We start from the raw sequence: 232,405 nt of genomic DNA on the forward strand, positions 1-232,405 counted from the left end.
GACTTATGATTTCACTAGTAGTGTTGAGCTCAAATTTTGCATACTTGTAATTTCTCATCCAAATTCTCAGTTACGATGCAAAATTGCACTGCAATATTTCTGTCGAATTTATAATAAATTTTGCACGTAACCGTAATTATGTTGTGTAATTTTGTAGTTATGTTCAAATGTCGAACATTTATTTTTAAAGGATACCTGAGGTGACATGTGACATGACGAGATAGACATGTGTATGTACAGTGCCTAGCACACAGATAACTATGCTGTGTTCCTTTTTTTATTTCTCTGCCTGAAAGCGTTACAGATCAGGTATGTAAGTGGCTGACTCAGTCCTGACTCAGACAGGAAGTGTGATCCTCACTGATAAGAAATTCAAAACAATAAAACACTTTCCTAGCAGAAAATGGCGTCTAAGAGCAAAAAAAGAGATAAAAAGGGGAATTTCTTACCAGTGAGGGCCACATTGTAGTCACTTCCTGTCTGAGTCAGGACTGAGTCATATATAAATGTTCTGAGACTTGTCCAATATTTACCAAGTTCCGTATACACACAATATACATTTTAAGGAAATGCACAGCAAAGGGTCACCCTTCCCAAGTCCCTTTATCCCCTTGTCACCTGTGGTATAGTTAGAATTCAGAGCCCGGACCACATGGGCATTCACACCCTGAGCAATTAAATTTCAAAACTTTAATTATGAGTACTGGTGTCCTTTTATGCAAAATTTGCGTAAGTAAAATTAGCACATTACAACCAACACCGTACATCATAACTAAGAACTTAGTATTTACATATGAATTTAAATATTCCAGTTGAAATAATAAAAATCATTGGTTTTAAAGACTATTCAATGCTTAGGACATCCATGCATTAAAAATCTGTTTAGAGAGAACCTGAGATGACAAGTTTTATACTTACCCGGGGCTGTCTTAAGCCTCTTGTCCCTCGTTGCCCCATCCCCCCCCCCCCCCCTGGGTGGCTCCTGTCTCCTGCAATAGTGCTCGAAAGCCTGGTCGAGTCAAGCTTCCTTGCGCATGTGTGGCCCAGCTAGGCACGCTTCCCCATCAGGCTCCCGTCCCTGGGAGTGTCATGCACCTGCGCAGTAGTACTGTGCAAGCACAGAATGCTCCCAGCCACGTGAACGCAGAATGCTCCCATCCATGGGAGCACAATGGGGGAGTGCGACTGGCCGGGCCGTGAATGGGTGACAAAGCGCAACTCAGCCAGGCTTTTGGCCACTATTGCAGGTGACAGGAGCCACCCAGGGAGAGGGCGAGGGACGAGTGGCCTCAAAGCCCCAGGTAAGTATGGCACCTAAGAAGCTTCTTATCTCAGGTACACTTTAAGTTTGCCTAAACAAAATCCACACTCATTTTCAACTGATAATAACTAGGGCCGGATTTGTACTCTTTACCGCCCATGGCCACTGTCACAAGGCGCCCAGTATAGGTAGCGAGATGACCCCTCCTTCTTCCCTTCAGTATAGGTAGCGAGATGACCCCTTCCCTCCAGTATAGGTAGCCGGATGTCCCTCCCCCCCTTTCCTCCAGTATAGGTAGCCTGATGACTCCCTCTCCAGTATAGGTAGCCACATTACTTCTCCTCCCTTTCCCTCCAGTATAGGTAGCCAGATGACAGATGACTTCTTTAATCCCTCCTTCCCCTCCCCCCCTTCAGTATAAGTAGCCAGCTCGCCTTCACACCACAGCAGCCATCAGCTCATCTCCAGCACAGAAGCTTCCTCTTCCTTTCCGTCTCCAATGCTGCCCAAGTCCATAGCCGCCGGCCACAATGCAAACATGCACAGAGAGCAAGGTGGCTGCTGCACAGGTGGCTAGCAGCAGAGTACCGCAGTCAGGCGCTCGCCTGATCTCCCTGTATTTCAGTATTTGCAAGCTTGCTAATGCTGCACCAGTCTAGCCTGCTGCTTAGGTGCCCTTGCTCCTGTGGTTCCCTAGGCCATGCCCTAAGTGGCCTTAGCCTAAATCTGGCCCTGATAATAACATGGTACAGAGGACATTGTCAGTAATGCAGGATATAGGCGGGGTTCATATGAAACAGAATGGGTGGCAAAACAACAAGATCCATTCACATCAGTCTGTTCAGAATGGATTTGCTTGTTCCCTTCAGTCAAACAGAACCCAAGTTTGGGGAGTCTGCGATAATTGTGGAGCAGCCGGACAAAGCAGATGCCGAGGGGTATACCGAGTGATGGGGACGGAATGGAACACACAGACAGGGCTGTTTCTGAACAATTCGGCACCCCAGGCAAGGCACCTTTTGTCTCCCTACCCGAACCCATGAAAAGGAAGAACATAACCTACAGCAATTATTTTTGTGGGCACCAGTAAGAAGTTCATAGTTTACATAGAAATAATATTTTCTCAAAATAAGTTTGTAAAGCATACACAAATGTATTACTAGGCCATATACATCTCACTGGGCATACCTCACTAAAGCCATATACAAAACCCTTCCAATACCGGCTTTGAGGGGTGTGTATCCACTTTATAATAAACATCATACCCTTTATGTACAGCCTGGGTCTTAACAGGTTAGAATATTGACCTGGAAATCCAATCAGAGTTGCAACAATTGACACAGCAGTGCCCATTTAGGTGTTAAAATTACCATTCTTCCTTTTCTTAATGGAACTAGTAGCTGGCTATGCAAATTCCATAAAATACAATGTGCTAAGACTAGCTCTGTGGTGCCACTTTCTATAGCTGACACTCGGGCAACTTCCTGGTTTGCCTTTGCCTAAAAACAGCCCTACACACAGATCAGATGCCCAATGTAGCAAACTGATCCATCTAAAACTGAAATCGGGTCAGTTTTTACGGGATCCGGTTTTTTGATCTGTGCAGTGTGAATCAAGCCATAGTCTTACCTTGTTCTGGACTGGTGATGCTGTGCAACAGTGCTCCTGTGCGTTACCTTAGTATTATATACCTGAAATTTGTTTATACCCTCTGGCGTCTGGCCCGCCTGATCTAGGATGTCTCCTCCCTCACCTGTCTCCTCTCTGATCTACTGCCGACCAGCTGACAATCACTTGAGAAACAGAGAGATCTGTCACGAGGATCACAGCAAACATGTTTGTGAATACAGTATAACATCATATCAATCATGTATGGCTTGCTGCAATAGTGTACATATGTGTACAGCAGCCAGACCTGCGCTCCTGATCTGTAATAAACACTGTTTTTTGTCTTCCTTTCAGAGTTTCCTCACAAAACAAGGTAAAAGTAATGCAGACCAGTATATGACAAAAAATAACATTATTGAATGTGCTTGAATGTCTTATAAAGGGACTTTAATAAAGTGTGCATTTAAAATGAACCAGAGGAGAAAATAAGCTGATGAAATAAACTATTGTATTTATCCTCCTACTCCTAAAAAATACTTTTTTTTTAGGAGTAGGAGGATCCCATGGTTTTATTTTATATTTAAACATTTACAAAGTTGAATGAATGTTCTTATTATTATTTTTGATTATACATCGCCAACATCTTCTGTGGCACTGAATGTTTTGCTGTCTCTGCTCAGTGGCAGCCTATTAAGAGTCCCTGAATGAAAATACAATAACTGCTGACCATTTTCTATCTCCCTCTGCTCTCAGAAGTTGTATTCTGGCAGTAAAACTTTTATGGCTGTAATTTGCTTATCGGTGATGTCTACAATATTCCGGACAAGGTACCGACAAGACAGAAGCTGTCACTTCCATACCTAAAAATTAACAATTTCAGGCCGCTAAATAAAAAAAGTAAAACAGCCTGGGTATTAATATGTTTGGCACTGTACATACACATGATTATCTCGTCTCATCCCATCTTGCGTCGGGTACACTTTAAACGACATTATGATTTTATTCCCATTTTATAATACTAACTTGTCACTTCCAGTTCATGGAGTATAAGCCATTGTTTCATGCTAATACTGATGGTAAACTAGATGCACAGTGTGTTGGTCTCTGATCAAAACATTTGCTCCAGTATTTTGTCTCCTGTGTAGCCAAACTCCAGGGAGTGTCAATAACGGTAGAGGTAGCAGTGGAGGAATTTATCTACATTAACAGAGGGTTTAAATTGTGGAATGGGATTCATGACTCCTTATGCAACATGATTTACTTGGCTTCATGATCTTCAGAAACCTGCTAGATTTCATGTATGCTTGCATGAGCTCACTGGCTCCAGCCTTCTGATCACCTGACATCTAACTGCTAAACAGCAACCAGCACAACTGCCATCTACGTGTTTACTATTTACCTGCATCAGTGTTTACTTCAACTTACATCTGGAAATATGCCTGAAGAAGGGGACGAGATCCCAGAAAGCTTGCATTATTTAACTTTATCAGTTAGCCATTAAAAGATATTACTTTTACAAGACTTTGTTTTTTTTCTACCTACATAATTTGTTTGGCTAACACGGTACAGAAACATTTTTACTACTATCTACTGTGTAGCCGAACTCTGGGTAGCGGCAGTGATTTTGGCTAGCAGGCAACGGTGACTGCAGGAACTGCGCTAGTTTCACTACTGTGTGTAGACAAATTCCCGTTAACAGAGGTGGCTCCAGTTAGAAAAGTTGGATTGTGACAGTGATTCTGGATAGATTATTGTTAGACATAGGCAGGTTGTAGGTTAGGTTTACATAGATGTTAAAGGATACATCCGAGCTGTGCAAAAATAAAAAAAATCCACTTACCTGGGACCTCCTTCAGCCCCTGCCAGCCGTTCTGTGTCCCACGCCGCAGCTCCCCTCCAGCGCAGGATGTCCACTGCACCTGAGCAAGCAGCTCTCAGACTTGCGCTGACATTATCAGAACTGTACTGCGCAGGTGCAGTAGTTCTGCGCCTGTGCTGTACAGTCCGGATGACATCAGCACAACCAGTGAGCCACACGCTGGAGCGCAGGAGAAGCCGACCCAAAAGCCGACCTGGCGAGGTCGGCTTGTCCATCGGGAGCCACCGGAGCTGCGGCGAGGGAACAGGATGGATGCAGGGGGCTGGAGGACGCCCAAGGTAAGTGGATTTTTTATTTTTAAAGTGCTCAGACTTTCCCTTTAAAGCACAACTAAAATGAGAGGTATATGGAGGCTGCCATATTTATCTCCTTTTAAACAATACTAGTTGCCTGGCAGCTGTGCTGGTATATATGGCTGCAGCAGTGTCAAAATCACACCAGAAACAAGCATGCTGCTAATCTTGTCTGATCTGACAATAATGTAAAAAAACACCTGATCTGCTACATGCTTGTTCAGGGACTATGGCTAAAAGTATTTAGAGGCAGATGGTCAGCAGGACAGCCAGGCAACTGGTATTGTTGAAAAGGAAATAAATATGGCAGCCTTCATATACCTCTAACTTCAGTTGTCCTTTAAGGATACCCAAGGTGACAGGTGACATGATTAGATAGACATGAGTATGGACTGTGCCAAGCACATAAATAACTAGGCTGTGTTCCTTTTTTTCTTTGCCTGAAAGAGTTGATGTTGATCCAGGGATTTTATCTGATTGCCATCTGGAGTCGGGAAGGAATGTTTCCCTTTAGGGGCTAATTGGACCATGCCTTGTAAGGGTTTTTTCGCTTTCCTCTGGATCAACAGGGATATGTGAGGGAGCAGGCTGGTGTTGTACTTTATACTGGTTGAACTCGATGGACGAATGTCTTTTTTCAACCAAAGTAACTATGTAACTATGTAAACATCAGGTATGTAAGTGGCAGTCCCTGTTTGAGTCAGGACTGGGTCAGACTACAGTGTGACCCTCACTGATAAGAAATTACAACTATAAAACACTTTCCTAACAGAAAATGCCTTCTGAGAGCAGGAAAGAGTAAAAAAGTGTCAATAGTTCATAGATTTTAGCTCTGGCATACTCCATTGAATGTGTCATTGAGCAAAAACAATAAAATAGTAAAAACATAAAAGGTAGATTTAAATATAAAATAAAACTGTGGAATATCTTAAAAAGTCATTTTTAGGAGAAGGAGGATAGATACAATTGTTTATTTGATTTGTTTAATTTCACCCCGGGTGTCCTTTAGGTGTACACAGGGGAGAGTTCATCCAGAGTTTTTCTATAGCATAGCTGAACTCTGGTTAGCGACGGTTAATGCGGTGGTAGCAGCGGTGGTGTGCGCTTACAGCGCTGGAGACTTGCTAACCAAACTCGTAGTAGTAGGTGTGACTGCGGCGCTAGCAGCAGTGAGTTCAGCTACTGCACTAGAGATCTATGCTGCTGAACTCTGGGTAGCGGCAGTGACTGTGGAAGTCACGGTGGTGTAGCTGAACTCTGGATAGCGGGGTAGACTCCAGTTAGTGGATAGCGGCAGGGTTAGTATTAGGTGTTGATAGGGGGTAGGTTAGTGTTAGACGTTAGTAAGTAAGGTAGGTAAGGTAGCCCAAGATCCGACACTTGAGATCTTTGAAAACGTTGTAGTTGCCGCAACACATGCCGGGCCGCTCGGTGGATCTACCCCGGCTCCTGCAGAGTGCAGACACTCCTCAGTGTGCCAGTGACTCTCATTCCACTCGGGGCTAAGTATCTTGCTCATTACTGTTGCTGGTGCATTTTGCACCTTACACTAGATGCACACTTTTTCACAAATGCTGTTCCATCCCAACACTAGTTTTTGTTCGTTTTTGTTAATCATTAGTTACGCTTATATGTTTCATGTTTATTTATTTTCATTGCCATTTCTGGGCCACTTACCTTTATATAGAGAAGCACTCAAATATTATATCACAGTGTGCACCTTGCAATTTCTTATGAACCCGAATTCTATGGTCAGTGCAGGGACCTATAGGAACTGCATGACCAGATTTATCATTACATAGCATATGAGTGTTTAGTGTCCTTGATATATGTCATTTTGCAGGCAGGTGGTTATAATATGCTTTTTTTTAAGTGTTTTACTGTTTTTAAAGGATACCCGAACTGACATGTGACATGATGAGATAGACATGTATATGTACAGTGCCTAGCACACAAATACCTAGGCTGTGTTCTTTTTTTTCTTTCTCTACCTAAAAGAGTTAAATATCAGGTATGTAAGTGGCTGACTCAGTCCTGACTCAGACAGGAAGTGACTACAGTGTGACCCTCACTGATAAGAAATTCCAACTATAAAACACTTTCCTAGCAGAAAATGGCTTCTGAGAGCAATAAAGAGGTAAAAAGAGGATTTCTTATCAGTGAGGGTCACACTTTAGTCACTTCCTGTCTGAGTCAGGACTGAGTCAGCCACTTACATACCTGATATTTAACTCTTTCAGGCAGAGAAAGAAAAAAGCAACACAGCATAGTTATTTGTGGGCTAGGCACTGTACATACACATGTCTATCTCCTCATGTCACATGTTAGTTCGGGTATCCTTTAACATACTGTGTATATTATTGATATTTATGGATCTGTAATAAAGCTTTTTTTGACTTTTTCAACTCATATTCAGTGGTGCTAATCTTTTTTGGGCCTCTTTGGGGTACTGGTGCATTGGACCAATCAGAGACTGCAAAATGTTATCACGGTAATTGGAATATCACAGAAATCTTAGACTAACCACAAGACTCAGAAATACTCCGCAGTAATACAATTTTCACTGAAAACTTCAGCATTTTCTGATTGGTTCAATGATTCCAAGCAGTGATGAGCAAATCCTATCCGGGAGATACTCAGATAGTAGCTATCCGGATATCTCCCAGTAAAGCTGTGTGTGGGGGGGGGTCAATCTTACCTGTCTGACGTCTTCTTAGCCCCGTCCTCGGTGCCTCCCACGATGCGGTCCTCGCACATCACGTGACTACAAACACTTCCTCCTTCAACCCGGAAGGAGGGAGTGTTTGTAGTCACGTGATGCGCGTGGACCGCATCGTGGGAGGCACCGAGGACGGGGCTAAGAAGACGTCAGACAAGTAAGATTGACCCCCTTGCCCACCCCACACAGCTTTACTGGGAGATATCCGGATAGCTACTATCTGGGTATCTCCTGGATGGGATTTGCTCATCACTGGTTCCAAGATCTGTGATTGGGCTAAAATTTGCGATAATGTGGCTTTCGGACAGATTTGTCTTTTCCCAAAGGCGATTTCCGATTACCGCTGCGGAAAGTTGATTTTTTATCGGAAATGCGGAAATTTCGATTCCACTGAATTCATATGAGCATCTCTGCATTCCAGCTAGCCTAAGGGAATTTGTTAAAAGATACTCGAGGTGACATGTGACAGGATGAGATAGACATGGGTATGTACAGTGCCTAGCACACAAATAACTAGGCTGTGTTCCTTTTTTTTCTTTCTTTGCCTGAAAGAGTTACAGATCAGGTATGTAAGTGGCAGTTCCTGTCCGAGTGAAGAGTGGTTCAGACTATAGCATAACCCTCACTGATGAGGAATTACAGCCATAAAACACTTTCCTGTCAGTAAATGGCTTCTGAGAGCATGAAAAAGATAAAAAGAGTTAATAGTTCATAGATTTAAGTTCTGGCCTATAGCAATAAAAGTGTAATTGAGCAGAGACAATGAAACCTTAAAAACGTAAAAACTAGATTTAAATATAAAATAAAACTGTGAGATATCTAAAAAAAAGGGTCATTTTTAGGAGAAGGAGGATAGATACAATTGTTTATCACATCACTTTATTTTCACATCGGATGTCCTTTAACCATAGCATCAAACAAGTTCTGTTTTTGTTTGTTTTTTAATCATTATTATACGTAATCTATGGTATTTTAAATGATTCTGCTGTTTTGTGTAACAACTTTTGATAGCTGACAGTCTGGTTTCTTGTGTCGTTCTGGAACCATGTACCATTTTACCATTCTCACATTCCCACAAGCCCCTTTCACTTCCACCACTTTAGCCACCTGCAGAGGGTTAATTAATGCCTCTGGTGCCCTCTAACCTTCCCATACCTCCAATGAGCAGCTAGACCTGAAGATGTAGCCAGGGCCGGATTTGTACTTTTTACCGCCCAAAGCCAATGTCACCAGCCAACCCCTTTCAGTATAGGTAGCTAGATGACCCCTATCCCATTTCCTTCAGTATAGGTAGCCAGGTGACCCCTCCCCTCTTTTCCTCTAGTATAAGTAGCCAGATGACCCCTTCCCCTCCCGTATAGGTAGCATGATGACTCCCTTAAACCATCCCTTTCCCACTCCCCCTCTTTCAGTACAGCTCGCCTCCACACTGCAGCAGCCATCAGTGTCACTCACTTCTCTGCTCATCTCCAGTGTAGATGCGTCCTCTTCCCCTCCATCTCCAATTCTGCCCAAATCCGTAACCACCCACCACAATGCCAACGTGCAGAGAGAGAGCAGGGTGGCTGCTGCACAGGTGGCTGACAGCAAAGTACCGCAGTCAGGTGCTCGCCTGATGCAAGCTTGCCAATGCTGCACCAGTTTAGTCTGCTGCTGTGGTGCCCTTGCTGCTGGGGTGCCCTAGGCCATGGCTTAGGCGGCCTAGGCCAAAATCCGGCCCTGGATGTAGCAGGTACTCTTCAGAAAGCTCCATTTGATTCTTACATAAGATGAGTTTGGTGTCAGGTGATGCAGAATATTGGTAAATTCAGCCGTTGGCTTTGTGATGGCACATTGACATGGACTTTTGGCACTGTTTGCCCTTCTTCTTCCTAATGCTAGTGATGAGCAGAAATAATGCCCATGTGTAATTACGCATTGTAATACGCTATTACGCATCGTAATCGTAATGCACAATTTCAAGGGAAATAGCATAATTAATTTCATAGTTTTTACCATTCGTAGTTACACACGAATGTACGCGTAATTTTGTGCCAACTTTGGCGGTGGCCGGTGAATAGCAAAGCACCCGTACATGCTATTGCTACCAGAATTGCTACATGTGTGAGGGAGAATAGTGGGTACAAGTTACAAAAAGTATTGTTCAAAAAGACCTTGAAGATTTTGAGAAAATTGATTTTAAAAACTGCCAAAGTCGACACAAAATTATGTGTAAATTACAGGTAAATTCATGCGTAATTACGAATGATTGTACAAAGTCAACTGAATTACGAATTTGTAACTACTTATAGGCACCATTGCCAAAATGTACGCATCATTTCGCATAATTGTAACTAGCAGATTACGATCATCACTACTAACCTTAATCTGCCCTTAATGAAAATCTATTACCTTGATATTATCTCCTTTTTAACCAGTTCGGCCTATCCCGCTGCCCGCTGCTAGCCCCCCGACCCGAATATAATTCCCATTCACCGATCTAAGTCCCCCCGATCTAAGTCATAGAGTGCGGTATTTCTGCCCCCAGGAAACTTCACCTTCTTTTTTTTAGTTCGCATCCAGGACTTTTTTGACTGTGGCCATCTTGTGGCCAAATAGTAAACCGCACCCACATACATTTTTAATTAAACAATTATATTATGTAACATGTAAAATTAGCTGTTTCCCTCCCACACCAAAAATTACCCAAATACATATTTTATTAAAAAAAATACAATAAAAAACAAACAAAAAGAATATAAATAGTTACCCAAGGGTCTGAACTTTTTAAATATGCATGTCAAGAGAGTATGTTGTTATATTATTTTAAATTATAAGCTTATAAATAGTATGGATGCAAATTGAAAAAATGCACCTTTACTTCTAAATAAAATATCGGTGCCATAAATTGTGATAGGGACATCATTTAAATGCTGTAATAACCTGGAAAGATGGGCAAATAAAATACATCAGTTTTAATTACGGTAGCGTATATTAATTTCAAACTATAATGGCCAAAAACTGAGAAATAATGATTTTTTTAAATTTCTTTCTTAATCTTCCTGTTAAAATGGATTTAGAAAAAAATAATTCTTAGCAAAATGTACTACCCAAAGAAAGCCTAATTAGTGGCGGAAAAAACAAGATACAGATCAATGAATTGTGATAAGTAGCAATAAAGTTATTGGCGAATGAATGGGAGGTGAACGTTGCTCAGATGCATGAGGTTTTCGACACTGTGGTGCTGAACCGGATAATGTTTATGTTTAACCTCTACGGCTAGTTTAACTCTGTTCCTGATGCTTATCCCTTATGCATCAGGCATATGTATGTGTATGCCGCCGGTGAACTGGGCGCAGAGTGAATCCCCTTAGTTGGCAAGACAGTAACTGCCATTTTTTCAGGAGTCTTTCAAAGTTCTGGTCACCCCCAGTTGTATTGCCACAGCCCGCCTTCAGTTCAGCAACCACCAATTAGGCCGCGGCTGCAGAGCTGGAAGCGTGGGCCATGGCAATGGAGGTGGGGGTGGTCAGAGTATCAGAAGACTTTTGAAAAAAAAAAAAACACATCGATTTGCCAAGGAGGGGGTGGAGTTTCTGACAATGATGAATTACGAGCGAGTGTGTTATTAAAGTGAGTGTTTACCGTTTTAAAAATAAAAAAGTCAGTTACTCACCTAAGGAGAGGGAAGGCTCGGTCCTAATGAGCCTTCCCTCTCCTCTCCCGGTGCCCTCGGTGCTGCGCTGGCTCCCCCGTTCGCGTTCCGCCGCCGCAGGGACTTCGGAGGTCTTGGGGAGCACTCAGGCTTCCGAAGACGGGCCGCTCCATACTACGCACGCGCGAGTGCGTCATAGAGGGCGCTCGCGCATGCGTAATATGGAGCGGCCCGTCTTCGGGAGCCCGAGTGCTCCCGAAGGCTTCCGAAAGCTCCCTTCGGCATGCGGAAGTGACAGTATTTGACCGAACTGGTCGAATACTGCCACGGGAGATCCTGCGCGGGACCGGGCACCGGGAGAGGAGGGGGAAGGCTCATTAGGACCGAGCCTTCCCTCTCCTTAGGTGAGTATCCGACTTTTTTATTTTTAAAACGGTAAACACTCACTTTAACCTTGAGACCAAGAGCCTTACATGACAGACTGTCTTTTTCACAGAAAGTAAAACAAAAAATCAGATCTACTTACCTGGGGCTTCCTCCAGCCCCAGGAAGCCTAGGAGGCCTACATGTCCCTCGCCGCAGCTTCGCTCTGTGGCATGACTTCTGCACCTGCACAGAATTCTCCTGGCAATGGGAGCGTGACTGCAAGTGGCGCAAGTGGCGCAGCCACTTTCCTGGCCGGGTTGGCAACTGCTACGGAGGGCAGTGGGAGGAGACTGCCAGAGAGCGGAGCTGTGGGGAGGGACCCATAGGCTTCCAGGGGCTGGAGGAAGCCCCAGGTAAGTAAATAAGATTGTTATTTTACATTGCCAGATGTATCCTTTAAGGTAAGAAGCCTTAAATCACTAGTGTTCACCAGGAGTGGCTGGATAGTGTAATGGTTAAGGGCTCTGCCTCTGACACAAGAGACCAGGGTTCGAATCTCGGCTCTGCCTGTTCAGTAAGCCGGCACCTATTCAGTAGGAGACCTTAGGCAAGTCTCCCTAACACTGCTACTGCCTATAGAGAGTGGCTGCAGCTCTGGCGCTTTCAGTCCGCCAGGAGAAAAGCGCTATATAAGTGTTTGTCTTTGAGTAAAACAAGGCCTGTGCAGGCTCCTTGCTACAAGGTTAAAACTGTGAATATCTGAAGGGTCCTTTGGAAGAGGGGCATAACTAGAGGGGAGCAGCCACTGACATCGCAGGGGGCCCAGAGCTGTTTTGGGGCCCCATCTTCCGAAACAGGGGACTATACGTCAAATCAGGTGTTCTTGTGGCTACACTTGTTATGGGTGTGAAGACCATGATGGCCACACTTTTTTTATGACCCTTGTGGGATGGGCCCCAAAGCTGTGAGGGTCACCAAGAGGTGGCAAGAGAAGGGGTGGGATTATTGTGGGCCCCCTCAAAGCCTCACGGGGGGAGGGGCATGAATTGTAGTTACGCCACTGCTTTGGAACACTGTACCAGTTCAGGAACCTCCTCCCGGTCAAGGGCACCATCTGCTGAACCGGCTAATGGACCTGATGACCTATTCACCTCTTACCCAAGCGTAGTGTCCATGTGTGGATCTGCATCAGCCTGTTCAGTACAGACTTTAAAGAGAACCTGTACTGAGTAAAAATATTTAAAATATACACATGAGGTAACTTCAAATGAACATTACATAGTTACCTTGCCATCAGTTCCTCTCAGAAGCGCACCATTTTCTTCTGATAATAATCCCTTCCAGTTCTGACAATATTTTGTCAGATCTGAAATATATCAGTTGCTGTCAGTAAAATATCAGTTGTTGTCAGTTATAGCTGAGAGGAAAACTGATGTACCAGGTAATGTCCATGTTTCCCTATGGCTCAAGTGGGCGATGTTACAGTTTAACTGTGTGCTGACCAGAAAGCTGTTATGGGTAATGGCCATTTTCAAAATGGAGGACGGAAAATTCCCTTGATCACAGTGAACAAACAGGACGTGGGAGAGGAGAAAGACACTGAGGAGTAGACTACATGGAAGGAAAGTATGACTTGTGTATGCTTATTTTGACTTTTAATCTTCACTTCAGGTTTTCTCAATGTGGTTGAGACTTTAGACAGGATCTGCTCCTCACTCAGCAGTCATTAGGAAGTCATCTGATGGTGCGCGGCTGCATACACATGACACAGAGAAGCCTTCAGGGGTGATAAGAGTCATCCCCCTTGCTCAAAGTTTGAGATGTAGTGTGTGTTCAGCAGGCACATAGAGCCATCCGTCATTCTAATGAGAGTTCTCTCAGCTCTTGTCATTTGTGTTTAGTTTTCTCAGGATGAAATTCATCTGGATTTTTTTCTAGTGAAAAAAAAAAGAAACTTCTAGATTGTTCATGGTGTGGAATTCCTATACGTATAATTATGTAGGGCTTCTCATACCTTAAAGCGTGAGTGTCACCATAAAAATGAAATTTCAACAGCAACTGGTCTGAGTGTATTAAGTGATAAAGATGCTAATCCTGCATTCAAAACTTTTAAAACTTTTTCTGCTGTTATGATTTGGAGTTATCACATACTTAAGGAGCGCTGGCCCTTTAGTAGTCAGTGCCAAACAGTTGCATGCTTTCTCCTCTTCCCTTTATTTCCCTGCCTAGCCTATCTAAAACACAATCCTCTGCTCACTTGTGTTTACAAGCAAGGCTGAGGTGACTCAGTGATTGGAGGACAAAAGAAAAAAAATAAAGGGCAGAAATGACTTTAGGATTTAGCCTAAACTGTGGAAAAAAGACATGGCCCCCACCAGGAACAGAATTCTCTTCCTCTTTATATATAAAATCGTATGTATGAATATATGTGTGTGTATGTGCCGCGATCACTCGAAAACACCTTGACCGATTTGAACGAAACTTGGTATACAGATCCCTTACTACCTGGGATGATATGTTCTGGGGGTCTCGCGTCCCCCTGCACACCTGGGCGGAGCTACAAACACCAAATCAGATTTCACCCATCCATGTCAATGGAAAAATGCAAAAGGCTGCCATTCTCACAGTAATCAAGCCAGAGTCCCCACACTTGGCACAGTTGGTCACTTGGTGACAGAGGTTACAAATAGAGGAGTGGGTGGAGCATTAAACAGCCAATCAAATTTCAGCCATTAATTTTCAATTGGAAAATGTAAACTGCAGCCATTCTTACACTGTTAATCGCAGGGTTCTTGTAAGGAAACGCGGAAATGCCGCCGTCTCTCAAGGTGAGGCGGCTGTTTCCGCGTCCAGCATGGCGTCACAACGCGGAAAAAACGCTGCATGCCGCATAGGCAGTGCGGCGGAATCCGCATTGGGAACGGCGGAATCCGCATCAGAGGCGGCCCCCGCACTAGATACATTGCATGACTGTACTGGTGTGGCTGGGACTGATAGTCCACCAAGATTCAGACTTACACGCACGCGAGCAGAGAGGCAGAGTTTAAATAGCAGTTAGAAGGGTGTCGGCTGACCAGCTGGGTCAGCTGACAAATTCCACTGCTCTCATTGGACCAGCAATTAGGGAGGTCCTGGAAAGGTCCTAGAGTATATATACTGCTGGTTGTTCACTTGCTCTTTGTCTGGCGTGCGATCACATATGTGGGAGCACCCAGATCCGTAGTCAGATCCTTAAGTGTGCCGGGACCAGCTGGAGCTGTAATCCTACACTTAGCTAGATTATTGATAGCTAAAGTTCTAGTTTGATTGTGATTATCTGTTATGACTTTTGCCTGCCTCGACTATCCTCCTGAACTCTGACCTTGTACCTCGATATTTCTGATACTCTGTTGCCGAACCTCGGCTCGTTCCTAGACTCTGTTTCTGCCTCCTGATTTTGTACCCCGATATATCTGATACCCCGTTGCCGAACCCTGCCTGTACTTTGACTCCGCCTTTGCCTACTGTATTTGTACTTTATCTGTCCGTGTGTGTACGACCTGGCTTGTCTGACCTCGAGAACCGACCTCACGATTGGAGGCGGTTCCCAGTCCTGTTAGTGACACTTCTTCCTGAGTGTCACTCTCGGACTTTCCTTCCTACTGTCAGTCTGACTCCTCCCGTCTTGGAGAGCTCAGGTCTGCGGAAGGAATCCGTGCAGTTCTCCTTGCTGCACTGAGGCCTAGGCCTCCTAGTGTTACTGTTACACCAAAACACTACACTCTACTCAGGCGAACAGAGGTTAGTTTGTATATCTGATTATCGGTGAGACTGCAGATCACTTATAATCTGGTATATATCTGTATTTCCGGCGATACTGCAGATCACCGGTAATCAGATACTCTCTGCGCCCACCGATCGTTACAGAACGCCAGACCACAAAAACGATGGAATCACGCACTGATCCTCTGACTGTGCTTGCCACTTCGGTGGATAACATTCATCAAGCACTGGGCCAGCACAAAGCCTTAATTGATGCCTTATCAGGCTCTGTGAAAACCCTACAGACGTCAGTTGATTCAGTGCGATCCCCTCCTAGTGATGACATACGTATGCCTGTACCTGATAAGTTTTCCGGCCACAAATCTGACTTCCGGAATTTCAGGAGTAGAGTGTTGTCATATTTCGAGTTGAGACCCCGATCCTCGGGGACTGAGGCCCAAAGGGTCATCTTCATTAAAACCCTGCTGACTGGCGACTCCCAGTCCTGGGCATTTAACCTGCCTTCTACCGATACAGCTCTAACCTCGGTAGAGGAATTCTTTAAGGCTATGGCCGTAATTTACGACGACCCTGACCTTGCTGCATCCTCTGAGCGGAAGCTCAAACTTTTGCGGCAAGGCAGAGGTTCGGTTGAGGATTATGCGGCAGAATTCCGCAGGTGGTCAGTCACTACTAGATTTGACAACTTTGCCTTAATGGATTACTTCTTGTCTGGGTTGTCAGAGGAGGTCTCCGACTTAATGTTAACCGTGCCTGAGCCCAAGACGGTTGATGAAGCCATATCATCGGCCATTCGAGTGGATCGCAGGTTGCGCCACCAGAGGCAGGCTAGGGGCAGTCACCGTGTCAGGGTGACATCGTACGCGGCACCATCCGCTACACCCCTAGTGACACCTTCTCCACCTGTCTCACCCTCCCCGGCCTTGCCGCCGCCCGAACCAATGCAGATTGGTCGGTCAAGGCTGACCCAGGTGGAACGAAGGCGGAGGTTGACAGAACAGCTGTGCCTGTATTGTGCAGCAGCAGGGCATAGAGTGCGAAACTGCCCTAACAAGTCGGGAAACGAGTTTGCCTAGGAGTAGTGGGGGGTGACACCCTGGGCACGCAAATTGCACCCCTTAAAGAGAAGAAATTACTTCTCCCTTGTACGGTTACATGGGAGGATAAATCTGTATCCACTGAAGCCTTTATTGATTCTGGCTCAGCGGCTAATTTTATGAACTTCGAATTTGCTCAGGAGTTGGGCCTCCCACTCACTCCTGTGAGACCCCCCATTCAGGTTACGGCAGTGGACGATTCCCCTCTGCAACGGAATCGTGCCCTGTCACAGACTCCGATGGTGAGACTTACCATAGGGGTTCTGCATGGGGAAGAATTACAATTTTTTGTGCTGCACATGTCAACCTCCACTATTATCTTAGGCATGCCGTGGTTGCAAGTCCATTCACCGCACATCGACTGGGCCACGGGTCAGTTAACCTCCTGGTCTCCCCATTGTTTTCATCAGTGTTTGGGGAAGCTAACATTGGGGCAAACTAGAATTCAGGTGGAAGGGGTACCAGACCAGTATGCTGAATATTCTGATGTTTTCTGCCCTAAAGCTGCCGATAAATTGCCTCCACATCGCCCTTTCGACTGTCCCATTGATCTCCGTTCTGGTTGTGTACCCCCCGGGGTCGTTTGTACAATTTGTCGGGGCCCGAAAAATTGGCGATGCAGGAGTACATTAGGGAGAATCTGGCCAAAGGCTTTATTCGGCCGTCCTGCTGGGGCAGGCTTCTTCTTTGTAAAAAAGAAAGACGGAGGTCTGCGGCCTTGCATTGACTACCGCGGTCTCAACAAGATTACAGTAAAAAATCGCTATCCGCTACCCTTGATAGACGATCTTTTTACACAAATCACTGGCGCCCAGATCTTTTCTAAGCTGGATTTGCGAGGTGCGTACAACCTGGTACGCATAAGAAAGGGCGATGAATGGAAGACGGCCTTTAATACACCAGACGGGCATTATGAGTACCTGGTAATGCCCTTCGGGTTATGTAATGCCCCGGCCGTCTTCCAGGAACTCATCAACGAGGTCTTCAGAGAGGTGTTGGGAAGATTTGTTCTAGTTTATCTAGACGATATTCTTATCTTCTCCAACAGTCTCTCTGAACATAGGACCCATGTGAGGTTCGTTTTGAACAGACTAAGGCAGAATCTATTGTATGCTAAGTTAGAAAAATGTATCTTCGAGGTAACATCTGTCGCTTTCCTGGGGTACATAATCTCTACTACTGGCCTGTCCATGGATCCGGCCAAGGTCTCCGCTGTGTTAGAATGGCCTCAGCCGGTAGGCTTGAAATCGCTTCAGCGGTTTCTTGGCTTTGCCAACTATTATAGGAGGTTTATAAAGGGGTACTCTACGGTGATTTCTCCACTTACCAGTCTCACCAAGAAGGGTGCAGATACCACTCACTGGTCTCCCGAGGCGTTACAGGCTTTTGCCACCCTGAAGGGCTTATTTTGTTCTGCACCCATCCTCAGGCATGTGGATACGTCTTTTCCTTTTATTGTTGAGGTGGATGCCTCAGAGGTCGGGGTGGGGGCTGTGCTGTCTCAGCGATCTGGTTTGCAGGGTAGATTGCACCCGTGTGCCTACTTCTCCCGTCGATTCTCCCCTGCGGAAAGGAACTACGATATTGGCAACAGAGAGCTCTTAGCCATTAAGTTAGCCTTCGAGGAATGGCGACACTGGTTAGAGGGAGCGGAGCATACGGTCACGGTTTACACTGACCATAAAAATCTAGAATACATCGAGGGAGCTAAGAGGTTGAGCCCTCGCCAGGCTCGTTGGTCATTATTTTTTTCTCGATTCTCTTTCATTATTACGTATACACCGGGTAGCAAGAACACTAAGGCGGATGCCTTGTCCAGGTGCTTTGAGTCAGAGACAGCACAGCCCTCCATTCCAGAGACTATTGTTCCCCAGAGGTTGGTACTGGCAACAACAGAGACTTGGGAGGATTGGAAGGGGACTTTAATTCCCTTCCAACAAGACATCCCAGAAGGAAAACCCGCAGGGGTGCTGTTCATTCCGCTACCGTTCCGTCTCCAGGTTCTAGAGATGTTCCATACGCATAAAAATGCTGGGCATCCTGGAGCATCTAGAACACAGGATCTGGTAGCTAGATGTGCTTGGTGGCCTTCCTTGGCAGCTGATTGCAAGGAATTCGTGAGGGAATGTGCGGTTTGTGCTAAGAGTAAACCCTCCTGGCTGGCACCTGTGGGTACCTTGCAGCCTTTACCCACCCCGAGTGAGCCATGGACCCATTTGTCCATGGATTTTGTAGGTGAACTTCCCAAGTCAGAAGGCATGTCGGTCATTTGGGTGGTAGTCGACCGCTTCAGTAAAATGGCCCATTTCGTGCCCTTGAAAGGACTCCCCTCGGCCCAGGAATTGGCTGACCTGTTTATCACACATGTGTTCCGGCTGCACGGCATTCCGGAAAACATAGTGTCGGATCGGGGAGTCCAGTTCATTTCTAAATTCTGGAGGGCATTCTGCCAACAAATGGGCATGAAGTTGTCATTTTCATCGGGCTACCACCCACAGACCAATGGGCAAACGGAGAGAATCAACCAGTCTTTGGAGCAATTCTTGAGGTGCTATGTTGCAGAAACACAGAACGACTGGGTCAAATTTCTGCCTTTCGCGGAGTTCGCACAAAACAATTTAAAAAGCTCCTCCACCGGATTCTCTCCGTTCCAGGTGGTGTCTGGAAGATTGCCCAAGTTCTCACCATTGCCAGTGGCCTCCTCTCCGTTTCCAGCTTTGGAAGCCTGGCAGAGATCTTTTAAAGATATTTGGCGCACGGTGAGAGATAATTTACGAAAAGCTTTTGTTAATCAAAAGGGTCAAGCTGATAAGAGACGTTCAGTAGAGTGGAGCTTCCAACCTGGAGACTTGGTTTGGGTGTCTACACGTCATTTGGCTCTGAAACAACCTTCTGACAAACTTGGTCCCAGGTTCGTGGGCCCATTCCCTGTGACTAGGAAGATCAACGATGTCACATATACCGTTGATCTTCCCACCAGCATGCGGGGAGTGAGGTCTTTCCATGTATCACTTCTCAAACCCGCAGTCCAGCTGGGTCCCACTCCTCCTCCTCCTGTCTTAGTCAATGCCCAACCCGAGTATGAGGTGGAAAAAATCATAGATTCACGTACTGTACAGAACTCGGTGCAGTATCTCGTACATTGGAAGGGGTACGGCATTGAGGAGAGGCAATGGGTACTTGGGAACCGCATGCATGCGGATGAGTTAGTGAGGGAATTTCATACGGTACATCCAGAAAAGCCTGGAAGGAGTTGTCCGGAGTCCACTCCTCGGGGGGGGGGGGGGGTACTGTAAGGAAACGCGGAAATGCCGCCGTCTCTCAAGGTGAGGCGGCTGTTTCCGCGTCCAGCATGGCGTCACAACGCGGAAAAAACGCTGCATGCCGCATAGGCAGTGCGGCGGAATCCGCATTGGGAACGGCGGAATCCGCATCAGAGGCGGCCCCCGCACTAGATACATTGCATGACAGTACTGGTGTGGCTGGGACTGATAGTCCACCAAGATTCAGACTTACACGCGCGCGAGCAGAGAGGCAGAGTTTAAATAGCAGTTAGAAGGGTGTCGGCTGACCAGCTGGGTCAGCTGACAAATTCCACTGCTCTCATTGGACCAGCAATTAGGGAGGTCCTGGAAAGGTCCTAGAGTATATATACTGCTGGTTGTTCACTTGTTCTTTGTCTGGCGTGCGATCACATATGTGGGAGCACCCAGATCCGTAGTCAGATCCTTAAGTGTGCCGGGACCAGCTGGAGCTGTAATCCTACACTTAGCTAGATTATTGATAGCTAAAGTTCTAGTTTGATTGTGATTATCTGTTATGACTTTTGCCTGCCTCGACTATCCTCCTGAACTCTGACCTTGTACCTCGATATTTCTGATACTCTGTTGCCGAACCTCGGCTCGTTCCTAGACTCTGTTTCTGCCTCCTGATTTTGTACCCCGATATATCTGATACCCCGTTGCCGAACCCTGCCTGTACTTTGACTCCGCCTTTGCCTACTGTATTTGTACTTTATCTGTCCGTGTGTGTACGACCTGGCTTGTCTGACCTCGAGAACCGACCTCACGATTGGAGGCGGTTCCCAGTCCTGTTAGTGACACTTCTTCCTGAGTGTCACTCTCGGACTTTCCTTCCTACTGTCAGTCTGACTCCTCCCGTCTTGGAGAGCTCAGGTCTGCGGAAGGAATCCGTGCAGTTCTCCTTGCTGCACTGAGGCCTAGGCCTCCTAGTGTTACTGTTACACCAAAACACTACACTCTACTCAGGCGAACAGAGGTTAGTTTGTATATCGGATTATCGGTGAGACTGCAGATCACTTATAATCTGGTATATATCTGTATTTCCGGCGATACTGCAGATCACCGGTAATCAGATACTCTCTGCGCCCACCGATCGTTACAGTTCTCAAACTTGGCACACTTGGTCACTGGATGAATGGGATTAATATTCAGGAAAGTGGGTGGAGCCTGAAACAGCCAATCAAAATCCACCTATTGATTTTCAAAGAGAATATTTAAACTGCTGCTATTCTTACACTGCTAATGGCAGAGGCTTCAAACTTTCACCAGTCGGTCATTGGGTGACTAGGGTTTAAATTCACTAAAGGGGCCAGCCAATCAGATTTCCTTGGTAGATACACTGCTTCCATTCACACATTTTTGATGCCAGGAACCTGAAAGCTCGCAAACTTGATCATTGAGTGACTGTGTGTCAAGGTTACAAAAAGTGGGTGGAGCCAAAACAAATTTCACTGGGAAAATATAAACTTCAGCCATTCTTAAACTGATAATGGTAGGGTTCTCAAACTTTGCACAGTTGGTCACTGGGTGACTGGAATTAATATTCAAAAAATGGGTGGAGCCTACAACAGCCAATCAAAATTCACCTGTAGATTTTCAAGGGGAATATTTAAATTGCTGCCATTCTTACACTGTTAATAGCAGATGCCTCAAGCCTGGTACAGTCGGTCACTGGGTGACTGGGGTTCAAATTCAGAAAGGGGACGGAGCCACAAACTGCCAATCATATTTGTTTAATTTCAATGGGAATATACAAATTATTGATACCAAGGACCCCAAAGCTCATAAAGGGCTGGTGCACACCAGAGCGGTTTTGAAGCTTTTTTAAAACGCTTGCATGAGGAAAACCGCTTGGCCAATGAAAGTGAATGGGCTGGTGCACACCAGAGCAGTTCGGTTTTTCCACAAACGCAAACTCGGGGGGGCTGCAGCATTTTTTAGATTTTTGAGGCGTTTCTGCCTCAATGTTAAAGTATAGGAAAGTGGAAAACCGCTCTGAAAAACGCTAGATCAGAGCGGTTTTCCAGGCGTTTGTGTTACAGTAGCTGTTCAGTAACAGCTTTTACTGTAACAATATTTGTAATCTGCTACACAAAAGCGCTCCAAAAAACTGCTAGGCATGGTTAGAAAACCTCTCTAATCATGCCTAGAATCGCTCTGAAATCTGCTTTAAAAACCTCTAGCGTTCTGCAGATCTGCTAGAGGTTTTTGGTGTGCACTGGGCCAAACTTGGTCATTGAGTGACTGTGTGTCCAGGTTACGAAAAGTGGGCAGAGCCAACAACTACATTTTTTTAAATTGGAAAATATAAACTGCAGCCATTCTTGCACTGTTAATGGCAGGGTTCTCAAACTTTGCACAGTTGCACACTGGGTGACTGGGATTAATATCCAGAAATGTTGGTAGAGCCTACAACAGCCAATCAAAATCCACCTATTAATTTTCAAGGGGAATATTTGCATTGCTACCATTCTTACACTGTTAATGGCAGAGACCTCAAATCTGGTGCAGTCAGTCACTGGGAGGCTGGGGTTTAAATTCTGAAAAGGGAGGGGGGGGGCACAAACAGCCAATCAGATTTCCTTGGTGGCTAAACTGCTTTCATTCACACATTTTTGATTCCCGGAACCTGAAAGCTCACAAACCTGCTCATTAAGTGACTGTAAAGGGGCCCATACACCTAACGATTTTCCCGCCGATATACAGCAGATTAGATCACTGTGATGGAATCTGCTGTGAAATCGTTGCGCAAACGCTGACCGAATGATCGATTTCCATCTGAAATCGATCGTTCCCGTTGATCCGTCCGTGTGAAAGATTTTGCTCGATCGCCGGCGGGTCGGGAGTGCATTGATAGCGGAGTTCGAATGTCCGACGACCGACGCTAGCAGCAATACATTACCTGCTCCGCCGGCGCATGTTTCCGGTCTCACAGCTGCTCCTTCTCCGCTGGGTTCTAGCAGGCTTCACTTCTTCCTGTCCCAACAGGAAGTTTAAACAGTAGAGCGCCCTCTACTGATTAAACTTAGTGATGGGCGAACACCTGGATGTTCGGGTTCGGGAAAGTTCGCCGAACATGGCCGAGATGTTCGGCATGTTCGGGCCGAACCCCGAACTTCCCGAACATCCTGCTTTTGGGGGCCCTATGGGGTCGCAGGCATAAGGGGGGAGCATGCCCCGATCGCGGTGGGGTCGTAAATTCCCCCCACCCCCTCCGCTAGCGCTCCCCCCTCTGCCCGCTTCCCCATACAAAAGTTTAAGCAAAGTACCTGTAATAGTGGATGGCCTGGCAGTGGCACTGTGGAGTGAGGAGGAGGAGTCCGGAGAGTGACGCGTTGAGGGAGGCCGGGCAGCGGGCGGTTCAGCGGTAGTACCCTTGTGGTACTTCCGCCCTTTCTCTGACCTCACGCTCGCTGCCCGGCCTCCCTCAACGCGTCACTCTCCGGACTCCTCCTCCTCACTCCACAGTGCCACTGCCAGGCCATCCACTATTACAGGTACTTTGCTTAAACTTTTGTATGGGGAAGCGGGCAGAGGGGGGAGCGCTAGCGGAGGGGGTGGGGGGAATTTCCGACCCCCCCCCCCCCGCGATCGGGGCATGCTCCCCCCTTATGCCTGCGACCCCATAGGGGGGCCGTATTCGGCCGAACAGGGCCCTGTTCGGTCGAACAGGGGCTCTGTTCGGCCAGGTTCGGCCAGGAATTGAGCCGTTCGGACGAACGCGAACAGTTCGGCCGAACACCACCAGGTGTTCGGCCGAACTCGAACATCACCCGAACAGGGTGATGTTCTGCAGAACCCCGAACAGTGGCGAACACTGTTCGCCCAACACTAATTAAACTTCCCCGAAAGTGAAGTGAAGCTGGAGCCCTGGAGCCGAGTGCGGAGAAGAAGACATCGGAGACCGGGGGACTCGTGCCGGCCAGATCAGGTAATGTATGCAGGGGGGGTGGCGGCAGCGGCAGCTTCACAGATGGTTAATCGATTTCATGCTGAAATCGATTCACAATCTGTTTGCAGTAAAGGCAGCCATACGATCCCTCTCTGATCAGATTCGATCAGAGATGGATCTATCTGTTGGTCCATCTGATGGCAAATTAACCAGTGTATGACCACCTTAAGTCAAGGTTACAAAAAGTGGGCGGAGTAAAAAAAAAATTCCCTGGGAAAATGTAAACTGCAGCCATTCATACACTGTTAATGGCAGGGTTCTCAAACTTTGCACAGTTGGTCACTGGGTGACTGGGATTAATATTCAGTAAAATGGGTAGAGCCTACAACAGCCAATCAAAATCCACCTATTTATTTTCAAGGGGAATATTTACATTGCTGCCATTTTTACACTCTTAATGGCAGAGGCCTCAAACCTGGTACAGCCAGTCACTGGGAGACTGGGGTTTAAATTCTGAAAAGGGAGCGGGCCACAAACAGCCAATCAGATTTGTTTAATGTCAATGGGAAAATGCAACGTATTGATGCAAAAGACCCCAAAGGTCATAAACTTGGTCATTGAGTGACTGTATGTCAAGGTTAGAAATAGTGGGCGGAGCCAAAAACAACTAACTTTTTACATTGGAAAATAGAAACTGCAGCTTTTCTTATGCTGTTAATGGCAGTTGGTCACTGGGTGACTGGGGCTAATAATTAGAAAAGTAGGTGGAGCGTACAACAGCCAATCAAAATTCACCTATTGTAGAAAAGAGAGAAATCGAGAGCCCAATATGGTGTAGTATGTCAGAGATACAAAGGGAAATGAATAAGTGAGATGGTTATACTCACAAACATGGGTTACCGCTCAGGCAACCACTGTATAGGCAGGTGAGGAGATTAGACCTGTCCTCACTCAGGATTAAGAAGTCGCTCTCTGTAGATCAGAAAAAATGGGGTAGGGTCACCCCTCCACCTGGGGTGGACTCAAGTATACTGGTAGGTGATCAGAGTCGCCAGCAGAATAAAATTAATATAAAATTGTTAAAAATTGCCGGGAGGGAAAGTGGTGGACTTCCCCTCAATAATTAGACACCAAGGTCTGTCATCAAATCAAACAAATACATTTATTCAATAGTACCCCAAAATCTGCAACGCGTTTCGTGGGAACAGACCCACTTCTTCAGGCAATAAAACGGGGACAACAAACACAGAGGGTATTGCTATAAGATTGCCGCAAATAACAAACATACAAAAAAAGAAAAAAAATCACAAAACAATGATATAGCAATAATCATATATCAAAAATAAGGATAATGGTTATGTAACAAAAGTAGGGACTAAATCCATAGGTGGCACATGAGCTAAGTGGAGTATCCAGACGTATACATAGGGGTATCAACATATGTACAGACAATAAAAGTTGATGAAATTATAATAACAACAATAAGTATAAAAGATAGGGACAATAACTATACATACTAAGTTCATACGTTTGCTAGATCAAAAGCCATAACAATGTAAAACAGGATGATAATATATCAATGAAAGAACAATAAGAAATAAAAAAATAAAATAAAAAAATTGGCAAATAAATTTGTACAGATGATAAAAAGGATGAAAAAATAGGGATAATATTTATGTGTTAACCAGTTCGGCCTATCTGGACGAGTTTCCTCGTCCAGATAGGCACTGCTGTTTTTCCTGCGTGGTGCGCGCGATCGGGCGCGCGCCCACGCGCGCACCCGCCACCCGCCGCTAGCCCCCCGATCAGTGAATGGGAATATAATTCCCATTCACCGATCTAGCTTCCCCACAGAAATACCGACGCTTTCTCTCCAGAGAGCGCGGTATTTCTGCCCACAGGAAACTTTTCCCCAGCATTTTAGTTCCTGGATGCGAGATCGTTCGCATGCAGGACTTTTTTTACTGTGGCCATCTTGTGGCCAAATAGTAAACTGCACCCACATACATTTTTGATAAAAAAAAAATAGAATTTTACATTTAAAATTAGCAGTTTCCCTCCCACACCAAAAATTACCCACATACACTTTTTTTATTTAAAAAATAAATAAATTAAAAAACAAAACAAAAACAACATAAATAGTTACCCAAGGGTCTGAACTTTTTAATTATGCATGTCAAGAGAATATGTTATTATATTATTTAAAATTATATGCTTATAAATAGGGATGGACGCAAATTGAAAAAATGCACCTTTATTTCTAAATGAAATATCGGCACCATAAATTGTGATAGGGACATCGTTTAAACGGTGTAAGAACCGAGACATATGGGCAAATAAAATACATGCGTTTTAATTACGGTAGCGTATATTAATTTCAAACTATAATGGCCAAAAACTGAGAAATAATGAATTTTTTCCGTTTTTTTCTTATTCTTCCTGTTAAAATGCATTTACAGTAAAGTGGCTTTTAGCAAAATGTACCCCCCAAAGAAAGCCTAATTGGTGGCGGAAAAAAACAAGATATAGATCAATTCATTGTGATAAGTAGCAATAAAGTTATAGGCGAATGAATGGGAGGTGAACGTTGCTCGGATGCATGAGATTTTCGGACTGCGGCGCTGAACCGGTTAAATACTTGAGGCCAAAAAAAAATAAAAAGTTATACACACACACACACACACACACACACACATATATATATATATATATATATATATATATATATATATATATATATATATATATATATATATATATATATATATATATACATACACATATACATATATACATACATACACTTATACACATATATATATATATATATATATACAGTGGAGGAAATAATTATTTGACCCCTCACTGATTTTGTAAGTTTGTCCAATGACAAAGAAATGAAAAGTCTCAGAACTGTATAATTTCAATGGTAGGTTTATTTTAACAGTGGCAGATAGCACATCAAAAGGAAAATCGAAAAAATAACCTTAAATAAAAGATAGCAACTGATTTGCATTTCATTGAGTGAAATAAGTTTTTGAACCCCTACCAACCATTAAGAGTTCTGGCTCCCACAGAGTGGTTAGACACTTCTACTCAATTAGTCACCCTCATTAAGGACACCTGTCTTAACTAGTCACCTGTATAAAAGACACCTGTCCACAGAATCAATCAATCAAGCAGACTCCAAATTCTCCAACATGGGAAAGACCAAAGAGCTGTCCAAGGATGTCAGATACAAAATTGTAGACCTGCACAAGGCTGGAATGGGCTACAAAACCATTAGCAAGAAGCTGGGAGAGAAGGTGACAACTGTTGGTGCGATTGTTCGAAAATGGAAGGAGCACAAAATGAGCATCAATCGACCTCGCTCTGGGGCTCCACGCAAGATCTCACCTCGTGGGGTGTCAATGGTTCTGAGAAAGGTGAAAAAGCATCCTAGAACTACACGGGAGGAGTTAGCGAATGACCTCAAATTAGCATGGACCACAGTCACCAAGAAAACCATTGGAAACACATTACACCGCAATGGATTAAAATCCTGCAGGGCTCGCAAGGTCCCCCTGCTCAAGAAGGCACATGTGCAGGCCCGTCTGAAGTTTGCCAATGAACACCTGAATGATTCTGTGAGTGACTGGGAGAAGGTGCTGTGGTCTGATGAGACCAAAATAGAGCTCTTTGGCATTAATTCAACTCGCTGTGTTTGGAGGAAGAAAAATGCTGCCTATGACCCCCAAAACACCGTCCCCACCATCAAGCATGGGGGTGGAAACATTTTGCTTTGGGGGTGTTTTTCTGCTAAGGGCACAGGACAACTTAATCGCATTAACGGGAAAATGGACGGAGCCATGTATCGTGAAATCCTGAACGACAACCTCCTTCCCTCTGCCAGGAAACTGAAAATGGGTCGTGGATGGGTGTTCCAGCATGATAATGACCCAAAACATACAGCAAAGGCAATAAAGGAGTGGCTCAAGAAGAAGCACATTAAGGTCATGGAGTGGCCTAGTCAGTCTCCGGACCTTAATCCAATAGAAAACCTATGGAGGGAGCTCAAGCTCAGAGTTGCACAGAGACAGCCTTGAAACCTTAGGGATTTAGAGATGATCTGCAAAGAGGAGTGGACCAACATTCCTCCTAAAATGTGTGCAAACTTGGTCATCAATTACAAGAAACGTTTGACCTCTGTGCTTGCAAACAAGGGTTTTTCCACTAAGTATTAAGTCTTTTATTGTTAGAGGGTTCAAAAACTTATTTCACTCAATGAAATGCAAATCAGTTGCTATCTTTTATTTAAGGTTATTTTTTCGATTTTCCTTTTGATGTGCTATCTGCCACTGTTAAAATAAACCTACCATTGAAATTATACTGTTCTGAGACTTTTCATTTCTTTGTCATTGGACAAACTTACAAAATCAGTGAGGGGTCAAATAATTATTTCCTCCACTATATATATATATATATATATATACACATACATACACATACATACACATATACATACACATACATACACATATACATACACATACATACACATATCGCTGAAGGAGTGTCCCAATATAGGGTGGAAACATGTGAAGGTCATGATTGACCCTATCTTTCCCGTCCTTATAACGTGAAGGGACGGGAAAAAAAGGTACTACTTCTTGCCTCAAGTATTTAACACATAAATATTATCCCTATTTTTTCATCCTTTTTATCATCCGTACAAATTTAATTGCCAATTTTTTTTTATTTTTTTTATTGTTCTTTCATTGATATATTATCATCCTGTTTTACATTGTTATGGCTTTTGATCTAGCAAACGTATGAACTTAGTATGCATAGTTATTGTCCCTATCTTTTATACTTATTGTTGTTATTATAATTTCATCAACTTTTATTGTCTGTACATATGTTTATACCCCTATGTATACGTCTGGATACTCCACTTAGCTCATGTGCCACCTATGGATTTAGTCCCTACTTTTGTTACATAACCATTATCCTGATTTTTGATATATGATTACTGCTATACCATCGTTTTGTGATTTTTTTCTTTTTTTGTATGTTTGTTATTTGCGGCAATCTTATGGCAATACCTTCTGTCCTTTGTTCACAGTGTTTGTTGTCCCCGTTTTATTGCCTGAAGAAGTGGGTCTGTTCCCACGAAACGCGTTGCAGATTTTGGGGTACTATTGAATAAATGTATTCGTTTGATTTGATGACAGACCTTGGTGTCTAATTATTGAGGGGAAGTCCACCACTTTCCCTCCCGGCAATTTTTAACAATTTTATATTAACCACTTAAGGACCGCAGTCTTTTCACCCTTAAGGACCAGAGCCTTTTTTCCATTCAGACCACTGCAGCTTAAATGGTTTATTGCTCAGTCATACAAGCTACCATCTAAATGAATTTTACCTCCTTTTCTTGTCACTAATACAGCTTTCTTTTGGTGCTATTTGATTGGTGCTGCGATTTTTACTTTTTATTCTATTCATCAAAAAAGACATGAATTTTGGCAAAAAAATGATTTTTTTAACTTTCTGTGCTGACATTTTTCAAATAAAGTAAAATTTCTGTATACATGCAGCGCGAAAAATGTGGACAAACATGTTTTTGATTAAAAAAAACCCATTCAGTGTATATTTATTGGTTTGGGTAAAAGTTATAGCGTTTACAAACTATGGTGCAAAAATTGAATTTTCCCATTTTGAAGCATCTCTCTCATTTCTGAGCACCTGTCAGGTTTCATGAGGTGCTAGAATTCCAGGATAGTATAAATACCCCCCAAATGACCCCATTTTGGAAAGAAGACACCCCAAAGTATTCACTAAGAGGCATGGTGAGTTCATAGAAGATTTTATCTTTTGTCACAAGTTAGCGGAAAATGACACTTTGTGACAAAAAAAATAAATAAAAAAAAGTTTCCATTTCTGCTATCTGGTGACAAAAAAAAATGAAATCTGCCACGGACTCACCATGCCCCTCTCTGAATACCTTGAAGTGTCTAGTTTCCAAAATGGGGTCATTTGTGGGGTGTGTTTATTGTCCTGGCATTTTGGGGGGTGCTAAATTGTAAGCACCCCTGTAAAGCCTAAAGGTGCTCATAGGACTTTGGGCCCCTTAGCGCACCTAGGCTGCAAAAGAAATGTCACACATGTGGTATCGCCTTACTCAGGAGAAATAGTATAATGTGTTTTGGGGTGTATTTTTACACATACCCATGATGGGTGGGAGAAATATCTCTGTAAATGAGATTTCTTTTGATTTTTTTACACACAATTGTCCATTTACAGAGATATTTCTCCCACCCAGCATGGGTATGTGTAAAAATACACCCCAAAACACATTGTACTACTTCTCCCGAGTATGGCGATACCACATGTGTGACACTTTTTTGCACCCTAACTGCGCTAAGGGGCCCAAAGTCCTATGAGTACCTTTAGGATTTCACAGGTAATTTTGAGGCATTTGGTTTCTAGACTACTCCTCACGGTTTAGGGCCCCTAAAATGCCAGGGCAGTATAGAAACCCCACAAGTGACCCCATTTTAGAAAGAAGACACCCCAAGGTATTCCGTTAGGTGTATGGTGAGTTCATAGAAGATTTTATTTTTTGTCACAAGTTAGTGGAAAATGACACTTTGTGAAAAAAAACAATACAAATCAATTTCCGCTAACTTTTGACAAAAAATAAAATCTTCTATGAACTCGTCATACACCTAACGGAATACCTTGGGGTGTCTTCTTTCTAAAATGGGGTCACTTGTGGGGTTCCTATACTGCCCTGGCATTTTAGGGGCCCAAAACCACGAGGAGTAGTCTGGAAACCAAATGCCTCAAAATGACTGTTCAGGGGTATAAGCATCTGCAAATTTTGATGACAGGTGGTCTATGAGGGGCCGAATTTTGTGGAACCGGTCATAAGCAGGGTGGCTTCTTAGATGACAGGTTGTATTGGCACTGAAGTGCAGGAATGTTCTCAAATCATGACCTGGACATGGCAATTAAGTCGTACCAGCAGTGATCAGAAAAAAAATTTCTGTCACTGCGGTGGGGCGGGTGAGGGTTTGGCCGGGTGATCAGAAGCCCGCAGGGGGCATATTAGGGCCTGATCTGATGGGTAGCAGTGACAGGTGGTGACAGGGGGTGACGGGGTGGTTGATAGGTGATCAGTAGGTGATTACAGAGGAGAATATATGCAAGCAATGCACTGGCGAGTTGATCAGAGGGGGTCTGGGGGGCTAATTTAGGGTGTGGGCAGGTGATTGGGTGCCCGCAAGGGGCAGATTAGTGTCTGATCTGATGGGTAGCAGTGACAGGTGGTGACGGGGTGATTGATGGGTGATCAGTGGATGATTAGAGGGGAGAACAGATGTAAACAATGCACTTTCAGAGGTGATCTGAGGGTGGGTCTGCACGCAATCTGAGGGTGTGGGTGGGTGATCAGGTGCCCACAAAAGGCAGGTTAGGGTCTGATCTGATGGGTGGCAGTGACAGGTGGTGACAGGGGGTGATTGATGGGTGATTGACAGGTGGTCAGTGGGTGATTATAGGGAAGAATAGATGTATACAGTACACAGGGGGGAGGGTCTAGGGAGGATCTAAGGGTGTGGGGGGGGTGTGTTCAGGAGCCCCCAGGGGGCAGTTTAGGACCTAATCTAAAAAATAGCGTTGAGATAGTGACAGGGAGTGATTAATGGGTGATTAGGGGGGTGATTGGGTGCAAACAGGTGTCCCAGGGGTGGGCAGGGGGGGTCTGATGGGTGCAGTGGGCGATCAGGGGGCAGGATCAGTGTGCTTGGGTACTTACTAGGAGGGCTGCAACCTGCCCTGGTGGTCCCTCAATCACTGGGACCACCAGGGCAGGAGGCAGCCTGTATAATACGCTTTGTATACATTACAAAGCGTATTATCCGCTTTACATGCGGAAGATCGGGGGTTAACAACCCGCCGCCGCTGCTAATTGGCTGGCGGGTTGACGTCGCGGGTGGGCACATCCAGCATGCGATCCCCGGCCAGCTAGTCCGCAACGAGCCGCCGCCGATCGGCGTATTGCGCGGTCGTTGCGGGCTCCACTTTGCCGCCGCCCCTAGGTAGGGGCGGCCGGCAAGTGGTTAAAATCACAATCCAGTTATATATATATATATATATATATATATATATAGAGACATATATATATATAGATATATATATATATATATAGATCTATATATATATACAGGGGCGTAGCAATAGGGGGTGCAGAGGTAGCGACCGCATCGGGGCCCTTGGGCCAGAGGGGCCCCAAAGGGGCCTCCCTCAACTGCAGTATTAGCTCTCTATTGGTCCTGTGCTCATAATAATAACTTCTATAGATACTTTGAATAGTGGTAATCATTAACAAACTGCTCCCCATTCCCCTCTTGCACTTCTGACACTGTAGTTGCCATTGGCAGGTTTTGGTGTGCCGTATCAATTGTTATGTAAAGAGTGCTTGGGGGGCCCCAATGTAAAACTTGCATCGGGGCCCACAGCTCCTTAGCTACGCCACTGTATATATAGATCTATATATATATATATAGATCTATATATATATAGATCTATATATATATATAGATCTATATATATATAGATCTATATATATATAGATCTATATATATATAGATCTATATATATATATAGATCTATATATATATAGATCTATATATATAGATCTATATATATATATAGATCTATATATATATATATATATATATATATATATATATATATATATATATATATATATATAGATCTATATATATATATAAATCTATATATATATATAGATCTATATATATATATAGATCTATATATATATATATATAGATCTATATATATATATATAGATCTATATATATATATAGATCTATATATAGGTGGTTGGGAGGGGATCAAGGGATACATGGGGGGGAGAGAGCTGGAAAAAAGTTTATTTTTACACTAAAATCGCACAGCCTGTCACGGCTGCAGGCTGTGCGTCTCTCCCTGTCACACAAGATCCACAGTGACAGGGAGAGGGAGGCGGAGAGGGAGGCGGAGAGGGAGGCGGAACGGCAACTATGTTGCCTTTCGGAGGGTGATCGCTGTGATTGGCTCACAGCGATCACACGGCAGGGAGCCAATCAGTGACGGCTCCTGCCGATACCCGGAAGCCTTAGCTGTCATAAGACAGCTAAGTGCAGCCGGTTCGGTGCGCGCGATCGCGGCGGGGAGCGGCGGCGCCGGTGATAGAGATCTACGCCTTGCCAGCCAGGAGCCCATCAAAACAGGGCGTAGATCTCTATCACTGCGGTCCGGAAATGGTTAATTTTATTCTGCTGGCGCCTCTGATCACCTACCAGTATAAAATTCACCTATTGATTTTCAAGGGGAATATTGAAACTGCTGCTATTCTTACACTGTTAATGGCAGAGGCTTCAAACCTGCTACAGTCGGTCATTGGGTGACTGATGTCCAAATTCACAAAAGGGGTGGGGCCACAAACAGCCAATCAAATTTTCTTGCTGGATAAACTGCCTCCATTAACATATTTTTGATGCCAGGAACCTAAAAGCTCGCAAACTTGGTCATTGAGTGGTGAGTCAAAAACAGATTTCCCTGGGAAAATGTAAACTGCGGCCATTCTTTACTGTTAATGGCAGAGTTCTCAAACTTTGCACAGCTGGTTACTGGGTGACTGGGATTTATATTCAGAAAAGTGTGTGGAGCCTAATAAAGCCAATCAAAATTCACTTATTAATTTTCAAAGAGAATATTGAAATTGCTGCCATTCTTGCACTGGTAAGCCTCAAACCTGGTACAGTTGATCATTGGGTCACTGGGGTTCAAATTCAGAAAAGGGTGGAGCCACACACATCCAATCAGATTTGTTTCATTTCACTGGGAAAATACAATTTATTGATGCAAAAGACCCAAAGCTCATTTACTATTTTCATTGAGGGACTGTGTGTCCAGGTTACAAAAAGTGGGTGGAGCCAAATACAAATTTCACTGGGAAAATATAAACTGCAGCCATTCTTACACTGTTAATGGCAGGGTTCTCAAACTTTGCCCAGATGGTAACTGGGTGACTGAGATTAATATTCAGGGAAGTGGATGGAGCCTATAACAGCCAATCAAAATTCAGCTGTTGATGTTCAAGGGGAATATTTAAATCGCTGCCATTTTTACACTCTTAATAGCAGATGCTTCAAACCTGCTACAGTTGGTCATTGGATGACTGGGGTTCAAATGCTGGAGAGGGGCGGAGCCACAAACAGCCAATCAGATTTGTTTAATTTCTGTGGGAATATACAAATTATTGATGTCAAAACCCCCAAAGCTCAAAAACTTGGTCATTGAGTGTTTGTGTGTTAGGGTTAGAAAAAGTGGGCAGAGCAAACAGCAGCCAAATACATGCCTGGGCAACGCTGGGTCATCAGCTAGTTTACTATATAAAATTCACTGACATCAAAACGTGGACAGTATAATACATGTGTTATGTAAGTAGATCAAGTATTTATCCACTTATATATGTGTTTTTTCCCTGGCATAGTATGGCTAATACTACTGCTTTAAAGGAAGTAAGGAACCTGTAGTGAGAGGTATATGGAGGCTGCCATATTTATTTCATTTTAAACAATACAAGTTGCCTGGCTGTCCTGCTGATCCTCTGCCTCTAATCCTTTCAGCCATAGCCCCTGAACAAGCATGCAGCAGATCAGGTGTTTCTGAGATGATTGTGAGGTTCAGGCATTACTCTATCCTTAAGCTGATGGTGTATCAGTAGGAGATGCAGAGGTTGCAACTGCTCCAGGGCCCCTGGTCCTCAGGGGTCCATGCACCAACTGAGGTAACTTCAAGTGGAATAGAACTGACATAGCATTCAATAAAATGTGTTTTCCTACGTATTCGTACCCATAGTTATCCTATTTGCTTTTCTGCACTAGTAATATTGTCTGTCTAAAAATTACAAATTCTCAGAGTTCAGTTTATCTACTTTGAAAGCAGTCATTGCATTTTATTGCATAGTTGCTGTATTTATATATTAAAATCTATTATTATTATTTAGTATTTACCGTATTTTTCGGACCATAAGACGCTCTGGACCATTAGACGCACCCAGGTTTAGAGGACAAAAACCAGGAAAAAAATGTTTTATTAAACCTGGTGCATCCATGGAGCACGGGCATCTTGTGCATCTTCTCCTTCCCTTAATTATGTCCCCCTTTTGTAGTTTGTGTGTCTCCTTTCTGTCCTCTTCTGCCCTGCCTGTGTCCTCTGTCCCCATCTCTGCCCCTGTCCTTGTCCTATGTGCCTGATGTTTCCCTATATGTGCCTGTTTCCTCATCCCTGCCCCCTGCGTCATTATCTATTCCCCTGGTGTCCTTTATATTTGCCCCCAGTGTCCTTATAGCCGCCCCCTGTACTTATAGCTGGCCCCAGTACATATAGCTGCCCCCCTGTACATATAGCTTCCCCCTGTAGTTATAGCTGCCCCCCAGTGTCCTTATAGCTGCCCCCTGTACATTTAGCTGCCCCCAGTGTGCTTATAGCTGCCCCCCTGTACTTATAGCTCCCCCTGTACATATAGCTGCCCCCCCTGTACATATAGCTGCCTCCCTTACATATAGCTGTCCCCCCCATTCATATAGCTGCCTCCTGTACATATAGCTGCCCCCCTGTACTTATAGCTGCCCCCCTGCACTTATAGCTGCCCCCTGCACTTATAGTTCCCCCCCCCTGTACTTATAGCTGTCCCCCCCTGTACTTATACTTTTCCCCCCTGCACTTGTGGCTGCCCCCGGTGTATTTATTTCTGCCCCCCCCTGTACTTATAGCTGTCCCCCGTGTAGTCATATCGGCTTCCCCGAGCGCCGCTGTGTCCCGCCTGCCTCTATGTAGCGTTATGCTTACCCCCGTGTATTTATAGCTGCCCCCCGTGTAGTCATGCCGGCTTCCCCGAGCGCCGTCCTTAATGCTCTGTGTCCCGCCTGCCTCTATGTAGCGTGAGGCTTACCCCATAACGCCGCTATGAGTAGCGGTAATCCTCCTTGTAAAGCCGCTGAGGGATTCACGCACGCAGGCAAAGTATTTCCCTCTTCACTTCCGCATTAGTGACATATGTCACTAATGCGGAAGTGAAGAGGGAAATACTTTGCCTGCGTGCGTGAATCCCTCAGCGGCTTTACAAGGAGGATTACCGCTACTCATAGCGGCGTTATGGGGTAAGCCTCACGCTACATAGAGGCAGGCGGGACACAGAGCATTAAGGACGGCGCTCGGGGAAGCCGGCATGACTACACGGGGGGCAGCTATAAATACACGGGGGTAAGCATAACGCTACATAGAGGCAGGCGGGACACAGCGGCGCTCGGGGAAGCCGATATGACTACACGGGGGACAGCTATAAGTACAGGGGGGGGCAGAAATAAATACACCGGGGGCAGCCACAAGTGAACCACATAAGGAGCCGGGGGAAAACAAGATAAACGCCTGGGGACATTGCCGACAAGCAGATCGGAATGTTCCACTTCCACTTCTTAAGGGGAGGCAGGTCTGTTTTGCCACATTTGGACCATAAGACGCACCAATATTTTCCCCCTCTCTTTGAGGGAAGAAAAGTGCGTCTTATGGTCCGAAAAATACGGTATATAGCGCTGACATATTATGCAGCGCTGTACAGTGTATATATATATATATATATATATATATATATATATATATATATATATATATATATATATATATATATATATATATATATATATATATCTTGTCACTAACTGTCCCTCAAAGGAGCTCACACTCTAATCCCTACCATTGCCATATGTCTATATTATGTAGTGTAAGTACTGTAGTCTAGGGCCAATTTTATCTAACTAGTGATCACTTCTCAGCTCTTTCTGTTTCTCAGGTCAGTACAGCTCAGTCTTGGCAGTTTGCTAATGTTTACTAAATGTATCTGCCAGAGGAATGTAAACAAAAGATAATGTTATCACCTCTTATGCTAGGTACACACCATGCAATTTTGTTAGATAGATGGTTTATCATTTCCGACATGTCCCATCTTGTTTTTTGATCATTTTTCTGATCGATTTCTCATAGAAGTTAATGGAAATAGATAAGAAAAGATAACAGAACCAGCATTAGGATATGGACAGAAGCTGTGTTTAACTGTTTGAATGCTGTTCTGCTACATTTTTTTGTGGAAGTAGATTTTATTCTGTTAAAAATCGTTTATACCAAAGAGGGAATGCTGATTTCCATAACACTTTAAGCATGGCTCCCAAATGTGCCTTTTTCAGAGGGACAGTTCCTCTTTGGGAACCCAGTCCCTCTGTCCCTCTTTCCTCCTCATTTTCCCTCTTTCAGGAGGAGATGTACAGATCTATGTAAATATATGTATTTTTTTCTACTGAAAATGTATTTAATATACTCTAAACTTTATTCCCATCATTTAAATGTATATATATTTTTTTTCATATGTTAAAGAGGTATAAAACCCTGACATAATATTCAATAAAAACATGTTTTCCTACTTTTTATATGCCATACGGTTATCATATTTGCTTTTGTGCATAAGTATTATTATTTGTAATGATAAGTGTCAGCAAGTAACAGAGTTCTGATTATCAGGTGATCTGCAGAATCACCAATAATACAGATATTTACCTGATTATATGGTGATCTGCAGAATCACCAATAATACAAGTATACCAGACAGCTAATGTATAGCAAGTATAGTCCTTGGTGCAACAGTAGTACTGATAGGTTAGCTATACCTCACCAGAGGAGCTGGTGGGCACTAACAGTACAGAACCTCTCACCAGAGACAAGGGCCCTCTGGTGAGAGTAGAGTAGTCAGACTAACCGAGTTGGCAACAGACAGACTGATACAGTACCAAATCAGAAGGCAAAGGCAAGAAGGTATTAACAGGCAGAGTCGGCAGCAAGATCAGATGGGCAGAAGCACAGAATCACAGATCAGAGGAGTGGTCAGAACGAGCAAGAGTCATACACAGATAATAACAGTATATCAGTTATAATTATAGCTATCAACAAATCCTATCACTGTGTGAAATCCCCGGTTTCCTCCCGGATCAAAGCACACCGGATCTAACTAAGGTCTGAGCGCTAACATGAAGTATTCGCAACAGCAGACAAGTTGCAAGTGCTACTGCGGGGCTTAAGAAGCAGAGGAGACTCCTCCGGCAAGCCCCCTCTCATCAGCCAATGAGGAGCGGTGGACGTCTCCTCTGATGTCAGCCAACCGGCCGGTCAGCTGATGCGCCTCCTCCCCACATAAAGGTCCCGTCTGTGCGCACGCGACAATGCGACCCTATGTGCTGCTGACAAACCCATTCTCGGCGTGCTAGACGCCCGAGGCCCGGATAGATGGCTAGGCAGGGAGATGGAGGCAGCTGCGGTGGTAGCGCTGTTCACTGCAGCTGTCTCTTGTACGTTTGTTACATTATTCATTTAGAAATTATACATTCCCAAGGTACACTTTTATTACTCTGAGAACTGACTTTGCATTTTATATATAACTGCTTTATTCATCTTCTAACTTAAGCAGAAATGCTTTCTGACTGTCTGTGTTCAGGAGAGTCTGCAGTGTCAGAGAGGTGTTTGCTTACATTCCTCACTTGATACAATTAAACACAAGATAACATTATCTCCAGTTCGGATGCGTCCAGCTTTGCTGGCAGGGAACCTCTAATTCCTGTCTGTAACCCTTTGAATTCTGTTCTAGTAAAAAAAAAATGCTGGTTGTATATAATTATGCTGTAAATAATCTATTAAAGCAAAAGAAGAAATTCTGGGTTTCATTCCGCTTTAAAATAAAGGAAAAGCTAACGATGATCGAGAGGACCAGTGCGGTTTGAATGATAAAACCACATCTTTTGCCTCTGAATTCTTAGTGATATGCATGACAAGGGTTGTGGGAGGAGTGTGGTGGGGGCGTGGTTAGAGGTGTGTCAGGGGCGTGTTTTAAAGTGTCCCTTTTTCTTATCTAAAAATGTTGGAAGGTATGCATTAAGCTCCTCTCCGCCCGAGACCTGTGGTCGCCATTTTCTCTAAGTATTTGTCTCCATCACTGGGGCTCACTCCTGAATGTAATGCAGGGCAGCAACAGCAGTGGAGCATTATACATTACCTGCTACTAGCAAGATGACAGGTCCACTTCAATCCTCTTCAGTGTGGCTTATCAACAACGGGGTTGAGCGGGATATTGTTACACCCCTGCTTCCCTTGTAGTAGCAGATAAGCCAAAGTGTAATCCAAGACTGGTGATCTCATGAAGAATATTTGCTATACATTTTTTTTCTGATCTTACGCTTACAAAGATCTGACAGAGTTTGGACTAGCCCATCTACTATGAAGGATTCTCAGACTTTTCTTTATTCTTTTCAAAAGCTCTCCCTGGAACGTTTTACAACAAGGCAGGAAAGCCATTTTTTTCCTTTAGCAGTTTCAGTGTGCCACTGCCATCCAAGGGAATGCTGAAAATAAAGGGATTCCTGAGAATCCCCTGTGAAGAGATGGTTTAGTCCACAAGCTGTCAGATCTGTCACATTGCTACTGGCTACTGTAAGTGACAGGAACATAGGAAAAAAACATAATGTGCAGTGTATTTTAGTCTGGCACACGTGTACTACTAATACACATGCATTTTAAATTTTACACATTTTTACGATAGTGGTCCTGTAAGTATTTTTGTGAAATATTCCATTTAAATGCAAATAACGAGTATCGGGAATTTCCTGTCCAGATTTCAATGGAGATAGAAAGGATTATCTACGTGGAACAGTTTCACTGCTCTTTGATCACTAGATATAGATTTTCTCCACCATGCTGTTTGCCTATAAAAAGCTTTTAACCGCATTCACATTAAAGAAAGATATCACCTGTAGTAATAATTTGCCAGCATGAAATCAGATATAAAACCACCAGCCTTTTCAATGCCACAGACATTTCCGGTGAAATGATGAAGTTTCATTTCAATGACTAAAAGCAGAAGAGAAATTGCCCACATGGGGGCGACAGAGGGAGGGGCTGCGGACAAGCGCAGAGCTGCGTCACTGCAGCAGGGTGATGTTGGAAAATGTACAGAGGAAGATGAGGTTAGGTTTATTTTCAGATTCATAGGAAATGGGGCATTAAAACTTCAACTATTCCTATTTTTTACAAACAGTGTAAAATGTATTGTAAATGCTGATGTTTTATTTTAAAGAGAACCAGAGATGAAGCACCCTCTTGTATTTTACCTTATAAATCAGTGGGAACATGACAGTAAACACCTAATCTGCTTTTTCTTTCATTGTTCTCTGTTTAATCTGACTGTTATCACCTCTGATAAGAATCCCCGACTGAGCATTCAGTCTAGCTTTGCTATGGAAAGATTATAGCAGAGCCTGTCTTCTCTGGCGAGTTTTCAAGCCCAAGCCTGCCCCCTTGTGGCTCTGCTATAATGACTCAGCTATAATTATTCCCTGCAAAGCCAGACTGAATGCTCAGTCCGGGTTTCTTATCACAGCTGATAACAGACACTTTTAGCAGTGAGGATGAAACACAGAGCATGGTAGGTGTTTTCTCTAATGTTCTTACTGATATATATGGTAAAATACACAAGAGTGCTTCATCTCTGGTTCCCTTTAAGGGATCTCAATAAAATACATCAATACAAAGTACATTTCTCCTGGACTATTCTCCTATGTTGCTGAGACTTACAGTAGGTAGTAGAAATCTGACAGAACTGACAGGTTTTGGACTAGACCATTTCCTCATAGGAAGTCTCAGGATTTTCTTTATTTTCAAAAGCATTTAGTGAACAGCAGTTGCTCAGCAGAGCAGGATCATCCACCAGGCAACCCAGGCAGATGATTGGGGCTTAGTGGGTGACAAGGGGTCCACCTACCACCTTCTCTGACCTCTCTCTACTTCAGCTTACCAAAAGGAGCACAAGGGAGCCCCAAATCTACTACCTTGCCTAGGGCCCCGTTACATCTTAATCCATCTCTGTTGCCCAGCCCAACTGCCAAAATAGTATGCAAACAAGTGTGTGTGTTTGTGGGGAGAGGGGGGGCTGCATCTTTGTATACATCATTTGTGATTTTGTAAAGAATAAATGAAATTGTGAGCATCCCCCGTGAAGAGATGGTCTAGTCAGAAACATGTCAGTTCCACTAACTTACTAACTACTGTAAGTGACAGCAACAAAGGAGAAAAGTAATTTATAGCTAATTTTACTCTGGAGGAAACATACTTCTTATGTCTATATTTTTACATGTATTTTACATTTTACTTTTTTTGTGATAGACAGTGTTCCTTTAAAGCAGATCCGAGATGAAAAACTAACTATAACAAGTAAATTGTCTATATATATATCTTATCTAAAGTTTAGATAGTTTACACAGCAAATCTAGCTGCAAACAGCTTTAATAGAATATGATTATTTCTTCCTGTGATACAATGACAGCAGCCATGTTGTTTGTAAACATTGCACACAGGCAAGCTTATCTGCACTAGCCTGTGAAAAAAACCCAAAACCTAATCTCCCTCCTCCCCCCCTCTGCCTCTGAAATCTCTGGCTAGTAACCTCCTCTTCCTCCTGCCCAGACTGAGCTCCCATGAGCCCTTGCTACTGCCAAGGCTCTCTGAAAACCTGTGGGCGTGGCTTGCTTAGTTTATAGGGAATAAGAGTATTAAAACAAAAACAAAAAAGTATTTGGCTTGAGGAATGCCCTATAAACAATAGGAAAGGAACACGATTATGCAATGAGTAAAAATTCACCTCGGATCACTTTAATGATGAACTACAGATTTTCTCACAGTTTTACTGCAACAGTGATTATCGTAATAATCAAATTACGATTTCGCTAAATTTCACGTAAATTTTCACAATTACGCTGCCACTTTCAACTCCCTGCTTAAACCCACCCCCCCACCCTCCGTTTCCTCCCTCTCTGCCACAGATTTAGCCACCCACTTCACCAACAAAATTGTCTCCATCTGCCAGGAAATATCCAATCTCCAATCTTCACCTCCAACCCCCTCCCACCCAGCTCCTCCTCCACCCTATCCTCCCCTCACATCCTTCCCTCCTACTACGACCGAGGAAGTCACCCACCTACTGCAGACTTCCCATACCACTACTTCCCCCCTTGACCCCATCCCTTCCGATTTACTCCAGCCTCACTTCACTGAATTGGCCCCAGTCCTCACTACCCTGTTCAACCTCTCCCTATCCACAGGCACCTTCCCCTCAGACTTCAAGCAGGCCACTGTACTACCCCTGCTCAAGAAACCCTCCCTCGACCCTTCGCTACCCTCCAACTACCGTCCTATCTCCCTCCTCCCCTTTGCCTCAAAACTTCTTGAGCGCCTGGTTCACAAACGCCTGACCCAGTACCTCAATGCCAACTCACTGCTAGACCCACTTCAATCTGGATTTCGGCCTGCCCACTCAGCCGAAACTGCTCTCACCAAAGTGGTCAACGACCTTGCCTTAGCTAAAGCTGAAGGTAAATACTCCATTCTCCTCCTCCTTGACCTGTCAGCAGCTTTTGACACAGTAGATCATCCCCTACTCCTCCAGTCCCTCCAGTCCTTGGGCATTCACGATCTCGCCCTGTCCTGGCTTTCATCCTACCTCTCCAACCGCTCCTTCACGACCGCCTTCAATGAGTCCTCTTCCACCCCCAACCACCTCTCGGTGGGAGTCCCCCAAGGTTCGGTCCTTGGCCCCCTACTGTTCACCCTATACACATCCTCCATTGGCAAGGTTATCTCCTCCATGGGTTTTAACTATCATCTGTATGCAGATGACACCCAGATCTACCTCCACACCCCTGACATATCCACCACTACCATGGACAAGGTCTCCTCCTGCCTATCAGCCATCTCCTCCTGGATGTCCGCTAGGTTCCTGAAACTAAATCTAGACAAAACGGAATTTATGATCTTCCCACCCCGGCCATCCACGAACCTCCCAGATGTGCATGTCACTGTTAACCACACTACCATTGGCCCTACCTCTCAAGCCCGCTGTCTGGGTGTTACCCTGGACTCCACACTCTCCTTCACTTCCCACATCCAAAACCTCACAAAGTCCTGCAACTTCCACCTTCGTAACATCTGTAAGATTTGCCCTTTCCTGACCTCTGCCACCACCAAACTCCTCATCCATGCCCTCATAATTTCCCGCCTTGACTACTGCAATGCCCTGCTGTCTGGTCTCCCTATGACCCGAACAGCCCCACTGCAGTCCATCATGAATGCGGCAGCCAGAATTATCCACTGCTCCCATCGCTCCACCACGGCGTATCCCCTCCTTGAATCCCTCCACTGGCTTCCTATCCAGTCCAGAATCAGATTCAAGATACTGTGTCTGACCTACAAATCTGTCCACAAAACCTGTCCAACCTACATTTCCGATCTTACTCAGAGGTACACACCTAGCCGCTCACTCCGCTCTTCCAATGAACTTCGCCTAACCGCCCCCCGAATCACCCAGTCCCATGCACGCCTCCAGGACTTCTCAAGAGCTGCTCCAACACTATGGAACTCCCTACCTCCACCCATTAGGGCAGCCCCCTCCTTCAACATCTTCAAGAAAGCCCTCAAAACTCACCTTTTTACTCTGGCCTACCACCCCTCACAAGTGCTCTAAACCTACAGCTGAACTCTGGTCCCCTACCATTTGTGTCCTTACCTCTCCCTCTAGATTGTAAGCCTTTGGGCAGGGTCCTCCTCCTTTTGTGTCCTACCTGATCTTGCACCTCGATTACTGTGCACCCATGCTATGCATCTGAGTGAACCTAACCTGCCTAATCTCCATGCTCCATCCAGTGACTGACTAAGCATTACCTTGTACTCCTACTGTGCTGTGTGATCTGGTTTTCTTGTATTCCTGTATTGTCGTATTGCTGTATGTCACCCCTAAATATTGTCTGTAACCTAAATTAATGTTCAGCGCTGCGTAATATGTTGGCACTTTATAAATACAATAAATAATAATAATAATAATAATTACAATTTGCAAATTCAATTGATTTCATGTGGTCATTCGTAATTTCATGCGAAATTTCGCGCCGACTTTAGCAGTGAATAGCAGAGCCGCCATACATGCTATTGACACCAAAATTGCTACATATGTTAAAGTGAACCAGAGACGAAGCACCCTTGTGTATTTTACCATAGAAATCAGTGGGAACATTAGAGAAAACATTTACCATGCTCTCTGTTCCATCCTCACTGCTAAAAGTGTCTGTTATCTAGCTGAGATAAGAATCCCGGACTGAGCATTGATTCTGGCTTTGCTATAATGACTCAGCTATAATGATTCCTGAGCAAAGCCAGCAGGGGGCAGGCTTGGACTTGAAGACAGCAAAGAACACAGTCTCAGCTATAATTATTCTGTAGCAAAGCCAGACCGACTGCTTAGTCGGGATTCTTATCTTAGAGGTGATAACAGGCAAATTAAACAGAGAACAATGTAACAAAGAGCAGATTAGGTGTTTACTGTCATGTTCCCACTGATTTATAAGGTAAAATACATGAGGTTGCTTCATCTCTGGTTCTCTTTAAGTAGACTCGGGGGTACACGTCAAAAAAAGAATTTTGCAAAAAGACTTTATAGTTTTTGAGAAACTTGATTTTAACAATGCTAGTAAAAAATGTTTTTTAAACTTAGAAAAATGAAAAGTTTAAAAACCGTTTTTCTTTGCATTTTTAAAATCGAGTTTCTCAAAAACTATAAGGTCTTTTTGAAAAAATATTTTTGTGACTTATACCCACTATTCTTCTTAATATATGTAGCAATTTTGGTAGCAATAGTGTGTATGGGGGATTCGCTATTAACCTCTAAAGTCGGCACAAAATGATGCAAAATTTTGCGAAAATTACGTGAAAAATGACGCGAAATGTTTAAAGACTACTTTTACATACAAAATTAATTACGATTTCCTTATTAAAAATTTCGCATTATGATTACGATGCAAATTTCGATACGAAATTTCACACATGCGAAATTTCGGCCCACCACCACCTTAACTGCAGTGAAAAATAAGGTAATGGCAGTTTTTTATTGAAAAAGGAAAAACCAGACCTGGATTTATCTCACAGGAGCCTATAGGCACAGATGTCCTGGCACCTTAGACTCCACCTCTCCATGAACTTACAAACCCCGCCCAACTGCACCGCAAATGTGCTGGCTGTCCCGGCTGTCACTTCTCCCTTACTTCCCTTGCCCGTCATAGGTAGCTACAGGTGTCCCTTAGCATTAGGAAGCCAGAGGTACCCTCAGCTAGAGGTGCCCCCAAGCAGGGATAAGCTCCGGATTAAATTCAGATGAGATTCAAATGAGTTTCATTCGGAATTCATCCTCTAGTTTTCTATCCTGCAGCTGAGCAGGTGTGTGACTTCAACCCGGAAGGAGGAAGTGTTTGTAGTCATGTGACCGCAGCTTGGAACTCAGCGTGGGATGTGCCGTGGGACGGGTTATAAAAGGAGGCTGCTGGGCAGGGGCGGCGCCAGGGGGGTGCAAGGGGGTGCTCGAGCACCCCCTAGAATTGTCCAAGCACCCCCAAAGCACCCCCTGGAGTGAACTGACTTCAGGCGTCTAAAAGACGCCAAGTCAGTTCACACAGCGGCAGCACGGAGCAGCAGGCAGGGCTACGGTAAGATGGCCGCCCGGAGCCCTGTTCTGCAGACTTCGAGTCTGCAGTGCATGGCTTCGGGCGGCCATTTTCCCGTAGCCCTGCTCTCTGCATGCAGGCAGGAAGTCTCGTCGTGACGTCGGGAAGGAAGAGGATCGTGGGCGCGCGGGCGCTGCGCGCCACAATGAGGTCGGGACTCGGGACAGGAGGTCGGGAAAGAAGGTCTTCTGGCTGTAGGTGAGTAAATGGGTTTTTCTTTTCTTTTTCAGGTGATGCTGATTGTGCATATTGGGGTCATATCTGCTACGGATTGTGCATATTGGGGTCATATCTGCTACGGATTGTGCATATTGGGGTCATATCTGCTACGGATTGTGCATATTGGGGTCATATCTGCTACGGATTGTGCATATTGGGGTCATATCTGCTACGGATTGTGCATATTGGGGTCATATCTGCTACGGATTGTGCATATTGGGGTCATTTCTGCTACCGATTGTGCATATTGGGGTCATTTCTGCTACCGATTGTGCATATTGGGGTCATATCTGCTACGGATTGTGCATATTGGAGTCATATCTGCTACCGATTGTGCATATTGGGGTCATATCTGCTACCGATTGTGCATATTGGGGTCATATCTGCTACCGATTGTGCATATTGGGGTCATATCTGCTACCGATTGTGCATATTGGGGTCATATCTGCTACCGATTGTGCATATTGGGGTCATATCTGCTACCGATTGTGCATATTGGGGTCATATCTGCTACCGATTGTGCATATTGGGGTCATATCTGCTACCGATTGTGCATATTGGGGTCATATCTGCTACCGATTGTGCATATTGGGGTCATATCTGCTACCGATTGTGCATATTGGGGTCATATCTGCCACCGATTGTGCATATTGGGACCATATCTGCCACCGATTGTGCATATTGGGACCATATCTGCCACCGATTGTGCATATTGGGACCATATCTGCCACAGATTGTGCATATTGGGACCATATCTGCCACCGATTGTGCATATTGGGACCATATCTGCCACCGATTGTGCATATTGGGACCATATCTGCCACCGATTGTGCATATTGGGACCATATCTGCCACCGATTGTGCCTATTGGGACCATATCTGCCACCGATTGTGCCTATTGGGACCATATCTGCTACCGATTGTGCCTATTGTGACCATATCTGCTACCGATTGTGCCTATTGGGGTCATATCTGCTACCGATTGTGCATATTGGGGTCATATCTGCTACCGATTGTGCATATTGGAGCCATATCTGATAACGATTGTGCATATTGGGGTCATTGGACGTGTTTTTTGTTAAAATCTGCTCACATTACGTGTATTTTCTTGAGAAAACCTGCACAATTATGTGAATTTTCTGGGAAAAGGGTCACCAAAACTTGGGCCCTCTGTCTTTGCGTTGCACTTTTAAAGGGAACCCGAGGTGAGAATAATATTGAGGCTGCCATATTTATCTCCCTTTAAGCAATACCAGTTGCCTGGCTGCCGTGCTGGTCCTCTGCCTCTTATTCTTTCAACCATAGACCCTGAACAAGCATGCAGCAGGTCAGGGGTTTCTGACAATATTGTCAGAACTGACAAGATTAGCTGCATGGCTTGTTTCTGGTGTAATTCAGTTCTCTACTACAGCCAAATAGATCAGCAGGGCTGCCAGGCAACTAGTATTGTTTAAAAGGAAATAAATATGGCAGCCACCATATCACTCTCACCCTGGGTTCACTTTAAATTACAGTTAGCCCCGCCCTCATCCGGTCATGACCACGCCCATTTTTTCGCCGCGGCGCGCTTCGCGCGCCGCAGGTTATAGCCACACCCATTTTTGCCCGTCAGCTCCCCCGGAAATTGGTCCAGCACCTGCATAGCACCCCCTAAAAAAAATTCCTGGAGCCGCCACTGCTGCTGGGTAAGTTTAACCCCCCCCCCCGCACACACCCACTCAGCTGCAGTAATTAGAGGATCGAAGTCGAATGAAACTCATCCGGATTTCCCTGCCCCTAAGTATAAGGTAACTAGAAGAACCTTAGTATTAAAGGGGCACTATGGCGAAACAATTGTAAAATTTAAAATATGTGCAAGCATAGATAAATAAGAAGTACAGATTTTGGACTAGTCCATCTCTCCATGGGGGGATTCTCTTTTATTCTTTATAAAGATATTCCCTACACAGGATTTAAACAATGATGCTGGCCAGCTTCACTGCTTGCTAAACAGTTAATTGGCAGTTGGACAGAGCAACTGCCATTTACGAAATGCTTTGGAAAGTAAATAAATCCCTGAGTATCCCCTATGAAGAGATGGACTAGTCCAAAACCTGCCACTTCTGTCAGATTTCTACAACCTACTGTAAGTGACAGCAATATAGGAGAACAATAATTTATGGCTCATTTTACTCTGGAAAATACGTACTTCTCATTTGTATATGTTTGCACATATTTTAAATGTTACAATTTTTCGCCATAGTGCCCCTTTAAGTAGCTAGAGATGCCCCTGACTGAAGGGAGATCTCATTAGAGGAAGGCAGAGAGCAATATGAGTAATCTCTCATTTACAATTTCATTAAAGGGTAGGAGGGCGAGAAGCACTCAGGGATTGAGCCGCCTTTCCATCATCGGGCGTCTGTAGGCAAGTGCCTAGAGGGCCTTATGATAAATCCGGCCCTGGTAAAAACTGAACAGATATTTCAACCACTCACTCAATAATAATAAAATTGTGGGGACAGGAAATGTTTTAATACATCAAAAGAAGAAAAGAGGTAATTTCCTCTTTGTCTTTGTGCGTTTTATGGTGTGGTTCCACCACTGCCACAAGTGACTTTTGTAGCTCAAGTGAGGTGAAAGGAATGCGTATGTGTGGAGACGCGGCTGTTGAATTGGGCACCGGTTTATGCCAATGGTGAAAATACCGGCAATATAATATTACTAATATTTTACTATCAACTTACCTGGTATCTCATTCTAGGACTAGCTCACCAGCCTAATCACTAATGTTAGGTACACATGATCCAATTTTCTGCCAGTTTTACCTGCCAGATCCGGCCCCAGCCAGTGCCAGAGGGGGTGGCAATGGCTGGGGCACTTATACAGAGCTGCAAGCAGAATGGGGGTAAGAAACTCACCTGTTCACCATGCATTCATGCTGAAGGGAACAGTGTACAATGCTTGTGAGGCCTCAGGCACCTGTGGCATGCTAACTGAGCAGATGCAGAGACAAGCAACAAAATTGATATGTGTAACGGAAGGTTTCCCTTACTAAGAAGGGTTAGATAAACTGGGTTTATTTAGTCTGAAGAAAAGACGCCTTAGAGGGGATCTAATTAACATGTATAAATACATCAGAGGGCAATATAATAGCGTGATGGATGAGCTTTTTGTCCCTAGGCTTTCACAAAGGACTAGAGGACACGATCTGCGCATGGAGGAAAAATGTTTTCGCTATTTATTTAGGAAAGGGTTTTTTACAGTAAGAGTGATCAAAATGTTGAATGCATTGCCACAGGAAATAGTTATGGCAAATTCTAGGGGCTTGATTCACAAAACGGAGCTAACTGTTAGCACGAGTGTGCTAAACAGTTAGCACGCGAAGTGCAACTTTTGCACGTGATAATGCGGACTTTTGCGCGCGATCGGCCGACCGACCGGGCTTTACACGTAGAGATGGGCCGAACGGTTCGCCGGCGAACGGTTCCCGGCGAACTTCGGTGGTTCGCGTTCGCCTCCCGCAGGCGAACGTTTCTGGAAGTTCGGTTCGCCCCACAATGCACTATGAGGGTCAATTTTGACCCTCTACATCACAGTCAGCAGGCCCAGTGTAGCCAATTAGGCTACACTAGCCCCTGGAGCCCCACCCCCCTTATATAAGGCAGGCAGCGGCGGCCATTACGGCCACTCGTGTGCCTGCATTAGTGAGAGTAGGGCGAGCTGCTGTCTGTCTCTAATAGGGAAAGATTAGTTAGGCTTTTCCTGGCTGCATACCTGTTCAGTGATCCTGCCACTGCATACCTGTTCTGTGAACCCACCCACCACTGCATACCTGTTCAGTGATCCTGCCACTGCATTCCTGTTCTGTGAACCCACCCACCACTGCATACCTGTTCAGTGATCCTGCCACTGCATCCCTGTTCTGTGAACCCACCACTGCATACCTGTTCTGTGATCCTGCCACTGCATACCTGTTCTGTGAACCCACCCACCACTGCATACCTGTTCAGTGATCCTGCCACTGCATACCTGTTCTGTGAACCCACCACTGCATACCTGTTCTGTGAACCCACCCACCACTGCATACCTGTTCAGTGATCCTGCCACTGCATACCTGTTCTGTGAACCCACCACTGCATACCTGTTCTGTGAACCCACCCACCACTGCATACCTGTTCAGTGATCCTGCCACTGCATACCTGTTCTGTGAACCCACCACTGCATACCTGTTCTGTGATCCTGCCACTGCATACCTGTTCTGTGAACCCACCCACCACTGCATACCTGTTCAGTGATCCTGCCACTGCATACCTGTTCTGTGAACCCACCACTGCATACCTGTTCTGTGATCCTGCCACTGCATACCTGTTCTGTGAACCCACCCACCACTGCATACCTGTTCAGTGATCCTGCCACTGCATACCTGTTCTGTGAACCCACCACTGCATACCTGTTCTGTGAACCCACCCACCACTGCATACCTGTTCAGTGATCCTGCCACTGCATACCTGTTCTGTGAACCCACCACTGCATACCTGTTCTGTGAACCCACCCACCACTGCATACCTGTTCAGTGATCCTGCCACTGCATACCTGTTCTGTGAACCCACCACTGCATACCTGTTCTGTGATCCTGCCACTGCATACCTGTTCTGTGAACCCACCCACCACTGCATACCTGTTCAGTGATCCTGCCACTGCATACCTGTTCTGTGAACCCACCCACCACTGCATACCTGTTCAGTGATCCTGCCACTGCATACCTGTTCTGTGAACCCACCACTGCATACTTGTTCTGTGAACCCACCACTGCATACCTGTTCTGTTCAGTGGACCCGCCACTGCATACCTGTTCTGTTCAGTGGACCCGCCACTGTATACCTGTTTAGTGAACCCGCCACTGCATACCTGTTCTGTTCAGTGAACAGTTTGGTGTGTCAGTGTGAAGCAGTACCTTAATTACACTACCTGATTGATGTATACACATGCAAGATGTTTTAAAGCACTTTAGGCCTGTCATTTAGCATTCAATATGATTTCTGTCCTTAAAACGCTGCTTTGCGTCAAATGCAGATTTTTCCTGGGGACTTTTGGCGTATATCCCACTCCGCCATGCCCCCCTCCAGGTGTTAGACCCCTTGAAACATCTTTTCCATCACTTTTGTGGCCAGCATAATTATTTTTTTTTCCAAAGTTCGCATCCCCATTGAAGTCTATTGCGGTTCGCGAATTTTAACGCGAACCGAACCTTCCGCGGAAGTTCGCGAACCCGGTTCGCGAACCTAAAATCGGAGGTTCGGCCCAACTCTATTTACACGCACAAAAGACCACGAGCAGCACTTCATGTGCTAACAGTTAGCACCGTTTTGTGACTCAAGCCCTATATCTGCATTTAAAGGGGGCTTAGATGCTTTCCTTGTGTTGAAAGACATACATGGCTACGATTACGAGGTAATGCCTATTGAAGTTGATCCAGGGGTTTTATCTGATTGCCATCTGGAGTCGGGAAGGAATTTTTCCCTTTTGGGGCTAATTGGACCATGCCTTGTAAGGGTTTTTTCGCCTTCCTCTGGATCAACAGGGATATGTGAGGGAGCAGGCTGGTGTTGTACTTTGTTCTCTGGTTGAACTCGATGGACATATGTCTTTTTTCAACTTAAATAATTATGCAACTATGTAACTGGGCTGAAGGAGTTTCTGCTTTGCTTCTACTTTCTCTACAATGAGGATGGGGTGGGGGAATGAGGATGGGGTGGGGGAATGAGGATGGGGTGGGGAAGAGAGGACAGAAGAACCCTGGGAGGTAAAAAGACTACCTAACAGTTTCAGCTAACATAGGGCACTGGGAAAAAATTAATTCCCCCCCCCTCCCCGATCCGTAACCCCTCCCAGACCCCCCACACCTCCAAAGAAAAGCAGTAATTGGTGTTACACGCCCCTATTCTGAATGCAACATTCTGTGGCCCCTTTTTTCACCACTCTACCAGATAGTATTGTCCCCCCAGGCCCCAGAGCAAGCTGATGAGCCTGCCAGATTCCCCTCCCCCCAAGCTAATAGGGGTCCCCTGGGGCCCTATTTCAATACAGAGTACTTACATTGTAGCGCACTCACCTGACCTACCAGTGCTGCCCCTTCATCTTCCATCTCTTGCAAGCGCCTCATGTACATGCACAGCAGGCAGCATGTACAAACTCAGCAGGCCCCCCGTCACAGAGAACAAGTGTCGGTGTTCAGGCATGGAGACAGGAAGACACAGGAGGGAGTGTGCTGGCCGGACAGGTGAGTGAGCTCCATTGCGGGTACTCTGCATCAACACGGGCACCGATGAGCAAAACTACCGATATTCTTTTCGAATTCATTGTGCAAAAATAATGTTAAATTTGACTATAGAGCAAAAATGTCATCATAAATCATTTTGTATTAGCCACATAAGGACCGCATGCATTTTGAATGATCTGTGCTGGGTGGGCTCTTCAGCCCACAGCACAGATTGTGTGGCAGCCAGGGCGATCAGACTTCCCCCCTTTTTTCCCCACTAGGGGGATGTCCTGCTGGGGGGGTATGATCGGCGACGCCTATTTTTATTATTATTATTATTATTTATTGTACTAGCTGATTGCCCGGCGTTGCCCGGGTATGTATTTGGCTGGTGTCGGCTCCACCCACTTTTTCACACAATTACTCAATGACCAAGTTTGTGAGCTTTGTAGTCTTTGGCATCAATAATTTGCATTGAAATGAAAAAATATGATTGGCTGTGTGTGGCTCCATCCCTTTTCTGAATTTGAACCCCAGTCACCCAATGACCAACTGTACCAGGTTTGAGGCCTGGGCCATTAACAGTGCAAGAATGGTAGCAATTAAATATTCCCTTGAAAAGCAATAGGTGAAGCTTAATACACTTTTGTAGGCTCCACCCACATTTTCCCAGTGAAATTTGTATTTGTCTCCACCCACTGATTGCCCGGCATTGCCCGGGTATGTATTTGACTTGTGTTGGTTCCGCCCACTTCTTCTAACCCTAATGCACAAACACTCAATGACCAAGTTTGTGAGCTTTAGTGTCTTTAGCATCAATAATTTGTATATTCCCATAGAAATTAAACAAATCAGATTGGCTGTTTGTGGCTCTGCCCCTCTCCAGCATTTGAACCCCAGTCACCCAATGACCAACTGTAGCAGGTTTGCGGCATCTGCTATTACCAGTATAAAAATGGCAGCAATTTAAATATTCCCCATGAAAATGTACAGGTGAATTTTGATTGGCTATTATGGGCTCCACCCACTTCCCTGAATATTAATCTCAGTCACCCAGTGACCATCTGGCCAAAGTTTGGGAACCCTGCCATTAACAGTGTAAGAAGGCCCGCAGTCTACATTTTCCCAGTGAAATTTGGTTTTTGCTCCGCCTACTTTTTGTAACCTGGACATACAGTCACTGAATGACCAAGTTTGTGAGCTTTGGGGTCCTTGGCATCAATAATTTGTATTTTCCTAAGAAATGAAACTGTTTGTGGCTCTGTCCCCTTTTCCTAATTTGAACCCCAATGACTAACTGTACCAGGTTTGAGGCTTATGCCATTAACAGTGCAATGAATGGTAGCATTTTTAATATTCCCCTTGAAAATCAACAGGTGATTTTGATTGGCTTTTTTAGGCTCCACCCACTTTTCTGAATATTAATCCCAGTCACCCAGTAACCAGCTGTGCAAAGTTTGAGAACCCTGCAATTAACAGCGAAGAAGGGCTGCAGTTTACAATTTCCCAGAAAAATCTGTTTTTGACTCCACCCACTTTTTGTAACCTTGACACACAGTCACTACTCAATGACCAATTTTGTGAACTTTTGGGTTCCTGGCATCAAAATTGTGTGAATGGAAGCAGTTTATCCAAAAAAAGCAAATCTGATTGGCTGTTTGTGGGTCCACCCCTTTAGTGAATTTGAACCCCAGTCACTTGATGACCGACTGTAGCAGGTTTGAGGCCTCTGCCATTAACAGTGCAAGAATGACAGCAGTTTCAATATTCCCCTTGAAAATCAATAGGTGAATTTTGATTGGCTCTTGTAGGCTCCACCTAGTTTTACGAATATTAATCCTAGTCCCCCAGTGACCAACTGTGTCAAGTTTGGGGACCCTGCCATTAACAGTGTAAGAATAGCTGCAATTTATATTTTCCCATGTAAAAAGTTAGTTGTTTTTGGCTCTGCCCACTATTTCTAACCTTGACATACAGTCACTCAATGACCATGTTTATGAGCTTTGTGGTCTTTGGCATCAATAAGTTGCATTTTACCATTGAAATTAAACAAATCTGATTGGCTGTTTTGGCCCACTCCCTTTTCAGAATTTAAACCCCAGTCTCCCAGTGACTGACTGTACCAGATTTGATGCCTCTGCCATTAAGAGTGTATGAATAGGAGCAATGTAAATATTCCCCTTGAAAATCAAAAGGTTAATTTTGATTGGCTGCTGTAGGCTCCACCCACTTTCCTGAATATTAGTCCCAGTCACCCAGCGGCTAACTGTGTCAAGTTTGGAACCCTGCCAATAACAGAATGGCTGAAATCAATCTAAAAAAATCAGATTGGCTGTTTGTGGCTCCACCCACTTTAGTAAATTCAGACCCCAGTCACCCAATAACTGACTGTATCAGGTTTGAGAACTCTGCCATTAACAGTGTAAGAATGGTAGCAATGTAAATGTTCCCCCTTGAAAATCAATAGGTACATTTTGATTGGCTGTTGTAGGCTCCACCCACTTTCTTGAATCTTAATCGCATTCACCCAGTGACCAACTGTGGCAAGTTTGAGAACCCTGCGATTAACAGTGTAAGAATAGCTGCAGTTTACATTTTCCCATTTAAAATGAATGGCTGAAAGTTGATTGGCTGTTTTATGCTCCGCCCACTTTTCCTGGATTTGTAGCCTCGGTCACCAAGTGACCAACTGTGCCATGTGTGGGGACTCTGGTGTGATTACTGTGAGAATGGCAGCCTTTTATATTTTTTCCATTGACTTGAATGGGTGAAATCTGATTGGCTGTTTGTAGCTCCGCCCACGTGTGCAGGGAGGCCGCGAAACCCCAGAACATATCATCCCAGGTAGTAAGGGATCTGTGTATCAAGTTTTGTTCAAATCGGTCAAGCCGTTTTCGCGTGATCGCGGCACATACACACACACACACACACACATACATACACACACACACACACACACACACACACACACACACACACACACACACACACACACACACACACACACACACACACACACACACACACACACACACACACACACACACACACACATATACATCCGATTTTATATATATATAGATGGTAAATGAATCTGCCTTCTGTGAGAGAACCCTTCATGCACAAATGGTGAGTTTCATATAGAAAGTTGTGTTGAGCTCAACCCTCTCATCTCCCACATTTAAAGAGACACTGAAGCAAAAAAAAGTATGATATAATGAATTGGTTGTGTAGTACAGATAATTACTTGAGCATTAGTAGCAAAGAAAATATTATCATATTTTTATTTTCAGTTATATAGTTTTTTTTTTACAACATTGCATCATTCTCTAATATTTGCGGTTTACACACTACTCAGCATTCTAAATGATTCTACAGAGAAGGCCAGTGAACTTTTGAACTGTCCTCTGCGGAAAGAAAGAAAATACAGTGACTGACAGTTGAGATAACAAGCTTCAGAAGACAGAGCTTTTTTCCAAAAGTCTTCATTGGCCTGTTAGAGTAACCATTAACCTCCCTGCCGGTTATCCCGAGCTCAGCTCGGGGTAACCTGCCGCGGAGGATTCCTCAGGCCCTGCTGGGCCGATTTGCATAATTTTTTTTTTGTTACACGCAGCTAGCACTTTGCTAGCTGTGTGTAACTTACGATCGCCGCCGCTCCGCGCCGATTCGCCGCAACCCGCCGCATCAGAGGGTGCCCCCCCCCCCGAGACCCGTGCGCTGCCTGGCCAATCAGTGCCAGGCAGCGTCGAGGGGTGGTTCGGGACTCCCTCTGACGTCACAACGTCGATGACGTCGATGACGTCATCGCGCCCGTCGCCATGGCGACGGGGGGAAGCCCTCCTGGAAATCCCGTTCAGAACGGGATTTCCGGATGGGTATATGCGGCGATCGGCGCATTCGGGGGGACGCCGCAGGGAGGGGGGAAGCATGTAGCTAGCGCTAGGCTAGCTACATGCTAAAAAAAAAATAATAATGCCAAAAAACACCCTCCCTGCCGTGCGCAGCAATTTTTTATAACAGCAGGGAGGTTAACCAATACACTAGTGCTCAAAGATTGCTTTTTGAGGTATTCACAATGAATAAGTGGACACTGGCCTCACTGGTTCAGTCTCAGCATTTCTGAAGGCCAATTCCACCAGGCTCGGGGGCGGGAAAGAGTCCACAGAATACTTGCCTCTTATACATTCTGGCAATACGTGGCACTGTTTTACCTTGAGTAATAATAATAATAATAATAATTCCAGTATTTGTATAGCGCTTTTCTCCTGTCAAATTCAAAGCACTTGCGAGGCAGCCACTAGAGCGCACTCAGTAGGCAGTAGCAGTGTTAGGGAATCTCGCCCAAGAATTCTTTACTGAATAAATGCCGGCTTACTTAAATAAAAAGAGCCAAAATCTGAACCCTGGTCTCTATATTTTAGAGGCATATTCATATTCAAAACATAATCTATTAATGTACATTCCTGATCATTCAAAAAGTTATTACACAGAAGCATGTTAATCTGACCTGGTGCCTGAAAATAGCCTGCAAGCCCCCCCAAAAACTCCCCCCTTTTTTTTTATCTATTTACCATATATACTCGCATATAAGAGGTACCCACTTCCCCCCTTAAGAAACCAGGAAAAAGTAATTGACGTATTTCGCGTATAAGCCCTCTCGCCAATATAGCCCTCTCCACAGTAGCCAAATGTGCCCCAGTACAAGGCAGCCCCCCTCCCCATAGCCAGATGTGCCCCAGGATTATACAGCTGTGTCTCAAGACGCCACTAGATGGAGTCATAGATATGAGACACAGTGATTGTCGCACAGGAAGAATCCCTGATCACTGCACCGCTGACGCGCTTCTTGCACGCTCCGCTCCACAAGCCAGGGGACACAGTCTTGAGCAGCGCACTCTGCACACCATGTTGCCGGGGATTGGGGCACGGACACAGCAGGGAGCCAGCTGGCAAGAGCAAGATCACTAGTGCACAATCCTTACGCTTCTCTGCCAGTAACAAAACCCGCTTCACCATCTGTTCTGCTCCACTGACTGAAAATTAGGCTTATATGCGAGTATATACAGTATTTATTTATTTATTTTAAATAAACTGAAAGAACTTATTAATTTTTTTTGCTCAATTGGTTTACATTCAAAACCAGTCTAGTACATATTTTAAAAGCCAGGCAGTGTGAGAACCAGGGGCGTAACTAAGACCCACCGGGCCCCCCTGCAGAAATTTTAAGGGTGCCCCCTACACCCCCGGGACCCACTCAAGGCCATTTTGGGGGGCTGGAGGGGTCGCAGCATGAGGGGAAAGCTATGGCCACCTTGGGCTCCCTCCCTCTGCGCTCCCTTCCAGCTTCAATAACCATATATGTGCAGCGGCGGGCAGCGGCAGCTACATACCTTCCGTGTGCTCCAGCGCGGACGCTTCTCTCTCTAGTGTCTGACACGACTTCCTGTTTATACAGGAAGTCGCGTCAGAGGCTAGAGAGAGGAACGTCCATGCTGGAGCGCACGAAAGGTATGTAGCTGCCGCTGCACATATATGGTTATTGTAGCTGGAGGGGAGCGCAGAGGGGAGAGCCCGAGATGAGGGGGGAGATCGCCTTCCCTCCCCACCGAGTGTGGCCATAGCTTTCCCCTCATGCTCTCCATGCCCCCCCTCCAGCCCCCAAAACGGCCCTGAGCGGGCCCCGGGGGGGGGGGGGAGCCAGGCCCCCCCCCCCGCGGGCGCATGGGCTGCAGCCCCTATTGTTACGCCCATGGTGAGAACATACTGTAAATGTGAAATATAAGGCGACAGAGTAAGTATTGGCCTCCGTCCATCTTTAAACTTTGCTCAGGTCTTGTTTTGCTTTCGGTAGCAAGACTGAGTTTCTTGAGCCATCGTAACTTCTCAGAGAACATCAAGAAGAAAGATATTTTGTACAGAAAGCACAACACAGAGACAGGAGAGAGGACTACATAGAGGGCATCAGCAGTTTCTCCTCTGAAGAGCCGCAGCGGATCAAGTAAGTTAGGAATCATTTGCTGACTTTATGTCAGTATAAATATCCATCTGTTGTCCACGCAGGTGCTGAGGGAAAAAAGACCGCAGTATTATTTTAAAGGTATAGAACAACAAAAAGAATAATCCAGAAGTTTTTACTAAATCATTAGAAAAGCAGACCTGTGTAAGGTTAAAGGTTAATTAAAGGAAAGCTGAAGGAAGAGGTTTATGGAGACTGCCATATTTATGCCTTTCAAACAGACCCAATTAAAGTGGACCTGAACTCTTGCACAGGACAGAAGAAAGACCTATGGAAATGCACCCTGTGTATATTTAGAGCGTTTAGCCTGTCTAATTCCCCCTCATCTGTGACTAAGCACAAGTGTAATTTGATCTCTCAGCAGAGACAGCTGGCTGCCTAGGCAGAGCAGCTAATTTATAAACACGAGATGTTAACCCTATGTCTGCTTCCATGAAAGCAGGAAGTAGACACACTGCAGATTTATTGCAGGATTTGTATCAGGTGTAACAAAGAAATGTTTTTCTTTAAAAATTATTATGCTGTTGCTTATCTTTTAGAGCAGAGATGAGGTTCTGAGTTCAGGTCCGCTTTAACAAACAATACCAGTTGCCTGGCAGTCCTGCTTAATCTCTCTGGCTGCAGTAATGTCTGAATCACAGACCTATAACAAGCACATAGCTGGTCTTGCAAATGTATTTGATCTGCATGCTTGTTTGGGGCTAAATGTATTATAGGCAGAGGACCAGCAGGACAGCCCTTCAATCTGCATTGTTTAAAAGGAGATCAATATGGCAGCCTTTATATGCCTCTCACTACAGGTATCCTTTAAGGCTGGTTTCACAGTGGGACGTTACAGGCGCACATTAGAGCAGCCTGTAATGCAGCCCACCGCACAGTAATGAAAAATCAATAGGCTGTTCACAGTGCCCACGTTGTGTTACAGTGTAACGCAGCAAGTAAAAAGAAAGTGCTGCATGCTGTGCGTTATATGCGGCTAAGCGTTAGACTGTTTGCACATGCTCAGTAATGTTGGAGGAGGAGGTCTCCCCTCCACCTCCTCGGCCAGCCACATGGCTAATTAATATTCACTGCACGGTGTGACGTGCAGTGTTTACTTCCTGGAGCGGTCACTCTGTGTGGTGATTGGCTGGCGGGACCACGCGATGCGGATCACGTGGTCTCCGCATCACAAAGCACAAAAAAGGCGCACCAAAAGCTGCATAACGCGGCTCTTGGTAGCGTCCTCCTCCAGCACCACCAGGCGTTGCGTTAGGGGCCCGTTATGCGATCTATAACGTCCCCTAAAACGCAACGTCCTGGTAGGAAAGAAGCCTAAAAGCACTTTTTATGAAGACTGCAGAAGTGATATACATCCATTCTCCAGGTGAAAATAATCACTATTGTATTCATCACCATAATGAACAATCAGCATCAATATAAAAATACACCATATACAGGATACTGCATCAAAATATAGTAAAGGACTTACGAGGGGAAAAACAGAAATAAAGATCAATACCTGTGTGCAATGTTGTTATATGGAGGACGCCATCCACACCCTCCTTTGCATTCCTCGCAGCTTCTGTACCAGTACTCAGCCCCAGGTCGTATCCTGACCCCACACCACGGGTCGGGCTAGCTTTCCCCACATAAGATGGCCGCCAGGATTGCCGCGGCTGCGCAGTCCGCATAGACGCAAGTGCAGATGCGGAGGAGGCACTAACATTGCGCAGCCGCACTTGAGTCTATGCGGACTGCGCATGCGCGGCAATCCTGGCAGCCATCTTATGTGGGGAAAGCTAGCCCGACCCGTGGTGTGGGGTCGGGATGTGACCTGGGGCTGCATACATGTACAACTGCGCGGAATGGAAGGGAGGGCGCAACAATGCCACAGAAGATCACACTATCTATCTATCTATCTAAATCATAAATTACCTTTGTGTATACAAATATAACTAGTATTAAAGAGGAACTCCAGTGAACATTTTACTGTTGGCAGGTGATGTAGCTGCTGCATGGTTTTTGGCAGTTGGAAACAGCTGTAAACAGCCATTTCCCACAAACGTTCAAACTTTTCTTGTGGGAGGGGTTACTTGTGGGAGGGGTTTCACCACAATATCAGTCATACAGCACCCCCTGATGGTCTGTTTGTGAAAAGGAATAGATTTCTCATGTAAAAGGGGGTATCAGCTACTGATTGGGATGAAGTTCAATTTTTGGTTGGAGTTTCTCTTTAAGTCCCTTAATTTATGATGTTATGCTCCAAAGTAATTTGTGTAGTGTTTATGATGTAGCACCTGGTAACTATTGTACATTACATCCTGCACATCTGTATTCACAATACAGCACACACATTTCACTGAATCAGAGGCAGAAAGAACCGTCTCACCTCATAGGTGTGGTCGTTGTCGACTGTGCTGTTTTTCTGTAGAAGTTTAGCTAAAGAACAAAATGGGTAAGTTAAAAAATACATATGTATTTTTTATTTATTTTTTTAAATATAACATGAGAAATTAAAGATGATGTCTTCGCACAAACAAACTGCCCTTCCCCTAGAAAAATTCCATCATCTTAAAGAGACACTGAAGCGGAAAAAAAAAATATGATATAATGAATTGGTTGTGTACTATGAATAATTTCTAGAAGATTAGCAGCAAAGAAAATATTCTCATACTTTTATTTTCAGGTATATAGTGTTTTTTCTAACATTGCATTATTCTATAATATGTGCAGATTACACAACACTCAGCATTCAAAATGATTCTTTCAGAGCAGTCTGTGAAGTAATGAACTCTCCTCTAGCAGAGGAAAAGTAAACAGTTCACTTACAGTTGAGATAATAAAAGTCAGATAACAGCCCTCTCCATGACTAACTTAGTCGGAGAGCTTAATGGCTTGTTTGCATAGAGATAACAACTGGAGTTTCTTAACTCTTCCTGTACTGGGAACAATTACACTGATGTATCTGATCTTAATGTTTTATTTCTTAGCTGTACTACACATACAAATCATAATATCATAATTTTTTTTTCGCTTCAGTGTCTCTTTAAATATCTCTTCTGTGACATCAAACAGGAACGTCTCGCTAGGTAACTGTGTCACTTGGAGTAAACCAGCTATGTCCCTACAGCATCACATCAATCTGCAGTGCCTTCTGGGGGAATGGGGGGTATTCATGCTGCATGGGTTGTTGCCCAAAACACAAAGGGGTCAGAAGAAAAACTAGGTCCTAGGCTTGTGGGTTCAGACACGGGGGAGGTTTATGGGATGCTGATTGGATATATTTAGGAGGGGGTGGAGCTGGCATGCCACTTCACCTTGCTTACTATTGAAGAGGGGTGTGGCCAAGTGAACATAAATGGCATCCAGACTGACTACATCCCAAGTGGGGTCTGGGATGAATATGGTTATCCTTATGGTCACATGATCCTTACAGGACCTTTGTCGTGATAATCTTAAAATGTAAAATATATGTAAACATATACAATTAAGAAGTAAGTTTCTTCGAGAGTAAAATGAGCCATAAATTACTTTTCTCCTATGTTGCTGTCACTTACAGTAGGTGGTAGAAATCTGACAGAACCGACAGGTTTTGGACTAGCCCATCTCCTCATGGGGGGGTTCACAGGAATTTCATTATTTTCAAAATGCACTCAGTGAATGGAAGTTGCTCTGCCCAACTGCCAAAAAAGTGTACAGTGAGCGGGGAGGCTGGTGGCCAGCATCTTTGTATAAATCTTTTCCAGGGAGTGTCTTTATAAAGAATAAAGGCCATGCTGAGAATCCCCTATGGAGAGATGGACTAGTCCAAAACCTGTTGGTGATGTCAGATTTCTACTACTTACTGTAAGTGACAGCAACATAGGAGAGAAGTCATTTAGGCCTGGAACCCACTGAAAACCGCAAACGCAAAACGCAACCGCTAGCGTTTTGTCTGAGCGGTTTGCAAGCGGATTCATGCGCGTTTTGGGTTGTGTTTTGCAACATTGTATTTTTTTCCCCAGCGGGTGCCTAGCGTTTTGCGTTTTGCGTTTTTATCCTGATTGGTCCTGTGAATTATTTTTCATTTTGTTACAGTGTGCTGAACCGCAAAACGCTAGCAGAACCGCTCAGTTTAGGTTTTGCTGAGCGTTTCTGCTAGCGGTTCAATACTTTACATTGAAGCGCTAACGCTCCCAAAATGCTGCATGTCCTGCGTTTGCGTTTCTGGGAAACGCAAACGCTCCTGTGGAAGTTGCCCCATCCATTAACATCAGCTGAGCGTTTTGGCAAAACGCTAGCATATCGCAGCGCTGCCAAAATGCTCAAAAAAACGCTCTTGTGGGTTCCAGCCCTTATGGCTTATTTTACTCAGGAAGAAACATACTTCTTATTTGTATGTGTTTAAAATTTTAAGATTTTCATGACAGTTCCTTTTAAAGTAGGAGGTCCTTGTAAATAAATTAGAGAATATTTTGGAGGATTCTTCATTGTGTTAAGTAGAGGTTCTCCTAGGGGTTATTTTCACACCTAATTAATAAAATCCCCTTAAAAACCAGAGCAATTTTCACATATTATCCTCCTCCCCTTCATTCGCCTATGTTATTACTACTTATCACACCTAAATGATCTATAAATTGTTTTTTGCAGGACAAACTAGGCTTTCTTTGGGTGGTACTTTTTGCTAATAATTATTTTATTTCCTTTATATGTTAAAAGCAATAAGAAAAAAGCATTCTCAGTTTTTAACAATGATAATTTGAAAATAAAAAGTACTAGTGTAAAGCCCACACATTTTATTTGCTCATTTGTCCAGGTTATTACAACATTTAAATTATGTTCCTAGTACAATATCCCTAGTACAATGTATGGTGACAATGTTTTATATGGAAATACAGGCGTATTTTCCCATTTTGTGTTTGTTTATACTATTTTAATAAATACAAGCCCTTACTTGCAAAAATAACAGTAATATACCCTCATAGGATACATATAAAAAAGATGAGTCCCTAAGGTAACTATTTATGTATTTAAAAAGAAAATGCTGTCACTTTGTTTTGTTTTTGTTCTATTTTGGTAACTATGGGGGAGGGGGTGGAAGGGGTTAATTATAGGATTAATATTTTTTTATGTATATTTAATGCAATTTTTAATTTTGTCACCAAACTTTATCTTGCGTACTTATAGCAGTACACAGGAAGTAAATGTGGGTTTTACTTTCATTTTATGAATGATCGCTGGCTTCTTGCTGAAGCTAGTGACTTCTGATTGGCTTTGGGAACACATGTTCCCATTCACTGATCAGCAGACCAGCGATGAAGGCGTGTGCAGTGATGAAAACACTGCAGTTCATATATATATATATATATATATATATATATATATACACATATATATATATATCCAGACCCGAAGAAGAATGACCTGATTATATTACCTTGCAGTTCTTAGGGTACAAAGTGTTTTTCTGATAAATTACCTTCATACTTCTTCTTCTGCACTTTGCTAGAGGCCCAGAAGGCCAGGCCGGCAATCACTAATGTGATGATGACGTCGCAGGTGACAATACCAACGATAGCCCCAGAATCAAGGCGCAAGCAGTTTTCACAATCTACAGACACAACAAACACAAAGAACACATGTTAGAAAAATAATACATGATATATACGACTTCCGTACATAGGTGCAGCTGATGGAACCCACATAATTCTAGAACTCGAAATTGTATTTCCCAATGTAAAATACCAGAGGGAGCACTGATGATGGGGGGGTCGGGGGCTGCTGTCTGTACTGAGCAATTCTAATTCAGGAGAAATCAAATAACTGTAAAACAGTTAAAGAGGAGCTTTCAGCCATACTATCTCAGAAAAAAACACATATATAAGTAGATAAATACTTTCTCTACTTACATAACATGTGTATTGCACTGTCCCCGTTTTGATTTTTGTGATTTTTCTACATAAAAAAAGAGAAAATCCTGCTTAGCATTTCCCATTTTAACTGTGACTATTTTGAAGCCAATCCTGATGTCATTTCCTCCCTTAGTCTCCTCTGCCTGATTTGCCCGCCCTTCACTATAGAAAGTGCATTGTCTCAGCATGAAAAATACCGGCCAATCAGAGAGGAACAGAGGTGTGGGAGGGGAAAACAGAAGGGAAAGAGGCTTCAGCCAATCAGGCTGAATTAGTTAAGCCTGAGTGGAAAGTAGAGAAGCAAAAAAGGACAACCCAGCATGCCCTGCAACTTTCTTTGTGTGTACCAAATTTTGTGTGTACCAAATAAGAGTCAGGTGAACTGGAGAATGATCATGTATCAACAAGAAAAGTAATAGAGATTTTAACTTTTGGATTACCTGGTTAGCAACCTAGTTACTTGTTTATCAGATAAAAATAAAGAATTGATTTTTGATTTTATGCCCGACAGTTACTCTTTAAAGGAAACTGGAAACCTACAGTTACAATTTTAAGTTCCTTTTTTTTCAGCTTTTGTTTTCCTTTTAAGTTAAAGAGAAAGCCTCTGCACAGTTAACAAGCTGACACATCATTGCATTCCAGCTGTTCTGGAGCTGTGTTTAGCTATCAGGGACAACAAAGGATGATTTGCATATTCAGCAGTGATGCATTGTAGGAGACCTTCCCTTTTTAGGGAACAGGAAGTGGGACATTTGTGAAGGCTGCCATATTTACTTCCTTTTAAACAATGCAGATTGCCTGGCTTTCCTGTGAATCCTTTGTCTCTAATACTTTTAGCCATGGGCCCCGAACAAGCATGCAGATCTGATGTTTGGCTGAAGTGTCACTTCTGTTTCCATTTAAACAATGCAGATTGCCTGGCTGTCCTGCTGATCCTCTGACTCTAATACTTGTATCCATAGCCCCGGAACAAGGATGCATCTAGATCAGGTGTTTCTGACAAAAATCTGACTAAATTAGACGCATGCTTGTTTCAGATGTTTTATTCAGACACTACTGATGCTGGAATGATCAGCAGGACAGCCAGATAACTGGTATTGTTTAGTAGGAAATGAATATGGCAGCCAGAGCCGGGACAAGGTCCTCCAGCACCCAAGGCTGAGACACCAAAGTGCGCCCCCCATCCCTCCCACCCCTGCTATCACACACTGATCGCTATTAGACTAAGAGGGCCACAGGGCCCACAGCCTCCCCAACACCTTAATATCTAGTTATCTGGCTTGCAGTCACTGCCATGTATCCACTTTTCTTATTTATTTCTGCTTCAAACACAATTAGGAATGCAGCTGAATGAATTCTGCGCCCCCTCCTACACTGCACCCTGAGGCTGGAGCCTCTCCAGCCTATGCCTCGGCCCGGGCCTGATGGCAGCCTCCATTTACCTCTCACTTGTAAGTAGATATGATACATTTTGCAGCAAGGGATGCACGGTCACGTGACTTAGCACTGCACTGCATGAAGCGGTGCTATTCATTCTTGATTAGATGTCTGCGATTTTCAAGCAGACCTGAGTTACAGTCACACCATTGAGATACGGGTATGTAGATTGTAGTAGTAATGATTCCCCTCCTCTTAATTATTAGATCTTTTCAATTTTAATTAGGTCTATGCAAGTTTAATATGTGCAAAAATAGATCCAGGAGCACCAATGAAGTTCCCAAACAAGATGTGTGCCAAGGTCCCACCCCAGTACCAGGGGGTCGTAATGATAAAATCCAGCAAAGGACCGGCACCACTGCAGTGTATTATAGCTCAAATAGGTTAGATAGGTATTATAGCTATAATACACTGCAGTGGTGCCGGTCCTTTGCTGGATTTTATGCAAGTTTAATAGGGATAATTAGTCCTCTGAGGACAGTCATTCTGATGCGTTTTTTGTGGAAATTTCGACCAACTTTAACATTGATTTTCTCAAAAAGTACAAGGTCTTTTTGAAAGATTTTTTTTCTTCTTGTTCCTACTCTTCTGCTTAACAAACCTGGAAAATTCTGTGTTTTTAGCACCTACAGGGTCTTTGCTTTTGAAAAATCTTTCAAAAAGACCTTGTACTTTTTGAAAAAAAACAATGTTAAAATCAGCGAAAAATTCCGCAATTTCTGTGAAAATCCGCCTACTGCACTTATATTACTGATTTCCAAATTCTGATGCGGAAATGCGGGCTCTCCACTCTGCACTCCCCTCCAGCATCAATGAGTGGGGGGGCCCGGTGGGTCCTAGTTACGCCCCCGGTTCACACACCGTATTTCGCAATCAGTGTGTGAATGCAGTGGTGATGGTGGCAGCAGCTAGAGGCTAGAGCAGGCATGGGCAAACTTGGCCCTCCAGCTGTTACGGAACTACAAGTCCCACAATGCATTTGCCTTTTTGAGTCATGACTGTGGCTGTCAGACTCCTGCAATGCATTGTGGGACTTGTAGTTCCTTAACAGCTGGAGGGCCAAGTTTGCCCATGCCTGGGCTAGAGGGACGGAGAACACTCAATCTTTCCAATCTTTATTAAAGCACACCCTGATGAGTATAGTAAGTAGAACTAAACTGCGCAAAAGAGAGATGGAAGACCAGATAAGCACTACTTGGAGAGGTTAGTATGACAAGTATGGTGCCTTTTACCAGAGACGGCCTTAGAGTATGCAGTGCCTGCGGTGAGTGCCATATGCGGGGCCTAGAGACACAGATATGCTGTATATGCATGCGCACACACACACATATGCTGCGGAAACACACACACACATACTGTGGAAACACACACACACTCTGTATAGGTTAGATAGGTATGTGCCCACTGTATTATTATTATTATTATTATTTAGTATTTATATAGCGCCGACATATTACGCAGCGCTGTACAGAGTATATATATATTGTCTTGTCACTAACTGTCCCTCAAAGGAGCTCACAATCTAATCCCTACCATTGCCATATGTCTATATTATGTAGTGTAAGTACTGTAGTCTAGGGCCAATTTTAGGGGGAGCCAATTAACTTATCTGTATGTTTTTGGAATGTGGGAGGAAACCGGAGTGCCCGGAGGAAACCCACGCAGACACGGAGAGAACATACAAACTCTTTGCAGATAGTGCCCTCGCTGGGATTCGAACCAGGGACCCAGCGCTGCAAGGCGAGAGCACTAACCACTACACCACCGTGCTGCCCTGTATAGGTTAGATCGGTAGGTGCCCGCAGTATAGGTTAGATAGGTGGGTGCCCCCAGTATAGGTTAGATAGGTAGGTGCCCCCAGTATAGGTTAGATAGGTAGGTGCCTGCAGTATAGGTTAGATAGGTAGGTGCCCCCAGTATAGGTTAGATAGGTAGGTGCCCCCAGTATAGGTTAGATAGGTAGGTGCCTGCAGTATAGGTTAGATAGGTAGGTACCTCCAGTATAGGTTAGATAGGTAGGTGCCTCCAGTATAGGTTAGATAGGTAGGTGCCACAGTATAGTTTAGATAGGTAGTGGCCTCCAGTATAGTTTAGATAGGTAGGTGCCTGCAGTATAGGTTAGATAGGTAGGTGCCCCCAGTATAGGTTAGATAGGTAGGTGCCCCCAGTATAGGTTAGATAGGTAGGTGCCTCCAGTATAGGTTAGATAGGTAGGTACCCCTCAGTATAGGTTAGATAGGTAGGTACCTCCAGTATATGTTAGATAGGTAGGTACCTCCAGTGTAGTTTAAATAGGTAGGTGCCCCGCAGCAGTGGGGGGAGAAGGCACAGTAGTTACAACTCACCTTCCTTCTGTCAATCCCCCGCAGCCTCCATCTCCTTCCTGTCCCGACATCTGTTGCATTGATAACAGCGCCTCCTGTGATGACATGCGGTTACTTCCTCACAGGGGGCGCTGTTACCAATGCGACGGATGCCGGGGGAGTAAGGAGAAAGAGGCTGCGAGGGATCGGCGGAAGGAAGGCGAGTTGTAACTACTATGCCCGAAGGGTGCAGGGCCTTCTTCAGGTGCGGGGATTGCCCCACTCCCCCCCCCCCCAAAGGCCGCCTCTGCTTTTACCATCTGCCAGGAGATGGGTTATTAGAGATTGATCACACTATCAGCGTTTGTTGATTTTGTTAAGCGCTGGCGATTTTGCAAATCGCACTAAAAGCGCTTGTGTAATGATTTCCTATGACAGAGTTCACATGTGAGTGTTTCGATTTTATTAAAATTGCAAATGTGCTACATGTACCATTTTTGAGCAATTTGGCTGAATGGAAGGTGTAGGGAAATTGCAAAGCACTTGAAAAAGCTCTTTGTATAGCGATTTCTTGAGCGCTTTAATGAATAGATACATTGGGCCTGATTCACAAAGCGGTGCAAACTGTTTAGCACGGGTGTGCTAAACAGTTAGCACGTGAAGTGCCGTTCGCGGACTTTTGCACGCGCAAAGTGCCGCAATTTGCGCGATCGCAGACTTTTGCGCTCGGCAAATTGCAATAGCAAGTGAAGTCCACGAACGGACTTCACGTGCTAACTGTTTAGCACGCCTGTGCTAAACAGTTTGCACCGCTTTGTGAATCAGGCCCATTGTATTTTTTCATTTCTGGTTACAAGAGTTTACTTTGTGACTGACGTCAGGAAGTGTCTAAAGTAATCTCTCCACAAAAGCAGGGAAAAGCGCTTTTAAAATCACTAACCAAATCTCTCAGCACTTGCAATAGCGCTGGCGATTTGTAATGTGAACAAGGCCTAAGGGTTTTATTCTGCTGCCTTTACAACAATGACTGTCATAAATGACAACATTTATCCTATAATTTTCCTTTAAGCTGGTGTATAATTAAACATATAAAATCACACGGAAATGAAAATGATCTTACCACCATTTTGTCCCGCAGCAATACCTGAAAATGAAAAAAAATAGATGAATAAGTTAGAAATTGACTAGGAAAAATATCCCCATCCATAATAACATCATTTCCAAACTCTTGCTTAAAGGATGCCTGAAGTGAGAGGGATATGGAGGCTGCCATATCTACTTTATGTATTCAACTATAAGTCTAGAAATTTAGGTCTGATTCACTTCATAAAAGTATAGGGGTCGACTTATACATGAGTCACGGGCAACACTGAGCACACTGAGTAATGTGTGTACTAATAGTGACATTCCTATATGCTGCAATGTACCCAGTGGTAAGTGATACTTTCTTGATAAAGGGAATGCCAAGAAAACACAGGTGTGAAAGTCCTGGCCACAACAATTAACAAGGAAAGGGTCAGGGGGAAATACTGAGCTGCTGGAATGGGAGTGAATCATTACTGCACTTGGGGACCTGGAGGAGGTATTGGCTGCACTTAAGGGACAGGAGGGGTCAATGGCTACAATACTGTATGCACTGCAGTCATTAACCCCTCTTGGGCCCCAAGTGCAACCATTAACTTTGCTGGGTAGACTTATACTTGAGTCAATAAAAAATTCCAGCTTAAGAGGGTTGAATATTGGATTCGACTTATACACGAGGTCGCCTTGTATTCAAGTATATATGGTATTTCTTTTTAAACAATGCACTTTGCCTGGCTGTCCTGCTGATCCTCTGCCTCTAATACTTCAAGTCATAGCCCCTGAACAAGCATGCAGATCAGATGTTTTTGAAGACTGACTGGATTAGCCACATCCTTGTTCCAGGGGTGTGATTCAGACACTACTGATGCCAGAGATCAGCAGGGTGCCAGGCAACTGTTATTGTTTAAAGCAAATATACACAACATCCTCCGTATATATACATCTCATTTCAGGTGTGCTTAAAGGAGAACTGTAGTGAGAGGTATATGGAGGCTGCGATATTTATTTCCTTTTAAACAATACCAGTTGCCTGGCTGCCCTGCTGGTCTATTTGGCTGCAATAGTGTTTGAATAAGACCAGAAACAAGCATGCAGCTAATCTTGTCAGATCTGACAATAATGTCAGAAACACCTGATCTGCTGCATGCTTGTTCAGGGGCTATGGCTAAAAGTATTAGAGGCAGAGCATCAGCAGGATAGCCAGGCAACTGGTATTGCTTAAAAGGAAATAAATATGGCAGCCTCTATATCCCTCTCATTTCAGTTCTCCTCCACTTGAGAACCGCAGTAATAAACCCCCCCTAGTGACCATTCCATTTTTTCCTAATTGGGCCACTGCAGCTTTAAGGCCTTGCTGCAGGGCCGTACGAATCAGCCCACAAGTTATTTAGCCCCCCCCTCCCCCCACCTTTTTTTCTCCTCCACCAACAGTGCTTTCTGTTGGTGGAGTCTACCAATTTTCCGGCTGACAATTTTGAGATTTTTTTTTTATTGTTGGGGATTTACATTTTTTAACATTTCAATCATGATCGCTCTAAAATTGAGAAAAACCACTGTATGCACCACGTTTTCATCCACTGCAAATTGCTGGCAATCGCTGCAGAGAGATCACCGCCATAAACTTTTAATTATACTAACACTTTTCAAAGCCCTAGCGATTGCCAGCAATTCGACGATTCATGGAAAATGCCCGCAAATCACCCCAGTGTGAATGGGCCCTTTGGCCAAAATAATGAACAAGAAGGACACTAAGGCCCCGTTCACACTGCACGCGTTTCCAGCCGCGTTTTGGAAATGCGTGCAGGTGGTCGACACGCACGACATCAGACATTGCATAGACTGCAATGTCTGATGTTCGCACTGCATGCGTTCCGGACCTGTGCGGTCCGGGAACGCATGCTGCACGCATTTTTTGTAAAAACACGTGGCTGTCCCATTCACTTTTCAGTGATGGGATCAGCCACGCAACGCACACAAACGCGGATGGCGTGCGTTCGCATGCGTTGCGTTCCGCATGTGTGGCCATCCGCGTTTGTGATGTGAACGGGGCCTAATTGAGTCAAACCTTATTTTGTTATGTAACACAAATGCTGCCGCCTCTCTCCAGCCAGCAGAATGAGTACAGCCAGGGAGGGGGCAGAAAGAATAGTCTGTTCCTTATCATCTCCCCTCCCCTGCTGTGCCATTTGTGACTAGGAATTCATGTTACTCATGTTTATAAATGACATACAGTAAAAGGGGAACTTTGTAGAGTGAAGCAAGAGGAAGCTGCATTATCTTTGCTATTCCTCTGTACCTGGCCAGAGATGATATCTTATACAGGTAATCGCCGGGAATCTGAAAAAAAAATGGACTCAAAAAACGCCAAACGCGGACGGACACGCGAATGGAACGCAATGTGAACAAGGCCTTAAAGTGATACTTAAGTGAAAATAATGATATCCCACAGTTTTATGTTATGTTAAAAAAAACTTAAAAAAAAGTAAGCTTTAGGTCGTATTCACAGTGGGACGTTTTGGTCGCGCGTTATAAAGTCTTGTAACGCAGCTTACTGCACTGCAATGCCCGTTAACAGTGCGATGTTAAAGTCGCATTAAAAATGTTGCGTTGTAGTAACTCATTGCTTGCAGTGCGTTACCTCTTAACGCAGGCACGTTGCGACTTTAACGTCGCATTGAAACCGCAACGTCCCACTGTGAATACAGCTTATTGTATTGTCTCAGGTGCACTGAGCATTATTGTTTTGTCTCACGTGCACTGTGAACGTCGCATTGATTTTTCATTGCAGTGCGCTATTCTGCGTTAAATTTTGGTTTAACGTGCAAATTAAACATCCCACTGTGAACTTATCCTGAGGCTACTTTCACATTGGGACATTGCGGTTTGATGCGATGTTAAAGTCGCACCGCAAGCTTATAACGCAACTTCCCAAAAAAGTTGCAACGTAAGTTAATGCCCTGTTATCATCGCATACAAGCAATGAAAAGTATGCTTCCAAGTTAGTACTGAGCATGTGCAAACTGTCCAAAGTAGCTAATAACATGTATAACGCACAGCATGCAGCACTTTCTAATAACGCTACACGTTACACACAAACACAACGTGTGCACTGTGAATGTTGCACAGACTTAGTATTGCTGTACGTTAGTCCACGTTAAAACATTTTCATTTAAAACATTTTCTAACGTGCGACTTTAACGTTGCACTGTGAAAGAGCCCTTAAAGTGTTTTATTGATATTTAGGTCGCATTCGCGGTGGGACAATGTGTTTAAATGTGACATTAAAGTCGCAACGCGTCTGCGTTGAATGGTAACGCACTGCAAGCAGTGAGTAACCACTACGCAACTTTTTCAATGCGACGATAACGTTGCACTGTGATCGGCCCATAGGCTTATTATTGCAGTCGAGGTTAGCTGCGCTATAAGACTTTAGAACACACAATTTCGATTCGTTTCCATTACAAAAATGATCATAATTACAAAACATGATCATAATTACGAAATTCTACATAAACGTGAAATTTCACGAAATTACAAATTTTATTTTGTGAACTACGCAAAACTTTGTGAAATCATAATTAGGTCATTACGCTCATCACTAAGGCTGCTTTCACAGTAAGACATTACAGGCACACGTTAGAGCAGCCTGTAACGCAGCCTAACTCACAGCAATGTAAAATGAATGGGCTGTTCACAGTGCCCACGTTGTGTTACAGTGTAACGCTGGACGTTCACATACAGTGCAGCATGCTGTGCGTTCTAGCGGCTTTAGCCGCATTAGGCTGTTTGCACATGCTCAGTGATGTGGGTTTTTTTGGGGGTGGAGAGGAGGCGGGGAGAGTCCGCTAATGCGGCCAGCCACATGGCTAATTAATATTCACTGCACTGCAGTGTTTATTTCCTGGAGCAGCCCGCTGATTGGCTGGAGGGACCACGTGATGCGGAGTGTTCCGCTCACGTGGTCTCCGCCAGCGCATAGGACAAAACAGGCGCACCAACGCAGCTCTAGGTAGCGTCCTGCTCCAACACCACCAGGCGTTGCGTTAGGGGCACGTTATGCGACCTATAACGCCCCCTAAAACGCAACGTCCTGGTGGGAAAGAGGCCTAAAAGTATTACCTATATGAAAACATTGGAGAAAAGTGAATTGTGCAAGGGTCATTGTATATTATGAATATTTCTCCACATAATCACATCCTATGTTTAAAGGGAACCTAAACTGAGAGGGATATGGATGTTTCCTTTTAAGCAATACCAGTTGCCTGGCAGGCCTACTGATCTCTTTGGCTACAGTAATGGCTGAATCACACACCTGAAACAGGCATGCAGCTAATCCAGTGTGACTTCAGTCAGAGCACCTGATCTGCATGCTTGTTCAGGGGCTGTGGCTAAAAGTATTAGAGACCCAGGATCAGCAGGAGAGTCAGGCAACTGGTATGATTTTAAAAGGGAAATCCATATCCTTCTCAGTTTAGGTTCTCTTTAAAGTGAACCAGAGATGAAGCACCCTCATGTATTTTACCATATATATCAGTGGGAACATTAGAGAAAACACTTACCAAGCACAGCTTGCTTCTAATCAGCCCTGATAAAATCCCCAACTGAGCATTCAGTCTGGCTTTGCTCAAGAATATTTATAGCTCAGTCTGTGTTCTTTCATGTCTTTTCAAGTCCAAGCCTGCGCCCCCTTCTGGCTCTGCTCAGGAATCATTATAGCTGAGTCATAGCAAAGCCAGACTGAATGCTCAGTTGGGGATTTTATCAGGTCTGATAAGAAACAAGCTGTGCAGTGCAGAATGAAACAGAAAGCAGGGTAGTGTTTTCTCTAATGTTCCCACTGATCTATATGGTTAAATACAAGAGGGTGCTTCGTCTCTGGTTCACTTTAAGCATTTATCATATATTTGTACAAGGTTTTCGATCCCTTTTGTTGTAGTAGGATCACATACATGTCTCACCTATGGGCTGGAGAAATTGATTTGGGAGGAGCTTAATGGTAATGCTGCAAAATAAACTGTTACCAGTACATGAGTTTTATCCATAGTTTATGTGTATCCTCGTAGTTGACTTTACTTACAGAGTAATTTGTAGACAATATCTCAGGAGTACTTTCAATGCTCCTTCTATCGGTGCTTTGCTGACCAACTTAGAGGAAACTTTCTGCGGTTGTTAAAATGAGACGTTTAACAGGAAACCTCTGAGTATATAGGGCTCTGCTTCTTTCTAAAATGCCCGGAACTGTGTGGTCATCTCTAGCAGAAATTATTCTTGAGGTTCGAAAGGGCCTGACTGCAGCATCGCCAGTTGCATAAGTTACAGGGTAATTACGGTTCATACTCCAGCACCACTGGTGCTATATAAATCAATAATAATAATATAATATAAAAGTTCCTCGAGGTCTCCAGGGCGGCGCGGTAGGAGCCGAGCAGACAACCTGTACATGGACATTTGAGGTGTCCCAAATCAGCTGGGAACTACGAGCAACTTCAGGAGTGCTGGTTTGGTCCAAAAGTGTGAATGCTAATCCTATGGTGGTTGGCCAGTCGTTTTGGTGAGCGTACATTATTACTGTTATGAATCATATATGAAGAAACCATAAAGTGGACTGTCCGCTGGATGCTTATCAGCTAATTCTAATATTTTGTACTGTGGACTTTTAATGTGGGACATTATTGTGATTCTGAGTTGTTGAGCCCTTTGCTAACTATATCTACAATAATAATAATACTCCAGCACAAATCAAAATGATTACCTGTCAGCTATAATAATTTAGTATTTATATAGCGCTGGCATCTTCTGCAGCACAGTACAGAGTATATGTTTTTGTCACTAACTGTCCCTCAGAGGGGCTCACAATCGAATCCCTACTAGAGATGGCCCGAACGGTTTGTTGGTGAGATTTTTATGGCGAAAATCAGCTTTTCGTGCTCGCCACGAGCAAGCACATGGCGATATTCGACCCCCCCCCCATACATCATCATTGGACTAAACTTTGACCCCTTACATCGCAGTCAGCAGGCACATGGCAGCCAATCAGCTTGCACTCCCTTATGGACCCCTTGCCCCCTATAAAACACACTCGCACCCGTCATGTTCCAGCCCGTCTTCGGCTGGAATAGTGAGAGGAAGGGAGAGACACTTCGCTGAGATAGGGAAAGCGTCAGGTAGGCAGGTTTATTTTGTTCCTCGCTGACTGACTTGCTGTTAAAGCACCCCAAACAGCCCTTCTGAGGGCTACTTCATCCTCTGCTGTTTTCCTCTTTGTGTGTGTGTACGGGCGACACTCCACAGCCCACAGGCAACCAGCAAGAGCCCACTACAATAATTGTGTTTCCCATCAGACACAAACAGAGTAGTACTCCAGTGCCTCTGTTATCACTTTATTGGGTTTGAACTATTGCATATCTTTGTGTCTGATACTACACAGCACACTGACACCCAGAGCTGAGCCTACTACTATAATTGTGTGCCACATTAGACACAAGCCGGGTACTACTCTAGTACCTCTGTTATCACTGTATTGTGTTTGAACTATTGCATATCTCTGTTTTTGATATACAGAGATATACACAGAGATATGCTAGACATTTAAAAGCAGCCCTTTATTCCACCAATGGAACAATGTACTGTGATTTCTGCACTTTAGGGATAAAACCCTGACTCCGCACTAACTCCGTAATCTTGGTGGGACTTTTGCCATGGATCCCCCTCCGGCATGCCACAGTCCAGGTGTTAGACCCCTTGAAACAAGTTTTGCATCACTTTTGTGGCCAAAAACAGTCTTTGTAGGTTTCGAAATTTGCCTCCCCATTGAAGTCTATGGCGGCTCGCGTGAACTTTAACTTTTCCGGAGGTTCTAGTTCGCTGTTCGTGACATCTCTAACCCCTGCCGTAACCATGTCTATTTATGTATCATGTAGTGCATGTATTGTAGTCTAGGGCCAATTTAGGGGGAAGCCAATTAAATTATCTGTATGTGTTTGGGATGTGGGAGGAAACCCTGAGTGCCTAGAGAAAACCCACACAGACACGGGGAGCTCATACAAACTCCTTGCAGATCTTGACCTGGCTGGGATTCAAACTAAAATATTATGGCCCTTTGCATACAGACTTGTAGAGTCTGCCTCTTCTGGATGCGTTCAGGACAGTGCAGGCAGTATCTTTGCTGAATGGCTGCTGAGATAAAATTACAGTTATATGCAAAGCACAGGTTGAGGCCAGTGTTCTCTTCCTTACCCCTCCTGTGTCATCTTTTCTACACCCCCCTTTATAGAAAGAGGACACACCGTTAGCCTGTAGACTAGTGACACATCTGTACAGTACTCAGGTAGCCAGTTCTCGTACATATGTATAAGGCTTAATGATAATACCGGCTACAGTGAGTCTGAATTACTCTGAACAGAGGCACTGAGATAGTTTGACCAGCAGTAATGCACATGTATGAGACTTGGGGCCCATTCACACCAGAAGCGCTTTTCTGAGCGTTTTGCGATTGATTAGAGTATTTTAAAATCGCTCCCATTCACTTTCATTAAAATCATGGTAAAAATTGCAGAAACATCGAAAATCGCGGCAATTTTTTACCACGATTTTAATAAAAGTGAATGGGAGCGATATAAAAAAACTGCGAATCAATCACAAAACGCCCAGAAAAGCACTTCTAGGGCTCGATTCACAAGGCCGTGATAAATGCTACCACGGCAGTGATAATCTTAGGGCACGGGTTAGCGCTTGTACAGGTTTGCACGCATAATAGTAAATGTTTGCGCGCATTCACTTTCCATGTTCACGCACTAACCCATATGTGAGCACATGAACGGGAAAGTTAATGCGCGCAAACCTTTACTATTATGCGCGCAAGCCTGTACAAGCGCTAACCCGTGCCCTAAGCTTATCACGGCCATGATAGCATTTATCACGACTTTGTAAATCGAGTCCCTAGTGTGAATGGGCCCTTAAAGTGAACCTGAATTGGCCAGGGCACAGGAAGTTAAAGGGGAACTTCAGCCTAAACAAACATACTGTCATTAAGTTATATTAGCTTTGTTAATTAAAATAGATAAGTAATATAATCTCTTACCCACCCTGTTTTAAAAGAACAGGCAAATGTTTGATTTCATGAGGGCAGCCATCTTTTTGGTTGAAAGGAGGTGACAGGGAGCATGAGACACAGCTCCAACTGTCTTGTGTCCTGATCACCCCTCCCAGTTGCTAGGCAACGTGAATAACAACATAGGAAGTCCCATCATGCTTTGCACAGCATCAGGGAAAAAAAGCCCGGGCAGTTTACTTTGATGGGTGGAGCTTAGCTAAAAATGCAGCTAAAAATGATGCTATGGTAAGGAAAACAAATTTCTGATGCTGTGAAACTGTTAAAGAAACACCAAGGGCTTGATTTACTAAGCGGTGCTAACCTACTTAGCACGTCTAAAGTCTTTAGGCGTGCTAACCAGGGTGCTAAGTAGGTTAGCACCGGTTTTCTCAATCAGATCACGCGCTAATTTTTGCGCGCGCAAAGTCCTATGCGCACGCTAAGTCCCATAGGCTTTAGTGGGCACTTCGCGCGGAGCGCCCTGCGCTCTGTGCAGTGCGTGCGCAAAACTTTGCGCGCTGTACTTTGCGCACGATCACTACTTCTCACATTTCAACTGAGTTTAGACGTGCTAAGGGCCAGTGCTAAAGTTAGCACCGTTTTGTAAATCGAGCCCCAAGCCTTTTCAGTTCTGCTGAGTAGATTTTTAGCCCAGAGGTTCACTTTAAGTACAATACTTAGAGGAAAGTCCAAATGCTTCCTATATCCTCATTGACCCTCACCATTGCCACACAGGGACCCTCTCCGCTAAGAATTAGTCGGATATGTTCTCATGGTCGCACTCGCCACCGTTTACGAGCATGGGCATGCTGCACCTGCGTGAGTACGGCTACGGCTGTGCAGAAGCCGAAAGCCACAAGCAGCTCCATTCTGCTGCACAGGCATAGCCATACTTACACAGGTTTAGTATGGTCATGCTCGTTCACAAAGGGGAACACGGCAGCAAACTATCAGAGGATCTGGGCCAGTGTCGGTTATGTTGAAGAGGACATGGGAAGCCTCTGCACTATCCTTTCCTCTGGGCATCTGTGGGCTGTATGCTGGCATCCTCTAACTCCCGATGCATGTCATGTTATTAGGAGCCTCAAGGGAGCAGCATACAGGAAACAGCCCCCAGGAGAAAGAGGCGGAGACCAGTCAGTATGAGAAAGAGGAGACAGTGTGGATTAGGTACATATATCATTGCGCTCCCTGTGCTTTTTGAAAGGGGGGGGGGGTACAGCTGACCACTTCGGTGGTCTCTGTCCCACCACAATACTTCTGCTAGTAGTCCTGGAGGCAGGGCTAACGGCTGCAGCCCTGCCTCCAGTCGCGTCTATCAGACGTGCATCGCCGCCTCTCCCCCTCCCCTCTCAGTGAAGGAAGACTGAGAGGGGCGGGGGAGAGGCGGAAGTACGCGTCTGATAGACGCGCGGAAGGCAGGGCTGTGGCGGTTAGCCCAGCCCCAATGCAGAAGCGCTCCCCTGCTGAACGTAGGGGATTTGGGGGATCAGGGACCCCCGTTAAGCCGCGGGATAGCGGCGTTTTAGCAGGGGCACACATGCCCCTGCTATCTATGAGGTCTAAAGGCGAGATTTATTCTCGCTTCAGACTCTCTTTAAGCAACAGCAGGATGATGCAATCCAAGCAGAAGCACCACCCACAGAACCTCAGAGATAGTCTCTGGTATGAATCTCTTAGTATACGTCACACTCATATGACATAGGCAGACGTACAGGGTTAGGAGATCTTGTCCAAACCGTATTGCTGGTAGCCAGGATATGAACCTATCACATACATTTAAAGGTAAAATGGGCATACAATATTTCCGATAGTAGAATATCAGTCATTTTACCATATTCTACAATCACTCTCTGTAGCCTAAACTTGACACTAACCCTCCCCTTCCTCTGCCTAACACTAACTTGTCCACCTGCCTACACCTAACACCAACTAGTACCACCCCTCTCCAGTGCTCAGCTATAGTACAACCAAGTGTCGGCTGTTCCAACAAAAAGGTTGCTACCCGCTGCAGACAAACCCTGGTGCCCAAAGTAGCACCCAACACTCAGCTACACTATAGCAAAGCGCTTGAGATAAGGGTCTTGCGATAGTCTTGAGATAAGGGTCCCTATTCAATTCATGTTTCTCCTAAGTTTTCTCTTAGGAGATATTTTTTCATCTTCATTCTTCAGGTTAAAATAGCTTTTCAACACTAGTGCAACAGAAAAATTAGGTAAAAATATACTGCCAAAATTACTCTGAGTAATTTCTTGCTTGCCGGAGGCTTAAAGAGACTCCGTAACAAAAATTTCAGCAGTATTTCTCCTATCCTACAAGTTCCTAAGGCTGTTCCATTGTGCTCTGGCTTACTGCAGCACTTTCTACTTGCACCATCTCTGTAATAAATCAACTTATCTTTCCCCTGTCGGATTTGTCAGCTGTGTCTGGAAGGCTGCCAACTCTTCAGTAATGTGAACAAGTTAACTCCTTCCAAGCCCCTCCAGTGCTCCTGTGATGACTATTCCTCACAGACAATGGCCTCAATTCACTAAGCTTATCTCCTGTCTTTAATAACTCTTCTAGAGTTTGTTACCATGGTGATAAGGCATGTAGTATTCAGGAAACATTTTACCTCAGGCAAAACTAAAGTTAACTCTTCTGTCTTTAAGTTAACTCTTCAATCCTTAAAATAACTCCAGAGTTAAAGACAGGCTGTTTATTAACTGCATGTGAAAATAACTACAGAGGAGGTAAATTAACTACAGAGGAGGTAAAATAACTACAGAGGAGTAACGAATGAAGAGATAAGATAACTCTCTCTTATGTGGAGGTAAGTTTTATCTTGCCTTATTATCTCCAGCATGATCTTAGTGAATTGAGGCCAATGTCCCTTGCTCTCACTGTCAGCTTGTCTGCTATCTGTGAGGCTGATAAACACAGACTGATAAATTGAACAAAGAATAGCTGGCTGAGGAGGAAGCTGCCTGTCAGGCTGACACCAGTGCAGAGCCAAGACACAGCTTGTCATGCTTCATTGACACAGAGCTCTTTCAAAACTTGCACATAACCTCTGGAGACTGAATTCAATGTGTAACTCACTGAATTCTCTGTGTACTCACTGTGTATTAACTGAGTTCACTGCTCTGCTGATGTACTTCCTGTTTTGGTGGCCATCTTTTCTGTTTACAAAACAGTTTATAAAACAGTTTTTGTACCCTCTTTATTGCAGCGGAGAGCAGCAAAAATATTACAGAGGGGGCTAGGAGATGACCCCAAACAGGCAGGGATGTTTGTTTATACTTCATTTTGTGAATACAGGTTCGCTTTAAAAGGCATTTCATTTAAAAGGTTTGAAAATATCACTTAGGAGAAAACTGAGAAGAAAAAACAATTAAATTAGGGGAAATTATTCATGAGATAAGTTTTGTGAATGCACAAATTATCTCATCCTGAAAGAGTAATTTTCAATCCTTTGCAAACAGCATTTTTATAACAATTAAAAAAATGACCTATTGGATCCTTCTGAAATAGTCAGCAGCATGGCCAGTATGACTATTGTCCAGGGTGGTCCATTTATATGGATAAACCTTAATAAAATGGGAATGGTTGGTGATATTAACTTCATGCTTGTGGCACATTAGTATTTGTGAGGGGGAAACTTTTCAAGATGGGTGGTGACCATGGTGGCCATTTGAAGTCGGCCATTTTGAATGCAAATTTTGTTATTTCAATAGGAAGAGGGTCATGTGACACATCAAACTTATTGGGAATTTCACACAAAAAAAAACAATGGTGTGCTTGGTTTTAACGTAACTTTATTCTTTCATGAGTTATTTACAAGTTTCTCTTTGTTTACAGCCATTGACGTGTCGCCGAGATTAACACGTGAGGGGCGGATAGTAATTGTGTTGATGACTGGTGAATGCAGTAACCGGGTGATTGCAGCAGATTTCAATGCAAGACACCCTACGAGACCTCCCATCTCTCATGCTACAGTTAGCAAACTGCTTGCTAAGTTTCGTGAAACTGGTTCAGTGTTGGATTTGCCAAAATGTGGACGCATGAAATCCGTCACTAATGAAGAAACATCAGTGGCTGTCCTAGCTTCATTCAGCAAGAGCCCGAAGCGTAGCACTTGCCGCATGTCACTGGAGAGTGGCATTAGTCGAACATCCCTTCGGCGGGTATTAGCTACTCACAAATGGCACCATTACAAACTCCAGCTACTGCAGCATCTTAACAAGGATGACCCAGATCGGTGCACTGAATTTGCAGAATGGGCAAAACAAAAATTGGAACAGGACCCTCAGTTTACGCAGAAGATTTTGTTCAGTGATGAGGCAAACTTTTATGTGAATGGTGAAGTTAACAAACAAAACCACCGCTATTGGTCTGACACTAACCCACATCAGATAGATCCCTGGCAAGACTGTTGGAACAAAAAAAATTGATGGTATGGTGTGGTATATGGGGTACAAAGATAGTGGGGCCATTCTTCATCAATGGAAACCTAAAGGTCACTGGATATGCGAAATTGCTACATGAGGATGTGTTTCCCTCTTTATGCACTGAAGCCGCCACGTTCCCTGAGTTTTTCACAGCAAGATGGTGCACCACCACATTATGAGTGTCAGGTTCGAGCATTCCTAGATGAACAATTTCCTGGAAAGTGGATTGGTCATCGTGGGCCAGTTGAATGGCCCCCAAGGTCTCCCGATCTGACCCCCTTAGACTTTTTTGGGGTCATCTGAAGGCAATTGTCAAAATACGAGATGTGCAGCACCTGAAACGATGGATACTGGAAGCCTGGAAGCATTTCTCCTGCGGTGTTGCTATCAGTGTGTGAAGAGTGGGAGAAGAGGGTTGCATTGACAATCCAACACAATGGACAGCACATTGAATACATTTTATAAGTGGTCAGAAACTTGTAAATAACTCATGAAAGAATAAAGTTACATTAAAAGCACACAATTGTTTTTCTTGTGAAATTCCCAATGAGTTTGATGTGTCACATGACCCTCTTCCTACTGAAAAAACTAAAGTTGGATTCAAAATTGCCGACTTTAAAATGGCCGCCATGGTCACCACCCATCTTGAAAAGTTTCCCCCCTCACATATATTAATGTGCCACAAACAGGAAGTTAATATGACCAACCATTCCCATTTTGTTAAGGTGTATCCATATAAATGGCAAACCCTGTAGATCAAAATAACATTTTCTCACCTCCGCAGAAAATTGCTCATGAGCAGCAGTCAGACACTCCCATTTAGCACTCCCAATAAGAATCACCCTGGACTGACCCGACCTTTTGCAGTAGTTACTTAACAAAAGCACCCCAGTAGGGATGTACTGTTGTATTGTTTGATTTTGCTGTTTAATGAAAAAATCAATATAAAATGTTTTACAAAAAAAATAAAAATAAAAGATCTGCAGAAAAACAAAAAAATCTGACAAAATCAAAAGTAGTAGTAGTAGTTGGAGGAGGAGGAAGAAGAGGAGGAGTTGGAAATTAACTTTAAAGAGGAACTCCAGTGAAAATAATGATAATAATTATGTATAAACAACTTAGTCAGTGTTTCAGTGTTTGCCCATTGTAAAATCTTTCCTCTCCCTGATTTACATTCTGACATTTATGACTTGAAAAAAATACATATATCCAGGCACATCGCCTCTAGTTAGGACATTATATAAGTTATTAAGGAAAGGGAGGTGCTGAAGGGGGTGTGGCTAGAAAACAGCAAAAATCTATTAAACCTCCGCACTCTCGCATGCAAATGTTCAAACAAATGCATTCACAGATTCACTCATCCTGGCACAACTGTTATCCCTACAGCTAAGTTAAAAGCCGGGGTTTTAGTTCACTGAAGAATGCATTCTTATGCTTAGTCACCTATACTGCGCAGAAGTACCCAGGTAAACATAGGTGTCCTAACTCTGGCCCTGTAACATGCATAGTGCATATATGCAAACACATTCATTGCATCAAACCTATCCTAGGAGCACACATCCTGACGTCCTCTCCTGGGACAGACAGTGCATCTTACCAATCGCACAAGGGAGCTAACCTTATGTGTCCATGTGCACCATGCACATACACCAGCATAAGCTGTGTGCATGCTGACAAACACATACAGGGGAAGGAGGGAGTGCACTGAATTAGACCCTAGCCACAGGGGTCAGTAACAAGAAAAAAATACATATATCCAGGCACATCGCCTCTAGTTAGGACATTATGTTTACTGACCCCCGTGGCTAGGGTCTAATTCAGTGCACTCCCTCCTTCCCCTGTATGTGTTTATCAGCATGCACACAGCTTATGCTGGTGTATGTGCATGGTGCACATGGACACATAAGGTTAGCTCCCTTGTGCGATTGGTAAGATGCACTGTCTGTCCCAGGAGAGGACATCAGGATGTGTGCTCCTAATCCATTGATAGGTTTGATGCAATGAATGTGTTTGCATATATGCACTATGCCTGTTACAGGGCCAGAGTTAGGACACCTATGTTTACCTGGGTACTTCTGCGCAGTATAGGTGACTAAGCATAAGAATGCATTCTTCTGTGAACTAAAACCCCGGCTTTTAACTTAGCTGTAGGGATAACAGTTGTGCCTGGATGAGTGAATCTGTGAATGCATTTGTTTGAACATTTGCATGCGAGAGTGTGAAGGGTTAATAGATTTTTACATTTATAACTTGGTGACATTTTTACTGCTGGCAGCAGGTGATGTCAGTGGAAGGAGATGCTGCTTGCTTTTTTGTGAGTTGGAAACAGCTGTTATTTCCCACAATGCAACAAGCCTTCTCACAGTGTGATGTCAGAACCATCCATAGTCCTGACATCACACTGGGGGAGGGGTTTCACCACAATATCAGCCCTACAGAGCCCCCTGATGATCCGTTTGAGAAAAGGAATAGATTTCTCCTGGGAAAGGGGGTATCACCTACTGATTGGGATAAAGTTCAATTCTTGGTTACGGTTTCTCTTTCAGTAAAGAAGTAAGAAAAAAAAGAACATACAACAAACAAAGCATCAGAAGCAGAGCAAGACTGTACTGAGGAAGTGGTTCTTCTGCCAACGTCTATTTTTAAGGTGAGACTAATGTTGTCCATTGCAAAATCTCCCCAATGCTTCCGTTTACAGTAAAAGGCTAAATTAAAAATAAATAAATGGATGACCTATTTAAAATGCAGCATAAATGGAGTCATGTTCAATGTGTTTGAAGGACAATCCAAATCCTCCAGTTAGTGTACCCCTGATCTGTTTCCTACTGTCCGAAAAGAGAGTACACACATTTAATAAGTGCTGACAAGAATTGTCATCAAACCTTACAGTGGCACTGAGTGTTGCTCGGTTATGGCTGAGGGGCGGGTGCTGTTTTTATGGAGAGGGGAGGCGGGACCATGTGGCGCACAATAGAATTGCTTCCAGCAGATGGAGACTGGAGGGGAAAATTACACTCGCTCAGAGTGATTGGTTTTGTACTCAGATCCAGTGTGAAGCAGCTGGGTGGAGTGTTAAGCTTGGTCCCACCTAGTGGTGCTCGGATACAATCCGTGATCACGGAATAGCCGGGATTCACAAGCATTTTTTCACTATCCGACATTGTGATCCGAATCCGTGATCGGGAATCGACCACAGAATTAAATCACAGTTTCAGCTGTTATTCTGCGTATTCCGCCCATGATCACAGAAAAAATATCCGTGACGACAGACGTAACGTCTCAGGAAGAAGGAGCCTGACACTCGGGCCCAGTGTTGCCAAGAGCTGCTGGGGAGCAATTTCTGGCCAGGCTCTGGGAGAAGAGCCAGATGGACGCCGAGGGACCTCCCGACCTACGGTGGGCAGCAGAAAGCCCCAGGTGAGTACCAATTTCGTTTTTATTTAGAGCTCGGAGTCCCTTTAAAAAGAAGTCAACAAGTCAACTGTGAAACGCTTTGAAAAAGCTGTAAAAAAAGCTGTAGTTGGCCTTTTCCATTGACTATAATTGAAACGCGAACAGCTGATGTCGGCTGGAAAAAGCTCCGGGGAGCTTCAAAACGCAACGCCCAAAAAAAGCTGCTTTAGGTGTGAAAGGTAAAATGAAAGTCTATGGACTTTTATTTTACCTTGGAAAACGCCAACCTTGGCCCTGACAGTAAAACGCCGAAAAAGGCCTCTAGTGTGAAAGAGCCCTTAGGGTTAGATGGTTAGGGCTTGGAGTCAGAAAGAAAGAAGGTGAGGTTTAGGTGTCAGGAGTTTATATTTTGAAAGGAGGTTAGGATAGTCAATCAATAGCCAATCGATGGGAAAAAACAGTGAAACGCTTGAGATTTGAAAATACAGTGCAAAAGTATTCGGCCCCCTTGAAGTTTTCCACATTTTGTCACATTACTGCCACAAACATGCATCTATTTTATTGGAATTACACATGAAAGACCAACACAAAGTGGTTTACACATGAGAAGTGGAACAAAAATCATACATGATTCCAAACATTTTTTACAAATAAATAACTGCAAAGTGGTGTGTGCATAATTATTCGGCCCCCTTTGATCTGAGTGCAGTCAGTTGCCTATAGACATTGCCTGATGAGTGCTAATGACTAAATAGAGTGCACCTGTGCATAATCTAATAGTCAGTACAAATACAGCTGCTCTGTGAGGGTCTCAGAGGTTGTCTAAGAGAATATTGGGAGCAACAACACCGTGAAGTCCAAAGAACACACAAGACTTGTCCAAGACAGGTCAGGGATCAAGTTATTGAGAAATTTAAAGCAGGCTTGGGCTACAAAAAGATTTCCAAAGCCTTGAACATCCCAAGGAGCACTGTTCAAACAATCATTCAGAAAGGGAAGGAGTATGGCACAACTGTAAACCTACCAAGACAAGGCCATCCACCTAAACTCACAGGCCGAACAAGGAGAGCGCTGATCAGAAATGCAGTCAAGAGGCCCATGGTGATTCTGGATGAGCTGCAGAGATCTACAGCTCAGGTGGGAGAATCTGTCCATAGGACAACTATTAGTCGTGCACTGCACAAAGTTGGCCTTTATGGAAGAGTGGCAAGAAGAAAAGCATTGTTAACAGAAAGCATAAGAAGTCCCGTTTGCAGTTTGCCACAAGCCATGTGGGGGACACAGCAACCGTGTGGAAGAAGGTGCTCTGGTCAGATGAAACCAAAATGGAACTTTTTGGCCAAAATGCAAAACGCTATGTGTGGCAGAAAACTAACACTGCACATGGTGGTGGCAGCATCATGCTCGGGGGGTGCATCTCTTCAGCAGGTGCAGGGAAGCTGGTCAGAGTTGATGGGAAGATGGATGGAGCCAAATGCAGGGCAAACTTGGAAGAAAACCTCTTGGAGACTGCAAAAGACTTGAGACTGGGGCGGAGGTTCACCTTCCAGCAGGACAATAACCCTAAACATAAAGCCAGGGCAACAATGGAATGGTTTAAAACAAAACATATCTATGTGTTAGAATGGCCCAGTTAAAGTCCAGATCGAAATCCAATTGAGAATCTGTGGAAAGATCTGAAAACTGCTGTTCACAAACGCTGTCCATCTAATCTGATTGAGCTGGAGCTGTTTTGCAAAGAAGAATGTGCAAGGATTTCAGTCTCTAGATGTGCAAAGCTGGCAGAGACATACCCTAAAAGACTGGCAGCTGTAATTGCAGCAAAAGGTGGTTCTACAAAGTATTGACTCAGGGGGCTGAATAATTACGCACAATCCACTTTGCAGTTATTTATTTGTAAAAAATGTTTGGAATCATGTATGATTTTCGTTCCACTTCTCACATGTACACCACTTTGTATTGGTCTTTCACGTGGAATTCCAATGAAATTGATTCATGTTTGTGGCAGTAATGCGACAAAATGTGGAAAACTTCAAGGGGGCCGAATACTTTTGCAACCCACTGTACATAAGTAGAATATCTGTAATCCCTTATCAGCTTTCACTAAGGCCCAAATGAACTCCCTTTACAAACACACAAACACACCCTTCCAGCAAACCCAGCCACGGGAGCCACCGCAAAGTAACTCTGAGTGGCCCACACATTTATATGTGCAAGATAGAATTATCCTATGGGAGATGGGGCCTCCAAAACTTGGGAGCAATGATGCAGCCCAAAGCCCATGTCAGAGATGTGTGCCTAGAAGATTTAAGAGGTCACACACCCCACTATCTGCAGAGAGCAGCAGCAGGGAGTAATGTTTGATTTGGGTTTTTAAAGAGGAGCTGTTAGGTATAAGGTCTCAGAGAAAAAAAACACATATACAGTGGTGTGAAAAACTATTTGCCCCCTTCCTGATTTCTTATTCTTTTGCATGTTTGTCACACTTAAATGTTTCTGCTCATCAAAAACCGTTAACTATTAGTCAAAGATAACATAATTGAACACAAAATGCAGTTTTAAATGATGGTTTTTATTATTTAGTGAGAAAAATAACTCAAAACCTACATGGCCCTGTGTGAAAAAGAAATTGCCCCCTGAACCTAATAACTGGTTGGGCCACCCTTAGCAGCAATAACTGCAATCAAGCGTTTGCGATAACTTGCAACGAGTCTTTTACAGCGCTCTGCAGGAATTTTGGCCCACTCATCTTTGCAGAATTGTTGTAATTCAGCTTTATTTGAGGGTTTTCTAGCATGAACCGCCTTTTTAAGGTCATGCCACAACATCTCAATAGGATTCAGGTCAGGACTTTGACTAGGCCACTCCAAAGTCTTCATTTTGTTTTTCTTCAGCCATTCAGAGGTGGATTTGCTGGTGTGTTTTGGGTCATTGTCCTGCTGCAGCACCCAAGATCGCTTCAGCTTGAGTTGACGAACAGATGGCAGGACATTCTCCTTCAGGATTTTTTGGTAGACAGTAGAATTCATGGTTCCATCTATCACAGCAAGCCTTTCAGGTCCTAAAGCAGCAAAACAACCCCAGACCATCACACTACCACCACCATATTTTACTGTTGGTACGATGTTCTTTTGCTGAAATGCTGTGTTACTTCTACGCCAGATGTAACGGGACACGCACCTTCCAAAAAGTTCAACTTTTGTCTCGTCGGTCCACAAGGTATTTTCCCAAAAGTCCTGCCAATCATTGAGATGGTTTTTTTGCAAAATTGAGACGAGCCTTAATGTTCTTTTTGCTTAAAAGTGGTTTGCGCCTTGGATATCTGCCATGCAGACCGTTTTTGCCCAGTCTCTTTCTTATGGTGGAGTCATGAACAATGACCTTAATTGAGGCAAGTGAGGCCTGCAGTTCTTTAGATGTTGTCCTGGGGTCTTTTGTGGCCTCTCGGATGAGTTTTCTCTGCGCTCTTGGAGTAATTTTGGTCGGACAGCCACTCCTGGGAAAGTTCATCACTGTTCCATGTTTTTGCCATTTGTGAATAATGGCTCTCACTGTGGTTCGCTGGAGTCCCAAAGCTTTAGAAATGGCTTTATAACCTTTACCAGACTGATAGATCTCAATTACAGTACTTTGTTCTCATTTGTTCCTGAATTTCTTTGGATCTTGGCATGATGTCTAGCTTTTGAGGTGCTTTTGGTCTACTTCTCTGTGTCAGATAGCTCCTATTTAAGTGATTTCTTGATTGAAACAGGTGTGGCAGTAATTAGGCCTGGGGCTGACTACAGAAATTGAACTCAGGTGTGATAAACCACAGTTAAGTTATTTTTTAACAAGGGGGGCAATCACTTTTTCACACAGGGCCTTGTAGATTTGGAGTTTTTTTTTCTCACTAAATAATAAAAACCATAATTTAAAACTGCATTTTGTGTTCAATTACGTTATCTTTGACTGATAGTTAACGTTTTTTGATGAGCAGAAACATTTAAGTGTGACAAACATGCAAAAGAATAAGACATCAGGAAGGGGGCAAATAGTTTTTCACACCACTGTATCAGTAGCTAAATATTGGCTGTACTTACATTACATATGCATTTCACTGTCCACGTTTGGATTTCACAGAATTTTTATATAGTATTGGCAGAGAATGATTCTCCTGACAGCTCATGGCAGGTTCCATGTTTGTCTGTCTCCTATGAAGCCAAATGTGTCGTCATGTCCTCCCTGCTTCCTGATGATTCGACTCAGAAAAAAGACAACACTACTGTGCAGTGAATATTAATTAGCCATGTGGCTAGGAACAATAGCGGACTCATGCAGTATACTCTGCCCGGAGATTTTTCAGTGCTGTGAGCTGGACTGCATTACACGCTGTTGTAACTTGAGCCTGTAACTTCTCACTAGCAGCCGAGTGGAGGGCCCCAGAATGCTTTGCAGTATGGTATGCGGCCTCTCGTCCTTTTAAGAGCTCGGGTCTAACAGCCTTGCTGTTCAGCACACATCAAAAGTAAGAGAGATTTTTAACTTCAGTATTGCCTTTTTGGCTTCCTTCTAAACTGTTTAACACAGGAGAATAGAGGTTTAAATTAGCTTTTGCAGCCTGACAGTTACTCTTTAAAGGGTTCCGTGAACAAATAAGGGTCAATACACATATATCCTGGATCATTAAAGGAAATTCAATAAAGAAAGATTTTAAGGTGTTGATCATGCCGTTAAAGTGGTATGCAACTCAGCATTTCTCCTTTGCTCTAAAAGATTTACAGCCTTAAACCTACTACCACAAAAAAAGTGTAGCAGAACAGCATTCAAACAATTAAACAAAGCACGTTGTTCTTCAGTGGAAAGCTCCTTGCTTCAGTGGGCAGCTTCTGGTCACATACGAAGAGGTGTTAACATTATATTTTGTTTACATTCCTATGTCAGATACATTTAGTAAACATTAGTAAACTGCCGAAACTGAGCTTTACTGAGCTGAGCTGAGAAGCAGAGAGAACTGAGAAGTGATTCCCTAGATAGATTTTAATATATAAATACAGCAGCTATGCAATAAAATGCAATGGCAGCTTTCAGAGCAGATAAACTGTACTTTGGGACCTTGTAATTTGTAAACTGACAATATTTGTTGTGCACAGACATTACAATATTACGTGCACAAAAGCAAATACGGTAACTATGGGTAATAAAAGGCAGGAAAACACATTTTCAATGTCACTGGAATTGAGTAGATTCCATTAATATAGGACACATGGCTACAGATAGGTTCACAGTGGGACGTTGCATTGTGACGATGCGACATTAAAGTTGCAACGCAGTATTACAGTGCAAAGCAAAAAAAATATGGTAATGCACATTAATGCTGCATTACCAGAGCATACAGTAGGTACAGTAAACCATACAAGCAATGAAAAGTATGCTTCCCTGTATCTGCTAACATCTGCGTTTCCGAGGTAACGCACTGCAGCAGAGCGTTACCATAACGCAACATTTACAACGCGACTGTAACGTCACACTGTGAACGCTGCATAGGGTTAACATTGCAGTGCGATAACCTGCGTTATATGACTTTATTAAGGCAGGACTATAACGTCCCCCTGTGAACCTAGCCTGAAACACGTCACACATCTAGTTCATTGATTTTGTGTAATCCATTCTTAATTTTGCCTAATAACAGGAAATTCTGCATATTTTGTGCCAACTTTAAAGAGGAACGCCAGTGAAAATAATGTAATAAAAAAGTGCTTCATTTTTACAATAATTACGTATAAATGATTTAGTCAGTGTTTGCCCATTGTTAAAACTTTTAAATCCCTGATTTACATTCTGACATTTATTACATGGTGACATTTTTACTGCTGGCAGGTGATGTAGCTGCTGCATGCTTTTTTGGCTGTTGGAAACAGCTGTAAACAACTATTTCCCACAATGCAGCAAGGTTCACAGACAGGAAACTGCCAAGAGTACGTACTCAGGAGTTTCTTGTGGGAGGGGGTTTCACCACAATATCAGCCATACAACACCCCCTGATGGTCTGTTTGTGAAAAGAAATAGATTTCTCATGTAAAAGGGGGTATCAGCTACTGATTGGGATAAAGTTCAATTCTTGGTCAGAGTTTCTCTTTAACAGTTAATAGTAAACCCCCATACATGTTGTTGTCACCAAAATGTGTCTTAAAGGATACCCGAACTGAAATGTGACATAATGAGATAGACATGTGTATGTACAGTGCCTAGCACACAAATAGCTATGCCGTGTTCCTTTTTTTATTTCTCTGCCTGAAAGAGTTAAATATAAGGTATGCAAGCAGCTGACTCAGTCCTGACTCAGACAGGAAGTGACTACAGTGTGACCCTCACTGATAAGAAATTCCAACTATAAAACACTTTCCTAGCAGAAAATGGCTTCTGAGAGCAAGGGTCACGCTGCAGTCACACTGGGGTCACACTGCAGTCACTTCCTGTCTGAGTCAGGACTGAGTCAGCCACTTACATACCTGATATTTAACTCTGTCAGGCAGAGAAAGAAAAAAGGAACACAGCATAGTTATTAGTGTGCTAGGCACTGTACATACACATGTCTATCTCATTATGTCAAATTTCAGTTTGGGTATCCTTTAAGGGGAATAGAGAGAACAAGTAAAAAAAAAGAAAAAAATTCAAAAAGGAAAAGTGTTTTTTAAACTCAGAAAAATGTCATTTTTCCTCTGCATTTTTAAAATCAAAATTATTTTTTTGACTTGTTGCCACTATTCCCCTTAAAGTGGACCCAAATTAAAAATACAAGATTTCAGAAATACAATCTATTTTCTAACTTATAATAATAAAAAGTAGCCTTTTTTTCAGCTGCATGATGACAAATATAAAACATGTTACATTTATTGGAGGAACCCCTCCCTTCTCTCCCTTATTGCCGGGACAGAATCTGGCGGACTGGTGGAGGAGATAAAAAAAAAAAACCAAAACACAGGCTGCTACTGATGATGTCACAGGGGAGGTGATCTCAGGTAGTGTGAGATTTCACATAGACGACGCCCCTGTGAGGGAGGGTAGCTGATGACAAACACACCCATGATCTAAAACCTCCTACTAAGCTCAGAAGATTACTGCCACCTGTATAACCCTAGTTATGAAAAGAGAAGGGTGAAAAGCATGCACTGAAATGCTCATAGGCTTGAAGGAGTGTTTATTTATCTTTGTATGTGTCAGAGTGGTGCAACTAAATATTTTGAATTAAAAAAATGGTTGGTTTGGGTCCGCTTTAACATCCAGCCCTTTGCAGCCGACTGTCCCACGCCGGCTGCTCCGCTCTCCGCCGCCGTCCCGGGCTCCCCGCACAGTGCAGAGGCCGACCGCAGTAGTTGTGCACCTGCACAGTGCGCCACGGACCATGTGACCATGATTGACAGTGGCGCTTCGTGCAGGCGCAATAAGGCCGACCCCGCAGTCGGGCCTCTGCACCATGAGGGAAGCCTGGGACGGTGGTGGAGAGCGGAGCGGTCGGTGTGGAACAGTCTGCTGAGAAAGCCCCAGGTGAGTAAACCTCATTTTTTACATTTTGACTGATGATTCCTTTAAATGGCAAGTTATTAACTAATTATATATGTTTAAGTTTAAAAATATCCCTTAGAGCAGTGCTGGGCAAACTACGGCCCAGGAGCCGAATCTGGCCCCCGTGCGCTGATACACCGGACTGCCGATAGGCAGCCAGATCACCCTTCCTCCCCCCTCCCTCCCTGCAGAGTTGCGAACGGGCTGCGGGGGATTTGAAACTCACTTTCAATCACCTCTTCCTGAGTCGTGTCTCCATGGTAACAGGATGTGAGGTCGTGACGCGCAAGTGTATTACACGCTGGCAGCCAACGTGTAATACGCTGGCATGTCCTGACATGACGTCGTGTGATGTCCTGTTGCCATGGAGACATGACGCAGGAAACGGTGATTGAAGGTGAGATTCAAATCCCCCGCAGCCTGCTCGCAATTCTGCAGGGAGGGAGGGAATTTCGGGGTGAAATGTAAAAAATGTGGCCAGTGGTCCGCAGCATGCGGCCTGGTCCGCATAAAGTTTGCCCAGCCCTGCCCTAGAGAAAACTCAGGAGAAAAAGTTAATTGCATATTGGTCAACTTTTTCACCTGCTTTTTGAACCTTTTCAGTTGCAGAATGCTAAAAACACTCCATACTAATGTTACTAGTACTTTTTTTCACCCACTGTTAGTACTTTTTCAATTGCAAAGTGCTGAAAAGTTATTTCATTGAGAAGATGAAAAATTATCTCCTAGGAGAAAACTCAGGAGAAAAAGTTAATTGCATATGGGCCACAAAGCAGAGCAGAATGCAATACACTGCATACAATGCTTAAAGGGACTGTGAGCTGTGGGTAAAATTAAAATTGGTACTTACCTGGGGCCTCCTCCAGCCCACCCTGGCGTAATCCTCACTTCTCTCCAGGTCCCGCCGGTGGCTCCTTTACCAGCGACACTCCGGCTGAGTGTCGGCCCAACACTTCCTGAAAGGGACGCTACGGTCATCACGTCGCCCGCTACACGTCATCATGGCGGCCGGTGTGACAGTCCTGAGTGCACGGTTCAGAGTTAGAAAACTGTGCATGCGCAGGACTGTCACGCCGGCCGCCACGATGACGCGTAGCCTGCCGGCATGATGACGCGGAGCATCCTGGTTCATGAAGTGTTGGACCGACAATCAGCTGGAGTGTTTCCGGGAATGGAGCCGCCAGTGGGAGAGAAGCAAGGATTACACCGGGGGACTATGGGGGGCTGGAGGAAGCCCCAGGTAAGTACCAATTTTAATTTTGTCCACGGCTCATGGTCCCTTTAACACTCTATTTATTGGGCCCAATCCAATTCAGTTTCTCTCCTAAGTTTTCTCCTAAGAGTTAAGGCTTGTACACACGTCTGACTGAAGCCAACGACGGGTCCGTCGGCACCTCCCGCCGGGCGGGTTTTCAGCAGACAGTACAGCGTGTGTACAGTCTGTCGGTGGACTGATAAGGCTGTTTCTGAACGATCCGCCGGGTGGATCGTTCAGAAACAGCCTTATCAGTCCACCGACAGACTGTACACACGCTGTACTGTCTGCTGAAAACCCGCCCAGCGGGAGGTGCCGACGGACCCATCGTTGGCTTCAGTCAGACGTGTGTACGAGCCTTAGTTCAGAGTATTTTCTTGCTTGCTGGTTTCTTAAAGGCATTTTAGGTGTGAATATATCACCTAGGAGAAAACTTGGAGAAAAAGTGAATTGCATCAGATCATGTTTGCCAGAAAATGTCTTTGAGGCCTGGTGCAAACCAAGCGGTGTTGGTCTCGTTTTCAAAACCGCTGCCGCCTGTGAAAACGCTTGGCTAATGTATCTCAATGGGATGGTGCACACCAGCGGTTTGAGGTTTTTAGCAAACAGCAAACGTGGCTCCTGCAGTATTTTTGCGGTTTGCAGATGCGTTTCTGCCTCAATGTAAAGTATAGGAAAACCTCAAAACGCTCTGAAAAACGCTAGATCAGAGCGGTTTTACAGGCGTTTTTGTTACAGAAGCTGTTCAGTAACAGCTTTACTGTAACAATATTTGTAATCTGCTACACAAAAACGCTCCAAAAAACGCTAGGCATGTTAAGAAAACCTCTCTAACCATGCCTAGAATCGCTCTGAAATCTGCTTCAAAAACCTCTAGCGTTTTGCGGATCAGCTAGCGGTTTTGGTGTGCACTGGGCCTGAGGCTAGGTTCACAGAGGGACGTTGCAGAGCTGGGTTATAAAATCTTATAACGCAGCTTGCCACACTGCAATGGTAAGCCTATGGGACGTTCACAGGGCAACGTTAGCATTGCATGGTAACATTTAGCGCTATGGTAACTCACTGCTTGCAGTGCGTTACCTCTAAACGCACACGTTACCAGGTACAGGAAAGTATACTTTTTATTCCCAAATGCTTTACTGTATGCATTAATGTGTATTACCACGTGTTTTTTTTGCGATGCAGTTTAATGCTGCGTTGTAACTTTAAAGAGACTCTGTAACAAAATTTTGAGCCTTAAGGTGGCCATACACTGGTCGATTTGCCATCAGATTCGACCAACAGATAGATCCCTCTCTGATCGAATCTGATCAGAGAGGGATCGTATGGCTACCTTTACAGCAAACAGATTGTGAACCGATTTCAGCCTGAAACCGTTCACAATCTGTTGTGGTGGTACTGCTGCTGCTGCCCCCGCCCGCCCGCATACATTACCTGCTCCGCCGGCGCGACTGCCCCCGGTCACCGCTGCTCCGTCTGCGCTCTGGTCTCCAGATCCGGCATGCCTCACTTCTTCTAGCCCGGCAGGAAGTTTAAACAGTAGAGGGCGCTCTACTGTTTAAACTTCCTGCCGGGCTAGAAGAAGTGAGGCATGCCGGACCTGGAGACCAGAGCGCAGACAGAGCAGCGGTGACCGGGAGACTGCAGTCGCGCCGGCGGAGCAGGTAATGTATGCGGGCTCTATTGCGTCGGTCGTCGGGCACTCGAACGCCGCTAGCGATGCGCTCTTTACCCGCGGGCGATCGACGGTTATTTTCCGCACGGCACGATCGACGGGATCGGACGAAATGGATCGAAATTCGGCGTGTAGCGTGAACGATTGGCAGCAGATTCGATCCCAGTGATCGAATCTGCTGTCGAAACGGGCGCAAATCGGGCCAGTGTATGGCCTGCTTTACAGTGGATGTGTTATCTCTGTTATATCATCTAATCTTCTCTCCTCTGTCGGCTCTGTCGGGCTGAGGCAGTCAGGCAGGAATGTGCTGTGCTGCTTGTGATTGGATAGAAGCTATACACACCCTCTCCAGGCCCCCTGCACACTCTGTATGACTCACGCATTGAGCTACTCTCAGCCTATCACTTGCTATGCCTGTTGTTTGTAAACACTGAATAAAACTGGCAATTACAAGCCAGGATTGCAGCAGGGAGAGGCAGAAACAGCACAGAGGGGCCCAGGAGAACATAATGAATAGAATGGTATGCTTTTTATTGTAAGAATTTTACAGTACAGATTCTCTTTAATGTTGCATCACAACGCAACGTCCCACTGTGAAGCTAGCCTTAAGCCACCAGCAAGCAAAAAAATACAAAAAATAATTTTTATAGTACTTTTTCACCAACTGTTGGATACTTTTTAATTGTAAAATGCTGAAAAGTTATTTTAAACAGAAGATGAAAAATTATCTCCTCAGGAGAAAAAGTTAATAGCATGTGTGCCATGGCGTGTTACATTTACTGAACTATATTCTGCTTAACACAGTTTAGTGCACAGACCCCATTATAAAGCAAGTGTGAAACCAGCTCCTTTCAAACTACAGCTATTGCGTTTTGTCACACTGTACAACATAATTGCATCACCAGGCAATGAAATGCAATGCTACCTTCACTTTGGCGCAATCTGCAGTGCAACAGTTTTCACAGGAATAACGAGCAGCATCCCCTCTGTTGTGCTATGGTGCATACACACATCAAATTTTGATTGGCCAATTTTATGACTTCCACATTGTATGAGAACATACCTACACAATCTGTTCATAGTATTTAAGATCTGTTGGCTCTCATACTACATGCAGGGGGTAGAACTGTGACCAATCATTGGTCAAACAACACTTGTTGTGTGTATGCATCCTAAAGCCTAGTACACATTTTCAATTATGATTGGCCAATCACCGACCAATTTTACCACCGCCATGTAGTATTGAAGGACAACAGATATTGGGGTTGATTCACAAAGGTTAATTATTTTTCACCTTAACTGTTAGGAGTGCTAATGCAGGAGATAAACAAATAAAGAGAGATAATGCTTGAGATACATACAGTAGATAAGAGGAGCTAAACCATGAGTTATATCAAATAAGGAGAGCTAAACCATGAGTTATGTCAAATAAGGAGAGCTAAACCATGAGTTATGTCAAATAAGGAGAGTTAAACCATGAGTTATGTCAAATAAGGAGAGCTAAACCATGAGTTATGTCAAATAAGGAGAGCTAAACCATGAGTTATGTCAAATAAGGAGAGTTAAACCATGAGTTATGTCAAATAAGGAGAGCTAAACCATGAGTTATGTCAAATAAGGAGAGCTAAACCATGAGTTATGGCAAATAAGGAGTGCTAAACCATGGGTTATGTCAAATAAGGAGAGCTAAATCATGAGTTATGTTAAAAAAGGAGAGCTAAACCAGGAGTTATGTCAAATAAGGAGAGCTAAACCATGAGTTATGTCAAATAAGGAGAGCTGCTAAACCATGAGTTATGTCAAATAAGGAGAGCTAAACCAGGAGTTATGTTAAATAAGGAGAGCTAAACCACGAGTTATGTCAAATAAGGAGAGCTAAACCCCAAGTTATGTCAAATAAGGAGAGTTAAACCATGAGTTATGTCAAATAAGGAGAGCTAAACTATGAGTTGTGTCAAATAAGGATAGCTAAACCATGAGATACGTTAAATAAGGAGAGCTAAACTATGAGTTGTGTCAAATAAGGAGAGCTAAACCATGAGTTATGTCAAATAAGGAGAGCTAAACTATGAGTTATGTCAAATAAAGAGAGCTAAACCATGAGTTATGTCAAATAAAGAGAGCTAAACCGTGAGTTGTGTCAAATAAAGAGAGCTAAACTATGAGTTATGTCAAATAAAGAGAGCTAAACCATGAGTTAGGTCAAATAAGGAGAGCTAAACCATGAGTTATGTCAAATAAAGAGAGCTAAACCATGAGTTATGTCAATAAGGAGAGCTAAACCATGAGATAAGTCATTTTAGGAGAGATAAGTTGAAAGTTAATAAATAAGATGAGATAATTTAACAGAAAAGCTTTGTGAATCATTGAATATTATATGCATATTGTGTAGGTAAGCTTATAGTACATGGATGTAGTAAACTTGATTGGCCAATCATAATTGAAAGTGTGTACTAGGCTTGAGGCCTGGAACCGACTACAAATCGCAAATCACTAGCACAACCGCTAGCATTTTTAATTCGCATTTTCTAAGAGATTTCATAAGTGTTTTCCATCGATTTTGGTCATGATTTAAAAAGTGTAAGCTTTTTGCTAGCCATTGTGATAGCGATTTGCGATTAGTGATTTTAATTCTGTTTGGCCCTTTGGAGCGCGAAGTGAATGAGACCTCAGAGTTGGGTTGTGTTCCCTGTAACAGCAGGAACACAACATGTCAGAGAAAGCAGCAGCGCACGTTATCCGTGTGTGGCGTCGCATGCCGTGAAGCATACAGTCAACGAAACATATGTATTGGATAATAGCCCACCTCTTACCCCCCCCCCCCCCCATTCCTTTAGATTGTAAGCTCACAAGGGCAGGGCTCTCTCACCCTTTTGCGTCTTGGAATTTTTTACACATGTCTTCATATTAATTTTGTCACTGTAATTACCAATTCTGTATTTTGTACCGTTTCCATATTTTGTACCAACCTTGTATTTTGCATATTGATGTATATCATTGTCTGTATTATTATGTAACCCATGTTTGTTTCTTACTTTGTACAGCACCACGGAATATGTTGGTGCTTTATAAAGCAATAATAATACTAATAACAACTACCATCACTGTTAACACACTCGTATTGCAGTAACACACGGCATGCCGTTATACTGCACTGCACCCACCATACTGTGAACACCACTATAGGTTATTATTATTTATATAGTGCCAACATCTTCCACACCACTGTACAGAGTATATGTAGTCTTGTCACTTAACTGTCCCTCAGAGGAGCTCACAATCTAGTCCTTACCATAGTCATACATCTATGTATGTATCATGTAGTGTATGTATTGTAGTCTAGGGCCAATTTAGGGGGAAGCCAATTAACTTATCTGTATTTTTTTTGGATGTGAGAGGAAACCAGAGTGCCCAGAGAAACCCCAAACAGACACAGGGAGACCATACGAACTCTTTGCAGATAGTGCCCTGGCTGGGATTTGAACTGGGGACACAGCGCTCCAAGGCAAGAGCGCTAACCACTACATCACTGTACTGCCAACGCACTAAAGTAGAAATAACTCTAATCTCCAGATCAGGCAAAAACAGGGCCAGGCCGGGTAGAGGCGAGAGAGGCTCCAGCCTCGGGGCACAGGGTAGGAGGGGGCGCACAACTCATTCAGCTATCATTCCCCTATTGTGTAGCAGAGAGAAATAAGAAAAGGGGATACATGGCAGTCACTGCAAGACAGATAACTAGAGATTAAGGTGTTGGTGGCCCTGGGGCGCCTCTTAGTCTAATAGCAATCAGTGTGTGACGGCTGGAGTGGTCGTGGAAGGGATGGAAGAGCGCACTTTGGTGTCTCAGCCTTGGATGCTGTACGACATTGTCCCGGCTCTGGGCATACTGACTGCACTGGCTGCAAGCCCAAAAAAAAGATTTAACATGGCAGCTGAGGTAACTGGCATTTAAAAAAAAAAAAAACAGGATCAAAGCAAAGAGGCCTCCCCCCCCCAAAAAAAAAATGATTGTATTTAATAGCACTTACCCAACATTGCCAGGAACAGCACAGGGAGTGGTGAGCAGCGTGGCATGGCTACAAGGCAGCAGGTCTTACTTCCAGGGATAGTAAATGGTGCTCGTTGAGTCCTCGTCTTCTGATGGATCTATCCGGCTTCAGGATCTCATCGTTGGCCAAGTTGCTGGACAATTATCGCTCTAGCAGGCCAGGGAGGCAGGCATCTCAGCCCGCGACCAGCAGTGTCACTTCTCCTTGCTTCAAGAGGAAGTGCAGTCTGTGTAAGACAGTCACAGGACCCTCGGCCAGAAGAGGAAAGGCTGACTTGTGAAACCGCATGGTAAGGTTTGCTCAACAACCACACACAGTGTTGCAAGGACAGGACATGAAAACTGAGAGAAGAAAGTTACATTATAACACCACGGCGTGCAAAACTCCCCACTAATAACATTCAATGGTTCTGGCCTGTCCAGACTAATGCAAAGCAAACTGTGGCAGCCGCTCAGATCAGCCAATCAAGGTTTAGCTCTCTGGATTATAGATGGACAATGAAAGGAGGCAGGAAATTTGGGCGCATGAGGCAGGTGGACAAAAAGGGCGCCGCCATTCACTCCCATAATAAATATCGTTTAATGGGCGCCCAACAAGAAAAAAGGGCACCGGAGAAAAATAACGATTTACAAGCGGCGCCCGGAGACTTTTAATGTTTTATAACTGCTTCTCATGATTACACATTATTTAATGATTTATAATTTTTTAAACATTATTTTTAAACAAAAAACAGTACAATATTTTTTAAAAACGTTATTAATGCTTATCACAGGAGGGTCTTAGGTTTAGGCACCACCAGGGGGGTCTTAGGTTTAGGCACCACCAGGGGGGTCTTAGGTTTAGGCATCACCAGGGGGGTGTTAGGTTTAGGCACCACCAGGGGGGGTCTTAGGTTTAGGCACCACCAGGGGGGGTCTTAGGTTTAGGCACCACTAGGGGGGTCTTAGGTTTAGGCACCACCAGGGGGATGGTTAGGGTTAGGCACCACCAGGGGAGTCTTAGGGTTAGGCACCACCAGGGGTGTCTTAGGTTTAGGCACCACCAGGGGGTTTTTAGGTTTAGGCACCACCAGGGGGGGGGGGGTCTAGGGGTTAGGGGTAGGTACAGGGAAGGTTCTGTATGAGAGTAGGGTTAGGTATAGTTTTAGTAAAATTGTTATTCATCTTTTTATAAAACGTTATTATACATTTCACTTTTTAAACAGGGAAGATTAACGTTTTTACAATTGCCGATTTCATACACATTATTTAATGATTTATAACTTTATAAAACGTTATTTTTAAACGAAATATAGCACTATTTTTTTAAAACGTTATTCATGCTTATCGTTTAAAACCCTGCGCCCTTTTTTCCGACGCCCTTTTTTAACGTACGCCAATGAAAGGTTAGTTAAGCTCAGTACCCACTTGAGATAAAAGTCTTTGGAAAAGGAAAGATCACAGACCAATCTTACCCCCTTCCATGTAGTATGAGAGCCACACCTACACAGTCTATTCTATTGAGCTGAACTCCCCATCATATAAAAATCTTAGCAAGATGCTGCACACACAGATGCTGTACACATGCAACAGATCACTATCTGCAAAATGCATTCATAGTCTATGATATCTGCAGATCTCATGCACACCTTGTTTAACGGACAGACATATGCAGATCTGACAATCATCTGCAGATCTGAAGATCTATCCTGGTGGATTTGATCTGCAGATAAATGTCAGTTAAAATTGTGATAAAATTGGTCAGTGATTGGCCAATCATAATGGAAAGTGTGTACCAGGCTTTAAAGAGAACCTGTACTGAGTAAAAATATTTAAAATAAACACATGAGGTAACTTCAAATGGACATTACATAGTTACCTTGCCATCATTTCCTCTCAGAAGCGCACCATTTTCTTCTGACAATTATCCCTTCCAGTTCTGACAAAATGTTGTCAGATCTAAAATATATCAGTTGCTGTCAATAAAATATCAGTTGCTGTCAGTTATAGCTGAGAGGAAAACTGATGTACCATGTAATGTCCATGTTTCCCTATGGCTCAAGTGGGCGATGTTACAGTTTAACTGCGTGCTGACCAGAAAGCTGTTATGGGTAACAGCCATTTTCAAAATGGAGGACGGAAAATTCCCTTGATCACAGTGAACAAACAGGACGCAGGACAGGAGAAAGACACTGAGGAGTGGACTACATGGAAGGTAAGTATGACTTGTGTATGCTTATTTTGACTTTTAATTTTCAGTTCAGGTTTTCTTTAAGGTGCTCATTACTAGAGATGGGCCGAACCTCCGATTTTAGGTTCGCGAACCCTGTTCGCGAACTTCCGCGAAAGGTTCGGTTCCCGAAAAAGTCTACCCTTCCACCCTTCCACCCTTCCACCCTTCCACCCTTCCACCCTTCCACCCTTCCACCCTTCCACCCTTCCACCCTTCTACCCTTCCACCCTTCCACCCTTCTACCCTTCCACCCTTCCACCCTTCCACCCTTCTACCCTTCTACCCTTCCACCCTTCTACCCTTCTACCCTTCTACCCTTCTACCCTTCCACCCTTCCACCCTTCCACCCTTCCACCCTTCCACCCTTCCACCCTTCCACCCTTCCACCCTTCCACCCTTCTACCCTTCTACCCTTCTACCCTTCTACCCTTCTACCCTTCTACCCTTCTACCCTTCTACCCTTCTACCCTTCTACCCTTCCACCCTTCCACCCTTCCACCCTTCCACCCTTCCACCCTTCTACCCTTCTACCCTTCCACCCTTCTACCCTTCTACCCTTCTACCCTTCTACCCTTCCACCCTTCCACCCTTCCACCCTTCCACCCTTCCACCCTTCCACCCTTCCACCCTTCCACCCTTCCACCCTTCCACCCTTCTACCCTTCTACCCTTCTACCCTTCTACCCTTCTACCCTTCTACCCTTCTACCCTTCTACCCTTCTACCCTTCTACCCTTCTACCCTTCTACCCTTCTACCCTTCCACCCTTCCACCCTTCCACCCTTCCACCCTTCTACCCTTCTACCCTTCTACCCTTCCACCCTTCCACCCTTCTACCCTTCTACCCTTCTACCCTTCTACCCTTCTACCCTTCTACCCTTCTACCCTTCTACCCTTCTACCCTTCTACCCTTCTACCCTTCCACCCTTCTACCCTTCTACCCTTCTACCCTTCTACCCTTCTACCCTTCTACCCTTCTACCTATTCCCTCCTACCGGAGGGAGGAGGGTCTCTTCTCCCAGGGAATTATACTATTTTAAAAACCAGTATACATCATACCATAGCTGGTACATCATACCATAGCTGGGAATACATACATGAGTATACATCATACCATAGCTGGGAATCAAACCCAGATCTCACTGTGTGGTGAGCACGTCACCCTAAGCACTGTACCACTACAGAAGTAAGTGAAGCTAGCCTAAAATTTAACATTTATGCTCAATGCAATAGAACCATTAGGTTGCTTAAAGGAGAACTGTAGTGAGAGTTATATGGAGGCTGCCATATTGATTTCCTTTTAAGCTATACCAGTTGCCTGGCAGCCCTGCTGATCTATTTGGCTGCAGTAATAATAATAATCCAAACATTTGTATAGTGCTTTTCTCCTGTCGGACTCAAAGCACTCAAGAGCTGCAAGCCACAGGGACGCGCTCAAGAGGCCACCCTGCAGTGTTAGGGAGTCTTGCCTTGAACTCCTTACTGAATAGGTACTTGACCTAGCCAGGATTCAAACCCTGGTCTCCCATGTCAAAGGCAGAGCCCTTAACCAGTACACTTTCCAGCCACTGTAGTGTGAATCACACCAGAAACAAGCATGCAGCTAATCTTGTCAGATCTTACAAAAATGTCAAACACCAGATCTGCTGCATGCTTGTTTAGGGTCTAGGGCTAAAAGTATTCGAGGCAGAGGATCTGCAGGATAGCCAGGTAACTGGTATTGCTTAAAAGGAAATCAATATGGTAGCCTCCATATACCTTTCACTACAGTTCTCCTTTAAAGGGAACCTTAACTGAGAATGATATGGATGTTTCCTGTAAACAATACCAGTTGCCTGGCAGTCCAGCTGATCTTTGTGACTGCAATAGTGGCTGAATCACACCCTGAAACAAGCATGCAGCTAATCCAGTCTGACTTCAGTCAGAGCACCTGATCTGCATGCTTGTTCAGGGGCTGTGGCTAAAAGTATTAGAGACACAGGATCAGCAGGCGATTCAGGCAACTGGTATTATTGTAAAAGGAAAAATCCATATGCTTCTCCGTTTAGGTTCCCTTTAAGGATTTGTAGCATAAAAGCCAACTCACATTGGCTGGGATTTGAAACTGGGTCTCACTGTATGGTGGACAAGCACACTAACCACTATATCAACTGAAGCTGGCCTGAAATTACTGGCCTAAAATTTACTATTTATGCTCAATACAAGAGAAAAAGTAGACAAGACAAATAACACAAAAGAGAAGGCCATGTCTGGCTAAATATCTGTAAGCAGTGGCTGCATGGTGTAATGGATAAGGGCGCTGCCTCTGACAAAGGAGACCAGAGTTCAAATCTCAGCTCTGTCTGTTTAGTAAGCCAGCACCTATTCAGTAGAAGACCTTAGGCAAGTCTTCCTAACACAGCTACTGCCTATAGAGCATGCCCTAGTGGCTGCAGCTCTGGTCCTTTGAGTCCGCCAAGAGAAAAGTGTGATATAAATGTTATTTGTCTTGTCTACTTTTTCTCTTGTATTGAGCATAAATAGTAAATTTTAGGCCAGCAATTTCAGGCCAGCTTCAGTTGGTATAGTGGTTAGTGTGCTTGTCCACCATACAGTGAGACCCAGGTTCAAATCCCAGCCAATGTGAGTTGGCTTTTATGCTACAAATCCTTAAAGGGAACCTAAACGGAGAAGGATATGGATTTTTCCTTTTAAAATAATACCAGTTGCCTGAATCGCCTGCTGATCCTGTGTCTCTAATACTTTTAGCCACAGCCCCTGAACAAGCATGCAGATCAGGTGCTCTGACTGAAGTCAGACTGGATTAGCTGCATGCTTGTTTCAGGGTGTGATTCAGCCACTATTGCAGTCACAAAGATCAGCTGGACTGCCAGGCAACTGGTATTGTTTACAGGAAACATCCATATCATTCTCAGTTAAGGTTCCCTTTAAAGGAGAACTGTAGTGAAAGGTTTATGGAGGCTACCATATTGATTTCCTTTTAAGCAATACCAGTTACCTGGCTATCCTGCAGATCCTCTGCCTCCAATACTTTTAGCCCTAGACCCTGAACAAGCATGCAGCAGATCTGGTGTTTGACATTTTTGTAAGATCTGACAAGATTAGCTGCATGCTTGTTTCTGGTGTGATTCACACTACAGTGGCTGGAAAGTGTACTGGTTAAGGGCTCTGCCTTTGACATGGGAGACCAGGGTTTGAATCCTGGCTAGGTCAAGTACCTATTCAGTAAGGAGTTCAAGGCAAGACTCCCTAACACTGCAGGGTGGCCTCTTGAGTGCGTCCCTGTGGCTTGCAGCTCTTGAGCGCTTTGAGTCCGACAGGAGAAAACCACTATACAAATGTTTGGATTATTATTATTACTGCAGCCAAATAGATCAGCAGGGCTGCCAGGCCACTGGTATAGCTTAAAAGAGAATCAATATGGCAGCCTCCATATACCTCTCACTACAGTTCTCCTTTAAGCAACCTAATGGTTCTATTGCATTGAGCATAAATGTTAAATTTTAGGCTAGCTTCACTTACTTCTGTAGTGGTACAGTGCTTAGGGTGACGTGCCTACCACACAGTGAGATCTGGGTTCAATTCCCAGCTATGGTATGATGTATACTCATGTATGTATTCCCAGCTATGGTATGATGTATACTGGTTTTTAAAATAGTATAATTCCCTGGCAGAAGAGACCCTCCTCCCTCCGGTAGGAGGGAGGAGGCCAATTAAAATCTCCCTAGCAGAGTGTGTAGCAGCTGTCCCATAACTAATTAGTGTAGGCAGAGAACTGAGTCAAATGGTATAAAGGACCTAGCTTGAAAGGAGGGTGGGTGGGTTCTCTAGCACTGAAAGCAGTGTGTTTGACAATAACATGTCTGCTGACAGGGAAATGGAGGGTAAAACTTTTGCTCAATACAGCATTATGGGGCGAATCGAACTTCCGCAAAAGTTCGCCTGATGCAGGCGAACGCGAACCCCCAAAGTTCGCCTGGAACCGTTCGCAGGCGAACCGTTCGGCCCATCTCTACGTCATTACTGGTACAATCTCTTGAATGATCAATTAGATCGGGTCCCGTTAATGGTGCTGATTGATGACTGATCCATTGACACGAGTTTCAGAATTCTTTTGGTCTGATCAGATCCCTTATCATTTTCTCCATCGCAATGATCAGACTGTACATCATTTGGGAAATTGGATTGTTGCTGGGCGCCCTTAGGCCAATTTTAGCATACGAGTGAAATCGCCGCCGGGAGACTTGGTGGCAGGATATATCCGATATACGGCTTACTCTGCTCCAGCACAAGTCCCGGCGACGTTAAATACAATTCCCCCTCTAGGTCCACGTGGATGGTGGGGAATGATGTAATCCGGCTTCCAGCTATTGCTGGCGGCCGAATTACAGTGTTTTAAAAGTAACTCCAGCTCCGTCTTCTGATGGTTCTCTTTAACCACTTTACCACCAGCAGTGCGTGTATCTACGCCCTGTTAAACACCCTTTCCCCACCAGGAGCGTAGATACACGCATCCCCCACTGCTACTGCTGCTGTCTGCGCTCCTGCTCGCTCATGCGCGCGCTCGTGCACGCCACCGCCCGCCCGCTTGGAGATCAATGAACGGAAAAACCGTTCCCGTTCATTGATTTAAGCCCCCAGCAATGCTCGGCTGCTTCTAAGAGAAGCAGCGCAATCATTGTAAAAAAAAAAACGTTTCCCAGCTTCATAACACTTCCTGTAAGCGTACTTCCTATGCTTACAGGTCACATGCACAAAAAATTACTGTGGCCATCTTGTGGCCAAATAGTAAAACTACACCCAAAACCGTTTTTCATATATAAATACATGGTTTTATATTATAAATTAACTCATTACCTCCCACACTTCCCAATTATTATTATTTTTTGGTGATAGAAAAAAAATTACAATTAAAAAAAAATACATAAATAGTTATCTTAGGGACTGAACTGTTATTGATGTAATTTTGATTAGAAAAGACGTAAAGTGCTTACATTAATAAGCCAAGTAGCGTCATATATGTATGTATAAAATCAGTTGAAAAAATAAAATTAAACTTATAAGATGGCCATTAACATTACGAATCTTTGGACGATTGATCGATCAGAAACAGTCGTTCAGACCTAACAAAATTATAGCTGCTATCCAATTCAATTGAATTCAATCATCCTATGTGTTCAAATTGGAGAATTAATCATTCGAAGAATGGTATCATTAATGCCCACCTTAAAGAGACTCTGAAGTCTCTGAAGTCAGCTTTTTGTTGCTAAAAATCTGTTCAACATTATTGCCCTAACTAAAACGCCACATCCCTGCGGCTGAAATCTAACTAAATCCCCCCAAACTCCCTGGGACACACTGCAGGGAGAGCTTCCATGAGAGGCAGAGCTTTCGGCTGCAGCTCTGCCTCTACACGCCTCTATCAGCGCGTATCTCCGCCTCCGCCCGCCCCTCTCAGTCTTCCTTCACTGAGAGGGGCGGGGCAGAGGCGGAGATACTCGATGATTGACGCGCATGGAGGCAGAGCTGAGGCTGAAAGCTCTGCCTCCCGGGGCAGCAAAATCCACGACCAAGAAAGTTGTGGATTTTGCGAGGGGAGTTTGGGGGGATTTAGTTAGAGTTTAGCCGCGGGGATGCAGCGTTTTAGTTAGGGCAATAATGTTGAACAGGTTTTTCTAATAAAAAGCTGCATTTTCGGAGACTTCAGTGTTTCTTTAAAGGTGGCCACTAATGATACAATTTGCCGAACGATCATTTACCACTTACTATTCTTCATATGAACTATTAATTATTCGCTTAAAACCGCTAAAGGACAAAAATCGTTTAACTTAATTCGGTTTAAACCTGTTAATCTGATCGGATTGGTTTAGAGTTTTTTATCCAGTAGTGGTTCCAAATAATCATTTTCGAATGTTCATATGAAGAATCGTTCATAAACAATCGTCCAGCAAACTGTCGTTAGTGGCCACCTTTAGTTTGATCAGGGGCATGGTTTCCTGAATTACGATTTTGCTTACGATTGTACTGGAACATTAATAATTAAACAATGTGATAAATGGATAAGGTGAGATGACTCATAAGATGTGTTCAGTGCATCAGGGCATCCTTCTAGATTTTAGCTGTGGATAAACATCATAAATTATAGAAAGTAATCAGAAGTGTGTTTACACCTGTTCAGAAATGCCGGTCTTGTGGTGTCGCTGTCACGTCGGTACGGCAGAGCTAAAGCTGCTCTAAATACATTAAATATAGAGACAGAACCTTGTGATGTGTGACTCACAAAGCAAACAACCCCCATTACACAATGCAAAGCCCTCATGTACGCCATCTGCAGCCATCTACAGACATGTGTAACCGTCTTCAGCCCTCTGCAGCCGTTTACAGCCGTCTACAGACCTCTACAGCCATTTACTGCCCCCTATAGCCGTTTACTGCCCCCAACAGCCGTCTACAGCTTTCTACAGTCGTCTACAGCCACCTACAGCCGTCTGGAGCCACCTAAAGCCGTCTACAGCCACCTACAGCCGTCTACAGACATGTACAACCGTGTATAGCCCTCTACAGTCGTTTACAGCCGTCTACAGACTTGTACAGCCATCTACAGCCATTTACTGCTCCCTAAAGCCGTTTACTGCCCCCAACAGCCGTCTACAGCTTTCTACAGCCGTCTACAGCCACCTACAGCCGTCTAGAGCCATCTAAAGCCGTCTACAGCCATCTACCACCTGCAGCCATCTACAGCCATGTACAACAATCTACTACAGCCATCTACAGCAATCTACAGTCGTCTACAGCACTCTACAGCCATCTACAGCCCTCTACAGCTGTCTAAGCCATCTACAGCCACCTACAGCCATCTACAGTCATCTGCAGTCGTTCACAGCCATCCACAGCCACCTACAGCTCTCTATAGCCCTCTACAGCCATCTACAGCCCTTTACAGCCCTCTACAGCCATTTACAGCCCTCTACAGTGGTCTACAGCCACCTAAAGCCACCTACAGCCGTCTGCAGCCATTTACAGCCACCTACAGCCATCTACAGCCGTCTGCAGCCATCTACAGCCATCTACAGCCATCTACAGCCACCTACAGCCATCTACAGCCGTCTGCAGCCATCTACAGCCGTCTGCAGCCATCTACAGCCTGCTTATTTCTTCAGGGAATCTCTCCTTTTGGGCTAGTTCAGACGGACGACAGGGGGCGTTCAGGCGGCTGGGAAGCCACGGCATCATGTGACGTCTAGTTCGGGGGTGGCGGTACGGCGATTGTCGGCTTCGCGTCACGATCTGCGTTTCTCGTCCCCACAGGGGGTCATGAAGCCGCGGACGCCGCATGCAGCTTCTAGGGCCGGCTGAATTGACGCGTTAAATCGGAATGCCGCATTTGCGCAGTCAACGGCAATCGCCGTTAACCGCGCGATGCTAATCGCTCCCATTCACTTGAATGGGAGCGTTTAGCCAACGAGTCCTGAACGCTTGGCTTTAAACGCTGCCAAGCGTCCGTGTGAACCAGCCCTCAGTCTCCATATCATTCTTTTTAATCATTTTTATACATTGACTCTTTTCTTTTTGCAGAAAGAAAAGTGTTTCCTTTGCGTTGTTGCAGCATAGAGATGAGATGAACTAATGTTACAAAAGTGTAAAGCCCCGTACACACCCAATTTTGGTTGGCCAATGATTGCCCAATTTTACCCCCTCCATGTAGTATGCTAACCTACACAATCTGCTCATAATATTCAAAATCTGTTGGCCCTCATCGAGGTGGTAAAATTGGTCAGTGGTTGGCCAAACAAAATTGGATGTATGTGCAAAGCCTAAAGCCTGGTACACACTTTCAATTATGATTGGACAATCACTGACCAATTTTACCACCTCCATGTAGTATGAGAGTTTACTTACACAATCTGGGTAAGGCCACTAGCAGAATATTGACAATATGACCAATATTCTACTAAGGCTTTTAACCTACAATAAATCTACCCCTAGAAAATTCCTAATAGTAATAATTCCAGTATTCCAGTAATATAACCCTACTGTAAGCCCTATGCCTGAGACTTCCCAGCCCTTCTTGCCGTAGTTTGGGGGTTAGTTATTGTGCTCAAATTACCAGCTTCACATGGTGGGAACCCACTAGAGCATTTTTTGAGCATTTAGGGATCGCCTTAAATCACTAGCGATTTCCATAAACCATAAACACTTTGCCAATATGAGTGGATGGGACATGCAGCATTTGGGAGCATTTTAAAGTATTGAAGTGCTGGCAAATTGCTAATGAATCGCTACACATAGCAATTTGTGTGTTATTTTAAATTACTGGTGTAATTTGCCTTCTTAACTACTTGCCGACTGCTCCACGCCAATTGGCGTGAGCAGTGCGGCAGCCCCAGGACCCATTGGCGTGAACGGCCGTCTATGGGGCTAGCAGGAGATCGCGCGCATCTCCTGCTCGGGGGGCGGAGTTCCGCCCCGCCTTCAGTCTCCGTGCGGCGATCTAACATACACATTTTTATTTAAAAAATAATAATAATATTTATAAAAAATAAATAAACACTGGAGGGGATGATCAGACCCCACCAACAGGAAGCTCTGTTGGTGGGGGGAAAAGGGGGGGGGATCACTTTCGTGCTGTGCGGCCCTGCAGCTTGGCCTTAAAGCTGCAGTGGCCCTATTAACAAAAAATGGCCTGATCACTAGGGGGGTTTAATACCGCGGTCCTCAAGAGTTTAAAACAGAAGGAAATTTGCAATAATTCAGCTATAAGTAAACATTTGTGATTACCCACAATGCACCACTACTGAATATGCAAATTATCTATTTTCACCCCTGTAAGCCAGACTTGCATCCAGAACCGCTGGTGTATAGCAAGCCTATAGCTTTACATTTGACACAGCCACACCAACCCCACATGTAGACAGCCTGTTTCAGGGATTGAAATGGTTGTATGGGGATTGGGTCAACCCGAGCTGTTTGGTTACTGTGTTGTACTGGCCCAAGCCCTATCCCGTATACCCATATCAATCCATACCATGTACTGATGAGGGCCAAAAGCCTGAAACAGGCTGTCTACATGTGGGGTTGATGTGGCTGTGTCAAATGTAAAGCTATAGGCTTGCTATACACCAGCAGTTCTGGATGCTTGTCTGGCTTTCAGGGGCCTAAAGGGATAATTAGCATATTCAGTAGTGGTGCATTGTGGGTAATCACAAATGTTTACTTATAGCTGAATTATTCCAAGTTTCCTTCTGTTTTAAGAAGGCAAATCACACCAAGCATTGCTTATTAGTAGGAGGTCTTTTCGGTCTCTTTTATCGCCCTATACCAGGGGTCTCCAAACGTTTTGGGTTGAGGGCCGGGTCAATATACTTCAGACTGCTAGAACGCCGGAGTATATATAAAATGATGTAGAAGACTTTGCGGGCCAGACAGTGAAGCTTACCCAGGTGACAAGCTGCAGTCCAATTGGGCAGCGAGTGTCACCTGATATTGAATTTGATTGGAAACCAGCAAATTACTGCTTTCTGGCTTCCATGTGGATGGGTGGTGCCAGCACTGCTATTCTATATGCAGGCCGCCGATATTTAAAGATGTAGCTGACCGCATCTATAAATAATACATTTTGTGTGTGGGGGCACAAGGGGCGTTCAGAAATCCCTGTTAATTAATGATGTACCAAAGAACATACCATATTTTTAGAACATAAGATAAGCTTGAACATACGCATATATCTTGGCGTCCATCAGATCCAAAAAGATGTCAAAGAACACCACTTGGGTCAAAAGATCTAATTAAAATGTTATTGATGTAATTTTGATTAGAAAAGACGTAAAGTGCTTACGTTAATAAGCCAAGTAGCGTCATGTATGTATGTATAAAATCAGTTGAAAAATTAAACTTATAAGATGGCCATTAACATTGCGAATCTTCGGACGATTGATCGATCAGAAACAGTCGTTCAGACCTAACGAAAGGATAGCTGCTATCCTATTCAATTGAATTGGAGAATCAATCATCCTATGTGTTCGAACTGGAGAATTGATCATTCGAAGAATGGTATCATTAACACCCACCTTAAAGAGACTCTGAAGTCTCCAAAGTTTCTGAAGTCAGCTTTTTATTGCTAAAATCTGTTCAACATTATTGCCCTAACTAAAATGCTGCATCCCTGCGGCTGAAATCTAACTGAATCCCCCCAAACTCCCCGGGACACACTGCGAGGAGCGCTTCCGTGAGAGGCAGAGCTTTCGGCTGCAGCTCTGCCTCTACACGCCTCTATCAGCACGTATCTCTGCCTCCGCCCCCCCCCCGTCTCAGTCTTCCTTCACTGAGAGGGGCGGGGAGAGGCAGAGATACGCACTGATTGAGCTGCAGCTGAAAGCTCTGCCTCCCGGGGCAGCAAGATCCACGACCAAGAAAGTCGTGGATTTCGCGAGGGGAGTTTGGGGGGATTTAGTTAGAGTTCAGCCGTGGGGATGCAGCGTTTTAGTTAGGGCAATAATGTTGAACAGGGTTTTGTAATAAAAAGCTGCATTTTCAGAGACTTCAGTGTTTCTTTAAAGGTGGCCACTAATGATACAATTTGCCGAACGATCATTTACAATTTACTATTCTTCATATGAACTATTCATTCTTCGCTTGGAACCACTAAAGGACAAAAATCTTTTAAATGAATTCGGTTTAAACCTGTCAATCTGATCGGATTGGTTTCGAGTTTTTTTATCCAGTAGTGGTTCCAAATAATCATTTTCGAATGTTCATATGAAGAATCGTTCATAAACAATCGTCCAGCAAACTGTCGTTAGTGGCCACCTTTAGTTTGATCAGGGGCATCGTTTCCTGAAATACGATTTTGCTTACGATTGTGCTGGAACAATAATAATTAAACAATGTGATAAATGGATAAGGTGAGATGACTCATGAGATGTGTTCAGTGCATCAGGGCATCCTTCTAGATTTTAGCTGTGGATAAACATCATAAATTATAGAAAGTAATCAGAAGTGTGTTTACACCTGTTCAGAAATGCCGGTCTTGTGATGTCGCTGTCACGTCGGTACGGCAGAGCTAAAGCTGCTCTAAATACATTAAATATAGAGACAGAACCTTGTGATGTGTGACTCACAAAGCAAACAACCCCCATTACACAATGCAAAGCCCAAATGTATGACATCTACAGCCATTTACACCCACCTACAGACATGTACAACCATCTACAGCCGTTTACAGACGTCTACATCTACCTATAGCCTTTTACAGCCGTCTATGGCCATCTACAGCCGACTACAGCCACCTACAGCCCTCTACAGCCGTCTACAGTCGTTCACAGCCATTTACAGCCCTCTACAGCCACCTACAGCCATTTACAGCCCTCTACAGCCGTCTACAGCCATCCACAGCCATCTACAGCCATTTACAGCCCTCTACAGCCGTCTACAACCACCTAAAGCCCACTACAGCCATCTACAGCCATCCACAGCCATCTACAGCCCTCTACAGATACCTACAGCCCTCTACTGCCATCTACAGCTCTCTACAGCCACCTACAGCCCTCTACAGCAGTCTACAGTCGTTCACAGCCATCCACACCCCTCTACAGCCGTCTACAGCCATTTACAACCCTCTACAGCCATTTACAGCCCTCTACAGCCGTCTACAGCCATCTGCAGCCCTCTATAGCCGTCTACAGCCATTTACAGCCCTCTACTGCCGTCTACAGCCACCTAAAGCCTACTACAGCTGTCTACAGCCATCCACAGCCATCTACAGCCCTCTACAGTCATCTACAGCCCTCTACAGCCATCCACAGCCACCTACAGCCCTCTACAGCCATCTACAGCCTGCTCCTTTCTTCAGGGAATCTCTCTTTCAGTCTCCATATCATTCTTTTTAATCATTTTTTATACATTGAGCCATTTCTTTTTGCAGAAAGAAAAGTGTTTCCTTTGTGTTGTTGCAGCATAGAGCGGAGATGAACAAATGTTGCAAAAGTGTAAAGCCCCGTACACACCCAATTTTGGTTGGCCAATGATTTCCCAATTTTACCCCCTCCATGTAGTATGCTTACCTACACAATCTGCTCATAATATTCCAAATCTGTTGGCCCTCATCGAGGTGGTAAAATTGGTCAGTGGTTGGCCAAACAAAATTGTGTGTGTGTTCAAAGCCTAAAGCCTGGTACACACTTTCAATTATGATTGGACAATCACTGACCAATTTAACCACCTCCATGTAGTATGAGAGTTTACTTACACAATCTGGGTAAGGCCACTAGCAGAGTATTGGCAATATTACCAATATTCTACTAAGGCTTTTAACCTACAATAATTCTACCCCTAGCAAATTCCTAATAGTAATAATTCCAGTGTCACGATCTGTGACGATAGGTGGACGCAGAGAGTGTCTGATTACCGGTAATCTGCAGTATCACCGGCACACAGACGTATATCTGATTATGGGTGAGCTGCAGTCTCACCGACAATCCGATATATAAACTAACCCCTGCCCACTCAAGGTGTATAGTGATTGGTGCAACAGTAATAGGCACTACGCAGTGGCGAGACACACTGCTAGCGGCAACTTCCGTCCAGCGGCAAGGGCCCGCTGGAGGAGGATAGTGAAACAAGCAAAATTCGGCAACAGAGTATCAATAAAGCAAGGTACAGAATCAGGAGGCTAGGACGGAGTATAATAACGAGCCGGGGTTCGGCAACAGGAGATCGGAATATCAAGGTACAGTATCACAGATCAGAGGCGAAAACGAGAGGTACAGCAAGGTCGGCAACAGGAGATCAGATTGGCAAAAGTACAAGAGGATTAGGCAAGAGCAAGGTCAAGAACGAGCAAAAAGGTCAAAGGCACAGATAAATCACAATGGTATGTTTCTTCCAGTACTTATATATTGGCAGTACCAATATATAAGTATACTGTGGATCCGAGAGCTAACACAGGTGTGATCGCTACAGCGGACACAGAATACTGACAGTCTGCTGCTTAAATGCAGACTGTCACTTCAGCAAACTCCACCCCCCCCGATGATGTCAGGAAGGAGGCGGCAACTGTCCCGGCAGCCTGCTCATGTGATTTTCCTCCTCAGGGCATAAAGGGCGTGACGCTCCGAGCGTGCGCGCGTTGCCCTGCCCTGCTGAGACATGCTCCTGGTGGTACGCTGAGCGGAGGAGGATGCCGCCGGGACAGACCGGAAGTTCGGGGTCCCGATGACGTCAGCCGCGAGCGCGGCGTTCGCACTACCGCTGGCGGTGGGGGTGAGTCCATGCCTGACATTACCCCTCCCCTGAGGCGTGGTCTCCGAACGCGCCAATGAAGGTCTATCAGGGTTTGTATCATGAAATTCCCGTATGAGTTCCTGTGCATGAAATTGATGTGCTGGTACCCAGGATCTCTCCTCCGGACCATAACCCTTCCAATGAACCAGATACTGAAGAGAATTCTGAACAAACCGGGAATCCAGAATTCTCTCAACCTCATACTCAGGTTCACCGTCAACAAGCACAGGAGGGGGACCAGAGTCCACCTGTACTGCGGGTTTCAGCAATGACACATGAAATGTTCTTACTCCCCGCATTGACTGAGGTAATGTCACTTGATAAGATACCCTATTGATCCTTTTGGCTACAGGATATGGACCTATAAATTTAGGTCCAAGTTTAGCTGATGGCTGTCGTAAGGCGATATGCCGAGTGGAGATCCAGACAAGATCTCCGGGAGAGAACTCCCACTCAGGAGAACGCCTTCGGTCAGCCTGTTGTTTCTGGGCCGAGACTGTTTTCCTTAAATTATTATTAACCTCCCTCCAAAGAGTTCTTAGCGTCTCTTGCCAGACCTCTAGGGCAGGAAAAGGTGAGGACCTGACAGGGAGTGATGAAAACCTTGGTGACCTTCCATTGACAATTTGAAAAGGTGAAAACCCAGAGGAAGAACTCCGAAGATTATTATGGGCAAATTCAGAATATGGTAAGTACTGAACCCACTCTGTTTGATTGTCTGCCACATAACATCGGAGGTATTGTTCCAAGGACTGATTCATTCTCTCCGTTTGCCCATTAGTTTGGGGATGAAACCCAGATGAAAAGGAGAGGGTGATCCCTAATGCCTTGCAAAATTCTCTCCAGAATTCTGAAATGAACTGCACCCCCCTGTCAGATACTATGTTCTCAGGAACCCCGTGAAGACGAAGAATGTGGATTACGAAAAGATCTGCAAGTTCTTTAGCGGAAGGAAGTTTCTTCAAAGGTACAAAATGAGCCATCTTAGAGAACCGGTCCACAATGACCCAAATCACCGTATTACCGTCCGAGGGTGGTAATTCCCCCACAAAATCCATGGATACATGAGTCCAGGGCTCGGAGGGTATAGGCAGCGGCTGGAGGGTACCCATCGGAGATACACGTGAGGGTTTACTCCGTGAGCACACTGAACAAGACACAACAAAATCCTCAACATCACTCCTCCACGAAGGCCACCAGACGCTCCTGGACAATAATTCTCTAGTTCGAGCCACTCCAGGGTGACCAGCTAGCTTATGAGCATGAAAGAATTGAAGTATTTGTAATCTGAACTGTAACGGTACAAACATGAGGTCAGACGGTTTCCCTACTGGACTATCCTGTTGGTAGGGAAGCAGGACAGAGGCAATATCCCTCATAGAGTCTATACTGGCTACGACAATTTTCTCAGATAAAATTGGATCTGGTTCGGAGGGCAGTACTGATTCAATGTCAAAACATCGTGAAAGAGCATCAGCCTTGATATTTTTGCTTCCAGGTTTAAACGTGATGATGAAATCAAACCTAGAAAAGAATAAAGACCACCGTGCCTGCCTGGGATTTAACCTCTTAGCCCCCTTCAGATATTCCAGGTTCTTATGATCCGTATAGACCGTAATCACATGTTCCGCCCCCTCCAGCCAGTGTCGCCACTCCTCAAAAGCCAACTTCACGGCTAATAGCTCCCTGTTCCCGATATCGTAATTCCTCTCTGCCTCAGAAATTTTTTTCGAAAAAAACGCGCAAGGGTGAAGTCTCCCTTGTGATCCGGAGTACTGTGACAAGACTGCCCCAACCCCGATCTCTGATGCGTCTACCTCCACTATGAATGGCCTGGACGAATCGACATGGTGCAAAATGGGGGCCGAACAAAAGGCAGTTTTAAGACTCGTAAAAGCAGAAATGGCTTCGGGAGACCAACTGCTAACATTAGCCCCTTTCTTAGTCATGTCAGTGAGGGGAGCTACCAGAGCGGAGTACCCCTTTATAAATTTCCTGTAATAGTTAGCAAACCCCAGAAAACGTTGTAAGGCCTTTAGATCAACTGGTTGCGGCCAGTCTAAAACTGCCGCAACTTTACTGCTATCCATAGCTAACCCAGATCTGGAAATGATATAGCCAAGAAATGGGACTTCATTGACTTCAAACAAACATTTCTCCAACTTGGCATATAATGAATTCTCCCGTAACTTTTGTAATACATACTGGACCTGAGATCTATGTTCCCTGATATTGCGAGAAAAAATCAGAATGTCGTCCAAATAAACGACCACAAATTTCCCTACCACCTCCCTAAAAATGTCATTAACTAATTCTTGGAAAACAGCGGGGGCATTACACAGACCAAAGGGCATGACTAGGTACTCGTAATGCCCATCCTGAGTGTTAAATGCCGTCTTCCATTCGTCACCCTGTCTAATTCTGACCAGATTGTAAGCTCCCCTGAGATCTAGTTTAGTAAAGATCTGGGCACCTGTGACCTGAGAAAAAAGATCATCAATCAGGGGGAGTGGGTATCGGTTCTTTATCGTTATGGCATTAAGAGCTCGATAGTCGATGCAGGGACGCAGCCCCCCATCTTTTTTCTTTACGAAGAAAAATCCTGCCCCCGCGGGTGATCTAGAGGGTCTAATGAACCCCTTATCTAAGTTTTCCTGAATGTACTCCCTCATGGCCACCTTTTCGGGTCCCGTGAGATTATAAAGATGACCTCTAGGGGGCATGGTTCCTGGTCTAAGCTCGATTGGACAGTCATAAGGCCTATGAGGTGGTAGTGAATCGGCCGATCGTGGACAAAACACATCAGCGAAGGAGCTATAAGGCTGAGGTAAACCTTGAGGGGTTAATTGAGTGGAACGAAGAGGGCATTTTGATATGCAGTGCTTCTGACAGTAGGTTGACCAAGACAGCAACTGACCAGAAGACCAATCAATCTGTGGAGAATGTAACCGTAACCAGGGAAGGCCCAATATAATCGAGCAAGAAGGCATTCTGATAAGGTAAAATCGTAATTTTTCACAATGTAAAACCCCAACGGTGCAGATTAATTCAGGAGTGATAGAGACAGGTTGACTATCTTGTAATGGGGAATCGTCGATTGCAGTGACTATGATACGTTTCTCAAGAGGAACCACCGGTATGCCTAATTTAAGTGCTAAATTATAATCCATAAAATTGGCTGCAGCGCCCGTATCAATAAAAGCCTGCAGTGCAATGTCTTGTTTGTCCCAAGAAATGGAAATGGGAAATAAGATTTTATCTTTTGGAGGTACGGAATTCTCGCCCAGGGTAGTACCCCCGACTAACCCTAGGCGGAGAAGTTTTCCGGCTTCTTGGAACAAACAGAGGCAATATGACCCTTGTCCCCACAATATAAGCACAGACCCTCTTTTCTCCTTCTCAATTTCTCTGTCTCGGATAATTTAGAGTGACCCAGCTGCATGGGCTCCTCAGTAGAAGAGGAAGTGGTAACACTTGTGGAAGGTTGTGAGCGCATGAAGGGTCGCTGCCTGGTAGACCTGTGAAAACGTACTCTGCGGTCTATTTTGATGGCAAGACTTATGGCCTAATCTAAAGTTCTAGGTTCAGGATGACTTAGCATTAATTCCGACTCAGAATCAGACAACCCCGTTAGGAAGCGATCCAAAAGAGACTGCGCCTCCCACCTGGTAGAAAATGACCATTTGCGGAATTCCGCAGCATAGGTTTCCACTGAATTCTGACCCTGTTTGAGTCTTTTTAGTTTCCTCTCAGCTGTGGCGGAAGTATCTGGATCGTCATACACGACCGCCATGGCTTCGAAAAAATTTTCTACAGAGGTAAGAGCCTCATGACCCAAGGGTAGGCTATAGGCCCATGTCTGTGAGTCTCCTTGTAAAAGGGTTTTTATGAGCGTGACCCTTTGCAACTCAGAACCAGAGGAAATGGGACGCATTTGAAAATATGATTGACACCGATCCCGGAAATTACGGAAATCGGAGCGTTCTCCTGAAAACAATTTGGGTAACGGCATTTTGGGTTCAACCGGTAATACAGGAGCGGGATTAACTGGTGCTTGCAGGTTTTGCACAACCTCAGCTAGTCGGTTAAGCTGGACCTGCTGATCTTTAACGGTCTGGTTTAATTGAGCGACGACTGTCGTCAAAGTGTTAACCTGCTGGACCAGAGCATCCATTTTTTGGTCCGCTGTACTGTCACGATCTGTGACGATAGGTGGACGCAGAGAGTGTCTGATTACCGGTAATCTGCAGTATCACCGGCACACAGACGTATATCTGATTATGGGTGAGCTGCAGTCTCACCGACAATCCGATATATAAACTAACCCCTGCCCACTCAAGGTGTATAGTGATTGGTGCAACAGTAATAGGCACTACGCAGTGGCGAGACACACTGCTAGCGGCAACTTCCGTCCAGCGGCAAGGGCCCGCTGGAGGAGGATAGTGAAACAAGCAAAATTCGGCAACAGAGTATCAATAAAGCAAGGTACAGAATCAGGAGGCTAGGACGGAGTCTAATAACGAGCCGGGGTTCGGCAACAGGAGATCGGAATATCAAGGTACAGTATCACAGATCAGAGGCGAAAACGAGAGGTACAGCAAGGTCGGCAACAGGAGATCAGATTGGCAAAAGTACAAGAGGATTAGGCAAGAGCAAGGTCAAGAACGAGCAAAAAGGTCAAAGGCACAGATAAATCACAATGGTATGTTTCTTCCAGTACTTATATATTGGCAGTACCAATATATAAGTATACTGTGGATCCGAGAGCTAACACAGGTGTGATCGCTACAGCGGACACAGAATACTGACAGTCTGCTGCTTAAATGCAGACTGTCACTTCAGCAAACTCCACCCCCCCCCCCGATGATGTCAGGAAGGAGGCGGCAACTGTCCCGGCAGCCTGCTCATGTGATTTTCCTCCTCAGGGCATAAAGGGCGTGACGCTCCGAGCGTGCGCGCGTTGCCCTGCCCTGCTGAGACATGCTCCTGGTGGTACGCTGAGCGGAGGAGGATGCCGCCGGGACAGACCGGAAGTTCGGGGTCCCGATGACGTCAGCCGCGAGCGCGGCGTTCGCACTACCGCTGGCGGTGGGGGTGAGTCCATGCCTGACATCCAGTATTCCAGTAATATAACCCTACTGTAAACCCTATGCCTAACACTACCCGGCCCTTCTTGTCGTAGTTTGGGGGATAGTTATTGTGCTCAAATTACCAGCTTCACATGGTGGAACCCACTAGAGCATTTTTTGAGCATTTATAGGGATCGCCTTAAATCACTAGCGATTTCCCTAAACACTTTGCCAATATGAGTGGATGGGACATGATGCAGCATTTGGGAGCATTTGAAAGTATTGAAGTGCTGGCAAATTGCTAATGAACACATAGCAATTTGTGTGTTATTTTAGATTACTGGTGTGATTTGTCTTCTTAAAACAGAAGGAAATTTGCAATAATTCAGCTATAAGTGAACATTTGTGGTTACCCACAATGCACCACTACTGAATATGCCAATCATGTCTTTAGGCCCCTGTAGGCCAGACTTGCATCCAGAGCCGCTGGTGTATAGCAAGCCAATAGCTTTACATTTTACACAGCCACACCAACCCCACATGTAGACAGCCTGTTTCAGGGATTGATATGGTTGTATGGGGATTGGGTCACCCCGAGCTGCTTGGTTACTCTGTTGTACTGGCCCAAGCCCTATCCCATATCAGTGATGAGTGAAAATGCTAGAATTCATTTAGCTGAAACTTCGCCTAATTTTGTTTTGACTGGCAAATTTTCGATTTTTTTTTTTTTGCTTTAATTTTCGCCTAATGCCCGTCATTTTCGCGTTACTTGTGTATTGTTGCGGATATTTTTCCGCATAAGGGCATAAGCGTCTGCATACAGAGAAGTTTTTTGCGCATTATTGTGGACGTTTTTCCGCATAAGGGCATAAGCGTCCGCATACAGAGAAGTTTCTTGCGCATTATTGTGGACATTTTTCCGCTTAAGGGCATAAGCGTCTGCATACAGCGAAGTTTCTTGCGCATTATTGTGGACGTTTTTCCACATAAGGGCATAAGCGTCTGCATACAGAGAAGTTTCTTGCGCATTATTGTGGTCGTTTTTCCGCATAAGGGCATAATCGTCCGCATACAGAGAAGTTTCATGCGCATTATTGTGGACGTTTTTTCCGCATAAGGGCATAAGCGTCCGCATACGAATTTTCTTGTGGATTATTGCGGACATTTTTCCGCATAAAGACATAAATGTCCACATAGAATGAATTTCCATGCGGATTATTGCGGACATTTTTCTGCATAAGCGTCTGCATACAATTTTCACTGCTGGTCGAAAACGTGAATATTTCTGAAGATTTCTGCGAAAATTCGCCGAATTCGAAAACGGGATTTTCGATGCGAAAAATGACTTAGGCAAAAATTCGCAAGCAAGTTATTTTCACACGCAGTTAATGAACAGCCTGTCTTTAACTTTAGAATTCTGGAGGTATTTTAAAGAGAATCTGTATTGTTAAAATCGCACAAAAGTAAACATACCAGTGTGTTAGGGGACATCTCCTATTACCCTCTGTCACAATTTTGCCGCTCCTCGCCGCATTAAAAGTGGTTAAAAACAGTTTTAAAAAGTTTGTTTATAAACAAACAAAATGGCCACCAAAACAGGAAGTAGGTTGATGTACAGTATGTCCACACATAGAAAATACATCCATACACAAGCAGGCTGTATTCACCCTTCCTTTTGAATCTCAAGAGATCATTTGTGTGTTTCTTTCCCCCTGTAGCTATCTTCCACTGAAGTGTCAGGCTGTTTCTTCCTGCAGAGTGCAGACAGCTGTGCCTGTATGTAATTCCTCAGTATGTGAAAGCCCAGCCAGCTCAGACGATGATTTATTCAGCTTGTAAATGATAAGAGAGAAGAGAGAAGCTGCTCTAATCTAAATAACACACAGGCAGTGTGCAGAGAGGGGCCTGGAGGGGGGAGATGCATCACAGAACCACAACACTGAAGAACTTGGCAGCCTTCCAGACACAGGCCTGACAAGTCTGACAAGAGAGAGATAAGTTGATTTATTACAGAGATGGTGATAGTAGAACGTGCTGCAGTACGCCAGAACACATTAGAATAGCTTTTGGAACGTGTAGGATGATAAAAAACAGGATGCAATTTTTGTTACGGAGTCTCTTTAAGGATTGAAGAGTTAACTTAAAGACAGAAGAGTTAACTTTAGGTTTGCCTGAGGTAAAATGTTCCCTAAATACGACATGCCTCATCACCATGGTGATCACTCTAGAAACGTTATTAAAGACAGGAGATAAGCATAGTGAATTGAGGCCATTATCTTGGCCAGATTCCTGTTTTATAAGTAGTGATTTAACCACAATTTGCAATATTGAGTCACTAACCTAATTATAGATCCTTATTACTGCTTACCTAAGGGCTGGTGCACACCTAAAAGCACTAGTGTAATCGCAAACGCTAAGCGTTTCTAAGCAATTCTAGGCATGTGCCTAGCGATTTTTCAGTTATGTCTAGCGATTGGAGCGTTTTGGTGTAGAGATTTTTTTTTGTACAATAGAGATGGAAATGTAAAGCTTTTGTAAAACAAAAAAAAAAAACAAAAAAAAAAGCTTGGAAAATCGCTCTGTCCTAGCACTTTTCAGATTGATTTTCCACTTATACTATTACTATACTTAACATTGAGGCTGAATCGCCTCAGAAATGCTGCGAGATCTGCGTTTGCGTTTTGGAAAAAAATTACATCGCTCTGGTCTGGTGTGATCCTTCCCATACAAATACATTAGCCAAGGCCAAGCGCTTTTCAAAGCGCTAGCGATTTGAAAAGCTCCCAGAAGCTCTCTTGGTGTGCATCAGCTTTTACAGAAACAGCAGCCAGTGCACATGGCTACTAATGACATGCAACCTCTGAAGCACTAAACACATCCTGCCACCTCTCCCTGCTAATGTCCCAGCTGCAGCACAGCAATCATTCTCTCTACTCACCCTGCTGCTCTGCACATTCACTCACTGCAGGCTGTGTGTAGAGAGCAAGGAAACACATTGCCCATGGGACAGGAAGGGGCGGGGTGCTACATCTACTGCAGGAAGTAGTACAGTACATGCACTGGCTGCTGATATTTTCCTGAATGTTGCCCGAACTATGAAAAAAGATCCCAGGTGGAAGAACACAGTGACTGAGCACCACAGCGGAACCCCTAGCCATGGCTACACCCGGAGCTGTGAGCACCTGCAGCCCTGTGGTAGGTACGTTACTGCTCTTAGCATATTGTTTGTTTGCCTCCCAGTTGCTCCCTATACTGCCTGAGGAAGTGGGCTATTTCATGCGAAACACGTTGCATTAAAATGTGGAGTTTTCAATAAAACCTTTGTCTGAATCAAGAGATTTCATGTCTTCAGTGGGAAGATAAGTCCACCACTACCTCCCATTCCAGGATATGCCAAGATGGGTATATCACAGTTCCCTGAAATCACTATTTATTACTCTGGGAGATCAGAATTTGTAAGCATTTCATACTCCAAAATGAATACTGTTGCCATGGTTGCAAAGATGTTCAGTTTGAAATTGCAGCAACTTTGGAATAATCATAAAGGGCTGTACATTGAAAGTGAAATACACATTTAATCAAATTAATTTACAAGAAATAAGATGCATGTTTACAACATTGTTTTAACAAGAATGACAGTAGTACCCTTAATTCCCTTCAAGCTGTATAAAACCCTGGCATAATATTCAATAAAAATATGTTTTCCTATATGCCAGACAGTTATCATATTTGCATTTGTGCATAAGTATTATTATTCATTTAGAAGTTACAAGTTCCCAAAAGTACTGTTTTTTGCTTTGAGAGCTGCCTTTGCATTTTATTCATAACTGGTTTTATTCATGTTGTATTGAAGGCAGAAATGCTTTCAGCGTCTGTGTGTGTCCAGGAGCTTCTGCACAGTCAGAGAATGTGTCACATTCCTCACTTGATACAATTAAGTACACTTCAGATGCGTCCACATTTCTCTGCACTGAACTTTCAAGACCTGTATTTAACTACTTAAAGTGAACCAGAGACGAAGCACCCTTGTGTATTTTACCATATATATCAGTGGGAACATTAAAGAAAACACCTACCCTGCTCTCCGTTTCATCCTCACTGCTAAAAGTGTCTGTTATCAGCTATGATAAGAATCCCAGACTGAGCATTCAGTCTGGCTTTGCCGGGAATGATTATTGCTGAGTCATTATAGCAGAGCCACAAGGGGGCAGACTTGGGCTTGAAAAGACACCAGAGAAGACAGACTCAGCTATAATCATTCCGTTGCAAAGCTAGACTGAATGCTCAGTCGGGGATTCTTATCAGAGGTGATAACAGTCAGATTAAACAGAGAACAATAAAACAAAGAGCAGATTAGGTGTTTACTGTCATGTTCCCACTGATTTATAAGGTAAAATACAAGAGGGTGCTTCGTCTCTGGTTCTTTTTAAGCCCACAGGGTTGTAAATGTTTTGCATCTGAGCATCTTTCACCTCATATTCATTTGCCAATAACTTTAACACTACTCATCACAATGAATTGATCTATATCTTGTTTTTTCTGCTACCAATTAGGCTTTCTTGGGGTGATACATTTTGCTAAGAACTAATTTATTCTAAATCCATTTTAACAGGAATATTAAAAAAGAAATGGAAAAAAATCATTATTTCTCAGTTTTTGGCCATCATAGTTTGAAATGAATACATGTTATCGTAATTAAAACCCATGTATCTTATTTGTAAATAAAGGTACATTTTTTCAATTTGCATCCATCACTATTTACAAGCCCATAATTTAAAAAATTATATTAATATACTCCTTTGACATGCATATTTAAAAAGTTCAGACCCGTAGGTAACTATTTATGTGGTTTTTTTTATTGTAATTTTTTTAATTTATTTTTTATCAAAAAAATGTATTTGAGTAATTTTTGGTGTGGGGAAGCAAACAGCTAATTTTAAATGTAATTTAATGTATTTCTTTATTAAAAAATGTATGTGGGTGTAGTTTACTATTTGGCCACAAGATGGCCACAGTCAAAAAAAGTCCTGGAAGTGTACGATGACGCTTCCAGGAACTAGAATGAAGACGGGGAACTGTTGGTTTTTTTTTTGCATAAAGACCTAGGCCTAGAGCTAGTCCAAAATCTGTCGGTAATGTCAGATATCTACTACTTACTGTAAGTGACAGCAACATAGGAGAAAAGTTATTTATGGCTCATTTTACTTTATTTGTATGTGTTTTAAATGTTAAGATTTTCGTGACAGTTCATCTTTAACTAATTGAATGCTGTTCTACTAAAAATAAAAATGGTGGTAGTATATAATATGCTGTAAATAATTTTTAGAGCCAAGAAGAAATGCTGGGTTTCATTCCGCTTTAAAGAGACTCTGAAGTCTCCAAAAATTGCACTTTTTATTTAAAGGGATACTGTAGGAGGGTTGGGGGAAATGAGTTGAACTTACCTGGGGCTTCTAATGGTCCCCCGCAGACATTCTGTGCCCGCACAGCCGCTCACCGAAGCTCCGGCCCCGCCTCCGGTTCACTTCTGGAATTTCAGACTTTAAAGTCTGAAAAACACTGCGCCTGTGTTGCCGTGTCCTCGCTCCCGCTGATGTCACCAGGAGTGTATTGCACAGGCCCAGTGTGGTCTGTGTATGACTCTGCGCCATGCGCTTCTGGTGACATCAGGGGAAGCAAGGACACGGCAACGCAGGCGCAGTGTTTTTCAGGCTTTAAAGTCCGAAATTCCAGAAGTGAACCGGAGGCGGGGCCGGAGCATCGGTGAGTGGCTGTGCGGGCACAGGATGTCTGCGGGGGACCATTAGAAGCCCCGGGTAAGTTCAACTCATTTTCCCCTGACCCTCCTACAGTATCCCTTTAACAGTTGTCTTCAGCATTATAGCACAAGCTACAACGCCGCATCCCCGCGGCAGATCACTACATTTAAACTCTCTATATACCTGGCAAAAATCTACGACTTTCATGGTCGTGGATTTTGCTGCCCCGGGAAGCAGAGCTTACCGCTGTAGCTCTGCCTCTATTCGTGTCAATCCGCGTGTATCTCCACCTCTCCCCGCCCCTCTCAGTGAAAGAAGACTGAGAAGGGTGGGGAGAGGCGGGGATCAGCGGGGATTGATGCTAGTAGAGGCAGAGCGACAGTGGTAAGCTCTGCCTCTACAAGGAAGCACTCCCAATATTTAGTCCAGGGAATGTGGGGGCAGGGGCGTAACTAGAAACTACTGGGCCCCCCTGCAAAACTTTGGATGGGCCCACCCTCCTCAAGCATCATTACAGTACACAGCACTTGGGAAAGGGGTAGAAAGGCTGGGGGCAGGGGGCGTTACACAAGAGCCTGCAGCACACTGAATACGGACTGTCTACAAATCGTTTTCTGCAACACTTTGTATGATTCCTTATCAGTGGCTGAGCAGATGCAGACATTACAACAATTGTGCATGGAGCAGAAGGTTTTCTTCTCTCTGTGCCCTTTGTTTTCAGTCTCTCAGGACAGGGAAAAAAAACTTCTTCCCCACTGGGCTCCCTGTGGCTTCTGGGCCCCCCTGCAGCTGCATTCCTTGCAGGGTCTATTGTTACGCCCCTGTGTGGGGGGTTTAAATGTAGCGATCTGCTGCGGGGATGCAGCGTTTTAGCTTGTGTTATAATGCTGAAGACAACTGTTAAATAAAAAGTGCAATTTTAGGAGACTTCAGAGTCTCTTTAAAGCGGTATCATCACCATAAAAATCAAATTTCAACAGCAACTGGTCTGAGTGTATTTATGTGATAAAGATGCTAATCCTGCATTCAAAACTTTCAAAACTTTTTCTGCTGTTATGATTTGGAGTTATCACATACTTAAGGAGCACTGGCCCTTTAGTAGTCGGTGCCAAAGAATTGCATGCTGGGGCTTCTTTTTATCTATAATGTATTCCTCCTCTTTCCTTTATTTCCCTTCCAGCTGCTTATCTGAAACACGATCCTCTGCTCACTTGTGTTTACAAGCAAGGCTGAGGCGACTCAGCGATTGGAGGAGACAAGAAAAAAAGTAAAGGGCAGAAATGACATCACGAGTTAGCCTTAACTGTGGGCAAAAGACATGGCCCCCACCAGGAACAGAATTCTTGTAATTTACTATATAACATTCACTGAAATCAAAACGTGGACAGTATAATACATGTGTTATGTAAGTAGATCAAGTATTTATCTACTTCTATATGTGTTTTTTCCCTGGCATAGTATGGCTGATCCTACTTCTTTAAAGGGAACCTGAAGTAAGAGAAATCTGGAGGCTGCCATCTTTATTGCCTAATAATGACATCAGGGCTGTTTCTGGCTTCTTTTGGCATCCCAGACAAGGCACCTTATGTCTCCCTACCACAATCTCAAGAACAGGAGGATCATAAACTATATCAATTCATCTTGTGGACACCAATACGATATTGATAGTTGTTTTTAGAAACACTGTTTGTTAAAGATACAACATTATTACCAGGCCATAAACATCTCACTGGGTCACACTCACAGAACCCACATTATTAATCCTTCCAATAATGGTTTTGAGAGGTAACTATCAACTTTACAAACATTATATTGTTTAAGTACGGCCTGGGTCTTTACAGGTTAGAATATTGTCCTGGAAATCAAAGAGCAGCAACAATTGACACAGCAATGCCCGTTGGTGTTAAAAGTACCATCAATCCCTTTACTTAACCCTTTTAGCAGCCAATTTATTTAGAGGCTGGCAAGTACTCCAAGCCAACTTATTTTAGCAAAAAATGTTTCTTTATTAGTTACATTTGCTTGCTACTTAATAGTACTGATGTAATGTTTGTTTATGGCCACTTGTCACTAGGGGGCAGTGTAAGACAATAATAGAGGGCTTCTGCTTTTAGTTTCTTTACTTTCTGTTAGCAAGGAGAGATCAAAGCATTCCAAGATATTTACAGCACAACGTGTTCTGATTGAGCTCAAAAGTAGCCCTCTTATTTCAAACTATATATAATAACTGTATTGAATCTGCTAATGGATTAATGGAACTATCAGTTGGGTATAAAAATTCCATAAATTACAGTGTGCACTACCCCTGTGGTGTCCCCTTCTACAACTGTCACCCCAGGCATCTGCCTGGTGGCCTATGCCTAAAAATGGCCTTGAATTCCAGTTGCCTGATTCTGTGCTGATGCTCTGCCTCTAATACGATAATTCTCTGGCTCAGAGCGAGTAGGCAGACCCACTGCAATCCCAGTGCGTGTGCCAGCAGTAACGTTGTAGAATTATATCACTTACAAAGGGTAAAAACATCGATATAAAATATAACAGAGAAGGAAATGTGTCAGTATGACAGCTGATCGCAGCTGAATCAACAAAAGACAAACAATGACAAAAGATTGGGGATCTGTCGGGAGTCCTAGAGCCAGAGGAGCTTTCATCTTACAGGCATATTCATGTAGACTTTCTTATCATCTGCAAAAGATAAGAAGTTATAGTTAGCTGAAAATAAAGCAATAACCTTCAAAGTAAATCAGAATCAGAATTGAGTTCATTGGGCACATAAATAAATAAAATAAAAAAAAAAGAGTTACAAGAAGTTTATTTAGGAACACAGAAAACACAACAGTTAAACACAAAGGCATCAATTCATCATCAAAGGCTGCAGTGGCATAGCTGGACATCGTGGAGCATCATAGTAACATTTTCATGGAGCCATCATATCTAGGCACTCTTGAGCTTTGTCCAGGGCCCCATAGCAGTTGCTATGGCTGCTATGACTATTGCTATGCCCCTGAAAGGTTGTTTGAATAAAAAAAAACAAGTCGGAAAAAAACTTCAATCGGTATTTTGGACTTTTTTTTGCTAATTCATCAATATTTTCACAGGTGTGGTAAAAGTTCGGTAATTTACCAAAGCCCATTTACAAAAACCTGTTCGGTAACAGCAGAAGAGTGTGTATTTGTCTGTGTTGGTACATGTCTGCTCCGTGCAGAGACAACATTACAATAGTAAGAGGCCTTCCCACATCCCTTTAGAATATACATGTTTGTTATATTGCCTCTGCTCGCTCTGAATCTGTCTATTAGTCTTTCTTAACATTTTATTTAATTGCCGCAACTTAGAAGAACTTCCAGGAGACTTTAAACATGTATGCCTAGGTGATTTCCCCACTAGTTTCTCCGCATCTTCAAACAGGAACTTAAATTGTTAAATGACCGAAGGGTGGCGGGGGAGACCTGATTTGTTCCAAACTCTCTCTGTTAGCTACCTGGGGGGGGGGGGGGGGGGTAGAAAAGACTCCCAAGAAGCCTGCGCAACCTATCAACATCCAATCAGCGGGACTTGCAGAAGACAGGGGCTGTTTCTAGTGGCTTCTGCTCCTGTCAGTCATAGGTAATCCTTTCTGCTTCTGTGAGTTCTGTGAGTCCCACATTGTTTCCGACAGAGGAGATCTGCTGACAGAGGAGAACTGCCAGTAATGGTGCTGTGTTTTACCGCATGCTGTAACCTTCATGAATTGACATTTGCTGACATTCAGCCCTGGGCCGCCCATGAGGCGGGTTCCTCAGGCGGCAGAAGTGGGGGGTGGCGGTGCCAGCCTGGCCGTGGGGGAGGGGGCACTGAGCTGGAAGAGGTAACAGCCAGGAAGGGGGGCAGTGGGCACAGCGGTGGGGAGGAGGGTCAGACTCCACTCCCTCACCTAGGTCCCCCGGTCTGCACTCCCTCTCCAGCTATTACCACACTGCACAGTTATCAGGCCGCGGGCGGGGAAGTGATGACTCACCTCCTTGCCGTTCCAGCACTGCGTTCCTTCCTGCGATGCCGCCGACTGTACTGTTCCTTCCTGCTACCCCCTCCAGGCTACCTATACTGGGGGAAATTATACTACCCATTGGGAAGGAGGGGAGGGGGCTGCATCTTCACAAGTTTGCCTCAGGCAGCAAAAAGTCTAGAACTGACCCTGCTGGCATTTGTTGAGGTGTTTCCCGCACAAGCCGGTAATTTACCTCACTGCTCAGTAATTGTAGCGTTCCATGCGGTAACAGCCTAGATGAATTGGCTTTTTCCTAAGTGCTTGGTAAAGTCAGCTGTTTTCAGCATTACCGCATGTGCTAATGCTTGATGAATTGATGCCAGTGTACAATCCATGAGAAATATACTGCACAGTCTACCACACTGATTGCCATTCACCAGGGGCGTAACTAGAAGTCCCTGGGCCCCCCTGCAAGAATTTGAGCGCCCCCCCCCCCCCCCCCGGTGCCCGCTCAAGGCCATTTGGGGGGGTAGGAGGGGTCGCAGCATGAGGGGAGAGCTTTGCACATCAGCAGGGAGGGCCCCCCCCCTACCTCACCTCGGGCTCTCCCCTCTGCGCTCCCCCTCCTGCATCTATCTAAGTGTCAGCAGCGGCGGCAGCAGCAGCTATAATTACCTCCATTCACTACGGAGGTCTCCGATCTGCAAGGGCTTCTCCGATCTGCAAGTGCTTCACATTACTTCCTGTTTTAACAGGAAGTAGTGTGAAGCCCTAGCAGATTGGAGACCTCCGGTGGTGAAGAGAGGTAATTATAGCTGCCACCGCCGCTGCTGACACTTAGATAGATGCAGGAGGGGGAGCGCAGAGGGGAGAGCCCAAGGTAAGGGAGGGGAGGGGACTGTCCCCCCTCCCCGCTGATGTGCAAAGCTCTCCCCTCATGCTGCGACCCCTCCTGCCCCCCAAAACGCCCATGAGCGGTCCCCATGGCAACCCCCGCGGGGGCAGGGGCTGCTTCCCCTATTATTACGCCAGTGCCATTCACACTTGGGCGTTTTCCAGTGCTTTGCTGGGAATCAGCAAAGTGCTGCAGCACATGTAATCCTATGGGATTACTCACACTGTGGTGATGGTGGTGCAATTGCGATGTCCCCAAATTGCAAACACGCTGCATGTGAGTTCCGCCAAGTGCAAATGTGCTGCATGCCTGTCTCACCTGCGCGCCCAACCCCATGAGCATTCCGCACATGCATGGTTCATTTTCTCGAGAACCGCACAGTTGTGAATGACTCCCTGCCGGATTGTGCAGCCAACGGAGCCACCATCTGGAGAACAGAGGGAGCCCAGAGGAAGCCAAGGCACCTCAAGGACATGGGGAGGGGGGGGCTGGAGGAAGCCCCAGGTAAGTTCAGTGTGACAATTTTTAGGTCTGTTCAGGGTCACTTTAAGGTTTGGGTGACAGTTTGTGGTTAAGTTAGTTTTGGGTTTACAATTCTTACCTTCAGGTGATTTTCTTTGAAAGGTCTGCTTGGTGCAGTAGTATACCACCAGGATAATGACAACCGTTAAAAATATGTCTCCAATAACCACGCCAACCAGAGTCACAGTATCAATACGATAACAATCCCCACAGGAAGGTTCTGCAAGAGAGAAATAAAGCTTAAAGGGTGACCCCCCTCTTACTACAATCATCTATAGACCTATGTCATCACAGATTGTCAGCGAGATGGTAATAATTCCTACTTGCATGCAAATTGTATGCAGCCTGGCATTGGGCCAATCAGACAAAAAGGTTAGCCCAGCTGCTCTTATGGCTTAGTATTCATACACCAGGGAGTCAGCCAATCCACACCTGGATCCACCGAGGGTATAGGAATACACTGCAAAGAACAAGAATGACCAGGCCTCCACCTGGATTTCAGCAACTGTAGTATAGTTCCCATTCACTGATCGAAGTGCCTGTGACTGATCAATGATCAGTGGCATCAATAAGGCCCGGTTCACATTAGCGGTCGCCGTCCGGAATCGCCGTGCCGGAGCCAGACCGCATGCGGAACGGACGGAACGGACGCACGGCATAGCAATGAAAGTCTATGCGTCCGTTCACATGCATCCGTTTCGTCCGGACCGGAGCCGGACCGGATCCGGACTCCAGCATAAGATCCAACATGCGCTATTTTTTGGTCCGGCTCCTCCGGCAGACGTATCCGGAGCGGAGCCGGACTGTTGCATCCGGCCAATACAAACCAATGAGAACCGGAGCGCGCACAACACACTGGCTATAAAAACTTCCACAGGCTACCCCACTTCCTATGCTTTTTCTAGTGGCCATTTTGGATGGAGACCACTGGGGCCCAGCGTTCACAGAGTGGAGCAGCAGGGATTTCATGCTGGAGCTCTTTGGCAGCAACATGTCTGATGATATGTCTGATAATGAGGAGGTGAGGCCTTCTCCCCACATAGTAGTAGGTGAACAACAGGAAGGAGAGAATTCCCAGGTACGAGTAAAAAATGACTGGATCCATGGTCCCAACTGCAGTCTCTGTATCCACGGATGGTCTCCACACGTCCACCTGTCTCCAACAATGACCCCAGAGCTTCTGCTGACCTCCCAGACCCCAGGTATTTACAGGTTGTTATCTCTTTAAGAAACCGGATCCGGACCGCAACCGTGTTTATACCGCACGGAAAACGGATGCAAACGGACCGGATCCGGACCTGATCCAGATAGGAACCCGTACGGATTAGGTCTGGTCTGGTTCCGGTGCGGTCCGGACATCCGTTCCGGTTTTTACAAAACGGGGCCTAAGATGCAGATGGTCATTGACAAAAGTGAAAGTAAAGCATACACACACATTACTTCCTCTGTGTACTGTTCACAGTACACAGGAGGAATAAAGTGTGTGTGTGTGTGTGTGTGTGGGGGGGGGGGGGGGGGGGCATGTAGTGGCCAAATAGTAAAATTACACCTACATACATTACATTAAATAAAAATGCATAAAGTGCCCCATTAATTAACTCCTTACCTCCCCTCCCATAGTTACCAAAATAAAACTCTTTTATAAAAAATTAAAAAAGTGTCATTTAAAAAAATTACATAAATAGTTTCCTTAGGGACTCAATATATCAAAAATAAAAAGTGGCATTTAAAAAATAAATAGTTACCTTAGGGACTCAACTTTTTAATATGTATGTCAAGGGGGTATATTACTGTAATTTTTGCAAATAAGGGCTTGTAATTAGTGACGGTTGCAAAACAGAAAAAAATACACCTTTGTTTCCAAATAAAATATTGTCGCCATACATTGTACTAGGGACATAATGAAACATTGTAATAACTGGGACAAATGGTCAAAGAAAATGTTTGGGTTTTATACACAGTAGCCCTTTTTATTTTAAAACTATAATTGCTGAAAACTGAGAAATAACGAATTGCTCTGGTACATACGGGGATTAGGGCCCTTTCACACTGGGGTGGTGCGGTAAATTTACCGCACTCCACCATAGCCTAATAAAAGTCAAAGGGAGAGTTTATACTCCGTACGCTGTGCTGGAAGTGCCCTATTATACGCGCCTACCTACCTTACTGTGCAGCTTCCACGTCGACCTGCTGCGATCTACGTCAGATCGGAAGTCATGTAAGTCTATGGCAACACAGGATTTTCCAAAATGTTGGCCCTGGGCCTCACCTCTGCTGCCAATACTCAGTCTGAAGCCAGCCTGAGTGTTATTGCTTTAGATGCACACGTATGCAGACGTCCATCCATAGTGTAACACCATATGACTGGAAAACTGTTATAAAGATAAGAAGGAAGCGCTTTTGTGTATAGACTAGATCCTCACCTCTATGCAGACAGCAGCTCACCTTAGGTTAGGGTTAGGCTGACGAAATGCCAGTATTGACAGTTCAGCACAAAGTGTATTAGTGGAAAATAAAAAATAAAATCAATGCGGTGAGCTGATGCGTTTTAAAAGGATCACCTTCGCTTCATCAGAGACAGTTTGGCAATCTACCTATTGGCGCAAGCAGTCTGTGGTTTACTAATATCCTGATCCGGCCGAGGACTCATTTGGAGAGTTTCAACGGTTTCCATATCGGATCCCTGGACGGTGCTGCCACACAGACGAGACAATCAAGGGCAGATCAACAATGGTTTATCCACTCCTACGCTCGTATGCGGAACTGTCAATATTGACATTGTCAGCCATCTAATAAAGTGAGACGCTCTCTGCATAGACAGGCGAGGATCTAGGTTATGCTAAGACCAGGGCCCATATGCAATTAACTTTCTCACCTGAGTTTTCTGCTAGGTGATACTTTCATACCTTGACATAAAATGCCCTTTAAAGAGACACTGAAGCGAAAAAAAAATATGATATAGTGAATTTGTTGTGTACTATGAATAATTACTAGAAGATTAGCAGCAAAGAAAATATTCTCATATTTTTATTTTCAGGTATATAGTGTGTTTTCTAACATTGCATCATTCTATAATATGTGCAGATTACACAACACTCAGCATTCAAAATGAGTCTTTCAGAGCAGTCTGTGAAGTAATGAACTCTCCTCTGGCAGAGAAAAAGTAAACAGTTCACTTACAGTTGAGATAATAAAAGTCAGAAAACAGCCCTCTCCAGCAGTGACTTTGAAAGTCGTAGAGATTAATGGCTTGTTTGTATAGAGATAACAACTAGAGTTTCTTAACTCTTCCTGTACTGGAAACAATTACACTGATGTATCTGATCTTAATGTTTTATTTCTTAGCTGTACTACACATACAAATCATAATATCATCAATTATTTTTCACTTCATGTGTCTCTTTAAACCACCAGCAAACAAGAAAGCACTACAAATAAATTTGGTAGTACTTTTTCACCAACTTTTGGGTACATTTTCAATTGTAAAATGCTATTTTTTTTTTTTTTAGAAGATTGTAAAATTTTATTTTTTAGAGAAGTTGAAAATGATCTCCTAGGAGATAACTCAGGTGAAAACATTCATTGCATAAGGGCCTAGGAGAGCTTATTTCCTTCTACACTTTTTCACAACATGGGGGCGATGTCCCACTCCTCTGCAGGGCTGCTAGCTCTATGTACAGGGTATCTTGTTTAGTCGCTCGCTTCTCGCCGCTGAGAGCAAAACAAGGCAACTTTCACAATGAAACTTGCAGAACTCCAAGTGATTTGCATAAAAAAGTAGACAGAGGTTAGTCAGTGTAAAACAGCTTCTTATGAGTACAGTACCTAAGCTATAATTAGAATACTTTATTTTGGAAGATCTCCAAGAGTTGATCTAAACTAAGTTTTGTCTTTACTATCTTACATTGAACTGTGACTGTTGCCATCACCAGGGAGGTCTTAGGCTCCTTTTGCACCTGATCCGCTGCGTTTGGCATGCGTTTGCATCAGTACGCATTGGTACGTGTTAGTGCGCGTTTTTTCCCTGAAATGTAACAAAAACCTATTTGATACAATCCCCACATGCTGGCATCCGCAAAAAAACAGAGTACTGTACTCTTTCTTGCAGTTGCCAGTGTGTGAGGATTGTAACAAATAGGTTTTCTATTACATTTGGGTAAAAAACGCGCACTAACGCGTACCAACGCCTACTAACGCAAACGCATGCTAAATGCAGCGGATCAGGTGCAAAAGGAGGATTAGGTTAGGTGGGGCCGAGGCAGAGGCGAGAGAGGCTCCAGCCTCAGGGCGCAGTGTAGGAGGGGCGAACAACTCACTCAGCTATAATTCCCCTATTGTGTTAGAACTAGAGAGAAATAAGAAAAGGGGATACATGGCAGTGACTGCAAGCCAGATAATTAGAGATTAAGGTGTTGGGGGCCCTGGGGCACCTTTTAGTCTAATAGCAATCAGTGTGTGACGGCTGGGGTGGGAGGGATGGAGGGGCACACTTTGGTGTCTCAGCCTTGGGTGCTGGAGGACCTTGTCCCAGCTCTGGGCACCAGAGGGTTCTTAGGAGTAGGCACCACTGGGGGTGGGGGTTAGAGTTAGGCATCGGTCATGGGAGGGTTCTGTAATATTTACCAATGTTTTACTATGTTTATTGCGACTGTAAATATTTCTTTGTTTTCATTGTTATAGATAGACAATATTTTGCAATTTTGGTTTCACCCCGCTCCCTTTTTAATACTGTTATTTTAACATCTTTATTATTCTAACTGAGATAAAAATGAAGAAACGATAAAAAAACATTGGGATTGATTCATTAAGCTGCACTGCTATCAAGGCCCTTTTTCACTTGACAAGCAGCTTTTTTGTCCAATCAAAGCGCTGGGATCACGTCCTAAAAAGCCACTTGATCCGCTGAGACTAAGGGCGGTTCAGTGGAGTAGCCATTACTTAGAAGGAGCGCGAGTAAGTTAGCACCACATGCTATGCTGCACTACCACGCATAGCGTGCGCCTAACTCTCGCTCCTCTCTGCTTTAGCAGTGCAACTTAATAAATCACAATTTCGCCTTGACCACGCGCCCTTTTGCCCTGGCACCCTTATTTCATGTACACTACTGAAAGGCCTGTGATATGAGTGCTGCACAGTAATGGGTAGATGCACGGCAGATAGGATCTGGTTTTCCAGGAAGCATTCTATTTTGTCAGCAAATGTAGTATATTTAATTGTTATAATATTTTGGGACCATTAAAAGTTCCAGTACTTACATATTATCCCATATGGAAAGTTTGGCAGCTTTTTGTTAAAGTTCTGTATGCTCCCCCAGCTAGATCTGACCAGTTTTAAAAAAGCCGAAAGTCCCGACTTTCTGTTGCCCTGGGTCCCGAGTCGGTATGATGCTCAGTTCCTAAGTTATGGGGTTTTGAATAGTGTTGGGCGAACATCTAGATGTTCGGGTTCGGGCCGAACAGGCCGAACATGGCCGCGATGTTCGGGTGTTCGAGCAGAACTCCGAACATAATGGAAGTCAATGGGGACCCGAACTTTAGTGTTTTTTAAAGCCTCCTTACATGCTACATACCCCAAATTTACAGGGTATGTGCACCTTGGGAGTGGGTACAAGAGGGAAAAAAAGTTAGCAAAAAGAGCTTATAGTTTTTGAGAAAATCGATTTTAAAGTTTCAAAGGGAAAACTGTCTTTTAAATGCGGGAAATGTCTGTTTTCTTTGCACAGGTAACATGCTTTTTGTCGCCATGCAGTCATAAATGTAATACAGATGAGCGGTTCCAGGAAAAGGGACCGGTAACGCTAACCCAGCAGCAGCACACGTGATGGAACAGGAGGAGGGCGGCGCAGGAGGAGAAGGCCACGCTTTGGGACACAACAACCCAGGCCTTGCATGCGGACAAGAAGCGTGCGGATAGCAATTTGCTTTTTGTCGGCATGCAGTCATAAATGTAATACAGATGAGAGGTTCCAGGAAAAGGGACCGGTAACGCTAACCCAGCAGCAGCACACGTGATGGAACAGGAGGAGGGCGGCGCAGGAGGAGAAGGCCACGCTTTGAGACACAACAACCCAGGCCTTGCATGAGGACAAGAAGCGTGCGGATAGCAATTTGCTTTTTGTTGGCATGCAGTCATAAATGTAATACAGATGAGAGGTTCCAGGAAAAGGGACCGGTAATGCTAACCCAGCAGCAGCACACGTGATGGAACAGGAGGAGGGCGGCGCAGGAGGAGAAGGCCACGCTTTGAGACACAACAACCCAGACCTTGCATGAGGACAAGAAGCGTGCGGATAGCAATTTGCTTTTTGTCGGCATGCAGTCATAAATGTAATACAGATGAGAGGTTCCAGGAAAAGGGACCGGTAATCCGTAACAGAGTGGCAGTAAACACAATGCTATATAGTGTGGGTGAGCGGTGTACTACTGTTCCCAGCAGCGACACAGAGCACAATGCTATACAGTGGCGGGTGAGCGGTGTACTACTGTTCCCAGCAGAGACACAGAGTGGCAGTAAACACAATGCTATATAGTGTGGGGGAGCGGTGTACTACTGTTCCCAGCAGCGACACAGAGCACAATGCTATACAGTGGTGGGTGAGCGGTGTACTACTGTTCCCAGCAGCGACACAGAGCACAATGCTATACAGTGGTGGGTGAGCGGTGTACTACTGTTCCCAGCAGCGACACAGAGCACAATGCTATACAGTGGTGGGTGAGCGGTGTACTACTATTCCCAGCAGCGACACAGAGCACAATGCTATACAGTGGTGGGTGAGCGGTGTACTACTGTTCCCAGCAGAGACACAGAGTGGCAGTAAACACAATGCTATATAGTGTGGGTGAGCGGTGTACTACTGTTCCCAGCAGCGACACAGAGCACAATGCTATACAGTGGTGGGTGAGCGGTGTACTACTGTTCCCAGCAGCGACACAGAGCACAATGCTATACAGTGGTGGGTGAGCGATGTACTACTATTCCCAGCAGCGACACAGAGCACAATGCTATACAGTGGTGGGTGGGTGAGCGGTGTACTACTGTTCCCAGCAGCGACACAGAGCACAATGCTATACAGTGGTGGGTGAGCGGTGTACTACTGTTCCCAGCAGAGACACAGAGTGGCAGTAAACACAATGCTATACAGTGGTGGGTGAGCGGTGTACTACTATTCCCAGCAGTGACACAGAGCACAATGCTATACAGGGTGAGCGGTGTACTACTGTTCCCAGCAGAGACACAGAGTGGCAGTAAACACAATGCTATATAGTGTGGGTGAGCGGTGTACTACTGTTCCCAGCAGCGACACAATGACTGGGGGGACCCTGGCTAGCCTGGCTGGAAAGAGAACTACCCTGCCTGCCTACCTAAAGCTAAACCCACAGACAAATGGCGGAGAAATTTCGTGGATCGGGTATTTATTTACCCGAACCACGTGACCCGTTTGGCCAATCAGAGCGCGTTCGGGTCCGAACCACGTGACCCGTTCGGCCAATCACATCGCTAGCCGAACGTTCGGGGAACGTTCGGCCATGCGCTCTTAGTTCGGCCATATGGCCGAACAGTTTGGCCGAACACCATCAGGTGTTCGGCCGAACTCGAACATTACCCGAACAGGGTGATGTTCTGCAGAACCCGAACAGTGGCGAACACTGTTCGCCCAACACTAGTTTTGAAGGAGGAGTGTCCCCTGAACTTGGCTGCAGAAAGTGCAATTACAGAAGTACGGGACGAGCCCAACATGATGATAAGCATCAAACACTGTGGGAGGCGCCCTTAAGTCTCGTTATAAAATACAATACCAATAGATCACAGGTAAGCGTAATGCGTCTTACCTGTTATGAAGTCTCGTACACATATGGATCATATACATTGAGTTTATTTATAGCACTATGGACTGGACAACGCGTTTCGCGACTGCAAGTTGCTTCTTCAGGTCAAATAAAGTGCTGTTGGTGGGAGACGTACAGCTTGGGTGCCCATAGTGCTATAAATAAACTCAATGTATATGATCCATATGTGTACGAGCCTTCATAACAGGTAAGACGCATTACGCTTACCTGTGATCTATTGGTATTGTATTTTATAACGAGACTTAAGGGCGCCTCCCACAGTGTTTGATACTTATTAAAACCCCATTACGTGGGGTTAGACCTACTGTAAGTTGTTATAGTAGTACTTTTTCCGGGAGCGGCGACCTGACAAGGCCGAGTGGAGACGGTACTTCTCCACATGTTTTGATGGTGGTTGCCTAAACAGCAACCCAGAATTGTGAGTATATTTTATCTACAATAGATCATCTTATACAACGGTAATACACGATATCGGGCTCCCGGTGTCCCTGTGTTTTTTATCTCTACTAGTTCTTCATGATGATAAGCAGCTCAGGTATTCTTACTTTGCAGCATAAATCTGTGTCTTCAAAACTTAGGTCAAGTGCCCTGGGTTTTTGATTACAGATGAAGGAGCAGCACAGCTCTGCACCCTCGTCTCCTCTCTGTCTTACTGGCATGGGCAGGAGACTCAATTCCACTGCGCTCTCTGCAGAAAAGTGCAGGGGTCACCATCCCCCAAACTTTCCCTAACTTTGGAATGGGGCATCACATTGACTTGGGGCCCAGTGCAAAGGAAAGCCGGGACTTTCAGCTTTCTAAAAATGGTTAGATCTGGCTAGGGGGATCAAAGAGAACTTTAATAAAAAGCTATCACAACAAAAAAACCTCAAAAAGTGCGCTCCTCACTTCCTATTAATTCCTCTAAATGGCCTGGATCGCTCCTGTGCTGAGTGTGTGCGTCACTCTAGTGGGTAAATGGAATAAAAACAGGGAGCTCTACAGTTTTCATACACACTGTTCAGATATGAACACAGATAGGGCCTTTGCAATATAAAATGTCCATAACATTACATAACCTATTAAAACATAGTCCAATCCACATAGATGAATATTACAGACAACTAAAAGAACAGGAACAGAGTCCCATATATCTTCCTCCAAGCTCTCTAAAGGATGACGCTTTGCACCTTTCTTGACACAAACACCTATGTATGCGCTCACCAGAGATGCCAGCTGTCCCTCTCAGGATCAGCCCACTGCACTTTTGGCCCAGCCAGTCACTTCTCGATATTCAGATATCCTTTCACCTAGTGGCTCCAATATGAGAAGACAAAAAACTTCCAATAGTGTAATACTGTATGATAAGGGTTAATCACTTCCACCAGTGCACCCAGTTCACACACCGGCACCCAGTGCTCTACCACCGAAGGTCAATAAAGCCTCTCACCGTGTTGCCTGGCTGACCCAGCACAGACCAGCAGTAATCACTTTGTTGGTGCCATCAAAGCTTTCTTCATACAATAATATTTGCCCTAGGACTCAAAGAGGGCCAAAGATAGTGTAAAACCTTCTTTATTTAAAAGCTTTAAAAGTAGTGCACTTACAAAAACGTAGATTCAAATGCGCATATAAAAAGTCTCCATCGAGCTTGCTGCAGCGTCCCTCGCTCCTTAGGCCATGCCCAACTAGTTTCGTCCTATGACTCATCAGGGGCTTGGGCCATTCAGAGCGAGAGGACGCTTTAAACTCCCTCCCCTCCATCACATGATCCATTATACACGGGGGTTTTGCATAGTTCACTCACCGCTTCCTGACTCACCATAATTGGCTGATAGTATCCTATTTCCCCGTCATAGCCAACCATGGCTGCTGATTAGTAAAAATCTTTCCTCCTTTACCCATAGTTTCCGCCCTGCATCGGAACTCCGTTCAATCCCTCTGCCAGGACTACATTACCCACAATTCTTACTGATATCTATCCGATGTGCAATACATTAACAACGGGCAACTCCCAAAGAAATCTTAAATAAGTGTCCAGCCCGGGTGACGCCACATGGGGCTATATTCACTTTCCCCTAAATGTAATGCACCTATATGCAGCCATCCTCCCCGCAGCTGTTTTACATACGAAACGGACTACACTTCCCAGAGGCTATAGCCTCTTATCCCAGGGTTTCAACGGAGGCTGGGCTAGGCCAATCCTCCAATCACCAGAGTACTATAACTAGCAGATAATGTATGTTCACTACACAATATAATATTAGGTTACAAACCAGACCAAACAGATAGAGTGTATTATCCCCACATATTGGGCTCCATATAGGTCAGTAATATAAACCACTTAAGTAACTTATGTAGCCTTATGCACTTTGGGCAGAACACTGGTATTTGGGGAAAGGGATGGTCACAGCAGGGGAGGGTTTTGGATATTGGGTTAACTCTGCGAGGGGGTTATGCAGGGTTCATGAACAGCTGTCATATATACAGAGCAGTGCTGCAGCACTGCTGGTCTAGCAATACAGAGTCTCCTTCTTTCTCTTTAACTATTTACTTAAGTGGTTTATATTACTGACCTATATGGAGCCCAATATGTGGGGATAATACACTCTATCTGTTTGGTCTGGTTTGTAACCTAATATTATATTGTGTAGTGAACATACATTATCTGCTAGTTATAGTACTCTGGTGATTGGAGGATTGGCCTAGCCCAGCCTCCGTTGAAACCCTGGGATAAGAGGCTATAGCCTCTGGGAAGTGTAGTCCGTTTCGTATGTAAAACAGCTGCGGGGAGAATGGCTGCATATAGGTGCATTACATTTAGGGGAAAGTGAATATAGCCCCATGTGGCGTCACCCGGGCTGGACACTTATTTAAGATTTCTTTGGGAGTTGCCCGTTGTTAATGTATTGCACATCGGATAGATATCAGTAAGAATTGTGGGTAATGTAGTCCTGGCAGAGGGATTGAACGGAGTTCCGATGCAGGGCGGAAACTATGGGCTCGATTCACAAAGCGGTGATAACCCAGTTATCACGCCTAAAAGACTTTAGGCGTGATGACCTTTTCACCACTGAGTTATCACCGCTTTTTCCTGCTCTTCGCGCGAAGTTACCGCGCGTACGCGCGTGAGCGCGCGCGCAAAGTCCCATAGGGTTTAATGGGAGCTTCGCGCGAAGCGTCGGGTGCTGCGCGCGCACTTACGCGCGTACGCGCGTACGCGCGGTAACTTCGCGCGAGTTTCTTCTTATCATGCCTAAAGTGAGTTTAGGCGTGATAAGGGCCTTTTCACCAGCGTGCAAACACTTTGCACCGCTTGGTGAATCGAGCCCTATGGGTAAAGGAGGAAAGATTTTGACTAATCAGCAGCCATGGTTGGCTATGACGGGGAAATAGGATACTATCAGCCAATTATGGTGAGTCAGGAAGCGGTGAGTGAACTATGCAAAACCCCCGTGTATAATGGATCATGTGATGGAGGGGAGGGAGTTTAAAGCGTCCTCTCGCTCTGAATGGCCCAAGCCCCTGATGAGTCATAGGACGAAACTAGTTGGGCGTGGCCTAAGGAGCGAGGGACGCTGCAGCGAGCTCGATGGAGACTTTTTATATGCGCATTTGAATCTACGTTTTTGTAAGTGCACTACTTTTAAAGCTTTTAAATAAAGAAGGTTTTACACTATCTTTGGCCCTCTTTGAGTCCTAGGGCAAATATTATTGTATGAAAAAAGCTTTGATGGCACCAACAAAGTGATTACTGCTGGTCTGTGCTGGGTCAGCCAGGCAACACGGTGAGATGCTTTATTGACCTTCGGTGGTGGAGCACTGGGTGCCGGTGTGTGAACTGGGTGCACTGGTGGAAGTGATTAACCCTTATCATACAGTATTACACTATTGGAAGTTTTTTGTCTTCTCATATTGGAGCCACTAGGTGAAAGGATATCTGAATATCGAGAAGTGACTGGCTGGGCCAAAAGTGCAGTGGGCTGATCCTGAGAGGGACAGCTGGCATCTCTGGTGAGCGCATACATAAGTGTTTGTGTCAAGAAAGGTGCAAAGCGTCATCCTTTAGAGAGCTTGGAGGAAGATATATGGGACTCTGTTCCTGTTCTTTTAGTTGTCTGTAATATTCATCTATGTGGATTGGACTATGTTTTAATAGGTTATGTAATGTTATGGACATTTTATATTGCAAAGGCCCTATCTGTGTTCATATCTGAACAGTGTGTATGAAAACTGTAGAGCGCCCTGTTTTTATTCCATTTAATAAAAAGCTGCCAAACTTTCCAGAAAGGATAATACACAAGTATCAAAGTTCCTTTTTGAAGGCAATGCAAGAAATGATCTATACACCGTGCAGGGGACACTGTGCCATCATACAGGAGCAAACGCATTGCCACGGAGGGAAGTTCTGGCTTCCTCCCACGCTATTAATGGTGTATTATTTATTAAGCCCTTTAGTGGTTTCAAAACACTACATTAATAAAACACGCTACATCACATCATAAAACCAGAGAGCTTGCTGGAAAACCAGAACTTCTCTTCATTTGAAGAAAACTTTATAGAAACTTGGCAATTTGAGAAATGCTGTTTTTTTCTGCACCTTATAGATAGACCCCATACAACTTTATCTTTCATATATATTCATTACATTTCTATTAAATAATGGGGGAAAAGATCTAAAAAGAACTGCTGCCAAAACCATAATAATAATAATAATAATTTAAAAACTTGAGGCACATGTATTCTAAAAGAGAAATGCTGTTGTAAATGTTTTTGTATACTTTTGAATTCTTCTGCTTTTACAATGTGCAGTCTGGGGTTTTCCTGCAGGTTTATAAATCAGAGATCAGATCAGAGAGGAGGTGTTAAAGTAAAAATAGCTCTGGCTAAACCTCAACCTCCCATAGAAAACATTTTTGCAAGAGAAAGAAAAAAAAAGAATAATAAAAAAAAATACATGCTGAAATAATGATGTCAAAATATTAGTATATTGTATGGAACCAAAGCATGTACAAGCGTGAGTGTGAGCCCTAGTTCATAAAATGCAATGTGTAGCTTTTTTTTTAAAGAACAACTGCTAAAACAAAAAAACAAAACAAAAAAAACCACATATGAAATGTGCATTTCTCTGCACTATAAATAACTTTTTTCTGTGTTGCTGTACCTTACAGTAAGTAGTGAAAATCTGACCGATCTGTCATGTTTTGGACTAGTCCTACTACTCATGGGGGATTCTCAGTAATTTCATTATTTATAAATGCCTTTACTGCAGTTGCTGGTCTTACTAGCAAAATTGTGTGCAAATATGTAAGGAGGCATCTAGTATATTTATGTAAATCCTTTCCAAGAAGAGCTTTTGTAAAGAGTAAAGGATATACTGAGAATACCTCATGAGGAGATGTCCAAAATCAATGTTGTCAGCTTTATAAACATTTTTCATCATAATGTTCCTTTTAATACAAAAATATAATATAGTAATCAAAATTACTGCTTATTATAGTAATCAAATTTACTCACCTGTTTCGGATGATGCCGTCAATCCTAGTAAAATAAAAAGATTGAAAGATTACAATTATATTTTAGGAATTTTAGACATACCGGTATACACTTTTGTACATAAAGTAACAGAGTATAAAATGTTACACCTATTAGCGAATTTTAGATTTTTAATAAATGTACTGATTATTGTTTCACCCGGTATAATTTTAAATAAAATCAGTGAATTGACTCAGAGGAAAATTAGAACTGTTATTATTTCACTACAAACCAGTATCAGGCCTAAGGGCTCATTTCCACTATAGCGAATCCGCATGCGTTGTCCGCATGCGGATTCGCACAGCCAATACAAGTGGATGGGCCTGTTTCCACTTGTGCGTTGTGCAGAGCGTTTTTGTGTGCGAGGAAAATCTGCACGGCAGAGCCGTCAGAATTCGCTCCCCGCACACCGCTAAGCGAATCGCATACAATGTATCTAATAGGGAAATCGCATGCGGTTTTGGCATGCGTTTTTCCCCGCGATTTCGCATGCGATTTCGCTTAGGAGGTAATGTTAATTTACACAGGCAGTGACATGGTTAAAATCGCCCACCTACTACCCTATGCGAAATGGCATGCGAAATCGCGGGAAAAAACGCATGCAAAATCGCACCCGCATGTGATTTCGTCTGCGGTGATTTCCTAGCGATTCCGCACCGCACAAGTGGAAATGCAGCCTAAACCTTCTACTCTGTCCATCATATGTCATTTGTCAATCTGCATCAAAGCTCATTGATTCTTGTTTTGATTCCACTATAGGACATGGGTTGTTAAAGAACAAGTGACACCCATGCCCACCTAGAAATAAAAAAACGCATTTATAAGTTGATAAATACTAGTTCTACTTACATAACAGATGTATTGCATTGTCCGCGTTATGATCCCTGTGACTTTTATAAAGGAAAAGCAGAGACTCCTATTCTAGACAGTTTCCATCTTGGTTACCTTTGAATGAAGATAATCCTGACATCATTTCCTCCCTCACTCTTTTTTCTCCTCTTGCTAATTGTGTATTCGCTACCCGCCCTCCTCCCAGAGTCTTCAGACACCTCAGAAGAGGAGGAATATATCATAGATAAAAAGAAATGGCACATGGAGAAAAAATACTGTGCACCTGTCTCTTTAAGCATTTTTATTCTGTTCTTCAGCCAAAAGCAAGCAGTAATGACATATGGAAGAAAAAGATAAGTCAAACCTGGATAGCAGACGGTGTAGAGGTGTGCAGGGGAAAGGTGACCAGGGGAAGAACGGACGGCACTACAGCCGTTTCACGCCAGACTAGTGCTTGCTCACGTGCGTGTCCTTATAGAGGCAGCGCCGTGCGGCTTCCTAGATAGGACCTTCAAGCCGCGCCCCCGGCGCTGTCTCATTGGTGTGGAGTGTATACATGGAGGGGTCAGGGGTGGGGGGGCGGAGACTCGCTGTCCAGCGGCGAGAAGCTCGTACTGAGCCTGTGTTATTGTGCTAAGCTGCGCTCATGGAATTTTAAACAAAGTGACATCTCGAGTAAATACATAAAATACATGTATAGTGAAAGGGTATGTTAACACATCCTAATGGAAAGTGAATATTAAACACATATATAATAAAAAGTGCTATACATAAACGCCATCAATTAGAAACAACATTTCATAGTGAGGCATATCCGCAATACTTGGTATATGCCATGCAGCAACCAGTGTACCCATAAACGCTGACATGGTGGCATTACATCCGTACGTGGCTGGAAGGTGTAATGGTTAAGGGCTCTGCCTCTGACACAGGAAACCAGGGTCCGAATCTCGGCTCTGCCTGTTCAGTAAGCCAGCACCTATTCAGTAGGAGACCTTGGGCAAGACTCCCTAACACTGCTACTGCCTATAGAGTGCGTCCTAGTGGCTGCAGCTCTGGCGCTTTGAGTCCACCAGGAGAAAAGCGCAGATATAAATGTTCTGTGTTTGTTTGTTACATAATTATTATTATTATCTACTATATTATTTAAAATCATTGTTTTATTATCATGATAATTAAATAAAATACCCGAGTTAACAACCCTAATAAAGGGTGCCGTCCGTTCTTCCCCTGGTCACCTTTCCCCTGCACACCTCTACACTGTCTGCTATTCAGGTTTGACTTATCTTTTTCTTCCATATGTCATTACTGCTTGCTTTTGGCTGAAGAACAGACTAAAAACGCTTAAAGAGACAGGTGCACAGTATTTTTTCTCCATGTGCCATGTGTTTACTGTTGTGCTCTGCACTACCCTAACTTGTTGCACGTCTCTTCGTTTTGGCTGTGAGCAGTGCAGTTTCTAGGCTAAAATGCACCCAGGGCGAGGGTGTAAAAATTTTGCCCCCCCCCCCCCCCCCGAGCAAGGTATGAGTGCCCGCAGTATAGGTTAGCCAGGTCTAGTTGCACTTAGTATAGGTCCCCCCAGTATAGGTAGCCAGGCATAGGTGAGCCAGTATAGTTGCCCCCGCTATAGGTTAGCCAGGTAGGTGCCTCCAGTATAGGTAGCCAGTATAGTTGCCCCCAGTATAGGTTAGATAGGCATGCGCCCCCGGTATAAGTTAGATAGGTAGGTGCCCCAGTACAGGTTAGCTAGGTGGGTGCCTCTAATATAGGTAGCCAGAATAGTTGCCCCCAGCATAGGTTAGATAGGTAGGTGCCCCCAGTATAGGTTATTTAGGTAGGTGCCTGCAATATAGGTAGCCAGTATAGTGGCCACCTGGTTAGGCTAACTAGGTAGGTGACCCCAATACAGGTTAGATAAGTGCCCCCAGTGTAGGTTAGATAGGTAACTGCCCCCCAGTGTAGGTTAGATAGGTAGCTGCCCCCCAGTAAAGGTTAGATTAGGTAGCTGCCCCCCAGTGTAGGTTATATTAGGTAGGTGCCCCCCAGTATAGGTTAGATAGGTAGCTGCCCCCCAGCGTAGGTTAGATTAGGTAGTAGCTGCCCTCCAGTGTAGGTTAGATTAGGTAGCTGCCCCCCAGTGTAGGTTAGATTAGGTATGTGCCCCCCAGTGTAGGTTAGATAGGTAGCTGCCCCCCCCAGTGTATGTTAGATTAGGTAGGTGCCCCCCAGTATAGGTTAGATAGGTAGCTGCCCCCCAGTGTAGGTTAGATTAGGTAGCTGCCCCCCACCGTAGGTTAGATTAGATAGGTGCTCCCAGGATAGGTTAGATAGCTAGCTGTCCCCTATAATGGAGGGGGGAGCCGGAGCCGCAGGGAGGGCAGCCCGACCTCTCCCTCCCTCCCCTCTCCCGGGCCGCCCTCCGTGCTCCCTCCTCAGATGCAGAGCGAGCAGCCGGGAAGCGCTGTTTACAACTCACCTGCCTGGCTCCAAGCGCTGCTCTCTCGCCGCTGGTCTGTCTCCTCTCACTGCATAGATGCGGATACATGCAGATACACACGCTGCCACGCCTCTTCCTGTTTAGCAGGAAGCAGCGTGTGTATCCGCATCTATGCAGAGAGAGGAGACAGACCAGCGGCGAGAGAGCAGCGCTTGGAGCCAGGCAGGTGAGTTGTAAACAGCGCTTCCCGGCTGCTCGCTCTGCATCTGAGGGGGGAGCACAGAGGGCGGCCCGGGAGAGGGAGGGAGTGGTCGGGCTGCCCTCCCTGCGGCTCTGGCTCCCCCCTCCATTATAGCGCCCCCCTCCCAACAGTGCCCCGGGCGGCGGCACACCCCGCACGGCCCTAAAAATGGGCATGGCTGTGAGCCTGTTAGAAGGTGTTTTTGAACTGGAGGTGAGGATCACCATTACATGTATTGCAGGTGTCTTTTGAATAAGGCCCACCCTCCAGAGTAAGCAGCTGAGTGCCGGACGATATTTTTTGCTACAGTGTACTAACAGATAAAAAGAACTCCCAGCATGCAACTGTTTGGCACTGACTATTAAAGTGCCAGTGCTCCTTTACCACTTCCCAACTGAGGGGTTTTACCCCTTCAGCATCCGAGCAATTTTCTCCTTTCAGCGCTCCTTACATTCATTCGCCTATAACTTTATCATTACTTATCGCAATGAAATGAACTATATCTTGTTTTTTTCGCCACCAATTAGGCTTTCTTTAGGTGGGACATTATGCCAAGAATAATTTTATTCTAAATGTGTTTTAATGGGAAAATAGGAAAACATATGGGAAAAAAAACATTATTTTTCAGTTTTCGGCCATTATAGTTTTTAAATAATGCATGCTACTGTAATTAAAACCCATGAAATGTATTTGCCCTTTTGTCCCGGTTATAAAACCATTTAAATTATGTCCCTATCACAATGTTTGGCGCCAATATTTTATTTGGAAATAAAGGTGCATTTTTTTTCAGTTTTGCGTCCATCCCTAATTACAAGCCCATAGTTTATAAAGTAACAGTGTTGTACCCTTCTGATATAAATATTTAAAAAGTTCAGTCCCTAAGGTAACTATTTATGTATTTTTTTTTAATTGTAAATTTTTTATTTTTTTTTTAATTACAAAAAAAAAAAAATGGGGAGTGTGGGAGGTAATGAGTTATTTTTTTGTGTATAAGTAATGTATGTGTGTGTGAAAAATAGTTTAGGGTGTAGTTTACTATTTGGCCACAAGATGGCAACAGTTTAATGCGACCTCCAAGCGTCCTTCCGGAAGCTTGGAGGAAGTACAAAGAGGCTGGGATTTTTTTTTCTTTTTTACAATGATCGCGCTGCTTAGCGAAAGCAGCAGATCATTGCGGGGGCAGAGATCAACGAACGGGAATGTATTTTCCCGTTCATTGATCTCCGGGCGAGCGGGCAGCGGCGTGCACGATCGCGGGAGTGCGAGCGGGAGAGTGGACAGCGGCGGTAGCGGCGGGGGTACGTATATCTATGCTCCGGGCAGGGAAGTGAAGTCCAAAGGAGCGTAGATATACTGTACGCAGGCGGGGAACTAGTTAAGCATGTGATCACTCCAAATCATAACAGCAGAAAAAGTTTTGAAAGTTTTGAATGCAGGATTAGCATCTTTATCACTTAATACACTCAGACCAGTTGCTGCTGAAATGTGATTTTAGGGTGACAATCCCGCTTTAAGGTGAGAAATAAGTAAGCTTTGTGATTTAACATCCTTGTGGCTTATAGGATATCAATAGGGCTTTCAAGTTTTTTTGTGTTTTGGAATGTTTGCAAATTTATTAGCTAAAATCTGATCTGGTCTTTTGTAGAGTCTTAAAACTAAGTAATGAAAACACAAACAAATCATTATTAAAAAAAACTATTAGAAATATTAGAAACAATAATTGGTATGCCGCATTCCTACACCCCCCCCCCCAGCCCCCCAACTCCCACCCCTAAACATCTCCAGTAAGTAGTCATGCATAATGGCTTGTTGAAATGCAACAATGCAGGTACAACACCAAGATAGAGGATAGCGCCCTGCCGATACAAGCAGACAATCATATGCTCCCAGAGAAATGCATACAATCATATGCTCCCAGAGAAATGCATACAATCATATGCTCCCAGAGAAATGCATACAATCATTTTACCTGGAGTAAGATAAGTATTATGCAGGAGAACAGAGGCGCCAAAAGGATAAAAGGAAGCTAAATGAGCTTAAAAACCAAATTCTTGGTAAATGGAGGAGGTAGTGGTGGACTTACCTCCTCCAAGTAGACACACAACGATTGTAGTAAAGACAGTCAATATATTTTATGTATGAACTCCAAATATGCAACGCGTTTCGCAGGTTTGATCCTGCTTCATCAGGCAATAATAACGGAGCAATAGCATATGTGGCCAGTAGAAGAGCCAGGCACCTCTGTGTGTAGAGGTGTAGAGGTGCCTGGCTCTTCTACTGACCACATATGCTATTGCTCCGTTGTTATTGCCTGATGAAGCGGGATCAAGCCTGCGAAACGCGTTGCATATTTGGAGTTCATAAATAAAATATATTGACTGTCTTTACTACAGTCGTTGTGTGTCTACTTGGAGGAGGTAAGTCCACCACTACCTCCTCTATTTACCAAGAATTTGGTTTTTAAGCTCATTTAGGTTCCTTTTATCCTTTTGGTGCCTCTGTTCTCCTGCATAATATTGAGTCCACCTGGGTGGAGGGTTGAACCCCCTTTTTCTCATCTACAGAGAGCGACTTCTTATTCCTGAGTGGGGTCAGGAAAATCTCCCCACCTGCCTTTACAGTGGTTGCTTAATGGTAACCCTGGTTTGTGAGTATTACTATTTACTCTATCTAGTAACCATTTACCAGTACATATTACACCATTGGGGCTCTTGGTGTCCCTTGTTTTTATGGAGTAAGATAAGGTGGACAGTGATGAGCATTTTTTTTTTCCTTTGCTTTACCATGATTTTTGCAACAAGTGTTTGATTTGGTAAAGATCAGGATTTTCAGGAAAAACATAATTGCATTTTCAGAAAAACACCTTGAAGTCAGTTTACTAAAGTGTTTCCTTTTCACAAAAGTGTTTATGTTGCAAAAATTCAGTGTTTTTGTAAATATTTTCCTTGGTGAGAAAAGGTGGTTTCATGGTGAAAATAATAACTTTGCAACGTAATCACTAAAGATGAATGAACCTTACAATAAAAGGGAACTAGCAAAGGGCATAACTGCATCATTTCACCCCCCCCCCCTCGCAAAACTTTGAGGAATCCCTTAAAGTGAACCTCCGGACTAAAAATCGACTTAGCAGCACTGAAAAGGCTTGGTGTTTCTTTAACAGTTTCACAGCATCAGAACTTTGTTTCTCTTATACAAGCCTCATTTTTAGCTGCACAGAAGAAAACTGCCCGGGCAGTTTTCCCCTTATGCTGTGCAAAGCATGATGGGTTTTCTGATTTTGTTGTTCTTGTTCTGCTGTTTTGGTGCAATTTTTTTTTTTACATTTTGAATTTGACATTTGAAGCCTAGCGTGTGCAGCTGGGAGGGGTAATCAGGACACAGGACAGTTGGAACTGTGTCTCCAGCTCCTTGTCAGCTCCTTTCAACCAAAAAGATGGCTGCCCCCATGAATCACAAACATTTGCCTGTTCTTTTAAAGCAGGGTGGGTAAAAGATTATATTACCTATCTATTCTAATTAACATAACTAATGTAATTTAATAACAGTATGTTTGTTTAGGCTGAAGTTCCCCTTTAATGTTCACACCCTTTCCCTGCAGAGCAGTGCATTCCTCTCTGGGTCCAAAAAGCTTGACAAAGAAAAGAAGATTTGATATATCACAGAGACTGTGCAACTAGAAAAGGCTGCAGTAATCCACATTAGAACAGGTATAGGAACTTATAGGATAGAAGAAATAAGGCTGAACATTTTGTTAGAGTCTCTTTAAAGAGAAACTGTTACCAAGAACTGACCTTCATCCCAGTCAGTAGCTGATACCCCCTTTCCCATGAGAAATCTATTCCTTTTCACAACGGGATCATCAGGGGGCTCTGCATGGCTGAAATTGTGGTGAAACCCCTCCCACAATGCGATGTCAGGACCATGGTCCTGACATCACACTGTGGGAGCCTTGTTGCATTGTGGGAAATAACAGCTCTTTCCAACTATGAAAAAAAGCAAGCAGCATCTCCTTGCAGTGACATCACCTGCCGGCAGTAAAAATGTCACCCTGTGATAAATGTCAGAATGTAAATCAGGGAGAGGAAACATTTTACAATGGGCAAACACTGACTAAATCATTTATACATCATTATTATAAAAATGAAGCACTTCTTTTATTACATTATTGTCACTGGAGTTCCTCTTTAACTGTATCAAATAATAAATAAGTGTGTAACTGAATTAGTGTCACATCTATTATCTGAGCAATCACACGCAATGATCCCGCAGATGATCTCTGCCATCAGGGGTGTAACTAGAGAGGAGCAGCCCATGTGATCACAGCGGGCCCAGAACTGTGGGGGGCCTCCGCTACTAACCTTCACTCTCTCCGATACAGGAGACTATACATCAGATCAGGTGTTTTGTGGCTACACTTGTTATGGGTGTGGAGACCATGATGACCACACTTGTTTTATGGCCCTTGTGAGATGGGCCCCAAGGCCATGAAATGCCCCAGGGGGAGGCAAGGGACGGGCCCCATCAAAGTTTCATTATGGGGGCCCCATGAAGTGTAGTTTTGCCCCTGCTGCACATTACACATAAAACAAAGCATAACAGGCCTCTGAAGTTCCCCAAACCACACAATGCCCACATCCTATTTCTATCGTTTCTCGCTTTGCAATATTTTCCTACATCTCCTCTCTGTACGAAACCAGAACAGTGTGCCTTATTTCACAGAAAAGCCAACATAATACAGTAATCACGTGCTGCTGTATTCTATGTTTAGTGCTGTGTGTTTATTCAAGTGGAAAATACAATTTTTGGCCTTGACAATCCCCCAGCTCTTAGTGAAACTCTGTTGCCTGACTAGCTGGCTTATAAGTGATAATGGGAATGCACATCAACGTAAACACCAGTGCAACACCCACAGCCCAGTACAGCAGTGCTTTTCAACGTTTTCACTCATTTTACCACTTTTATCACCTGAAAAATTTGAAGTACCACCAGTGCGCCAGCACAATAGATCTGACCAGATCAGGCTCGGCAGTTTCCAGAGGAGCCCGAGCGGAGAGCACCAACACCAACAAGGAGATCTTCAAGGGGTTCCAGCGCTGGATCCCCTCTACTGAGGAGGAAGGGGGAAGCCTCTTTAGGATCAAGAGGCTTCCTGCTCCTGGGGCACTTTTTTCTTACAGGTCCACTTTAAGAAAGGGGGGGGGGCATATGGTAGGGGAATAGCAGGAGGCATTGGTGGGGAGGCAGAGGAGCGAGTGAGGGGTAGCCAAACTTTGTGGAGGCAGGACAGGACCAGGACAAGCCGGCAGGTGGGCAATTAAGTAGCAGACAAACGTGGAATGTACCACCTGGCCAACAGCAAAGTACCATCAGTGGTACGCATACCACAGGTTGAAAAGCCCTGCAGTACAGAATAGACACAAGCAATCAGTGAACGAGTGGGCTCTTTATGGTGTGGTATGATTAAGATTCCCAATCCTATACTACTGTTTTTGCTACAGTAAAAAAAACAATATTTTCTTTTCTTTTCTTTTTTCAATAATTGTTCATAAAATAGCTCATCAATGGATTACCAAATTAAAGGACCATCGTATAAATCTTGATGATAAAAAAAATGCATTATGAATTAAAAGAAATACCGTAATTACAACAAGTATTGACTTAAAGAGGAACTTCAGCCTAAACAAACATACTGTCATTAAGTTACATTATTTCTGTTAATTAAAATAGATAGGTAATATAATCTCTTACCCATCCTGTTTTAAAAGAACCGGCAAAGGTTTGTGTTTTTTATGGGGGCAGCAATCTTTTTGGTTGAAAGGAGGAGACAGGGAGAAAGAGACACAGTTCCAACTGTCCTGTGTGCTGATCACCCCTCCCAGTTGCTAGGCAACATGAATAACAACATAGGAAATCCCATCATGGTTTGCTCAGCATCATGGAAAAAAGCCCGGGCAGTTTTCTTTGATGGGGCGGAGCTTAGCTAAAAATGTAGCTAATAATGAGCCTTCTATAAGAAAAACGAAGGTCTGGTGCTGTGAAACTGTTAAAGAAACACCCAGTCTTTTCAGTGCTGCAGAGTAGATTTTTAGTCCGGAGGTTCACTTTAAAGAGACCCTGAGGGGGATTTTTTTAAATCCTATTAGGATACAGAGGCATGTCCTGTGCACAAATACATGCCCCCGTGTCCTACCGGTGCCCCTGCCAGTCCCCCCTGGACTCTGCTGTCCCCCCTGAAAAATACTGACAGGTTAGCTACAATCACTGCTCCTCCGCATTGCCTCCCCTGCCTCCTCCATTGTATAACCCCCCCCCCCCCCCCCCCCCCCGCCTCTGCTAGCTTCCTCCAATTGGAAGCTACTGTAAGCCGCCACCCAGAAGTACTTCCCTGACTGCTAATTCTCTTATTCAGAAGGCGAAACTGCCAGGAGTTGGGCCTGTGGGGAGCTCAAATTTACTTACTCTAAAACAGTGTTGCTCGCACATTTTCACCAAAGTCATTTTCGCATCATAAATGGCATTTTAAATCTATAGCCAAAAATTCATGGAAACGTTAAAAAAATATTATTTTTATTGTGAAAATGCAAAAGAAAAATTAATTTTAGCATGAAAATGTAAGAAAATGTGAAAAATCCTTAATTTTAGTTATTTTAGCATGAAATTTTGCAAAAAAGGCAAAAAAAAATCACAAATTTATTACAAAATTCTTTGTTGCTAGAAAGTCAAATTTAACGTTATATTTGTGAAAATAAATGCGCAAAGAATATCATTGCTCATCACTGCTCTAAAACACAGGATTCTTCCCCCCTTCCCCTCTCCACCCATAGCTGGTGTAGTTGAGGCCACACTTATATAGGAGACAACAGAAGCCCTAAAAGGATAAAAGGGGTTTTAAAGGAGCTTAAAAGACAAAAATTTTTGGTCATTAGAGGAGGCAGTGATGGACTTACCTCCTGCAAGCAGACACAACACAACTGTACATTGTCTATTTATTAACGAACTCCAGATAAAACAAAGCAACACATTTCACGGGTCAGCGCCCGCTTCCTCAGGCAATAGAAAAAGGAGTTACAGCATCTAGCAAAACAAACAACCCTCGGCGCCTCTGCCTTGAGGCCACACTTATCATTGTTGGAGAGAGTCGTGATGGCCAAACTTGTATTCTGCCTCCTGACAGATTAGGCCCCAGGCTGTGAAGGTCCTTAAGGCACGTACACATGCCATAACGCCGCAAGCGACGGGTCCTTCAGACCCTTCTGCTGGGCGGACATTCAGCTGACAGTAGCACATGTGTACGCGCTGTCGGCAGACTGATTAGGCTGTTTCTGAACTATCCGCTGAGTGGATCGGTTAGAAACAACCTTATCAGTCTGCCGACAGCACGTACACACGTGCTACTGTCGGCTTAACGTCCGCCCAGCAGGAGGGTCTGAAGGACCCATCGTTGGTGGAAGTAGTGCGTGTGTACGCACTTTTATGGTGGACAGTAAGAACCCTGTGATTTGTAGCCACGCCCCTGTTTTTTCTCAGACAATATCACTGTCTTAGCATACAATACATTCCTCTATGATGGCCCTTTCATCTATTGCAGCAAAGGCATCTTGAAGTTGGCTGTAGAACACTTCTCTTAGCATGATCCTGGCTGCAGCCCACCTCCTGTATCTCAGTTTCTATATCACTCAGTGGTGTGCATGTGGTCTTGCTACACACAGGAGGAGTACACACAGCAATGTGTGGCGGCTGGCAGGAAATAAAAAGCCCCCACACGAGCCATACTTTGGAGAAATGCGATTTTAGACTTGTTTCTGCTACAATTCTGTTGTATCATAATAGGCAGCCTTCCTATATCTCGTAATAGTCCAGGTAGCTACGGATATTGCATATTTCAGTTACACAGATTATGTTGTCTTATAACTCTTTCCTGACAGAGGTGTTGGTGGTATGAGGAGGACCACACATGATGGATAAAGCAATTGGGGGAGATGCCATCTATATATATAAAAGTGTGTGTGTGTGTGTGTGTGTGTGTGTGTGTGTGTGTGTGTGTGTGTGTGTGTGTGTGTGTGTGTGTGTGTGTGTGTGTGTGTGTGTGTGTGTGTGTGTGTGTGTGTGTGTGTGTGTGTGTGTGTGTGTGTGTGTGTGTGTGTGTGTGTGTGTGTGTGTGTGTGTGTGTGTGTGTGTGTGTGTGTGTGTGCCGCGATCACTCGAAAACGGCTTGACCGATTTGAACGAACCTTGGTACACAGATCCCTCACTACCTGGGATGATATGTTCTGGGGGTCTCAGGTCCCCCCTGCACACGTGGGCGGAGCTACAAACAGCAAATCAGATTTCACCCATTCAAGTCAATGGAAAAAATGTAAAAGGCTGCCATTCTGACAGTAATCAAGCCAGAGTCCCCACACATGGCACAGGTGGTCACTTGGTGACCGAGGTTACAAATCCAGGAAAAGTGGGCGGAACATAAAACAGCCAATCAAATTGCAGCTGTTCATTTTAAATGGGAAAATGTAAACTGCAGCCATTCTTAGACTGTTAATCGCAGGGTTCTCAAACTTGGCACAGTTGGTCACTGGGGGACTGGGATAATGATTCAAGAAAATGGGTGGAGCCTACAACAGCCAATCAAAATTCACCTATTGATTTTCAAGGGGAATATTTAAACTGCTGCTATTCTTACACTTTTAATGGCAGAGGCTTCAAACTTGCTACAGTCTATCATTGGGTGACTGGGGTCAAAATTCACTTTAGGGGCGGGGCCACATACAGCCAATTAGATTTCCTTGGTGGTAAACTGCTTCCATTCACACATTTATTATGCCAGGAACCTGAAAGCTCACAAACTTGGTCACTGGCTGACTGTGTGTCAAGGTTACAAAAAGTGGGCGGAGCTAAAAACTAATTTCACTGGAAAATATAAACTGCAACCATTCTTACACCGTTAATGGCAGGGTTCTCAAACTTTGCACAGTTGGTTATTGGGTGACTGAGATTAAGATTTTGGAAGGTGGGTGGAGCCTACAACAGCCAATAAAAATTCACCTTTTGATTTTCAAAGGGAATATTTAATCTGCTACCATTCTCATATACTGTTAAAAGCAGATGCCTCAAACCTGGTACAGTTGGTCGCTGGGTGACTGGGGTCCAAATTCAGAAAGGAGGTGGAGCCACAAACAGCCAGATTGGTTTATTTCTCAATGGGAATATACAAAGTATTGATACCAAGGACTCCAAAGCTGATAAATTTGATAATTGAGTGACTGTATGTCAAGGTTAGAAAAAGTAGGCGGTGCCAACAACTAAATTTTTAACATGGCAGGGTTCCCAAACTTTACACAATTGGCCACTGGGGGACTGGGATGAATATTCAGAAATGTGGCTGGAGCCTACAACAGCCAATCAAAATTCACCTATTGATTTTCAAGGGGAGTATTCACATTGCTACCATTCTTACACTGTTAGTGGCAGAGGCCTCAAACCTGATACAGTCAGTCATTGGGTGACTGGGGTCCAAATTCACTAAAGGGATGGAGCCACAAACAGCCAATCAGATTTGTTAGATTGATTTCAGCCATTCTGTTATTGGCAAGGTTCTCAAATGTGACACAGTTGGCCACTGGGTGACTGGGACTAATATTCAGAAAAGTGGGTGGAGCCTACAGCAGCCAATCAAAATTCACCTTTTGATTTTCAACGGGAATATTTACATTGCTGCCATTCATGCACTCTTAATGGCAGAGGCCTCAAATCTGGTACAGTCAGTCACTGGGAGACTGGGGTTTAAATTCTGAAGGGAGCAGGCCAAAAACAGCCAATCAGATTTGTTTAATTTCAATGGTAAAATGCAACTTATTTATGCCAAGGACCCCAAAGCTCATAAACTTGATCATTAAGTGACTGTATGATCTAGATTAGAAATAGTGGGCACAGCCAAAAACAACTAACTTTTTACATAGGGAAATGTAAACTGCAGCTTTTCTTACACTGTTAATGGCAGGGTTCTCAAACTTCACACAGTTGGCCACTGGTGACTAGGATTAATATTCGGAAAAGTAGGTGTAGCCTACAAGAGCCAATCAAAAATTACCTATTGATTTTCAAGGGGAATATTGAAACTGCAGCCATTCTCACACTGTTAATAGCAGAGGCCTCAAACCTGCTACAGTCGGTCGTTAAGTGTCTGGGGTTCAAATTCAGTAAAGGGGCAGAGCCAAAAACAGTCAGATTTATTTGCTGGATAAACTGCTTCCATTAGCACAATTTTCATGCCAGGAACCCAAAAGCTCACAAACTTGGTCATTAAGTAGTGACTGTGTGTCTAGGTTACAAAAAGTGGGTGGAGTTAAAAACAATTTTTTCTGGGAAATTGTAAACTGCAGCCCTTCTTCACTGTTAATGGCAGGGTTCTCAAAATTAGCATAGCTGGTTACTGGGTGACTGGGATTAATATTCAGAAAAGTGGGTGGAGCCTAGAAATGCCAATCAAAAAATCACATGTCACTTTTCAAGGAGAATATTAAAATTGCTGCCATTCTTGCACTGTTAATGGCACAAGCATCAAACCTGGTACAGTTGGTCATTGGGTCACTGAGGTTCAAATTCAGAAAAGGGGACAGAGCCACAAACAGTGAATAAGATTTGTTTCATTTAATGGGAAAATTCAAATGATTGATGCCAAGGACCCCAAAGCTCACAAACTTGGGCATTGAGTAGTGATTTTGTGTCCAGGTTACAAAAAGTGGACGGAGCCAAAAACAAATTTCCCTGGGAAAGCGTAAACTGCAGCCCTTCTTACACCGTTTATGGCAGGGTTCCCAAACTTTGCCCAGATGGTCACTGAGTGACTGAGATTAATATTCAGGAAAGTGGGTGGAGTCTATAATAGCCAATCAAAATTAACCTGTTGATTTTCAAGTGGAATATTTAAATTGCTGCCATTTTTACACTGTTAATAGCAGATGCCTCAAACATGCTACAGTTGGTCATTGGGTGACTGGGGTTCAAATGCTGGAGAGGGGCGGAGCCACAAACAGCCCATCAGAATTGTTTAATTTCTATGCGAATATACAAATTATTGATGCCAAGGACCCCAAAGCTCACAAACTTGGTCATTGAGTGTTTGTGTGTTAGGGTTAGAAAGTGGGCGGAGCCAACACCAGTCAAATACATACCCAGGCAACGCCGGGTCATCAGTGGGTGGATACAAATACAAATTTCACTGGGAAAATGTAAACTGCAGCCATTCTTACACTGTTAATGGCAGGGTTCTCAAACTTTGCACAGTTGGTGTCACGCTTGGAGGTGTATTCTCCACGGTCAGCACGCGATGCATAAGCTGACGTGAAGGGGGTACACACACCAGCACAAGGAATCAGGATATCCCCAGTTTAGTGGAGGAGAGGACTGACTCCAATAGGAGATTGTGGCGCACAGAGCCGATGCAGATCCGAACAGCCACAAACAATACTTTCGTGAAAACGTCTCAGCGCAAAGTAACGCTGAGCGCATAAACCAGAACTGAGGAGATCAGGACAGGTAGACAGAATGAACGCTTGCTTAACTAGCCACTACTTAGTGACAGCAAGCGTCCACAACAAGACAGACTGGAATGAGGCAGCCAATGCGTTTGCAGCGATGGCGTGCCTCACAAAGACAGGACAGGATAGTCAGGAAATAGCAGGATCAAGATAGATGAACGTAACACAGATAAATATACAATAAGTATGATTTCCTAGCGTATTACAATTACAGCTATCAATGAAACTATTTGTAACGTCTGACTAACATATGTATATATCGGCAATGAACCGATATATGACATAAGCAGGAACACTGACTAGAACTGGAGCAATACAGGGAACAGGACTCAGAAGGATTCGCTATCTCTTCACAGAGATGAACGCAATCCACAAACGGGACCAGGAACAGGATAACTAGCTCAGCACGGGTGATCACGATACGCGCATCCACCAAAACGTGCTGGAACTGACTAACTGAACACAGGATATAAACAGTTCGTGTACGTATATATCAGCGACACTGATGTATCAACGTAACACGAATACAAGGAAAATAATAAACGTGCTGGTATGCATATATATGGGCAATGAACTAATATATGATGCAAAACCAGCAAAGTATCTTTAGAACAAGAAACACGGTCTGGGGCTGAGCAACAGCAAGACTAGCTTACACTGAAACTATGATAGCCCAAGGAAACCCTGCAGGAAGCAGATCTTTATACTGAGGTCATCCAATGGGAGCAGACATGCAGATTCCCACACAGGTGAATGATAATCAGTCACAAGCTGACAGCAGGGAAAGGCAGACAAAGCTATGCAGCTTGCATGGAAAGAGATCAGAACTGCCTCAGCAACACTACTACTGCCAGCAATACCTGCTGCAGCAGCGATCATAACAGTTGGTCACTGGGTCACTGGGATTAATATTCAGAAAAGTGGGTGGAGCCTACAAAAGTGAATCAAACTTCACCTATTGCTTTTCAAGGGGAATATTTAATTGCTACCATTCTTGCACTGTTAATGGCACAAGCCTCAAACCTGGTACAGTTGGTCAATGGGTGACTGGGGTTCAAATTCAGGAAAGGGTGTGGAGCCACAAACAGCCAATCACATTTGTTTCATTCCAATGCAAATTATTGATACCAAAGACCGCAAAGCACACAAACTTGGTCAGTGAGTAATTGTGTGTTAGGGTTAGAAAAAGTATGAAGAGCCAACACCAGCCAAATACATACCCGGGCAACGCCGGGCAATCAGCTAGTGCAGTATAAAGACTAAAAACCTGGGGGTGATCCTGGATGGAAAGCTAACAGTCAGACAGCAGGTATTAGCTGTGGTCAAATCCTCATTCTTCCATATGAGAAATACAGCGAGAATCAAACACCTTATCCCAGCTGAAGACCTACCTGCCCTGGTTCATGCATTTGTATCCTCCCTCCTGGACTACTGCAATGCCCTGTTCATAGGATCCCCAGATAAAGTGCTGCACCCCATGCATCTAGGACAGAATGCAGCAGCCGGACTCCTAGCCCATACCCCCTGCGCTCACACATCTCCCCAGTATTGCAATGCCCTATTCATCAGATCCCTGGATTAAGTTCTGCATCCCTTACAACTAGTACAGAAGGCAGCAGCCAGACTCCTAGCCAATGCCCCCGCAGCTCACACATCTCCCCAGCACTGCAAATTCTTTAGGCCTCGTTCACATCATACGAGCTTCCGTGCACATTTTTAAAGGGAACCTAAACTGAGAGGGATATACCAGTTGCCTGGCAGTCCTGCTGATCTCTTTAACTGCAGTAGTGGCTGAAGCAAGCATGCAGCTAATCCAGTCTGACTTCAGTCAGAGCACCTGATCTGCATGCTTGTTGAGGGGTTGTGGCTATACGTATTAGAGACACAGGATCAGTAGGACAGTCAGGCAATCGGTATTATTTTAAAAGAAAAAATCCATATCCTTCTCAGTTTAGGTTCCCTTTAAGCGCGTATGATGTGGTGGCACACAAGAACGGCAGAAGGGTATAGACAGCCCTCTTGCCGTTCACATCAAAGGTGGTGTGCAGTAGTACGATGCGCTTGTATGCTGTGGTATTTTTACCCACAAGCATAGAGCTGACCCATCACTGTCAATGGATGGGATCAGCAGCGCCGCGGATATCGGCGCAGATGGCATGACAGAAGCGCATAGATGGAAACAAGGCCTTTACTGGTTATCAGTAAAATTGAGAATCCATTAAGATCTGCCTGCTGACATTCAGGGCCCTAAACCACATGGGACCCAAGTACAAAGCTGATATATTGGAACTTTATGCACCCCCCACGCACCCTCCGCTCTGGCAGTAAGATGAATCTGCTGTTGTATACTCCGTTTTTTACTGCCTGATGAAGCATTGTTACGCCTGTGAACCGTGTTGCACAATTTTTTGGAGTGTATAAATAAAACTTTTCAATGTTGAAATCGACCGTTTGTCTGCTTAAAGAGAAACTCCAACCTAGAATTGAACTTTATCCCAATCAGTAGCTGATACCCCCTTTTACATGAGAAATATAATGATTTTCACAAACAGACCATCAGGGGGCGCTGTATGACTGATTTTGTGCTGAAACCCCTCCCAGAAGAAGCTCTGAGTACTGCGGTACTCTGGGCAAACTGCCACAATGTAACAAGGTTCACAGACAGGAATTAGCTGTTTACAGCTGTCTCTAACAGCCAAAACAGCTAGGAGCAGCTACATAACCTGCCCACAGTAAAAATGCCACCATGTAATAAATGTCAGAATGTAAATCTAGGAGAGGAAAGATTTTACAATGAGCAAACACTGATTAAATCATTTACACATAATTATGGTAAAAAAATGAAGCACTTTTTTTACTACATTATTTTCACTGGAGTTCCTCTTTAAGGAGGTTAGTCCACCACTACCTCCTCTTTATTTATGCTTTTAATGTTTTTAATTGGATTTTATTCTTTTGCCGCCTCTGTTCCCTTTATACAATATCTGGTGAAGGGGTGTTACCCCTTTCTTTCCTGACCTACGGAGAGCGACTTCTTAATCCTGAGTGGGGACAGGTTTAATCTCCCACCTGCTGTTACAGTGGTTACCTTTGTGGTGACCCTGCTTTGTGGGTATACTGCATTTACTCTAAACATTTATCATTTCTTAAGATTTACTACACTATATTTGGCTCTCGATGTTCTGTTTTTCACTTCCTCCTGGTTATTCCCAGGATACACCTAACATTTGGTGCTCAGGCCTTTTCCTCTATCGCCCCTACTCTATGGAACTCACTTCCACAATCAGTACGAGAGGCTCCTTCTCTGGGCAGCTTTAAGAAAAGGCTAAAAACTCACCTCTTTTCCAGACTTTGAGACTGCAGAATGCAGGGTCACAGCGCGTTGAGTCCCTAGGGAGAATAGTGCTCTAAAAAATATTATTATCATTATTATTATTAGAAAGAGATACTTCCTTTACACAACAGGAAATTAAATAAGAGCGGTGTAAGGAAATATTTACTAAGGACATTTGGGCGCAGGATACAGCCGATATACGGCTCTCCCTGCTCCTGCACAGGTCCCGGTGGCGTTAATTACTATTCCCCCTCCAGGTCGACGTGGATAGTTGTGGAAAGATGTAATTCGGCTTCCAGCTATTGCTGGCGGCCAAGTTACAGTGGTTTTAGAGTAATTTGTGCTCCGTCTTTTGACAGCACTCAAATTACTCACTGGGCGAAGCTAATGGCGTAATTCCTATTGCAGCCTATGGAGGCGCCGGATGTGCCCAAATCTCTGCCTCTATTTTTACAGCGCTCCAGATAAGGGATGAATGTAAGACTAAAAGCGAGGTAACTACACACAGCAACCAATCAGCAATTCCCATGTCATTAAATAGACGAATCCTGATTGGTTTTCTAAGGCCAAATGCTCCGCAGTCTCCTGTGGTCACATTGTGGTTATTCCTGTGCTACGGTCTAAAATGTTATAATTCCCTAAAGAAGAGCTTTACCAAAAGCTATTAGTAGGGACAATTAAATAAAGCAAGAAATTGCAAGGTAAAAAGTAAAATAATTGAAGATGGATCAAAGAATGGCTGATACTCGCCCTGTAATTCATTCATATTGTTTGATCCTCCATGAGCCTGCAGGTCAGCATCTGTACTGCTGACATTTTAGAAAGGACAGCATCAACTGCCCTTATCTATCAACACAAGGGGAGATACTGCTTGCTTGGAAGTTGGCAACAGCCGTTATCTCCCACAATGCAACGAGGTTCACAGGCAGGAAACTGGCATGGCCATGGCAATGACATCACACTGAGGGAGGGGTTTTACCTAAATATCAGCCACGCTGATGCACACACAGAGGAAATCCTAGAGCTTCCTGGTTTGAGTCCCGCCAGGGTTGTAGAGAGAATGTCTGATCTGGTAAGGTTTCCCGCCCAGCACACATTCACGGGAATATCAGCTCCACTTTAGAACACCAGCTGTCAGACAGTATAGCTGACTTTGTACATGATTTAATCCCTCCATTCTTTCTTCTATTCCCCTCCACGGCAAAAGGGGGCAGTTGGTGGCAGTGGGCCTTGGGCGCAGGAAAATACAAATCCGGCCGTCGCTGCGCCCATTCCCAGCCATCACCTCTTCCTCCCTCTTGCCCAGCATGCCTTTTCTCTCACACTCCTGGAGCCTTGCGGATGTCACTGCCCCCACGGCGTAGAGAGCTGATCATCCGATCCAGCCCTCCCATCCACCTATCCATGCTCAGGGGCGATGCCATCAACGATTATAAGCGTGGGTTAAGCAGCCGCTCCTCAGCACACTGGCGCCTCTAGGCATGCGCCTAGTGTGCCTAGCCATGCCTTTATTCACATTCCTGGAGCATTGCTGGTGTCACTTCCCTCACGGCATAGAGAGCTGGACATCCTATCCAGCCCTCCCATCTAGCTATCTACTCTCAGGGGCGGTGCCATCAACAATTATAAGCGTGGGTTCAGCAGCCGCTCCTCAGCACACTGGTGCCTCTAGGCATGCGCCTATTGTGCCTAGCCATTCCTTTACTCACATTCCTGGAGCCTCGCTGATATCACTGTCCCCACGACATAGAGAGCTGGATGTCCTATCCAGCCCACCCATCCAGCTCTCCATGCTCAGGGGCGGTGCCATCAACAATTATAAGCGTGGGTTCAGCAGCCACTCCTCAGCACACGGGCGCCTCTAGGCATGCGCCTAGTGTGCCTAGCCATGCCTTTACTCACATTCCTGGAGCATTGCTGATGTCACTGTCCTCACGGTATAGAGAGCTGGACATCCTATCCAGCTTGCCTATGTTTTGACTTCAGCGAAGCATAAAGTCACAGCGATTGGGACTTCTTAATATATGAACTGACTAACGAATTGGGAAGGTGTTGAGAGCACTAAGCTGGACTGATTCATTCAATCTGCACTGGGCAGTTTGGTGTAGCTGCGCAATTGCAGAAGTGCAGGATTGAACATTTTATGCTTGTATTACCATTTTTATAATTTTAATATTTTCTTTGGATCAAGCGCAGAGCTAGTGCAGTCCCTGGGGATTGAAAGTGAATGTGCCTAGTGTGCCTAGCACTAATTGCTATTTTGGGTAAGGAGAAAAAGGATGAGCAGTTAAAGAGAACCCGAGGTGGGTTTGAAGAATATTATCTGCATACAGAGGCTGGATCTGCCTATACAGCCCAGCCTCTGTTGCTATCCCAAACCCCCCTAAGGTCCCCCTGCACTCTGCAATCCCTCATAAATCACAGCCACACTGCTGACAAACAGCTTGTCAGAGCTGGCTGTGTTTATCTCTATAGTGTCAGTCTGCTGCTCTCCCCGCCTCCTGCAGAACTCCAGTCCCCGCCTGCATCCCTTCCCTCCCTGCTGATTGGAGGGAAGGGACGGGGGCAGGGACCGGAGCTATGCAGGAGGAGGGGGAGCAGCTGAGACTGACACTACAGATGTAAACACAGCCTCACAGCACGGCTGTGATTTATGAGGGATTGCAGAGTGCAGGGAAACCTTAGGGGGGTTTGGGATAGCAACAGAGGCTGGGCTGTATAAGCAGACCCATCCTCTGTGTGCAGATAACATTCTTTAAACACACCTCGGGTTCTCTTTAAGCACTACCAGAGGGAAACAGGAAAAAAGGGCACCGGCAGCTAGTGGACAAAAAGGGCGCCGCCATTCACTCCCATAATAAATATCGTTTAATGGGCGCCGAACAGGAAAAAAAGTGCGTCGAAGATTATTAACGTTTTACAAACAGCGCCCGGAGATTTTTATTGTTTTATAACTGCACCTGTGATGATTTCGGTTTAGAAAATGCGCACGCGACGAATAACGTTTATAAAAATACTAAACATATTTATCCTATTTAACTAAAACATTATTTAAAATTGTATCACTTACGGTTTGTAAAACATTATTATTCACAAAATAAAGAGATCAGTACATAACGTAAATTGCAATATATTTTTTACAGTCACTATTTGTAAAAAAAATATGATCCACATAATACAGTGATCAGTAAGGGGGGTGGTTAGGGTTAGGCACCACCAGGGGGGTGGTTAGGGTTAGGCACCACCAGGGGGGTCTAGGGTTTAGGGATAGGTACAGAGAGGGTTCTGTGTGAGAGTAGGTGTAGGTATAGTTACAGTACAATACACACCACCAGGGGGGTGGTTAGGGTTAGGCACCACCAGGGGGGGTCTTAGGGTTAGGCACCACCAGGGGAGTCTTAGGGTTAGGAACCACCAGGGGGGGTCTTAGGGTTAGGCACCACCAGGGGGGTCTTAGGGTTAGGCACTACCAGGGTTGTCTTAGGGTTAGGCACCACCAGGGGGGTCTAGGGGTTAGGGATAGGTACAGGGAGGGTTCTGTGTGAGCGTAGGGTTAGGTTTAGTTTTAGTAAAATTTTAGTAATACTTACTAATGTTTTACAACACGTTACGAACGTAATTATATTTATATCATCGATATAAACAATATGTAATGATCGCTGCTGCAGCAGCTATTACTGGAAGTAGTAGTGCTGCAGCTCAGGCAGTTCTGATCTATTTCCATGCAAGTTGCATAGCTTTGTCTGTCTTTCCCTGCTGTCAGCTTGTGACTGATTATCATTCACCTGTGTGGGAATCTGCATGTCTGCTCCCATTGGATGACCTCAGTATAAAGATCTGCTTCCTGCAGGGTTTCCTTGGGTTTTCATAGCTTCAGCTTAAGCCTGCCTTGCTGTCGCTTTAGCCCCCGATCGTGTTTATTGTTATAAAGATACTTTGCTGGTCTTTGCATCATATATTGGTTCATTGCCAATATATATGCATACCAGCACGTTTATTATTTTCCTTGTATTTGTGTTACGTTAATACATCAGTGTCGCTGATGTATACGTACACGAACTGTTTATATCCTGTGTGCAGTTAGTCAGCTTTCCAGCACGTTTTGGTAGGTTGCGCGTACCGTGACCACCCGTGCTGAGGTAGTTACCCTGCTCCTGGTTCTGTTTGTGGATTGCGTTCATCTCTGCGAAGAGATAACGAATCCTTCTGAATCCTGTTCTGTTACTGTTTGTGGATTGCGTTCATCTCTGCGAAGAGATAACGAATCCTTCTGAATCCTGTTCTGTTACCGTTTGTGGATTGCGTTCATCTCTGCGAAGAGATAGCGAATCCTTCTGAGTCCTGTTCCCTGTGTTACTCCATTCCTAGTCAGCGTTCCTGCTTATGTCATATATCGGTTCATTGCCGATATATACATATGTTAGTCAGACGTTACAAATAGTTTCATTGATAGCTGTAATTGTAATACGCTAGGAAAACATACTTATTGTATATTTATCTGTGTTACGTTCATCTATCTTAATCCTGCTGTTTTCTGACTATCCTGTCCTGTCTTTGTGAGGCACGCCATCGCCGCATCGCATTGGCTGCCTCATTCCAGTCTGTCTGGTTTTGGACGCTTGCTGTCGCTAAGTAGCCGCTAGCTAGCAAGCGTTCATTCTGTCTACCTGTCCTGATCTCCTCAGTTCTGGTTTATGCGCTCAGCGCTACTTTGCGCTGAGACGTTATAACGAACGAAAGCATTGTTTGTGGCTGTCAGATCTGCACCGGCTCTGTGCGCCACAATCTCCTATTGGAGTCAGTCCTCCCCTCCACTATACTAGGGATAGCCTGTTTCCTTGTGCTAGTGTGTGTACCTCCTCCACGCCAGCTCATGCGTTGCATGCGTTGCATGCTGACTGTGGAGAATACACCACCAAGCCTTACATTATGAAAACCCCATTACCAATCCCCATTGTGGGGGGGATTCCCAGAAAGTATGACACTGTTAATTATGGTTCCTGTTCCTTTAAGAAATTTGAAGAACTTAGCTCTGAAACAGAAAATGAGTTTTTCTCTGAATGTGCCAGGTTCCTGACCAATCCTGATCCCCAAGCGACTCCTGTTTCAACCTGGGCACTCCAACTAAGTTATATTTTGTTTAAAGGGGAATTATTCCAGTGGGCATTTGATGTTCTCAATCATTCCGATTTGAAAGATAGACCGCTGGAATTTCTAGCGTTTGTGATCCATAACTGGTTGCGCATAGATCCATTGCCTTTTCCTCTTAATGAACTCCTGGCAGCAGGCCAATCAGCTGCTCCTTCAATTGCTTGCAAGAATGAGCAGCAAGCAGAAAGTGTTACTGATAATTTTCCTGCAGCTTTGAATAAATCACCAAAAACCGCAAGGTCAAAGGCAAAACGCAAACGTTCTAAGAAACGTGTCCAATCTGCAGAATCGTTATCCTTAGCGACTGAGACCTATAATGAGATTCTGCCATTAACAGATAATGAAATGCAATTGTCTTTCAGGGGAGTTAAATGGACTTATGAAACTACTAATGAACTTTCCTCCCTGGCTAGGGAAAATAAAGATTTTTGTTTAAAAGAATTATCTGAGTATGATTATGATGAGATATTACAGAGTATTGAACAAATCAACTTATTTGTGAACCAAGGGAAGTTTGCATACACTACAGTTCAACACTTGCTACAGGTATTGGAGATTCTTAAGAATAAGGAATCTGCCAATCACCTGCTAATTAACCCTATACATGTGCCTGCCACAATCATATCTGCAGACTGTGATCAGCCTAAATGTTTCGCTGTTAAGTATGCATGGGATCCTCCATTCGAGAGGGGAGAGATGGAAGCCCTGGTCTGTGAATGGAAGAATGATTCAAGTTCATTTTGTCAATTTTACAGTGCAAAAAGTGAAATGGTATTGAACGCATGCATTAAGTCAGCCTATAACCTAATAGAGGCTGGTGTGTGTAGGTATGACTGTGTGGCTCCCTTGATTGATGTGTGGGAACTGATTTTGGATGATTTTTATGTGACTCCGAATTTGCAAATTTGGCGTTCTGACCCGCCTGCTTCAGCACCTTTGGCTGATTCAGCAGGTGATTCGGAGCTCTTTTTGTGTGAAATTGAAGTTCCTGCAATTCCACCCTGTACCATGGATAACTCAGTGTTACTTCCCAGTAAAACAGAAGCCACTGATACATTCTTAACCTTGCCCTGCGCAAATTTCTCAGCAGAGAATCCAGAGGTCCTGCTGACTTCCGAGTCCAGCCTAGCCAGTACTCATGACTCTTTGTTTAGTGAAACAGACACCAGAAAAATCTTGCCTGTCTCTGCAAACACTTCTGCAGAAATTACCTGTGTTAATAAAGTTCAACTCCTGTCTGATCCAGCAGATGCCAATAGATGCACTACATCCGTTTCCGAGTCCCAGCAATCCTGTCTAGTAAACTCAGAACCCCAGCATCTGAATTTTCCAATTTTACAAATGAATGGTGATTCAGATGCGCAAACATTGTGTCTTGATCTTCCTGTTTCTACACCTCGCTCTAGTTTCGTGAATAGCTCAGAGCATCTGCTATGTGAACCTGAAATCGCAGAATTATTACCTTGTTCAGAAAATTTTCCAATAAATTTGCCCTGTACCATGAATTGTGCAGTAGATCTCTCCAATGAAACTCAGGTCACAGAATCATTATGCTGTCCAGCAGGTGCTTCCATGGTTTTGCCCTGCAATATGGACTGTTCAGTGATCCTGTCCAGTGAAGCTGTGGTCGCAGAGTCTTATGCTTCACCCAGTACTTTGGATACTTTAAACCCTCTAGCAGAGGAGGCTGAAGCACTGCTTACCTCAGTTGGTGTTGCAGTAATATTCACTTGTCTAGCAGCTGTTTTGGAATTACAGTCTGCTCTAATAAAACTTGATGAATTTCTGCCCAGCAAAGCAGAAGCCATTGAAATATTGTCCTCGTCAGCAAGTGTGTCAGATACCTTGTCCTGTACACAGTCTGATTTAACCAATGTTGTTGAGTCCCTCTCCAGTGTTGTAACAGCCGAGGAACTCCAGCCCTGTCCTCTGAATGTTTCAGAAGTCTTGCCCTGTAACATGGATAATTCTGATTCTCTGGTCAAAATAATAGAAATCTCAGAATTTCAGTCCGGTCTGATGAGTGTTCCTGTAACCCAGCCCTGTATCCTGAAAGGTTCTGGTTCTCTGGCCGCTGTGGCAGAGGTTCCAGAGTTCCCTTCCTGTCCAGGGAATTCCTCAGTTTTGCCTAGTCCAGTGGGGGCTGCTGCAATACTGACTTGTTCTGCAGCGCCTCATGAGCTCCAATCCAGTGTATTAAATGAGTCTCTGTCCAGTCCAGAGGTAGTTGTGGAGTCCCTGTCTGGTTCAGTGCATACATCAGAAGATTTGTCCTGTCTTGTTAGTGCCCCTGAATCTGATTTGTTACTGACTTTGCTGGAATCAGCGACATCTAAGTCTGATCCAGCATTCTCGTGTAAAAGTCCAGTAGTTGCGAAGTTTAGTCATGATGATTTTTTTTTGGCCAGTCCTGGTTTTGGTCCTGTCTTGGCTGACCCTGAGGCTCACAGTTCCTTGACATGCCCAGAGGTTTCTCTTGTGCCGGTGTGCCCAGATGTTCTTTGTGTGCCAGAATGCCCAAGTGTGTCTAAGGTGTTAGCGTGCTCTGATGCTTCCTTAGTGGGAACACGTTCTGATATTGCCAGTCTGCCTGCATGCCCAGAGATGGTTCTGGTCCCTGAAAGTCCTGATATTGATGTTTGTCCTTGTGGCCCTGACTCGGAAATTGCCCTAGGTTCCATAGGGGTTCTTGATGGTTCTCCATGTGAGCCTAAGGGGCATTCTGACCTATGGGGATCTCTTTGGAGCTTCAAGGTGTTCTGGGAGGTCTCTGAGAAAACTTGTCCTGGTGCCTTGGACTGGTTCAACAGTGGGTTTTGTGTTGGTAAAGACAGTACCGGTGGGCATTGCAAAGGTTTTGGCGTTTCTGAACGGTTCCTGGAAGGCGGTGGGTATCGCTCAGGGAGTTTCGGAGGGCTTTCTTCTGGAAATCATGGTTCTGATGGGTGTCACACTGGGGCTTGTAGTACTGATGGGCATGGTTCTGTAGGTTCTGGTTCTGATGGGTCCAGTCTTGTGGGGACTGATTCTGGAATTCGGTCTTGCCGGGCTGTCCCGGTCATCATGAATTATCAGTCAGACTGTTTTGTTGGGAATTTCAGTTTTGAAAAGCGTCTGGAATCCGCTTTTAAAGGCGGGGGTACTGTAATGATCGCTGCTGCAGCAGCTATTACTGGAAGTAGTAGTGCTGCAGCTCAGGCAGTTCTGATCTATTTCCATGCAAGTTGCATAGCTTTGTCTGTCTTTCCCTGCTGTCAGCTTGTGACTGATTATCATTCACCTGTGTGGGAATCTGCATGTCTGCTCCCATTGGATGACCTCAGTATAAAGATCTGCTTCCTGCAGGGTTTCCTTGGGTTTTCATAGCTTCAGCTTAAGCCTGCCTTGCTGTCGCTTTAGCCCCCGATCGTGTTTATTGTTATAAAGATACTTTGCTGGTCTTTGCATCATATATTGGTTCATTGCCAATATATATGCATACCAGCACGTTTATTATTTTCCTTGTATTTGTGTTACGTTAATACATCAGTGTCGCTGATGTATACGTACACGAACTGTTTATATCCTGTGTGCAGTTAGTCAGCTTTCCAGCACGTTTTGGTAGGTTGCGCGTACCGTGACCACCCGTGCTGAGGTAGTTACCCTGCTCCTGGTTCTGTTTGTGGATTGCGTTCATCTCTGCGAAGAGATAACGAATCCTTCTGAATCCTGTTCTGTTACCGTTTGTGGATTGCGTTCATCTCTGCGAAGAGATAGCGAATCCTTCTGAGTCCTGTTCCCTGTGTTACTCCATTCCTAGTCAGCGTTCCTGCTTATGTCATATATCGGTTCATTGCCGATATATACATATGTTAGTCAGACGTTACAAATAGTTTCATTGATAGCTGTAATTGTAATACGCTAGGAAAACATACTTATTGTATATTTATCTGTGTTACGTTCATCTATCTTAATCCTGCTGTTTTCTGACTATCCTGTCCTGTCTTTGTGAGGCACGCCATCGCCGCATCGCATTGGCTGCCTCATTCCAGTCTGTCTGGTTTTGGACGCTTGCTGTCGCTAAGTAGCCGCTAGCTAGCAAGCGTTCATTCTGTCTACCTGTCCTGATCTCCTCAGTTCTGGTTTATGCGCTCAGCGCTACTTTGCGCTGAGACGTTATAACGAACGAAAGCATTGTTTGTGGCTGTCAGATCTGCACCGGCTCTGTGCGCCACAATCTCCTATTGGAGTCAGTCCTCCCCTCCACTATACTAGGGATAGCCTGTTTCCTTGTGCTAGTGTGTGTACCTCCTCCACGCCAGCTCATGCGTTGCATGCTGACTGTGGAGAATACACCACCAAGCCTTACACAATATTTTCAGATTTTATTATAAGAAGAAACGATAAATGAAGCTTATTCACAATAATATACAATTATAACTATTAAACATATATTATCGTTTTTTAACAAACGTAACTATAAGTTTCACTATTGAAACAGGGAAGATTAACATTTTCACAATTGCCGATTTCATACACATTATTTAATGATTTATAAATTTGTAAAATATAATTTGTAAACGAAATACAGCACAATATTTTTAAAACGGTATTACTGCTTATCGTTTACACTCCGCGCCCTTTTTGTACATACGCCTACCAGAGCCCTGGGAAATGAAGTCCAGAAAGCAACTGGGTGTTAATATGAATATAACTTTATAGCTACCCAGCCTGAGCATGATAAGGGTTGTTATTAAGATTTTTCTTTTTTTACGGAAGGCGGAGCTTCGCTTTCAGTGTGGTATTACTACAATAACAATTTAAGGAGAAGTAATTCTGGGATCTCTTCAAACTTCCATCAATGTACAGAGCATTTCCTATGTGTAGATTCCCCTACACTTTGCAAGCCAAGCAGGCATTTTCTATAATCAACTTCCTCCACCCAGTTCCTTAAAACAAACCTGAACTGAACTTTACAAGTCATAATAAACATGCAAATGCCATACTTACCTCCCATATAGCCTACTCTTTTATATTTTTTCTCCCCTACTATGTACTGTTTGTCCATTGTGATCAATGGAACTCTCTATCCTCCATTTTGAAAATGGCCATTACCCCATAACAGCTTCTGGGTCAGCACACCGTTAAACTGTAATATCACCTCCGTGAGCCACAGGGAAACATGGACATTACCTTGCTCATCAGTTGTCCTTTCAGTTATAACTGACAGCAACTGTCAACAACTGACATGTTTCAGTTCTGACAAAATCTTGTCAGAACTGTCAGGAATCATTGTTAGAAGAAAACGGTGAGCTTCTGAGAGGAACTGACGGTGAGGTAAGTATGTCATATTAATTTGCAGGTACATCATGTGTTTAACCTTCCTGGTGGTAAGCCCGAGCTGAGCTCGGGCTATGCCGCGCAGGAGGATTTCTCAGTCCCTGCTAGGCTAATTTGCATATTTTTTTCTGGTACACGCAGCTAGCACTTTGCTTTAAGGTGTGTACACACCTTTGATGGATGTTGCCCATCAGAGATCAGGATCTGCTCTCTTTGGGAGATATTGTTGGGCCAGGCTGCACACATGCATGTTAGCTGTGCAGCTGATGACACACGTTGTTGCTATGCGGGGGAGGGTTGGTGACAACGGGGGAGTGGCATAAACGATGCGGTCATTGAGGGTTTGGCATCGCTAGGGGCGAGTAGATCCACCAGGCAGATCGCTTGCAGGTTGGGGGTCGGCGGCTGCCAGACACACACCTGAGATTGGCTGAGGCGATCGTTATCAGCCGCCTCAACCAACTTAAACTTCAGCGGAAAAAGGGGAAAAAAATAAATCAATAAATTGTAAAGTGAGAAGTTACAAAATAGAAGACAGATCAAGAAATGATTGGTATTCACCATGTCATTTGTTCATGTTGTTTGATCCATAGTCAGCCTGCACATCATCATCTTTACTACTGGCAGACAAGAAAAAAACAGACAGCACCAACTGCCATTATCTACAGTATAACCACACCCCCTAACAATGCGATAGGCTACAAAGTTGTTGTTTTTTTTAATAGATATACTGTACATATGCACAGAGGGAGTAGCTTTGCAGTTAGAAACAGTTATTTCCCACAATGCAACAAGGTTCACACACAGCAATCTGTCAGGACCACGGTCATGACATCACACTGTGGGAGGGGTTTCACCACAATATCAGCCGTACAGATCCTTTGATGCATGATTAAAGGAATGATGCGTGGAACAATAAAAAAAAAGTTCCACTTACCTGGGGCTTCCTCCAGCCCGGGGCAGCCGTCCTGTGCCCCCGCCGCAGCTCCAGTGGCTCCTGGTCCTCTTCGCCGGCGGAGCCGACCTCGCCAGGTCGGGTTCCGGGTCGGCCTCTTCTGCGCTTCACGACGCGGGTCACGTGGTCCTGCCGACATCATCTGGACGCTACTGCGCAGGCCCAGTAGCACTGCGCCTGCGCAGTAGCGTCCAGATGACGTTGGCTGAACCACGTGACCCCCGCGGTGGAACGCAGAAGAGGCCGACCCGGAACCCGACCTGGCGAGGCTAGCTCTGCCAGCGAAGAGGACCGGGAACCACCGGAGCTGCGGCGGGGGCACAGGACGGCTGCCTCCGGGCTGGAGGAAGCCCCAGGTAAGTGGAACTTTTTTTTTATTGTACCGCGGATCATTCCTTTAAAGAAAAGGAAAATATTTCTCATTGGAAAGGGGGTATCAGCTACTGATATGGAGGAAGTTCAATCCTGGGTTGCAGTTCCTCTAGAAGTCAGGCTTGTGTACAAAGCTTGTCAATGACAAAGGCAATGACATCACACTGTGGGAGTGGGGCATGTTCCTAAAATGTACGGTGCACAGTTGCAGCACTGGGGACGAAGCTTGTTGGCTAACTTGTGGTTGCTCAATCCTCCATCCACATGCTCAATGAGGCCAACAAAACTGACTTCCTTTGTCTTGACAAGTACATCCCTGATCACATTTCAATGAAGTGTCATGCAATAAATTGGTAAACTATGGTTTATATTTGATTTACAGATGTCCCCCTACTTAAAGGACATCCGACTCGGAAAAAAAAAAAAAACTGAGATAAACAATTGTATCTGTCCTCCTCCTTCTAAAAATGACTTTTAAAGTTATCCCGCAGTTTTATTTTATATTTGAATCAACTTCTGCGCCCCACGCCGGCGCGCTGACATCATCGGACGTCCGCCGGGCTGTACTGCGCAGGCGCAGTAGTTCTGCGCATGCGCAGTACAGCCCGGCGGACGTCCGATGACGTCAGCGCGCCGGCGTGGGACGCAGAAGTGCCAGGAAATGGAGCGCAGAAGAGCCCGACCTGGCAGCCGGCCTGGCCAGGTCGGGTCGGGCACCGGAGACCACCGGGAGCCTGCGGAGCGGTGGCGAGGGCACCTACTGCCTGCCACGGGCTGGAGGAAGCCCCAGGTAAGTGGAAATTTATTTTTATTTTTTTAATCCCCTCCCTGAACCTTCCCTTTAAGCTTTTACTGTTTCATGGCCTTTTCTCAATGACACCTCAATTGAAGTATGCCAGGGCTAAAATATATGAACTATTGACCTTTTTTATCTCTTTCCTGCTCTTAGAAGCTATTTACTGGCACAAAATTGTTTTATGGCTGCAATTCCTCATCAGTGAGGGTTACTCTAGAGTCCGACCCGGTCCTGACCCGGACAGGAACTGCCACTTACATTCCTGATTTTTAACTCTTTCAGGCAGAGAAAGAAAAAAAGGAACACGGCATAGTTATTTGTGTGCTAGGCACTGTACATACACATGTCTATCTCATCATGTCACATGTCACTTCGGGTATCCTTTAAAAACCGGTTGTGTTCCCGAGATGGTTTGTAAGCTGAGTCCTGTGTTATACATGGTGACACATAAATAATTATTATTTAGTATTTATATAGCGCCATCATCTTCCACAGCGCTGCACAGAGTATTTTGTCTTGTCATTTAATTGTCCCTCAGAGGGGCTCACAGTCTAATCCCTACTATAGTCATATGTCCATTATAGGGGGGAGCCAATTAATGTATCTGTATGGTTTTGAGATGTAAGAGCAAATCAGAGTGCCTGGAGGAAACCCACACTAATGGGGGGGGGGGGACATACAAACTCCATGCAGATAGTGACCTTGGATTTGAACCTAGGAGCCAGCGTTGCAAGAGGAGTGCCATCCCTTACGCCACAGTGCTGCCCTACATGATTTATTTTTGGACAACTCTTAGGCCTCGTTCACATTATAAATCGCCAGTGCTATCGCAAGCGCTGAGCGATTTATTGAGCTTTTTTCAAAGCGCTTTTCTCTGTTCTTTGAGCTTAGAAAAGTGCTTTTGTAAGTGCTTTCTAAGCGCTTTTGCTGAGCGATTGAGATTTTCACTTACTGACCTCAGTCAGGAAGTGAACTCTTTGACCCGGAAAAGAATAAATACAATGTATTATTAAAAGCGCTCAGGAAATTGCTATACAAAGCGATTTTTTGAAGCATTTTGCGCTTTTCCTATACCTTCCATTATAGCAAAAGCGCTCATGTAGCATGTTTGCAATTTGCTGAAAATCGAAACGCTCATATGTGAACACTCTCATAGGAAATCATTGCATAAGCACTTTTAGGGCGATTTCTAAAATCGATATCGCTTAAAAAAAATACGCAGACACTCATAGGGCTTGATTCACTAAGTCAAATAGAATGTCTTATCAGAGTTAACACGCCTTATCAGAGTAGCATAGCAAGCTCTAGGAACTTATGGCCATGACGGGAGCTCCACTCGTCCTGCCCTGAGCCCCTGCAGGTTCGTAGCGCTCGCTATGCTACTCTGATAAAGCGTGTTAACTTTGATAAGGCGTGCTATTTTAGTGAAGCAAGCCCAAATAGTGTGAACGAGCCCTAAATGTGTTTTACTTAGAACAGTTTATATAATACTGTAATATGTAACAACAGAAATAATCTGTAATGAAAAAAAAACTGTATATATTTTCTGCATGTAGAAAAATTAGTTTGTATCTCTGAAATGTTGTAACTCGAGTCGTTTGTAAGCAGGGGACATTTGGTATTATCTGCTTAGAGATCTGCAATTTTGACCAGTCTGTCCTGTGATTCTCAAATGAGAAGCACGGTCCCTCCCCCAGTCTGCTGATTGGACAGTGTGGAGGAGCAGCGCAATGGTGAGTCATCACTCTGCTCCACCCCTTTGTAATAAAGGGCCCACATTTAGGCTGGGGCTAAACCACCAGCGATATCAAAAATGTAACACCTGAAAATAAACCAATGAGAATTAACAATCCGTAGTTCTACTCAATACAGCCTGGTAAAGGTGGCCCATACACCTAGCGACGATGGCCTGATTCAACTAAGAGACCAATCTCTCTCTGATCAAATCTGATTAGAGAGAGCTCTGTCGGAAGCCCATAAACCGCAGGTCGATTCCTGATCGATTTTAGCATGACATCTCTAGGGAATCGGCCAAGCCCCCTGAGTTCGCTGCATCCGCTGCCTCGCCACTGTGTATGTAATGTGTGAATGTGCTGTAAGCAGGTCCAGATTTACATCATAGGTGTCTATAGGCAGAGATGTCCTGGCACCCTAGACTTCGCCCTCCATGAAACTACAAACCCCCGCTGAAGTGCGTCACAAGTGTGCTGGCTGGCCCAGTTGCCACTTTTCCCTTACTTCCCTTGCCCATCAAAGGTAGCTACATGTTGTTTCTTAGCATTAGGTAGCCAGAGGTACCCTCACTATTAGGTAGCTAGAAAGGAAGGAAGGAGGGAGGGAGGGAATTTTGCCGCCTTTCCATCATCAGGCGCTTGTAGGCCCGTGCCTTCAGTGCCTTATGGTAAATGCAGCCCTGGCTGTAAGCGTGTGTTTATACATTACCTGTCCTGTGTCGCGGTGCCCATCTGTCCTCCACCGCTCTTCTATTACCCACATACACGCTGCTGGCGTGGCACATGTGTGACGTCACATGCTGACGTGCTATGCATCGGCAGCGTGTATGCGGCGAATAGAAGAGCGGTGGAAGACAGACTGGCACCATGACAAAGGACAGGTAATGTACAGTATAAACACACACTTACAGCACACTTAACTCATTATATCACATGTCAGTTTAGGTACCCTTTAAGACTAGCCATTAAAAATACTAATTTCACTTCTGTGTAGAAAAATATGATCCATTCAGTTCAGTCCTATATGATCTAAGAATTAAAGTAACCTGAAGTGAGAGGGATATGGAGGCTGACATACTGTAATTTGTTCCTTTTAAACAATGCAGATGTTTAAAAGGAAATAAACATGGCAGCCTCCATATACGTCTCACTTCTGGTTCCCTTTAAGAAATACAGCTAATATACTATACTATACTGATATAATATACAGACAAAATGGGGTTTGTTGAGAGCAGTGTGCAAGCTGTCAAAGAAACATACTCTTCCTTGTGCTAAGTACAGAACTATAAGAAAAACACAATATCACGAGTCGGTATTCTCAGGAGTTGAAGCCAATGGTGTAATGACAGCCCCTGCAACCCCACGTGGGGGGGTGGGGGGGGGGGGGGGGGGCAGGGGCCCGCTCCACCTTCCTCCCCCTCTTGTGTGCTCCTCCTCACTCTCCCTCTAGTGCAGAGTAGCACAGGGAGCACTGTTATATTTACCGAGTCCATGCTGTCTCTGTCATCCTCTCTTTGCTGGGAGCCACACGCTCTATGCTGACATCCTCCGGCTCCCGATGCATAACCTGATCAGGAGCCGCAGGATGTCAGCACAGAGCGCAGGGATCCTGGGAGGAAACCAGAAAGAAAATATATAACAGCGGTACTCTGCACTGGGGGTGGGAGAGGAGTTGCCATGAGTTGGCTGGCCACCACTATGGGGTGTGCTTTGGGTTGAGTGCAGGGGGCCCCCTAATAATCTTACTGGGGGACCCAGTAGGGATGCTCCTTTGGATTCTGCAGAATCAAAATTTCCACATTTCCAATCTGGGAATGGGGAAATCGGATTACCGCAACTCAGTAATTTCACAGAACTCGGAAGCACTGGTCCAATCAGAGAATGTAGAATTTTTCCGCAAAAGTCAGATTACTTCAATCATTTTAGACCAATTGCACGACTCGGATACTTCTGAGTTTTCCCGAGTCTTGCGATTAGACAAGCATTTCTGTGGTTTTACAATTACTGCAGTAAAATTCTGCATTCTCTGGTCCAATACTTTCGAGTCAACATGGATGTTTTTAGCCAATCAGAGGATGCAAATAATGATTTCTCAGGAATCGGAAAAACGGAAATGGGAAATTGAAAATCGGCATTAGCAGAAATCAGAATTTCCACAGAATCAGAAATCAGCATTTTTGACTATCTCTAGGGCCCAGGGCATTGATGTTACACCCCAGTTAAAGCCTGACACACGTTTCACGGTCCTTCGAAACCACTTCATCAGAGCCTCAGTCATTCCTATTTACAGTGTTAAATGTATAAGTAAAACCATCAGACCCAGCAATAAATATTATGTTGAAATGCCATAACGGCATTCCTAGAACCATCTACAAACTGGACCCATCAAGAGCAATGGGCTGGCCATATGAGAGCTGTGAAGTGGTGAATAATAATTGTGCTATGCACCCATCCTTGCTCAGGTGGAAGCCTAAGAACAAACTTGGTTTAAAGGATACCCGAAGTGACATGTGACATGATGAGATAGACATGTGTATGTACAGTGCCTAGCACACCAATAACTATTTTTTTCTCTGTCTGAAAGAGTTAAATATCAGGTATGTAAGTAGCTGACTCAGACAGGAAGTGACTACAGTGTGACCCTTACTGATAAGAAATTAAAACTATAAAACACTTTCCTAGCAGAAAAAGGCTTCTGAGAGCAAGAAAGAGATAACAAGGGGAATATCTTATCAGTGAGGGTCACACTGTAGTCACTTCCTGTCTGAGTCAGGACTGAGTCAGCCACTTACATACCTGATATTTAATAATATTTAACTCTTTCAGGCAGAGAAAGAAAAAAAGGAACACAGCATGGTTATTTGTGTGCTAGGCACTGTACAAACACATGTCTATCTCATCATGTCACTTTGGGTATCCTTTAACCATTTGAGGACCAGAGGTTTTTAACCCCCTAGTGACCAGGCCATTTTTTACAATTCAGCACTTTACTGCTTTAACGGTTTATTGCTCGGTCATACAACTTAGCACGCAGATGAATTTTATCTCCTTTTCTTCTTACAAATAGACATGGGTGTAGCAATAGCCATAGCAGCTGCTATGGGCCGCTGGAGCAGAGGGGGCCCAGGTGGTACGTAATGTATTCACCAATAACTTTCTTGTGTTTCTCCAGCCTCTGACTTTGTCTCAGTGCCCATGAACTGTGTGCAGTGTAGATTGTACAAGAATGTAAATTGTCTAATTAACTCATATCCATAGGGTGGGGGCATTGCTTAAAGAGACTGTGTAACAAAATGTTCAGCCTTATTTCTTCTATCCTATAAGTTCCTATACCTGTTCTAATGTGGTCTGTCTTACTGCAGCCTTTCCTAGTTGCACAGTGGCTGTATTATCTCTGTTATATAATCTAATCTTCTTTCCTCTGACGGCTTTGTCGGGCTCAGGCACTCAAGCAGGAATGTACTGCTCTGCTTTTGATAGGATAGAAGCTATACACACCCTCTCCACCCCCTGCAGTCTCTGTGTGAGTCACAGACTGAGCTTCTCTCAGCCTATCACATGCTGTTAGCAGCCATGTCTTTTGTTTGTAAACACTGCCTAAAACTGGCAATTACAAGCCAGGATTGCAGCAGGGAGTGGCAGAAACAGCACAGAGGGGCCCAGGAGAACATAATGAATAGAATGGTATGCTTTTTATTGTAAGAATTTAGAGTACAGATTCTCTTTACGAGTGCCTACATCTGAGGGCCTCATGAAAATGTTGCTATGGGGCCGCATGATCTCTAGCTACACCACTGCAAATAGAGCTTTCTTTTGGTGGTATGTGATTGCTGTTATGATTATATTATTATATTATATTAATAAAAAAAAATTATAATCACCTCCTTCCCTCCCCCCTCTTCCCCCCCCCCAAATTGACCTTACACTATGTTAAATACACTACACTACACTACAGTACACTACACATACAGAGACTAATACCTATGCAAGGGATTCAATTGTAAACCCTTGGTGGGACAGTTAAGTGACAAGGCGCTGCATTAGATGTCAGTGATATATAAATATTTTTATATTAATAAATAAACAACACAGTCTGCCAGCGCTAATCAGTGCGCTGGCAGGCTGATCACTGCGGCTGTTTGTTTGCAGTGATTGGACCTCGCGCTCGCTCCCGTCTGATCTCGCTCCTCGCGAGATAACGTCATATGGCATCCTGGAGGAACAACGGAGCCACTCGGCGGCCACCAATCTGCGTTAGGCGGTCGCAGAGTGGTTAATCATTCAAGTCACGCTATCGCTCTGGTCCTCACTATCTTTGAGTTTTCTTCATATTAACATTTTGTTTAAATACTCCATTCAAAGTGTACCCATGACTTTTAAAAAGGAAAAAGGTAGATACTTAGCTCAGTAAAGTTTGCTTTAAAACAAGAAGAGAATCGAGAGCCCAATATGGTGCAGTATTGTCAGGTAAAATGAAGAGTTCAATACAATTTTATGTATATGTACTCACTGAGGCCTGGTGCACACCAAAAACCGCTAGCAGATCCGCAAAATGCTAGCAGATTTTGAAACGCTTTTTCTTATTTTTCTGTAGCGTTTCAGCTAGCGTTTTGCGGTTTTGGGAAGCCTTTTTGGTGTAGTAGATTTCATGTATTGTTACAGTAAAGCTGTTACTGAACAGCTTCTGTAACGAAAACTCCTGCAAATCCGCTCTGAACTGCCGTTTTTCAGAGCGGTTTGCATTTTTCCTATACTTAACATTGAGGCAGAAACGCCTCCGCAATCCAAAATCTGCAGCAGCCCGGGAGTATGCATTTCTGCAAAACGCCTCCCGCTCTGGTGTGCACCACCCCATTTAAATACATTACCCTAGCGTTTCCACATCCACAATCAGATCTGAAAACGCTGCCGAACCGCTCTGGTGTGCACTAGGCCAAACACGGGTTACCCATAGGCAACCACTTTAAATGCAGGTGGGGAGCATTAGGACCTGATCCCACTCAGGTTAAGAAGTCGCTCTCTGTAGATAGTAGATGCACCCCTCCACCCAGGGTGGACTAGAAGATCAGCAAAAACTCGGTATACAGAGGAGCCAGAGTAGAGTTAAATGTTTTAAAAACCGCTTAAAAGCAGAGGGGGGTGTTAAGGTGGACTCACCTCCCTCTTACAAAAAAGAAAACTCACTTGAGTCTCGGTAAAACAGAATTGACAAATAATTTATTCAACTCCAAAAATGCAATGCGTTTCGCGGGCGTGACCCCGCTTCCTCAGGCAAAAATGGGAGCACAACTCAGTGGGTCAAGCAATAGGTTTGAGCGCCAGAAGCGGTTTTTAAAACGTTTTACTCTACTCTGGCGCCTCTGTATACCAAGTTTTTGCTTAGCTCAGTAAAGAGAAGCCTCTGGATTAGTTCTACCACCTTGAGCTCAGATGAACTAATTGTTAAATAGGCCACACGGCGCAGGAGCAAAACAGTAGCAAGGAGCCACTTGTGCTCGGCCTTTTCCTCCATGCATGTATGAGCGCAGAGCAGGATCATCCACCAGGCAACCTAGGCAGGTGTTTGAGGCCTAGTGGGTGTCAAGGGGTCCACCTGCCACTTTCTCTAACCTCTCTCTACTTCAGCTTACCAAAAGGACCACAAGGGGGCCCCAAATCTACTACGTTGCCTAGAGCCCAATTACATCTTAATCCATCTCTGCATGAGCGGCTCCGCGGTGCTATGCAGGCATCGTTCACAGATGGGGGCACGGCTGTGAAGAAGGAGGTCCCAGCAACCAGCGGCGGTGTGAAGGAGGATCGGAGAAGCCTCTGGAGAATCGGGAGACTTCCCTGTACTGAGGGTTGCTGTTTGCTCTGTCAGGACCAAAGATGTCACCACCAGTGGTGAACTTCAGGATGTAAATCAGGGAGAGGAAAGATTATACAAAGGACACTGACTAAAGATCGTTTGCCTGAAGGAGCGGGACTGTTACCCGTGAACTCTTTCAGGCAGAGAAAGAAAAAAAGGAACACAGCATAGTTATTTGTGTGCTAGGCACTGTACATACACATGTCTATCTCATCATGGGTGTTGGGGGCCCTGGGGCGCCTCTTAGTCTAGTAGCAATCAGTGTGTGACGGCTGGGGTGGGAGGGAAGGAGGGGCTCACTTTGGTGTCTCAACCTTGGATGCTAAAAGGACCTTGTCCTGGCTCTGGGCAGAGATTACTGGTACGGAAGTGGTTGAGGGTAGGTTCACAGCGGGCATTACGTTCCCTGTAAAGCGGGAACTCAATGCATAAGAACGGCAAAGCAGGATTAAAATCTAAATCTTTGCTGTATGCAAATAACCTTTTTCATTTGTTCCTGTCCCACTAATACCGGCCAAGACAAAATTTAGTCCAATTACGAATTTAGAGAGCTTCCAAACAGGATAAAATCCTTACAAGACAGAGATATTTAAGTGATCAGAAAGTTTTTTTTCCTGATTACTAATGTGGCACAAAATCCAAAAGAACAAATCCTTCTAAGAAGCGTACAAAGAAAGTTCGATAAAGTGTGATTGGATTGCACATTATCATTCATAATAGTTGGGAATTTAAAAAATGGCCTTCAAAACTTAACTGCTTAAATTCTGATCATACCAACCAGGAGATAAGTAGAGAAGCAGTCTGATTAATATGATAAAACATTTTTCTGTTGCAAGAATTAATATAATTTAAGTGTACCTGAGATGGGTGCTAAAAAAATAAAAATGTATATATACCGGTACCTGGGGCTTCCTCCATCCCCCTTCAGGAATTCCGTCACCAGGAGGGTTATGCACCAGCGCAGTAGTACCACTGGAGCGCAAAGGGGGGGGGGGGAGCATACGCCCCCAACTAGAGGAATTTCCAGGGCAGCTAGTGGAGGAACCAGCGAAAAACTGTAAAATGTTAAATATGTACAAACATATACAAATAAGAAGTACATTTTTTCCAGAGTAAAATGAGCCATAAATGACTTTTCTCCTATGTTGCTTTCACTTACAGTAGGTAGTAGAAATCTGACAGAAGCGATAGGTTTGGACTAGTCCATCTCTTTATAGGGGATTCTCAGGGATATATTTATTTTCAAAAGCACTTAGGGCTGGTGCACACCGAGCGGCTTTTTGGGCGTTTTCAGATCCGCTTGCGGCTGCGGATCTGCTTGGTCAATGTATCTCAATGGGGTGGTGCACACCAGAGCGGCAGGCGTTTTGCAGAAACGAAAAATGCCTGGGTGAGGCATTTTTTGGATTGCGGATGCGTTTCTGCCTCAATGTTAAGTATAGGAAAAACGCAAACCGCTCTGAAAAACGGCACTTCAGAGCAGTTTTGCAGGCGTTTTTGTTACAGAAGCTGTTCAGTAACAGCTTTACTGTAACAATATATGAAATCTACTATACTGAAAACCGCAGCAGCAATCCGCAAAACGCTAGCAAAACGCCTCATAAAAATTAAAAAAAGCGTTTAAAAATCTGCTAGCATTTTGCGGATCTGCTAGCGGGTTTTGGTGTGCACCAGCCCTTAGTGAATGGCAGTTGCTCTGTCCAACTGCCAAAAAACTGTGTAGTGACCAGGGAAGCTGGCCAGCCTGATTGTTTATATCCTTTTTTGGGAATATCTTTATAAAGAATAAAAGCCTTGCTGAGAATCCCCTATGAAGAGATGGACTAGTCCAAAACCTGTCACTTGTGTCAGATTTCTACTACCTACTGTAAGTGACAGCAACATAGGAGAAAAGTAATTTATGGCTCATTTTACTCTGGAAAAAAACGTACTTCTTATTTGTATATGTTTGCACATATTTTAAATTTTACAGTTTTTCGCCATAGTGCCCCTTTAAGGTGGCCATACACCCAATATGGCAAACGGATCAATCCCTCTCTGATCTGAATCTAATCATAGAGGGATCGAATCCTCCCATACACTGCACACAGATTTTCACCATGAAATCTGTTGAAAGTCTATTAAACTGCAGCATTGCACTGCACGATACAGATACAGTGCAGCGCTATGTGCCCAGGGTCTCCAATCTCCTGTCTCTCCTCCACTGTGTTTGATCAATTAAAATTTACCACCCAGTCCAATCGTAACCGACACTTCTATCGAATACATTCTGGATATCTATTATTTTAAACTGCCAATGTAAATGCTTTTTAAAAAAGCAATACGGATCTATGGTGGTTTTGGTCACCTACCTAACCTGCCTTTCAGTGTGTGATCCCCCCCTCCCCCCCCCCCCCCCCACAACCACCACCACCTTTAACCAGTTCACCCCCAAGGGTTTTTATCCTAACGGACCAGAGCAATTTTCAGTTGTCAGCGCTCCTCCCTTTTATTCCCTAATAACTTTATTACTACTTATCACAAGAAAATGATCTATACCTCGTTTTTTTCGCCACCAATTAGGCTTTCTGTGGATAGTACATTTTGCTAAGAATTTTTTTATTCTAAATGCATTTTAATGAGAAAAACAGAAAAAAAAAGAAAAAAAATCATTATTTCTCAGTGTTCAGCCTTTATAGTTTTAAAATTAAACATTCTCCTGTGGATAAAACAAACACGTTTTATTTGCCCAGCGGTCCCGATAATTAAACCGTTTAGATTATGTCCCTACCACAATGTATGGCGACAGTATATTATTTTGAAATATAAGTGGTTATTTTTCTGTTTGTTCTGGCCATAATTACAAGCCCCTATGTAATAAATTAAAATTAATTTTCCCCCATAAAATATAGAATAAAAAAAGCTGAGTCCCTAAGGCAACTATTTATTATTTTTTTTTAAGCTGATTTTTTTTTTTTACAAGTGTTTTTTTTGGGGGGGAGGGTTGGAAGTGTAATTTTATTAATGATGTGTATATACTTGAAAATGTATGTATTTTGTAAGTGTAATATACTTTTTGGCCACAAGATGGCGCTGGTGAACACTCATAGGACGTGTTCACTTTTTTTTTTTTTTTTTACACACTTTATTAAACTGTTACATTTCCTGTTTATGTGAATGGACGTAGCCGCTGTTCGCGGTCACGTCCATTCACTCCAGGCACTGCGATTGGGTAGAGGACTGTTCAGTCCTCTTCCCCAATCGCCCAGCACGGGATCCCGACGGTAATGGCGGCGGTAGCGGCGGACACACGGCGGTAGCAGCGGCGGGAATGCGCGACGTATTAAAACGTCATGTTGCTGTTAATAGCGGTAAGCATGACGTTTTAATACGTTAGGATGGCGGTAAATGGTTAAAGAGACACTGAAGCGAAAAAAAAATGATGATATTATGATTTCTATGTGTAGTACAGCTAAGAAATAAAACATTAAAGGTGCCCATACACTCGTCAGATTGGCAGCAGATAGATAAGAAATGCATCTGATGATCTATCTGATGCGTTTTTAGAACATTTTTTACCAGGATAGAATTCCAATAGATTTCAGTTTGAAATCTATTTAAATTCGATCTGATGGCATTTTTTTGCCATCAGATTTCCATTAAGGCCAATGCAAACTGATAAGCAATCTCATCAGATCGACCTAAATTTTCCACCCTGCAAGTTCGATGGAAATCCATCGAAATCGATCGAAATCGGCCGTCGATCGGTCGATTGGCCAACCGATTTGCAATCGATTGATCGATCGATCGGGATCGATCGGTCGGCCAGAAAATCGGCTGAGTGTATGGGCTGCTTAAGATCAGATACATCAGTGTAATTGTTTCCAGTACAGGAAGAGTTGAGAAACTCCAGTTGTTATCTTTATGCAAACAAGCCATTAAGCTCTCCGACTAAGTTAGTCCTGGAGAGGGCTGTTATCTGACTTTTATTATCTCAACTGTTCCTGGACTGTTTACTTTTCCTCTGCTAGAGGAGAGGTCATTACTTCACAGACTGCTCTGAAAGACTCATTTTAAATGCTGAGTGTTGTGTAATCTGACACACACAAGCAATAGAACACAGCAATACATGCATGCAACTACATTTAAGTCGTCAGCAGGTGCTCGTCAGCCAATCAGGATGCACTGTCATACACCCTTTACCTGCCATACCACATCTAGCAGCCATTAGCATTCAGGTGGGAGGCTTCAGTTGGACGCAAATCGCTAGCAGGACCGCCCCGTGCAGGCATCCCTCCCACAGGGGTCCCTCCCTAACCGCTCACCTGTCTGCCATGTCCTAGAGCTGAAAAAAAACGTTTAAAAACACACGATTGGTTCGCACGATGGCCAGGGGCCCCGGACCTCTCTCACTGGCCGGGGCTCCAAGGCCAATGCGCGATACCTGGAGGGGAGTGCAGGTGGGCCTGGACCTCTCACACCCAGGCTCTGGACCTCTCACATCCAGAAAACCCACCAACACTGCCTCCATACTGAATGCTAAATTCAACACACACAAGCAATAGAACACAGCAATACATGCATGCAGCTACATTTAAGTCGTCAGCAGGTGCTCGTCAGCCAATCAGGATGACTGGTTGGCTGACGAGCACCTGCTGACGACTTAAATGTAGCTGCATGCATGTATTGCTGTGTTCTATTGCTTGTGTGTGTTGAATTTAGCATTCAGTATGGAGGCAGTGTTGGTGGGTTTTCTGGATGTGAGAGGTCCAGAGCCTGGGTGTGAGAGGTCCAGGCCCACCTCCACTCCCCTCCAGGTGTCGCGCATTGGCCTTGGGGCCCCGGCCAGTGAGAGAGGTCCGGGGCCCCTGGCCATCGTGCGAACCAATCGTGTGTTTTTAAATGTTGTGTAATCTGCACATATTATAGAATAATGCAATGTTAGAAAAAACACTATATACCTGAAAATAAAAGTATGAGAATATTTTCTTTGCTGCTAATCTTCTAGTAATTATCCAGTTCGGCCTATCTGGACGAGCTTCCTCGTCCAGATAGGCACTGCTGCTGCCGCCACCTCGTGCGCGCGATCGGGCACGCCCCCGCGCGCGCTCCCGCTGCCCGCCGCTAGCCCCCTGATCAGTGAATGGGAATATAATTCCCATTCACCGATCTATCTTCCCCTCAGAAATACCGACGCTTTCTCTCCAGAGAGCGCGGTATTTCTGCCCCCAGGAAACATCTCCCCTGCTTTTAAGTTCCTGGATGCGAGATCGTTCGCATCCAGGACTTTTTTCACTGTGGCCATCTTGTGGCCAAATAGTAAACTGCACCACAATACATTTTTAATAAAAAAAAAATATTATTTTACATTTAAAATTAACAGTTTCCCTCCCACACCAAAAATTACCCACATACACTTTTTTTTATTAAAAATAAAAATAAAAAATACAATTAAAAAAAACAAAAACAACATAAATAGTTACCCAAGGGTCTGAACTTTTAAATATGCATGTCAAGAGAATATGTTATTATATTATTTAAAATTATAAGCTTATAAATAGTGATGGACGCAAATTGAAAAAATGCACCTTTATTTCTAAATGAAATATCGGCACCATAAATTGTGATAGGGACATCGTTTAAATGGTGTAATAACCGGGACAGATGGGCAAATAAAATACATGAGTTTTAATTACGGTAGCGTATATTAATTTCAAACTATAATGGGCAAAAACTGAGAAATAATGAATTTTTTTCATTTCTTTCTTAATCTTCCTGTTAAAATAGATTTAGAAAAAAATAATTCTTAGCAAAATGTAGCACCCAAAGAAAGCCTAATTAGTGGCGGAAAAAACAAGATATAGATCAATTCATTGTGATAAGTAGCAATAAAGTTATAGGTGAATGAATGGGAGGTGAACGTTGCTCGGATGCATGAGATTTTCGGACCGCGGCGCTGAACCGGTTATTCATAGTACACAACCAATTCACTATATCATATTTTTTTTTCCGCTTCAGTGTCTCTTTAAGGCCTCTTTCACAGCGGGACGTTGCGTTTGATGCGACGTTAAAGTCGCACAACGTGCCCCTAACGCATGAAGATTATGAAATTGGACGTTATTTTGCACTGCGTTATGTGTCTCTTCGTGCGCCGTTTTCGTCGCATACTGATGGAACGAAAACGGCGCATGCATTACATTTAAAAAAAAAAAAAACATTACTGAGCTTGTGCAACACACATAACACAGCAAATGTATTGCTAAACGCACAGCATGCAGCACTTTCTAAATATTGCTACACATTACACACAACACAACGTGTGCACTGTGAATGTCGCACAGACTTTGTATTGCTGTGCGTTAGTCTGCGTTATACATTTTTATAACGTGCGACTTTAACGTTCCACTGTGAAAGAGGCCTAAAGGTGGTCATACATGATTCAACCAAAACATTTCATTTTCCCTTTTTTTTTTTCAATAAAATTGATTGATTACATAGAAAAATCAAAGGCAGAAATGTTTTTTTTTCTTGTTTTCTCTTTATGGGATAAATCAATTGAATCTCCTGCATTTTCGATCTTTCGGTTTATCGACCATGGTTAAAAAAAGAATTTGATATTTAAAGAAAAACAGTTTTTTAACCACTTTGTCCTCCTTGACATATAAAAACGTCAAGGAGGACAGGTGCGCTCCCGCGGCCGATCGTGCGCGTGCACGCGCACCCCCGGCCGCGGATTCGGTAGCCCAGGAATCAATGTATCGGGCTATGGTGCCCGATCACTGATTCCTCTCCCCCGCTGAAAAAGCGACAGCTTCTCTCGGAAGCTACGCTTTTTCTGAGACTATGTCCCTCTAAGCATACATTGTACGCTTAGAGTGACATCATGTAAACAAACTCGAGGTTGCCATCTTGTGGCCAAAGAGTAAAACTACACCTAAAAGTTAAAAAAAATTACATTACACACACTTTTCCCTAAATAAAACACTATTTACTTCCCCCCTCCCAAAAATACCCACATAAAATGTTTAATAAAAAAAGCAAAAATATTACAATTAAAAAAAACAACACATAAATATTTACCTAAGGGTTTAAACTATTTAAATATATATGTAAAGGTGAAATATTTCTATATATTTTTTTTTATAAGCTTGTAAATAGTGATGGATGCAAAACGGGAAAAATGCTCTTTTATTTCCAAATAAAATATTGTCGCCATACATTGTGATAGGGACATAATTTAAACGGTGAAATAACCGTGACAAATGGGCAATTGCAATACGTGGGTTTTAATTATGGAGGCATGTATTATTTTAAAACTATAATGGCCAAAAACTGAGAAATAATGAATTGTTTCCATTTTTTTTCTTATTCTTACTGTCAAAATGCATTTACAGTAAGGTAGCTCTTAGCAAAATGTACCCCCCAAAGAAAGCCTAATTGGTGGCAGAAAAAACAAGATATAGATCAGTTCATTGTGATAAGTAGTAATAAAGTTATAGGCGAATGAATGGGAGGTGAACATTGCTCGGATGCATAAAGTGAAAACGACTGAGAGCTTAAGTGGTTAAATAGTCTTTGGTGGATTGGTCTGATTTTTCAAGCAAAATTACAAGATCTAAAGGACAAAGAAAAAAAGCTTTATGGTATGTGGCTACCTTTAAATCAAGCAGGACCCTTTCTCAATAGACTCAAACAGCTGTTTTCTACTTAGAAATACATAAATAAAAACTTACAAAAACATTTTCCTGTACTGAAAGATTTTTGCGGAACCCGGTTGCAGACCCGCCACCCCCCTTCCCTGAGTCTTCAGTCACTGGCCCGTCTCTCGCATTGTCACCCCAGATCTCATTAATTATAGCCTCACCCAGACACAGCCACAGGAGGAAGCCTTGCAGGAGGAACTTCATGCTGCTCATCATGGTGGAGTCTTCAGAGTCCTCGCTCTGCCAGCAGACCCCCCAGCTCGTTCTGTTTTTCAGCAGCAAGACAGGAAGTAACAAGTGGTTGTTGTCTTCCCCTCGATGACACGAGAGAGAGGGGGAACTATTAGGAGGAAATCATTCTAGTAGCAGCTCTCCTTCCCACATGCCTCAGACTCACTCTGGGCTCCGTGCATTAGTCATCATCCACCACTTCACCCCATTCTGCTTAAAGGGCAACATCCTCTTATACCGCTACTGCTACGTGCTGACAGCATTGAAGGGACAGAAGTGACACTTCCCGAAATTGTATGTGATGTAATAAGTCTTCCTGTCCAATTCTAAGGCCGGTTTCACACTGCAAACTGGCGGCAGCAATGCGGTGCGTCGTGCCCGCCGCACTGCCAGAAACAGGCCTTCAGGGAACGCAGTGTTCCCTGTCTGACCACCAGCCAAGCAGGAAGTGATGCGCACTTGCTGTCACTTCCTGCTTCGGTTATGTGGAAGTGAATGGAAGCGTTTTGTTAAAATAAGCTTCTGCACATGCGCGGGGCAACGGCAACATTTTTAAAATCCCTGTGTCCCCATAGAGTAGTATGACTTCCGGTCCAACACAGAGCGACGCAAGTACGCGCTTTACCTCAGCTTTGTCCTAGCATCGGGGATGGGGCGAAAATGCCAATTCACGCTGTACCGTGGCAGTATGAAAGTCTCCATAGACTTTCATTGCCCGGCGGTGGGATGCAGTAAAGATACCGCACTGCACCATCCCGGTGTGAAAGGACCCTGCGCCTGTAACAAGCATGAATTAAGGTGGCCATGTACTAGTAGACGAATCAGGTCATTTTGGCGCATGGCGCTCAGTGCAGAGTGTCGAAAGCTGGGCGCCGTCATAGCACTATTGCTATGCTACGCACCCCATGCAAGAGTAATTCAGGGATCTGGTGATCGCCAGACCCATAATTACATCTCCCTCCAAGTTGCCATGATTTGTAGGGGGAATAGTATTTAACACCCCTGGGAATGTGAGTGGCAGCAGGGTGAGCCATCATTCAGCTCACCCTGCACCTAGCGTCCGGCAACACGATAGTACGTACCCTCTGGTTGATGGCCACCCAACGCCCCCAAAAGATAGATCCCTCTCTGATCAGAATCTGCATCTTCCTACCGCACATTGTTTGCAAATAGATTTTGTATGAATTGAATGGAAATCTGTTGACAAACATTAACCCCCCCCCCCCCCCCCCCCTTCGACTCACTACGAGTTAAAAGTGATCCTCGGGCCCGAGAGAACTTCCGGTGAGAGCGAACTCACTTGACTGGCCGATGCTCTCCCTCCTGTATCCTTCTGTCTCCATCTCCACTACATGAGAATGCTCTTGCCCCCAGGTCACCGAGAACAGGCGTCTACGAGGATGAAGTTGGAAGGAGACAGACTAAAGGAGGGAGTGTGCCAGATGGATAGGCAAGTTTCTCCACTGCCAAGAGTACTCTGCAGCGAAACTGGGCCCTGAGAGGAGCACTATTAACTTTGGGGGAGACATGGGACCATCATCCAGACGAAGACTCTGTCCCCTGTGGGTCCCGCCCTGTTTGGTTTATTTGTAATTCCCCCCAGACTTGGCCCCAACCTACTTCGGGTCGGGACCTTTAAACTGGATCTAGTACTGGCCGGTTAGCACTAGATCTGGTTCAAATGTCCCAACCTGAGGTGGGTCGGGGCTTAGTCCAGGGGGAATTATAAATAAACTGAGCAGTGTGGGACTGAATGGATACCTATATAAGTATGTATGCTGTTTACTACACTTGTCTCACTTCAGAATTCCTTGAAGGACCGGAACAACTAGTACGAGAACATCTCAAGCATATTAAAAACTGGAGAAACGCCAATGTACCCAGGCCAGGGCAGGAGTCATGCCTACAGGTGCCTGTTGATGGAAAGGCAGCTCACTCTCCTCCCTGAGTGCCTCGCTCCTGCCTTACCTGTGCAGAGTCCCGAGCAGAATGTAAATGAGATGTTACTCACCCAGCTCTAGGCATTCCACCGGCGAGATCTCCCTTCAGTCAGAAGCACCTCTAGCTACCTGATACTGAGGGTACATCTGGCTACATAATGCTAAGGAGCACCTGTAGCTACCTATGACAAGCAAGGGAGCTAAAGGAGAAGTGACAGCTGGGACAGCCAGCACTTTGCGGTGCAGTTCGGTGGGTGTCTGAAAGTTCATAGAGGGCGGATTCTAGAGTGCCAGGACATCTGTGGCTGGATAGTGTAATGGTTAAGGGCTCTGCCTTTGACACAGGAGACCTGGGTTCAAATCTTGGCTCTGCCTGTTCAGTAAGCCAGCACCTATTCAGCAAGGAGTTTCTTGTGCAAGTCTCCTTAAAGGAGTCGTCAGGCAAAAAAAAAAATGAGTTTCACTTACCTGGGGCTTCTACCAGCCCCATGCAGCCATCCTGTGCCCTCGTAGTCACTCACTGCTGCTCTGCTCCCCCTCTGTCAGCTTGTTTAGTTGCGGGCCGCATTGCATACATTTTTATGCATTCCCGCAGGTGCAGAAACATTAACGCATACCTTTTTACGCGTTAGAGGTTCAACGCGTAAAAGTTTACGCGTTGAACCGCTAATGCGCAAACATGTATGTGTTAATGTTCCAGCGCTAGCGGGAATGCCTAAAAATGTACGCAATGCGGCCCGCCGACTTCGAGGTCGGCAAAAACTAAACGAGCTGATGGAGGGGGACCAGAGCAGCAGTGAGTGACTACATGGGGCTGGTAGAAGCCCCAGGTAAGTGAAACTCATTTTTTTTTTTTTTTGCCTGATGACTCCTTTAACACTGCTACTGCCCAGTGCCTAGTGAGTGCACTCTAGCGGCTGCCTTGCAAGCGCTTTGAGTCCGACAGGAGAAAGGTGCTATACACATACTGCAATTATTATTGTCTGTGCCTATAGGCTCCTCTGATGTAAATCCGGGCCTGACCCATGCACTTTTCAATGTACTATTTGCAGGTAAAGAAAAAACAAATTGGCCCGCAGTGCTCTGAACCGCTTGAACCTTGCAATGATCGTAATGCGTTAATTACTATTTTGCTAAATTTCACTTAATTTTATTGATTACAATTACAATTGTCATGTAAAAATCATAATCATGAAAAATTACCCCAAATTTTGCATAATCATGACTATCCCAAAATTTTAGTAAATGTGATCATTTTTCTAATTATAATCATTTTCGTGATGACATAATAAATACGAAATTACGATTTTTCACGTTACCCGTAATTTCATGTACGTTTCTTGTTTACACAAGAAATTTTAGTAACATTAAATTAAACACGAAATCATGATTCAACGCGAAATAACCACACAAAATTACGCATTTTCTGATAATCAGGAATTACAGTTGTGCGCCATAATTGCAAATTTTGTGTCGTAATAACGAGAATGCTTAGGGCTGCTAAAGGTGCTCCTACCCTCATCGATTTTACCTAAATATCAGAGCAATTGATTTTAACCAAAAATCGATCTAAAGAATCGAACGGACAGGACACTGCAGTTCGATCTGTTATCAATGGATTCCCTGCTGGAATCTATAGCAGATTGATGTGCAATATGTAATAGGAATCGATTCCTTCAGAAGTGATTATTTTCAGAAAGGAATCGATTGTTTTAGAACATTGGTCAGAAATCTATTAGTGTATGGCCTTGCCAGCCCACATTGTGTTCACACAGCTTACGCAGGTGCTGAAAACTAATTAGACTCTTGCTCAACTTCCTTATAGGAGATTTCACTGTAACTTCATCAGACACACTTTAGTTTCACACATCGCAATACATGTTAGCAGTGACAACACATGCAGGTTGCCTCACATCATATGGCTAGGAGCACACTAGGCAGAATCGCTGGTATTGCAGAAAAATGCATGCGTTTTTGTCTATGATGAAAGTCTATGGGATGCATAAAAAACCCACATACAGTATCTCTGCATTTTACAATGTGCGATTTTCAAAACACACAACTCGCTGCATATTTCTCAAAAAACGCCTGTAAAACGCACAGAATGTTTTTCAATTGAGTTTTTACATGCCTTTTTCGATGCGATTTTTAGTACATAAATATGATTCTGTATTTTACACCATTGAAAACTATTTAAAAAACGTAAAATGCAAACAGACCAAAAACACATGGAAAACGCAACCGCAAATGCTTACAAAACGCACCTAAAAATGTAGAAACGCATAAAGGCAGAAAACACAAGGTTTTCTGTAATGCCTACTTTGCTCCATTAAAAAAAATTGGATTGCTGCAATTTTGCCACAATTTTAATGCAAGTCAATGAAAGCGTGTTTTTCAAAACAAAAACGGATCGAAAAGTGCTTTACAGTGTGCCTCTGCCCTTATAGACAAAGTAAAAATTAAGTCAGCGGACATAATCCATGAAACTTAACTTAACTTTTGTGAAACATCCTTTAGGGTTTGGACCCACTAGATCGTTTTTAGATGGTGAACAATCGTCAGGGATTCCCAAAAACGCTTTGCCAATGTATTTAAATGGGGCTGAACCCAGTGGGGTTGCAATTAGAGATAGTTGCAATCACAGGACATGCAGCAGTTTGAGCGCTCAATGCTAAGCGTAGAAGCGCTGCAAAATTGCTTTGAAAAGGGATTTTACGGCGATTTGGGGACCGAGCGATTGTTAATTTAAATAAAGTTATTTATACTTACCAGATACCTCGATGTTTGGCTTCCGCCCATAGCCCCACCCCCAACCAGAAGAGGTCACAGGCACTTCTGGTCCAAGAGAAGCACCTATGATCTCTTCCATTAGGAAGAGGGGCTACGGACAGAAGACGGACATCGGGACATCTAGTAAGTATAATAAGGTTTAATTAATTTTTTTTTAAAAAGAACCGCTATTCAGAGCGCTGTACAGTTTACTGTACAGCACTTCAGATCGTAGCAAAATGCGATTGCAATCGCCCTAGGAATCCCTGCACACAACGCTGTCGTAATGTAAAAGCGAGGCAGAGATTCCTAGTGGCTTCCAGCCCATATTGGTACTTTGTATGGTGAAATGCGGTCTAGGAAATTGCCCCACCATAGGGCAGCTGACGGGAGTCCTTGGGAAGCAGATGGAGGTTTAGAGCTCGGGGGAAGCCAGCGTATAATTCTGCAGGAAGAACGTTGGTTTAATCGTTTCTAAATTACACAGATGAATTTTTAATGAGATTCCACAGGAGCGTAATTAAAAGATTATAAAGCACCAGTAGGTGCAATTAAAATGCAAATTTAGTACTAAAATATTTGCCTGCACATCGTCTATTAAAACAATACAGAATGTTAGTCTTCTTATATCGTTTAGTTTTTATTAGTAAGACAAAGACTAGAGCTCTATACGGGACAAGAACAGAGGACAAGTAATTCACCATAAATTATACGACATGATCGTATTGGCAAATTTGCGTTTTGCAATTTCTCAGTTCCAAATCCTCTGTAGATTGAGGTCTTTTTTTGTGCACATTTTTAGAATGTAAATTTTTCATACATACCAATGAAGTCAATTTACATGAAAATGTATCTGATTAACTTCAAATCCACATACGAAAATTCACTGTTGCCAGGGCCGGATTTACCATAAGGCACTGTAGTGCCTACCGGCGCCTGATGATAGAAAGGCAGCTCACTCTGCTCCTCGAGCGCCTCCCTCCCTCCTTCCCTATGCAGAGTCCTGAGCACAGTGTGAGGGCTCGTTTCCACTATTGCGAATCCGCATGCGTTTTGTGTATGCGGATTCGCATAGACAATATAAGTGAAAGGGCCTGTTTCCACTTATGCATCTGCGGGAACGTTTTATTGAGCGGAGGAAATTTGCATGGAACACCCTGCAGAATTTGCGTGCTTGTGGAATGCAGGCGAATCGCACACAATGTATTTAATAGGGAAATCGCCTGCATTTTCCCCATGCGTTTTTTGCCGCAAATTTGCATGCAAATTCGCATAGGTACCAATGTAAATTCACACAGGCAGTGACATGGTTAAAATCGCATATACCCTCACCTATGCGAATTCGCATGCGAATTCGCGGCAAAAAACGCATGCGGAATTGCATCCGCATGCAATTTCATCAGCGGTGGAATCCCGGCGATTACGCACCGCAATAGTGTAAACGAGCCCTGAATGAGGAGATCTCAGGGGCAACGTAATACTGAGGATAGCTATGGCTACCTAATGTTAAGGGGCACCTGTAACTACCTATGAAGGGCAAGGACACTAAGGGAGAAATGACAGCTGGGCCAGCCAGTACACTTGTGGTGCGGTTCGATGGGAGTTTGTAGGTTAATAGATGGCAAAGTGTATGGTGCCAGAACATCTGTGCCTATAGGCTCCTGTGATGTCACTCCGGGCCTGACTGTTGCCATTGGCTTGCAGTGATATGCAAATCACATGTCCGTTGCCCAAAACATTTGGCACCTGAACAAGCGCACTCACCAATATGTGGCAAATAGGCTAATCGCACACACATTCTGTTAACTGTGTTGCTTGCTAATTTTTTGCATTGAAAATGCTATTTTGGATTTCGCGAACATTTTCACGAAAATAGCTTGCATTTTCGCATTTTTCACAAAAACGCATAAAATGGATATTTATTGCGATAATTCATGAAAAGCGCAGAAAAACAATGTTTATACTGTGAAAATTATTACCGCAAAAAGTAACAAAAATTATTTTTGATGGTGTTTTCACTTGAAAATCGAATTTAACTTTATTTTTGTGAAAATGTATGCAAAAGAATATTGGCGTTTTCACTTATTACCATCTGTTACGTGTTAAAGGGGCCAGATATGAAAACTATCAGTCTCCAGGACAGGTAACTAGAAAGCACGGTTGCCGACCTAAAATCTAATTTTTATATGATTTTTGTAGCTGTATTATAATGATATATAGCTTTACATATAATGATTTAGATTTATATGAATGTATTATATATTTTTATTTATATGTTATAAGTATCAATGGGGTTGATTCACTATGCCAAATAGCGTGCCTTATCAGAGTTAACGTGCCTTATCAAAGTAGCATATCGAGCGCTACAAACTTCTGCCTGCTAATTGGCAAAGACGAGAGCTCCACTCGTCCTGCCCTGAGGGCTTGTTTCCACTGTTGCGACGCGATTTCGGCCGCATTCCGACGCTTGTAAAAACGCATGCGGATGCGTTTCCACATGCATTTTTACCCGCGATTTCGCCTGCGATTTCGCATGGCAGGGTGCCATGCGAAATTAACCATGACACTGCCAGGGCTAAATAAAATTGAAAAAGGTGCGAAATCGCACGCGAAATCGCGGGTAAAAACGCATGTAACAACCGCATGCGTTTTTACTATTAAATACATTAGCGGCGATTCGCACGGATTCCCGACGCAGGCGAAATCGTTGGCTCTTTTGTGCGTTTTTTTCACGCTGAAAAAAACGCACCTCAACAACGCTACAGTGGAAACAGGCCCATCCACTTGTATTACATGTGCGGATCTGCATGCGTTGGACGCATGCAGATTCGCGATAGTGGAAACGAGCCCTGAGCCCTTGCGGGTCCAATCACTTTAAAGGACATTATCCCCGCACTTTGATTGGCCAATAGGTCGCCTGTCACTTGACAGGAAACTTGACAGGCGGCCTATTGGCCAATCAAAGTGCAGGGATAATGTCCTTCAAAGTGATTGGGGCTCAGTCAGGGCAGGATGAGTGGAGCTCTCGTCATTGCCAATTAGTAGGCATAAGTTCGCAGCACTCACTATGTTACTCTGATAAGGCATGTTAACTCTGATAAGGTGTGTAAACTCTGATAAGGCACGATATATGTCATAGTGAATCAACCCCGATATGTTGAAAAAAATCAACACCCTAATTTAATGGACAAGTGTGAAAAGTCAGAAGCACACTTTATGTGGAAATTGTGTGGCTGAAGTGTTGGTGTGAACACAGTTTATTTATGTACCCCAACTAGCAAAATTATACAACTTGCCTTCACAAATGGCATAGGTAGCATGCCTCCCCAGATAACACATGTCTGAGAAATTGGATTGGAGATCAGTATTTATGAGAAAATACCTGAAAAAGCTAATTTCTTTCTTTTGATTTAGGCATGATTTGGTACTTAAACTATTTTTCTCATAGATGTTGAATTCAATCCCATTCCAATTCCTGAAGAAGTGGATTGGTTAACGAAATGCATTAACCTCTGGTGGATTGGTTATCTCCAGATTTTAGCGTCTGAGGGCCCATTCGCACTAGAGCGTTTTCCCGGCGATTTTCGGCAAAACGCTCAAGCGCTAGTGCTTTTGAAAGCGCTAGTGCAATAGAAACCTACGGGCCCGTTCTCACCTGGGCGATTTGCGTTAATCGCCAAATGCAAATGCGTAGCCTGCACCATTTTCAGGCGATTTCCCGGCGATCGCGTTTCGGTGCTATAGAAGCGCTAAACGCGATCACAGGAAAATCGCTGCAGTGTCCAGTGATTTTTCCACGTGAAATCGCGGAAAAATCACTACCGCAAAACGCCGGCGGTAATCAAGTGTGAATGGGGCCTGAAAGTGTACTGCTGTTTTCCCTGGGAATAATCAGATTGATAAGCATAGGTAGCAAGATGGGATTTTATCTGATTGCCACCTGGAGTCGGGAAGGATTTTTTTCAATTTTGGGGCTAATTGGACTATACCTTGTAAAGGGGCCCATACAGTTACATGATTTCCCACCGATCACTGTGATCAAATCTGCTGTGAAATCGTTGCGCAAACGCTAAAGGAACGATCGATTTCCATCCGAAATCGATCGTTCCCGTCGATCTGTCCGGGCGGAAGATTTCGCTCGATCGTCGACGGGTTGGGAGTGCTTTGTTAGCGGCGTTCGAATGTTCGACGACCGACGCTAGCGACATTACATTATCTGTTCCGCCGGCGCGTGTCCCCACTGTCCCTTCTCAGCGCTGGGCTCCGGCGGGCTTAACTTACTTCCTGTTGGGGGAAGTTTAAACAGTAGAGCGCCCTCTACTGTTTAAACTTCCCCCGACAGGAAGTAAAGTGAAGCTGGAGCCCAAAGCGGAGAAGAAACAGCGGAGACCAGGGAGACTCGCCCCGGCCGGATCAGGTGATGTATGCAGTTGATGTATGTAGGGAATTCAAAATCTGTTTGCAGTGTAGGCAGCCAATAGGTCCCTCTTTGATCAGATTTGATCACAGAGGGATCTATCTGCTGGTCGATCTGGGGCAATCGAACAGTGTTTGGCTGCCTTAAGGCCTCTTTCACAGTGGGACGTTAAAGTTGCACGTTATAAAAATGTATAACGCAGACTAACACACAGCAATACAAAGCCTGTGCCACATTCACAGTGCACACGTTGCGTTGTGTGTAACGTGTAGCAATATTTAGAGAGTGCTGCATGCTGTGCGTTTAGCAATAAATTAGCTGCGTTACGTGTTGCACATGCTCAGTAATGTTTGTTGTTTTTTTTTAAATGTAACACATGCGCCGTTTTCGTTCCATCAGTATGCAACGAAAACGGCGCACCAAGAGACACATAACGCAGTGCAAAATAACAGCCAATTAGGTGCGTTAGGTGCGATTTTAACTTTGCATCAAACGCAACGTCCCACTGTGAAAGAGGCCTAAGGGTTTACTTTTGGGTAACAGTAAATTCGGGCGCCTGAGGCTAGTGGACAAATCGGGCGCCGCCATTCACTCCTATAATAAATATCGTTTAATGGGCGCCCGATAGGAAAAAAGGGCGCCGGAGAAAACTAACGTTTTAAAAGCGGCGCCCGGAGACTTAATGTTTTATTACTGTTTCTCATGATTACACATTATTTAATGATTTATACATTTTTAAATATTATTTTTAAACGAAAAACAGTACAATATTTTTTTCCAAACATTATTTTTAAACGAAAAACAGTACTTTTTATTTATTTATTTTTTTTTTTTTTACATTATTTTTAAACGAAAAAACCAACAGGGGGGTCTTAGGTTTAGGCACCAACAGGGGGGTCTTAGGTTTAGGCACCAACAGGGGGGTCTTAGGTTTAGGCACCAACAGGGGGGTCTTAGGTTTAGGCACTAACAGGGGGGTCTAGGGGTTAGGGGTAGGTACAGGGAGGGTTACTTAGGCACCAACAGGGGGGGTCTTAGGTTTAGGCATCAACAGGGGAGTCTAGGGGTTAGGGGTAGGTACAGGTAGGGTTACTTAGTAATTTTTTTTTAAACGTTATTATACGTTTCACTATTTAAACGAAAGATTAACGTTTTTACAATTGCCGATTTAATGCACATTATTTAATGATTTATAACTTTAAAAAACATTAATTTTAAACGAAATACAGTACAATACAATTTTAAACGTTATCCATGCTTATCGTTAAAAACCCGGCGCCCTTTTTTCCCAGCGCCCCTTTTTAACGTACGCTTACTTTTGACCCTCCTCTGGATCACATGAGATATGTGAGGGAGCAGGCTGGTGTTGTACTTTGTTCTCTGGTTGAACTAGATGGAGAGATGTCTTTATGCAGCCCAAATAACTATGTAACTTTGTAACAAGTACAGTAAACAGGTTGTCGCACCTTCCTCTCCTGCACATGTGTAGCGATTGTCAGCTCATGAAGTACGGTGAAGGTGTGACTTCCTGTGGCGGCAGCTACACTCTCTGCAAAATAACAATGCACAGAAATGAAACACAATGAGCTGCTGCCCCTCTCCGTTAGGCAGAGATGGATTACGATTTAATGGGGCCTTAGGCAAGGTAGTAGATTTGGGGTCTTTTTGGTAAGCTAAAGTGGAGAGAGGTCAAAGAAGGTGGCAGGTGGGCCCCTTGACACCCATTAGGCCCCGGGCACCTGCCTAGGTTGCCTGGTGCACGATCCTGCTCTTTCGCTAGGCTAGGTTCGCACTTCAAAACGGCACTGTAAATGCTCTCCGCTCAGGATGCACCGCACTCCCTCACAGGTCCGTGCTGTTGCTCAATGCTCACACTACCTGCTGTCTTGCAGCTGTCTGTCTCCTCCATCAGCCACCACGCCACTGCCACTCAGTGCAGGGAACATCTAGGAAGTAGTAAGTCAGGTCAGCACACCAAGTAGTCTTTTAAAAGCATGAAGTTTAAAGCAGCAGCTATCCACAATGACAGAGCTGACAAATGTTTCGGGGGGACTGTGTGGGAGATGCCTACACACGGCGGTCCCTGTAAAAGATGTAATCAACGATTACGTCCAACCGAAGCCTCCCACCGGAATGCTAATTTATGCAATTCCTGCTAGGTTTGGTATGGCAGACAAAGGGTGTATGACCGTGCACCTGATTGGCTGACTGGCGCCTGCTGCTGACCAGATAAAGGCAGGAAATTGCTTGAACTGGTAGTGAGCAATTGTGTGTGTTGCAGTTAGCATTCAGTTTAGAGGCGATGGGGGTAAAGTCCCTGGAAGTGAGAGATCCAGGGCTCGCTCGCACTTCCCTCTGGGTATCGCATGGTGGTTTAGGGGCCCCTGGCCAGTGAGAGAGACTAAGGCCCCTGGCTGTAGTGGGAACCAGTGTTTGTGATTTTGAATTGTTTCGGGGCCCTGAGGGGTCCACCTTTTCAAAGCCCAATGCAAACTTATATAAATGATCAAATGTGCACAACGCCCCGTGCTGATAAGGGAAACACCCCCTCATGAATATGAATAACAAAACAACAACAACAACATTTAAAAAGGAACTTAACCACTTCACCTCGAAGGGTTTTTCCCCTCAAAAAACCAGAGCAATTTTCACCTGTCAGCACTCCTTCCATTCACTCGCCTATAACTGTATTATTACTACTTATCACAATGAAGCAATCTATAGCTATGTTTTCTATGGGGTTTTTTTTCACAACCAATTAGGCTTTCTTTGAGGAGTACTTTTTGCTAAGAATTATATTATTCTAAAAGTGTTTTAACAGAAAAAATAAGAAAAAAAAAGGAATAAATGTATTATTTCTCAGTTTTCAGCCATTTATGGTTTCAAAATAATACATGCTACCGTAATTAAACCCCGCACATTTTATTTACGCATTTGTCTCGGTAAAATGTTATACAATATATGGCACCAATATTTTATTTGGAAATAAAGGTGCATTTTTTCAGTTTTGTGTCCATCACTATTTACAAGCCCATAATTTATAAGGCTACTACGTCCCTCCCCGCCGCGAGTTCCCGCTCGTTACCGCTGTCGATCGTTAGCCGATAGATCAATGAATGGGAACACAGCTCCCATTTATTGATCTAAGTCCCAATGTGAATGAACACAGCCATGAGACGGCGCCGCCAATCACAAAGACCGTCCCCCGCATTGCTTCCTGTTTGCGTAGTACTACTACGCATAAGGATGTTAGCCGCGAGGACATCTTGTGGCCAAATAGTAAAATTACATCTACATTTTTTTCTTTTTCAACAAAAGCCCTATTTTTACCTTAAAGGGAACCATAGAGGTTGGGGGGAAGCTTTAATACATACCTGGGGCTTCCTCCAGCCCCATACGCACGGATCGCTCCCACGCCGCCATCCTCTGCTGCCTGGATCCGCCGGTACTGGGTCCCATCATTGCCGCGAGTCGGCCAGTCGGCCGGCAGACGCGGCCAAATGTCCGCATCACACGGGGCTCCCTCCATACACATACGCATGAGGCTGCCTACATGCGTACGAGTATGGAGGGAGCCCCTGTGATGCGGACAATTGTCCGCGTCTGCCGGAAGTGACGGGACCCGGTACTGCCAATCCAGGAAGCGGAGGATGGCGGCGTGGGAGCGATCCGGGCTTATGGGGCTGGAAGAAGCCCCAGGTATGTATAAAAGCTTGTTCTATTTTTCTCAGCCCGTTCCTCTCTGGTTCCCTTTAATTAAAGAGACTCTGAAGTGAGAATAAATCAAGCTTCAGAGCTCATAGTTAGCAGGGGCATGTGTGCCCCTGCTAAACCGCCGCTGTCGCGCCGCTAAACGGGGGTCCCTTCACCCCCAAACCCACCCCCGCAAACGTTAGTCGTGGAATTGGCCGTTGCTGGAGGCAGGGCTAACGGCTGTAGCCCTGCCTCCAGTCGTGTCTATTAGCGGCGCATCGCCGCCTCTCCCCCGCCACTCTCAGTGAAGGAAGACTGAGAGGGGCGGGGGAGAGGCGGAGATACGGGCTGACAGACGCGCGTGGGGCAGGGCTGCGGCGGTTAGCCCTGCCCCAACCAGGAAGAGATCCCCCGCTGCACCGAGGGGATTTGGGGGTGAAGGGACCCTCGTTAAGCCGCGGGATAGCGGCGGTTTAGCAGGGGCACACATGCCCCTGCTAACTATGAGGTCTGAAGCGAGATTTATTCTCGCTTCAGACTCTCTTTAAGCTTTTGCAGAGCGATTGCGTTTTTACACTTCCTGACGTCAGTCAGGAAGTGAAGTCTTTGATCCGGAAAAGAATAAATACAATGTATTTTTTCTTAAAAACGTGAACGTAATCGTTGCACAAAGCGATTTTGTGAGCGTTTTGCGTTTTCCTAAACCATTCTTTGAGGCGGAATCGCCTCAAAAATGGTCCATGCACCACTTTTCTGAGCGGATCTTAAACGAACCGTTCAGATGTGAACTATCTCATATAGAATCATGGTGTAAGCGCTTTCAGGGTGATTTTGAAAAATTGCCAGCGCTTAAACAATGACTAAAATGCCTCTAGTGTGAACGAGCCCTAACAGATTACCCAGCAAGCTCATGGTGAACCAGAACTCCTAGGAGAGTGTCAGGGTACGTTTCCACTAGTGCGGTGCGGAATCGTTGCGGATTCCCCGCAGACGAATTCGCATGTAGGAGCGAAATCGCATGCAGTTGTATGCAAATTTTACCGCAAATTTGCATACGATTTCGCATGGATGACGCTGTGTGCGAATTTAACCATGGCAGTGCCTGTGTGCTTTTTCATTGATTCCATGCGAAATCGTATGCGAATTCGCATGAAAATTCGCATACAAAAACGCCATGCGAATTCCCTATTAAATACATTGTACGTGAATCGCATGCAGTGTGTGCGGTGTCCGAATTCGGACAGCTCTGCTGTGCAGATTTTTCCTGCACAAGAAAACACAACGTTTTCCTGACAAGTGGACACAAGCTCCTTCACTTTTATTGCTTATGCGAATTTGCATGCGGGGAACACATGCGAATTCGCGTTAGTGATGCCTAAGGGGCTACAATGGAGCAAGATTCCCTCTTACTAAAATACAGTTTGTATGCATGTTGGATTAGTGTGGCTCTGTAATATTAACACGCTGACACATCATTGCACTCCAGCGGTTCTGGAGGTGTGGCTACCTTCCAGGGACAACAATGGGTGATTTGCACATATTCAGCAGTAATGAGCTGGGGGAAGTCTCGGAGTTCACTTCAACCCGAATTGTCGCAAATACCTTCTGTTTTCAGTAAAAATACATAAACAGTTTGACAGATCAAGCATGTTTTTCTTTAGCATGACCAGGAGGTGGCAGCATAAGTACATTTTAAAAGAGGAATATCTTTACTAGTTTCAAGCTGGAGAGTTCCTCAGGATGGGCAATGAAGGTGATTATTTTGGAAGTGTTTCCATGTATCACTGACCCAAGGGCCAGAAACCCACTAGGAGCGATTTTCTGAGCAATTTGAGATTTGAAAACTCTTGCTAATGTAATGCTATGGGTGTGATCCCGCTTGTGCGATGTGATTTGATAAAAATCCCCCCTAGCATTGCATTAGGAAGAGCTTTTTCAAATCACTAGCGCTTAGAAATCGCTCCTAGTGGGTTTCTGGCCTTAGGCCTGGAACCCACTATAAATCGCTATCGCTAATCGCTAGCGTTTTGTATGAGCGGTTTGTAAGCGATTTCATGAGCGTTTTCTGGCAATTTTGGTAGCAATTTTAACAATTCTGATTGGTCCTTTAAATTAATTTTAATTTTGTTACAGTGTGCAGTCATTTCATAACGCTAACAAAATCGCTCTGTGTAGGTTTTGACGAGTGATTACGCCAGCGATTATATACTTTACATTGCAGAAACGCTAATGCAAAACGCTAAAAATGCTGCATGTCCTGCGTTTGCGATTATGGTAATCGCAATCGCTCCAGTAGAATTTGGCCAATCCATTAGCATTGAGGGCTGGTGCACACCGGAGCGGTTCTGGAGCGTTTTTTTTTTAAAGGTTGCAGGGGGAAAACCGCTTGGCTAATGAAAGTGAATGGGATGGTGCACACCAGAGCGGCTCGTTTTTCCAGAAACGCAAACTCGGGGGCTGCAGCATTTCTTAGATTTCTGAGGCGTTTCTGCCTTAATGTTAATGTATAGGAAAGTGGAAAACAGCTCTGAAAAACGCCAGATCAGAGCGGTTTTCCAGGCGTTTTTGTTACAGAAGCTGTTCAGTAACAGCTTTACTGTAACAATATATGAAATCTGCTACACAAAAATGCTCCAAAAAATGCTAGGCCTGTTTAGAAAACGTCATGCCTAGAATCGCTCTGAAATCTGCTAGAGGTTTTTGGTGTGAACTGAGCGTTTAGGGAAATCGCTAGCAGTTTGAATCGCTCCCTTAGGGCTGGAACCCACAGGAGCGCTTTTGGCAGCGTTTTGGCAGCGTTGCGATACGCTAGCAGTTTGCCAAAACGCTGGGCCAATGTTAATGGATGGGGCAACTTCCACAGGAGCGTTTGCGTTTCCCAGAAACGCAAACGCAGGACGTGCAGCATTTTGGGAGCGTTAGCGCTTCAATGTAAAGTATTGACACGCTAGCGGAAACGCTCAGCAAAACCTAAACTGAGCGGTTTTGCTAGCGTTTTGCGGTTCAGCACACTGTAACAAAATGAAAAATTATTCACAGGACCAATCAGGATAAAAACGCAAAACGCAAAACGCTGCGCACCCGCTGAGCAAAAAAATACAATGTTGCAAAACGCGACCGCAAACGCGCATGAATCCGCTTGCAAACCGCTCAGACAAAACTCTAGCGGTAGCGTTTCGCGTTTGCTGTTTTCAGTGGGTTCCAGGCCTAAATGCTCACAAAATCACTTTAGTAGGTTCCAGGCCTTTCTCATTTTTTTTCTCCTAGGACATCATTTTTCATCTTTAACCACTTGAGGACCACAGTCTTTTCGCCCCTTAAGGACCAGAGCCTTTTTCTCCATTCAGACCACTGCAGCTTTCACGGTTTATTGCTCGGTCATACAACCTACCACCTAAAGGAATTTTACATCCTTTTCTTGTCACTAATACAGCTTTCTTTTGCTGCTATTTGATTGCTGCTGCGAGTTTTAGTTTTTATTATATTCATCAAAAAAGACATGAATTTTGGCAAAAAAATGACTTTTTTAACTTGCTGTGCTAACATTTTTCAAATAAAGTAAAATTTCCTATACATTTGAGCGCGAAAGTTATTCTGCTACATGTCTTTGATAAAAAAAAACCATTCAGTGTATATTTATTGGATTGGGTAAAAGTTATAGCGTTTACAAACTATGGTGCTAAAAGTGAATTTTCCCATTTTCAAGCATCTCTGACTTTTCTGCGCACCTGTCAGGTTTCATGAGGGGCTAAAATTCCAGGATAGTACAAATACCCCCCAAATGACCCCATTTTGGAAAGAAGACATCCCAAAGTATTCAGTGAGAGGCATGGTGAGTTCATAGAAGATTTTATTTTTTGTCACAAGTTAGCGGAAAATGACACTTTCTGACCAAAAAAAGAAAAAAAAAAGTTTCCATTTCTTCTAACTTGCGACAAAAAAAAATGAAATCTGCCACGGACTCACTATGCTCCTCTCTGAATACCTTGAAGTGTCTACTTTCCAAAATGGGGTCATTTGTGGGGTGTGTGCACTGGCGAACTCAGGGGGCTATTCCGGGTGTCTGGAACCTCCCCCCTGCACTGAGCTGTGTATTCAGCCAGGGAAGCCTGCATAATATAAACAGCCTCATTCTCCCTCCCTTCTTACTTCTGGTGCCTCCCTCCAGCTAATAGAATGAGAGAGGCAGCCCAGCTTCCCTCACAACCCTCACAAGAAGATGCAGCCTGCAGTGAGAGAATGTTGATTATGGAGTCCTGGACTCTCCACAGCACAGAAGTGTCAGACATGATGAAATTAGAGTGCAGGCAAGCTGGTAAATATGCACAGCATGATGCAGAGCTTGCCTGGACTCAGGGTCTGTGGGCAAACATCTGTCTGGTCTCTCCCCATTGTTATAATGACTGCATGTGTGGGTAAGGTGTTTAACAAGCTGAAAAGTTTTTGACAGTCCCTAGACTCCAGGAGGGCTTCTTTCTGACTTGTGTGAGAGACTGACAGGGACAGGAGTCCGATTACAGGCAAGTAGCCTGTCTGATGTGGGACTGCAATACAGATACGTTCTCTGCTCCATCTCAGGCTATTCTCAATTCCTCCACTCCTCTCTCTGGGCTAGTGCACGCCAAAATGACAATAGCAATCGCTAGCAATTTGTGAGTGTGATTTTGTAAAGTGATTTTCAGAGCGATTTTTGAATGAATTGCTCAAAAACATGCTACATGCAGTATACCTGCGATTTTGAAAAAATCACAACGCTGCTGTGGGAACACCCACATAGGGTAACATTAGCCAAGCGCTTTTCAAATCACTGTTGATTTGAAAAACGCTCAGAAGCACTCTTGGTGTGCACCAGCCCTCCCTCATTCACCTTTGTTTCCCTCTTCCTCTAGAGCTGACTGTGTGCTCTTGTCTTACAGGAAAGCTAAATAAAAGTGCAATCCTGGTGAGGCAAAATATTATTATTTAGTATTTATGTAGCGCCGACATCTTCCGCAGATGCATATATCCCTGCATCATATGGGTATCGCTTGCGCTATGTGAAACTATGTAGCATATTCCACTGAATTGTCCAAACTAAGTCTATCTCCTGTTCCTCTCTCGGGGAGTTGTTCCAGCGCTGTACCCCGTTCACATTTGCTGCTTCCAGAAGCCCTCAGAAACACTCGTGTCCTTGAGTACTTCCAAAGATAGGCAGCTCCGTAATACGCCAGCGCACTTTTGTGCATGGGCAGTATGGAGCCACCTGTATTCGGAAGCACTCGGGACATACGTGCTTCTGGACCTTTCAGGAACCCCCCCCCCCTTAAAAATCCTGCGTTTGCCCCTGGTGTGTTTACTGTCCTGGCATTTTGGGGGGTGCCTAATTGTAAGCACCCCTGTAAAGCCTAAAGATGCTCATTGGACTTTTGGCCCCTTAGCGCAGTTAGGCTGCAAAAAAGTGCCACACATGTGGTATTGCCATACTCAGGAGAAGTAGTATAATGTGTTTTGGGGTGTATTTTTACACATACCCATGCTGGGTGGGAGAAATATCTCCGTAAATGACAATTGTTTTATTTTTTTTACACACAATTGTCTATTTATAGAGATATTTCTCCCACTCAGCATGGGTATGTGGAAAAATACACCCCAAAACACATTATACTACTTCTCCTGAGTACGGCGATACCACATGTGTGGCACTTTTTTGCACCCTAACTGCGCTAAGGGGCCCAAAGTTCAATGAGTACCTTTAGGATTTCACAGGTCATTTTGAGAAATTTCGTTTCAAGACTACTCCTCACGGTTTAGGGCCACTAAAATGCCAGGACAGTATAGGAACCCCACAAATTACCCCATTTTAGAAAGAAGACACCCCAAGGTATTCCGTTAGGAGGATGGTGAGTTCATAGAAGATTTTTTTTTTGTCACAAGTTAGCGGAAATTGATTTTAATTGTTTTTTTCACAAAGTGTCATTTTCCGCTAACTTGTGACAAAAAATAAAATCTTCTATGAACTCACCATACTCCTAACGGAATACCTTGGGGTGTCTTCTTTCTAAAATGGGTTCATTTGTGGGGTTCCTATACTGCCCTGGCATTTTAGGGGCCCTAAACCGTGAGGAGTAGTCTTGAAACCAAATGTCGCAAAATGACCTGTGAAATCCTAAAGGTACTCATTGGACTTTGGGCCTCTTAGCGCACTTAGGGTGCAAAAAAGTGCCACACATTGGGTACCGCCGTACTCAGAAGAAGTAGTATAATGTGTTTTGGGGTGTATTTTACACATACCCATGCTGGGTGGGAGAAATATCTCTGTAAATGACAATTGTTTGATTTTTTTTACACACAATTGTCCATTTACAGAGATATTTCTCCCACCCAGCATGGGTATGTGTAAAAATACACCCCAAAACACAATATACTACTTCTTCTGAGTACGGCGATACCACATGTGTGACACTTTTTTGCAACCTAGGTGCGCTAAGGGGCCTAACATCCTATTCACAGGTCATTTTGAGGCATTTGGATTCTAGACTACTGCTCACGGTTTAGGGCCCCTAAAATGCCAGGGCAGTATAGGAACCCCACAAGTGACCCCATTTTAGAAAGAAGACACCCCAAGGTATTCTGTTAGGAGTATGGTGAGTTCATAGAAGATTTTTTTTTTGTCACAAGTTAGCGGAAAATGACACTTTGTGGAAAAAAAAAACAATACATATCAATTTCCGCTAACTTGTGACAAAAAATAAAATCTTCTATGAACTCATCATACACCTAACAGAATACCTTGGGGTGTCTTCTTTCTAAAATAGGGTCACTTGTGGGGTTCCTATACTGCCCTGGCATTTTAGGGGCCCTAAACCGTGAGGAGTAGTCTTGAGCCCAAATGTCTCAAAATGACCTGTGAAATCCTAAAGGTACTCATTGGACTTTGGGCCCCTTAGCACAGTTAGGCTGCAAAAAAGTGTCACACATGTGGTATCGCCGTACTCAGAAGAAGTAGTATAATGTGTTTTGTGGTGTATTTTTACATATAACCATGCTGGGTGGGAGAAATATCTCTGTAAATGACACATTTTTTATTTTTTTTACACACAATTGTCCATTTACAGAGAGATTTCTCCCACCCAGCATGGGTATGTGTAAAAATACACCACAAAACACATTATACTACTTCTCCTGAGTATGGCGATACCACATGTGTGACACTTTTTTGCAGCCTAGGTGCGCTAAGGGGCCCAACGTCCTATTCACAGGTCATTTTGAGGCATTTGTTTTCTAGACTACTCCTCACGGTTTAGGGCCCCTAAAATTCCAGGGCAGTATAGGAACCCCACAAGTGACCCCATTTTAGAAAGAAGACACCCCAAGGTATTCCGTTAGGGGTATGGTGAGTTCATAGAAGATTTTTTTTTTTGTCACAAGTTAGTGAAAAATGACACTTTGTGAAAAAAACAATAAAAATCCAATTTCCGCTAACTTTTGACAAAAAATAAAATCTTCTATGAACTCATCATACACCTAACAGAATACCTTGGGGTGTCTTCTTTCTAAAATGGGGTCACTTGTGGGGTTCCTATACTGCCCTGGCATTTTACGGGCCCAAAACTGTGAGTAGTCTGGAAACCAAATTTCTCAAAATGACTGATCAGGGGTATAAGCATCTGCAAATTTTGATGGCAGGTGGTCTATGAGGGGGCAAACTTTGTGGAACCGGTCATAAGCAGGGTGGCCTCTTAGATGACAGGATGTTTTGGGCCTGATCTGATGGATAGGAGTGCTAGGGGGGTGACAGGAGGTGATTGATGGGTGTCTCAGGGGGCGGTTAGAGGGAAAATAGATGCAATCAATGCACTGGGGAGGTGATCGGAAGGGGGTCTGAGGGGGATCTGAGGGTTTGGCCGAGTGATCAGGAGCCCACACGGGGCAAATTAGGGCCTGATCTGATGAGTAGGTGTGCTAGGGGGTGACAGGAGGTGATTGATGGGTGTCTCAAGGTGTGATTAGAGGGGGGAAATAGATGCAAGCAATGCACTAGTGAGGTGATCAGGGCTGGGGTCTGAGGACGTGCTGAGGTGTGGGCGGGTGATTGGGTGCCCGCAAGGGGCAGATTAGGGTCTAATCTGATGGGTAACCGTGACAGGTGGTGATAGGGGGTGATTGACGGGTAATTAGTGGGTGTTTAGAGGAGAGAAGAGATGTAAACACTGCACTTGGGAGGTGATCTGATGTCGGATCTGCGGGCGATCTATTGGTGTGGGTGGGTGATCAGATTGCCCGCAAGGGGCAAGTTAGGGGCTGATTGATGGGTGGCAGTGACAGGGGGTGATTGATGGGTGGCAGTGGCAGGGGGTGATTGATAGGTGATTGACAGGTGATCAGTGGGTTATTACAGGGAATAACAGATGTAAATATTGCACTGGCGAATTGATAAGGGGGGGTCTGAGGGCTATCTGAGTGTGTGGGCGGGTGATTGGGTGCCCGCAAGGGGCAGATTAGGGTCTAATCTGATGGGTAACCGTGACAGGTGGTGATAGGGGGTGATTGATGGGTAATTAGTGGGTGTTTAGAGGAGAGAAGAGATGTAAACACTGCACTTGGGAGGTGATCTGATGTCGGATCTGCGGGCGATCTATTGGTGGGGGTGGGTGATCAGATTGCCCGCAAGGGGCAGGTTAGGGGCTGATTGATGGGTGGCAGTGACAGGGGGTGATTGATAGGTGATTGACAGGTGATCAGTGGGTTATTACAGGGAATAACAGATGTAAATATTGCACTGGCGAATTGATAAAGGGGGGTCTGAGGGCAATCTGAGCGTGTGGGCGGGTGATTGGGTGCCCGCAAGGGGTAGATTAGGGTCTAATCTGATGGGTAACAGTGACAGGTGGTGATAGGGGGTGATTGATGGGTGATTGATGGGTAATTAGTGGGTGTTTAGAGGAGAGAAGAGATGTAAACACTGCACTTGGGAGGTGATCTGATGTCGGATCTGCGGGCGATCTATTGGTGTGGGTGGGTGATCAGATTGCCCGCAAGGGGCAGGTTAGGGGCTGATTGATGGGTAGCAGTGACAGGGGGTGATTGACGGGTGATTGACGGGTGATTGACAGGTGATTGACAGGTGATCAGGGGGGATAGATGCATACAGTACACGGGGGGGGGGGGTCTGGGGGGGGGGTCTGGGGAGAATCTGAGGGGTGGGGGGGTGATCAGGAGGGGGCAGTGGGCAGGGGGGGGGATAAAAAAAAATAGCGTTGACAGATAGTGACAGGGAGTGATTGATGGGTGATTAGGGGGGTGACTGGGTGCAAACAGTGGTCTGGGGGGTGGGCAGGGGGGGGTCTGAGGGGTGCTGTGGGCGATCAGGGGGCAGGGGGGGGGGAAATCAGTGTGCTTGGGTGCAGACTAGGGTGGCTGCAGCCTGCCCTGGTGGTCCCTCGGACACTGGGACCACCAGGGCAGGAGGCAGCCAGTATAATAGGCTTTGTATACATTACAAAGCCTATTATACATATGTGCAGCGGCGATCCGGGTGCTAGTAACCCGCCGGCGCTTCCGAACGGCCGGCGGGTTACTACGAGCGGTGGGCAGAGCCAGTCCCCGGCGGCTGATCGCGTCACGAATGACGCGATCGCCGCATAGCCACTCCCGCAGCCGCCCCCGCCGATGGGCGTATTGCGGTCGTTTGGGCCCGGACTTTGCCGCCGCCCATCGGCTGGGGGCGGTCCTCAAGTGGTTAAACTAACTTTTCAGCGCTCTGCAATTGAAAAGGGTACCAAAAGGAGGTAAAAAAAAGTACTGTCAAAATTATTCAGAGTATTTCTCTGATTGTTGTGGGCTTAAAATGCAAAAAAAAAAAAACCATAGGAGAAAAGGTGAATTGAATGAGGGCTCGTTTCCACTATAGCGAATCCGCATGCGGGCACTGCATGCGGATTCGCATACTTAATGTTAGTGGATGGGGCTGTTTCCACGTGTGCGGCGGCGGCGGCGTTTTTCGGTGCGGGGAAAATCTGCACGACAGGGTCGTGCAGATTCGCGTGCGGCAGGAATGCGGGCGAATCGCCGCTAATGTATTCAATAGGGAAATCGCATGCGGCTTTGTCATGCGGATTTCCCCGCGATTTCTTTTGCATGTTTGTCACACTTAAATGTTTCTGCTCATCAAAAACCGTTAACTATTAGTCAAAGATAACATAATTGAATACAAAATGCAGTTTTAAATGATGGTTTTTATTATTTAGTGAGAAAAAAAACCTCAAAACCTACATGGCCCTGTGTGAAAAAGAAATTGCCCCCTGAACCTAATAACTGGTTAGGCCACCCTTAGCAGCAATAACTGCAATCAAGCGTTTGTGATAACTTGCAACAAGTCTTTTACAGCACTCTGGAGGAATTTTGGCCCACTCATCTTTGCAGAATTGTTGTAATTCAGCTTTATTTGAGGGTTTTCTAGCATGAACCGCCTTTTTAAGGTCATGCCACAACATCTCAATAGGATTCAAGTCAGGACTTTGACTAGGCCACTCCAAAGTCTTCAATTTGTTCTTCTTCAGCCATTCAGAGGTGGATTTGCTGGTATGTTTTGGGTCATTGTCCTGCTGCAGCACCCAAGATCGCTTCAGCTTGAGTTGACAAACAGATGGCCGGACATTCTCCTTCAGGATTATTTGGTAGACAGTAGAATTCATGGTTCCATCTATCACAGCAAGCCTTCCAGGTCCTGAAGCAGCAAAATAACCCCAGACCATCACACTACTACCACCACCATATTTTACTGTTGGTATGATGTTCTTTTGCTGAAATGCTGTGTTACTTCTACGCCGGATGTGACGGGACACGCCACCTTCCAAAAAGTTCAACTTTTGTCTCGTCGGTTCACAAGGTATTTTCCCAAAAGTCTTGGCAATCATTGAGATGTTTTTTTAGCAAAATTGAGATTAGCCTTAAAGGAATACTGTAGGGGGGTCGGGGTAAAATGAGTTGAACTTACCCGGGGCTTCTAACGGTCCCCCGCAGACATTCTGTGTTGGCGCAGCCACTCACTGATGCTCCGGCCCCGCCTCCGGTTCACTTCTGGAATTTCTGACTTTAAAGTCAGAAAACCACTCCGCCTGCGTTGCCGTGTCCTCGATCCCGCTGATGTCATCAAGAGCGCACAGCGCAGGCCCAGTATGGTCTGTGTCTGCGCAGTACACTCCTGGTGACATCAGCGGGAGCGAGGACACGGGCGTGCAGGCGCAGTGGTTTTCTGACTTTAAAGTCAGAAATTCCAGAAGTGAACTGGAGGCGGGGCCGGAGCATCGGTGAGTGGCTGCGCCAACACAGGTTGTCTGCGGGGAACCATTAGAAGCCCCGGGTAAGTTCAGCACATTTTCCCCCGACCCCCCTACAGTATCCCTTTAATGTTCTTTTTGCTTAAAAGTGGTTTGCGCCTTGGATATCTGCCATGCAGACCGTTTTTGCCCAGTCTCTTTCTTATGGTGGAATCGTGAACTCTGACCTTAATTGAGGCAAGTGAGGCCTGCAGTTCTTTAGATTTTGTCCTGGGGTCTTTTGTGGCCTCTCGGATGAGTTTTCTCTGTACTCTTGGGGTAATTTTGGTCGGCCGGCCACTCCTGGGAAGGTTCATCACTGTTCCATGTTTTGCCATTTGTGGATAATGGCTCTCACTGTGGTTCGCTGGAGTCCCAAAGCTTTAGAAATGGCTTTATAACCTTTACCAGACTAATAGATCTCAATTACTTTTGTTCTCATTTGTTCCTGAATTTCTTTGGATCTTGGCATGATGTCTAGCTTTTGAGGTGCTTTTGGTCTACTTCTCTGTGTCAGATAGCTCCTATTTAAGTGATTTCTTGATTGCAACAGGTGTGGCAGTAATCAGGCCTGGGGGTGACTACAGAAATTGAACTCAGGTGTGATAAACCACAGTTAAGTTATTTTTAACAAGGGGGGCAATCACTTTTTCACACAGGGCCATGCAGATATGGAGTTTTTTTTCTCACTAAATAATAAAAACCGTCATTTATAACTGCATTTTGTGTTCAATGATGTTATCTTTGACTACTAGTTAACGGTTTTTGATGAGCAGAAACATTTAAGTGTTACAAACATGCAAAAGAATAAGAAATCAGGAAGGGGGCAAATAGTTTTTCACACCACTGTAGGTAGCCTGTTGGCCCTTCCCTCCAGTATAGGTAGCCTGTTTGCCCTTCCCTCCAGTATATGTAGCCTGTTGGCCCTTCCCTCCAGTATAGGTAGCCTGTTGGCCCTTCCCTCCAGTATAGGTAGCCAGAACAGCCCTCTCCCCCCTCCTCCAGTTTAGATGACTAATGATCCCCACACCTTTTCCCTCTAGTATAAGAAACCAGATGACCTTCCCCTTTCCAAATAGATCCTGAACAGGCATTCAGAGCAGGTGCTCTGACCAGAGTCGAAGCTATGGTTGGGCAACGGGGGACACATGTCCCTGGGCGCAGCAGTGTAAGGGGGCCCAGAGCATGGCCATCACACCCACAAGTGAGCGAGAGGCAGCTCGCTGGCTGCCCGAAGTGCCCCTGCTTCTCTCCCTCCCTCTGCAGTGGAGCGCAGAAGTGTTACAGCAGCAGAACAAAGGGGAACATCTGGCTATCTAAATGAGGGGAAGGGGGGCACATTTGGCTATCTAAAGGGGGGAAGGGAGGATATCTGGCTATCTAAACAGCATTTGTACATTTGACTCCACCCCTGACCACACCCACATTCTGATGCGTGGCCATGCCCAATTTGTCCCCGGGTGCTGAAAAGCCTAGCTACGCATCTGTCTCTGACTAAAGTCTGACTGCATAAGCCGCATGATTGTTTCAGGTGTTTTATTCTGACACTGCTGATGCCAAAGAAATCAGCACGATGGCCAGGCAACTGGTATTGCTTAAAGGGATGCTTAAGTCATCTAAAACAAAAGGCAGTTTTACTTACCTCGGGCTTCTACTATCCCTCTGCAGTCGCACTGTGCCCACGCCGGTACTCAATGATCCTAGGGTCCCCCAACGGGGCTCAGTTTTGCTTTCGCCTGCACGGCCCTGGGCGACTGCAGGGGGCTGGTAGAAGCCCCAGGTAAGTAAAACTGCCCTTTTTTAGAAAATTTAAAGAGAAACTCTGACCAAGAATTGAACTTTATCCCAATCATATAGCTGATACCCCCTTTTACATGAGAAATCTATTCCTTTTCACAAACAGTCCATCAGGGGGCGGTGTATGGCTGATATTGTGGTGAAACCCCTCCCACAAGAAACTCTGAGGACCGTGGTACTCCTGGCAGTTTCCTTTCTGTGAACCTTGTTGCATTGTGGTAAATGGCTGCTGCTGTTTCCAACTGCCAAAAAAGCATGCAGCAGCTACATTACCTGCCAGCAGTAAAAATGTCACCAGGTAATAAATGTCAGAATGTAAATCAGGGATTTAAAATATTTTACAATGGGCAAACACTGACTAAATCATGTATACATAATATAGTACTTTTTTTTTGACATTATTTTCACTGAAGTTCTTCTTTAAGTATCCCTTTAAAAAGCAAAAAATATGGACGCCTCATTTTAGGTTCCCTTTAAAGCCACTAGATGTCCCTCTTGGGAGGTGTGTAGAGTGAATTAACCCTGCACTGACTGAAGACAAGATCTGCTGCAGCACCGATCTGCCAGGGACGTCAGTCAGATACCCGTGAAAATATACAAATGAAATAAAACAAAGACACACAATACAGAGAACATTCTGCATGTCTCAGTCGGATGTTTGAGTGGATGAGTCCCTCCTTGTTGTCTGACAGAATAAGGAAGCACTTTGGATGCTGATGCCACCCACATCGCTCGCTGCGGATCCAAAAAACACCCAGAATTCCCATTCATCATCGCTGTCACATCGACTTCTCCTTCATCTGCAGGAAGTGATGCAAGTGAGGCAGATGCTGCGTCTGGCACTGTGTACCTCCGCTCGACGCTTGTTCAGCAAAACCTGCACAACAGGGATCCGTTCTTACTGGGAAAAAAAACACTCTTTCTGCAGAATTATATACGCTTCTCTCTGAGGCCGGGTGCACACATAGCAAAAACGCTAGCGTAACGCTGTGTTTTATGCAGCAGTATTAGTCTATGGGACGTAGAAAAAGATGCGGAGCACAGCGTTTTACAGTATGGGCTCGATTCACAAAGCGGTGATAACCCGGTTAAAGACTTTAGGCGTGATAACCATTTTTATCATGCCTAAACTCAGTTTAGGCATGATAAGTTTAGGCATGATAAGTTTAGGCATGATAAGTTTAGTTAAGTTTAGATTGCGTGCAAAGTCCCGCACGCAAAGCAGCACCATTAAACTCTATGCGACGTGCACCAGACTTTGCTAGCGCAAAACTTTTGATCAGCTGTGCACTGCGGTGCTAACCCAGTTGGTGCTTAAACTTATCACGCCTAAAAACTTATCACACTTAAACTTATCACGCCTAAACTTATCATGCCTAAACTGAGTTTAGGCGTGATAAATGGCTTTTCACTAGCGTGCTAACTGTTAGCACCGCTTTGTGAATCAGGCCCCATGTGTTTGGGCCCGTTTCCACTTGTGCGGTGCAGAATCGCCGCTGATTCCCCGCTGATGAAATCGCATGCGGGTGCGATTCCGTGTGTGTATTTTACCGCAGTTTCGCATAGGTTAGTATTGATGCGATTTTAACCATGTCACTGCCTATGTGATTTAACATTAGTTCCTATGCAAAATCGCATGCAAATTCGCATGCAAAATCGCTGTAAAATATGCATGCCAAAACCGCATGTGATTTCCCTATTAAACACATTAGCGGCGATTCGCATAGCGGGGTGCGAATTCTGACTGCTCTTCCGTGCAGATTTCTCCTGCACAGAAAAACACTCAGGATTACTGACAAGTGGAAACAGGGACACCCACTTGTATTGGCTATGCGAATCCGCATGCGGACATACTGGAAATGGGCCCTTTCACAAACACTGCTTTTGTTGCATATTATGCAGGCTGGCTGCCAAAACGCACATAATGAAAGTCTATGTTGATGCATATGCACAGCGCTTTAATGTATTTTACATGCTTTTTTTATGTGTTTTTTGGTTTTTAAATGTTGATAATGTATTTCCGCTTCCTCTTTACTTCCTGATTATTTTGGATAAAGGTTTGGGAAAAAAAAACGCATTCAAAACGCAAATAAAACGCAAATGTGTTTTCAATTAGCGGACCGCACACGCACCAAAATGCACAAAAAACGTAAACAAATGCAGTAAAATCGCACCTGTGATTTACAGATGCGAAACACAAAACCCACAAAAAACGCAAATGCGCACCTATAAAGCGCACCTTTTTCACGCTATGTCATATGTGAACCCAGCCTCCCTGGCTGATTCACGAAGCTTTTCTGCTGAATTATCTCATCTAACTTAGTGGCCTGGCCATGTTTTACAATTCCGAACAACTTTAAGGCCTGGAACCCACTGAAAACCGCAAACGCAAAACGCAACCGCTAGCGTTTTGTCTGAGCGGTTTGCAAGCGGATTCATGCGCGTTTTTGGTCGTGTTTTGCAACATTGTATTTTTTTCCCCAGCGGGTGCCTAGCGTTTTGCGTTTTGCGTTTTTATCCTGATTGGTCCTGTGAATTATTTTTCATTTTGTTACAGTGTGCTTAACCGCAAAACGCTAGCAAAACCGCTCAGTTTAGGTTTTGCTGAGCGTTTCTGCTAGCGTTTCAATACTTTACATTGAAGCACTAACGCTCCCAAAATGCTGCAGGTCCTGCGTTTGCGTTTCTGGGAAACGCAAACGCTCCTGTGGAAGTTGCCCCATCCATTAACATTAGCCCAGCGTTTTGGCAAACTGCTAGCGTATCGCAGTGCTGCCAAAACGCTGCCAAAAGCGCTCCTGTGGGTTCCAGCCCTAACAGTTTATTGCTCGGTCATACAACTTAGCACCCAAATTAATTTTACCTCCTTTTCTTCTCACAAATAGAGCTTTCTTTTGGTTGGATTTGATTGCTGCTATTATTTAATTTTTTTTTTAAATTAAAAAGTAGCAATTTAAATATATATATATTTTTCATTCCTCCTCCCCCTTTTTGGCCCTAGACTATGGTACATACACTACACTATACATACATAGGCATATGCTTATGATAGGGATTACATTGTGAGCCCCTGCAAGGGACAGTTAAGTGACAAGGTAATCTTTTGTACAGCGCTGCGCAAGATCACAGCGCTATTGAAATTTTTTTTTAATCATAGATGTAAAGAACAGCCTGGCAGCACCTATTGCCGGCTGGCAGGCTGATCACTGTTCCCCGCTGTGTTTACAGATGGGAGCTCGCACTCGTGCTACTGGGAGCTTCCGTCTAATCTCACCTCTCGCAAGATGATGCCATATGGCGGTGCGGAGGAACAACAGAGCCGCTCTGCCACCGCCATATGGCATTAGGCGGTCTTGAAAAGGTGAGCAGTGATGAGTGAAAATGCCGATATTCTTTTCGCATTCATTTTTGTAAAAACACCAGTAATCTAAAACTTTTGAGCAAAATTGCTGTCGAAAATAATTTTCTATACATTTGTGATTTTTTTTTTCATGAATTTTCGTGCTAAAAAAACCCCCCAGATTTTTGCAATTATCGCAAATGTTTGCAATAAAAATTACAGATATTTCGCAAATTTTTGTATCAGAAAGAAAAATGTGTAACCGTCCACTGTATTACTCAAATGTATGACTTTGGCAAAAATTTGCAAACAACATTGCTATTGCTAATTAACTTTTCAATAATAACAATTCATAAATCCTATATCGAGTAGCTGGATAGTAGTACTGGTTAACCATTTACCGCCATCCTAACGTATTAAAACGTCATGCTTACCGCTATTAACAGCAACATGACGTTTTAATACGTCGCGCATTCCCGCCGCTGTTACCGCCGTGTGTCCGCCGCTACCGCCGCCATTACCGTCGGGATCCCGTGCTGGGTGATTGGGGAAGAGGACCGAACAGTCCTCTACCCAATCGCAGTGCCTGGAGTGAATGGACGTGACCGCGAACAGCGGCTACGTCCATTCACATAAACAGGAAATGTAACAGTTTAATAAAGTGTAAAAAAAAAAAAAAAAAAAAAATGAACAGGGCCTATGAGTGTTCACTAGCGCCATCTTGTGGCCAAAAAGTATATTACACCTACAAAATACATACATTTTCAAGTATATACACATCATTAATAAAATTACACTTCCAACCCTCCCCCCCAAAAAAAACACTTGTAAAAAAAAAAATCAGCTTAAAAAAAATAAATAAATAGTTGCCTTAGGGACTCAGCTTTTTTTATTCTATATTTTATGGGGAAAATTAATTTTAATTTATTACATAGGGGCTTGTAATTATGGCCAGAACAAACAGAAAAATAACCACTTATATTTCAAAATAATATACTGTCGCCATACATTGTGGTAGGGACATAATCTAAACGGTTTAATTATCGGGACCACTGGGAAAATAAAACGTGTTTGTTTTATCCACAGGAGAATGTTTAATTTTAAAACTATAAAGGCTGAACACTGAGAAATAATGATTTTTTTTCTTTTTTTTCTGTTTTTCTCATTAAAATGCATTTAGAATAAAAAAATTCTTAGCAAAATGTACTATCCCCAAAAAGCCTAATTGGTGGCGAAAAAAACGAGGTATAGATCATTTTCTTGTGATAAGTAGTAATAAAGTTATTAGGGAATAAAAGGGAGGAGCGCTGACAACTGAAAATTGCTCTGGTCCGTTAGGATAAAAACCCTTGGGGGTGAACTGGTTAAAGAGAACCTGAGCCAGAGTTATTTTGTAATAAAAATCATACTACCTAATCCGGTGGGGGGGGGGGGGGGCATGTTGAATCAGGAAGCACCCATCACTGCTGCTTCCTGCCGCTCCTGAAGCCTTTAATGGCTTACTTTCACTTTCAGGGGACAGTATGCTGCAGGCCCGAGAAGCAAAGAGCTTAGAAAGGCAGGGAATGGGTGCAGCATAGGTGGGGAAGGGGTTGGATACATTGCTGAAGGGCCATTGAGAGGAGGGAGTCAGTTCCTGACACCCAGAGTTACCGTTTAGCAGGAGTGCCTCTCCTGCAAGGGACGCACCTTTCCCTCGATATTGCCGACAAGCTGCATGATGATGGCAATTTTGGAGGGTCGCAGCACGGAGCAGGGGGGCTGAGAGTGACGCAGAGGGGACAAAGAGGCATTGCATACAACAAGGAACATGCTGTCTCAGATGCCCATCCTCCCCCCCCCCCCCCCTCTGAATCCACCTCGGCTCTGACACAGGAGACCAGGGTTTGAATCTCAGCTCTTCAGTAAGCCAGCACCTATTCAGTGAGGAGACCTTGGGCAAGACTCCCTAACACTGCTACTGCCTATGGAGCACGTCTTAGTAGCTTCAGCTCTGGTGTTTTGAGTACAGCAGGAGAAAAGCCCAATATAAATGTTCTGTGTCATGTCTTGTCTAAAAGGGATTGTTAAGTAAAGGAAGGTGGCCAGTTTAACTTACCTGGGGCTTTTTCCAGCTCCCTGGTGTCCTCCTGGTCTCTAGCCGTCATTCCTTGCTGCTCCGTTTAGACGCTGCCCCTTCCATTTAATTACCATCTCCGGGAGCGCGATGAAGGAGGTGCGTGGTCAGGAACATACAGCGTTCCGATGCAGACAGCAACTAAGCGGAGCAGCGCGAGAGACCAGGAGGACTTCCTTTAAATGACTTAACTCATGATTTATCCCTCTTTATTTATCTCGTGCATTAGCTCTCCTTAAAGTGGCCATACATCAATGCAAGATGTCAGGCTGACGTGGTCGATCGGGTGCGCAGCGGTAACGGCATGCGATATTGAGACGAGCAACTTACACAACGGAACCCCTTGCGCTGTTTTCCCTAATGTTTCCCCTTGTAATGTCTCCCCTAATTATCTCACTTCCACATCCGGAAGAGGTCACTGCATGGCTCTTCCCTGTGCTGCGCTCTCTGCATCGTTACATTGGGCACAGGACTGCCCCCAGCACTGCCCCGCCCCCAGCACTGCTCCACCTCCCTCCCTCTCACTATTACAGAGGGACGGGGGCCATTGTTACGCTACTGCTTCCAAGGTATTCTAGTGGTAAGACATATTAAAAAAAAAAACTCATTTGACAAAACTCAGAAGAAATTAGGGCTTTATTGAATTAGGGCTTGTGAGTGGCAAAATAATTGCTTTCATTGTAGATTTTTTTTTTCAGCTTTAAATAGTTGTACATGTAATTTCCGCTTAGAACCAACTTTCTACGCGGACAGTCCTAGACGGCATTTGTAGCATGAGTCATTCACGGGCAGTGATGTCAGGCTCTTCAGCCCCACTGAGGTTGTATAAGATCAGCGTGAGATTATCTGGAAGCGTCTGATAACTTTACACGCTCACGGAACTTATTCTGACCTTAAAATTAATCTTTGTGATCTGCTGAATGCCGACATCATCCTCCAGTTGTGCAGACTTCCGCAAACCTTATCTCAGAAGTATTTCTGATGAAATCCTATCCTGCTGCCCATAACCAAACAGCCAATTTGCATCCGAATCGCTGTAGCCGGATTGCACGGCTATTGGGACTGGATGTGTTGTTCGAAAAAGTGCGGCCAGCAGCATTTTTTCCCTACAAACAATTTAATTCAACCAAATTTAATACAAACAATTTAATAAACAATCCAAAATCGCATCCAAAAACAGCTGCAATTCGGCTGCAATGGAAACTAGGGATCCTCATTTGGATTCTGCAGAAATTACACTTCTGCATTTCTAATCAGAAATTGGCATTTCTGCGGCAATACCACATTAACGCAACTGTGTAATTTTAGCCCAATCAGAAGACTCGGAAGCATTGGACCAGTCAGAGAATGCAGAGTCAACTCAGAGTATTTGGCCAATCAGAGGATGCAAAAAATTAACAAAGGACTCCTTGGAAATCAGAACTGGAAATTGCAAAAACGGAAAACAGAAATCCACGGTATCGGTAATGGGCATTGGCGGAAACTGGAATTTCCATGGGATCAGAAATTGGCCGCGAGCACATTGGGTGGCATGATTTCACTGGCATTTCTAGCGGTTTGCAGTGCTCTGCGTTCACAGGTTTTTTTGGGATTGCGATGCAAAGTAAGAAACATACAAAAATGAGCTGAATGCCGTGCATTTCAAAACCGTGGAGAAAAAGAATGTGAACCAAAAATGTGGACAAACGCACCTGATTAGGGATACTCATTCGGATTCTACAAAATTGAAATTGTATTTCCACGGAAATGCCACATTTCGCATCACTGGACTTGAAAGCATAGGATGAATCAGAGAATGCAGATTTTTTTAATGAAAATCAGATTACCGCGGTGATTTAGACCAATCACAAGACTTGAATACTGAGGCTATGTTCACATTAAAAATGCAAGCGCTGAGCATTTTTGTGCGTGATTTTTTTAAGCAATTCCTGGTGTCTTCTGAGTGTTGGGCAATGTGGTGTAATCACTTTTCTAAGCACTTTTCATGAGCGATGACGGTTTTCACTTCCTGACGTTTGACCCGTAAAATAATAAATACAATGGGCTTGATTCACAAAGTGGTGCTAACAGTTAGCACGCTGGTGAAAAGCCCCTTATCACACCTAAACTCAGTTTAGCCATGAGAAGTTAGGGCATGCTAAGTTTAGGCGTGATAAGTTAGGCATGATAAGTTTAGGCATGATAAGTTTAGGCGTGATAAGTTTAGGCGTGATACGTTTAGGCGTGATAAGTTTAGGGGTGATACGTTTAGGCGTGATAAGTTTAGGCGTGATAAGTTTAGGCATGATAAGTTTAGGCATGATAAGTTTAGGCGTGATAAGTTTAGGCGTGATAAGTTTAGGCGTGATAACTATAGCACCAACTGGGTTAGCACCGCAGTGCACAGCTGATCAAAAGTTTTGCGCTAGCAAAGTCTGGTGCACTTTGCATAGAGTTTAATGGCGCTGCTTTGCGCGCGGGACTTTGCAATCTAAACTTATCTAAACTTATCACGCCTAAACTTATCACGCCTAAACTTATCATGCCTAAACTTATCATGCCTAAACTTATCATGCCTAAACTTATCACGCCTAAACTTATCACGCCTAAACTTATCACGCCTAAACTGAGTGTAGGCATGATAAAATGGTTATCACGCCTAAAGTCTTTAACTGGGTTATCACCGCTTTGTGAATCGAGCCCAATGTGTTTATTCTTAAAAGCACTCGGGAAATTGCTATATAAAGCACTTTTTCAAGCACTTTGCAATATCCCTATACCTTCCATTGAGCCAAAGCGCTCAGAAAATGGTACAGGAAGCGCTTTTGGAAGCGGATCGTAATCGAACCGCTCATATGTGAACTCTCTCATAGTGAATCATTGCACAAGCGCTTTAAGGGCGATTTCTAAAATTGTCATCGTTTAAAAAAAAATACGCAAACGCTCATAGGGGCTGATTCACTAAACCGTGCCATGACAATTAGCACTCCTTATCAAAGTTATCACACCTTATCAAAGTTAACACACCATGGGCTCGATTTACCAAGCGGTGCAAAGTGTTAGCACCGTGGTGAAAAGGCCCTCTTCACGCCTAAAGTCACTTTAGGCATGATAAGAAGGGCTTCGCGCGAAGTTTCCGCGCGTAAAGTTTTGCGCGCGCTCCCGCGTGCGTGCGCGCGAAGCGCCCCTCACTTCGCGCGATGCGCCCATTAAACCCTATGGGACTTTGCGCGCGCGCCTGTGCGGGTGCGCGCGCAAAACTTTGCGCGCGATAACTTCGCGCGAAGTGCAGCCAAAAACGGTGCTAACTCAGTGGTGAAGAGGTCATCACGCCTAAAGTCCTTTAGGCGTGATAACTGGGTTAGCACCGCTTGGTGAATCGAGCCCCATGGGCTCGATTCACAAAGCGGTGATAACACAGTTAAAGACTTTAAGCGTGATAACCATTTTTATCATGCCTAAACTCAGTTTAGGCATGATAAGTTTAGGCGTGATAAGTTTAGGCATGATAAGTTTAGATAAGTTTAGATCGCGCGCAAAGTCCCGCACGCAAAGCAGCACCATTAAACTCAAAGTGCACCAGACTTTGCTAGCGCAAAACTTTTGATCAGCTGCGCACTGCGGTGCTAACCCAGTTGGTGCTTAAACTTATCACGCCTAAAAACTTATCACACCTAAACTTATCACACCTGGGGCTCGATTCACCAAGCGGTGCAAAGTGTTAGCACCGTGGTGAAAAGGCCCTTATCACGCCTAAAGTCACTTTAGGCATGATAAGAAGAAACTCGCGCGAAGTTGCCGCGCGCAAAGTTTTGCGCGCGCGCAGCGTCCCCGCTTCGCGCGAAGCTCCCATTAAGCCCTATGGGACTTTGCGCGCGCTCTCACGCGCGAACGCGCGAACGCGCGTTCGCGCGGTAACTTCGCGCGAAGAGCAGGAAAAAGCGGTGATAACTCAGTGGTGAAAAGGTCATCACGCCTAAAGTCTTTTAGGCGTGATAACTGGGTTATCACCGCTTGGTGAATCGAGCCCTTAAACTTATCGGGCTCGATTCACAAAGCGGTGCTAACTCAGTTAGAGACTTTAGGCATGATAACCATTGCACCACTCTGGTGAAAAGCCAGTTTAGGTGTGATAAGTTTAGGCATGATAAGTTTAGGTGTGATAAGTTTAGGCATGCTAAGTTTAGATAAGTTTAGATCGCTTGCAAAGTCCCGCACGCAAAGCAGCGCCATTAAACTTTATACGAAGTGCACCAGACTTTGCTAGCGTAAAACTTTTGATCAGCTGTGCACTGCGGTGCTAACGCAGTTGGTGCTTAAACTTATCACTCCTAAACTTATCATGCCTAAACTTATCACACCTAAACTTATCATGCCTAAACTTATCACACCTAAACTTATCACACCTAAACTTATCGGGCTCGATTCACAAAGCGGTGCTAACTCAGTTAGAGACTTTAGGCATGATAACCATTGCACCACTCTGGTGAAAAGCCAGTTTAGGTGTGATAAGTTTAGGCATGATAAGTTTAGGTGTGATAAGTTTAGGCATGCTAAGTTTAGATAAGTTTAGATCGCTTGCAAAGTCCCGCACGCAAAGCAGCGCCATTAAACTTTATACGAAGTGCACCAGACTTTGCTAGCGCAAAACTTTTGATCAGCTGCGCACTGCGGTGCTAACCCAGTTGGTGCTTAAACTTATCACGCCTAAAAACTTATCACACCTAAACTTATCACACCTAAACTTATCGGGCTCGATTCACAAAGCGGTGCTAACTCAGTTAGAGACTTTAGGCATGATAACCATTGCACCACTCTGGTGAAAAGCCAGTTTAGGTGTGATAAGTTTAGGCATGATAAGTTTAGGTGTGATAAGTTTAGGCATGCTAAGTTTAGATAAGTTTAGATCGCTTGCAAAGTCCCGCACGCAAAGCAGCGCCATTAAACTTTATACGAAGTGCACCAGACTTTGCTAGCGTAAAACTTTTGATCAGCTGTGCACTGCGGTGCTAACGCAGTTGGTGCTTAAACTTATCACTCCTAAACTTATCATGCCTAAACTTATCACACCTAAACTTATCATGCCTAAACTTATCACACCTAAACTTATCACACCTAAACTTATCATACCTAAACTGAGTTTAGGCATGATAAAGGGCTTTTCACCAGGGTGCTAACTGTTAGCACCGCTTTGTGAATCAGGCCCTATATCAGAGTAGCATAGCAGAGTCGTAGTATAATCACAACTTCCTTCTGTTTTAAGAAGACAAACTTCTGTTGTGCCTGTAAAAAGGAAGTTATAAATAACCTTGTCTGTATTCTTGGTGTGTGCAGGTTAAACTCAAAAAAGTTAGAACATCGTGCAAAAGTCCATTTATTTCAGTACTTAAAAACGTAAAAGGTGAAACTAATACATGAAATAGACTCCTTACATGCAAAGCAAGATAGTTCAAGCCTTTATCCTACTAATATTATAAATGGGAAAGTTTGGATGTTTGGATGTTTGAAAAATGGCAGAACGGATTTGAATGAGATTTGGCACACACATAGTACATTACCTGGAATAAAGTATAGGATACTTTTTATTCCCATAACCAAAAGGTGGGCGGAGACAAATATAAATTTCACTGGAAAACAAACTGCAGCCATTCTTCCACTGTTAAGACAGGGCTCTCAAACTTTGCAGAGTTGGTTACTGGGTGCCTGGGATTAACATTCAGAAAAGTGGGTGGAGCCTAAAAAGCCAATCAAAATTCACCCGTTGATTTTTAACTGGAATATTTACATTGCTGCCATTCTTGCACTGTTACTGGCACAGACCTCAAACCTGGTACAGTTGATCATTGGGTGACTGGGATTCAAATTCAGAAAAGGGGGTGGAGCCACAAACAGCCAATAAGATTTATTAATGCCAAATACCGCAAAGCTCACAAACTTGGTCAATGAGTAATTGATTGATTGTGTGTTAGGGTTATAAAAAGTGGGTGCAGCCAACAACACCAGCCAAACACATAACCGGGTAACACTGGGTCATAAGTGGGTGGAGACAAATACAAATTTACTGGGAAAATGTAAACTGCAGCCATTCTTACACTGTTAATGGTAGGGTTCTTAAACTTTGCACAGTTCACTGGGCGACTGGGATTAATATTCAGAAAAATGGGTGGTGCCTAAAAAAGCCAATAAAAATGTACCTATTGATTTTTAAGGGGAATATTTAATTTCTGCCATTCTTGCACTGTTAATGGCACAAGCCTCAAACCTGGTACAGTTGATCATTGGGTGACTGGAGTTCAAACTCAGAAAAGGGGGTGGAGCCAAGGGCGTATCTGGGTAATAAAGAGCCTATTGAAAACACTGAAAATGCACCCCCCCCCGTCAGAGTCCCCTCTCCCTCTAAAAACAGCTTCCTTTCCTGCTACGTGTGTTATGGTTGCTGTGTTTTGGCTCGGGATATTGTGAAAGCTACTGTTTTCTTCTTATTCCCTCTCTGTCCTCTTTTCTAACACTAAGCCAAGTGAGCTCTACATACATAAATTAAGTGGCCATGTTTCCCATATAACAGAATTAATCTGATCTGAGTGATGGGGAGATACGGGCAGGCATAGCGGCACAGCACAGGAGGAGACATTGGCACCCATGTTGCTGTGGCGCCCATGGCATGAGCCATCCCTGCACCCCTCTAGATACACCTCTGGGTGGAGCAACAAACTGCCAATCAGATTTCATACAACAAAAGTTAGATGGTGCTGCCTGAATAAAGCTAAAAGGAATCCTAATGCTGCCCACCTGCTGCTTCCCAGATGAGGTGGGTATCCCCCTCCTCCCACCTTAAAAAACACTACTTTCAAATCCTGATTATGGGTGCGCAGGTGCTGAATAATATAGATGGAGAATTAATCGATAATAAATGGATCAATATTTTATTGTAAAAGTCAAAATTACATACATAATCCACATGCATTACCCTCAATCACACTGTATCCACACATGCATGGGAGTCATATGGTGTCCAATAAAAAATGTGTAAATTACATATATACTTATCAATCCCACAGTTTTTGAACTACCTAGGTCGGGAGTTCAAAACGAACAAAGCATCAGGAATACCACAGTGTCAGGTGACATCAACCTTTTTTCAAAACCCACCAAACAGTATATACAGTGCATATTTGTGGACAACAATTTGTTTGGGATATATATATATAGGGAAATCTGATAACAACCACGGAACTGTGGGATTGATTAGAGATACTCTTTCAGTTTTTAAGTATTTTTTAAAGAAAAACCCTGCGGAGTCTCTAAGTATATATGTAATTTACACATTTTTTATTGGACACCATATGACTCCCATGCATGTGTGGATACAGTGTGATTGAGGGTAATGCATGTGGATTATGTATGTAATTTTGACTTTTACAATAAAATATTGATCCATTTATTATCGATTAATTCTCCATCTATATTATTCAGCACCTGCGCACCCATAATCAGGATTTGCCAATCAGATTTGTTTCATTTCAGTGCAAATTATTAACCACTTAAGGACTGCAGTCATAAAACCCCTTAAGGACCAGACCCTTTTTTTCCATTCAGACCACTGCAGCTTTAACGGTTTATTGCTCGGTCATACAACCTACCACCTAAATGAATTTTACCTCCTTTTCTTGTCACTAATACAGCTTTCTTTTAGGGCTATTTGATTGCTGCTGCGAGTTTTACGTTTTATTATATTCATCAAAAAAGACATGAATTTTGTAAAAAAAAATGACTTTTTTTTACTTTCTGTGCTGACATTTTTCAAATAAAGTAAAATTTCCTATACATTTGAACGCGAAAGTTATTCTGCTACATGTCTTTGATAAAAAAAAAAACATTCAGTGTATATTTATTGGTTTGGGTAAAAGTTATAGTGTTTACAAACCATCGTGCAAAAAGTGAATTTTCCCATTTTGAAGCATCTCCGACTTTTCTGAGCACCTGTCATGTTTCATGAGGTGCTAAAATTCCAGGATAGTATAAATACCCCCCAAATGACCCCATTTTGGAAAGAAGACATCCCAAAGTATTCACTGAGAGGCATGTTGAGTTCATAGAAGATTTTATTTTTTGTCACAAGTTAGCGGAAAATGACACTTTGTGACAAAAAAAAAGGAAAAAAAAGTTTCCATTTCTTCTAACTTGCGACAAAAAAAATGAAATCTGCCACGGACTCACTATGCTCCTCTCTGAATACCTTGAAGTGTCTACTTTCCAAAATGGGGTCATTTGTGGGGTGTGTTTACTGTCCTGGCATTTTGGGGGGTGCTAAATTGTAAGCACCCCTGTAAAGCATAAAGGTGCTCATTGGACTTAGGGCCCCTTAGCTCAGTTAGGCTGCAAAAAAGTGCCACACATGTGGTATTGCCGTACTCAGGAGAAGTAGTATAATGTGTTTTGGGGTGTATTTTTACACATACCCATGCTGGGTGGGAGAAATATCTCTGTAAATGACAATTTTTTGATTTTTTTTTACACACAATTGTCCATTTACAGAGATATTTCTCCCACTCAGCATGGGTATGTGTAAAAATACACCCCAAAACACATTATACTACTTCTCCTGAGTATGGCGATACCACATGTGTGGCACTCTTTTGCACCCGAACTGCGCTAAAGGGCCCAAAGTCCAATGAGTACCTTTAGGATTTCACAGGTCATTTTGCGACATTTGGTTTCAAGACTACTCCTCACGGTTTAGGGCCCCTAAAATGCCAGGGCAGTATAGGAACTCCACAAATGACCCCATTTTAGAAAGAAGACACCCCAAGGTATTCCGTTAGGAGTATGATTAGTTCATAGAAGATTTTATTTTTTGTCACAAGTAAGCGGAAATTGATTTTAATTGTTTATTTTCACAAAGTGTCATTTTCCGCTAACTTGTGACAAAAAATAAAATCTTCTATGAACTCACCATATTCCTAACGGAATACCTTGGGGTGCCTTCTTTCTAAAATGAGGTCATTTGTGGGGTTCCTATACTGCCCTGGCATTTTAGGGGCCCTAAACCGTGTGGAGTAGTCTTGAAACCAAATGTCGCAAAATGACCTGTGAAATCCTAAAGGTACTCATTGGACTTTGGGCCCCTTAGCGCAGTTAGGGTGCAAAAAAGTGCCACACATGTGGTATCGCCGTACTCACGAGAAGTAGTATAATGTGTTTTGGGGTGTATTTTTACACATACCCATGCTGAGTGGGAGAAATATCTCTGTAAATGGACAATTGTGTGTAAAAAAAATCAAAAAATTGTCATTTACAGAGATATTTCTCCCACCCAGCATGGGTATGTGTAAAAATACACCCCAAAACACATTATACTACTTCTCCTGAGTACGGCAATACCACATGTGTGGCACTTTTTTGCAACCTAGGTGCGCTAAGGGGCCTAATGTCCTATTCCCAGGTCATTTTGAGGAATTTGGATTCTAGACTACTCCTCACGGTTTAGGGCCCCTAAAATGCCAGGGCAGTATAGGAACCCCACAAGTGACCCCATTTTAGAAAGAAGACACCCCAAGGTATTCTGTTAGGAGTATGGTGAGTTCATAGAAGATTTTTTTTTGTCACAAGTTAGCGGAAATTGACACTTTGTGAAAACAAAACCAACACAAATCAATTTTCGCTAACTTGTGACAAAAAATAAAATCTTCTATGAACTCGTCATACACCTAACAGAATACCTTGGGGTGTCTTCTTTCTAAAATGGGGTCACTTGTGGGGTTCCTATACTGCCCTGGCATTTTAGGGGCCCTAAACCGTGAGGAGTAGTCTTGAACCCAAATGTCTCAAAATGACCTGTGAAATCCTAAAGGTACTCATTGGACTTTGGGCCCCTTAGCGCAGTTAGGCTGCAAAAAAGTGCCACATATGTGGTACTGCCGTGCTCAGAAGAAGTAGTATAATGTGTTTTGTGGTGTATTTTTACATATACCCATGCTGGGTGGGAGAAATATCTCTGTAAATGACAAATTTTAGATTTTTTTTTACACACACTTGTCCATTTACAGAGAGATTTCTCCCACCCAGCATGGGTATGTGTAAAAATACACCCCAAAACCCATTATACTACTTCTCCTGAGTACGGCGATATGACATGTGTGACACTTTTTTGCAGCCTAGGTGCGCTAAGGGGCCCAACGTCCTATTCACAGGTCATTTTGAGGCATTTGTTTTCTAGACTACGCCTCACGGTTTAGGGACCCTAAAATGCCAGGGCAGTATTGGAACGCCACAAGTGACCCCATTTTAGAAAGAAGACACCCCAAGGTATTCCGTTAGGTGTATGGCGAGTTCATAGAAGATCTTATTTTTTGTCACAAGTTAGTGAAAAATGAAACTTTGTGAAAAAACAATAAAAATCAATTTCCGCTAACTTTTG

General features: G+C 44.3%; 3 protein-coding genes across 52 annotated transcripts in view; all 3 read right to left on the reverse strand.

Annotated features, from left to right (window-relative positions):
- Nucleotides 1-2,930, reverse strand: part of LOC137521919 (fibroin heavy chain-like) — a 387,111-nt gene extending 384,181 nt beyond the window's left edge. For all 50 annotated transcript variants that reach the window (XM_068241809.1, XM_068241813.1, XM_068241800.1 and 47 more), the window contains exon 1: nt 2,891-2,930. The gene's annotated coding sequence lies outside the window, so the exon portion shown is untranslated. The remainder of the gene's footprint in view (nt 1-2,890) is intronic.
- A 54,737-nt stretch (nt 2,931-57,667) lies between these two features.
- TYROBP (transmembrane immune signaling adaptor TYROBP) lies at nt 57,668-99,337 on the reverse strand. The gene is made up of 5 exons (XM_068243229.1): nt 99,090-99,337; nt 68,712-68,735; nt 63,419-63,550; nt 60,350-60,399; nt 57,668-58,025 (listed from the first exon to the last, which is right to left on the reverse strand). The coding sequence occupies exons 1-5, from the start codon at nt 99,133-99,135 to the stop codon at nt 57,966-57,968; spliced, it is 312 nt and encodes a 103-aa protein (XP_068099330.1). The 5' UTR covers nt 99,136-99,337; the 3' UTR covers nt 57,668-57,965.
- A 27,042-nt stretch (nt 99,338-126,379) lies between these two features.
- On the reverse strand, nt 126,380-190,736 carry HCST (hematopoietic cell signal transducer). The gene is made up of 4 exons (XM_068243230.1): nt 190,571-190,736; nt 144,153-144,176; nt 130,889-131,029; nt 126,380-128,110 (listed from the first exon to the last, which is right to left on the reverse strand). The coding sequence occupies exons 1-4, from the start codon at nt 190,623-190,625 to the stop codon at nt 128,073-128,075; spliced, it is 258 nt and encodes an 85-aa protein (XP_068099331.1). The 5' UTR covers nt 190,626-190,736; the 3' UTR covers nt 126,380-128,072.
- Nucleotides 190,737-232,405: the final 41,669 nt, after the last annotated feature.

Source organism: Hyperolius riggenbachi, chromosome 6, assembly GCF_040937935.1.
Source record: "Hyperolius riggenbachi isolate aHypRig1 chromosome 6, aHypRig1.pri, whole genome shotgun sequence".
NCBI classification, from domain to species: Eukaryota; Metazoa; Chordata; class Amphibia; order Anura; family Hyperoliidae; genus Hyperolius; species Hyperolius riggenbachi.

What these genes read in the sequence shown, in the direction of transcription:
- HCST (XM_068243230.1), bottom strand. Translation starts at nt 190,625, where the DNA reads ATGATGAGCAGCATGAAGTTCCTCCTGCAAGGCTTCCTCCTGTGGCTG. An exon ending in CCTCCTGTGGCTGTGTCTGG is followed by an intron (nt 144,177 to 190,570) that starts GTGAGGCTATAA and finishes TTATTTTACTAG; the next exon opens with GATTGACGGCATCATCCGAA. An exon ending in TCAAAGAAAATCACCTGAAG is followed by an intron (nt 128,111 to 130,888) that starts GTAAGAATTGTA and finishes TATCTTTTGCAG; the next exon opens with ATGATAAGAAAGTCTACATG.
- TYROBP (XM_068243229.1), bottom strand. Translation starts at nt 99,135, where the DNA reads ATGCCACGCTGCTCACCACTCCCTGTGCTGTTCCTGGCAATGTTGG. An exon ending in GCTGTTCCTGGCAATGTTGG is followed by an intron (nt 68,736 to 99,089) that starts GTAAGTGCTATT and finishes TTTCATTTTCAG; the next exon opens with GTATTGCTGCGGGACAAAAT. An exon ending in GCAGAAGAAGAAGTATGAAG is followed by an intron (nt 60,400 to 63,418) that starts GTAATTTATCAG and finishes TTTGTTCTTTAG; the next exon opens with CTAAACTTCTACAGAAAAAC.